The sequence below is a fragment of the Salvelinus alpinus genome, chromosome 13 (genome assembly GCF_045679555.1).
Source record: "Salvelinus alpinus chromosome 13, SLU_Salpinus.1, whole genome shotgun sequence".
NCBI lineage: Eukaryota > Metazoa > Chordata > Actinopteri > Salmoniformes > Salmonidae > Salvelinus > Salvelinus alpinus.
The window spans coordinates 41,404,206-41,655,746 of NC_092098.1; the positions used below are offsets into that span (position 1 = coordinate 41,404,206).

Here is a 251,541-nt window from a genome sequence, read left to right on the forward strand (position 1 = left end):
AATTGGGTCATTTTCCCCACTTGTAAGTTTAGAATTGGGCAAGGGAAGCTAGTCCAAGATCTGAACCTAGGGGAAATGTCACCCTGGTGACTGGAAAAACTGCTTAGACTGACCACAAAACACAACTGATGGTTCACCTAAGCCCCTGAGGTGACAACGGGGTCTTGTTTAGAAGGGTGCAACGTATAACATTGCAGATATAAATGCCATGAATAGAGTTGAACTGATTCCTTACTTGTCAGAGCAGAGCCATTCTTTACACAATGTATTTCTATATGAGCGTAGCCCTTGTTTTAGCCAGGTCATCTCGGTTCAATTGAAGAGCAAAGTGTTGTCTACTACTTTTCGTATCTGAAGGTTTTCAAAGGTCATTTGATCTTCGTGCATTTTAGCTTGCAATTGTTGGTGTGGGTGGGTTGGTGTGTGTTTGTAAAATACTACTTGAGACAGAGTTTCCATGCTCTTTACTTAATGAAAAACAACATAAAAAATGTCAAGAATTCAGTAAACAACTGTATCATCGAGCGAATGACCTTGGCCAGTAACGTAGGTGTGCAGAGGATCAGAGTGATGGCATATGATTGTCAACTCCCAATCTCCACCGTGTTATTTTCTGCATGTGTCTCAACGGCCTTTTATTAGGATTAAGATAACACTGCTTTAAGGCAAGACTTACAGCACTCTATGTACAGCGACGTGACACCTCTTAAGCTACACCGTAGGTTACACACCAACCAACTCTTAACATCCAGCTGCTTCCTCTTTGGGCTAGATAATTATTCAGGAACTGTTAGTAGGCCTAAAAGTATGAGCATAGCAATATTTGAAACACAACTTGTCTTGAACAAATTCTGTGCCAATTTGAAATGTATCCAAATGCATTTCCCAATGGCCGATCTGTCTGTGTGTGTTGGGTGTGCTTTGCTAAGTGCAGTGTGGAGTTAATGGCCTGTCTTATTTAGTGTTCCTCTAACCTTACCTCCCTCCTTCTCTGGGACTGCCAGCCAGGTGGACAACTCCAGGCTTTTTTTTACACCCCCTGCTTGACCTCTGCGACAGGTCAGCTCTGGGGGAGCAATGGAGTGGAGTATCTGGACAGAGCATGTGAAATCACGCCAGATTTTTTTTTTTTTACCCACTGTAAGACCTTGGGAGAATTGTTTTTTAAAACGCTAATGTGATTTGTCACATGCTTCTTAAACAATCGGTGTAGTATAGTAACAGTTAAATCCCTACTTACGGGCCCTTCCCAGCAATGTAGAGAGAAATATATAGAACAAATAACACAAGGAATAAATGCTTTGTTCACTGCGGCAGGTAGGCTAGCGGTTAAGCGCATTGGGCCAGTAACCAAAGGGTTGCTGGTTCGAATCCCTGAGCTACGTAGGTGAAAAATGTCTGTGCCCTTGAGCAAGGAACTTAACCCTAATTGCTCCTGTAAGTCGCTCTGCATAAAAGCGTCTGCTTAATGACTAATACTTTTTTAAATGTATTTAGTGTACTCTATTTATAGTACTATATACTATTTAACGTACTGTTTAGAAAAAAACATGCAGTAAGAAACAAATGTCAACATACTACTCATCCATACTGAGAAGGCGTCATCTAATGTGCAATCGCTCATGTTCCCTGCCATTCTTTCATTTTTGTAGAGCCCTATTCTGATTTATCAGCTGTTGTCAAACACATGTGAGTGTTCAAAAAATATCTTCAATCGTGTGCAGCGAATTCTACTAGACGATAAGCCGAAATGAGGATGACATCCTGGCATTTTAAGCATACTAAACTCAGCAAAAAAAGAGGCGTCCTCTCACTGTCATCTGCATTTTCAGCAATCTTAACGTGTAAATATTTGTATGAACATAAGATTCAACAACTGAGACACTGAACAAGTTCCACAGACATGTAACTAACAGAAATGTAATAATGTGTCCCTGAACAAAGGGGGTGGGGTCAAAATCAAAAGTAACAGTATCTGGTATGGCCACCAGCTGCATTAGTACTGCAGTGCATCTCCTCATGGACTTCGCTGGCCATGGCAGAGCACTGACATTCCTGTCTTGCAGGAAATCACGCACAGAACAAGCGGTGTGGCTGGTGGCATTGTGATGCTGGAGTGTCGTGTTAGGATGAGCCTGCAGGAAGGATACCAAATGCGGGAGGAGGATGTCTTCCCTGTAACGCACAGCGTTGAGATTGCCTGCAATGACCGCAAGCTCAGTCCGATGATGCTATGACACACCGCCCCAGACCATGATGGACCCTCCACCTCCAAATAGATCCCGCTTCAGAGTACAGGCCTCGGTGTAACGCTCATTTCTTCGACGATAAACGCGAATCCGACCATCACCCCTTGTGAGACAAAACCGCGACTCGTCGGTGAAGAGCACTTTTTGCCAGTCCTGTCTGGTCCAGCGACGGTGGGTTTGTGCCCATAGGCAACGTTGTTGCCGGTGATGTCTGGTGAGGACCTGCCTTACAACAGGCCTACAAGCCCTCCGTCCAGCCTCTCTCAGCCTATTGCGGACAGTCTGAACACTGATGGAGGGATTGTGCGTTCCTGGTGTAACTCGGGCAGTTCTTGTTGCCATCCTGTACCTGTCCCGCAGGTGTGACGTTCGGATGTACAGATCCTGTGCAGGTGTTGTTACACGTGGTCTGCCACTGCGAGGACGATCAGCTGTCCGTCCTGTCTCACTGTAGAGCTGTCTTAGGCGTCTCACAGTACGGACATTGCAATTTATTGCCCTGCAGTCCTCATGCCTCCTTGCAGCATGCCTAGGAGGCATTCACGCAGATGAGCAGGGACCCTGGGCATCTTTCTTTTTGTGTTTTTCAGAGTCAGTAGAAAGGCCTCTTTAGTGTCCTAAGTTTTCATAACTGTGAACTTAATTGCCTACCGTCAATAAGCTGTTAGTGTCTTAACGACCATTCCAATGGTGCATGTTCATTAATTATGGTTAATTGGACAAGCATGGGAAACAGTGTTTAAACCCTTTACTATGAAGATCTGTGAAGTTATTTTGATTTTTATTAATTTTCTTTGAAAGACAGGGTCCTGAAAAAGGGACGCTTCTTTTTTTTGCTGAGTTTACATGTTTGACATTTCACACTATAAAATGTTCTAGTTTTGCGTCATCAAAAAGTATACTATTTAGAATGCAAGTATTGCTATTCGGACAACGCCATGTTTTGAAAAGGAGATGAGGAATGAAGTGGGTTACCTTGCCAGGCCTCATCAAAGTATCTTGGCACCCCACTAACCCTAACCCCATTTTGATTCAAGTGTCCTCGTTCCTGTTCAGAGGCTTCTTATACGGGACAGACAAACAATCAGCAGATGAACACTACATCCCAAAGGCACCCTATTCCCTTTGGGCTCCCGAGTGGCGCAGCGGTCTGAGGCAATGCACCCTGGTTCGATTCAAGGCTTTATCACAACCCGCTGTGATTGGGAGTCCCATAGGGCTGTGCACAATTGGCCCAGCATCATCCCAGCATTTGCCCTGGGGTAGGCCGTAATTGTAAATAAGAATTTGTTCTTAACTGACTTGCCTAGTTAAATAAAAATACATTAGTGGGAATGCACTCATTTTGACCAGGGCACTATGACAGGAATAGGGTGCCACTGTACAGTAAGCAAGTCCTGCAGGTATACTGGCGCAGACCAGTGGGAGGTTGGGTTGGTTGGAGGCATATGATAGGCTGTATACTGGGGAGACTGTTTATGTGAGTCTTTAGCTTTGAACAATCCTTACTTGATTTCACACAGCAGAAGCCTAAGAGCGAGCTTTTGAGGGTTGGAGTGTGCATGTGAGGGATTGTGTATGCCAGTGTTTCTCTTGTGTACCAGTGTGGGTTTACAGTTTGTGCGTGCACTCTTGAGTCTTACTCTTCCTGAGTAAGTGTGTGTCTTGCCACTTCGGCGCTGATTCATCCCCTCACTTCCTTCTCTCACCTGTCCGTGCCCCCGGAGAGGTAACACCTGTGCGCTCTTTTCCTCAAGTACAAATCGATGAAGGGGCAAACTCACCGCCTTGGAGGACATGCGGTATGAGTGTGACGGGTTTCAGCTCTCTGAGATTCAAACTAATCTGACCGGGCAGGTCAGAGAGAGGAGGAGAAATAAAATAAAGATCTGGCCTGGCTTCAAGGAGGAGGGTGTGTCCGAAATAGCCTCCTTTTATATTGCACTACTTTTGACCAGATCCCATAGGGCTCCTGTCAAAAATAGTGCACTACACTATATATACAAACGTATGTGTACACCCCTTCAAATTAGTGTATTCAGCAATTTCAGCCACACCCGTTGCTGACAGGTGTATAAAATTGAGCACACAGCCATGAAATCTCCATAGACAAACATTGGCAGTAGAATGTCTTTACTGAAGAGCTCAGTGTCTTTTAACATGGACCATCATAGGATGCCACCTTTCCAACAAGTCAGTAAGTCAAATATCTGCCCTGCTAGCGTTGCCCCGGTCAACTGGAAGTGCTGTTATTTTGAAATGGAAACGTCTAGGAGCATCAACGGCTCAGCTGCGGAGTGGTAGGCTATACAAGTTCACAGAACGAGACTGCCGAATGCTGAAGCACACAATGTGTAAAACTTGTCTGTCCTTGGTTGCACTCGCTATCGAGTTCCAAACTGACTCTGGAAGCAATGTCGGCACAACTGTTAATCGGGAGCTTCATGAAAAGGGTTTCCATGGCCGAGCAGCTGCACACAAGCCTAAGATCACCATGCGCAATGCCAAGTGTGGGCTGGAGTTTTGTAAAGCTCGCCGCCATTAGACTCTGGAGCAGTGGAGTGATGAAATCTGCTTCATCTAGCAGTCTGACAGACGGATCTGGGTTTGGCGGATGCCAGGAAAATGCTACCTGCCTGAATGCATAGTGCTAACTGTAAAGTTTGGAGGAGGAGGGATAATGGTCTCGGGCTGTTTTCTTGGTTCGGGCTAGGCCCCTTAGTTCCAGTGAAGGGAAATCTAAACGCTTCAGCTTAGAGTCACATTCTATGCTGTTCTGTGCTTCCAACTTTGTGGCATTAGTTTGGGGAAGGCCCTTTCCTGTTTTCAGCATGACAGTGCCCAACCTCACTAATGCTCTTGTGGCTGAATGAAAGCAATTTCCCGCAGCAATGTTCCCACATCTAGTGGAAAGCCTTCACAGAAGAGTGGAGGCTATTTATAGCAGAAAAGGGGGGCCCAAATCAATGCCCATGATTTTGGAATTAGATGTTCGGCGAGCAGGTGTCCACATACTTTTGGTCATGTAGTGTATATAGGGAATAGGGTACCATTTCTGACGCTGACAGAGACGTGCCTTAGCCTGTCTTCCCGAGAACTTCCTTTTGTTCCTTCCAGACATGTGACCCACCTGTCACTCATCACGTAACCTTGATGAGGCAAGCGTGAGGCGTTTTACCCTGCACCTGTTCCGGACCATGTGAGCTGCCAATTTTACTGCATTTTATTTTACTGCAATGGCACACAGAGGGATGGACAAAAAAATATGCTTACTGGGACCCTTCTTTGGGTCGTACATTGTCATATTTACATCCTTATGCTGCATACTGTATCTCTTAGAGTATAGAGGAAAGCAGACCATTATATTGTCACATGCTCTGAGTATGTATGTTGTAACGTTTTATCTTGCATCTGTCAGAATTAAACCACCTCAAGAAAGTCGGCATCCATGCGCGACCTCCCCTCCCATACAGGCCCAATGCCAAATCGACCCCTAAGCCCTACACATTATGCACTTGTAGAGATCCCATTGACTTTTCCCAGATTTTGTTGTTACAGCCTGAATTTAAAATGTATTACATTTAGATTGTGTGTCACTGGCCTACACAAAATAGCCGATAATGTGAAAATAGAATTATGTTTACAAATTTAATAAAAAATTAAAAGCTGAAAAGTTGAGTCAATAAGTATTCAACCCCTTAGTTATAAAAGTAAAAACGTGCTTAAAAGTCACATTAGTTGCATGGAATAATAGTGTTTTACATGATTTTTGAATGACTACCTCATCTCTGTACCCCACACATACAGTAAGGTCCCTCAGTCGAGCAGAGCATTTAAAACACAGATTCAACCACAAAGACCAGGGATGTTTCCAATGCCTTGCAAAGAAGGGTACCTATTGGTAGATGGGTCAAAATAAAAAAGCAGGTGTTGAATATCCCTTTGATCATGGTGAATTTATTAATTACGCTTTGAATGATACACCAAGTCACTACAAAGATACAGGCTTCCAACTCAGCTGCTGGAGAGGAAGGAAACCACTCAGGGATTTCACCATAAAGCCAATGGTGACTTTTTAAAGCAGTTACAGAGTTTAATGACTGTGATAAGAGAACTGTGGATGTATCAACAACATTGTAGTTACTCCACATTACTAACCTAAATGACAAAGTGAAAAGAAGGAAGCCTGTACAGAATAAAAAATATTCCAAAACATGCATCCTGTTTGCAATGAGGCACTAAAGTAAAACTGCAAAAAATGTGGCCAAGAAATTGTCTTTATGTAATGAATACAAAGCATTATGTTTGGGGCAGATCTAACACAACACATTACTGAGTTCCACTCCTCATATTTTCACGCTTGATGGTGGCTTCATCATGTTATGGGTATGCTAGTCATTAGCAAGGACTAATGAGTTTTTAGGGTACAAAATAAAAGGAATAGAGCTAAGCACAGGCAAAAACCTTCCAACTGACACAGAGACAAAGTCACCTTTCAGCAGGACAATAACCTAAAACACAAGGCCAGATACAGTATACACTGGAGTTGCTTACCAAGACGACATTGAATGTTCCTGAGTGGCCTAGTTAGTGTTGACTTAAATCAGCTTGAAAACGTATGGCCAGACTTGAAAATGGCTGTATAGCAATGATCAACAACCAACTTGACAGCTTGAATAATTTTTTTAAGAATAATGTTCAAATATTTTACAATCCAAGTGTGTGAAGCTTCTTAGAGACTTACCCAGAAAGACTCACAGCTGTAATTTCTGAGGTGATTCTAACATGTACTGACACAGGGGTGTGAATATTTATGTAAGTTAGATATTTCTGTATTTCATTTTCAATACATTTACTAAAAACATGTTTTCACTTTGTCATTATGGGATATTGTTTGTAGATGGGTAAGATAAAAAATAAAATATTTAATCCATTTTGAATTGCGGCTGTAACACAATGTGTAATAAGTCAAGGGGTATGAATACTTTCTAAAGCCACTGTAGCGCCACCTTACCCTATGAATAGGCTAGGAGGAAGTTTCACCATGTTGCTTCTACCAATCAAATCCTCTGATCTTCAAGTGCGTAGGCCTTAGTTGTCGATTTGGGATTGGTGAATCGGCACTTCTGAGGCATACTCAAAACCCACATCCGTCTTATCGATAAACCCCCGAACACCCTCTGGCACCCGATTTAGGTCCTTCTTTTAATGCTCTTCTGTTCGTACTTCGCCTCCACAGCGACTCCTACTCTCCACTAGCAGCCTACGCTCCAATGCCACTGATTGTCCTCAGAACCCCATTAGAAGGGCTGTTTGATTACACAGATTAAGAGCTGTGATTAGGGGGATTGATAGGATAGGGACACAGGCGGCGCAATAGAGGGAATCTTGAGAGGCAACTTCCCATATGCCCCTGACTGCGTGTCGCATACTAAATGGCACCCTAGTCTCTATGTAGTGCACTACTTTTGACCAGGGTCCATATGGGTCCCCGTAGGGCTCTGGTCAACAGTAGTGCCCTACATATGGAATAGGGTAACATTTGGGACACTACCTGCCTGGAAGGAGGCAGTGTTCATGTCGTCAGCAGCTTTCTCATGCTCAACTAAATATGTGTTCCCCTCGCTTGCTCACTCTGTGTGACTGCCCAGGGAGAATTAACGATCCACTAGCACCGGTATGGCACGAGGCCCCCCGGGGTGATGATGCAGATGTCATTGCTGAGATGTGATTTTTGCACTGATTAATTAAGGAATGCTATTTCATTACATCTGCGGTAATTGATATAGATTGCTAGTCTTTTCCCTCAGATTTTTCCCCTATGTTGTGTTAATCTCATCCCTGCATTGGGTTTCCAACATATGCTGACGGCAATGGGCAAATCCAACCTTGAATGTTATCAGTGTATTTTTTGTAGGTTTTGGTCTTGAGTGAATGTGATAATATCTGATGGTGAACAGGCAGGAACCACATGAATAATGTTCATGTACTTTGGCCTAAACTGTTACAATTGGCCATGTAATCCTTTGGGCATTGTTACTGTAGTTCTGTCAGAGTGGTCATTGGGTTCTTGGTCACCTCATTGACTAAGATCCTTCTTGTCTGGTTGCTGAGTTTGATCGGATCACCAGCTCTAGGAAGGGTAGTTTCATGTTTTTTCATTTCCTCAATGATGGAGACAACTGTGCTCTTGGAAACTTTCAACACTCTGGAAATAGTTGTATACCCTTCCCCAGATATATGCCTCATCATAATTCTATCTTGGATATCGAGTTCTTTGGACTTAATAGTGTAGTTTCTGCTCTGACATGCACTGTCAACTGTGGAACATTATATAGACAGAAGTGTTTATTTCTAAATCATGTGTAAACAATTGAATTGGCCACAGGTAGGGGTGGGAAGGTCACAGAATTTTATCAGCAGGTAATTGTCAAGCAAATAACTGTCATGCACATAACTGTCACGTTAATTGACCGTTTATTAACATTAACACACTTAGCATCTCCTGGCTTCCACATTTAGCCTATAAGCCACTGATGCAGACTTTTGGAACATCTACATTTTAAAAAGCCTAATAAATCCATGTAATATAGCCTACACCTTTACAATAAATCCATTATCTATTTTAGACCGGTCTGAAGAAGCATGATATGAAGAAAATGTAGTGTATTTCAGATGAACAGAATAGCATACTCTGAGTTGTCCTTATGTTAGGCCCTGATCTGGCTATGCCATATGGCTGGGCTACACTAGTTTATTTAGCAGACCAAAAACAAAGCTGAAAAAGAAGAAAGGATATTTTCTCCAAATATTTGAGGGAGTGTGCACATGTGGCTATTCTGTGAGCGTTTAACTAAGAAATAGGTATTCCTATGTGCTTAATTCAGATGCCTTGGCTTTTTCCACATTTTGCTACGTTACAGCCTTATTTAAAAATGTATTAAATTACAAAAATTCCTTAGCAATCTACACACAATACCCCATAATGACAAAGCGAAAACAGATGTTTTTTTATGCAAATGTATAAAAGAAGACACAAAACGTATTAACATACGCATTCAGACCGTTTGCTATGAGACTCGAAATTGAGCTTATCCTTGATGTTTCTACAATTTGATTGCATTCCACCTGTGGTAAATTCAATTGATTGGACATGAAAAGCACACACCTGTCTATATAAAGTCCCACAGTTGACAGTGCATGTCAGAGGTCGAAGGAATTGTCCGTAGAGCTCCGAGCCAGGATTTTGTAGAGGGAAAAAAGTCGCTTCAAAGGCATGAGCTCTGCTTTGTTTTTTTGCGCAGGCTGTACACACTTCATCAGTCTCTCATTCATTCTTAATTTAACAAGCACTTGATGATTGCCTTGAATTTCACGGCGGCATCCCCTTTGTGTGGCTATAATGTACCCTAAAAAAATCCATGCCTTTTGCTGTCTGTGGCGGTTGTGCCCTTGGCCCGGAGATCTGTGTTGTACCCTTCTCCCTGAATGCTGCATGCTCCAAAGCACCTCTCACTCACATGGCTCTCCAACACGTGATCGGTTTTTCTCACACCCTACAAGTAAAGACAGACATATCGGGGACGCAACTGCGCGAGTCCTTATCCAATTCCGAGGTGCATATTGAAGATATTGGAAGAACTGTCCACATTTAATTTATCAGCCAACAAGATGATTAGGCCTAACGAACAGCAAAAGCACTAGCCTATGTCAATCTACTATCCCCCATAGTACAAAAGTCAACCTACTCTGTTCTGTGCGAGAAATAAATATTTCAATGTGGCTGATGCAACAGATCAACGTTAAGCTAAACTTTCTGAACTATTAGGCTATTTCTTCACATTATAAGCGCAGCAATGCACACATGGCAGTAGGCTATAAGCGCAAATGTTCCATTAGTGGGAAAACACTTTCTTATGCTTATTCACAAGTGATAAACTAATATTTTCACCCATCAGATTATTATTGATTTAATCTTGTCTTTACATATACTAAATAATATATGTGTGAAATTTGTTTTGATTTAGGAGTGACCATTATCATGCACCTGTCTCGAAACAGGGGCAGCTGGGAAAAAAATACATGTCATCTCTGCACTTAAATAGCGAATGGAAGACGCTTTTCCCGTGGTTCATTTTCATGCCAGCCAGGTAGGCTATACTCCTGTTGTGAAGATAAGCAATGTGCTTAATAGTAGGAAAGTTGAGAAATAAATATAGTAGGCTTAGCCTAAAGAATGCTGATGGGATCCTCTTTTTAGTAGAGGCCATCATTCAGTTTTCTCACGCAATTGCATAGCCTATAGAAATGTTGCGCAACATGAGCTCTCATTAAGTGTTTGATTACATTTGCATTGATGTTAGAGTGCTGAGTACCATGCAGTTAGCAAGTTTGGTAGGCTACTTATGACCATCAGCAGCATCAGTGCTTGAAGAAGCCTAATTACCTTGACTAAACGGTCACGTGGAAGTTGACCGCCTTCATGACTCGTGACCGCATGTGTGGTGGTAATATGGTAACCGCAACAGCCCCAGCCACAGATGGAAACCATATATCCTGAGGCTGCATTTATTGTTGCTGGGGATTTTAACAAAGATAATCTGAGTACATGGCTTCCTAAATCTATCAGCGTATCGAATGGGCGACGCGAGCTGGTAGCATTCTGGACCACTGCTACTCTAACCTCCGTGATTCATACAAAGCCCTCCCCCGCCCTCCCTTTGGCAAATCTAACCATGACTCCATTTTGCTTCTCCCAGCCTATAGACAGAAACTAAAACAGGAAATGCCCATGCTCAGGTCTATCCAAAGATTGCTTCGATCACGTGGACTGGGATATGTTCCCGGGTAGCCTCAGACAACAACATTGACATATACGCTGACTCTGTGAGTGAGTTTATTAGCAAGTGCATTGGTGATGTTTTACCCACTGTGACTATTAAAACCTTCCCTAACCAGAAACTGTGAATTGCGATGGATCGATGCCTCTTGAATCCATACGCTTGACTTAAAGAGCTGTAGCTAAATGACTCAAAGCCTATGCTGCTATTCATCACCCCAGTCTGTCAGAATGACTAGATTCATCAAAAGTGAATTAAGGGTGGGCTTACATTAACCCATGTTTAATTCTATCCCAATTACTGGCATTTAATAGAGTGCATCTGTACTGAGAATGAGACGTGTATAAATACTAAAGCTAGTTATTTAGTGAAGAGCACAATGCTAAATGCCTGATTAAGTGGCATGTGCAATGTTCAGTACAGTGTTGGTCATATAATATAGCAAACACCTCCGGACTTTGTGGTGGTCAGGGGCAGTCGGACCAGACATCGTTGCAGGCATTTCTGACACACTGTCCCATTTATTTTCTTGTGGCCCATTCTCATGGATGGGCCGTTCCACTAAACTATTTTGTGTCTGTGAAATTGGACAGCAGCCAATTAGCCAAATTATGATTATCCCACCGGGCATTAGCCCGAACTGCCCCATGGCTAGTCTGTTTCTGGTGGCGGTCATATGAGGATCTGTTGCCGGTAATGTTTTCAGAGATAAACCAAAGGTATGCGCACCTGAAAAGGTCAAATTCAATAACAGTTATGAGCAACATACTTACTGCACAAATCCAAGTTAAAACATAGCCATAAATCTTTTACGAGCAAACTTGTCCAGTGTTTTTTTTTATTTTTACATTTATAAAGTTTTCGTAGAATATAGATAATTGCCTGCTAGGGTGCATTTCCATTGAACTGTCTTGTCAATACATTTAAAAAAATGCTGAATGGAATGATGTCACACCTCTTTTTATTTTATTTTTAAATCAAAAATAGTGTCAAATAAAATTGATGTGGTTGAAGATTTATCCATTTAAGCAAATTACAGAATAATCAATTGCTGACTCCCACCTATCTGTTTCATGTCTCATGTGGCCTGCATATGTACTTTGGTGTCCGTATTGATCGTGTCCCTGCTTACAAATATCTGGATAAATGAAAAGCTGTCTTTATAAAAAGCATATTGAGTTAAGAAGCTGAGAATAAAAATATGCTTCTTCTATAGAAATAGGTCCTGCCACTCGCTAAATAGTAGAAGGCAGATTATTCATTCAACGTTCCTATCGGTCCTAGACTATGGCGACATCATCTATATGAACACAGCTGCAACCACATTAAAGCTGTCGGATGCAGTTGATCATAGCACACTGCACTTTATTACTATCTTATTTTAGTACGCATCACTGCATTCTCTAACAGAAAGTTGGTTGACCCTTTTTGATGTCACGTAGGTTGGTACATTACTATGTTTTCCTTTATAAATCCCTTTCACAAAATGTCCCACTGTACCTGACATCTTTACTGAACTAGACCTACAAGTTTCCACACCTGGTCTCAGGGATGGTTAACTCTGGAAATGCCTTTGGTGTCTACTGAGTTAGGTAAATCAGCTTTTAGTTTTCTTGCACCTTATTTGTAGAACAATCTTCAAAATGTTCTTACATTTGAAGTTCTTATGCCTCTAGGGCAATTCAGAAAGCTGATTGAGAACATTATTGCTGATGAATATGTTTGTTTTTTATGACCGTGTTTTTCTTTCTGCTTACATTTTTGTATTTATTTTTATGTGTGTATTTTCTGTAATTTCTGTAATTCAAGGCTCATCTCTAAAATGTACCCTGGTCTCAGTATGACTCCCTGATAAAAAATAAAGGTAAAAAAAAATGGATAGAATGCAATCATTTAATTATTTTGCCATATTCTAATAATTCTCATGTGCCAATGTATCACCAGGGTTCGTGCCATGGTGAAACTTGCCCTGCTGTAGATCTGAAATACATTTTTATTATTTTATACACCTGTCAGCATCATGGTGTGGCTGAAATAGCCGAATCCACAAATTTTGATGTGGTGTCCACTTACTTTTAACAAAGTGCTCTGGGGACCTTTGACAGAATGTGACTGGCAGAACGGGTGTTGTATGTGGAGGATGAGGGCTGCAGTAAATTTCTCAGATAGGGGGGGCAAGCAAGGCCCAACTGACGGAGCTGTCATGAATTTCAGGCTGCCGCGAACCTGAAGCTAAATTCAGCTAGACATATTGTCCATTTACATGGAAAACTGTCCATGTGAAAGACGGAAAGCTTGAGGCTTACACACATGTATCTAGAAGACTCGTGTCTACAGTGTGTTTGATCAAACACCTGCATATAGTAATTCCCCATCATGTTGAAAATGTCATAAGACTGACTTCAGATTTCAGCTAGGGAAAGCACTGTCAGGTCGCCCTAGACAGGAACAAAGACTGTGGCTCAAATGGCACTCTATTCCATATATAGTGCACTACGTTTCAACAGTGCCCATATGGCTCTGGTCAAAAGTAGTTCACTATGTAGGAGATAGGGTGCCATTTAGGATGCACACCTTCTCACACATCCTGTCCATAGCAGCATCAACAGTCATCCTGTCAATCAACCGGGGAGGGGGGGGGCCCTTTGTCAGCTTGTCAATCACCTGTCTGACCTTGTCAGTTAAGGGACAGACCTGGGAACTCAGCTCTTTTGAAGGCTGAGCAGCAACATGTACCGCAACTGGACATGGCAGACCAGACAGCACTGGGCACAGGAAAAAGATAGGCTGACAAATGTCTGGTCCAGTGGCAGTACTGCCGAGTGTCAACTCATGCCCCTTTGGACATGTTCAAAACCCGCCCTGCAACCTTTCATTCAGTCTCTCCCCATATCTGTTTCCCCATCTCATTCTATACCTAAACAACAAAGAAAATATACGAAAGGATAGTGCATGTTCACTATTCTTCTAAAAATAAAAAAGAACGGGAAAATATAGGCCGGCAGAGAAGTTGTTTTCTTTTGGAGTGATTAGGGTATTGGAAGGATGCATTTTAGTATCCAAACATGACCCCTATTAGGTTTGATAGGGGCCCTGATTGAATACGCCTAAAATGCATCCTTGTCTTTGTCTTCCTTGAAGTAATCACTGATCAAGCATGATTGGATTGTTGAGAGCAAGTGTTCCCCTGCGTTGATTCCACCAATCATGTCATGCTCAATAATTCTCTCAACCGTGACCATTTTCATGATGATATGTTGAAACTGTTGCCGCCTCATTGCATGTTCGGGTGACTGAATCTTTACTCGTTGTTACTCTGACTTTTTGTTTGGTATTTGTCTGCTTTCAACTTTGATTTGTTGTTGTGGGCTCTCATCATGTGCTAACAGCCACCATCTTGGTGTTTTATCCTCACTAAGGATCAATCATTCAAATGTATTTATAAAGCCCTGTATACATCAGCAGATGTCACAAAGTACTATACAGAAACCCAGCCTAAAATCCCAAACAGCAAGCGATGTAGAAGCACGGTGACTAGGAACAACTCCCTAGAGAGGCAGGAACCTAGGAAGAAACCTAGAGAGGAACCAGGCTCTGAGGAGTGGCCCATTCTCTTCTGGCTGTGCCGGGTGGAGATTATAAGAGTACATGGCCATTAAGGCCAGATTTTTCTTCAAGATTTGCAAACGTTCATAGATGACCAGCAGGGTCAAATAATAATCACAGTGCTTGTAGAGGGTACAACAGTTCAGTACCTCAGGAGTAAATGTCAGTTGGCTTTTCATAGGCGAGCATTCAGAGGTCGAGACAGCAGGTGCGGTAGAGAGAGTCGAAAACAGCAGGTCCGGGACAAGGTAGCACGTCTGATGAAACAGGTCAGGGTTCCATAGCCGCAGGCAGAACAGTTGAAACTGGAGCAGCAGCATGACCAGGTGGAATGGGGTCAGCCAGGAGTCATCAGGCCAGGTAGTCCTGAGGCATGATCCTAGGGCTAAGGTCCACCGGGAGAGAGAGAATTATAGGGAGCATACTTACATTCACACAGGACACCAGATAAGACAGGAGAATTACACCAGATATAACAGACTGACCCTAGCCCCCCGGCACATAGACTATTGCAGCATAGATACTGGAGGCTGAGATGGGTGGGTCGGGGGACACTGTGGCCCCGTCCGACGATACCCCCGGACAGGGCCAACCAGGCAGGATATAACCCCACCCACTTTGCCAAAGCACAGCCCCCACACCACTATAGGGATATCAACAGTACAGTACTACATAGAGCTATGACTACATGGAACTTTATTCCACATCGGGTAACTGAGGAAAGCAGTAGAATGAGATTTAAAAGGCAGGTAAAAATGCACCTTATGGAACAGCGGGGACTGTGAAGTAACACATATAGGCGCATACACACACATGATAACATATGCACTATACACACACGTACACATGGATTTTGCGTTGTAGATGTGTGGTAGTGGAGTATGGGCCTGAGGGCACACACTTAATGTGTTGTGACTGTAATGAATGTATTGTAATGTTTTTAAAATTATATAACTGGCTTAATTTTGCCGGACCCCAGGAAGAGTAGCTGCCTTGGCAGCAGCTAATGGAGATCCATAATAAATATACAAATACAAACAGACCACCATCTGACTACCCTGAGACAAGGCTGAGTATAGCCCCCGAAGGTCTCCTCCACTACACGAGCCAGAGGGGCGCAAAACCGGACAAGAAGATCACATATGTGACTTAACCCACTCAAGTGATGCACCCCTCCTATGGACTGCATCGAAGAGCACTAGTAAGCCAGTGACTCAGCCCCTGTAATAGGGTCAGAGGCAGAGAATCCCAGGGAAGAGACGGGAGCCGGTCAGACAGACAGCAAGGGCGGTTCGTTACTCCAGTGCCTTGCCGCTCACCTTCGCACCCCTGGGCCAGACTAAACTCAATCATAGGACCTACTGAAGAGATGAGTCTTCAGTAAAGACAAATGTAAAATCAAATCAAATTGTATTTGTCACATACACATGGTTAGCAGATGTTAATGCGAGTGTAGCGAAATGCTTGTGCTTCTAGTACCGACAATGCAGTAATAACCAACGAGTAATCTAACCTAACAATTCCACAACTACTACCTTATACACACAAGTGTAAAGGGATAAAGAATATGTACATAAAGATATATGAATGAGTGATGGTAAAGAACGGCATAGGCAAGATGCGGTAGATGGTGTAGAGTACAGTATATACATATGAGATGAGTAATGTAGGGTATATAAACATAAAGTGGCATAGTTTAAAGTGGCTAGTGATACATGTATTTCATAAAGATGGCAAGATGCAGTAGATGATATAGAGTACAGTATATAGATATACATATGAGATGAGTAATGTAGGGTATGTAAACATTATATTAAGTGGCATTGTTTAAAGTGGCTAGTGATACATTTTTACATAAATTTCCATCAATTCCCATTATTAAAGTGGCTGGAGTTGAGTCAGTATGTTGGCAGCGGCCACTAAATGTTAGTGACCGAAACTGTGTAGAGACCGAGACAGTGTCTCTCACATGGATAGGCAGACCATTCCATCAAAATGGAGCTCTATAGGAGAAAGCCCTGCCTCCAGCTGTTTGCTTAGAAATTCTAGGGGGAATAAGGAGGCCTGCGTCTTTTGACCGTAGCGTACATGTAGGTATGTACGGCAGGACCAAATCGGAGAGATAGGTAGGAGCAAGCCCGTGTATTGCTTTGTAGGTTAGCAGTACAAGCTTGAAATCAGCCCTAGCCTTAACAGGAAGCCAGTGTAGAGAGGCTAGTACTGGAGGAATGTGATAACATTTTTGGGTTCTAGTCAAGATTCTAGCAGCCGTGTTAAAGCACTAACTGAAGTTTATTTAGTTCTTTATCTGGGTAGCCGAAGAGTAGAGCATTACAGTAGTCTAATTGTCACGGCCGTCGTCGGAAGGAGACCAAGGTGCAGCGTGGCGGGCGTACATTTTACTTTTATTTTAATGTCGCCAACAAAACAAGAAATAAAGAAATGACCGTGAAGCTTAACAGGGCTAAGTGCCACTAACAAAGATAACTACCCACAAACACCAAAGGAAAAAAGGCTGCCTAAGTATGATTCCCAATCAGAGACAACGATAGAAAGCTGTCCCTGATTGAGAACCATGCTCGGCCAAAACATAGAAATACAAAACATAGAAATAAGGAAACTAGAATGCTCACGCTAGTCACACCCTGGCCTAACCAAAATAGAGAATAAAAAAAAACCTCTCTATGGCCAGGGCGTGACAGTACCCCCCCCCCCCAAGGTGCGGACTCCGGCCGCCCTCGCTGACCCTTTTGCGGGCCCCGGACTGGAGGCCGTCGCTGGAGGCTCCGGACTGGAGACCGGCCGCAAAACCTGACTCTATAGGGGGGGGTCCGGGTGGGAGGCACAGGATGGACCGGGCTGTGGGGGAGCCCTGGAGATCTGGTGCGTATCCCTGGCACCACTCTTCCCGGCTGAAAGCCCACTTTAGCCCGGCACCTCCAGAGCGCAGGCAGAGGTCGAACCGGGCTGTGGGGGAGCACTGGAGATCTGGTGCTTGACACTTGCACCTCTCCTCTTTGCTGAATGATAGACAGATCAGTGTCCAGAGTAACGCTAAGGTCCTTCAAAGTTTTATTTGAGACGATTGTACAACCATCAAGATTAATTGGGACCTAGAACTAGCATCTTTCTTTTGTCCGAGTTTAAAAGTTAAACATTTTCCGCCATCTACTTACTTACAGTTGAAGTCGAAAGTTTACATACACCTTAGCCAAATACATTTAAACTTGGTTTTTCACAATTCCTGACATTTAATCCTAGTAAAAATGCCCTGTCTTAGGTCAGTTAGGATCACCACTTTATTTTAAGAATGTGAAATAATAATAGTCACATACCTAGTGGGTCAGAAGTTTACATACACACAATTAGTATTTGTTAGCATTGCCGTTAAATTGTTTAACTTGGGTCAAACGTTTCGGGTAGCCTTCCACAAGCTTCCCACAATAAGTTGGGAAGCTTCACCTACAAAGTGAATTTTGACCCATTCCTCCTGACAGAGCTGGTGTAACTGAGTCAGGTTTGTTGGCCTCCTTGCTCACACAAGCTTTTTGTGTGAGCAAGGTCAGGGCTTTGTGATTGCCACTCCAATACCTTGACTTTGTTGTCCTTAACCATTGTGGCCTGCTGGAGGTCATTTTGCAGGGCTCTGGCAGTGCTCCTCCTTGCACAAAGGCGGAGGTAGCGGTCCTGCTGCTGGGTTGTTGACCTCCTACGGCCTCCTCCACGTCTCCTGATGTACTGGCCTGTCTCCTGGTAGCGCCTCCATGCTCTGGACACTACGCTGACAGACACAGCAAACCTTCTTGCCACAGCTCGCATTGATGTGCCATCCTGGATGAGCTGCACTACCTGAGCCACTTGTGTGGGTTGTAGACTCCGTCTCATGATACCACTAGAGTGAAAGCACCGCCAGCATTCAAAAGTGACCAAAACATCAGCCAGGAAGCATAGGAACTGAGAATTGGTCTGTGGTCACCACCTGCAGAACCACTCCTTTATTGGGGGTGTCTTGCTAATTGCCTATAATTTCCACCTTTTGTCTATTCCATTTGCACAACAGCATGTGAAATTTATTGTCAATCAGTGTTGCTTCCTAAGAGGAAAGTTTGATTTCACAGAAGTGTGATTGACTTGGAGTTACATTGTGTTGTATAAGTGTTCCCTTTATTTTTTTGAGCAGTGTATTTCAGTTACACACACACACACACACACACACACACACACACACACACACACATATGCAAACACACACCCACACACAGATTTACCTTCTTACAATTCACAAGCAAAAATACATCATCCGCACTCTCCCTGTCTGCTCAAAGAGGAAATACAGTGTGTACTGAGAACTAGTGGGTGGAGTGAGTTTCAGCCCCTTGCATACATAACCTACTGTGGAAACCGTCAAGAGTAAATTTACATCTGGCCTGACCTTGCCCTGACCTCCCGGCCACGTATTTTCTCCCTTGAACCGTAGGATAAATGAAAACACCACTGGCCTGGGGGAAAAAATGCACATCAGGTCTTCAGCACGTGAAGGATGTGAATTAATCCACTTCATTATGCAAGCACTTGGAATTAAGTATTGATCAATCGGACTCTGGGGGACGGAGGAATTACAATGAAAATAAATAATAGGACAGCTGAGGAAAAATAGCTCTCAATAAAGATTGAATAAAAACCAGTGGCGGCTTCCTCCATAAATTGACCCAAAACAATATACATATATATATCTTTCGTCTCTCTGTTTTCATAATTGGCTGGATGTATCTCACCGGATTAAGCGTACGAGCAAGCGAAACAGCGCACCTCTGTATGTGTAGGCCATCTATCTGATGCTGTCTGTTTATAAAGAGTATGACATTGTTTTCGCCTGTAGCATTGAATTCAAGGGAAGCCAGCAAGCATTTTGGCCTCCCTTGATTTAAAAAAAGTATAAAATAATAGCCAATCAGCGTTGAGCTCAACTGTGAATGGTCCTGGCGCACCAAAAAAAAAGTGTCAGGGGAAGCCAGTTTGAATTTGGCTTCACTCCTATCACATCGCATCAAGAGAAATAAGTAATTGACAGAAACAACTTGAATTGTTGCATCTCGTTGTGTGGTTGGCCTCCTTAGCTAGCGAGCAAGCATTTAAGCCAGGTAGCCTAGGACAGAAACAACAACAAAAATGTGTTCTGTATGATAGTCATAGACCGTTTCATCATCATTAAAGAGAGGAGGATGGCATTGGCATTTTTCTACATGTAGGGTGAGTCAACATGTTCTTCTATTGGCACGAATGCACGCACACACACACAAACACACACAAAACGGAAACGTGGACAGCCACATACAGTGGGGCAAAAAGGTATTTAGTCAGCCACCAATTGTGCAAATTCCCCCACTTAAAAAGATGAGAGAAGCCTGTAATTTTCATCATAGGTACACTTCAACTATGACAGACAAAATGAGGGGGGAAAAATCCAGAAAATCACATTGTAGGATTTTTTATGAATTTATTTGCAAATTATGGTGGAAATTAAGTATTTGGTCACCTACAAACAAGCAAGATTTCTGGCTCACAGACCTGTAACTTCTTCTTTAAGAGGCTCCTCTGTCCTCCACTCGTTACCTGTATTAATGGCACCTGTTTGAACTTGTTATCAGTATAAAAGACACCTGTCCACAACCTCAAACAGTCACACTCCAAACTCCACTATGGCCAAGACCAAAGAGCTGTCAAAGGACACCAGAAACAAAATTGTAGACCTGCACCAAGCTGGGAAGACTGAATCTGCAATAGGTAAGCAGCTTGGTTTGAAGAAAACAACTGTGGGAGCAATTATTAGGAAATGGAAGACATACAAGACCACTGATAATCTCCCTCGATCTGGGGCTCCACGCAAGATCTCACCCCGTGGGGTCAAAATGATCACAAGAACGGTGAGCAAAAATCCCAGAACCACACGGGGGGACCTAGTGAGAGCTGGGACCAAAGTAACAAAGCCTACCATCAGTAACACACTACGCCGCCAGGGACTCAAATCCTGCAGTGCAAGACGTGTCCCCCTGCTTAAGCCAGTACATGTCCAGGCCCGTCTGAAGTTTGCTAGAGAGCATTTGAACCAGAAGAAGATTGGGAGAATGTCATATGGTCAGATGAAACCAAAATAGAACTTTTTGGTAAAAACTCAACTCGTCGTGTTTGGAGGACAAAGAATGCTGAGTTGCATCCAAAGAACACCATACCTACTGTGAAGCATGGGGGTGGAAACATCATGCTTTGGGGCTGTTTTTCTGCAAAGGGACCAGGACGACTGATCCGTGTAAAGGAAAGAATGAATGGGGCCATGTATCGTGAGATTTTGAGTGAAAACCTCCTTCCATCAGCAAGGGCATTGAAGATGAAACGTGGCTGGGTCTTTCAGCATGACAATGATCCCAAACACACCGCCCGGGCAACGAAGGAGTGGCTTCGTAAGAAGCATTTCAATGTCCTGGAGTGGCCTAGCCAGTCTCCAGATCTCAACCCCATAGAAAATCTTTGGAGGGAGTTGAAAGTCTGTGTTGCCCAGCAACAGCCCCAAAACATCACTGCTCTAGAGGAGATCTGCATGGAGGAATGGGCCAAAATACCAGCAACAGTATGTGAAAACCTTGCAAAGACTTACAGAAAACGTTTGACCTCTGTCATTGCCAACAAAGGGTATATAACAAAGTATTGAGATAAACTTTTGTTATTGACCAAATACTTCATAAAATAAATTCATAAAAAATCTAATAAATTCAAATAAAAAAAATAATTCATAAAAAATCCTACAATGTGATTTTCTGGATTTTTTTTTCTCATTTTGTCTGTCATAGTTGAAGTGTACATATGATGAAAATTACAGGCCTCTCTCATCTTTTTAAGTGGGAGAACTTGCACAATTGGTGGCTGACTAAATACTTTTTTGCCCCACTGTATTTAGCTTACTTTGATTGGACTAAATTGTTTTTTGTATCTTTTAGTCACTGTATTAGACAAAGCAATGGTGATTTGATGATGAAATGTTGAAGTTTAAATGGTGCTGGAATAGTGGGGGCAGCTCCTGTTTTCTTTGTAACTTGCGGTAAGTCGCCATGGTTCTGAATGAACAATTGTTTAGTCGTCAGAAAATGTTGGAAACATTAACTTGCTTGACCATGCTGTAGGTCATGTAACTGTTTGTTACATGCCATATGCTTTCTGGACTTCACCAGACAGAGGTTGCTCTCCGGTTTTGTGATGAGACAAAGGTGTGGTTGAATTTATTCTACTACTGTGTCTTCTTATTGTCTGGGCCTTTAGGCCTATATAACATGGTCGCAAGGCATATGAACTGTTGGGTTCTGAGAATATGAAATATACTTATTCATGTCACTGAGGAAGTGCTTAAGTTTAGATGGTCTACACCAGAAGTTCATGCTTAACTATAGGAGGGAAGTATATGTTGGGGGCAATTAAGCTTGGAATGTACTGAATGCAGAGAAAGCCATCACATATGGCAGGCATTGTTAAGGGGAGAGAACCAATGGATTAGTGATGAAGGGGTGTCGAGAAGGTCACGATAAGGGAGAAATAAAAGTGTATTGCATTTACATTTACATTTAAGTCATTTAGCAGACGCTCTTATCCAGAGCGACTTACAAATTGGTGCATTCACCTTATGATATCCAGTGGAACAACCACTTTACAATAGTGCATCTAACTCTTTTAAGGGGGGGGGGGGGGTTAGAAGGATTACTTTATCCTATCCTAGGTATTCCTAGTATTGCCCATATTACTTAGTTTCCTGCTTATTAAGCAATAAAGATACAATATTTGTTCAGATGTGTAGGAGGAGACTCAGCATAGGGAAAGGGTTAAATATCAGTGTTTGTGTGAACAATGTCTTTGTCTAAATGCAGCTGTATTGACCCTCTGGGAAGAATAAACTTGGTTTAAGCTTTCATAGTGTCCATTGAGTTTTTACTCTGAGAATTAGAACCTAACAGAACAAACAGGTTATACTGCAAACAACGCAACTATCACAACACGTCGGTTGTAATATAGATTTTGTTCTATGGCTTGGCTTCCCCAGTGATTTTTACCCACGCACTGCTACTGATCAAAGCAAATTCACTAAATCCACTCCTACAAGGTATGGAATGAGCAGCAGCTGCCGCGGAGATCCTCAGGTTTATCTCAGACAGAACTCTCAATCTACATTCATCTCTAATTATCTACAGCGTTTTGACAGATTATCTGGTTTAGTGTGAAAAGCTCAGTTTCAAAGGAGAGATGATCTCTTTGACAACATCGCAGGATAAGCTAAAGAAGCATTCAACCATTGTTGTACCGACGCACATGAATTGATATTGATCTGATGTATGTTGTAGGCCTTTATTGTCTTGGTATTCTCTTTTTTTTGCATAGGATAGAGATGACAGATAGAGGAGAGAGTGTGCTGAAATAGCAGTGGGCCAGATTCAAACCCATGCTGCAGCGATATATACTGAGTGTATAAAACATTATGAACACCTGCTCTTTCCATGACAACGACTGACCAGGTGAATCCAGGTGAAAACTATGATCCTTTATCGATGTTACTTGTTAAATCCACTTCAATTAGTGTAGATGAAGGGAAGGTGACAGGTTACAGAATGATTTTTAAGCCTTGAGACAGATTAGGCCTGGAGGAGAGGGTGTGCCTCACTACAGCCAATGAACTAAACAAGTTCTTCACCCGCTTTGAAACAGAGGGTGCCCCCGCTCCCCTGGCCTGTCTGGAGGAGGATGTTATGGCAACCAAGACTGCGCTTGTCATCGATGAGGAAGTCGTACAACAAGTGTTCAAAAGCACTGGAGCAAGAAAGAGCCCGGGGCCTAATAACATAAGTGTAAAGTCTGCTTCCAACTCACACTCTCATACACTGAACGCAGCTCACTTTATAGCCGACTTTCCATCTCACACTCTCAAACACCTAGATCCTCGAACGCAGCTCACTCTCCAGATCCCAATCACCTGCATTCTAATCACCTGTTCACACACCTGTATGTCATTATCACACACTATTTAGTTCAGTTCTTTGCACCCCATCATTGTGAGGTATTGTTTGTTTTGTGACACACGTCTTTCGGAATGCTGTTTTTCCCGTGATTTGCTCCTCCCGTGTATGATAGTTTTTGCCTGCCTCACTAATGACGCCTTTTGCCTATTCCCTGCCTGTACTTTAGCCTATCAGATTTCCTGTTATCTACCTATTGCCTGATCTCCCAGACAACTTTACTAGCCTTTTCCCTGCCTGTACTGTTGCCCTTTTGGACCCCATGTGTATGACTTTCTGCCTGCCCCCTGGACCCAGCTACCTGCCTCCTCCTGTGGTCCTTTGCAATAAACACCTGATGCGCCCTGTGCTTGAAACCAGCTCTCTGTCTCCCCTCGTGTTCATTACAATAAGTGGTCGTGTCTTGAAATACTATTCCACTCAACTGAGCGGTGTCTTCTGCTCTCTCTTTCGGTCCCTGGATACATTGGAAATTCCATCTTGATGGAAAAAATCTGTTGTACTTGTCCCAAAAACCTCACATCTGTCTGCATCAAATTATTACAGACCTGTTGCTCTGACGTCTCTCTTGATTAAATCTCTTGAAAAGATCATCAAGACATACATCATCAACACCACCAGTCACCTTCTTGACCCCCTCTAGTTTGCATATAGGTCAGAAAGATGGACAGATGATGCCGTCCTTTCACTCTTACATCTGGTGCACATGCATTTGCAGGGCAGTAAAACCCATGTGTGTATCATGTTGACAGATTTCTCCTCTGCATTTAACACAATCAATCCGTTGGTCCTCACAGAGAGACTGAGAGGAGACTTCGGACTTGATGCTATGCTTATCACATGGATCACCAACTTCCTAACTGATAGGTCTCAGCAGGTGAGGACCAAAGGATTGGCAACACACTCTCTGAGGTGCGCACTACTTCAGTTGGAACCCCACATGGCAGTGTTCTTTCACCAGTACTATACGTACTGTATACAGACAGCTGCCGGAGCCAGTTCCCAGGGCGCCACCTGATCAAATATGCTGACGTTTCTGCTTTGGTCAATCTTCTCGAAGGGGATGAGACGGAGCACGGACCGGCTCTGAATGATTTTACTGTCTGGTGTGAGTCATCCCATTTAATTTTGAATACATCAAAAACAAAGGACATGGTGATTGACTTTCGAAGGAACATTAACATGCACACACCATCACTGATAAAAGGTGAGCCTATTGAAATAGTGGAGGATTACAAATACCTTGGGCTTGTCATTGACAACAAGCTGTCCTAGGATCAGTGTACTGACGCTATTTTTAAGAAAGAACAACAGAGACTGTATTTCCTACGGAAACTGCACTTTTTTAATGTTGATCTAACCATCATGGTTCTCTATTATAAATCATTCATTGAGAGAATTCTGTCCTACTGCTTGACCTGCTGGTTTGGAAATATCAAGGTTGTTCAGAAAATAGGTTGGGCAAGATAGTCAGGACTTGCGGAAACATCATGGGGCAGCAACTGTAAGAACTGTCATCTCTCTACCTGGGCAGAGCCCTCCATCTCTCTACCTGGGCAGAGCCCTCCATCTCTCTACCTGGGCAGAGCCCTCCATAAGGTACAAAAAATAGTGGTTGACTCTTCCCATCCACTCCACCCTGAATTCCAGCTCCTTCCTTCTGGACTCAGGTACAGACTACCTAAGGTTAAAAAAATAGGGTCAAGTACTCTATTATTCCGAATGCAATTCTGCAACTTAACAAATGTTGCACTTAGCACATGCACTATGAAATTGCACTTATTTGTTTGTAAATATCCTTTGCTATTTATTTTACATTTTTAGATGTTATATGTTTTATAAATGCTGCAAGATGAATTGCCTCTTTGAAGACATTTAAAGTTTTTCTTGAATCTGAGATTGTGTATGTGTGCCATTCAGAAGGTGAATAATTAAGAAGGTGTTCGTAATGTTTTGTACACTCAGTGTGTGTGTCCGGAGGCAACATCTTAGACTGCTAGACCACATTGTGTTGGTATTCTAACTGTGATTCCTATTGAAGAGAAAATACACAGGTGACTGAGGGGATGGCAGGAGGGCCTTCAACCATCATAACTCTGGGTATTGATTCCTAGCCGTTAATAATAATTGATTCCTAGCCGTTAACCTTTTGTCAATAGGGGGTGCTGTTAGCACTTTTATTTTTTTGACATTGCCAAATTAAACTGCCTAGTAGTCAATTCTTGCTCGTACAATATGCATATTATTGTTATTATTGGATAGAAAACACTCTCTAGTTTCTATAACCGTTGGAATTATGTCTCTGAGTGGAACAGAACTCTATCTACAGCACTTTTCCTGACAGGGAGTGAGATTTCAGAAATCTTGGCCTCTGGTCCCAGGTCAGTTTTAATGTCCCTGTGAATGCTATGAGGATACAAACACTGCCTACACCTTCCTCTAGATGTCAGTAAGTGGTGACAATTTGAATGGAGTCGATTGCGCAATCAGGGCCTGTATAAAACAGAAAAGACCGGAAGTAGCTTTCTTTTGGATCCTGCGCTGGACGCATGAAGGGCGTCGGACCGACCCCTTTCCAAGCCTTGGTTTAGCCAGTAATATATCGCCGGTCATGTTTTTACTTGTTATAGGTGTTAAAACATCATAAGGTAGTTAATTTAAACCGTTTTATAGCAATTTATATCCGTTTAGTGCGATTTTGAGGCATTTATTTGTGACTCCCTTCCATGAGCTGGGCACGTTTCCTGTACATACCGAACGTTATTGGCCATTTCGACGGGACAAGAGGACATCTTTCGACCAAAAGACGATTAGACCGGAGAAAGGATACATTGCCCAAGATTCTGATGGAAGAACAGCTCAAAGTAAGAACTATTTATGATGATAAATCGCTGTTCTGTTGAAAAATTTTAAACGCATATATCGCCATTTTGTTATGTGTAGCTTCGCTTTGGTGGACCCGGTATTGCACAGTAAGGATAATTTTAGAAATGTAAGTCAGCGATTGCATTAAGAATTAATTTGTCTTTCGATTCCTTTCAACCCTGTATTTTTTAGTCAAGTTTATGATTAGCTATCGATTAGACTAGATCACTCTCAAAGATAGCGCCCGACATTTTCAGGCCAGTTTTGCTACTATTCTCATTGTATAACCACGTTTTTTTGTGGCTAAATATGCACATTTTCGAACAAACTCTATATGTATGTTGTAATATGATGTTACAGGAGTGTCATCGGAAGAATTCTGAGAAGGTTAGTGAAAAAATTTATATATTTTGGTGATCATAACGTTATCGCTCCCGTTGCCTTGAATTCATGCTGGGGTAACGTTTGCACATGTGGTATGCTAATATAACGATTTATTGTGTTTTCGCTGTAAAACGCTTAGAAAATCTGAAATATTGTCTGAATTCACAAGATCTTTGTCTTTCCATTGCTATGCTTTGTCTATTTTTATGAAATGTTTTATGATGAGTAAATTGGTAATACACGTTGCTCTCTGTATTTATTCTAGTCGAGTTGTGATGGTGGGTGCAATTGTAAACTATGATTTCTACCTGAAATATGCACATTTTTCTAACAAAAACTATCCTATACAATAAATATGTTATCAGACTGTCATCTGATGAGGTTTTTTCTTGGTTAGTGGCTATCAATATCTTTATTTGGCCGAATTGGTGATAGCTACTGGTGGAGAGAAAAAATGGTGGACAAAGAAAAATGGTGTCTTTTGCTAACGTGGTTAGCTAATAGATTTACATATTGTGTCTTCCCTGTAAAACATTTTAAAAATCAGAAATTATTGCTGGATTCACAAGAAGTGGATCTTTCATCTGGTATCTTGGACTTGTGATTGAATGATATTTAGATGCTACTATTTACTTGTGACGCTATGCTAGCTATGCTATTCAGCTTTTTTACTGGTGGGGGGTGGGGGGTGCTCCCGGATCCGGGTTTCTGACTCGGTAGAAGTTAATAGATCTCATTGGCGTCAAAGAGGCTGACTAAAAAGTGGTGCCTGATTATAGACAGTACGTGGTCAGAACTATTACTCTCGCATGTTTTAAAAATAAAAAAAATCCTATAAATATACTGTATAAGGTTTTAGATCTAATTTTATCAGAGTTGATAGTCAGATTATCCAAGTTTTTACCCTGAAAAGTTTTATCAATATTACAAAAAATAACAATGTTCTATTCGATAGTGATAGAATCATCTGAGAAGTCTGCACATTGTCAATATCTCAAAAGTACAAGAGAACCAAAACAAGTAGAAAAAATAACCTGAAATCTTGGGAATTCTCTTTGAATGGGAGTAACAGTAAAAGTAGGACAAGTTGTGGACAAGAAAAGCGGTAGCTCCAGTATTGTTCAGGGAACGGGAGATCAGTGGGACTGCAGGTCAGAACAGTACATGTTTCCTGGAGTGTGTGAACATTTTTTGATATTTTGCGCTGATAAACACTGACAAACCAGATAAAAAGAGGCAGCATGGCAAAGAGAGACAGGGGTAGCCTACAGATGGCATAGCAGACCAATGGATCCAGGCCTAATTAAGAGAGAGGTTTTGCGTTCCAAATGGCACCCTATTTCCTATATAGTGCACTACTTTGACTGAGACCTATAGGAATCTGCTCAAAATTTGTGCACTTTACAGTACCATTTTGGATGCACCGAAGGACAAGATACTACACAGCACGATAGGACAGTAAGTGTCCTCTGGGAAAACTCGTACAACACTCCGCTCAGACTCTTAATAATATGCTTTGAATTAGCACACATAGATGCAACAATGTTTCCTGCTTCACATGCAAGTTACAATTCATCAGCTGAATGTGTTGTGTGTGCATATTAATGCTGTACTGACTCCCAAAGGACCAGTGTAGCCAGATTCAGATGAGATCTACCTTACACCACATCTATGACCCAAATGGCATTCTATTCCCTATATAGTGCAATATATGCCATTCTTTCCAAAGCGACTTAGTCATGCGTACATAAATGTTTTCCATATGTGTGGTCCCGGGAATCGAACCAACCATTCTGGCATTGCAGGTACAGTGCTCTACCATCTGAGCTACAGAGGAACACAACATTTTTTTTAAACATTACAAAAAAAGTTACATTATTTCTTTGAGTCTGAAATGGGGAATTTAATTGTAATGGTTTGAATATGAATCTTTGTCAAATTCATGAAACAAAAGTCAAACTGAAACATTTTCTCCTGTCTTCTAATTTCTCCTGGTTAGCCTCTTGTCTGCAAAGGTTGTTACATTGTAACCACAAAGTAATAAAAAAACGGCACTTCACTTTACATTAAGTTGCTTGCTCCTGGGTAAGAAAAAATACATGTACAGTATATCCCTTGTAACAACATTGTAATTACAGAGTTGGTTGTTAAAGATTGTTACATTTGTAAGTACAATCTAACTTAAAGGATGTCATGACGTGGCACTTTCTCTCTCCTAATCCAGGTTTATTACCTCAGGTCATAAACACCGGGTAGAAACTGCCATGCAGTATGGAGGTAGAGAGCCTAGAGAGAACAAAGAAAGACTTGGCCAAACTCCTAAATCCCCAAAATGGGAGAATTAAACAATATTTCTACTTTTGAAAATGTGGGAATGGTCCGTGGACACTTAAGGGGCAGTCATGTTGAGTGTGTTTCATTTGGTGATCTCATGAAGGACAGGAAACAAACACAACTGTACCTCTGAATGTGTACATTTCTCAATTATGGTGTTTGCATCTAATTCTTGTATAAAATGAATGAGTAAAGATTTAACTATTTGTGAAATTATGTAATGTGATGTTAACCTTTAAAATGAGAGAATTGTCTTCCATGTAAAGTTGAACTAGTCAGTGGCCACACCCCTGTGAGGCCAGACATTACATCAGGCGTCATGGAATCAACATTTTCTCTGAAATGTATAAAACTACCCATGACGAAATGTACATTTCATGCCAAAGAGACCCACGGTAAGCCGGACGTCTCGAATGGTTAAGACCACGCAAACTACAGTGTTAACTAAGGTTGCAAATGGTTGAATTTCTAAGACCAAAACATAACGGGTGACGCTAGTGTGTGAAGTGGTTTAAACTACAACTCTACCAAAGAACAGAATCAGAGCATATTCTAGATGACACAAATTACTAGTCTGCAGTTAGAAATTACGTAAACCTAGAATGAAAATACCGACAACCGCAGAAACATCTATTCTATGAGAACATTTCTATATGATACTCTGAAGTATCCATTCTAACCACCTACGACTTACGACTGATCTTCTGGGAAAGTTAACCAGAGACTCTGATGAACTCTCCAGCAGACGAACAGAGAAGAAAACAATGACATATGGGTGTAAATATATTTATTTATTTATATTTATTTAACCTTTATTTAACCAGGTAGGCTAGTTGAGAACAAGTTCTCATTTACAACTGCGACCTGGCCAAGATAAAGCAAAGCAGTTCGACACACAACAACACAGAGTTACACATGGAATAAACAAACATACAGTCAATAATACAGTAGAAAAAAGTCTATATACAGTTTGTGCAAATGAGGTAAGATGAGGGAGGGAAGGCAATAAATAGGCCATGGTGGTGAAGTAATTACAATATAGCAATTAAACTCTGGAGTGATAGATGGGCAGAAGATGAATGTGCAAGTAGAGATACTGGAGTGCAAAGGAGCAAGATAAATAAATAAATACGGTATGGGATGAGGATGAGGTAGTTGGATGGGCTATTTACAGATGGGCTATGTACAGGTGCAATGATCTGTAAGCTGCTCTGACAGCTGGTGCTTAAAGTTAGTGAGGGAGATATGAGTCTTCAGCTTCAGTGATTTTTGAAGTTCGTTCCAGTCATTGGCAGCAGAGAACTGGAAGGTAAGGCGGTCAAAGGAGGAATTGGCTTTGGGGGTGATCAGTGAAATATACCTGCTGGAGCGCGTGCTACGGGTGAGTGCTGCTATGGTAACCAGTGTGCTGAGATAAGGCGGAGCTTTACCTAGCAAAGAATTGTAGATGACCTGGAGCCAGTGGGTTAGGCGACGAGAATGAAGCAAGGGCCAGCCAACGAGAGCATACAGGTCGCAGCGGTGGGTAGTATATGGGGCTTTGGTGACAAAACAAATGGCACTGTGATAGACTGCATCCAATTTGTTGAGTAGAGTGTTGGAGGCTATTTTGTGAATGACATCGCCGAAATCGAGGATCAGTAGGATGGTCAGTTTTACGAGGGTATGTTTGGCAGCATGAGTGAAGGATGCTTTGTTGCGAAATAGGAAGCCGATTCTAGACTTCATTTTGGATTGGAGATGCTTAATGAATAGGTTATGGTCCGGTTGAAATATTATCGATTATGTTTGTTAAAAACAACCTTAGGATTGATTATAAAAAACATTTGACATGTTTCTACGACCATTACGGATACTTTTTGGAATTTGTCGAACGGAACGAGGCTGTAGTTTTCTCAACATAACGCGCAACCCAAATGGCGTTTTTTTTTCGGCTTCCTATATCTCAACAAAGCATCCTTCACTCATGCTGCCAAACATACCCTCGTAAAACTGACTATCCTACCGATCCTTGACTTCGGCGATGTCATTTACAAAATAGCCTCCAACACTCTACTCAGAAATTGGATGCAGTCTATCACAGTGCCATTAATTTTGTCACCAAAGCCCCATATACTACCCACCATTGCAACCTGTATGCTCTAGTCGGCTGGCCCTCGCTTCATATTCGTCGCCAAACCCACTGGCTCCAGGTCATCGATAAGTCTTTGCTAGGCAAAGCTCCGCCTTATCCCAGCTCACTGGTCACCATAGCAGCACCCACCCGTAGCACACGCTCCAGCAGACATATTTCATTGGTCACCCCCAAAGCCAATTCCTCCTTTGGCCACCTTTCCTTCCAGTTCTCTGCTGCCAATGACTGGAACGAATTGCAAAAATAACTGAAGCTGGAGACTCATATCTCCCTCACTAACTTTAAGCATCAGCTGTCAGAGCAGCTTACAGATCATTGCACCTGTACATAGTCCATCTGTAAAATGCCCATCCAACTACCTCATCCCCATATATATATTTTTTTCTTTCTCCTTTGCACCCCAGTAGATCTACTTGCACATTCATCTTCTGCACATCTATCACTCCAATGTTTAATTGCTATATTGTAATTATTTCACCACTATGGCCTATTTATTGCCTTACGTATATATACTTTTCTATTGTGTTATTGACTGTATGTTTGTTTATTCCATGTGTAACTCTGTGTTGTTGTTTGTGTCTCACTGCTTTTCTTTATCTTGGCCAGGTCGCAGTTGTAAATGAGAACTTGTTCTCAACTGGCCTACGTGGTTAAAAAAGGTGAAATAAAAAAATAAAAGAAGCATGGTGGTGGCAGCATCATGCTGTGGGGATGTTTTTCATCAGCAGGGACTGGGAAACTGGTCGGAATTGAAGCAATGATGGAGGGTGCTAAATACAGGGGAAATTCTTGAGGGAAACCTGTTTCAGTCTTCCAGAGATTTGAGACTGGGACAGAGGTTCACCTTCCAGCAGTACAATGACCCTAAGCATACTGCTAAAGCAACACTCGGGTGGTTTAAGGGGAAACATTTAAATGTCTTGGAATGGCCTTTTCAAAGCCCAGACCTCAATCCAATTGAGAATCTGTGGTATGACTTAAAGATTGCTGTACACCAGCGGAACCCATCCAACTTGAAGGAGCTGGAGGAGTTTTGCCTTGAAAAATGCAGCTGTAATTGCTGCAAAAGGTGGCTCTACAAAGTATTGACTTTGGGGGGGTGAAAAGTCATGCACGCTCAAGTTATATTTTATTTTCTTATTATTTTTTGTTTGTTTCACAATAAAAAGTATTTTCATAGTGGTAGGCGTGTTGTGTAAATCAAATGATACAAACCCCCCAAAAATCTATTTTAATTCCAGGTTGTAAGGCAAAATGGGAAAAATGGGAAAAATACCAAGGGGATGAATACTTTCATAAGCCACTGTATTAACAGTATTGCAAAAATGTTTGGTTCCTAATGTTAACAACAACTGTCTGTGTCACGAGATTTTCATGATGCTTTATTATAAATTACTACACAATTGGTGACTTATTTTTTAATATATGGTATTGTAGTCAGTTTTAATGAAGAAATTACCAATGATCCATGTTTCAGATAAAGAATGTATTACCAATTCTTATAAACAAGGCTAACCCTCTCCTGCCTTATGCATAATTACTAAATATATGCCTAAATAACATAACCAAAATAAAAATAAATCCTGAACTATGTGGACTGCAGGCATAAATGTGGTACCTACAGAGAACAAGCATCTGTGAAACTGCAACTGTAGTGTCAAGACATTATGTGGGCATTCCTGAGTAAGTTTAACAGGAGATAAACCATAGCAGAAAATACTCTGAAGCAGGCTTGGGTAGAACAGGTTAACTTGGCTTTCAAAGACCTTAGAAAGGCAGGGTAGGATAGATATAGGTCTGTAACAGTTTGGGTCTAGAGTGTCTCCCCCTTTGAAGAGGGGGATGACCGCGGCAGCTTTCCATTCTTTGGATACAAAGGAGAGGTTGAACAGGCTAATAATAGGGGTTGCAACAATTGCGGCGGATAATTTTTAGAAAGAGAGGGTCCAGATTGTCTAGCCCAGCTGATTTGTAGGGTTCCAGATTTTGCAGCTCTTTCAGAACATCAGCTATCTGGATTTGGATTAAGGAGAAATGGGGGAGGCTTAGGCAAGTTGCTGTGGTGGGTGCAGAGTTGTTGACCGGGGTAGGGGTAGCCAGGTGGAAAGCATGGCCAGCCATAGAAAAATGCTTATTGAAATTCTCAATTATCGTGGATATATCGGTGGTGACAGTGTTTCCTAGCCTCAGTGCAGTGGGCAGCTGGGAGGAGGTGCTCTTATTCTCCATTGACTTTACAGTGTCCCAGAACTTTTTGGAGTTTGTGCTACAGGATGCAAATTTCTGTTTGAAAAAGCTTTCCTAACTGCCTGTGTATATTGGTTCTTAACTTCCCTGAAATTTAGATTTTAGAGGGCATTTAGAGGGCAGGTTGGTCAGGATGATATCTATGAGGGTGTCCGTGTTTACGATTTTGGGTTGTACCTGGTAGGTTCCATGATAACTTGTGTGAGATTGAGGGCATCTAGCTTAGATTGTAGGACAGCCGAGGTGTTAAGCATATCCCAGTTTAGGTCACCTAACAGTACAAACTCTGAAGATAAATGGTGGGCAATTGATTCACATATGGTGTCCAGGGCACAGCTGGGGGCTGAGGGGGGTCTGTAACAAGCGGCAACAGTGAGAGACTGATTTCTGGAAAGGTGGATTTTTAAAAGTAGAAGCTTAAACTGTTTGGGCACAGACTTGGAGGGGATGTGGGAAAGGTGTTCTCGGGGTGATGAGAGGTGTTGGGTTTGCGCCAGACATAGCGTTTTCCTTGATGGCCAAAACGCTACATTTTAGTCTCATCTGACCAGAGTACCTTCTTCCATATGTTTGGGGAGTCTCCCACATGCTTTTTGGCGAACACCAAACATGTTTGCTTATTTTTTTCTGGCCACTCTTCCGCATAGCCCAGCTCTGTGGAGTGTACGGCTTAAAGTGGTCCTATGGACAGATACTCCAGTCTCAGCTGTGGAGCGTTGCAGCTCCTTCAGGGTTATCTTTTGTCTCTTTGTTGCCTCTCTGATTAATGCCATCTTTGCCTGGTCTGTGAGTTTTGGTGGCAGGTTGTAATGCAACAAAATAGGAAAAACGCCAAGGGGGGTTGAACACTTTTGCAAGGCACTGTATATGCAAAGGATAAAACTAGAATCTGCACAATTGTAGTATAGAGCAGCAGCAGCTTATAGTTAGTACATTTAATAACACATATTGTTCAGTACGTTATTTTAATCTGAACCATTTTGATTTCTTTGTTAGGGGCCCTGTAGTTTTTTTTTCATGGGGCCCCAAAATTCTGGCAATGCCCCTGCCCACACCACCACAGCTTCTCTGTGCTGCCGGTGCATGGAAAATCCCACCAGCTCTATATTATCCCTGTCGTCGTTCAGCCATGACTCGGTGAAACATAAGATATTACAGTTTTTAATGTCCCGTTGGTAGGATAATCTTAAGGCATTTATCCTTGTGTTTGTTCCCTGCAAACAAAACTCAGAGGTTATACTCCACCAAGAGCCCAGCGTTGAGCCTTCTTGTGAGCAAACTCATTTATAATGTCTTTAAAGTTGAATTTTCTAGCTAACTGGTTTTCAATTGAAAGGATGGCAAGGCTGTTCAACCTGTCTTGGCACCTGTCTTGGCACATTGCAGATCTTAGATAGTTCTTTATAAGTTTCAGCTTACTGAAAGCACATTCACCTCCAGCAACTGTTACAGGCATTGTACAGCAGATTGCACACCTCTCCAAAAATGCTCTGTAGCTGCATCTTGTGGATGGCATTTAGGAGCTCTACAGGAGAAAGACCATCTGAAAAAGTGTATATTGTCTATTGAAAAAAAAAATTGTCTTTAGATGTCGCACTTCAATTTCAAATTCATCTGTGAGATCTTTGGAGCACTTGTTTCTCAATTTGTGGCAAGATACACGAATTTGGATTTCAGTAATTTCCCTAAATGTAAGTATTGGTGAAAACTCCTCGCATATAGTAGCTGCAATCGTGTGGAACCGCATGTCCAAATTACTGATTATACTATCCAGAGCCACATAAAACAGTACGTTGCAAAATCTAGTGTCTGACTTCTGTTCATTTGCTATGTCATCTTCAGTCTCATCAGGGAAACGTTTTCTTTTTTTCTGGCGGCTCCTCTGTTCACTGTGAAACTGAGTAGTTACACCCATTTCATTTGCCACCATGGAGGCTCTGCCAGAAGAGCATTCCATTGATTACGCAGAGCCTGCATTTCTTCCTGTAGTGCCTTAATGTGCTGCTTCAGTGTCCAGAGAAATATTTCCTGTCTGAAGAATTAGGCTTCTATTCTCAATACACTGCAAAACTTTTACCCAGAAAGTGAGCAGGAAGATTGCCTTGAAAGACATGAAGTAGCTTTTCAGACCTTTTTACCTCAGATTTGGCTTCATTTGTCAGCCTGCAGGTAGCAAGAAGCATTTCTAGGTCTTTGATGATGGTAAATGAGTTGCCACTGGTCGGACCGCAGCAATATGCGCACTCCATCGCATGCATGTTTGAAAGGTTAAGACAGCAGCCAGTCTTTTCCTTGAGAATGGCCCATCGCTCTGGGCTGGCACTGAATAGATTGTAAAGACGATTCACACAGCCAAAAAGGTTGATACTTCTGGGCACGACTGAGCTGCATGTACACCCACAAGATTAAGATTATGGGGAGCACAAGGGGAGTATGTTGCCATTGGATTCTTTTGCTTAAACTCCCTTCACTTTCCGTGACATATATTTGCACCATTATCATAGCCTTGACCACAGCAATCTGCTATGTCAATACCACTCAAAATAATTTCAGAAATTTCACTGCCTGTCTTTCTAACAAAGTCTTTAAATTCAAGCAAAACTTTCAATTATTTCCTATTCACCTGTTCCCTGAACTTCACCTTTGTGTACATGTCTCACCAATAATACATTTAGCTCTCAGTATGGGAAATGTCTGGAGTTGCATCACATATAAGCGAGTAATAGATTTCATCTTCTCTTTCATAAGGTATTGTTTTTAAAACCCTTTGACCACATATTCCTATGAACTCGTTTTGGCTCTCAGGGCTGAGGTTATGAGTCAGTCGTGCTACTTTATTTTTGTCCCTGACTTTCTGTAAGTGCTCAGGTAATAGAGGGTCATAATTTGACAACAGTTCCAGTAAGCCTAGGTAATGTCCATTATGCACATCATCAAGATTGAGTGATTTCCCACGGAATGGCAGATTCCTAGTTGCTAAGTACAGAGTCACATCCAAAATCCTTTTTAGAAGTGCTCTGGGTTGGAGCCCGTTTTGTCATTCCCACTGCCTTAAAGCGGCACAGCCGTCCCCGAGACGTCCTCCTCGGGACGTAAGCAAAGCCTCGGATGTCTCTGCCGTTCCCACTGAGTACCATGACCTCCTGGAGGAATTCAGTAAGGCACGGGCTACTTCTCTTCCCCTGCACCGTCCTTATGATTGTGCCATTGATCTCCTCACAGGCACCACACCACCTCGTGGTCGGCTGTATTCTCTACCCAGCCCAAAGACCAAGGCCATGGAGGAGTACATTGAGGATTCTCTGGCTACTGGAGGCATCCGTCCGTCTGCATCTCCTGCCGGCGTGGGGTTTTTCTTTGTGGAGGAAAGGGACAAGACCCTGCATCCGTGCATTGACTACCGGGGTCTTAATGATATAACGATCAAGAATCGTTACCCCTTGTGACGACTTCTGCCGAAGTCGGTTCCTCTCCCTACTTTTCATTTATCCATTGGTTTTGTCTTTGTTTCCCACACACCTGGTTTTAATTTCCCAATTACTGGTCATGTATTTAACCCTCTGTTTCCCCCATGTCTTTGTGTGTGATTGTTTATTGTTCATGTCGGTACGTTTCTGGCTGGTTTTGTCCGGGTGCTGTTTTCACCCGTGTTTTGTGGCAACCGTTATTGTTCGCACATTGGTACTGTTACTTGTGCTATTTTCTTGAGTAAAGTGCTTTGTTCACTCATCTCTGCTCTCCTGCGCCTGACTTCATGCACCAGCTACACCCACCGCCTGACACCCCTACCACTCCTCTCCTCGGCTTTCGAACCTCTCCAGGTGGCCACCATTTTTTCCAAGCTGGACCTTCGGAATGCCTACTATCTGGTTCGGATACGCGAAGGAGATGAGTGGAAGACAGCATTTAACACAGCCAGCGGACATTATGAGTACCAGGTCATGCTGTTTGGACTCACCAACGCCCCCGCTGTCTTCCAGGCCCTGATAAACGATGTTCTCCGGGACATGCTAAATCGTTTTGTGTTTGTCTACCTTGACGACATCCTGTTTTTTTCCCGGTCTTCCCAAGAACACGTTCTCCATGTCAGACAAGTCCTTCAGCGCCTCCTTGAGAACCAGTTGTTTGTGAAAGCTGAGAAGTCTGAGTTCCACCGCTCTACAATCTCCTTTCTGGGATAAGTCATCACTGATGGAAATGTCCAAATGGATCCTGAAAAGGTGAAAGCAGTGGTAGATTGGCCTCAACCTACGTCCAGGGTGCAGTTACAAAGTTTCCTGGAGTTCGTTAACTTCAAACGCTGTTCCATTTGGGGCTACAGCACCCTGGCGGCCCCCCTCTTTGCACTCACCTCTCCCAAAGTACCGTTCACATGGTCTCCAGCTGTTGACAGAGCCTTTGTGGACCTGAAGCATCGGTTCACCACAGCACCCATCCTCGTCCATCTGGACCCGTGTCATCAATATGTGGTAGAGGTTGATGCTACTGATGTTGGAGTGGGGTGGGGGTCATCCTGTCCCAGCGATCTTCCCAGGACCAAAAGCTCCATCCCTGTGCCTTCCTGTCCCATCGTCTCAATCCGGCAGAAATTAACTATGACGTAGGCAACCGAGAACTTCTGGCGGTCAAGATTGCGCTGGAAGAGTGGAGGCCCCCGGCTGGAAGGAGCAGAACAGCCATTTTTGGTTTGGACCAACCATAAAAATGTGGAAAATCTCGGTACAGCCAGGCTCCTTAACTCCAGGCAGGCTCGGTTGGCTTTTACAAGATTCATTTTTACAAGATTCATACAGTATTTACAATATTCAACTTCACCATTTCCTACCGCCCAGGGTCCAAAAATGTGAAGCCTGACGCCCTCTCCCGCCTATACAGTTCCTCTGCCACACCCTCGGGTCTCCGAAACCATTCTCCCTATCTCATGCCTTGCGGCTTCAGTGGGTTGGGGTATTCAATCAACTTTATTTATAAAGCCCATTTTACATCAACTGATGTCACAAAGTGCTATACAGAAACCCAGCCTAAAACCCCAAACAGCAAGCAATGCAGATGTAGAAGCACGGTTGCAAGGAAAAACTCCCTCGAAAGGCCAGAACCTAGGAAGAAACCTAGAGAGGAACCAGGATATGAGGGGTGGCCAGTCCTCTTCTGGCTGTGCCGGGTGGAGATTATAACAGAACATGGCCAAGATGTTCAAACGTTCATAGATGACCAGCAGGGTCAGATAATAATAATCACAGTGGTTGTAGAGGGTGCAATAGGTCAACACCTCTGGAGTAAATGTTAGTTGGCTTTTCATAACCGATCATTCAGAGTTAGAGACAACAGGTGCGGTAGAGAGAGAGTCCAAAACAGCAGGTCCGGGACAAGGTAGCACATCAGGTCAGGGATCCATAGCTGCAGGCAGAACAGTTGAAACTGGAGCAGCAGCATGACCAGGTAGACTGGGGACAGCAAGGAGTCATCAGGCCAGGTAGTCCTGAGGCATGGTCCGAGGGCTCAGGTCCTCCGAGAGAAGAGAGAGAGAGAAAGAGAGAAAGAGAGAAAGAGAGAAAGAGAGAGAATTAGAGGAAGCATACTTAAATTCACACAGGACACCGGATGAGACAGGAGAAATACTCCAGATATAACAGACTGACCCTAGCCCCCCGACACAAACTATTGCAGCATAAATACTGGAGGCTGAGACAGGAGCGGTCAGGAGACACTGTGGCCCTGTCCGACAATACCCCCAGACAGGGCCAAACAGGCAGGATATAACCCCACCCACTTTGCCAAAGCACAGCCCCCACACGACTAGAAGGATATTTTCAACCACCAACCTACTACCCTGAGACAAGGCTGAGTATAGCCCACGAAGATCTCCCACACGACACGAACCCGAAGGGGGTGCCAACCCGGACAGGAAGATCATGTCAGTGACTCAACCCACTCAAGTGATGCATGGAAGAGCACCATTAAGCCAGTGACTCAGCCCCAGTAATAGGGTTAGAGGCAGAGAATCCCAGTGGTGAGAGGGGAACCAGCCAGGCAGAGACTATGACCAGGTGAAAAACCTTTTCCAAGGATGTCCTTTGGTAGTTGTCATAATTACTGTGTAAGTCTATGGAAGAGGGTGAGAACCATGAGCCTCCTAGGTTTTGTATTGAAGTCAATATACCCAGAGGAGGACGGAAACTAGCTGTCTTCCGGCTGTACCAGTGTGCTGTTGAGGCAACTGTAGACCGTCATTGAAAACCAGTGTGTTTTAATAAATTATTTGGTGACGTGAATATATTTAATATAGTTTTATCTAAAAAGTTTAACTTTTTTAATGTTTCACTATTTTTATGAAATTCACTGAGGAGGATGGTCCTACCCCTTCCTTCTCTGAGGAGCCTCTACTGATCCACATGTACTATCAGGGTTGTTGATAAAGGACCCGGTAACAACAATTGTAACAAGCCACACCCAGTCATTAAGTCATTAAGTGTAACCCATGTAACAGTATAACTTTAGACCGTCCCCTCGCCCCGACACGGGCGCGAACCAGGGACCTTCTGCACACATCGACAACAGTCACCCACGAAGCGTCGTTACCCATCGCTCCACAAAAGCTATTGGAGAAAGCCCTGCCTCCAGCTGTTTGCTTAGAAATTCTAGGGACAGTAAAGAGGCCGGCGTTTTGTGACCGTAGCATACAGTTGAAGTCGGAAGTTTACATACACTTAGGTTGGAGTCATTAAAACTCGTTTTTCAACCACTCCACAAATTTCTTGTTAACCTCTCTAGGGTATATGGGACGGTAGCGTCTCACCTCGTCAACAGCCAGTGAAACTGCAGGGCTCCAAATTCAAAACAACAGAAAACCCATAATTAAAATTCCTCAAACATACAAGTATTTTACACCATTTTACACCAGTTGTTGTAAATCCAGCCACAGTGTCCGATTTCAAAAAGGCTTTACGACGAAAGCAAACCAAACGATTATGTTCGGTCAGAGCCAAGTCACAGAAAAACAGCCATTTGTCCAGCCAAAGAGAGGAGTCACAAAAAGCAGAAATAGAGATAAAATGAATCACTAACCTATGATGATCTTCATCAGATGACACTCATAGGACTTCATGTTACACAATACATGTATGTTTTGTTCGGTAAAGTTCATATTTATATCCAAAAATCTAAGTTTACATTGGCGTGTTATGTTCAGTAGTTCCAAAACATCCGGTGATTTTGCAGAGAGCCACATCAATTTACAGAAATACTCACAATAAACATTGGTAAAATATATTTTTTATAAGGAATTTTAGATCCACTTCTCCTTAATGCAACCGCTGTGTCAGATTTTTAAAAAACTTTACGGAAAAAGCACACCATGCAATAATCTGAGTACAGCGCTCAGAGACCAACACAACCCAAAGAGATATCCGCCATATTGTGTAGTCAACAGATGTCAGAATAGCATTATAAATATTCACTTACCTTTGATGATCTTCATCAGAATGCACTCCCAGGAATCCCAGTTCCACAATAAATGTTTGTTTTGTTCGATGAAGTCCATCATTTATGTCCAAATACATTATTTTTGTTCGCGCGTTTAGCCCAGCAATCAAAATTCATGACGCGCGATCACTAGGTGCAGACGAAAAGTCAAAAAGTTCCGTTACAGTCCGTAGAAACATGTCAAATGACGTAAAGAATCAATCTTTAGGATGTTTTTAACATAAATCTTCAATGATGCTCCAACCGGAGAATTCCTTTGTCTTCAGAAATGCAATGGAACGCAAACTAACTCTCTCACGTGAACACGCCTGGTCAGCTCGTGGCTCTCTGGCAGACCTCTGACTCATTCCCCTCTCACTTCACAGTAGAAGCCTCAAACAGGGTTCTAAAGACTGTTGACATCTAGTGGAAGCCTTAGGAAGTGTAATATGGCTCCATTTCCACTGTATCTTGGATAAGCAAAGAGTTGAAAAACTACAAACCTCAGATTTCCCACTTCCTGGTTGGATTTTTTCTCAGGTTTTTGCCTGCCATATGAGTTCTGTTATACTCACAGACATCATTCAAACAGTTTTAGAAACTTCAGAGTGTTTTCTATCCTAGCATCTGGGCCTGAGTAGCAGGCAGTTTACTCTGGGCACGCTTTTCATCCGGACGTGAAAATACTGCCCCCTACAACAAAGAAGTTAACAAACTATAGTTTTGGAAAGTCTGTTAGGACATCTACTTTATACATGACACAAGTAATTTTTCCAACAATTGTTTACAGACAGATTATTTCACTTATAATTCACTGTATCACAATTCCAGTGGGTCAGAAGATTACATACACTAAGTTGACTGTGCCTTTAAACAGCTTGGAAAATTCCAGAAAATGATGTCATGGCTTTAGAAGCTTCTGATAGGCTAATTGACATAATTTGAGTCAATTGGAGGTTTACCTGTGGCTGTATTTCAAGGCCTACCTTCAAACTCAGTGCCTATTTGCTTGACATCATGGGAAAATCAAAAGAAATCAGCCAAGACCTCAGATTTTTTTTTTTAGATCTCCACAAGTCTGGTTCATCCTTGGGAGCAATTTTCAAACACCTGAAGGTACCACGTTCATCTGTACAAACAATAGTACGCAAGTATAAACACCATGGGACCATGCAGCCGTCAGGAAGGAGACGAGTTCTGTCTCCTAGAGATGACGTACTTTGGTGCGAAAAGTGCATATCAATCCCAGAACAACAGCAAGGACCTTGTGAAGATGCTGGAGGAAACAGGTACACAAATATCTATATCCACAGTAAAACGAGTCCTATATCAACATAAATGTCCTCTGGTCTGATGAAACAAAAATAGAACTGTTTGGCCATAATGACCATTGTTATGTTTGGAGGAAAAAGGGGGAGACTTACAAGCCGAAGAACACCATCCCAACCGTGAAGCACGGGGGTGGCAGCATCATGTTGTGGGTGGGCTTTGCTGCAAGATGGACTGGAGCACTTCACAAAATAGATGGCATCATGAGGAGAGAAAATTATGTGGATATATTGAAGCAACATCTCAAGACATCAGTCAGGAAGTTAAAGCTTGGTCACAAATGGGTCTTCCAAATGGACAATGACCCCAAGCATACTTCCAAAGTTGTGGCAAAATGGCGTAAGGACAACAAAGTCAAGGTATTGGAGTGGCCATCACAAAGCCCTGACCTCAATCCTATAGAAAATTTGTGGGTGGAACTGAAAAAGCATGTGTGAGCAAGATGGCCTACAAACCTGACTCAGTTACACCAGATCTGTCAGAAGGAATGGGCCAAAATTCACCCAACTTATTGTGGGAAGCTTGTGGAAGGCTACCCGAAACGTTTGACCCAAGTTCAACAATTTAAAGACAATGCTACCATATACTAATTGAGTGTATGTAAACTTCTGACCCACTGGGAATGTGATGAAAGAAATAAAAGCTGAAATAAATCATTCTCTCTACTATTATTCTGACATTTCACATTCTTAAAATAAAGTGGTGATCCTAACTGATCTAAAACAATTTTTACTCGGATTAAATGTCAGGAATTGTGAAAAACTGAGTTTAAATGTATTTGGCTAAGGTGTATATAAACTTCCGACTTCAACTGTACGTGTAGGTATGTACGGACCAAATCGGAAAGATAGGTAGGAGCATGCCCATGTATTGCTTTGTAGGTTAGCAGTAAAACCTTGAAATCAGCCCGAGCCTTAACAGGAAGGCTAGCACTGGAGTAATATGATACATTTTTTGGGTTCTAGTCATGTTTCTAGCACCCGTGTTTAACACTAACTGAAGTTTATTTAGTGTTTTATCCGGGTAGCCGGAAAGTAGAGCATTGCAGTAGTCTAATCTAGAAGTGACAAAAGCATGGATTCATTTTTCTGCATCATTTTTGGACAGAAAGTTTCAGATTTTTGCAGTGTTACGAAGATGTAAAAAAGCTGTCCTTGAAATATTCTTGATATGTTCGTTAATAGAGAGATCAGGGTCCAGAGTAACGCCAAGGTCCTTCACAGTTTTATTTGAGATGACTGTACAACCATCAAGATTAATGGTCAGATTCAACAGAAGATCTCTTTGTGTCTTGGGACCTAGAACTAGCATCTCTGTTTTGTCCGAGTTTAAAAGTAAAACATTTGCCCCCATCCACATCCTTATGTTTGAAACACAAGCTTCCGGCGAGGGCAATTTTTGGGCTTTACCATGTTTCATCGAAATGTACAGCTGTGTATTGTCCGCATAGCAGTGAAAGTTGACATTATGTTTCCAAATAACATCACCAAGAGGTAAAATATATAGTGAAAACAATTGTGGACCTAAAACGGAACCTTGAGGAACACCGAAATTTACCAAGCTTCCGGCGAGGGCAATTTTTGGGCTTTACCATGTTTCATCGAAATGTACAGCTGTGTATTGTCCGCATAGCAGTGAAAGTTGACATTATGTTTCCAAATAACATCACCAAGAGGTAAAATATATAGTGAAAACAATTGTGGACCTAAAACGGAACCTTGAGGAACACCGAAATTTACAGTTGATTTGTCAAAAGACAAACCATCCACAGAGACAAACTGATATCTTTCCTACAGATAAGATCTAAACCAGGCCAGAACTTGTCCGTGTAGACCAATTTGGGTTTCCAATCTCTCCAAAAGAATGTGGTGCTCGATGGTATCAAAAGTAGCACTAAGGTCTAGGAGCATGAGAACAGATGCAGAGCCTTGTTCTGATGCCATAAAAAGGTAATTTACCACCTTCACGAAGTGCAGTCTCAGTGCAATGATGGGGTCTAAAACCAGACTGAAGCGTTTCGTATGCATAGAACAGCTTTTTCAAAATTGTTTGAGAGGAATGGGAGATTCGATATAGGCCGATTGTTTTTTAAATTTTCTGGGTCAAGGTTTGGTTTTTTCAAGAGAGGCTTTATTACTGCCACTTTTAGTGAGTTTGGTACACATCCGGTGGATAGGGAGACGTTTATTATATTCAACATAGGAGGGCCAAGCACAGGAAGCAGCTCTTTCAGTAGTTTAGTTGGAATAGGGTCCAGCATGCAGCTTGAAGGTTTAGAGGCCAAGACTATTTTCATCATTGTGTCAAGATATATAGTACTAAAACACTTGAGTGTCTCCCTTGATCCTAGGTCCTGGCAGTGTTGTGCAGACTCAGGACAACTGAGCTTTGGAGAAATACGCAGATTTGAAGAGGAGTCCGTAATTTGCTTTCTAATGATCAAGGTCTTTTCGTCAAAGAAATTCATGAATTTATCACTGCTGAAGTGAAAGCCATCCTCTCTTGTGGAATGCTGCTTTTTAGTTAGCTTTGCGACAGTATCAAAAATAGATTTTGGAGTGATCTTATTCTCCGCAATTAAGTTGGAAATATAGGATGACCACGCAGCAGTGAGGGCTCTTCGATCCTGTACGGCACTGTCTTTCCAAGCTAGTTTGGTGTAGGGCCATTTCCGTTCCAATTTTCTGGAAGCTTGCTTCAGGGCTCGGGTATTTTCTGTATACCAGGGAGCTTGTTTCTTATGACGAATGTTTTTTGTTTTTAGGGGTGCGACTGCATCTCGGGTATTACGCAAGGTTAAATTTAGTTCCTCAGTTCGGTGATTAACTGATTTTTGTACTCTGACATCCTTGGGTAGGTGGAGGGAGCCTGGAAGGGCATCTAGGAATCTTTGGGTTGTCCGAGAATTTATAGCGCGGCTTTTGATGATCCTTGGTTGGGGTCTGAGCAGATTATTTGTTGCAATTGTAAAAGTAATAAAATGGTGGTCCGATAGTCCAGGATAATGAGGAAAAACTTTAAGATCCACAATATTTATTCCACAGGACAAAACTAGGTCCAGAGTTTGACTGTGGCAGAGAGTAGGTCCGGAGACATGTTGGACAAAACCCACTGAGTTGATGATGGCTTCGAAAGCCTTTTGGAGTGTGTCTGTGGACTTTTCCATATGAATATTAAAGTCACCAAAAATGTGAATATTATCTGCCATGACTACAAGGCCCGATAGGAATTCAGGGAACTCAGTGAGGAACGCTATATACGGCCCAGGAGGCCTATAAACAGTAGCTATAAAAAGTTATTGAGTAGGCTGCATAGATTTCATGACTAGAAGCTCAAAAGACAAAAATGCAGTAATTGTTTTTGTAAATTGAAAATAGATATCGTAAATGTTAGCGACAGCTCCGCCTTTGCGGGATGCGCGCGGGATATGGTCACTAGTGTAACCAGGAGGAGAGGCCTCATTTAACACAGTCAATTCATCAGGCTTAAGCCATGTTTCAGTCAGGCCAATCACATCAAGATTATGATCAGTGATTAGTTCATTGACTATAACTGCCTTGGAAGTGAGGGATATAACATTAAGTAGCCCTATTTTGAGATGTGAGATATCACAATCTCTTTCAATAATGACAGGAATGGAGGAGGTCTTTATTCCAGTGAGATTGCTAAGGCGAACACCGCCATGTTTAGTTTTGCCCAACCTAGATTGAGGCACAGACACAATTTCAATGGGGATAGCTGAGCTGACTGCACTGACTGTGCTAGTGGCAGACTCCAATAAGCTGGCAGTCTGGCTATCTCATTGTGGAGCTTGGGGAGTTAGAGCCCTGTCTAAGTTCGTAGATAAGATGAGAGCACCCCTCCAGCTAGGATGGAGTCCGTCACTCCTCAACAGGCCAGGCTTGGTCCTGTTTGTGGGTGAGTCCCAGAAAGAGAGCCAATTATCTACAAATGCTATCCTTTGGGAGGGGCAGAAAACAGTTTTCAACCAGCGATTGAGTTGTGAGACTGCTGTAGAGCTCATCGCTCCCTCTAACTGGGAGGGGGCCAGAGACTATTACTCGATGCTGACACATCTTTCTAGCTGATTTACACGCTGAAGCTATGTTGCGCTTGGTGACCTCTGACTGTTTCATTCTATCACTGTTGGTGCCGATGTGGATAACAATATCCCTTTACTCTTTACAATCGCCAGTTTTAGCCTTAGCCAGCACTATCTTCAGATTAGCCTTAACGTTGGTAGCCCTGCCCCTGGTAAACATTGTATGATCGCTGGATGATTCTTTTTAAGTCTAATACTATGGGTAATGGAGTCGCCAATGACTAGGGTGTTCAATTTGTCAGAGCTAATGGTGGGAGGCTTCGGCGTCGCAGACCCCTTAACGGGTGGAGTAGAGACCAGAGATGACTCTGACTCTGACTCCGACTCGTTGCTTAATGGAGAGAAGCGGTTGAACGTTTCTGTCGGCTGAATGAGGGACACCGGTTGAGCATTCCCTGCAATCCTCTGCATCAGAGTCTGTCTGACAGTATCTGCTGTGATTTTGCCTACCTGGGGCTGAGTGAGTAAACGAAGGGAATTTTAGGTTTAATGTTCGCTCCTACAAAGGTTACCATACTAAAAATCTACTACTGAAAGAAAATACTTTTTAATAGTACACATATCAAATAGAATACGTATTTAAGTGTGTCTAAGTCATCATGTGCCTAACTTTACAATTTAAAAATGGTCTAGTTATGCTGCTACTGCTACACAACAACTGCCTCACCTCCAAGGTCTGCTGTTTCAACTTCATGTAGTAGACCCATGTTGGGATCTTTGTCTACAGCAGTAGTAGTAGTAGCATCTGCAGTATGGATAGGAAGTCTACATGTTAGGTTTTAATTTTAGCCTAGCTAGCTAACAAATATCACGCAAATATTGGGGAATACAGTTGTAATAATATCTAAATAATAGCTAATTAGCTAGCCATAGCTGGTAGTGGTAGCTCATCATCATCATGTTAATAATTACTGCTCTGACCGAGCTGAGTGAGTCCACGGTAGGCAGCTACTTGTAGCTAGCAAGCTATCAAGCTAGCTATATTGGCTAGCTAGGCTACTCAGTTCGGCAGGCCGTCTGCACTGACTTACCACTCAAATCCTTTTCCTAATTTTTTTTCTGGGAAAAAACAAGTCATTCTTTTGTCTAACATTTTTTAAATAATAAACATATAATTCTCTAAACATTTCAGGGCCCCTACCAGGCTAGGGCCCCATGAATCATTCATGCCCCCCCCCCCCCCCCCCCCTTAACGATGCCCTTGGATGTGGGTGTGTGTCTATTTGTCAATAACAGCTGGTGATCGATGTCTAATATTAAAGAAGTCTTGAGGTATTGCTCGCCTGAGGTAGAGTACCTTATGCAAAGCTGTAGACCACACTATCTACCAAGAGAGTCCTCATCTATATTATTCGTAGCCGTCTATTTACCACCACAGACCAATGCTGGCACTAAGACCGCACTCAACCAACTCTATCCATATTCCATATGTGCATGTAAGTAATGTTTTGTAATTACACATTTGAAAGTCGCCTGTGAATTACCACGTCAATAACTCGCACCAAAATCTGACCTTGTTACATTTAACTACAAGGTGCAACTATCATCGAATCCACATCAGTGGCGGTCGGTGGCGTTGAAGACGAGGGAGGACGAAAAATGTTTTTATGAGCATGACCTTATTTCTATTACAGCATATTGAATGACTGTCATTCATATTCCATTCACCCAGCTCAATGTAACATTGATAGGTTTAGGCTACTACATGAGACTCAAATTTCCCTTTACCAATCATGAGGTTGCTACAACCTAGCCTATGAATGAAAGTTTACAACGTAAGAGCACAGGTCGAGAGAAATTTGAGTAATCAAGATGACAGACATTGACACATTCAATACTGTCTTGCTCACCCTTGCCTGCATCTAGCTGATCCAGGGTGTAATCATTAGTCCAACAGTTCCAAACGAGAGATTCTTTCGAACAAATTTAGGTATGTTTATCCCTGTTTGGTCCTGTATGCTTCAGCTTAAGAAATGTTTTTCAACAGAATCGGTGGAATGAATGCACCCCTGATCACACGCAAACACAGTTCACTTTCATAGCAGCCACATAACAGCATGATCGCTTTGATTGTTATATTCCTTCTCGCATCTACGCGCTCTCCTTCTCTCACCTTGTCCCTTCGCTTGTGGACTTCAGTCCACAACACATCAGGTTTCTATGACCAGGTGAAAAAACTTTTCCAAGGATGTCCTTTGGTAGTTGTCATAATTACTGTGTAAGTCTATGGAAGAGGGTGAGATCCATGAGCCTCCTAGGTTTTGTATTGAAGTCAATATACCCAGAGGAGGACGGAAACTAGCTGTCTTCCGGCTATACCAGTGTGCTGTTGAGGCAACTGTAGACCGTCATTGAAAACCAGTGTGTTTTAATAAATTATTTGGTGACGTGAATATATTTAATATAGTTTTATCTAAAAAGTTTAACTTTTTTAATGTTTCACTATTTTTATGAAATTCACTGAGGAGGATGGTCCTACCACTTCCTTCTCTGAGGAGCCTCTACTGATCCACATGTACTATCAGGGTTGTTGATAAAGGACCCGGTAACAACAATTGTAACAAGCCACACCCAGTCATTAACTACTGGTCATATTAAATGAGTTTATTTCTATGTTATGACCGTAAATCAACGGCTATAGTGAATCAAGTGTAATGTAAGAACAATGTAGTTACATAGGATATACTTATAATTATCATGTACCCACCCAGGAGCAAGCAACTTAAAGTGAAACCCAGTAGGGCATAACCTTTATAATTACTATCTAGTTACAATGTAGCAACCCCTGCAAGACAACAGCCTGACCAGGAGTAATTAGGAGACAGGGGAACATTAGGTATAACCCTTGTCGTGTCTGGACTATCATTAAATGTGAAAACTGTTATTTTATCAAATCCATTCTCTATGTGTAATTATTATCACGTGACTAAACTAATCATGTAAACTTAATTAACTAGGAAGTCGGGGCTCCACGGAAAGATGTTGAGCTATAATTTTCAGAATTTTAATATCTGATCGATTAGTCATTCTCATTAATGTATATTTATTACCTTGTAAGTTTCATTCCAAACATCGTAAAATTCTTGGTTATCTGCACGAACTCTAGCATAAATGATGAATCAGCGATATACAAATTGGCTTAATTATTTATTTACTAACTAATCAAATCACAGAAATACATGAAAACACATGTAATCCGGTTTCAGAGCTGGTCATGGGTGCACCTCAGCCACGCTCAGTCTTAATCGTAGGTCAGCAAAAAAAAAATCCAATTATTGCACGTTAGCCAATAGAACGGATGGCAGTGGCAGTTTACTCGCTCACCTACGAATTCTCAGAAGGCAGCCCAACCTCCGCCCCCTTTTTTTCTGTCTTTTCTTCACGCAAATGACAGGGATTTGGGCCTGTTCCAGGGAAGGCAGTATATCCTTCTCGTCGGACTCGTTAAAGGAAAAAGCTTCTTCCAGTTCAAGGTGAGTAATCGCTGTTCTGATGTCCAGAAGTTATTTTCGGTCATAAGAGACGGTAGCAGCAACATTATGTACGAAATATGTTAAAAAACAAGTTACAAACAATGCAAAAAAACTAACAAAATAGCACAGTTGGTTAGGAGCATGTAAAACGTCAGCCATCCTCTTCGGCGCCATCTTATCATCTTATATAGTGGGCCCCTGTAGGTCCTGGTCAAAAGTAGTGCACGACATAGGGAATAGGGTACTATTTGGGATGCAAACTACCACACTGAGCAGTTTAGACTAGAATTCACAGGGCTCCATATGAAACATTTAGCTCTTAACAAAATAGGACATAAGCCACACTGTCGTCATGAGTACGTTAGTGTTTTACATTATGTTTGTTCCTTCCAAGGCTGCATCATGCCAGAACCGTTAGTCCCAGTTGTCGGCGACAATAATTGTTTTCGCTTTTTTGTCCTCGCCTCGCTCGTTATATTTATTCGTTTGAGTTGTTTATCTGTCCTGACACATATTCCCAGGCCTTCGTCTCATTCGCTTTCTGGAATTCTCCTCAGACTTTTGTTTGTTTGTTTTTCCAATGGGACAGCACTTGCCAAATGTTGTTGTGCCTCCACAACACTTGAATACAAATGCATTCATGTTGCATTGAGGAAATGCATAGATGTGGAATTGTGGTCTAGCACCCTCTGCGAGTCAGAAACAACCGGATGCATCCAGTTTTCAGGGTAAATGGAAACAGAGACTGACTTGGAAAGAGAGCCTGACTTTCAATTTGACAGTATTTTTTTCTCATCAGGACTAGAAAGAAAGAAACGCCTCTCTGGCATGTCTTTTATGGCTGTTACGTTACATTAGTGGCCTAGAAACAGAATTCTTCAAGCAGCTGTACTCAGGACAAACAGTCTAAATAACACGCCGTGTCCTATCTCGCCTTGTTAAATAGGTAATAAATGGAAAGGAATAATAATAATAATACAAAATTGCTGTTCATTTACAGACATAAATCACAAAGCTCTTTACATTGTGAGCAACCATTAAAATATAAAGCTTGCCTCCCTCTAGCTAGGTCAAATAATGACCAAAGCTGACAACAACAAAAATTATATCTGCTGTTCAATTTCATGCTAGAGGAGTTACATTATTGTGCTATATCCCTTTGATGAAAAGTGTGAGCTCGCTGCATCGTAATCAAGTTAGTCCGGCTGGAACACAGTCACAGACCAGCCTGGTGGTGCAATTTTTTTAGTTTAATTTTACACTTGGACCTACCAGGTCACCAAATGCTGAAAAATAGTAACACAACAAATTATTTAATAAACAATGTTTCTTTGACCTGCTACAACCAGGAGGGAGTTGTAACCGGCCATGTGGTGTGAACCGTGGTGTGAACCATAAACTTAGAATGGAAATACCCATTCAAGTCAATTATGCATAGCATAGCCATGAGTTTACCAGTCAAACTGCCATGGTCAGAGGTTTTATTTCCGTTCTACTCATTCCAATTTTATGGTGTGACCCCTTGTCTATGAAGCCTCTGGAGTATCCCATATGTTTACCATGATTGACCTGCAACTGACATGGTTGTAGGGAGGTCTTTGTCAATATGCTAGATCAAAATGTAATAGCTGTATCAATGTAGCTCAATATCCATCAACCCTGTACGCCTCTAACAAAGTTACGGTGAAAAAATATTGCTGTGTTTTTTGGGGGTTGAATCATTTGTAGGTTGAAGGTGTTGCCCATCCCCATAGGTACCATTTTGCATTAGGCCTGCAGGCCCATTGTTTAGGGAAAGCTATGGCATTATGTAGCTAAAAAGAGGGAGAACATTTTTAAACCAAGGCTGTATAATGTAGAATTAGAAGTCAGATGTCCAGCAACTGCTATGTACTGTACATTTCTCATTCCCATTCACAATCATGCAATGACATTCCATACACATTCATCCTGGCCATGACTGTTGTTCCAGTCATACTTTATCCTACGATTAGACGAGACACAGACATACAGCCAGACCCAAGGCTTTATCTGTGCTTGATTGAGCTAGCCTTGCTTAATGGACCATTAGAATAGTCCAAAAATGGTAAACCAAGCCAATCTGACACTCTAGGCAGACTAGAGCAAACGCTCACAGTATTTGAAAGATTTAAAGTAGTGTTTGGTCTGATACAGCTGCAGTATAAACGCTGACACACTCCTCCCCACGTGTAGAAGCCAGGTCATGCATCCAGACATTGTACAAGACAAAGGCCCTAATGAGGAAGGACAGCACGTCCATGAGTAAAGCCATTAAGTCACAGCCGAAAAGTCTTGAAGAGTACCCGTCTCAATGCAAAGAGACACCTGCTATTGCCTAATGGGCAGTGGTGGGCAGGAGAATCCATAGAGTGGAGCAATCTTAATGTCAGGGGTGCCACTCGGTATCTCAGGGGGCGTCGGGCCCAAAGTTTGAAAAGATTTTTGTTGAGTCGTGTTTTATTTTATTTTATTGTTCCTCCTCACAGAATAGGAGCCCTCATTGTTTAAGGAGGTTCCCAATTTAAGAAGGTTCAGCAGTGTTCAAACTGAAGATTCAAATGTGTGCTGAAAACCAATTAATAATGCAATGAGCACTGAGAATGAGTGAGAATAAGGTCTTAAGATTTTGTTATTTTCATGTCATAATTAATTATGAAGATAGAATATGATGCAGCCAAATGAAGTCACAGGTAAAAGTGTCTGACACACATAGCAACATTCTATTTCATAAAACGCTGAATCCTTATAATAACAGTCATGTCCTCATGTGGCTCAGTTGGTAGAGCATGGCACTTGCAACACTGAGGTTGTGGGTTCAATTCCCAAGGGAGACCAGTATGATGAAAGTATCAAAATGTATGCACTCACTACTGTAAATTGCTCTGGGTTAGTGTCTGCTAAATGACTCAAATGTAAACTATTGTACTGTATGCTCAGAGGAATACACATACAGTAACCACAACCTCTCTTTCTCCCACTTCCTTCTTAAGGTATCCGCATGCTTCCCAGCCAAAACAGTTTGTGCTTATATTATGGTGACGTTTTTGTTAGTTTTGACTTCTGTCAGGGTTTTTTCTGCTGTTTAGGCACACAACATTTTCTCTGGAGTCTACGCCCCTTCGGCGGTGATTGGTCAACAGTAGGGATTCTTCAATAAAGTCTTTGTTGTCATTCAACGAGAGATGACTCGTTTTCATGCTATTTTTTTTTTTGAGAAATGCTGCACCAAACATCTTAGATGTAAAATTGCGCGACGAAGATCTCTTCGGCAAAAACGTCAAAATTAATAACAGATTTCTTTGATCAAATCAGACTAATTTGAGGAACTGCATACTGGCTATGGCTTTTCAAAATGGACAAACAGTACTATTGCCGCTTTTTTCTCATTTTTCAAGCGAGTCTTTTAAGGGAGTATAGGAGCACACTCGTTCGGTTCGAGTTCAGTTAGGCACCAGCCGAACTGAAGCATGCTGACACCTTTACTCTCTCTCTGTTCCTCACCTCTTTTTCTCTATCCCCCCATCTCTCTCTCTCTCTCTCTCCTTCTCTTTCCACCCCCTCCGGTGCATCAGAAAAAATTACTATAGATTGTTTTTGTTCTGGCCTCAGTGGAGGAAAGTTCAAGCGGAGTAATGTGCAGGGGGGCCCACTGCACAGAATACCAATGAGCAGGCCTGGTGAAAAAGTGCTGATGCAATGCTCTGCTATATGGGATTGTCTCATCTCCTAAGTGACGTTATGGATTGAATATTGACATGCGCTGCCTGCCAGCTAGTGAAACAATGTCTGCAAGGGCAAAAACTACAGTGCAGGAAGGGACCAACTTATTTTATTCATGCAAAACTTTTGAGCAATTACATTTAGCTCCGGTGAAGGAGATGGACCATTAAGAATACCTCTAGAATGGCTGTGGGGGACACTCTTTGGGAATCTTTCCAATAATGCAAGGCGAGCTAGTTAGAGTTGGCCTGTGGGTCTGGAGATCCTCATTGTGTGAAATGGAATAGGGACGGACAGAGCATGAAGCTTGAATCACGTATAATGGACGTGCCCATGTCTTGTACAGTGTCCCACTTACCCATTATTGTTCATTCACCTCTGGCTCTACATATTTCAAACGCAGGTCATCCCACTCTAGCGCATTCCAACAATTCCAAGGCTCTTCACATCATTGACATGAACATGCTTGAAATGACAATGTCATGCATGCTACACTAGACTTAAGACTTTTTAAAAGGAAAGAGACCTATAGGAAATAACCAGGATGGATATTTGCATTATCTTCACACTACGGTCGGCCTTGATTAGAATTCCAAACACAATTGAACAGGTGAAGGTTAATCATTAACAATCCTTTAAATAGATCCGGGGAGTAGTGGGAGAAATCCGATGGCTCCTGCCCCCAGTTGGGAGAAATTGCTTTTGGGCCACAGCATTCATCTGACATGATCTTGGCTGCTACTGTACAGATAGAAATCTATAGGCTACCAGGGAGGGGATGCCTGTAAGGTTGCCATTTTTGTGACTGTAATTGCTTTTTGATGATATTCCCCCATACAGAGGTGTGAGACTCCCCAAAGCAGTGAGTCAGACCCACCGGTAAGAGAAAAAGAGAGAGGGAGAGAGGGACACACAAACACGCCCGCACACATGCCGAAACACACACACACGCTCACACACATACACAAACACGCCCGCACACATGCACAAACACACACTCAGACACACACGCTCACTGTCACAGACAAACACACACATAGCCACATACACTCATGGACAAACACACACACACACACTTGAGCCATTTCGGTCCCCGGTGCTGATTGATCAATAACAGATGTCGTGAGTCACTGACCACAGATTGCAGCGGCCGAGCAAAAGTGTTAGAGCGAGAAAGAGAGAGAGCGCTCCTCCCATCTATCCAACATATTGAGTCTTTAACTAGTTTTTTTTTCTCCCTCTCGAAACAAATTAAATGTCAGATATTTTTAGCGCTCTTGGCGTTGGTGAAGGTGGTGAGATAGAGACAGCATGAGTTGCACACACAAACACCATGTTCCCTGTGCAAGTGGTCGTTGGTGAGAGAAACACACACACACCATGTTCCCTGTGCATGTGGACATTGGAGAGAGAAACACACAAGGACACACTACACACACACTAACCAGCTGTCTCTCTCTCTGTCGAACCAGCGATTCGAGCCTGGGGACGAGTTCACACACGCACACACACACAGACCAGGAGCTGTATCAGTGGACGTGGGTGGCAGGGACCTCATCCTGACTTGTATAAATATTACATTTGAAGTCATTTTTTTCTCACAAATTTTATACAATGCGTATAAGGTATACTGGAGTGGATTCAAGTTTTGCGTGATCTTTCTATACAGTGTACTGCACATTTAAACAATCACATATTCGACACAAATAATGTATATATTACACATCGCCTTTTAGATAACATCTAACTGAAAAGCAAATATTGTTTGGGAAATTTAAATTCAACAATATAATTTTCATCAAGAAACTATGCTTTGTTCTTTAATCTTTAATGTATTGACTCAGAAACAGAGCATTTTCACTGTATATGGTATTCAGAAATGATTAAGTATGTTATTATCGTCCAGTTCTCTTGACTTCTATCTCTCTCTTTCTTCATCTCTTATTCCCTCTTTCTCCCTCCTACTCTTACACTCTCTCATTCTTGTCCCAGCTCTCTATCTTCCTCTCCCTCCCTCACCCCCCTTCTCTCTGTGCAGGTGCCTGTGCTGCTTTGGCTCACACCAGCCGCCCTGTGTGTGTGTGTGTGTGTGTGTGTGTGTGTGTGTGTGTGTGTGTGTGTGTGTGTGTGTGTGTGTGTGTGTGTGTGTGTGTGTGTGTGTGTGTGTGTGTGTGTGTGTGTGTGTGTGTGTGTGTGTGTGTGTGTGTGTGTGTGTGTGCGTGTGTGCGTGTGTGCGTGCGCGCGTGCGCGCGTGCGCGCGTGCGTGCGTGCGTGCGTCCTTCACACATACGAGGCTGTTTCTGCTGACCATCTGCTTTAGCTACCGCTCTCATTGTCCTTCAGGAACACACCCTCAAAGTCACTCTCTCTCTCTTTCTTTCTATCTCTTTCTCTCTCTCTCACCCTCTCTCTCAACCTCTCTGCCTCTGCAGCCACACACACACACACTGCTCCTCAATCATCCCCAGGACTTTGGTCTGGTGTGATATTATCTGTTCACAAATACAGGTGAGGAGAAATTTACAGAGAAAATATATACAGTGGGGAGAACAAGTATTTGATACACTGCCGATTTTGCAGGTTTTCCTACTTACAAAGCATGTAGAGGTCTGTCATTTTTATCATAGGTACACTTCAACTGTGAGAGACGGAATCTAAAACAAAAATCCAGAAAATCACATTGTATGATTTTTAAGTAATTCATTTGCATTTTATTGCATGACATAAGATCACCTACCAACCAGTAAGAATTCCGGCTCTCACAGACCTGTTAGTTTTTCTTTAAGAAGCCCTCCTGTTCTCCACTCATTACCTGTATTAACTGCACCTGTTTGAACTCGTTACCTGTATAAAAGACACCTGTCCACACACTCAATCAAACAGACTCCAACCTCTCCACAATGGCCAAGACCAGAGAGCTGTGTAAGGACATCAGGGATAAAATTGTAGACCTGCACAAGGCTGGGATGGGCTACAGGACAATAGGCAAGCAGCTTGGTGAGAAGGCAACAACTGTTGGCGCAATTATTAGAAAATAGAAGAAAATAGAAGAAGTTCAAGATGATGGTCAATCACCCTCGGTCTGGGGCTCCATGCAAGATCTCACCTCGTGGGGCATCAATGATCATGAGGAAGGTGAGGGATCAGCCCAGAACTACACGGCAGGACCTGGTCAATGACCTGAAGAGAGCTGGGACCACAGTCTCAAAGAAAACCATTAGTAACACACTACGCCGTCATGGATTAAAATCCTGCAGCGCAAACAAGGTCCCCCTGCTCAAGCAGGCGCATGTCCAGGCCCGTCTGAAGTTTGCCAATGACCATCTGGATGATCCAGAGGAGGAATGGGAGAAGGTCATGTGGTCTGATGATTCAAAAATAGAGCTTTTTGGTCTAAACTCCACTCGCCGTGTTTGGAGGAAGAAGAAGGATGAGCACAACCCCAAGAACACCATCCCAACCGTGAAGCATGGAGGTGGAAACATCATTCTTTGGGGATGCTTTTCTGCAAAGGGGACAGGACGACTGCACCGTATTGAGGGGAGGATGGATGGGGCCATGTATTGCGAGATCTTAGCCAACAACCTCCTTCCCTCAGTAAGAGCATTGATGATGGGTCGTGGCTGGGTCTTCCAGCATGACAACGACCCGAAACACACAGTCAGGGCAACTAAGGAGTGGCTCCGTAAGAAGTATCTCAAGGTCCTGGAGTGGCCTAGCCAGTCTCCAGACCTGAACCCAATAGAAAATCTTTGGAGGGAGCTGAAAGTCCGTATTGCCCAGCGACAGCCCCGAAACCTGAAGGATCTGGAGAAGGTCTGTATGGAGGAGTGGGCCAAAATCCCTGCTGCAGTGTGTGCAAACCTGGTAAAGAACTACAGGAAACGTATGATCTCTGTAATTGCAAACAAAGGATTCTGTACCAAATATTAAGTTCTGCTTTTCTGATGTATCAAATACTTATGTCATGCAATAAAATGCTAATTAATTACTTAAAAATCATACAATGTGATTTTGGGGATTTTTGTTTTAGATTCCGTCTCTCACAGTTGAAGTGTACCTATGATAAAAATTACAGACCTCTACATGCTTTGTAAGTAGGAAAATCTGCAAAATCGGCAGTGTATCAAATACTTGTTCTCCCCACTGTACATAGACACATTATTTATATTTAATTTTCTCTACCAGAACTCTTTGACTGATGTGTTGTTGGAGACTGTATTCATCATCTGAATCTAATGCCATCATTTATAAAAACATTCATCACAGAGTGGTACATTCTGATTTGGCAGACAATGGAATGTAATGAAGGTTGAGCTTGGTTTGGTTTGTTTGAATGGGAGAATCACCTGGGAACATCAGGATGCACTGACAGGGACATTTTGTGTGTGTGTGTGCGTGTGTGTGCACGCATACGCAGGCATGTGAAGGCGTGCGTGCTTCCGTGTGTGTATTTTACGTACATGTTGTTGTACCTCCGTGCTGCATACGATGCAGTGTGTTTTGCATGTGTCAATAGTATTGTAAGTGGACTGCAGCTGGATGTGCTACGCTGGTGTTCCTACTCTGCAGTGTTCTCTCTGCTCCAGGTGCCGCTGCACCCTCAAGGTGACCCCCGTTTATCACACCACCACCTGATCCTGGACACACAGAGATGGGTTACATGAATATACTGCAGGTGGGGGGATGTGGGGTTAAGTGTTCCGTCACCATGTTTTTATCCTGACTAAGCACAAGAGAAAATTAGATTATGATGGTGATGATGATGGTGGTGATGATGATGATGATGATGATGATGATGATGATGATGGTGATGATGATGATGGTGATGATGGTGATACTGTCCTTGATATTCACTGATGCCTGATTGCTCTTTCAACAGCATATTCTATATCTTATTGAAAACATGAAGATTGAATCATTTTGTCACTGAGATTGAAATTTGAGATCTTGTCAGTCCCTGTATCCAGTAAAAAAATATATATTACTCTGATGAATCTGCTTAAACCTGTTAGTGATCCCTTCGCGCGCCAATCCCTTTAGAGGGATCGATTTGACAACATCCAGTGAAATTGCAGGGCGCCAAATTCAAACTACAGAAATATCAATATTCAAGATAACCGAAAATATAAGTGTAATACATCAAAATAAAGCTTAACTTCTTGTTAATCCAGCCGTAGTGTCAGATTTCAAAAAGGCTTTACGTCGAAAGCAGACCATGCGATTATCTGAGGACAGCGCCCCGCATACAAACACATGAAAATAATTTTCAACCAGGCAGGTGGCGACACAAAAGTCAGAAATAACGATATAATAAATGCCTTACCTTTGAAGATCTTCTTCTGTTGGCACTCCAAAATGTCCCAGAAACATCACAAATGGTCCTTTTGTTCGATAATGTTCTTCTTTATATCCCTAAAATGTCCATTTATTTGGCGCGTTTGATTCAGAAATACACCGGTTCCAACTCGCCCAATATGACTACAAAGTATCTAATAAGTTACCTGTAAACTTGGTCCAAACATTTCAAACAATGTTCCTAATCCAACCTAAGGTATCCTAAAATGTAAATAATCGATCAAATTTAAGACGGGATAAACTGTTTCCAATACCGGATAAAAACAACGTGAAGTCCGTTCCAGTTCACGCGCACCAAACAGTAGAATCCATCTGGAGTGACACTTACAAAGAACAGCCTTACTTCTTAATTTCTCAAAAGAAAAACATCAACCAATTTCTAAAGACTGTTGACATCTAGTGGAAGCCATAGGAACTGCAACCAGGTTCCTGTTAAATAGGGCTTTCAATAGAAACCTAATGGGAAATACTATGACCTCAATTTGTTTTCCCCTGGATGGTTTGTCCTCGGGGTTTTGCCTGCCAAATCAGTACTGTTATACTCACAGACATTATTTTAACAGTTTTAGAAACTTTAGAGTGTTTTCTATCCACATGTACCAATTATATGCCTATCCTAGCTTCTGGGCATGAGTAACAGGCAGTTTACTTTGGGCACGCTTTTCATCCGGGCGTGAAAATACTGCCCCCTATCCCTAAGTTAACAAACCTCGTAGGACAAAGTATTCTACCGACATCTCCAAACCCTGTAGGACAAAGTATTCTACCGACATCTCCAAACCCTGTAGGACAAAGTAGTCTACCGACATCTCCAAAATGATCACTGTGACATCATTGTATTGTACAGACTGACAGAGAGCTGTACGCCGTGAGATGCCTGCCGGCCCCACTGGAGTGGAAATAAAAGGTGTTGCCAGCTACGCGAGGGAGATAGGAATTTGGTGAGGAAAATTGCAATAGGCAGGCCGAGCTGTGGAAATGTGTTTTCTGCGATTGGTGTGTGAAAAGTTCCTACAGACTCTTCTAGTACAGGCCGCAGCATTTCTTCGCTTTGCACTTCTGATCCGTTCTGACACCCTCGCCAGATCCCAAGACACTGATGAACGCTAAGAGAGGGCAAATGTGAAAATGTTGTTCAACACACATTGAGATCATGTCAGGGCGATTCATATTCCTTGCCCCCTGCAATTTCTATCGATTCAAAGGCCTGTCAAAATATCTGCAGTTGATATTCTGTAGATATAGATATATATGTATAGATATTGATATTTAGGGTTGGTTTCCCAGACACAGATAAAGCCTAATACTGGACAAAAAATGTAACAAAAAATATTAAATGAAGATTCTCCATTGAGTTTGCTTTTAGGACTAGGCTTTATCTGTGTCTGAGAAACCACCCCAATTTGTATTTAGGTTATGTGGGTAGAATGTCTGTGTGATGTTATAGCTTCAAGATTAGTTAGCTAGAAAATTAACAGATATCAGACCATATGATTTCAGGTCACTAAGCTTACTAAATGAATGAATAAATGACTGCACGGAGCAGTTTGAAGGAATTCATCAGTTTGAAGGAACAAGGCCGTCCGTTCACACTCGACTGGAGAATCCCCGGTTGCTTCGCTCTCGCCAGGGCCTCCGACATGACCGGCGTCTCCTAAAATGAAGCAACAGTGTGCATTCACGTCGTCGTGGATTAGAGCTGGGAGCTGGCAGCTGAAGAGAAGGAAAGTTCTTTCTTTTCACTCACTTAAAGTGATGCTCCAGGACTTTTGTATAATTTAGGCCAGTAGTTTTGAAGGTGGTGCTCACCATCCTAAACGGGTTCCCGTTTTTTTGTGTACCATGTCATCCAATTCTGTACTACATTATCCATTTCATATGATATGTTACATCCTGGAAATGTATTTCTTCATGTTGTAAAATTTTTGCAATTCGTATGATATGTTACGAATCTCCTGTTATTTGACGATATCTGTTTGTACTGTTTCAGAATCTAACGTTCTTCAGCTTTGTGAGAATGTCCAGACAGCTGTTTTGTGTGTGTATGACAGGTAAGTGTGCAAAAGAGGTTGTAGCTTGTTATGTTTAACACATTCCAACCGACTTGTTTTCTGTGTAGTAATTTAAGAGTTAGAAAGGCACGGTCATGCATTGAAGGCCCAGTGTAGTCAAAATTCAGTTTTTCATGTGTTTTATATAATATTATACAGTGGTGTAAAGTACTTAAGTAAAAATACTTTTAAGTATAACTTAAGTCGTTTTTTGTGGTATCTGTACTTTACTTTACTATTTATATTTTTGACAACTTTTACTTTTACTCCACTACGTTCGTACAGAAAATAATTTACTTTTTAGTCCATAAAGTACTTGTTACATTTAGAATGCTCAAGCAGAACAGCATTCTGGCACCTATCAATATAACGCTTTGTCATCCCTACTCTGATCTGGCGGACTCAAGAAACACAAATACTGTTTTTGTAAATTATGTCTGAGTGTTGGAGTGTGCCCCTATCTGTGTGTAATGTAAAATAATACAAAAATTGTGCCGTCTGGTTTGCTTAATATAAGGAATTTGATGTATAGCATTTACTTTTAGTATGTCAATTGAGTACTTTTTCTACCACTGTACTTAAGTACATTTAAGAACTTCTTATGGCTGAGATCCCGTTAACGGGATTGACTTGACAACAGCCAGTGAAAGTGCAGGGCGCCAAATTCAAACAACAGAAATCTCATAATTAAAATTCCTCAAACATACAAGTATTTTACACCATTTTAAAGATAAACTTGTTGTAAATCCAGCCACAGTGTCCGATCTCAAAAAGGCTTTACGACGAAAGCACACCAAACGATTATGTTAGGTCAGTACCTAGTCACAGAAAAACACAGCAATTTTTCCAGCCACAGAGAGGAGTCACAAAAAGCAGAAATAGAGATAAAATTAATCACTAACCTTTGATGATCTTTATCAGATGACACTCATAGGACTTCATGTTACACAATACATGTATGTTTTGTTCGATATAGTTCATATTTATATCCAAAAATCTTAGTTTACATTGGCGTGTTATGTTCAGTAATGTTTTGCCTCCAAAACATCCGGTGATTTTGCAGAGAGCCACATCAATTTACAGAAATACTCATAATAAACATTGATAAAAGATACAAGTATTATACATGGAACTTTAGATAAACTTCTCCTTAATGCAACCGCTGTGTCAGATTTCAAAAAACTTTACGTAAAAAGCACACCATGCTATAATCTGAGTACAGTGCTCAGAACCCAAACAAGCCATACAGATATCCGCCATGTTGTGGAGTCAACAGAAGTCAGAAATAGTATTATAAATATTCACTTACCTTTGATGATCTTCATCAGAATGCACTCCCAGGAATCCCATTTCCACAATAAATGTTTGTTTTGTTCGATAACGTCCATAATTTATGTCCAAATACCTCCTTTTTGCAATTCGTATGATATGTTACGAGAGAGGCCGAGCAACACTAATCTGAATACCTCCTTTTTGTCTGCGCGTTTAGTTCCAAAATCCAAATTGATGATGCGCAGGTCAGACGAAAAGTAAAAAAATTCCATTACAGTTCGTAGAAACATGTCAAATGATGTATAGAATCAATCTTTAGAATGTTTTTAACATAAATCTTCAATAATTTTTTCAACCGGAGAATTCCTTTGTCTTCAGAAATGCGATGGAACGCAGGTCGCTCTCACGGGAGCGTGCGTGATCAACTCATTCCAGACACCTGACTCAAAGAGCTCTCCTTCCCTCATTCTTCACAGTAGAAGCATCACACAAGGTTCTAAAGACTGTTGACATCTAGTGGAAGCCTTGGGAAGTACAATATGACCCCAAAGACACTGTATATTGGATAGGCAGTCCTACAAACCTCAGATTTCCCACTTCCTGGTTGGATTTTTCTCAGGTTTTTGCCTGGCATATGTGTTCTGTTATACTCACAGACATCATTCAAACAGTTTTATAAACGTCAGAGTGTTTTCTATCCAAATCTACTAATAATATGCATATCTTAGCTTCTGGGACTGAGTAGCAGGCAGTTTACTCTGGGCACCTTATTCATGCAAGCTACTCAATACTGCCCTCAGCCATAAGAAGTTAAAACCAGATACTTTTAGACTTTTACTTAAGTAGTATTTTACTGGGTAACTTTCACTTTTACTTGAGTAACTTTCTGTTATAAGTTATCTTTACTTTTACTGAAGTATGACAATTGAGTGATTTTCCACTGATAAAACTACCACTGTAAAAGTGTGAAAAAATGTATTCAGGACTATTCATTCAGGACTATCCGTAATCATGGTTATCCACATTAATATAGTGTTTAGAAACATATTCTAAGTGACTCCAAAATGACACAATACGTAATAATCTGAAACACAACCAAAACAAACAGCAAACGCATCCAGCAAATGTATAGAGTCACAAGCTTGATGTAATCATTTTATGCTAGGAATATGGGACCAAACCTTTGACTACTTTAATACACATATAAGTGAATGTATCCCAAAACTTTTGGTCACCGAAAGTTGGGGGACAATGTACAAAAAGTGCTGTCAAACTGTTTACCCGATATGTATGAAAATACCCTCAAATTAATAAAGCTGACAGTCTGCACTTTAACCTCATAGTCATTGTATCATTTCAAATCCATAGTGCTGGAGTACAGACCTATGGATTTGAAATGATACAATGACTATGAGGTTAAAGTGCAGACTGTCAGCTTTATAAAAAAAAAAGCTTTATTAAAAATTCACTGTCCCAATAATTATGGAGGGCATGGTAAGTATGATTTCCCTATGACAATTTGATCTGCAATTTGACCTTGGTCTATATACATTTAGAAACAATTTGCTTTCTGCACAGGAATGGTGAAACCATGCTGATCACAAAGATACTGTAAGATGTCCCTATGATGCTCAGAGGCCGAGCAACACTAATCTGAAGTCAATTTGAAGTCAATTTGACTTTGAGCTTAACCTTTGTGCTAGAGACAAATGGTCTTCTGTGCAGTAAACATCCATGATGATCACAAGGATATACTGTACAGTTGCGGCCAAATATATTGCCACCCTTGCACTTTTCTTAAACAATTCCCTATTTCTTCTCAAATAAATTGACATTTAAATACAACTGTTGGTCACCACACCTTGTTGATGGAATTTTAACATTTCAGAACCAAATGTAGTTTTATAAACTCAAGTTTACAATTGCAATTTTGAAAATAGCATTCAATGAAAAGAACACTCTACCTACAGTACAATCAAAGAGGGAGGTTTGATAATGCTGTAGGGTTGCTTTGCTATCGCTGGTCCTGGGGGCCTTGAACATGTGGAAGGAATCATGAAATCAGCAGATTATCGGTGTTTTGGAGTCCAATGTTCAACCCAGCATCCAGAAACTTTCTCCAGTGAAGGTTGTGGGTCTTCCAGCAAGCCAATGACCCCAAACGCAAATCAAAAGCACCTTGGAATGGTTCAAGAAGAAGCTCTGGACTGTTATGGAGTGGCCAGCGTTGGGTTCAGATCTGAATCACATCCAAAAACTATGGTGAGATCTGAAAACAGCAGTTGGTGGAAGGCACCCCTCAAACATTGAATAATTAGAGCAGTTTGCCGCTGAAAAGTGGGCTGAATTGCCAGTATAAAAGTGAAGCAAGCTCATTGATGGCTACAAGAAGTGTTTGTCTGCAAACATGGTACAACCAAGTACTACAGTGCCTTTGCTAAAGTGTTCACCTCCCTTGGCGTTTTTCCTATTTTGTTGCATTACAACCTGTAATTAAAATTGATTTTTATTTGGATTTCATGTAATGGACATACACAAAATAGTCCAAATTGGTGAAATGAAATGAAAAAAAGAACTAGTTTAAAAAATATATATATATATTAAAAAGGGAAAAGTGGTGCCTGCATATGTATTCACGCACTTTGCTATGAAGCCCTTGAATAAGGTCTGGTGCAACTAATTACCTTCAGAAGTCACATAATTATTTAAATAAAGTCCACCTTTGTGCAATCTAAGTGTCACATGATCTGTCACATGATCTCAGTATATATAAACCGGTTTTGAAAGGCCCCAGAGTCTGCAACACCACTAAGCAATGGGCACCACCAAGCAAGCAGTACCATGAAGACCAAGGAGCTCTCCAAACAGGTCAGGGACAAAGTTGTGGAGAAGTACAGATCAGGGTTGGGTTATAAAAAAATATCAGAAACTTTGAACATCCCACGGTGCACCATTAAATCCAAAATTGAAAGAATATGACACCACAACAAACCTGCCAAGAGAGGGCCACCCACCAAAACACCAAAAAACGGACCAGGCAAAGAGGGCATTAATCAGACAGGCAACAAAGAGACAAACGATAACCCTGAAGGAGCTGCAAAGCTCCACAGCGGAGATTGGAGTATCTGTCCATAGGACCACTTTAAGCTGTACACTCCACAGAGCTGGGCTTTATGGAAGAGTGCCCAGAAAAAAATAAGCAGACATGTTTGGTGTTTGCCATAAGGCATGTGGGAGACTCTCCAAACATATGGAAGAAGGTACTCTGGTCAGATGAGACTAAAATGTAGCTTTTTTGCCATCAAGGAAAACGCTATTGTCAGATCTCCTCAAGGAGATGTGGGTGTAGAGTCAGGCGCAGGAGAACCGAGTTCCAAAGAAAGGGCGTTTTATTTTCACAAGCTCAAAAGAAAACCAACAGGACTCAGGGCTACAGTAAAATACACTGGATAAATCCCCCACTCAGACACAGTCCAGGGACCCCCCCCCCCCCCAACCTCACTGACAGTTCAACGAAAATAATCCCGCACAAAACCCCAAAGGAAATGTCGAATTAAATAACCCCCCTAATTAACCAAAGTGAAACCAGGTGATACACAAAACAGACATAACCAAAAGAAAAGGAAAAGGGATCGGTGGCAGCTAGTAGGCCGGCGATGACGACCGCCGAGCGCTGCCTGAACAGGGAGAGGAGCCACCTTCGGTGGAAGTTGTGACAGCTATGTCTGGCGCAAACCCAACACCTCACATCACCCAGAGAACACCATCCCCATGTTTTTCATCTGCAGGGACTGGGAAACTGGATGGCACTAAATACAAGGGAATTCTTGAGGGAAACCTGTTTCAGTCTTCCAGAGATTTGAGACTGGGACAGAGGTTCACCTTCCAGCAGTACAATGACCCTAAGCATACTGCTAAAGCAACACTCGAGTGGTTTAAGGGGAAACATTTAAATGTCTTGGAATGGCCTTTTCAAAGCCCAGACCTCAATCCAATTGAGAATCTGTGGTATGACTTAAAGATTGCTGTATACCAGCGGAACCCATCCAACTTGAAGGAGCTGGAGCAGTTTTGCCTTTAAAAATAGGCAAAAATCCCAGTGGCTAGATGTGCCACGCTTATAGAGACATACCCCAAGAGACTTGCAGCTGTAATTGCTGCAAAAGGTGGCTCTACAAAGTATTGACCTTGGGGGGATGAATAGTTATGCACGCTCAAGTTTTCAGTTTTTTTGTATTATTTCTTGTTCGTTTCACAATCAAAAATATTTTGCATCTTCATAGTGGTAGGCATGTTGTGTAAATCAAATGATACAAACCCCCCAAAAATCTATTTTAATTCCAGGTTGTAAGGCAACAAAATAGGAAAAATGCCAAGGGGGGTGAATACTTTCGCAAGCCACTGTATGTAGCTCCAGGGTGCAAATAATTTTGTCCATACCATTTGTCTTTATTTTCTAAATTAAAATTGTAAACTTAAAATAAAATTGGTTCGTTGAAAATCCAATAACAAGGTGTGGAGACCAAACGTTTCTTTCAATTGCAACTTAGTTTAGAAGAAATAACGGATTTATTTTAGAAAAGTGCAAGGGTGCCAATATTTTACGTGTTAAGTATGTTCAAATGCCGAGGGTCAGTGATTTGAAGTTTGGCAAAACAATAGAAAAAATGTCATAAATGTCATAAAATGTCATAATTTGATAGATTTAAGACTTTGGTACAGTAATCACACATTTGGCTCTATATACTGAACATTTGGGTCTATTAACTCAGGGGGGAAAAGCATATCAAAGAGGATATTCTCAGCTACAGCTGGGCGGTTAAAATCAAATATTTATGTGATTATATCTTGATATACTTACTATACTCACTGTATGAGTCAAATTGACCCGGAACATAAACGGTGTCGGCCGAATCAAACATAAGGGAAGGGTTAACAAAATCCCATACTTTAATCTTGAAATATAACTGTGACTTTATTCTCAAAATTCTGAATAGTTTATTCCCTAAATGTTTCGACTTTATTCTAAAAATATATTTAAACTTTATCCTCGAAATTTCCAATCACGTTTTATAAATTGTTTCTCTTCACTCTACTCTTCCGTATGATCCTGAGGAGGCCTGAGCTGGTCTTCAAACACAGTCTCTGTCTTCCCCTCCACAGCTCCAAACTAGTCAAGGCTACAACAGGAACAGAAACATTCTTATTTCTTTATCTTCATTCTATCTTCAAATGTTCATTCTTTCTTTCCTGTTGGACGCACACAGCCAACTCATCCTGTCAGCTTCTCAGGATTAAATAATTTAAAAATATATATTTGGATTTGTTTTTTTATTCAGGTCATGTTTCAACCCGAAACCCCCTTTCTCCTTCAGTTATCCTTACTTTCAAAGTCGTAAACTCTTAGATGGCCTTGACAGTGCAGTCCTGTAGTTTGGGTGCAGACTGCAGTATTCAGAAAGAGACTTTCCGTAAACCAAATTGCTGGTTGTAAGAGGATGTTCATTCAACTATCATAGTGTAACCGCTGGGATTAGAACCCAGGTCTCCTGCACTCTATGCCATTAGACCTCGATGACATTATTCTCGTAAAAGAGATTTCATCCCAATGACTACAAACTGTATAAATAATGGTAAAATAAAAACATTTGGTCTCAGACAGGGCTACTCATCACAAGATCGCATCCCACATCACTGCTACAATTGTAAACTCGTTAAGAATGGCATTTCGGTTTTCTTAAAGGGGCAATCAGCTGTTGCTACATCCCTTGTGGATGTATAAATTATTGATGTTTGTCCATTGAGTCTTGATGAATTTAACTTAGTCAGGCCTTATGAGCTTAGTTCAACTGCTTACCCCTTCAGAACCCAAAGTAAATTTAAACAAACACAGTATAGCCTCAAAACATGGTTAAAACTATAACTTTTACACAATGGATGGTCAGTTCTTATATTTCTCCAGCCTCATCCCTCAGCTTTTTACAGAAACCGTTGCGGGGAAACGCTTAGTTATTGTTTCATCAAGCCGATTGGCCCTTTAAGGCTAAGTAACTGCTGTCAGAAAATGATGAAGACTGATTCTGAGCACAAGGTTTCTCTGTCTCTTGAGTGAGCTGAATAATTGATTCTATCTCAAACCACTGGGGGAGAGAAGAATGGACTGTGAAAAGAAGAGCAGGAAGTGAGGTTTTTTAATGAGGGAATAAGAGCAAGATGGGTCTCCTTCTCAATGTTGGCTTCATGGCTGAAGAGGCTCTCCCCAGAGGGAAAAAGTAGGCATGGGATATAATAATTACGCCATTTCCGGGATGCAGATAAAGGTATATTTCTAGTCACTACTTTTTTACAAAATGCCCTTTACAGTCAGCTAATGATCATGATGTCACAGAAGAGCCGTCAGCCTGACGTCATTGCATCTAGGGTCCTGACTCGGTTTAATAACTTTTTAATTTATAAAGCACAAAATCAGTTATAAACTTGGTTTGCTTTGTCAAAGGGAAATAACTTTATCACGGATACAATTCAATGACTTGGAACTTTATTTAGAACATTTCCATTTTAGTTGTTCAGTTTAGAACTACACTAACCCTTGAAGATACTTTCTTTGATTCGTACCACTAGAAAGTGCAGTCTCTTATATCACCAATTATAAACTGGGTGGGTCGAGCCCTGAATGCTGATTGGCTGGCAGCCGTGGTATATCCGACCGTATACATTTGTTTGTACTGCTCTAATTACCTTGGTAACCAGTTTATAATAGCAATAAGGCACCTCAGGGGTGAGGAGAAAGTGAAGTGCAGTCTCATATATCACCAATTATGATACTGCACTGTAAGTATATTTAGAGTAGGGCTACTGCATACAACTGACCATTTGGGTTATAGCCAGTGGCAGATATGCACTGAAATAGGTGCCGGTACTCATTTAAGATGCTGGCTCTCATCATATTTAGGTGCCAGTACACGTCATATTTGTAGGCCAAGATTGTATAAGAGGTCCCTGTACTCAAGCAGTAGAAAATGCAAGGTTCCAGTACTCACTACCGGTGTGTACCAACCCAATCTAAGCACTTTGTATTTTAATACACTTGACCAAGATCGTTCGTAGCAATACTGATTTAAGACGACGTCTTAGGGGCCATGTTTCTCTTCTACTATTTAGACATGTATCACGCCCTGGCCATAGAGAGGGTTTTAGTCTCTATTTTGGTTAGGCCAGGGTGTGATTAGGGTGGGCATTCTATGTGTTAAATTTCTTTGTTTTTGGCCGAGTGTGGTTCCCAATCAGAGGCAGCTGTCTATCGTTGTCTCTGATTGGGAATCATACTTAGGCAGCCTTTTCCCATCTGTGCTTTGTGGGTAGTTGTTTTCTGTTTTGTGTCTGCACCTAACAGAACTGTTTCGTTTTGTTCTACTTTGTTATTTTGTTTCAGTGTTCAGTTTGATTAAAAATCATGAACGCTTAACACGCTGCACCTTGGTCTCCTTCTACTTCATATGACGAGCGTTACAACATGGTAGGTATATTCTACTTTCCCCACTTCCTGATGGATTTACTTATGCCATTTAATTCATCCGGCCTGGCGGTGTCAAACAGAGAAGAGATCTGGACATGTCAAGCATGAGCTTGTGTTTGATATATTCCGTGGAATGGAAAAAGACAGGAGTTTTGACAGATGTACGTAAATAAGATGTTTATTCTCCCCAGGCCAGGGTTCAGAGTGGATTGGATGACTCAAAATTAGTTTGTTTAGCGTGGAGTTATTTTTACAGAAAATCTAGGTCAAGGATTTGCAACGTGTTATTGTCCTATTTAGCTGGACTCTGTGATCTGATGTACAGTGGGACTGTAACGTCTGCTTCCAACTCACACTCTCAAACACGTAGATCCCCTGAACGCAGCTCACTCTCCAGATTCCAATCACCTGAATTATGATCACCTTTTCACACACCTGTATGTCATTTACACACTCTATTTAGTTCAGTTCTTTGCGCCGCATCATTGTGAGGTATTGTTTGTTTTGATACACATTCTATTCGGAGCTCTGTTTTTCCCGTATTAGTCCTCCTGTTTATCATAGTTTTGGCCATCCTCACTAACGACACCTTTTTGCCTATTCCCTGCCTGTACTTTTGCCTATCGGATTTCCTGTCAGTAACCTCTTGCATGATCCCCCGGACTACGTTACTAGCATTTTCCCTGCCTGTACTGTTGCCTTTTTAGACCCCCTGTGTATGACCTTCTGCCTGCCCCTGAACCCAGCTACCTGCCTCCTCCTGTGGTCCTTTACAAATAAACAACTGCTGCGCCCCGCGCTTGAAACCAGCTCTCTGTCTCCCATCGTATTCATTACAGGGGCACTAATCACTCAAATAGTGTCAAAGGACTTGCAAGCAAGTAATTGCTAAGGCTTCCAAAACAGCAACTGAGTATAAAGCTTTTAATGTACTGTAGTTCCTTTTGTAATTCATTTTCGTGAGTAGCACATATTTGTCAGATAAAAAAAAAAAAAAATGTTATTATTAATATTGAACAGGTTCAGATTTGATTCCTGCTGAGACTGAGGCTGTCCGAATATGAACACAATAGATATGACATTTACATGGTTCCCAATACTTTATTTTTGCTAAATTTGAAAAGGTACAATACATTTTAGTCATGTGATCCCGAGAGACTTACAGTTAGTGAATTCATCTTCAGATAACTAGGTGGGACAACCACATATCACAGGTATAGTAAGTACATTTTTCCTCAATAAAGTAGTTATCAGCAAAGTCAGAGCTAGAAGGGGGGGGGGGGGGTCAAGTGCAAGTGTTGAACTATAGTGTCCAAAAGGGCTGGCAAAAGGAAGAGGAAATGAAGATATGCCACTTCTGGTCTCTTGGAGGAGGAAGGGCCACAAGACTGTTCCAGTCTTTTTATTCCTCCAATGTTCTCACAATTCATTAGTGTTCCTCATAGAAATCATGATGCATTGTATATGACAAATTGTGTTTTCAGACACATTTTCTTTGTGAGAAAGGGTGTTGTTGTGAGTGTAATGAAATTATCAACCATATTTCACTGGGAAATGAAATCGGGTTTTAGTTAGGCTTTGAGTATTATATTCAGAAGGCTGGGCATATTAGCATAAATGCTGCAACTTGGAAATAAGGGCGCAGCAGAGAACTTCTGAATCTTGTTTGTCACGCCACAGCTTTGGCTTACTTTGTTTTTATTGTCATCATAGAGCATGTAGGAGGCTAGGAACATCACCATTCATGAATTCAGTAGTAGGCCTACACATTGTCCTAGTATGAGAGGAGGATGGCGTATGCTGCCCATTTTGGGGGACAGATATGGATTATAAATTAAGAATTGAGGATTAGTATTGGGCACCATAACCCAACATAATTTGCAAGGTTAATGGTTCCGGAAGCCCATGCCAAGGCAGTATTTAATTAATTTAAATAACCCACTTAAAATGATGACACGTGTGTGCAGAGTGATTGATGCACCCATCACTCAGTGCAGTATTCCTCGATGACCAGTGAATTTCAAACCCGATGCTTGGCAGCTTGATCCCAGCTTTCGACAACATTGAGAAAATGCTCCAAAATGCTCTGTTTGTTGGTTCCTTTTCATAAGTGTGATGCAAGTTTGTAATTGAATCGAGTTTGTAATTTAATCTGTTCCGAAAGTTAATTAGTGCAAATTGTGTTTCCGGCATATGAAATGAATCCTCGTTACAAAAGCCTGCCACGTTGTTATCTTTGGAAAGTACTGTTTACCCTCCCATTTATTATACCAAAGGAAGTCACACACAACATACACACACACACACAAAGCACACACAGACAAGCAACACACACACACACACACACACACACACACACACACACACACACACACACACACACACACACACACACACACACACACACACACACACACACACACACACACACCACGCACAGAAACACAACACCCACACACCCACATGCTTTCATTGCTTGACTTTAGAGCAATAATAATAGAATGTCAGCAACAAAGAATGGTTCTCTCTTTTCTTGTAATGTTCCCCTCTCCCTCTCTCTACTCTCTCTCTCCCTCTCTCTCCCTCTCTCTCCCCCTCTCTCTCTCTCTCTCTCTCTCTCTCTCTCTCTCTCTCTCTCTCTCTCTCTCTCTCTCTCTCTCTCCCTCTCTCTCCGTCTCTCTCTCTCTCTCCCTCCCTCTCTCTCTCTCTCTCCCTCTCTCTCTACTCTCTCTACTCTCTCTCTTTCTACCTCTCTCTCTCTCTCTCTCTCTCTCTACTCTCTCTCTCTACTCTCTCTACTCTCTCTCCCTCTCTCTCTACTCTCTCTCTCTTTCTCTCTCTCTCTCCAACCCTCTCTCTCTCTCCCCCTCTCGCTCTCTCTCATCCTCTTTCTCCCCCCCTCTCCCCTCTCCCCCCCCTCTCACTAGGACTAGGCAACAAGTCCTTCATCCGGAAGGTGCAGCCATGCTGTAAGCCCTGGTGCTTTACATGGTAGAGTGATGAGGGAGGGGCCCTCGATTCCACTGCAAGAGGTAGAAGGACTCATGTTTGAATACCACTGTCGTATAAACAAAGATGCCATGTTCAATTGATTGTGTGTGTGTGTGTGTGTGTGTGTGTGTGTGTGTGTGTGTGTGTGTGTGTGTGTGTGTGTGTGTGTGTGTGTGTGTGTGTGTGTGTGTGTGTGTGTGTGTGTGTGTGTGTGTGTGTGTGTGTGTGTGTGTGTGTGTGTGTGTGTGTGTGTGTGTGTGTTGTGTAGTGTGCGAAAACTTTTTATTGATCACCAATCCACAGCCACATGAAATGTGACATGAATAATTTGATTCAACCCTCGCTCAGAAATTGACTGTCAACAGCAGAATTCAAGACCAAGAGAAATGCTCCTAGTCTAGGGCCACCGTCTATTGATCAAGATTGAACAACTGCCTTTAATGAATTGTCACCAACTTATTGGCTTGTATTATCAACTTAAAAGGGTGGTTCCTATATCACCGATGTAGTTGGTTCATTTATCAATGATCAGTCATTGATATGAACATGCATAACATTGCATAAATCCACATGGCATTACACTACATAAGTGACATAGAATATACTATAGTAGAAACACAATCTGTCTTTGCCTTCACACATTACAAATGACATAAAAACATGAAAACAACATCAGCATAACATAAGCTGTCTGTTATAAGGTTGTCTTTGCCTGAACAACTTTGGAGCATATTAAATACAAGATACATTTACCTATGCTTTGTAAATGTTACTACATCTTCACATAGTATGTGTGCATTTATCATGTGAGAACAGGCTGGTATTAATTTGTACGCACAGTAGCAAATAGTTTTGCAACGAAAAGTGTGTCGCATCTTTGGTTTCTAGGGAATTACAACCCAGGTTGGTAATTAAACTACAGTACTAACAAGTAACTCGTAATTCTCTACTCTGAAGTACCACATCCACATCCCATTGCCTTGTTGAGCATAACAGTTGTTTGCTGGGAATTTGAGCCCTTCCACTGTTCCTGCTCATATTTTTGGCTGCTGATGTAATTGTATCGCATGAGAAATTGTATTTATAATACTCAACATGGCAGCCAAGACTATTGGCACCATATGGTGTTGATTTCATTCCAGTTTAAGAAGTACAGAAAAATATTGCGGGGCTATTTGTCTTAAGATGAATGATGAACATGTCATCAGGGATGCCATATGTTTACAATATATCTTCCGATCACTGGCCAAGAGCCAACCAAAAAGATAATTGCCTCTTGTAGAAAGTGAGTTACTCCGAACATTTTTCAGTTAACATTTTTGTGCGATGGAACATTGTTGGTTGCAGTGGAGCACAATATATTTTCTAGACTTCCCATCTCATTGAGGTGGCCATTGCTCTACCCTCAAGGCTGAGGCTACCCTAATACCATAGTTGTACAGGGTTGTGCCAAAGGCTGGGCCAAGACTGTGGAGTCCTGTGGAGTGACTGTTCACATCCAGATGGTAGTGGTGGCCGGCTGTAGAGAATTTACTTTCGGAAGCCGCATCGCCATCGGAACTGTACCTTGAGACATCATATCAGCCTGTGTCTAGAGAGTCAGAGGTGCAGTACTACTGTATACCAATATTAGCACACATACATAGATACACACACACACATGCAGATGCACACACCAACTAACACAAGCTGTACACACACACACGCACACATACATACACATACACGCACAAACTACACAAACACGCACAAACTACACAAACACACACAAACTACACAAACACACACAAACTACACAAACACGCACACAGTCTAACAATAAATATCCACCCCACTGACCCTTGATCTCTTAAAAGTTATACAGCCAAGTACATCATTATTGGCACCCTTGATAAAGGTATACAGCCAAGTACATCATTATTGGCACCCTTGATAAAGATATACAGCAAAGAATACTTTATAAAATAAATAATACAAATACTGAGCTATATTGCATTAAAGTAATAGATATTGCTCAGAGTAATAGATTTTGTTTAACAAGTTATATACATATTTTTTTAATGTAGGGGTCAAAATTATTAGGACCCATGTTTTCAATACTCTAGCACCCTTCCCTTGCAAGAATAATGACAATGAGACTTTTTCTGACATGTTTTGTGAGATTTGAGAGCACATTGGGAGGGACCTTAAGAAATTCTTCCATACAGAATCTTTCCAGATCCTTGATATCATTTGTCTGTGCCTATGGACTGCCCTCCTCAATTCAAATCACAGGTTTTCAATGGGGTTCAAGTCCGGAGACCGATGACCATTAGTAGAATATTTGCTCAATTAACCATTTCTTTGAGGATTTTGATGTGTGCTTGGGGTAATTTTCTTGCTGAAAGATCCACTTGCGGACAAGTGTCAGCCTCCTGGCAGAGGCAACCAGGTTTCTGGCTAAAATGTCTTGGTACTGGATAAAGTTCATGATGGCGTTGACCTTAACAATGGCCACAGGACCAGTGGAAGCAAAATAGCCCCATGTGTCATCATATGAGGTACTTTTCTACATATGCTTCTCTTTTTCAATGCCAAACACACCACTGACTATAAACAACTTCAGCTATAATATGTGTAAATAGAGACTACACGTCAATAAATGTGATTTATGCAGAAAACATTTGATTAATTATCAATGTATATAGCGGGCATTTGGTGAATCATTTTAATGCGATGAGCTTCAAGTCATTATAGCAGAAATCCTTGCCAATATATAGAACTCTTTGGTGAACTCTTGACCCTTGGCTGTGTGACTGCACACCAAGTAATAGTAGTAGTTGTAGCAGAGTATTTAAGTGTCTTTCGGAGAAGTTGGGATAAGATTAATTTCCGTAAAATGCAAGGAAAATAGATCAAATATTTTTCATATTCTGCTGTTACTACTACTACGACTACGACTACTACTACCACTACTACGACTACTACTAATAGTACTACCCTACTACTACTACTACAACTACTAGTACTACTAGCATACTACAACTACTACCATGCTACTACTATGACTACTACTACTACTCCTAATACTACTACTACTGCTACCATCATACTACTACTACGACTATGACGGTGACTACTACTACTGATAGCATACTACTACTACGACTACTACTACTACTACTACTAGCATACTACTACTAGCATACTATTACTACTACTACTACTACTACTACTACTGCATATGTTTCTACTACTACCACTACTGTGAACACTACTGCTAACCTACTACTACTACTACTACTACTACTACGACTGCTGCTAAGACTACAATGACTACTACTATGACTTCTACTAATACTACTACTTCTACCAATATTATGACTACTACTACTAAAATACTACTACTATGACTATGACTACTACTACTGCTACTACTGCTACTACTACTACTACTACAACTACTCCTACGACTACTACAACTTATATGACTACTACTACTACCCCACTACTACTATGTCTACTTCTAGCATACTACTACCATTACTGCTACTACAACTACTACTACTACAACTACCATACTACTACTTCTACCACTTCTATGACTACTACTACTACTACTACTACTACTACTACTACTACTACTACTACTACTACTACTACTACTACTACTACTACTGCTAGCATACTACTACTACTGCTACTACTGCTACTACTATTACTACTACCACACTACTACTACTTCTACTACTACTACTACTACTACTACTATTAATACTACTATCATACTACTTTTACTACTTCCACTACTACTATGTCTACTTCTAGCATACTACTACCATTACTGCTACTACAACTACTACTACTACAACTACCATACTACTACTTCTACCACTTCTACGACTACTACTACTACTACTACTACTACTACTACTACTACTACTACTACTACTACTACTCCTACTAGCATACTACTACTATGACGACAACTACTACTACTATTAAACTTCTACGACTACTACGACTACTACTAGCATACAACTACTACTACTGCTAATGTTACTAGTAATACTTCTACTGCTATAACTACTACTACAAACATACTACTGCTACTGCTGCTACGACTACTACGACTACTGCTACTAGCATACTACTACTATGACTACAACTACTACTACTACTTCTACTACTACTATGACTACTACTACGATGACTAATACTACTATGCCTATGACTACAACTACTAGCAAACTACTACTTCTACCACTACCCTACTACAATTACTACTACTACTACTACTCCTTCTACTACTAGCATACTACTACTACTACTACTACTACTACCAGCATAGTACTACTACTACGAATACTACGACTACAACAACTACTACAACTAACATACTACAACTACGACTACTATTATTACTACCACTACTTCTACTACTACTAACATACTACTACTACTACTTCTGCTACTACTACTACGACTACTATTATTAGCATACTAATACTACTGCTACTACTACTGCTGCTACTACCTCTACGACTGCTACTACTAGCATAAAACTACTACGACTACTACTACTAGTATGACTACAACTACGACTACTACTACTACTACTACTATGACTATGACTACCACCACTAGCCTACTACTACTATTACCACTTCTACCCTACCACTAAATAGATCAAATATATTTCTGATTCTGCTGTTATTACTACTACGACTACTACTACTCCCTACAACTACTACTACCCTACTGCTAAATAGATGAAAGAATTTTCTTATTCTGCTGTTACTATGACTACTACTACTACTACTACCCTACAACTACTACTACTACCCTACAACTAAATAGATAAAATATTTGTCTTATTCTGCTGTTATTACTACTGTGACTACTACTACTACTATTACTACTACTACTGGTATTACTACTCCTACGACTATGACTACTACTACGACTACCCTACTACTAGTATGACTACTACTAGCACACTACTACTACTACTACTAACCTACTACTACTACTACTACTACTACTACTACTACTACCCTACAACTACTACTACTACCATACTACTAAATAGATAAAATATGTTTCTTATTCTGCTGTTATTACTACTATGACTACTACTACTAATACTACTACTACTACGACTGGTATTACTACTCCTACGACTATGACTACAACTACGACTACCCTACTACTGCTACGACTACTACGACTACTACTAGCACACTACTACTACTAATACCCTACTACTACTACTACCACTACTACTAGCAAACTACTACCGCTACTACTACTACTACAATACTACAACTGCTATGACTACAACTACTAATGCTAGTATACTACTACTACTACTACTACTACTACTACTACTACAACTACTGCTACTACTACCACTACTACTACTATTACTACTACTACTAGCATACTACTACTACTACTACAATACTACAACTGCTATGACTACAACTACTAATGCTAGTATACTACTACTACTACTACTACTACTACTACTACTACTACTGCTACTAATACGACTACACTACTACAACTACTATGGATACTACTACTACAGCTAGTATACTACTACTACTACTACTACTACTACTACTACAACTACTGCTACTACTATTACTACTGCCCTACTACTACTTCTACCACCCTACTACTACTACTACTCCTACTACTCATACTCCTACTATCATACTATTACTACTACTACTACTCCTACTCCTACTATCATACTATTACTACTACTACTACTACTCCTACTCCTACTAGCATACTATTACTTCAGCTACGACAATAACGATGACAACTACTATTTCTACGATTCCTACTACTAGGATAAAACTTATTTGACTACGACTACTACTACTATGACTTCTACTACGACTACTACTACTTCTATGACTATGACTACCACTACTAGCATACTGCTACTGCTACTACTCCTACTTCTGCCCTACTACTACTATCATACTAATGCTACTACTCCTACTACTCCTACTACTACTAGCATACTGCTACTACTCCAACTTCTACCCTACTACTACTAGCATACTACTACTGCTATTACTACTAGCACACTACTACTACAATTACAACTACTACTACTACTTCTGCTACCACGACGACTACTACTACGCAGAAAACTAATACTACTATGACCATGACTACAACTACTAGCATACTGCTACTACTAATACTAATACGACTACTACTACTAGCATACTACGACTACAAAACAAGCATAAAACTACTATGACTACGACTACTACTACTACGACTTCTACTACTAACATTCACCTACTACTACTGCTTCCACGACTACTACTACTACTGCTACTAGCATACTACTACTGCTCTTACTACTACTGCTACTACTACTAGCATACTACTACTACTACTACTTCTACTGCTACTACCGCTACGACTTCTAAAACTAGCATAAAACTACTACGACTATGCCTACTACTACTAGTACTAGTTACTACTGTACTGTTACTACTACTACTACTAAAACGACTACTACTACTAACATGCTACTACTACTACTTCTGCAACTACTACTACATTCATACTACTACTACAACTACTAGCATTCTGCTACTACAACTACGACCATGGCGAAGACTACCAATACTACTACTAGCATACTACTACAACTACTGCTACCGTTGCAACTACTACTCCAACTGATACGACTACTACTACTAACATACTACTACTACTATTACTACTACTGCTGATGTTACTACCTCTACTACTACTACTACTACTACTACTACTACTACTCCTACGACTTTGACTCTACTATGACTACTACTACTACTACTACTACTACTACTACTACTCCTAGCATACTACTACTTCTGCTGCTGCTACTACTACTACTAAATCGATCAAATATTTTTGATGTTATTGCTACTATGACTATTACAACTACTACTAATACTACAACTACTACTACTCCTCCTACTACTACTACTACTGCTACTGCTACCCTACACTAATTATACTACTAAAACTACTACTGCTACTACTAGCATACTACTACTACTATGCCTACTATGAATATGACAACTACTACTACTAATATACTACTACTACTACTGCTACTTTTACTACAACGACTCCTACTACTAACATACTACTACTACTACTGCTGCTACTATGGCTACTACTACCACTACTACTATGATTACTACGACTACTACTACTAATATGACTACGACTACTACTACTAACATATTACTTCTACTACTACTAGCCTACTACTACTAACATACTACTACTACTACTACTACTACTAGCCTACTACTACTACCACTTCTACCCTACTACTAAATAGATCAAATATTGTTCTTATTCTGCTGTTACTACTGCTACCACTACTACTACTACTACTACTTCCAGTTCTACTACTAATACTCATACTCCTACTAATCCTACTACTACTACCCTACTACTACTACTACTACTACTACTCCTCCTACTCCTGTTACTACTACTACTACTACTGCCCTACTATGACTAGCATACTGCTACTACTACCCTACTACTGCTACTACTAAACTTACTACTACTACTACTACTACTACTACTAGCATACTATTACTACTATGGCTACTATGAATATGACTACTACTACTTCTACTAATATACTACTACTACTACTACAGCTACTTTTACTACTACTACTACTACTACACCGACTCCTACTACTAGCATACTACTACTACTACTACTACTACTACTACTAGCCTACTACTACTACTACTGCTAGTACTACTGTACTACTACTACTACTAGTACTACTACTACTACATCTAATGCTACCACTTGTACTGTGCCACAATAAAGATGCCACAACTCTCTCTTGACTGAATGTTACAAAAATATCTCCTCACACTTCAGCAAATATCTCAACCAATCTATGAATACAAATTAACTTTCTAAGCAACAGGTCTCACTCAAAAACCCTTCTCAGTGTTTTTTTGGGACGTGTGTAACCCATATCCCCACTCCCTAGCCTATGAGCTACCAGAGCCATATTATGAGAAGAACCTATTTCCATTTCAGAAATCTATAAAATACTGTATTTCCATTTTTACTGGGGTGCTCAATGAAAAGCAGGCAAGCGCCCAAAGGCCAGCCGTGGGATGAGGGAAAGATATGTGTCCCTGGATGGAGACTGTAAAGCCACAGCCCCATACCTTCAGAGAGAAGTGCTTGTTGGTGGGGTATCTGGCGACCATCTTGTCTCTTCTTTATGAGTCCATCTTTACACATTGGAGCCTAAATTAATTAAATATTTCACACAGGTGGCAATCGTTATGCCACCGGTGGTAGAATCTAGTCTGCCAAACTGATTGAATTGAAGTCATTTCAACCCGTTTTGCCCACTGCGACGTATTCTCGTGTGACTTGATATCGTTACTGTAGGATTTTTTGTAGGCCTATGTTGCTTTAATTTGACGTAGGTGGCAGTATAATCCATACAGTTGAAGGCTTGTCCAACCTATCGTTGTAATGTGGTCTGTGTGTAGCTTGTGTAGAGGAGTCAGGCGCAGGACAGCAGATATGAGTAAATAAACGTAATTTACTCAAAATAGACAAATACAATACAATGAAGCGAGCCCACATAACGGACCGTATTACATAAAAACAAATACTCACAAACAAACATGGGGGAACAGAGGGTTAAATAATGAAAAAGTAATTGGGGGATTGAAACCAGGTGTGTAAGACAAAGACAAAACAAATGGAATATGAAAAGTGGATCGGTGATGGCTAGAAGGCCGGTGACGTCGACCGCCGAACGCCGCCCGAACAAGGAGAGGGACCGACTTCGGCAAAACAATCGTGGTTGTTTACTCTGATTTACATTTCCGTATGTAACAAACGGAGCCGCAAATCAAGATGGCCACTTTTAAAATGAACTGATTGATCTTTGGAATGTCTGGTCACATTTAACACTGGCACTGCATACCAAGTGGCAAAGTAGTGCACTATCTAGAGAATGGGTTGCCATTTGGGAGCCAGCCTGGACTGTTCACTCAGCGTGATTGGCTCTCTGAGCAGTGTACACACCAAATGGTAAACAGTCATGATTTAATACACTGTGTACTTCAGCCAGACAATGTTTCCCCACGAGTAATCTCTTTAATTGTGTGATCGGTATGCAGAGTGTGCATCCCAAATGGCACCCTTTCCCTATATAGCGCACTACTTTTGACCAGAAAATAGTGCACTATATAAGGAATAGGGTGCCATTTGGGACGTACTTGAGACTGGGTGAAGAATGCATTCCTAGAAAATATTTAGACAGTGCAGTGATTAAAACAACTCACATTTGATAAACTACATTTCTCTAAAACCTTTTTTGGAAATAATTAAAACTTTAAACTCTACTAGCCAGTAACAGTGAACTACTCTACTACTACACAGTAACAGTGAAGAGAAGGCACTATACAGTCATACACTTACAACAGTATGGAATTTCAAAAACCCAGCGTTATAGGGGGATGTGTGTGCGTGTTCTAGGTGTGTGGGTGTGTATACATATGCATGCAGTTTGGCAATATCAGGAGGTGTGTGTGTGTGTGTGTGTGTGTGTGTGTGTGTGTGTGTGTGTGTGTGTGTGTGTGTGTGTGTGTGTGTGTGTGTGTGTGTGTGTGTGTGTGTGTGTGTGTGTGTGTGTGTGTGTGTGTGTGTGTGTGTGTGTGTGTGTGTGTGCGTGTGTGCGTGTGTGCGTGTGTGCGTGTGTGCGTGTGTGCGTGTGTGCGTGTGTGCGTGTGTGCGTGTGTGCGTGCGTGCGTGCGTGCGTGCGTGCAACTTGGCAATATGTGCTGCGTGAGCGAGCCTGCATGTGGCCATCATCAGTCATCTTAGCCCAGGTCGTTACACATCATCATTCTTACGGAGTACTTGTCAAACTAAAGATCTGGCATGGTCATTCTATGCACAGATGAAGAAAAAAATACATTTTACACAGTTTTTCTGTTAAAGAACACAGTTATTGGGATTCAGTAGTAGCTACTTTCAAAAGCTTTAATCTTACATTCAGATTTTCTACATATGTCTTTTTTCCATATTTCATCTTAAACTAGCTACATATATCCTCAAAAGTAACATAATTTCTTTGTATGAAATATTTGTGGATTTTACCTAAATCTAGAATAGAATAATATATCATCACTTGTGAATGACACCCAGCTGTTGCGCATGCTTTTTTTGGCAACTTTTTCCAAATCATGGTCGCACACCTCATGTAGGCCTATATGTTTTGATAAGGTTTGTATCACAACTAAAGTGGCCAAATAAGTTCTTAACATTAAGCATATTAATCAAGTGTAGAGCCTAACTGGCATACGTATTTTTATTTCTAGGACACAATACAATAGGTCAACTTTTGTACTATGGGGGAAATTTGATTGACATAGGCTAGTGCTTTTGCTGGTCATTAGGCCTACTCATCTTGTTGGCTGAAGAAAAGTAAATGTGGACAGTTCTTCCAATATCTTCAACATGCGCCTCGGAGCCGTGCAGTTGAGTCCCCAATGTGTCTGTCTTCACTTGTAGCCTGTGCCTCGAAGTGGGATTGCATGGTGCGGGTGATACCTGGGTGTCCAGCAACGAGGAATGTATGTGCCCATGTCCACAGCTGATCTCTTACCCCCGTGGGGACTTAGATGCATTCTGGAGGGGAGGTAGCAGGAGCGGGTTCCCTCTCCAGAGCCTGGCTGTAGTCCACATCTACGTCCCAAAATACGGGGCCAATGATACAGGAGGACCGATTGATGGGCTGGAATGCCACTTACAGGACTCTCAACCGGCGTGGAACCACAGGGTATGGCAAAGCAGGTCCTCTGGCATCCTGGTCCCCAGGTGGTGATATTTATCCTCGAACAGGAGATGGTGGTGTTGTGACATTGGAGCCACGGGAGGCCGAGGATTACTTTGTGTACGGGTGCAGTGGTGATGAGGAAGGGAAGGCTTTCCTGGTCCATGGGTCCCACGGTGAGGGTGAGTGGTGCTGTGATGTGCGTATTGTGCCAGATCCCAATGGTCATGTATCCAGGGCTTGGACAGGAAAAGGAGAGTGGGTATGAAGTTAAGTTCAGGGAAGAGGCAAGGACCTGGTCGATGAAGTTCCCAGCGGCACCAGGTCCACTAGAGCTGTAGAGACAACACTTGAGGGACAGCCAGTCAGTGAAATGGGAACCAGAAAGGGTTTAGCGGAAAACAATGATAATGCTATACTCACGCCTACCCTGGGAGACGGAAGATCATGGGGCCGCCCCTCTGCTCTAGTGGACCCCGGGTTAGGACGCACTGGACACCGCTGAAGCTGGTGCCTCTCCTGGCCGCAAGAGGGACAGGGGCCCAGCTTTCTCCGGGCGACGCCACTCTACCGTGGAGAGGTGTGTGGTCCCTACCTCCATGGGTTCAGGCTCTGCCTCAGGACAGCTAAATGAGGGAAGCGAGTGGCGAGGTGGACACCGGCGCTCCCGAAGAAGGTTATACAGATGGATGGCCATCAAGATAAGAGCGTCCAAGGATATGTTGTCATCCCAGCATGCTCCATCTGGACCTCCTTGAGCAGTCCACTGCGGAATAGAGTGTGGAGTGCCGGCTCATTCCATCCGCTGGAGGCTGCCACAGTCCGAAAGTTGAGAGTGTACTCCGCAGCGGTCTGGGCACCCTGCTGGAGTTGGAAAAGTTGTTCACCTCCCTCTCTGCCCTCTGGAGGATGTCTGAAGACCGCCCTGAACAGAGCCATGAACCTCTCATAGGAACCCAGCTCCTCCTTTCTCCGAGACGGCTGTAGCCCACTCCAACGACTGTCCGGTCAGCAGAGAAATGACCGTGGCAACCTTGGACCTCTTGGTGGTGAGGGCTCTCTTCTGACAGGCAAAATAGATAGAGCACTGGATTCGGAAGCCACGGCATTTCGATGGGGTACCGTCATACTTCTCCAGAAGGGACAGTTGGGCATCGCTGACCTGGGCAGACGGCTGAGCAGGCTGGGGGACTGGCTTACTGTGACAATCCGTGGTAGGAGGCCCTCTGATAGGTGAATGGAGAGCCTCGCTGGTGGTGTCGAGGCAGTGGAGAACGAGGTAGACCTACTCCATGGCAATACCTAGTTGCGACAGCTGGTCGTGGTTTTGGTGGAGTCGATGACCCTGTTCGTTGACCATCTGGGAGATGGTTTTATCTTTTGCTGCTTCCATATTTTGAGGTAATATTCTGTAACGTATATGCCGGGAGTCAGGAAGCAGATGCAGAAGGTGAGTTTAATAATGGAATGATACAAATGAACAAACATGAGAAGCGTACTGAACGTGAAAGAAAACAATAATACCTAATGACTGATGACAAGTGAGGGCTAAATAAAGGGGGCGGGATCAAGGAGAAACTAATGACCAGGTGAGCGTAATTATGGGGAACAGTTGTTGGTAATATAGTTGCCAGGACCGGTGGTTAGTAGACCAGCGACGTAAGCGCAGGAGGGAGGGAGCAGGAGTAAGCGTGACATTAACATAAGGAGAACTCAGTATGCTGTTCTGTTCTTCTGAAATAGACTACATTTTCTTCATATCGTGTTTCTTTAGACCTGTCTAAAATAAATAATGGATTTATTGTGATAATGTAGGCTATATTACATGTATTTATTAAACATTTTAAAATGTAGATGTTCCAAATGTCTGCATTTAAAATAAATAATGGATTTATTGTGATAATGTAGGCTATATTACATGTATTTATTAAACATTTTAAAATGTAGATGTTCCAAATGTCTGCATCAGTGTCGAAGCCAGGAGATACTAAATGTGTTTATGTTAATTAAAGGTAAATTTCTGTGAGTCCGTCAGTTATTGTCTTGACAATCACCAATCACCGGCTGACAAAATGTCAAGACCACCATAGCCCTATCCAAGACAACCATCAAGTTTGACTAAATACAGAAAAGAACCACATAGAAGCCTACAGTATGAAGGATTTGTTGGTGTAAAATAACAGGTGAAAAAAGAATGTCAGGAATCTTAGCAATGTTATCTGGGAGGGTGCTTACTTTAGCTGCTTGATTAATGAACACTTGTGGGAGTGTTATGGGGACTCCTCCACAGCTTAATCTAGAGTAGAGCGCCTGTTGATTTACTGTAGCAGTCCTGCAGTCAACACACACACACAATCATCCCGCAGACACACACCCCTACTGTAGGCTCAAGGCTTCGAAATCCATTTCATCGGAAACCCTCAATGTATATTGAAATCCCCACCTTAAATCCTAATTCATTTTAATCCATAGCAGACAGTAAACTGCAATACCATCACTAGATATTCCAATTAGTTGATTTCTGGTTCATTTGGTCAACCACTATGGGACCAACCACACAGGTAGCATTTAAAGTAAAAAATGGAATACCCCAAAAAGAATAGAACCGTGCAGCCGTTCCTGAATAATCACTTACATCACCCTAAAAGGAATAACAAGTGAGTCTGATTTTCCTTTTCAGTCAAACCATCATTTTTCAGGATAATCCAAATGTCTTGCCTCTGAAATTCTTTCTCTTTAAACGATGACTGCAACTAAAGCTCTAATGAAATATTAATAAAAGGGCACGTGGATTCATAAATAGGTCTTTAAGATCCATATGTTGGTGTTGCTGTCCTTTTCCCTCTTCCCTGGAAGGCTCAGCAACCTCCCAGTGGGCAAAACCTGGTTAAAAAGACGTCTTTATCATGTCCTATGCCCATTGGGCTGTGCCCTGGACACGTTTTCATCTGTAAGTTGGGTTGCTTAATCAAGAGCTCTATTTGAGCATATGAGCTAAGCAGTTCTACCTGACCCGACACAGTAGTTTTAACTTCCTCTTGCCAGGGGACACGCTATTTAAATGCCTTGTTTACAAGTAAGGCTCTCTGAATGACCTAAATAAGGATGCTAAACTTAAATGCCTTGTAACTGAGGACATGTTAAATTAATCATTGCCAAAACCCACTTTCATCCGTGTCTTCACTGCCCTAAATAGTCTGCTAATTTGCCTGAAGAAAGTTGTGTCTTAGTTTGCAAAATGACACCGACAGTAAATAGCAAACTGTACTGTTCTACCCCACGTTGTCATAGACCATGCAGGTGAGAGGAGTTGAAAGAATCAGCATTGCATCATGTCGCACGAATAGCAGCAGAGGCTTTTAAGTTGGGCTTATGATGTCATCCATGACTAAACAATCAAGAGCCTGTTCAGATCTTCTTCGTTTCCAAGTAAAGCATGAATAAAGAACTGTCATGTGCATGAAACAGCATTGCACTTGAAAATTGTCCTCTGCATTGTCACATTTGACAGGTCCGCTTTATTGTTTTGCTGCCAGTCGAGGTTTCTCCCTCTTCTCCTTAATCAGGTCATGATAATAAGTTCCAACCACCCTCTGTGCTCTTTTTTCATAAGAAGATCTTGATAAATAATTGGGAAGAGAAAAAAAACAGGCCAATGTTGCGAAAGGCTTTTGAAGCTGACCATTCCATAATTTCAGGAAAAATCTATGCTGAGAAGAAAGCAAATCCCAGAGCAATTTGCATGAATGTTGCCACCCTCTCTAAACAACAGATGTTCGGAAAAGAGCCCCTTTAAAGACTAACTCGCTGACTGTCATGAACGTGTATGTTTCTGCCATGCGATGTCACATTAAAAAAGAAATATCAAGAAAAGATCAAATGGCCCAGTTGTGGTCTTTCTTCTTGGAATAACAAACATTGTTGGGTGACTCCTTGGAGTCTTCAAGCACACATGTATGAATACGCCAACAAGTCCTATGCTAGACTGTTATTTATTGATTTCAGCGTTTAGCACAATACAGCCACATGTCATACTCAGCCTGTTAAAGCACATGGGTGTTAACACCTATACTTTAAGATGGTAACACTCATTCTTGACTAGCCGTACTCAGCAGGTTAGAGTTAACAGTACCCTCTCTGGGGCTAGAGACATTAGCATGGGGTTGTGTGAGTTAACCCATCTTATTCACACTGTACACAAATTAATGCACTAGCAGTAATCCTGAAAACTATATGGTCCATATAGTCTGACTATATCCTCCATTCTTGGTCTGATGTATAAAGATGCTGATACTACTGTGTACAGGTCACAGATTCAAAGGTTTGTCAAATGGTGTGATGAGCACCATCTCATTCTTAATGTAAAGAAAACGGAGGAGATGGTGTTTCATCACAAATCTGTCGGTGAACACGTGCCTGTGGTTGTCCACAATGCCAACATAGCACAGGTTAGTTGGTATAAGTCCCTGAACGTACACATGGACAATGTGTTGAGCTGGAAGGTCCAAGTAGAGAGTGCCTGCTGCAGAGTCCAACAATGCCTCTATTTCCTACGTAGACTCAGTGTTTTTGGAGTTAACTAGAAAATAATGCTCCTGTTCTATCATGTGGTCATAGAGAGTATACTGAGATACGGCATCACAGTCTGGTTTGGAAATGTATCAGTCCAACTGAAATTCCTAACTGCTCACCTGATACAAATTGCCATGAAGCCCATGGGTGTGAGGCAACATCCCTCCCTGCAGACTATTTTTGAACAGACCGTTATCGGACAAGACCACAAAATTATTTTAGATCACATCAGATCAGATCAATCCCATGTACTTAACTTCGAGTATTAGCTCCTCCCCTCAGGCAGACACTATAGGGTGCCTCCTTCCCTCAGGCAGACACTATAGGGTCCCTCCTCCCCTCAGGCAGATGCTATAGGGTCCCTCCTCCCCTCAGACAGACACTATAGGGTCCCTCCTCTCCTCAGACAGACACTATAGGGTCCCTGCTCCCCTCAGGCAGACACTACAGGGTCCCTCCTCTCCTCAGGCAGATGCTATAGGGTCCCTCCTCTCCTCAGACAGACGCTATAGGGTCCCTCCTCCCCTCAGGCAAATGCTATAGGGTCCCTCCTCTCCTCAGACAGACACTATAGGGTCCCTCCTCCCCTCAGACAGACACCATAGGGTCCCTCCTCTCCTCAGGCAGATGCTATATGGTCCCTCCTCTCCTCAGGCAGACACTATAGGGTCCCTCCTCTCCTCAGACAGACACTATAGGGTCCCTCCTCCCCTCAGACAGACACTATAGGGTCCCTCCTCTCCTCAGACAGACGCTATAGGGTCCCTCCTCTCCTCAGACAGACACTATAGGGTCCCTCCTCCCCTCAGGCAGATGCTATAGGGTCCCTCCTCTCCTCAGACAGACACTATAGGGTCCCTCCTCTCCTCAGACAGACACTATAGGGTCCCTCCTCTCCTCAGACAGACACTATAGGGTCCCTCCTCCCCTCAGGCAGACACTATAGGGTCCCTCCTCTCCTCAGACAGACACTATAGGGTCCCTCCTCCCCTCAGGCAGATGCTATATGGTCCCTCCTCTCCTCAGGCAGACACTATAGGGTCCCTCCCCTCCTCAGACAGACGCTATAGGGTCCCTCCTCTCCTCAGACAGACACTATAGGGTCCCTCCTCCCCTCAGGCAGACACTATAGGGTCCCTCCTCTCCTCAGACAGATGCTATAGGATCCCTCCTCTCCTCAGACAGACACTATAGGGTCCCTCCTCTCCTCAGACAGACACTATAGGGTCCCTCCTCCCCTCAGGCAGACATTATAGGATCCCTCCTCCCCTCAGACAGACGCTATAGGGTCCCTCCTCTCCTCAGACAGATGCTATAGGGTCCCTCCTCCCCTCAGGCAAATACTATAGGGTCCCTCCTCTCCTCAGACAGACACTATAGGGTCCCTCCTCCCCTCAGACAGACACTATAGGGTCCCTCCTCTCCTCAGGCAGATGCTATATGGTCCCTCCTCTCCTCAGGCAGACACTATAGGGTCCCTCCTTTCCTCAGACAGACACTATAGGGTCCCTCCTCCCCTCAGACAGACACTATAGGGTCCCTTCTCTCCTCAGACAGACGCTATAGGGTCCCTCCTCTCCTCAGACAGACACTATAGGGTCCCTCCTCCCCTCAGGCAGATGCTATAGGGTTCCTCCTCTCCTCAGACAGACACTATAGGGTCCCTCCTCTCCTCAGACAGACACTATAGGGTCCCTCCTCTCCTCAGACAGACACTATAGGGTCCCTCCTCCCCTCAGGCAGATGCTATAGGGTCCCTCCTCTCCTCAGGCAGAGGCTATAGGGTCCCTCCTCTCCTCAGACAGACGCTATAGGGTCCCTCCTCCCCTCAGGCAAATGCTATAGGGTCCCTCCTCCCCTCAGACAGACACTATAGGGTCCCTCCTCCCCTCAGACAGACACTATAGGGTCCCTCCTCTCCTCAGGCAGATGCTATATGGTCCCTCCTCTCCTCAGGCAGACACTATAGGGTCCCTCCTCTCTTCAGACAGACACTACAGGGTCCCTCCTCCCCTCAGACAGACACTATAGGGTCCCTCCTCTCCTCAGACAGACACTATAGGGTCCCTCCTCCCCTCAGGCAGATGCTATATGGTCCCTCCTCTCCTCAGGCAGACACTATAGGGTCCCTCCTCTCCTCAGACAGATGCTATAGGGTCCCTCCTCTCCTCAGACAGACACTATAGGGTCCCTCCTCCCCTCAGGCAGACACTATAGGGTCCCTCCTCTCCTCAGACAGATGCTATAGGATCCCTCCTCTCCTCAGACAGACACTATAGGGTCCCTCCTCTCCTCAGACAGACACTATAGGGTCCCTCCTCCCCTCAGGCAGACACTATAGGATCCCTCCTCCCCTCAGACAGACGCTATAGGGTCCCTCCTCTCCTCAGACAGACACTATAGGGTCCCTCCTCCCCTCAGGCAGATGCTATATGGTCCCTCCTCTCCTCAGGCAGACACTATAGGGTCCCTCCTCTCCTCAGACAGACGCTATAGGGTCCCTCCTCTCCTCAGACAGACACTATAGGGTCCCTCCTCCCCTCAGGCAGATGCTATATGGTCCCTCCTCCCCTCAGGCAGATGCTATATGGTCCCTCCTCTCCTCAGGCAGACACTATAGGGTCCCTCCTCTCCTCAGACAGACACTATAGGGTCCCTCCTCTCCTCAGACAGACACTATAGGGTCCCTCCTCCCCTCAGGCAGACACTATAGGGTCCCTCCTCTCCTCAGACAGACGCTATAGGGTCCCTCCTCTCCTCAGACAGACACTATAGGGTCCCTCCTCCCCTCAGGCAGATGCTATATGGTCCCTCCTCTCCTCAGGTAGACACTATAGGGTCCCTCCTCTCCTCAGACAGACGCTATAGGGTCCCTCCTCCCCTCAGACAGATGCTATAGGGTCCCTCCTCTCCTCAGACAGACGCTATAGGGTCCCTCCTCCCCTCAGGCAGACACTATAGGGTCCCTCCTCTCCTCAAGCAAATGCTATAGTGTCCCTCCTCCCCTCAGACAGACACTATAGGGTCCCTCCTCTCCTCAGACAGATGCTATAGGATCCCTCCTCCCCTCAGACAGACACTATAGGGTCCCTCCTCTCCTCAGGCAAATGCTATAGGGTCCCTCCTCTCCTCAGACAGACACTATAGGGTCCCTCCTCCCCTCAGACAGATGCTATAGGATCCCTCCTCTCCTCAGACAGACACTATAGGGTCCCTCCTCTCCTCAGGCAGATGCTATAGGGTCCCTCCTCCCCTCAGACAGACTCCATAGGGTCCCTCCTCCCCTCAGACAGACTCTATAGGGTCCCTCCTCTCCTCAGACAGACACTATAGGGTCCCTCCTCTCCTCAGGCAGATGCTATAGGGTCCCTCCTCTCCTCAGGCACACACTATAGGGTCCCTCCTCTCCTCAGGCAGATGCTATAGGGTCCCTCCTCTCCTCAGGCAGATGCTATAGGGTCCCTCCTCAGGCAGACACTATAGGGTCCCTCCTCCCCTCAGGCAGATGCTATAGGGTCCCTCCTCAGGCAGACACTATAGGGTCCCTCCTCCCCTCAGACAGACACTATAGGGTCCCTCCTCTCCTCAGGCAGATGCTATAGGGTCCATCCTCCCCTCAGGCAGATGCTATAGGGTCCATCCTCCCCTCAGGCAGACACTATAGGGTCCCTCCTCTCCTCAGGCAGATGCTATAGGGTCCCTCCTCTCCTCAGGCAGACGCTATAGGGTCCCTCCTCCCCTCAAGCAGATGCTATAGGGTCCCTCCTCCCCTCAGGCAGACACTATAGGGTCCCTCCTCCCCTCAGGCAGATGCTATAGGGTCCCTCCTCTCCTCAGGCAGATGCTATAGGGTCCCTCCTCTCCTCAGGCAGATGCTATAGGGTCCCTCCTCCCCTCAGGCAGATGCTATAGGGTCCCTCCTCCCCTCAGGCAGACACTATAGGGTCCCTCCTCCCCTCAGGCAGACGCTATATGGTCCCTCCTCTCCTCAGGCAGACACTATAGGGTCCCTCCTCTCCTCAGACAGACACTATAGGGTCCCTCCTCTCCTCAGGCAGATGCTATAGGGTCCCTCCTCTCCTCAGGCAGACACTATAGGGTCCCTCCTCCCCTCAGGCAGACACTATAGGGTCCCTCCTCCCCTCAGGCAGACGCTATAGGGTCCCTCCTCTCCTCAGGCAGATGCTATAGGGTCCCTCCTCTCCTCAGACAGACACTATAGGGTCCCTCCTCTCCTCAGGCAAATGCTATAGGGTCCCTCCTCCCCTCAGGCAGACACTATAGGGTCCCTCCTCCCCCAGGCAGATGCTATAGGGTCCCTCCTCTCCTCAGGCAGACACTATAGGGTCCCTCCTCTCCTCAGGCAGATGCTATAGGGTCCCTCCTCTCCTCAGACAGACACTATAGGGTCCCTCCTCTCCTCAGGCAGATGCTATAGGGTCCCTCCTCTCCTCAGACAGACACTATAGGGTCCCTCCTCTCCTCAGGCAGATGCTATAGGGTCCCTCCTCTCCTCAGACAGACACTATAGGGTCCCTCCTCTCCTCAGGCAGATGCTATAGGGTCCCTCCTCCCCTCAGACAGACACTATAGGGTCCCTCCTCTCCTCAGGCAGATGCTATAGGGTCCCTCCTCCCCTCAGACAGACACTATAGGGTCCCTCCTCTCCTCAGGCAGATACCATACCATAAAGACTTGTCTACATACTGGACATGATCTCTCACCAATCAATTCAAAGGGTTCAGGAATGGACATGATGTCACTGGTACACCACCATTGGTCAAAATAATTATACATTCAGTTCTAATTGGCTCAGACAACTCAGCCCCAACTGGTTTTCATCAATCAGTTATTAAGGCTGAGAATACTTGTCAACCTTAGCAGCCATTAGAATGAGTACTCTAAGGCAACGACAGTAATCACTAAAGGACATAAGACTAATCTTACATAAGACTATTCTGTGTCCTAATTGGAACCACATTCCCTACAAAGTGCACTACTTTTGACCATGGCCCATAGGGCTCTGGCCAAAAGTAGTGCAGTATGTAGGTAATTGGATGACATTTGGGACACAGATAAGAAAAGCAACGCTAGCGTAAATTAGCCAATCAATAGTCATGTAGAGTGTTTACAGTCCACTGTCCTTGTGCAGGATGTTCAGAGGAGCTAATGCAGATCCTTTTACAGGAGATACATATTTAAACCACACACACACACATGCATGCAAGGGCACACACCCACACACACACAAACACACAAACACACACACACACACACCACCCCCACCCCACCACCCAAAGACACCCTTGTACTCTATGTTCTCCAGTGAGTGATTCTCAGCTTACAGTTTCTTTCAATCACTTTGGCAAATTTTTAAGATGTAGGTGGTATATATTAAGTAGAAAACTCTAAACTGATAACACTTGTAATGCCACCTATTTAACGTTCAGAACCTTTGATTGTGCGTGCATTCATTGGGGTTTCACACATCTTTCACCCCTGAGTTATTCATGAAAAATATAAATTTTCTGTGAAATACCATGAGGACATTTTGTTTCGTTTTTCAACCACTCCACAAATGTCTTGTTAACAAACTATAGTTTTGGCAAGTCGGTTAGGACATCTACTTTGTGCATGACACAAGTCATTTTTCCAACAATTGTTTACAGACAGATTATTTCACTTATAATTCACTGTATCACAATTCCAGTGGGTCAGAAGTACATACACTAAGTTGACTGTGCCTTTAAACAGTTTGGGAAATTCCAGAAAATGATGTCATGGCTTTAGAAGCTTCTAATAGGCTAATTGACATAATTTGAGTCAATTGGAGGAGTACCTGTGGATGTATTTCAACGCCTACCTTCAAACTCAGTGCCTCTTTGCTTGACATCATGGGAAAATCAAAATAAATCAGCCAAGACCTCAGAAATAAAATGTGTAGACCTCCACAAGTCTGGTTCATCCTTGGGAGCAATTTTCAAACACCTGAAGGTTCATCTGTATCAACAGACCACGTTCATCTGTACAAACAATAGAACGCAAGTATAAACACCATGGGACCCCGTAGCTGTCATATCGCTCAGGAAGGAGACCCGTTCTGTCTCCTAGAGATGAATGTACTTTGGTGCAAAAAGTGCGAATCAATCCCAGAACAACAGCAAAGGACCTTGTGAAGATGCTGGAAGAAACAGGTACAAAAGTATCTATTTCCACAGTAAAACAAGTCCTATATCGACATAACCTGAAAGGCCGCTCAGCAAGGAAGAAGCCACTGCTCCGAAACCGCCATAAAAAAGCCAGACTACGGTTTGCAACTGCACATTGGGGACAAAGATTGTACTTTTTTGAGAAATGTCCTCTGGTCTGAAACAAAAATAGAACTGTTTGGAAATAATGACCATCATTATGTTTGGAGGAAAAATGGGGAGGCTTGCAAGCCGAAGAACACCATCACAACTGTGAAGCACGGGGGTGGCATCATCATGTAGTGGGGGTGCTTTGCTGCAGGAGGGACTGGTGCACTTCACAAAAAAGGTGGCGAAGGAAAATTATGTGGATATATTGAAGCAACATCTCAAGACATCAGTCAGGAAGTTAAAGCTTGGTCACAAATGGGTCTTCCAAATGGACAATGACCCCAAGCATACTTCCAAAGTTGTGGCAAAATGGCTGAAGGGACAAAAAAGTATTGTATTGGAGTAGCCATTATAAAGCCCTGACCTCGATACTATAGAAAATTTGTGGGCAGAACTGAAAAAGCATGTGCGAGCAAGTAGACCTACAAATCTGACTCAGTTACACCAGCTCTGTCAAGTGGAATGGGACAAAATCCACCCAACTTATTGTGGGAACCTTGTGGATGTCACATCTGCTCCCACTACGCCCTCTGGTGTCCACCCGGTGTCGTCCTAACCTGCAGTTCTCCCCCTGAATACACTCTCTCTCTCTTGGTGTGATTGTGTGGTTGAAGACAGGTGTGCTGGAGTCAGAGCAGATCCCTACCAGCTGCAAATCGTCCCATAAATCAAGAACTCTACATATACTCATTCCTGCCACCTCCACTCTGCAAGATCATAATCTCTGCTCAGTCAGTTGTTACCCTAGCCTTTTGTCAGTTCTCAAGATCCTGTTGCCCTGCTGTGCTTGTTTCCCTGCCTTACACCGTTTTGTCCTCTCGTTGCACTACCGCTCTGTCTCTGGCTCCTGTCTCCTGTACCACATCTCACCACCAACCACCTTGCTCTGGACTTCACCGCCACCTTGGATTCCCCTCAGGACCTGTTTACCCTGTTCAACTCAGTCAACTACAACCTCACTCTACACTTCGGGTTTTTCTGCAACTCATCTGAGCTACCCCGCTTCTGCACTCCATATCTCTCTGTGTACAATAAAACATTTTGGTTCATTCATCCCTGCTTCTGCATCTGAGTCCGCTCTTGGGTTCCCCTGTGTTCGCTCCGCGTAACAGTACGATCTGGCCAGAAGATGAACCCAGCAGACTCTCCAGCTCTTCACCAAATTCTTGTTGGTCAAGGCACCCTTCTGGACCAACATGACCAAGCCCTGAAAACCCTGCTGGAGAACATCAAGGAGTTTTCACGGAGCCTGTCTGACCTACAGGTCCGAACCTCCGTCCAGAATTCACAACCTGTCTCCAGTTCCTCTTCTCCACTCCGGGAGCCTTTTGTTCTGACTCCTGAGCGCTATGATGGCAATCTTGGGCTTTGCAGAGCCTTTCTTGTACAATGTTCACTAGTGTTTGAGCAACAGCCCTGCTCTTATGCTAGCGAACGCGCCAAAATGTATATTTTGATTGGCTGCCTTCGGGGAGCAGCGCTCTCCTGGGCCACTGCGGTTTGGGAGAGACAGTCATCTATAAGCTTCTCTTACAGTGGATTCACAGATGAGATGAGGAAGGTCTTCGACCACTCGGTCTGTGGAAAGGATGCTGGTATATGACTTCTGTCCCTTCGTCAAGGTTCTCAGAGTGTGGCTGAGATAGCATGTGAGTTCCGCACCCTCGCCGCAGAGAGCGGCTGGAATGACGTGGCCCTTCAGGGAGCATTCCGGAACGCACTCACTGAGACCCTCAAGGACGAGTTGGTATCCAGAGAGGAGCCTGATGGACTTGACAAACTAATTTCTCTCACTATCCGCATTGACAACTGTCTCCGTGAGCATCGGAGGGAGAGGGGAGGTAGAGTTGCATGTCCAATAACGTCTGCTTCTGTGCCTTGCTCAATTTCTTTGACTGCATCACATCACCAGGCAGGTTCCAATCCTGAACCCATGCAGCTCGGCCGGACTCGTCTATCTCCAGAGGAGAGGCAGCGGCGTATCAGTACTAGGAGCTGTCTGTATTGTGGGCAGGTTGGTCACCTGGTCTCCACTTGTACCCTGTGTCCAGCAAGAGAGAGGGCGCAGCAGTTGTGGGGGATATACTGTTGAGCCAAATCGCCTGCCCATCATCTCCCAGACCCCTGCTTGAGGCCAACCTTGTGTGGCAGAGCCAGGCTTTTCCTCTGCCTGCTCTCATCGATTCAGGCGCCGACAAGTGTTTTCTGGACCGAGGGGTTGTTAAGCAGTTGGGCCTGGACACTGTTTTGCTTGATTCACCTCTGGAAGCCAACGCTCTCAATGGAAAGCTACTCTTCCGTGTTTTGGAGAGAACTGTTCCTGTTATCCTGCGTCTCTCTGGTAATCACCAGGAAAAGATCAGTTTCCATATCATCGACTGTTCTCACTCACCTCTGGTTCTGGGCCATCCATGGTTAAAGCTACACAACCCACAGATTGACTGGTCTACCGGAAGGGTTACTACTTGGAGTACATTTTGCCATTCTAATTGTCTACTTTCTGCCCTTCCTCCTGCCTTGTCTGCACCCCAGTCCATTCCAGATCCCCCAGACCTGTCTTCTGTTCCTTCAGAATATTGCGGTCTAGCTCCTGTATTCAGCAAGCACCACACCCCATCTCTGCCGCCTCATCGGCCTTGTGCTATCGAGCTTCAGCCTGGAGCTTCTCTCCCTAGTAGCAGGTTGTATAACCTCTCTCGCTCCGAGCAAGAGGCCATGGAGGAATATTTCCAGGACTCACTGGCTGTCGGACATGTCAGGCCTTCTTCCTCTCCGGTGAGGGCTGGATTTTTCTTTGTCAAGAAGAAGGACGGGTCACTGAGGCCATGCATAGACTTCCGTGGGTTGAATAGCATCACCGTTAGGAATAAGTATCCCTTGCCACCTTGCCCCCCTTCATGGTGCCACAGTATTTACTAAACTGGACCTTCGGAATGCCTACCACCTTGTCCGCATCAGAGAGGGAGACGAGTGGAAAACGGCGTTCAACACACCACTTGGACATTGAGGACCTCGTTATGCCTTTTGGCCTCACTAACGCCCCAGCTGTTTTTCAGGGCCTGGTGAATGATGTCCTAAGGGATGTCATTGGGTGTTTGTTTTTGTCTATGTGGATGACATTCTTATTTTTTCGAAGGACATTGAGGCTCACAAGCAACACGTCCACCAAGTTCTCCAAAGGTTATTGGAGAATAAGCTATTTGTCAAGGCTGAGAAATGTGAGTTTCCTGTTTCCTCTGTGTCCTTTTTGGGTTACATCATTGCTGAAGGACAGCTACGAATGGACCCTGCCAAGGTTAGGGCAGTCACAGAGTGGCCTGTGCCCACGAATCTGAAGCAGTTACAGCGTTTTCTGGGGTTTGCTAATTTTTATAGAAGATTCATCCATGACTACAGTCGTTTGGCAGCTCCTCTCACCGCTCTCACCTCAACCTCCACTCCATTCCACTGGTTCCCCGAGGCAGAGGCAGCATTCCGGGAAGCACCGCTCCACTTCTGCTCCTATCCTTACCCAGCCAGACCCAGAACTCCAGTTCGTCCTCGAGGTGGACGCTTCCGACACCGGGGTAGGTGCAGTCCTGTCTCAACGTTCTCCCGCGGATTAGAAGCTCCAGCCTTGTGCCTTCTTGTCCCGCAAGCTCTCACCTGCAGAGAGAAATTTTGATGTAGGCAACCGGGAACACTTAGCTGTTAAGCTGGCTCTTGAGGAGCGGCGTCACTGGTTAGAGGGTTCAGTACTTCCCTTCATTGTGTGAACGGATCATAAAAATCTAGCCTACATCCAGACTGCCAAACGTATCAACTCTCGGCAGGCCAGGTGGGCATTGTTTTTTGGAATATTCAACTTCACACTCACTTATCGCCCCGGATCTAAGAATACCAAGCCTGATGCCCTCTCTCGTCAGTTCACCGCAGCGAACAAAAGTTCCAAGCCTGAGACCATTATGCCATCCTCCTGCATCGTTGCTGCTGTCTCCTGGGAGATTGAGTCTCGTGTTCGTCAGGCTCCTAGAAACGGCCCTTGTAAGGCTCTGTTTGTGCCAGATTCAGTTTGTTCTGATGTTCTTCAATGGGCCCATTCTCCTCACCTCACCTGTCACCCTGGCATGAACCGGACAGTCGCCTTCCTGCGTCAGCGATTTTGGTGGCCCACCATGGAGAGAGACACTCGGGAATTGATATCAGCCTGGTCAGTCTGTGCCCGGAATAAAACCACCAAACCTACATCTGGTCTGCTTCATCCTCTTCCCATACCTAGTCACCCCTGGTCACACATAGCTTTGTACTTCGTCACTGGGCTTCCCCCATCAAATGGTAACTCAGTCATCCTCACTATTATTGACCGATTTTCTAAAGCGTCTCACTTCATTCCCCTCTCCAAGCTTCCATCCTCCAGGGAGACTGCGGACCTGCTGGTATCCCATTTTTTGCGGCTGCATGGAATCCCCAGTGACATTGTTTCTGACAAAGGACCCCAGTTCACATCCCAGGTATGGATAGCCTTCTGCACAGCTCTGGGTATTAAGGTCAGCCTTTCATCTGGATATCACCCCCAGACCAACAGTCAGACCGAGCAGGCCAACCAGGAGTTGGAAACAGCTATACGCCATGTTACTTCAGCTTACCCTTCCTCCTGGAGTGCCCAGCTATCCAGGGTGGAATATGCCCACAACACCTTCATCAACGCCTCATCAGGTATGTCTCCCTTTTAGTGTGCTCGAGGTTACCAACCTCCCTTGTTCCCTGCCCAAGAGGTTGAAGTAGCGGTGCCCTCAGTCCAGGACCACATGCGCTGTTGTCGTCGCACCTGGAGGAGGGCCCGGGCTGCCCTTCTTCGTGCCTCCGCCAGGACCCAATCCAAGGCTAACCTTCGTCGTGCTGCAGCTCCAGTCTACACTCCAGGCCAAAGGGTATGGCTTTCTTCGAAGGACTTGCCTCTGAAAGTTGTTTTGAAAAAACTAGCTCCCCGATTCATTGGCCCCTTTGAGATTGATCATATCATAAACCCCTCTGCTGTTCATCTAAAACTCCCTGACTCTCAAAATTCACCCCACCTTCCATGTATCACTAATCAAACCAATCTGCTCCAGTCCCTTGTCCCCTCCTGCAGCTGCTCCTCCACCCCCTCGTCTTATTGATGACCATCCTGCCTATACAGTCCGGCGGCTTTTGGATGTGCGCCGTCGGGGCCGCGGGTGGCAGTATATGGTGGACTGGGAAGGATACGGGCCTGAGGAGCGTAGCTGGGTGTCCCGTCGTCACATTCTGGATCCCTCCCTCTTACAGGATTTTTACACCTCACACCCAGACAAGCCGGGGCGTGCGCCAGGTGGTGTCCATAGAGAGGGGGGGGGGGGGGGGGGGGGTACTGTCACATCTGCTACCACTATGCCCTCTGGTGTCCATCCGGTGTCGTGCTAACCTGCAGTTCTCTCTCTCTCTCTGTCTCTCTCTCTCTGTGTGTGTTTGGAGTCAGAGCAGATCCCTACCAGCATTCTTAATAAAATAAAGTGATGATCCTAACTGACCTAAGATAGGGAATTCTGCATGTCCTTTAGTGATTACTGTCGTTGTCTTAGAGTACTCATTCTAATGGCTGCTGAGGTTGACAAGTCTTCTCAGTCTGAATAACTGATTGATGAATACCAGTTGGAGCTGAGTTGTCTGCGCCAATTAGAACTCAATGTATAACCGTTTTGACCAATGGTGGTGTACCAGTGATATACTGTCCATTCCTGAATCCTTTGAAATGATTGGTGAGAGATAATGTCCAGTATGTAGACAAGTCTTTATGGTATGGCTGAGATTAGTTGGGGCCAGAGTACAGGTCATCATCATCCTATAGACTGCTGAGGTTTGCTCTCGGTTTGGATATATCCCTGTCTCTGTCTGTATATGTCTGTCTCGCTCGCTCGCTCTCTCTCTTTCTCTCTGTCTCTCTCTCTCATGGTTTCACTCTTGACACTCTTGACAAAAACAATGAAGGAGATCATATTTTCTCTCTCTCAATTTTCACTTTTGTGCGCAATCATGACAGGAATGAAACGTGACTCCTTCGTTCCGGCGTTTCATCTGTTTGCCCAATGTAGATGAACGACTTTTAGGTCTGTTTAGAAATAATAGTTTTATGTTTGTATAACCAAGCAGTAATTTGGCGTTGAACTTTGTAATGATCGTTCCTAGCATTTTGGAATGGTTGCTATAATAAGTGAAGCTTTATTATTGGGAGAGATGGTAATGTCCTCAGCCTTCATTGATCCACACTGAGAATCCCTGAGCAGGGGGAAAACATGAGGGCCAATATACCCTTGATTCATTTTTAATGAGCCCAGGTCTTTGTTCCACACTGCTATTTCAAGACAGATTCACAGTCAACACATTTAAGATCATGTTCAGCTTTTGTCTCGTTTATTCTGGTGGCGCTAGACTACTCATCAGCAATGGACAGGGTGAAATTAAAAGCTATCTAGTAATTGCTAGAATGTGAAGTTATAGAACGATTTGACAATATGTCATGCGTACGGTGCCCATGTTATGACAGCCTCATTCTGTTGTGGCTAGATCGAAGACTGCGAGCTGCCAGTCATTCGCAGTTTTATCAAGGATTTAGTAATCCAGCTGTCACGACTTCTGCCGAAGTCGTTGCCTCTCCTTGTCCGGGCGGTGTTCGGCGGTCGACGTCACCGGTCTTCTAGCCATCATCGATCCATTTTTTATTTTCCATTGGTTTTGTCTTGTCTTCCCACACACCTGTTGTCAATCCCATTCATTACCTGTTGTGTATTTAACCCTCTGTTTCCCCTCATGTGTTTGTCAGAGATTGTTTTATGTCAAGTGTTGATTCTTGGTGTATAGGTGCGCGACGGGTCCTCGTACCCATGTTTATTTTATGTATGTATATTTTAGTGTTTGGAGCATGTTATGTGGACATTTATTAAAAGTCTCCATTTACACTTCGTTTAACTCTCCTGCGCCTGACTTCCCTGCCACCTATACACACGACGTTGACAGAATCTCTGACCAAAAAAAGAAGTCAGCAGGAAGAGGCATTTCGCTAATGGAGGTAGAGGAACGCGTCATGGAACAAGCGGAGGAGATTGACAGTCTGAGCGCTGCCATGGATCGCATTGTCCAGAATATGGACCGCTGGGAGAGACAGGGAGCTTTTCCAGCACCTCCACCACCACCACCTGGAATTCCTTTGAACGCTTTTCCTCCTCCTGAACAGAACAGGATCCATTTATCCCTACCCACGGGATACAATGGAGATACTGCCAGCTGCCAGGGTTTTCTCCTAAAACTGAACTTGTATCTGGCCACGGTCTCTCCAGTACCATCAGACCGTGAGAAAAGTTCCGCCCTCGTCTCATGCCTCACCGGGAAAGCCCTGGAGTGGGCCAACGCTGTGTGTGGAGAGGATACGGCGTTGGACCATTTTGAGGAGTTCATCTGCCATTTCCGGAAGGTATTCGACCACCCATCCGAAGGCAGAGCAGCGGGTGAGCTCCTCTATCATCTGAGGCAGGGGACGAGGAGTGCACAGGAGTTCGCTTTAGAGTTTAGGACTTTGGCTGCCGGCGCTGGATGGAGCGACAGGGCCCTGATCGACCACTACCGTTGTAGTCTACGCGAGGACGTCCGTCGGGAGCTGGCCTGTAGAGACACCACCCTCAACTTCGACCAGCTGGTGGATATGTCCATCAGGCTGGACAACATGCTGGCTACTCGGGGACGTCTAGATCGGGGTCTGGTTGTTCCATCCTCCCGCACTCTCTCTCCCGAACCTATGGAATTGGGAGGGATGGTGCGCAGGGAGACCGGAGGGGGTACCCGCTCGAGCACCATCTATGATCGCAGAGATCACACTGCTGATCGGTGCCGGGTTGGTTCCTCTGGGAATAGAGAAGGCAGGCAGGGCACTCTGGCATCACCCCAGGTGAGTAGGCACCATACTCATCCAGAGCCCTCTGCTGCACTTATGTTTGTCTCTGTCACTTTTCCGGATTTTTCCCTGCATTCCCAGTATAAGGCGCTAGTAGATTCAGGCGCGGCTGGGAATTTCATTAATAAAAATTTAGCTCATAGTTTAGGGATTCCTATTGTTTCTGTGGATATGCCTTTCCCTATTCATGCCTTAGATAGTCGACCAATAGGGTCAGGGTTTATCAGGGAGGTCACCGCACCTTTGTATATGATAACGCAGGAGGGTCACAAGGAGAAGATTAGTCTTTTCCTTATTGATTCCCCTGCGTATTCTGTGGTGCTAGGCCTACCCTGGTTAACTTATCATAACCCCACTGTTTCTTGGCCACAGAGGGCTCTCACGGGGTGGTCGCGAGAGTGCTCAGGTAGGTGTGTAGGGGTTTCCGTTGGTGCTACTACGGTGGAAAGTCCAGACCAGGTCTCCACCGTGCGCATTCCCCCAGAATATGCCGATTTGGCACTCGCCTTCTGTAAAAAGAAGGCGACTCAATTACCACCCCATCGACAGGGGGATTGTGCGATAGATCTCCTGGTAGACGCTGCATATCCCAGGAGTCACGTGTATCCCCTGTCGCAAGTGGAGACAGTGGCTATGGATACATATATCTCTGAATCCCTGCGTCAGGGGTTCATTCAGCCATCCATTTCACCCGCCTCTTTGAGTTTCTTTTTTGTGAAGAAGAAGGATGGCGGTTTACGCCCGTGCATTGATTATCGAGATCTCAATAAAATCACGGTAAAATATAGTTACCCGCTACCTTTGATCAATACAGTAATGGAGTCAATGCGCAGGGCCCGCTTCTTCACAAAATTGGATCTCAGGAGTGCGTACAATCTGGTGCGTATTAGGAAGGGTGATGAGTGGAAGACGGCATTTAGCACCACCTCAGGTCATTATGAGTACCTGGTCATGCCATATGAGTTGATGAATGCTCCATCAGTCTTCCAATCATTTGTAGATGAGATCTTCAGGGACCTGCACGGGCAGGGTGTAGTGGTGTATATCGATGATATTTTGATATACTCCGCTACACGCGCCGAGCATGTGTCCCTGGTGCGCAGGGTGCTTGGTCGCCTGTTGGAGCATGATCTATATGTCAAGGCTGAGAAATGCTTGTTCTTCCAACAATCCATCTCCTTCCTAGGGCATCAGATTTCCACTTCAGGAGTGGAAATGGAGAGCGACTGCATTACAGCCGTGCGTAATTGGCCGACTCCAACCACGGTAAAGGAGGTGCAGCGTTTTTTAGGGTTTGCCAATTACTACCGGAGATTTATCCGGGGTTTTGGTCAGGTTGCAGCTCCCATTACCTCACTGCTAAAGGGGGGACCGGTGCGCTTGCAGTGGTCGGCCGAGGCGAATAGGGCTTTTGGTCAACTGAAGGCTCTGTTTACCTCGGCGCCTGTGTTGGCTCATCCGGATCCCTCTTTGCCATTCATAGTAGAGGTGGACGCATCCGAAGCTGGGATAGGAGCAGTGCTCTCTCAGCGTTCGGGTGTGCCACTGAAGCTTCGCCCCTGTGCTTTCTTTTCGAAGAAGCTCAGCCCGGCGGAGCGAAACTATGATGTGGGGGACCGAGAGCTGTTAGCTGTCGTAAAAGCCTTGAAGGTGTGGAGGCATTGGCTTGAGGGGGCTAATCACCCTTTTCTCATCTGGACTGACCACCGCAATCTGGAGTACATCCGGCAGGCGAAGAGACTAAATCCTCGCCAGGCAAGGTGGGCCATGTTTTTCACTCGTTTTGTGTTTACGCTTACTTACAGACCAGGCTCCCAGAACGTCAAGGCAGACGCATTGTCTCGGCTGTATGACACAGAGGAGCGGCCCATGGATCCCACTCCCATACTCCCAGAGTCGTGTTTGGTGGCGCCAGTAGTGTGGGAGCTGGACGCGGACATTGAGCGGGCGTCACGTGCAGAGCCCTCTCCTCCTGAGTGTCCAGCTGGTCGTCTGTACGTTCCGTCTGCTGTCCGCGACCGATTGATTTATTGGGCTCACACATCACCCTCCTCTGGTCATCCTGGGATAGGTCGGACGATGCGCTGTCTTGATGGGAGGTACTGGTGGCCCACTTTAGCTAAGGACGTGAGGATTTATGTTTCCTCCTGTTCGGTGTGCGCCCAGTGCAAGGCTCCTAGACACCTGCCTAGAGGTAAGCTTCTACCTTTACCCGTTCCTCAACGGCCGTGGTCGCACCTGTCAGTGGATTTTTTGACTGATCTTCCACCTTCACAGGGTTACACCACGATCCTGGTCGTTGTGGATCGGTTCTCTAAGTCCTGTCGTCTCCTCCCTTTGCCCGGTCTCCCTACGGCCTTACAAACTGCAGAGGCCCAGTTTACACATGTTTTCCGGCACTATGGGGTGCCTGAGGATATAGTGTCTGATCGGGGTCCCCAGTTCACGTCAAGGGTCTGGAAGGCGTTCATGGAACGTCTGGGGATCTCGGTTAGTCTTACCTCAGGTTTTCACCCCGAGAGTAATGGGCAGGTGGAGAGAGTTAACCAGGATGTGGGCAGGTTTCTGCGGTCCTGTTGCCAGGACCGGCCGGGGGAGTGGGCGAAGTTCGTGCCCTGGGCAGAGATGGCCCAGAACTCGCTACGTCACTCCTCCACTAACCTTACCCCTTTTCAATGTGTATTAGGGTATCAGCCGGTTCTGGCTCCTTGGCATCAGAGTCAGACCGAAGCTCCTGCGGTGGACAATTGGTTTCGGCACGCTGAGGAAACCTGGGAGGCAGCCCACGTCCACCTTCAGCGTGCCATAAGTTGCCAGAAAATTGGCGCAGACCGTCGCCGCAGTGAGGCCCCGGTGTTCGCACCAGGGGACAGGGTCTGGCTCTCGACCCGAAACCTGCCCCTCCGCCTGCTCTGCCGGAAGCTGGGTCCGCGGTTTGTGGGGCCGTTTAAAGTCCTGAGGAGAGTGAACGAGGTATGTTATAGGTTACAACTGCCCACTAATTACCGTATTAACCCCTCGTTCCATGTGTCTCTCCTCAGGCCGGTGGTGGCTGGCCCGCTCCAGGAGGCTGAAGTGCGTGAAGTTCCTCCGCCTCCTCTAGACATCGAGGGGGTCCCGGCGTACTCTGTTCGATCCATTTTGGATTCGAGACGTCGGGCGAGGGGCCTTCAGTACCTCGTGGACTGGGAGGGGTACGGGCCGGAGGAGAGATGCTGGGTTCCGGTGGAGGACGTTTTAGATCCTTCCATGTTAAAAGAATTCCACCGCCTCCATCCGAATCGCCCTGCACCTCGCCCTCCGGGTCGTCCCCGAGGCCGGTGTCGACGCGCTGCTGGAGCCGCGCGTCAGGGGGGGGGATAATGTCACTTCTGCCGAAGTCGTTGCCTCTCCTTGTCCGGGCGGTGTTCGGCGGTCGACGTCACCGGTCTTCTAGCCATCATCGATCCATTTTTCATTTTCCATTGGTTTTGTCTTGTCTTCCCACACACCTGTTGTCAATCACATTCATTACCTGTTGTGTATTTAACCCTCTGTTTCCCCTCATGTGTTTGTCAGAGATTGTTTTATGTCAAGTGTTGATTCTTGGTGTATACAGTGGGGAGAACAAGTATTTGATACACTGACAATTTTGCAGGTTTTCCTACTTACAAAGCATGTAGAGGTCTGTAATTTATATCATAGGTACACTTCAATTGTGAGAGAAGGAATCTAAAACAAAAATCCAGAAAATCACATTGTATGATTTTTAATTAATTAATTTGCATTTTATTGCATGACATAAGTATTTGATACATCAGAAAAGCAGAACTGAATATTTGGTACAGAAACCTTAGTTTGCAATTACAGAGATCATACGTTTCCTGTAGTTCTTGACCAGGTTTGCACACACTGCAGCAGGGATTTTGGCCCACTCCTCCATACAGACCTTCTCCAGATCCTTCAGGTTTCGGGGCTGTCGCTGGGCAATACGGACTTTCGGCTCCCTCCAAAGATTTTCTATTGGGTTCAGGTCTGGAGACTGGCTAGGCCACTCCAGGACCTTGAGATGCTTCTTACGGAGCCACTCCTTAGTTGCCCTGGCTGTGTGTTTCGGGTCGTTGTCATGCTGGAAGACCCAGCCACGACCCATCTTCAATGCTCTTACTGAGGGAAGGAGGTTGTTGGTCAAGATCTCGCGATACATGGCCCCATCCATCCTCCCTTCAATACGGTGCAGTCGTCCTGTCCCCTTTGCAGAAAAGCATCCCCAAAGAATGATGTTTCCACCTCCATGCTTCACGGTTGGGATGGTGTTCTTGGGGTTGTACTCATCCTTCTATTCCTCCAAACACGGCGAGTGGAGTTTAGAGCAAAAAGCTCTATTTTTGTCTCATCAGACCACATGACCTTCTCCCATTCCTCCTCTGGATCATCCAGATGGTCATTGGCAAACTTCAGACGGGCCTGGACATGCGCTGGCTTGAGCAGGGGGACCTTGCGTGCGCTGCAGGATTTTAATCCATGACGGCGTAGTGTGTTACTAATGGTTTTCTTTGAGACTGTGGTCCCAGCTCTCTTCAGGTCATTGACCAGGTCCTGCCGTGTAGTTCTGGGGTGATCCCTCACATTCCTCATGATCATTGATGCCCCACGAGGTGAGATCTTGCATGGAGCCCCAGACCGAGGGTGATTGACCGTCATCTTGAACTTCTTCCATTTTCTAATAATTGTGCCAACAGTTGTTTCCTTCTCACCAAGCTGCTTGGCTATTGTCCTGTAGCCCATCCCAGCCTTGTACAGGTCTACAATTTATCCCTGATGTCCTTACACAGCTCTCTGGTCTTGGCCATTGTGGAGAGGTTGGAGTCTGTTTGATTGAGTGTGTGGACAGGTGTCTTTTATACAGGTAACGAGTTCAAACAGGTGCAGTTAATACAGGTAATGAGTGGAGAACAGGAGGGCTTCTTAAAGAAAAACTAACAGGTCTGTGAGAGCCGGAATTCTTACTGGTTGGTAGGTGATCAAATACTTATGTCATGCAATAAAATGCAAATTAATTATTTAAAAATCATACAATGTGATTTTCTGGATTTTTGTTTTAGATTCCGTCTCTCACAGTTGAAGTGTACCTATGATAAAAATTACAGACCTCTACATGCTTTGTAAGTAGGAAAACCTGCAAAATCGGCAGTGTATCAAATACTTGTTCTCCCCACTGTAGGTGCGCGACGGGTCCTCGTACCCATGTTTATTTTATGTATGTATATTTTAGTGTTTGGAGCATGTTTTGTGGACATTTATTAAAAGTCTCCATTTACACTTCGTTTAACTCTCCTGCGCCTGACTTCCCTGCCACCTATACACACGACGTTGACACCAGCCATGACTGCTGTGCTTGCTCTGGTACAAATCAGCAAAAGCAATACATCATAGGCCAAGCTGCGTGTGAGGAAATCCAATTCTGAAAATAGAAGTCATGAAGCAAGAACAAAATAACAATTGTATTGCCTGTATGGAACCCTGTGGAAAAACAAAGGAAGGACTGATAGATAGTGAAGCAGAGACAGAATGGCCATAGGGCAGTTCTGGCAAAGGCCAGATGGGCTGGTCTATTTTAGCCCAGTGGGCCAGTCTAAATTGGGGGTTTTGAACATAATTATCATTATTTGGCTAATAATTAGCCATTTCTGGTCCCAGTCAGCCCCTGTAGTGAAGTACTTTGGATGCCACTGTGATCTCCACTATGGGAGTCACCAGCAGCACCACTACTTACCCTTCCAATGCCCATTCAGCACCAACAGAGAAGGGGAATGACATACCCAAAAACAAGCAGATCAGGTACTGAAATGTTCAGTTGGTGACTCATAGATCAGGGTTGTCATTTCCCTAATTTCTAAATAAAGTAGATTGAATATTATCTTTACCATAATTGGGCACCTGAAAATGTAATCATTATCATCAATTTATGCATATGATTTTACAGTGCTTGGTGATTAAAATATCATCAAAATAAACAAATACATATTTCTATTTGAATGCTATATTTAACCAGGGAAGTCACATTGACATCTATTTTTAAAGGGAACCTGAACATGCATGTGGATATAGCGTGGTATTTGGCCCTTTCATAATGTTATAATATGCTGTGCAAATCTCTATTTTTGTGAGGGCTTCGTTTGAGATCTCTCCACTGCAGTCACTCCAACTCCAGTGCTCTTTGTTCACGGTGATGCTGCTGTAGTACTGCACCTTGCAAATGTGTTGAGTGGCCAATCATATTTGTGCTTCTTGTCCCGTAGGAAACGTGTTGGTGTGAAACCGCTCGTACTGGCACCGGAAGGGCATGTGTCCCGTGTACACTCGCAACTGTAGAGGTCCCCCTTTTTCAGCGGGCTGCGCGCACAGCTATTGCACCCGCTTTTTATCCTGTGTAAAGAGGAGAGAGTGAGGGGGAATACGTACGGATCCTGCACGACCGCAGACATGTATCCTCCGTGAAGTGTAGCGCAAGGCAACTCTAAGATACCGGGTGTTCTGCGAGAAACAATGAAAATGTGCGGCTCTATTTCTGAATGAGCACAAGGACATGTGTGATATGCGTTGTAGCCAACCTATAGACCAACATCATTCGCACTATTCCAATTTCCTTCAGATTTGAGGGCACAGGTATATGACTTAAACTCATTTTAGGGAAGAAAGAAGACGTCGTGTTCTGCTGGTTTTTGTGGAATTTTCGCTCCAGCTCAGAGTCGTGATGTCTGGCTCATTTCCCACATTGTTCCTGGGTAAGTTCAGTGCATGAGCCACGCGCCGTTGTATTAATTAAATAAGAATGTGCAAAAGTGTAGCGCAATCCATGTTATCCGTAAACTAGCATAGCAGCCTATGCTTTATTCTGGGTTTATAGCAATTTAGATGATAGGTATTGTAATCAAAATAATTTTTTACAATCCAGTCGCAGTTTAAAGATGTGTTAAAGATCTCCCCATTGCAAGAACCTTTCCATCCATCCCAAGCATATCTGAAAAGTTAACTATTGTGTTTTTTGAAGCTCATTCAAATGAATGATAAATAATGTGGCCTCGACAATCATTACGAAGTCGCTTTACATTTGCGTATTCATGAGTTCATGCATGTTCAAGTTGCCCTAAGGTTGATTATGAGCGTCCAACAGGTATTTTGAACACACCTTAAAATGTATATAGCTAGGCCTATTGTGTTTTTAGGCTTTTTTAAAGCTTCTGTTGCCAATACAAGGTGATGAAGAAACAACTTGGAAAGATATCACAACTTATTACCATCAGGTAGTCTATTGGGCATCTAATAGCCTAGCTTACAGGTAATTGCATTACAGGTATTAGGATCATAAACATATTAGGTCTTATACTTCCTCATTTGATAGACTATTGTTTATTATAGGAGTTATAAATTCTATATTCATTGTTTCAGTTGATGAGTGTGTGTCAGGAAGCCTGTGTGTCGCATGGGGAAATAATAACTGTGCCAGCCAATATTGTAGATGTATCATTCAATTGTTGACAACATGACAATTTTGTTTGTTATAATTGTGATTTTGAGTTTGTTCTCTGGTAAATGTATAGTCCTATCAAAGTATTGGCTTAGACTATTTGAATGACTTCCCATTAAACACACCACATAATTTCAATGTGGAAATGTGGCTAATATTTGGTTGAGATGTTGATCAATCCAGCCATGACTGCTGTGCTTGCTCTGGTACATATCAGCAAAAGCAATACATCATAGGCCAAGCTGCGTGTGAGGAAATCCAATTCTGAAAATAGAAGTCACGAAGCAACAACAAAATAACAATTGTATTGCCTGCATGGAACCCCTGTGGAATAACAAAGGACGGACTGATAGATAGTGAAGCAGAGAAAGAATGGCCATAGGGCAGTTCTGACCAAGGCCAGATGGGCTGGTCCATTTTAGCCCAGTGGGCCAGTCTAAATTGGGGGTTTTGAACATAATTATCATTATTTGGCTAATAATTAGCCATTTCTGGTCCCAGTCAGCCCCTGTAGTGAAGTACTTTGGATGCCACTGTGATCTCCACTATGGGAGTCACCAGCAGCACCACTACTTACCCTTCCAATGCCCATTCAGCACCAACAGAGAAGGGGAATGACATACCCAAAAACAAGCAGATCAGGTACTGAAATGTTCAGTTGGTGACTCATAGATCAGGGTTGTCATTTCCCTAATTTCTAAATAAAGTAGATTGAATATTATCTTTACCATAATTGGGCATCTAAAAATGTAATCATTATCATCAATTTATGCATATGATTTTACAGTGCTTGGTGATTAAAATATCATCAAAATAAACAAATACATATTTCTATTTGAATGCTATATTTAACCAGGGAAGTCACATTGACATCTATTTTTAAAGGGAACCTGAACATGCATGTGGATATAGCGTGGTATTTGGCCCTTTCATAATGTTATAATATGCTGTGCAAATCTCTATTTTTGTGAGGGCTTCGTTTGAGATCTCTCCACTGCAGTCACTCCAACTCCAGTGCTCTTTGTTCACGGTGATGCTGCTGTAGTACTGCACCTTGCAAATGTGTTGAGTGGCCAATCATATTTGTGCTTCTTGTCCCGTAGGAAACGTGTTGGTGTGAAACCGCTCGTACTGGCACCGGAAGGGCATGTGTGCCGTGTACACTCGCAACTGTAGAGGTCCCCCTTTTTCAGCGGGCTGCGCGCACAGCTATTGCACCCGCTTTTTATCCTGTGTAAAGAGGAGAGAGTGAGGGGGAATAGGTACGGATCTCTAAGATACCGGGTGTTCTGCGAGAAAAAGTATGAGATTTCAACCTTTCAAAAAGACAGCAATAAGTTTGTTGATTTCCCAATGTGTTATCATTATGCTTTCAACCATCTAAAGCACAACCAAATTCAAATGGAAATACAATGTCAGATTTTTTGGTTTCATTGTCATCAAAATGTGTTTTCACTTTCAACCATTTAAAAGCGCACCAAAGTTCAAATTGGAATATGACAGATATGTTGTATTTATAAAACAACTTAATGTGTTATCACTATGCTACATCTAATAGCACAACCAAATGACCTGGATTACAGTTGAGATTACATTAAAAGTACATGCAAGTGACCAATGTTGTTCAAGATTCTGCGCAGAATATTACATCAATTGTGAAGATCTCACAGACCTGCGACCTATGTATGCTATATTGAATATGAACACTTTCTATGATTACATAAGAAAACATGTACAGTGCCTTCAATAATTATTCATACCCCTTGACTTATTCCACATTTTGTTGTTACAGCCTGAAATCAAAATGGATTAAATACAAATTAAAAAACTTGTAAAAATGTAACCTTTATTTAACTGGGCAAGTCAGTTAAGAACAAATTCTTGTTTACAATGACGGCCTACCAGGGGAACTGCCTTGTTCAGGGGCAGAATGACAGATTTCTACCTTGTCAGCTCGGGGATTCGATCCAGCGCTCTAACCACTAGCCTAACTGCCGCCCCAAATGGATTTCATCTTTCACTCATCAACGCACAGTCTTTTGCAAATGTATTGAAAATGAAATGGAGAAACATCTAATTTACAGAAGTATTCACACCCCTGAGTCAATACTTTGTAGAAGCACCTTTGGCGGCGATTACAGCTTTGAGTCGTCTTGGGTATGTATGTATCAATTTTGCACCTGGATTTGGGGATTTTCTCCCATTTTTCCTTGCAGATTTTATCAAGCTCTGTTAAGTTAGATGGGGAGTGGTGGTAAACAGCAATCTTAAAGTCTTTCCACAGATTTTCATTAGGATTCAACGCTGGGCTTTGGCTTGGCCACTCAAGGACTTTGATATTCTTGTTCTGAAGCCATTCCAGCATTATTTGGCTGTATGCTTGGGGTCATTGTCCCGGAACGTAAATCTTCACCCCAGCCTAAAGTAATTTGCACTCTGAAGCAGGTTCTCATTAAGGATTTGTCTGTATTCGGCTCCATTCATTGTTCCCTCTATCCTTACCAGTCTCCCAGTCCCTGCTGCTGAAAAGCATCCCCACAGCATGATACTGCCACCATAATGAATCACGGTAGGGATGGTGTTAGACGGGTGTTGAGCTGTCCTGGTTTTCGCCAGACATAGCGCTTTGCATTCAGGCTAAATAGTAAACATTTTGTCTCATCAGACCACATCATCTTTTGCCTTATGGTCTCTGAGTCTTTCATGTGCATTTTTGCAAACTCCAGGCGTGCTTTCATGTGCCTTTTTCTCAGGAGTGGCTTCCGTCTGGCCACTCTCCCATAAAGCCCAGATTGGTGAAGTGCTGTACAGACTGTTGTCCTTCTGGCAGGTCCTCCCATCTCAGCCAAGGAACTGTGTAGTTCTATCAGAGTGGTCATTGTGTTCTTGGTCACGTCCCTGAACAAGATCCTTTTTGCCCGGTTGCCAAGTTTGGTCGGACGGACAGTTCTTGGCAGAGTCTGGGGAGTTCCATATTTTTGCAATTTCCCAATGATGGAGACCACTGTGCTTTTGGAAACTTTCAACACACTACCAATTGTTTTATACCCTTCCCCAGATATATGCCTCATCACAATTCTATCTCGGGGAGCTACGGGCAGTTCCTTGGACTTCATGGTATAGTTTCTGCTCTGACATGCTCTGTCACCTGTGGGACGTTACAGACAGGTCAGTTCCTTTCTAAATCATGTCCAAACAATTTGAATTGGCTACAGGTGGACTCCAAGTTGTAGTGACATCTCAAGGATGATCAAAGGAAATTGGCACTGGGAGAAAAGGGTCAATATCAGGGGATATATAGTATACATCATTTTATTAGATATAAGCAGTAGACATGATCTAGATATGCATGTCCTTAATTTCATATATGGAGCTAGGATATACACCGTAATGGGATAGTTTCTACATACATCCAATCAGGACCTCAGAAATCTCCCTGCTACCATATGAGTCCAGGGAGATATCTGGGGTGAGATACGTTTATGACACGCACCTGATGTGCGTGCACCTGCTTAGGTATTTGTAGAATATTCTAACTCTGGAAAGGGTGTGTCAACATGCTGACATATCTAAGCCTTTATACCTAAGCATGAACGAATCCACATATTTTCAGAAATGTATAATATCTGTAGTCATTACGTGATCATTTATGTATCCGTATTTCTCAACAAATGCATTATTTCAATAGATATCCTTACATGATATGTAATATTCATCCTCGTATGTCTGATCGAAACTGATCTAAATCCGACTCATGATCAATGTCCAGCGTCCAAATTATTTTACCTGTTTAGGCGCCGAAAATCATCGGGCTTCTTCACATGGAGGTGACAGATCTGAGCACACATTTACACCATATTTAGTAGTAGGTTACAAGGCAAACATTGTCATATTTAATCCAAGTTGCTATTTCCAAGGTGTATCTCTGCGATTTCTGTAAATAAAATGCAGCATAGCAAATGCGGCAAATCCAGAGTTCCAATCATAGCACGTTTCCTGTAAAGATGCAAAGGTAGGCCAATCTAAAAATGTATTTTATTTATTTAACAGAAAATAAAAGTTGCACACCCTCAATACCCCTGACTGCCCTGTTTGTTATGGACGATGGATGCTATGGGTGCAGATTGGGTCGTCAGTGGTGGTCCCTCGCAGTCCAGAGCCAACGTGGTGGTAGTGTTGGTCTGTGATCCACTCCAAACTGTCAATGCATAAATCAGCAATCAAAATTGTGTCGATAGTGCAAGAAAATATTTTCATTTCACGTAACCATACCACAAGGTAGCTACTCTACCTGCTTCATTCATGACAATAAAACTAACTGGAACAAGATAACTAACTAGCCACGTTTCTAGTTAGCTAGCTTACTAGCTTATATTAACCAGTAATACAAAATATGCCTACATTTTTTAAAATCTTAGCTGTCCCCTTGAGGCTTGATAGGGGTAAAAAAATAGTTAAAGGCAATTTCGTTATTTGTTAGCTAACGTTAGCTAGGCTACCAGTTAGCTTTTATTCCCCTATAAAGCCAAACTAGCTAGCTCTACTGGCTGCTGGCCAAATTACCCAACGTTCTTGATTGTAACTACTAAGATAAATAAAATATCTGGAATCAATATAGCTTAATATATTGAATGTTCTGAGAAAACACATACAGTGCATTCATAAAGTATTCAGACCCCACTACTGCCAAGACATTGCAGGAGTGGCTTCAGGACAAGTCTCTGAATGTCCTTGAGTGGCCCAGCCAGAGCTTGGACTTGAACCCGATCGAACATCTCTGGAGAGACCTGAAAATATCTGTGCAGCTATGCTCCCCATCCAACCTGACAGCGCCTGAGAGCATCTGCAGAGAAGAATGGGAGAAACTCCCCAAATACAGATGTGCGAAGCTTGTAGCGTCATACCCAAGAAGACTTGAAAGCCGTAATTGCTGCCAAAGGTGCTTCAACAACGTATGAGTAAAGGGTCTGAATAATTATGTAAATGTGATATTTCATTTTTGTATATACATTTGCACATTTTTCTAAATACCTGTTTTTGCTTTGACATTATGGGGTATTGTATGTAGATTCATGAGGGGGGGAAACTATGTAATCCATTTTAGAATAAGGCTGTAACGTAACAAAATGTGGAAAAAGTCAAGGGGTCTGAATACCTACCGAATGCACTGTATGTGATGTATTCAGTCAGTATTTGTCAACATGAAGTGAGAAAATAGGATGTCACATATCTCAGAATATTGAATGAGTCCATATCTGGCTTTAGGAAATGTCTACCGTTGAAGTCGGAAGTTTACATACACCTTAGTCAAGTACATTTAAACTCGGTTTTCACAATTCCTGACATTTAATCCTAGTAAAAATTCCCTGTCATAGGTCAGTTAGGATCACCACTTTATTTTAAGAATGTGAAATGCCAGAGTAATAGTAGAGAGAATGATTTCTTTCATCACATTCCCAGTGGGTCAGAAGTTTACATACACTCAATTAGTATTTGTTAGCATTGCCTTTAAATTGTTTAACTTAGGTCAAACGTTTCGGGCAGCCTTCCACAAGCTTCCCACAATAAGTTGGGTGAATTTTAGCCCATTCCTCCTGACAGAGCTGGTGTAACTGAGTCAGGTTTGTTGGCCTCCTTGCTCGCACACGCTTTTTCAGTTCTGCCCACAAATGTTCTATAGGATTGAGGTCAGGGCTTTGTGATGGCCACTCCAATACCTTGACTTTGTTGTCCTTAAGTCATTTTGCCACAACTTTGGAAGTATGCTTGGGGTCATTGTCCATTTGGAAGACCCATTTGTGACCAAGCTTTAACTTCCTGACTGATGTCTTGAGATGTTGCTTAAATATATCCACATAATTTTCTCGCCTCATGATGCCATCTACTTTGTGAAGTGCACCAGTCTCTCCTGCAGCAAAGCACCTCCACAACATGATGCTGCCACCCTCGTGCTTCATGGTTGGGATGGTGTTCTTCGGCTTGCAAGCTTCCCCCTTTTTTCCTCCAAACATAACGGTGGTCATTATGGCCAAAAAGTTATATTTTTGTTTTATCAGACCAGAGGACATTTCTCCAAAAAGTATGATCTTTGTCCCCATGTGCAGATGCTAACCGTAGTCTGGCTTTTTTATGGCAGTTTTGGAGCAGTGGCTTCTTCCTTACTGAGCGGCCTTTCAGGTTATGTCGATATAGGACTCGTTTTACTGTGGATATAGATGTACCTGTTTCCTCCAGCATCTTCACAAGGTCCTTTGCTGTTGTTCTGGGATTTATTAGCACTTTTTGCACCAAAGTACGCTCCTGAGCAGTATGACGGCTGCGTGGTCCCATGGTGTTTATACTTGCGTGCTATTGCTTGTAAAGATGAACGTGGTACCTTCAGGCATTTGGAAATTGCTCCCAAGGATGAACCAGACTTGTGGAGGTCTACAATTTTTTTTCTGAGGTCTTGGCTGATTTATTTAGATTTTCCCATGGAGGCACTGAGTTTGAAGGTAGGCGTTGAAAAACATCTACAGTTATACCTCCAATTGACTCAAATTATGTCAATTAGCCTATCAGAAGCTTCTAAAGCCATGACATCATTTCCTGGATTTTTCCAAGCTGTTTCAAGGCACAGTCAACTAACTTAGTGTATGTAAACTTATGACCCACTGGAATTGTGATGCAGTGAATTATAAGTGAAATAATCTGTCTGTAAACAATTGTTGAAAAAATTACTTGTGTCATGCACAAAGTAGATGTCCTAACCAACTTGCCAAAACTATAGTTTGTTCACAAGACATTTGTGGAGTTGAAAAACAAGTTTTAATGACTCCAACCTAAGTGTATGTAAAATTCTGACTTCAACTGTATGTGTGATATTCGGAGTAATCCCAATGTCATATATGTCTAAAGGACACATCTGGATTCAGAATTTTTCAGGATATGGTGCATATCGACAAAACTCTAAATATGCATTGAAAATGGTCTGTGTTCTCTAGAACAGTGGTTCCAAAACTTTTTATTGTCCCGTATTGCTTCAATCATTCAACCTCCAGCTGCATACTCCCTCTAGCGCCAGGGTCAGCTCACTCTCAAATTTTGTTTTTTGCAATCATTGTAAACCTGCCACACACACACTATATGATACATTTATTAAACATAAGAATGAGAGTGAGTTTTTATCACAACCCGGCTCGTGGGAAGTGACAGAGCTCTTATAGGACCAGGGCACAAATAATAATATAATAATAATCAATAATTTTGCTCTTTATTAAGCCATTTTACATATAAAACCTTATTTGTTCATAAAAAATGGTGAATAACTCACCACAGGTTAATGAGAAGGGTGTGCTTGAAAGGATGCACATAACTCTCCAATGTTGGGTTGTATTGGAGAGAGTCTCAGTCTTAAATAATTTTCCACACACAGTCTGTGCCTGTATTTAGTTTTCATGCTAGTGAGGGCTGAGAATCCACTCTCACATAGGTACGTGGTTCCAAAGGGCATCAGTGTCTTAACAGCGCGATTTGCCAAGGCAAGAAACGCTGAGCGTAGCCCTATCCAGAAATCTGGCAGTGGCTTCTGATTAAATTACATTTTCACAGAACCGCTTGTTGCAACCGCTTGTTGTCCGTTTCGGGAAAGTACCTGCATAATTGTGCACCCATCTCACTCAGGTGCTTCGCTATATCACATTTGACATTGTCCGTAAGCTTGAGTTCATTTGCACACAACAACTCATACAATGATGGAAAGACCTGTGTGTAGTCCTTGTTAATGCAGACAGAAAAGAGCTCCAACTTCTTAATCATTGTCACGCCCTGACCATAGAGATCCTTGTTATTATCTCTTTTGGTTAGGTCGGGGTGGGACTAGGGGGGGTGTTCCTATCAAGGATAAGTATTTATCTGTTGGCCTGGTATGGTTTCCAATCAGAGGCAGCTGTTTATCGTTGTCTCTGATTGGAGATCATATTTAGGCAGCCATTTCCCCACTGGTTTTTGTGGGATCTTGTTTTTGTTTAGTTGCCTGTGAGCACTGCATTTGCTGCACGTTTCGTTTGCTGTTTATTGTTTTTGTGAGTTTCATCTGAATAAACATGTGGAACTCTACGTACGCTGCACCTTGGTCCGTTAATTCTACAAACGATCGTGACAATCATAGCCTCAGTTTTGTCCCGCACATTGAATATAGTTGCGGAGAGTCCCTGTAATCCTAGATTCAGATCATTCAGGTTAGAAAAAACATCACCCAGATAGGCCAGTCGAGTTTCATCACCCAGATAGGCTAGTCGTGTGAGAAACTCGTCATCATGCAAGCGGTCAGACAAGTGAAAATTATGGTCAGTAACGAGAACTTTAATCTTGTCTCTCAATTTTAAAAAACAAGTAAATATTTTGCCCCTTGATAACCAGCGCACTTCTGTATATTGTAAAAGCATTACATGGTCGCTGCCCATATCATTGCATAATGCAGAAAATACAGGAATTGCTTTAACAAAGTGAACCATTTTCACTGTAGTGTCCAAAATGTCTTTCAAGCTGTCAGGCATTCCCTTGTCAGCAAGATCCTCTCGGTGGATGCTACAGTGTACCCAAGTGGTGTCGGGAGCATTTGCGTTACCATTCCACTATGTTTCCCTGTCATGGCTTTTGCGCCATCAGTACAGAGACCAACACATCTTGACCACCAAAGTCCATTTGTTGTCACAAAGCTGTCCAGTACTTAAAAAAGATCCTCTCATGTTGTCCTGGTTTCCAGTGGTTTGCAGAAGGGAATGTCTTCCTTAATTGACCTCCATTAACATAACATATACCAGGAGCTGTGCCAGGCTCACCACGTCTGTTGACTCATCCAGCTGTAACACATATAATTCACTGGCTTGTATGCGAAGCAGTAATTGTTTCAAAACATCTCCTGCCATGTCACTGATGTGTTGTGAAACAGTGTTGTTTGATGAAGGCATTGTCTGTATAGTTTTTTTGTCCTTTTCCCCCAGCATTGTTCCAGCCATATCCGCGGCAGCAGGAAGAATGAAGTCCTCCACAATAGTATGGGGCTTGCCTGTCCTAGCCACTCGGTAGCTCACCATATAGGACTCTTCTAGCCCCCTTTTATTAATGGTATCTGTTGCTTTTATACATGTCTTACTACTTGAAAGTCGTCTTTATTCTCACTCAAAAAACTCCCGTGGCTTAGTTTTCAAATTGTCATGTTTCGTTTCTAAATGCCTGCGCAAGAGTGAAGGTTTCCTGCGAGAGAGTAACGGTTAATGTGATTGGATGTTAATTATTTGACTAGGCTACCTGTATTTGACATTGTGTTGTTATTTCGGTGAACACTAGATGGTTTAATTTTATTTTTGGAAGTGATACGAGGCTACTCAGACGAGAAAAAAAAACTCACCAAAATGTATAACCCCGTTGGAAAATATAAATGCACTGTTTGAAAATGTGAAGAATAAAAATAAAATAAAATAAATTATATATATATATATATATTTTATTTGTATTTTATTTTTACGTGAATCACATTTTTATTTGGCGTACCCCCGACGGCATTGCGACCCAAGTTTGGGAATACCTACTCTAGAATATCAAAAACGTGTCATATAAAGATATCCCGTGATATGGACCCTTTTTGCCCATGCATCTGACCTCAATTTGGAGTGTCATAGCAAAGGGGTGTGAATACTTACGCAAATTAGATATTTATGCATTTAATTTTCAATACTTTTGCAACAATGTCTAAAAACCTGTTTTCACTTTGTCATTACGGGGAATTGTGTGTAGATGGTTGAGAAAAAAATCTAGATGTATTTAGTACATTTTTAATTCAGGCTTTAACACAACAACATGTGGAATAAGTCAAGTGACAAGAATGGACCACCACCCAAAGGACATCCAGTCAACTTGAAATGACTGTGACAAGCATTGGAGTCAACATGGTCCACCATCCATGTGGAATGCTTTCAACATCATGTAGAGTCCATGCCCCGACGAACTGAGCCTGTCCTGAGGGCAAACGGGGGTGCAACTCAGTATTAGGAAGATTCTCCTGTTTAGTACACTCAGTATGTTGAGTTATTAAGAGGTCTCTCTAGTACATTGATAGTAATCAGTGACAAACATCAAAGCTAAGTAGGGATGGGCTCAGTTAAAGCACTGGATGGGAGACCAAATTAATAGCTGTAGATCAACTCTTCAATAGAAGGTGCTGCGGTGAAGAGGTGACTCATGGTTGCTGGCCTTCTAGGCAGAGTTGCATAGAAAAAGCCATATCTCAGACTGGCCAATAAAATATTAAGATGGGCAAAAGAACAGAGACACTGGACAGAGGAACTCTGCCTAGAAGGCCAGTATCCTGGAGTCGCCTCTTCATTGTTGAGACTGGTGTTTTGTGGGTACTATTTAATGAAGCTGCCAGTTGAGGACTTGTGGGGCGTCTGTTTCTCAAACTAGACACTCAGTTGTGCACCGGGCCTCCCACTCCTCTTTTAATTCTGGTTAGAGACAGTTTGCGTTGTTCTGTGAAGGGAGTAGTACACAGCGTTGTACGAGATCTTCAGTTTCTTCGCAATTTCTCGCATGGAATAGCCTTAATTTCTCAGAACAAGAATAGACTGATGAGTTTTAGAAGTCCCGTTTGGACTGCAGCCCATATCTGTGGCTTTCTATTTCTCTAGCCCTGGTCGATATTGAAATTCAGTCTGTTAGCTTTGTAAATTAATAAATATATAGATCCTATTTCATGTTGTATTCTAGGGATTTCATTGAGAAAAACCACCTGTTATCACACAGGACCCTGCAGCCACTAGCTAGCTTGTCAGTTGACATTCAAAGTTAGCTGTAGCAGTGACAAAGTGAGTAAATAGTCTGTAACTTCAAAATCAAATCAAATGTTATTAGTCACATGCACCGAATACAACACCTTACAGTGAAATGCTTACTTACGAGCACGTAACCAACAGTGCAGTTTCAAAAAATAGGGATTAGAATAAGAGATAAAAGTAACAAGTAATTAAAGAGCAGCAGTAAAAAATAACAATATATACAGGGGGGTGCCGGTACAGAGTCAATGTGCCGGGTCACCGTTTAGTTGAGGTAGTATGTACATGTAAGTAGAGTTAATTAAAGTGACTATGCATAGATGACAACAGAGAGCGTCAGGGGTGTGAAGAGGGGAAGGGGTGGTGGTAATGCAAATAGTCTGGGTAGCCATTTGACTAGATGTTCAGGAGGAGTCTTATGGCTTGGGGGTAGAAGCTCTTGGACCTAGACTTGGCGCTCCGGTAACGCTTGCCGTGTGGTAGCAGAGAGAACAGTCTACGACTGGGGTGGCTGGAGTCTTTGACAATTTTTAGGGCCTTCCTCTGACACCGCCTGGTATAGAGGTCCTGGATGGCAGAAAGCTTGGCCCCAGTGATGTACTGGGCCGTTCACACTACCCTCTGTAGTGCCTTGCGGTCGGAGGCCAAGCAGTTGCCATACCAGGCAGTGACGCAACCAGTCAGGATGCTCTCGATGGTGCAGCTGTAGAACCTTTTGACGATCTGAGGACCCATGACAAATCCTTTCAGTCTCCTGGGGGGGAATAGGTTTTGTCGTGCCCGCTTCACGACTGTCATGGTGTGCTCAGGCCTACCACTGTTGTCATCGGCAAATTTAATGATGGTGTTGGAGTCGTGCCTGGCCGTGCAGTCATGAGTGAACAGGGAGTACAGGAGGGGGCTGAGCACGCACCCCTGAGGGGCCCCTGTGTTGAGGATCAGCGTGGCGGATGTGTTGTTACCTACCCTTACCACCTGGGGGCGGCCCGTCAGGAAGTCCAGGATCCAATTGCAGAGGGAGGTGTTTAGTCCCAGGGTCCTTAGGTTATTGATGAACTTTGAGGGCACTATGGTGTTGAACGCTGAGCTGTAGTCAATGAATAGCATTCTCACATAGGTGTTCCTTTTGTCCAGGTGGGAAAGGGCAGTGTGGAGTGCAATAGAGACTGCATCATCTGTGGATCTGTTGGGGCGTTATGTACATTGGAGTGAGTCTAGGGTTTCTGGGATGATGGTGTTGCTGTGAGCCATGACCAGCCTTTCAAAGCTACAGACGTGAGTGTTATGGGTCAGTAGTCATTTAGGCAGGTTACCTTAGTGTTCTTTGGGACAGACACTATGGTGGACTGCTTAAAACATGTTGGTATTACAGACTTGGACAGGGAGAGATTGAAAATGTCAGTGAAGACACTTGCCAGTTGGTCAGCGCATGCGCACAGTTCACGTCCTGGTAATCCGTCTGGCCCTGCAGTCTTGTGAATGTTGACCTTACTCACATCGGCTGCGGAGAACGTGATCACACAGTCTTCCGGTACAGCTGGTGCTCTCATGCATGTGTTATTTGCCTCGAAGCAAGCATAGAAGTATTTTAGCTTGTCTGGTAGGCTTGTGTTACTGGGCAGCTGTGCTTCCCTTTGTAGTCTGTAATGCTTTGCAGGCCCTGCCACGTTCGACGGGCGTCAGAGCCGGTGTAGTATGAATCGATCTTAGTCCTATATTGACGCTTTGCCTGTTTGATGGTTCTTCGGAGGGCATAGCGGGATTTCTTATAAGCTTCCGGGTTAGAGTCCTGCTCCTTGAAAGCGGCAGCTCTAGCCTTTAGCTCAGTGCGGATGCTGCCTGTAATCCATTGCTTCTGGTTGGGGTATGTACGTACGGTCACTGTGGGAATGACGTCATTGATGCACTTATTGATGAAGCCAATGACTGATGTGGCGAACTCATCAATGCCATTGGAGGAATCCCGGAACATATTCCAGTCTGTGCTAGCAAAACAGTCCTATAGTTTAGCATCTGTTTCAGCTGACCACTTTTTTATTAATCTAGTCACTGGTGCTTCCTGCTTTAATTTTTGCTTGTAAGCAGGAATCAGGAGGATGGAATTATGGTCAGATTTGCCAAATGGAGGGCGAGGGAGAGCTTTGTATGCATCTCTGTGTGTGGAGTATAGGTAGTCCAGAGACATTTTCCCTCTGGTTGCACATTTAACATGCTGATAGAAATTTGGTAAAACTGATTTAAGTTTCCCTGCATTAAAGTCCCTGGCTATTAGGAGCGCTGCCTCTGGGTGAGCGTTTTCTTGTTTGCTTTTGGTGGAATACAGCTCATTCAATGCTATCTTAGTGCCAGCCTCTGACTGTGATGGTATGTAAACAGCTACAAAGAATACAGATGAAAACTCTCTCGGTAGGTAGTGTGGTCTGCAGCTTATCATGAGAAACTCTACCTCAGGCGAGCAATAGCTCGACACTTCCTTAGATATCGTGCACCAGCTGTTGTTTACAAAAATACATAGACCGCCGCCCCTTGTCTTACCAGACACCGCTGTTCTCTCGTATAACCAGCCAGCTGTATGTTGATATTGTCGTCGTTCAGCCATGACTCCGCAAAACATAAGATGTTACAGTTTTAATGTCCCGTTGGTAGTTTAATCTTCCCAATAACTCGTCCATTTTATTGTCCAAAGATTGCATGTTTACTAGCAGAATTGAGGGAAGTGGGGGTTTATACGTTCGCCTCCGACTTCTCAGAAGGCAGCCCGCTCTCCGGTCTCTCTTTCTCCGCCTCCTCTTCACGCAGATCACTGGGGTCGGGGCCTGTTCCCGAGGGAGCCGTATATCCTCGGGCTCGTCGGAGTTGTGAAAGAAGAAAAAGGATTCTGCTAGTCTGTGGTGAGTAATCGCAGTCCTGATGTCTAGAAGTTATTTTCGGTCATTTAAAAAAAAAAAAAAAGTTCTCGTTTACAACTGCGACCTGTCCAAGATAAAGCAAAGCAGTGCGACAGAAACAACAGTGCGACAGAAACAACAACACAGAGTTACACAAGGAATAAACAAGCTTACAGTCAATAACACAATAGAAAAGAAAGAAAGTCTATATACAGTGTGTGCAAATGGCATGAGGAAGTATGGCAATAAATAGGCCATAGTAGCAAAGAGACGTTAGCGGCAACAATATGTACAAAAAGAGTAAAGAAATTATAATAAGTTACAAACAACGCAGATAAACGAACAAAAAACACAATCGGTTGGGGGCATGTGAAATGTCTGCATTCTGCTCCGGCGCCATCTTACACAAGTGTGATTCATAACTTGTGAACAATACATGGTAAAGACATAGAGTTTGGACTATTGTTTTTTTAATGCAATTCTCCATTGAATTAATATTTTTGGGGGAAACATTGAATTAAATAATTTCATGGGTGAACACCCTATAGACTACAGTTTTAGGTATTTGCTGCAACTTGCAAGAAACACTGTAATCTCATCCAAGAAGGCTACAGTTAGGCCTAGGCTATAGCCTACTTATTGACTTAGAAAACTACTTTTTTTCATTATCATGTGAAATGTTTTACATTCATACGTGATTCAGCAATAGAAAAGAAAGTAATGTTAGTCATTCTGAAGGTCGTCCTGAACTATGTTGTTTGTGTGTTTGTCATCAGGTCATGCCTTCAGACACGTGTGTGGTAATGTCCCAGTCTCGCTGAACCGTCGGGAGAGACCAAGAGCGGGGCACGCCACCACAATTAGCCTGCTTGTCCATGGGGTGATGAGACTGAATGTTCATTAGTTGCATTATTGCAGTGAGTTAGACAGGCCATGCAGTCCGGCCCAAGCGGCAGAAACAACACGGTTTCATGATATAGTCAGTTTGCCTTGGAGCATTTCAAACCAAACAAGTTGGCTAGTCAGTGAGGAAAAAAAACATTTGGGGAAAGTTCAGCTAATCCAACCTTGTCATTTATGAGTTTGGTCACAGAACTGTATGTAAGCCTAAGTATGGTTTTAACAAGTAATTCAACTTTTGCCTTTGATTAAGCCCTGACAATAGCCTATAATATTAAACTAGGCTATAAAGTACATCTGAATGAGCTAACAACCTCTTTCAGTGTATAGGATAGCCTAGATATTATTGAATGATTAATAATCTTGTCGTAATTCACTCTATGGCTAGTCATAGTCTCACACCTCAGGAGGAGATATCCAAACAGTGCTAAATGTTATTATTATCCGTTACGTCCAATATCCTCCAACCAATGTTCCCTCTCATTTTTGGGGGCACTGAGCAAATTTGAAGTCTTGAACGTTGTGAAATTTCTGTGGAACTTCAAGCGCGTTTACTGTGAGCACTGAGGCTGTACCCACTTTACAGATACAGTTTCAGACAGTGGTGAAGTAGGCTACTGTGGTTATTTGATCATAATGTAGTCCTACCATCAAAAACAATGGAGAAAAGGCATCCCATAACATTTTAACATGGAAATAGCGGTTCTATCATTCAGCCTACAGAAGCAGCCAATGTGTGGTGTTCAATGTATGCCTACATTCCATTACACTTTTGAATAGAAGAATAGCCTGTTAATCCACTTGTCCTTCAGACAAGGAGGTGACAGAAAATATTGTTGTGTTATTGATGATGCAAGAAACCACTTTACAAAATAAAATGCATTATTATTCCCATACCATTATAACAGAGAATCAGCCAAATTATGCTACCCTCTGCCTATTGGCTACTTAGTTTATTTAAGCCTGTCTCAAAATACAACACTGCCCCTTTAAGACAAAAACAAACTCTTTACCCGACTCGCTTTTCAAATATGTCTAGAAATGTACACACGTTTTGTGCTCTTGTAGGAAGCAATCACTCTCCTATTGCGGACTACAAATTATCTATAACTGGTATAATAACTCACTAACTAGCAAAGGATATGAACAAATGTGCACACGTGGCTACATGCAGCTCTCACATTGATCTCAAAACAGGCGCATCTACTCATGCTGTAAACACAGTCCAGTTCAAAGTGAACGGCACAGATCCATATATGGCAATGGTGTATTTGCATATAGGCCTACTGCAGTTCTGATTGGTTATGCCACACCGGTCTGTGTAGAGTACTGGCTGAGTGATTCGTGCCAATGCAATAGAATCCTACTCAGATGCGTTCTGCCTACAACAAAATCTCTTACATAGTTCGTTTTGCATACTAAGTCATGCACAGTTGGTTTTGTTTCGGTATGTTCCATTGAAAGTGGTTAATATTGCGTTGATTCGATCACAAAGTAAAGGGAACATTGATAGTGTTAACTAAAGGGGAAAACTCTAGAAAGTTGAGTGAAGTTGAATCTCGTGCTTCTCTCCTCAGGCTGATATTTCTTCTGAGAGGCAGTCTCGGTCCCACCCACGCGCACAGCTTAAAGGGAACAACCTTAATGATCAGGGAAATACAGTGAAGTACAGTGTAAGAAGCATTTCACATTGAATCCTCTTGTGACCTCCCTTTTGGAACAAGCTGTAAGCTTCCAATGGAAAACATTTTTAGATGACTGACTGGAATGGTGAATAACCCAGGCACTGTTCATGTGTCAGAGAGCTGATGGGGAAAATGAGTCTTCTTTCTCCTTGCAGTCAGTGTTGCTCCCCAGTCAGTTCATCCCTCGGATTTGTCTTTTTGCACATTGGCTTGTTGACGTTTCACACTCTATTTTTAGAACACTTAGATGTTGACCTTTTATGATTCTTGATTTTTCTCATTATTCATCCCTCTTTCCATTCCAAATTATCCACATATGAAATATCACACTTCTAGGAATGGAGTCCCACAGCTCACACATTACCATGCCTCATAGAATGACCTATCCTGCAACATAGCCTACATGCATGTGTATAAACCCCTTCATGTGATCTATCAAGATGAATGCAAACAGTGATTTAAAAACCATATCTGTCCCCTATTCTTGGTTATATTTAGACTGAACCTCCAGGGGCAGGCAAAGTATCTGTCAAATGTGGAGATGAGGTTAGAGAGTGACATGTTGCTGTGTCTGCCTCATCTCTCTCTCTCTCTCTCTCTCTTTCTCTGTTCTCTCTCTGTCCTCTTTCACTCTCTCTCTCTCTTTCTCTCTACTTCATTCTCTCCCTCATTCTTTCTCTCCCTCTCTTTCTGTCTCTCTCAGTGGAAGCTGCAATCAAGTGGATCTAGATAGGGGCTCTGTTGTCTTCTTACAGTGAGATATCCGTCAACTTTGCCACGGAGGCGCTCCCTCTCATGCACACACCATCTCCTCTCCAAGTCAATTAGCAGTCACCTTGCACTCCACGTTAGCGCTAGCTAGCGTCTTGCTCAGGTGCTCACATCAGGCCAGACCACTGGCGTGACATGTCAACTCAGCGGAGCTGGTGGAATATTGAAGGTCCTCTTAAAGGTCCTTGTCTTGTCCCAGTTTAATTAAATGCATATTGCACGATTGGCCTATGGAGGAATTCTTATTTTGATTTTGGCTGCAATCAAAACAGGAATAATCATAATACTAGTGACAAATAGGAAAATCTATAAAACCTACAGTCCGTGCTTGATTCTGAAGTAGTTTCCTCTGGTTCATTATAAATCTCATTAGAAGTGTTGTTGGAAGAGTTTGTGCTCTAGACTGTAATCCTGACTCCTGTGCTCATGCCTCTGCTGTATTGCCGTGGTGGTAAACAACATCTCTCACCCAGGCCACCTCTGTGCCTGAGACGATTGTTTCTCTGTGGTGGCTGAACTAAACAGTGGTGATGGCGCATGGAGAGGATGAGGTGGTGGTGGGGGGCTCAGTGTTAATTAGCAGAGAGCTGCACAACAGGGGGCACACCACCTCATTGAGGGTCACTTCAGCCGGCTCACAGAAATCACAGTGGCTGACAGAAATCACAGTGGCTGACAGAATTCACAGTGACACCGCTGTTGCCGGACTCCCCCGCCCCCCAGCCCACCTTTAGCCCATCACAGCCAAACATGCGGCAGGCAACTACCTCCCGTGGCACTAGTCTCAAATAGCATGAATGGAGAGAGGAATGGATAGCCTATGAGAGATGAGCCAAACTTGCTGAAACTGGAGGCCAGTAACACTGGCATGCACTGACTACAATTTTCTGGTGATAACTTAACCCGGTAGAATGGTGACATATGTCACAAGATTACCTTAAAATCTGCTTTAGTTCCTTATGTCATTGATCTATTCTGTTCTGGTCTTGAATGGGCTATTGTGTAGGTGGAAAGATGCTATGCATCATTTGTTTGATTTTCATTTAAAATTCATTCACATGCCCCATACGGTTTATTGTCAGCTTATGCAACCTAATCATAATTACATGAATGGTTGCCCTGGACAATGCCTGGTATGGAATTCATGCTCTGCACAAATTGTAGCGATTCGATGGATGCTCTGTACTTGTATCTTTTTTTCCCATCAAAGCACGTCTAGTTATTTTAACATGTCTAGTGTTTGTTGACTCCTATTGTCTCTGTGTCCTGTTAAAATGTATTTAATGTCTTTACTCAATTGTGGGACTTGTCTTTTTTTGTTAGTCATTTTTGGGTCATGATTACGGTCTTGTCTCATTGCTGAAACTCCCAAACGGGCTCGGGAGAGGCGAAGGACGAGTCATGCATCATCAGTCTAAACATGACCCGCCAAGCCATGCTTCTTAACACCCGCTCGTTTAACCCAGAAGGCAGCTGCACCAATGTGTCGGAGGAAACACTGTTCAACTGACGACACCGGGGTCAGCCTGCAGGTGCCCGGCCCGCCACAAGGAGTCGCTAGAGCACGATGAGCCAGGTAAAGCCCCCCCAGCCAAACGAACCCAAACGAACCCAGTGCCTGGGGCTGCTGTGCCACTCAGGAGGCCTGTGTGACTGTATTTTAATATCAACTCAACTTTTTATAGTCTTAAGTCTGTAAAAAAAATGTTTTGTGTGTATGAACACCAGGTAGGTTAGCTGTCACCATGGCGTCAGCTAATGGGGATCCCAATAAATAATAAACTTGTTCTTGTAGTACTAGGGCTGTGACGGTCACAAAATTTTGTCAGCCGGTGATTGTCAAGAAAATAACTGTCGGTCTCACGATAATTGACAGCTAATTAACATAAACACATAGCATCTCCTGGCTTCCACACATAGCCTACAAGCCACTGATGCAGATCTTTGGAACATGTACATTTTTAAAAGTCTAATAAATCCATGTAATATAGCCTACACCTTCACAATAAATCCATGGTTTATTTTAGACAGGTCTAAAGAGAAAATGTAGTCTATTTCAGAAGAACAGAATAGCATACTGAGTTGTCCTTATGTTAATGTCACGCCTACTCCTGCTCCCTCCCTCCTGCTCTCAACGTCACTGGTCTACTAACCACCGGTCCTGGCAACTATATTACGCACACCTGTTCCCCATCATTACGCACACCTGGTCATTAGTTTCTCCTTGATCTTTCCCCCTTTATTTAGCCCTCACTTGTCATTAGGAATTATTGTTTTCTCTCACATTCAGTACGCTTCTCATATTTGTTCATTTGTATCATTCCATTATTAAACTCACCTTCTGCACCTGCTTCCTGACTCCCGGCATATACGTTACAGAATACTACCTCAAAATATGGAAGCAGCAAAAGATAAAACCATCTTCAAGATGGTCAACGAACAGGGTCATCTACTCCACCAACACCAGCTGACGCAACTAGGTATGGCCATGGAGGAGGCCTCCTACCATGGATTGTCACAGTGAGCCAGTCCCCCAGTCTGCTCAGCCGTCCGCCCAGGTCAGCGATGCCCAACTGTCCCTTCTGGAGAAGTATGACTGTACCCCATCGAAATGCCGTGGTTTCCTAGGTCCGAATCTGGCTATGCCAAATGTCTGTAAGCTACACTAGTTAATTTAGCAGACAAGATTTGCTTAGAATTCCGTGGCATTATTTTATAGTATGAAGAATACAATTGAATAAAGCTGAATAAAATATCAATATTTTCTCCATACGATTTGAGGGAGTGCACACACATACGGCTTTCTGTGTTGAGTGGTTAACAAAGAAATAGGTACTCCTATATGCTTAATTTAGAGTTATTCATGTAACTTTAGTTGTTCGGGCCTCCTGAGTGGGCAGTGGTCTAAGGCACTGCAACGCTGCGCTAGCTGTGCCACTAGAGCTCCTGGTTCGAGTCCAGGCTCTGTTGCAGCCGGCCGCAACAAAGAGGCTCATGGGGTGGCGTAATTGGCCCAGCGTCATCTGGGTAAGGAGAGGGTTGGTCCGGCAGGGATGTTGCTGTCCCTTCTCATACTAGCGACTCTTGTGGCGGGCTGGGTACAATGCATGCTGACACGGTTACCAGGTGTACGGTGTTTCCTCCGACACTTTGGTGCGTCTGGCTTCCGGGTTTAGCGATCTTTGTGTCAAGAAGCAATGCTGCTTGGCTGGGTTGTGTTTCGGAGGACGCATGGCTCTCGACCTTTGCCTCTCCCGAGTCTGTACGGGAGTTGCAGCGATGGGACAGGACTGTAAATACCATTTGAATACCATGAAATTCGGAAGAAAAAATAATTGTATTACAAATGTAAAATAAGTTAGTAGTTCTACAAACATTGGGCTATATGTTTTGATTTTTAGTACATTGTAAGGCTGCATGATGCTACGCTAATGAGGATTTGAAAAAAGTTGTTTGAAAGGCATGAGCTCTGCTTTGTTTTTTTGCGCAGGCTGTACGCACTTCATTAGTCTGTCATTCACACTTTGACAAGCACTTGATAATGCCTCTAATTTCACGGCAGCATCCCCTTTGTGGCCATAATGCATAATCCATGCATTTTGTGGGCCAGTGTCCGTTTTGCTCTTCTCCCATCTCGTGACCGGGTCTTTCTCACAGGCTACAAGTGAAGACAGACATATCGGGGACGCAACTGAGCGCATTCTTATCCAATTCCAAGGTGCATATTGAAGATATTGGAAGAACTGTCCACATTTACTTTTCTTGCCTAGTTAAATAAAGGGAAAATAGATAAATAAAATAAGTGCAGCAATGTGCAGTAGGACACTGTATGACATTAGTGGCAAAACATCATTATCGAAAGTGGCTGCAAATGCAATTATACATGTAATGCTTTTATTAGATGGTGCATTTTTATGGTCAAAATGATCTAATCCAAACTTGAAACTCACACGCTCAAATCAAATCAAATGTATTTATATAGCTCTTCTTACATCAGCTGATATCTCAAAGTGCTGTACAGAAACCCAGCCTAAAACCCCAAACAGCAAGCAATGCAGGTGTAGAAGCACGGTGGCTAGGAAAAACTCCCTAGAAAGGCCAAAACCTAGGAAGAAACCTATAGAGGAACCAGGCTACGAGGGGTGGTCAGTCCTCTTCTGGCTGTGCCGGGTGGAGATTATAACAGAACATGACCAAAATGTTCAAATGTTCATAAATGACCAGCATGGTCAAATAATAATAATCACAGTAGTTGTCGAGGGTGCAACAGGTCAGCAACTCAGGAGTAAATGTCAGTTGGCTTTTCATAGCCGACTTACGGTATGTATGCCAGTTAGGCTGTAAACTCCTTGTAAAGCGGATTGTTGTGCTTAATTTTAAGAAGTTATTTGGTCACTTTAGTTGTGATACAAACCTTATCAAAACATATAGGCCTATGGGCTAGGCTACATGAGGTGTGCTAGGCTACGTGAGATGTGTGACTATGATTTAAAAAAAGTTGCATAAAAAAGGCAGTTTCTTATGCTGGGCATCATTCACAAGTGATAACATATAATTCACAAGTGCTAGGCTAATATTGTCACCCATCAGACTATTATTGATATAGTCTTGTCTTTACATATACTAAATAATATATGTGTGAAATTTGTTTTGATTTAGAATGGAGCATTATCATACACCTGTATCAACAGGGGCAGCGGGGAAAAATACATGTCATCTATTTGTAACGGATGTGAAATGGCTAGCTAGTTAGCGGTGGTGCGCGCTAATAGCGTTTCAATCGGTTACGTCACTCGCTTTGAGACCTTGAAGTAGTGGTTCCCCTTGCTCTGCAAGGGCCGCGGCCTTTGTGGAGCGATGGGTAACGATGCTTCGTGGGTGACCGTTGTTGATGTGTGCAGAGGGTCCCTGGTTCGCGCCCGGGTCGGGGCGAGGGGACAGCCGTAAAGTAAAACTGTTGCATTGATGCTGTTGACCCGGATCACTGGTTGCTGCGGAAAAGGAGGAGGTCGAAAGGGGGGTGAGTGTAACGGATGTGAAATGGCTAGCTAGTTAGCGGTGGTGCGCGCTAATAGCGTTTCAATCGGTTACGTCACTCGCTTTGAGACCTTGAAGTAGTGGTTCCCCTTGCTCTGCAAGGGCCGTGGCCTTTGTGGAGCGATGGGTAACGATGCTTCGTGGGCAACCGTTGTTGATGTGTGCAGAGGGTCCCTGGTTCGCGCCCGGGTCGGGGCGAGGGGACTGTCTAAAGTTATACTGTTACATATGCACTTAAATAGCGAATGGAGAATGCTTTTCCATTGTCATGCCAGCCAGGTAGGCTATACTCCTGTTGTAAAGATAAGCAATGTGCTTAATATTAGGAAAGTTGAGAAATAAATATAGTAGGCCTAGCCTATAGAAAGCTGATGATTTTAACACACCATCACTCTGTTTTCTCGTGCAATTGCATAGCCTATTAAAATGTTGCGCAACATGAACTCATGGGCTCTAATGAAGTGTTTGATTAGATTTTCGAACACATTTGCATTGATGTCAGAGTGATTAAAGGGACAATAGAGTGCTGAGTACCAGGCAGTTAGTAAGTTTGGTAGGCTACTAATGACCATCAGCAGCATCAGAGCTTGGAGAAGCCTAATTACCGTGACTAAACGGTCACATGAAATTTGACTGCCTTCATGACTAGTGACCGCCGGTGTTAGCGGTAATACGGCCCCGCAACAGCCCTACCTGTGACCCACTCACTGTGAGATGTGAGTGATTAAATTACAACCAGATTTGGAGTGCAGAGGAAAAGGAACTGCCCTGTTTACAGTACTTAAGCGTTGAGAGATGTTTTTGAATGGTTTGAGTTTACTGTAATTCAAACCGTATCCACATCTCGCTTTCATAGTGAAAAAACAGAGCTAATATTCCCTTCCAAAATAGTTGTCTTGCATTGTCAACCCCACCCTGCAGATTTATAGACTAGTTAGACACTCTCGTGTGTGTGTGTGTGTGTGTGTGTGTATGTGTTTGCATGCGTGCACATCAACAGCATGATTTACTGTCATTCTTGTGGGTTTGAAGTTAACTGTGAAAACAGGGCCGTTCCAAAGTGTTTAGCTAGAGACGTAAATATCAATGAAAGTCAAATATAATGGTGATGGCATGTTGCAGTGATTCATTCCGTTGCTGTTCATTAATGTTAATTTACGTTAGTCCAAACACCTTAGTTTGACTTTTCCGTATTTGATGGTGTATTATCTAGAGTAGTCTATTGCTTTGTATTAAGGTTAATGTTAGGAACTATTTTTACTAATTGACTAGAGATCTTGGCATTATGAGATGTACACTCATTGACGCCACAAATACGGCATAATAAGGCAGCCTCTGTCTCAGCAAGAGGTTGTCCTAATGTGGAGATCGCACAGAACATACCAGAACCAGTTTTTTATATCCAATTGGTAGTTACAGTCTTCCCATCGCTGCAACTCCCGTACGAATTCGGGAGAAGCAAAGGTCGAGAGCCATGCATCCCCGAAACACGGCCAAGCTGTACTGCTTCTTGACACACTGCCCGCCTAACCCGGAGGGCAGCCGCACCAATGTGTCAGAGGAAACACCGTCCAACGTGTCAGTGTGCATGCGCCCGGCCTGCCACAGAAGTCGCTAGGGCGCGATGGGACAAGGACATCCCGGCCGGCCAAACCCTCCCCTAACCCAGACGACTCTGGGCCAATTGTGCTCCGCCTCATGGGTCTCCTGGTCGCAGCTGGCTGTGACACAGCCCGGGATCGAACCTGGATCTTTAGTGACGCCTCTAGCACTGAGATGCAGTGCCTTAGACCGCTGTGCCACTCGGAAGGCCTGAACTTTTTTTTTGGATGACAAAATAAGTTTTATGCACAGCAGAGTGACATCAACTCCCCGCGGCAGGTGATTGCTCCGCTCTGCTCTGCGTGTCAGAAAGTGCCTCAACCTACAGTGAAAATGAAAACACAGTGGCGATAGGATAGGATAGCATTGATCCTGTTTGTGCTAGGATATTAAGTCACCTACTATTAAGCTTAGGTTAGGGAACCACCATGCTTATAGAGCAGAAAACTCTGCTGAAGTAGCCCTTTTTATTCCCTCTTCTCTATCTCGCTCTCCCCCCGAACAGATGGTACCACCATTCCTGTTTCTTTACGAGTCGTTAGACTTAACTTCGGGGTGAAATGGAGCCTTTCCACCGTGCTGGACGTGCAGATGTGTATCCTCGCTGGTGTTATGTTTCTGTGTTGTGGTGTTTGGATTCTGGGCAGGCATGGCACAGGCCCCAAATTTGTTCCATGGGTCTCATTAAAGGATTTTCTCCAATGGACCCAGACTGAGTAACACAACATCTCCCTCAATGAAAAAACTTCCTGAGTTCCTATCACATCTCTTTAAGGCCTGACATGACTCCTCCTTGGAAGGAAAAGGTTGTGGTTATGCTCTACTGCTCCCTTTTATAGCAGAAACAAATTGAACCTGTTTGGGGTTTTAGCGGAAACGTGTGTGGTTAATGCCACTGCCCCCCCCCCCCCCCCCCCCGCCCGTCACCATTGCTTATTCATTCGCTGTCTCGGCTACGTCTATTTCTGGCCTCTTTATCTTGGTAATCATGCAGTCTGACAGGCTAGCTGCAGTGTACACGGCTTCCGGAGACGACTAAAGGCTAAGGTCCATCTCAGATGCTTACCTTGGCTTTGTGTTTGCTGAAATGTGGCATTGAGGAAAATACATGCCATTTACAGGAGTCATAGTAACAAAAATAAATCAATGTTGCTTTAGTAATGTCCTTGTAGATTTTAAGATTTGATGTATAAGATGTGACATACAAGACTTTGTCATTATAAAGCTATAGGAAGGGCATCTCTGATTCTTAAAATAAAGCTTTTGTCATATTTGAAGTATGTGCTTTTAATATACCAGTAAATTAGTCAGGTAGTAGCCAACATTGTATTCTTCTTGGAACTGAAGCATTTTATTTCCTCGCTAACAACAACAACAAAAAAATGGAATAGAGAAATAATCACAATTACAACTCCAGTATCTTCAGCTCATGGCATCCTCCTTGTTTTAGCGGCACTATTTCCCAGTGGAATGATGGGATAAAACCGTCTGACGTTACGGCGGCAATGATGGTCTACAGATGTTAGTCTAAAAAACAAATCCTGTCAGGCGGGGAAGATGCCATCCACTCTATTAACCGCTACACTTGGATGCACTCCTGACAGTGAATAATGAGTCAGCACTGGACCCTCCATGCCCTCCCTGCCTCCCTCCACAATCCCCTCACTCCCCATCCTTGTTAACAAGCCAATAAAATGTCCCCCTACTCTGGTTTGGTTTAGCTGTGAGAAAAGCCAAAGAGATGCCTGCTGCCTCAGCTACTCTCTCTAACCCATAGTGTTCCATAGGTAGAACCAAAGAAGGTATATTCTGTAGCATCATCATAATAACGTTACACAATTTACACAAAGGGAATGTCTGTGGCATGGCGTCAACATTTCAAAGCAAGCCCCAACACTGTAAGGTTACAAAGAAATCACCAATGCTCGCTCCATAGTTTTTCAAAGAAAGTGTCAACCCCCTAACGCTTCAAAGACGACGAAAACCCAGTATCACTTCACAGAGACCAGGAAACAATGCCTCATTGGACATCTTCAACCCCATAACATTCTGTGGAAACCATCATTAACCACTTTGAGCTTCCCAGACATGCATCATCAAGCCCACAGAGTTACTGCAAAGGCCTAAAGGAGAGGTGTCTGTGGCATCTTTAGCAGGCTGGCTCTTCTGAGCACCCTTCTTGTTTCTCAGCCTCCGTTTCCTTTGTGAGGTATGATGTACACCAACCCAATCTTATTAAGTAATTTGTGCTTCAACAGGGCATGAGGGAGATGCTGTTTATAGGATCAGCCTCCCTACAAATGATAATTGCTTGTGTTCTCACGTCTTGGCGTTGATCAGCTTAATATATATTTTTTCACTTTTTAATAGCAATGCCTGAGCTGCAGGTGTAGCATTAACAGGATTGCGAGTATAGAGATATAATTGTGAAGACTAGTCCAAAAGATCTCTTGTATGGGAGTCTATGTCATTCTTATGTCCTTCAAATTATTATTTTTGCACATTTCATTGTTTTTCTGTCTTAGATAGCACCGCTTCTGGAAATATTCTTATTGTCTTATCTTGTATTCCATTCAGCATTTGAATAAATCCATTACCTAGTAATCCCTTTTTCACTGCATATTTCAGGTTTCACACAGTGTTTTTCAGTAAGAAGACATAATCCGGTCTAAGTCATATGAAGGAGAAAAAAGACCAGATCGACTTTATTGGAGGAAATAGTGCATTAGTCAAGGAATGAATGGATAGAGTGTGCAGAATGTGTCAAATATGTTTTAAGAATGTATTAATGTCCCCACTCCCTAACTCAAACGATGGCTGATCCACTGTGGTGTGTGAAGGAATCTCAGCATGCATGGTCAGATGAGGCCTGGTCGTCAGCACCACTGAGCACGTCAACTCCATAACACACCGACGGAGATGGATTGACATCGCAGTGGGTTGAAAATGAATCGGGTGTCTGTCCCTAAATTTCACAGCACAACTGACTGAGCGGGGTGGGAAATGGATTTATAGATGAGAAGAGATGCCGGATCACAGGCACGAGATGGGATTCAATTTCTACCATCCAAGTTAACATGGTACATTCATACTTTATTTGTGAGAACGAAGCCTCCAAATATGAGATATCCGTTGTAGCGGCACACGTACCATTACTGTGCTGTCACTCTTTTTAAGCTTCACTTTTACCACTGTGGTTTCCCGGGATGTGAAGAGGTCATGTGGTGTAGCTGTGAGACATGGTAAAATATGATGCTCAAGAGTGTTACTGACCTTTAATATGCTTATTAAGGAGATATTGGGCCGGTAGTTCAATTTTGCCCCTTCTCAGGATGGCTTGATAGGGCAGAAAGCAGGGTATAGAGTGGTGGTGGGTGGGGGGTGGGGACGGGGCATTAGACGTGGTTGTGTTACTGACACTGTTACCTGGAATAACAGTGTGAAGTATGGAGTTGGTGCCATACCTCCCGACATGGCCTGGTGACTCTCAGTGTAGAAGATTGGGGTTGATGCTAGCTCACTGGATGTTACAGCACACAACCTGAGACAGCAGGTCACTACACTATCGGAATACATTAGTTATGAATTAAACAGTGATGACTGCTGGTATTTATTGTTCATTCTATAGAAAGCGCTAGGTGGGGAAGTGTTGTGGGAGGCATCCTTATTCATTTACATTACAGTCATTTAGCTTTATGCTCACATCCATGTTTCATGCTCCCATCCATGTTTCATGCTCACATCCAATGGTGTGGGGATCAATCCCATGATTACAGTAGTACACACCCTCTAACAGACACTGTATTTCATGAACCCATAGCACAGGGGGAAGACACACAGGCATCGTGGATGTCCCAAATGGCGCCGCATTGCCTTTAAAGTGCATTACTTTTGACCAGGCTCCATAGGGCTCTGATCAAATGTAGCGTACTATATAGGGAATAGGGTACCATTTGGGACACTACAGTGGGGATAATTCCTTATGGTTCCTCACTCACTCACACTCTAGTGTGTGTGTGTGTGTGTGTGTGTGTGTGTGTGTGTGCGTGTGCGTGTGTGTGTGTGAGGGGTGTGTGTGTGTGCGCGCAATTGTTTCTGTGTGTGTGTAGCTCATCCATCATGAACACTGGCCGTCCCATGCCCACAGAGGAACACGGAGCTGTGACATTGACATTCACTCTGTCGGTCTCTGTATCTCTCTCTCTCTCTGTCTGGTCCTCCCCACCTACTCTCTTTCACTCACTCATTCTCTCCTCTCTTTCTATCTGCCTGGTCCTCTCCATCTCTCTTTTTCCCTGTCTATCTACTATATCTCTCTCCCTCACTCTCACTCTCTCTCTGTGGCAATGCAACAACCCACTCACTCACTCTTTCTCTGTATATCTCTCTGTCCCTCTGTCCCTCTCTCACTCCTGTTCTCCAGGACTTGCTCGCTGTGACTGCTAACCACTCTGACTTTTATTTTGTCCCTCATCGACTGGTGTGTTGTGTTCCCTCTGTCCTTGACAAGCATCTCCATGTCTGTGTCTGCATCCCAAATGGGACCCTATTCCCTATATAGTGCAGTACTTTTGACCAGGGCCCATAGGGAATATGGTGCCATCGTTACTTTGCCTGTCTGTCCCATTGGAAGGGTACATACAGGTAACTACCAAAATAAAGGAAACACTTGAGTAAATGAGGGATACAAAGTATATTGAAATTATGTGCTTCCACACAGGTATAAAAAAAATCCCAGTCGCCCATTATTTTGGGTACCATGTCTAGAAGAAGAGGTCTCGGTGACTTTGAAAGAGGGTCTCAAAGGAGCATAGGAGGGTTAAAGGGTGTCTGTATGTGTGTGTGTCAGTCACCAGATCTCAACCCAATTGAACACTTATGGAAGATTCTGGAGTGGTGCCTGAGACAAATTATGGAATTTCTCATAGAAGAATGGCATCGCATCCCTCCAGTAGAGTTCCAGACACTTGTAGAATCTATGCCAAGGCAGATAGAAGCTGTTCTGGAACGTAGTCGCCCAACGCCCTATTAAGACACTTTGTTGGTGTTTCCTTTATTTTAGCAGTAACCTGTAGGTGTCTGTTCCAAACACTGCATCTCTCTCTGCTAATGTGAGTGATGACTCAGCACAACCACCCCCATCAATCTGTTGACATCCTGAGGAAGGTGTGCGAACGGAGAAATGTGTGTTTGTTTTTGAGTGTGTGTCCGTCCCTGTGTTTGTATCTGCCAGTAAGTTTGTGTGTGTGTGTGTGTGTGTGTGTGTGTGTGTGTGTGTGTGTGTGTGTGTGTGTGTGTGTGTGTGTGTGTGTGTGTGTGTGTGTGTGTGTGTGTGTGTGTGTGTGTGTGTGTGTGTGTGTGTGTGTGTGTGTGTGTGTGTGTGTGTGTGTGTGTGTGTGTGTGTGTGTGCGTGCGCGCTTTTCCGTGTGTGTGCAGAGCAGGGTTTCCCAAAGTTGGTCCTGGAGCACCCCCTGGGTGCACATTTTGGTTTTTGCACTAGAACTACACAGCTGATTCAAATAATCAGCTAATCATCAAGCTTTGATCATTTGAATCAGCTGTGTAGTGTTAGGGCAAAAACCAAAACTTGCACCCCTTGGTGTCCCGAGAACCAAATTTGGGAAACGCTGTTTTAGAGAGAAATCTCAGCTCTGCCTCTCCCTCCAACCTGCTGTAGCTGATGGATCTGAAGGCTGGTAGGGCTGGCATGCTGGGCTCTTACTGCCCAATGAAGACTATCCTATTACACTGTCCAACTAGGAGAAGTAGAGAAATGAGGGGAGGAGAGGAGAGGAAAGGGGGTAGAGGAGTGGAGTGGAGTGGAGGGGAGAGGAGAGCAAAGGGAGAAAGATAGGAGGGATGAGGAGAAGAGTGGGGAAAGGTGGGGAAAAAGAGGAGAAGAAGAGAGGGAGAGAGAGAAGGAGAGAGGGAGAAGGAGGAGAAGGAGAGGGAGAGATTGAGACTAAAAGTAAAAATAGGTAGAAAGGTTGTCTGTCCTGGACAGCACACATCCAGTTTCTCTCTGACAGAGCACAGGTCTCCACCTTTCTCTTTTTATCTCTTTTTATCTCCTTTTACCTCACCTCCTCTCCCTCCCTCCATCACCTCTCTCCTCCCTCCTCTCACATCCCCTCTGCAGTGCTGGCACGCTCTGCTCTGGGCCCCACCTGTTCCGGGAGTACTGCACTGTCATCACACAGGGAGGACCTCTCCACACACAGACACACAGACACACACACACACACACACAGACACACACACACACACACACAGACACACACACACACACACACACACACACACACACACACACACACACACACACACACACACACACACACACACACACACACACACAGTCTCTCTCTCTCTCAAACATACCCACCCACACACACCTCCCCCTCACCTCCTCTGCAGAACAGCCTGCCCCTCTGCAAGTTGCCCACCACTAACTGCTCCGTGACCCACCCATGTGTTGTACACCCCCGTACCCGCGAGCCGCCCACCTATCCCCCCACCAGACTCCTTCCAACCCCACCTCACCTTAACAAATGGTCCAGAAATGCGGTAAATGTTCCCTTGTCTTAATGTCACTTCACCATATGTGGCATAATCCTGCCATTTTCATGCGAGTCATTGGGGTAAAGAGGGCTCGTTGTGTGTGTGTGTGTGTTTCAGGAGGGCGAAAGGTATGATGGGGTTTGGCTGCATCCACCAAGGAACCATCTCACATTTACCCCCCTCTCACCACCCCCTCGAATTCCAGGGCTATCCATGCCCCACCCCAGCTGGCCCACCCCAGTTGGCAAACCGGACACCATCCACGCAACTTGCTGACAGCAAATAAACAAGGCTGTAATGGTCATCACAGTGATCGTAGCGCCTCCACACTGTCACGTCCATCAGTCCGCTCGTTCCTAAGTCAGCAGCTTTTTAAAATTAATCTCCCTCCGCCCGCTCGTTAAGAGATGTGCTGGCGCAAGTCAATTCATTGTTGAAGTATCTGTGGAAAATCTATTCAAAACCAGGGGAGCTGCTGCGTAGGTGTTTGAGTTATGTGCTTGGCGCATGCCATAGAGCAAATCAAATCAAATGTATTTATAAAGCCCTTCTTACATCAACTGATGTCACAAACTGCTGTACAGAAACCCAGCCTAAAACCCCAAACAGCAAGCAAGCAATGCCCAGAGTGTGCAAAGCTGTCATCAAGGCAAAGGGTGGCTACTTTGAAGAATCTCAAATATAAAATATATTTTGATTTGGTTTTGAATCCCCCCCCGGGTCTAACCTGTACTTCTTTATCACATTAATTTGTTACTGTTAATGTTTAGTTTGGTCTGAGCTATTTATACCCTGCTTTTTATTTTCCATCTTATTTTCTCACTCGCTCTACTCGTTGCATTCCCTACCTGTGTGGTAGCCTAAGCGGAGGTACACTACATGACCAAAAGTATGTGGACACCTGCTTGTCGAACATCTCATTCCAAAATCATGGGCATTAATACAGAGTTGGTCCCCCCTTTGCTACTATAACAGCCTCCACTCTTCTGGGAAGGCTTTCTTCTAGATGTTGGAACATTGCTGCGGAGACTTGTTTCCATTCAGCGACAAGAGCATTAGTGAGGTCGGGCACTGATGTTGGGCAATTAGGCCTGGCTCACAGTCGGCGTTCCAATTCATCCCAAAGGTGTTCGATGGGGTTGAGGTCAGGGCTCTGTGCAGGCCACTCAAGTTCTTCCACACCGATCTCGACAAACCATTTCTGTATTGACCTCGCTTTGTGCACATTGGCATTGTCCTGCTGAAACCGTAAAGGGCCTTCCCCAAACTGTTGCCACAAAGTTGGAACCACAGAATTATCTAGAATGTCATTGTATGCTGTAGCGTTTAGATTTCCCTTCACTGGAACTAAGAGGCCTAACCCGAACCATGAAAAACAGCCATTATTCCTCCTCCCCAAACTTTACAGTTGGCACTATGCATTTGAGCAGGTAGCGTTCTCCTGGCATCCGCCAAACCCAGATTTGTTTGTCGGACTGCCAGATGGTGAAGCGTGATTCATTACTCCAGAGAACGAGTTTCCACTGCTCCAGAGTCCAATTGCGGCTAGCTTTACACCACTCCAGCCAACGTTTGGCATTGCACATGGTAATCTTAGGCGTGTGAGCGGCCATGGAAACCCATTTCATGAAGCTCCCGACGAACAGTTCTTGTGCTGGCAGTTTGGAACTAGGTAATGAGTGTTTCAACCGAGGACAGACAATTTGTACGTGCTTCACTCTGCGGTCCCGTTGTGTGAGCTTGTGTAGCCTACTACTTCGGGGCTAAGCCATTGTTTCTCCTAGACGTTTCCACTTCACAATAACAGCACTTACAGTTGACCAGGGCTGCTCTAGCAGGGCAGAAATTTTACGAACTGACTTGTTGAAAAGGTGGCATCCTATGTCTATGGATATTGCATGGCTGTGTGCTCGATTTTATACACGTGTCAGTAACAGGTATGGCTGAAATAGCCAAATCCAATAATTTGAAGGGGTGTCCACATACTTTTGTATATATAGTGTAGATACAGGAAATAGTGTCAGTGTGTGTTAACTGTTAGTTATTCAAGAGGTACTCCAGCACAATAATACACTCCTCTACATCTCCTCTTTTGGTTGTTAGATATTGTAAAATCACTGATGCATTTAAAAAAACAGCATTGTAACCAAGCATTTTGTTTAGTGATATTAGTCTACTTTCTTGAAGTTAGGGTATTTTTGGCGATAATGTATATTCATTCATACAGGGTATGGCAAAGTTAATGAAGCAGAGCCTCTGTTTCTATGTCTTTAGAAACACTGTTTCTCTGAAGCAGTGAAATAATTTTCTCAGTGTCTCTAGTGGGTTAGTCAGTGAACAGTCCTTTGAAGTTCTCCTTTGTTGGCGGTTTTCGCTTGTTTTCGCTTCACGAGCTGTGGAGCAGCTTAAACAACGTGAAGTGAATCAAATATGCAGCCACATGTGCCCTTCATTTGGTTGGGAATACAGTTGTGGTTGTTTGCAGATTTTGCTGTAGTGAGTAAATTATTTATTTTTATATCTTACAACCTGAACAATAATATCTGTTTAGTGCTTTTTCTTCAGCAGACAATACATTTCAATCTGTATTACTGCAGAATAGAATGAAGTAAATGGCTTAGTAGAATAGAATAAAGTAAATGGCTTAGTAGAATAGAATAAAGTAAATGGCTTAGTAGAATAGAATAAAGTAAATGGCTTAGTAGAATAGAATAAAGTAAATGGCTTAGTAGAATAGAATAAAGTAAATGGCTTAGTAGAATAGAATAAAGTAAATGGCTTCGTAGAATAGAATAAAGTAAATGGCTTCTTAGAATAGAATAAAGTAAATGGCTTAGTAGAATATAATAAAGTAAATGGCTTAGTAGAATATAATAAAGTAAATGGCTTAGTAGAATATATGTAAGTAAATGGCTTCGTAGAATAGAATAAATGGCTTAGTAGAATAGAATAAAGTAAATGGCTTAGTAGAATATAATAAAGCAAATGGCTTAGTAGAATAGAATAAAGTAAATGGCTTAGTAGAATAGAATAAAGTAAATGGCTTCGTAGAATATATGTAAGTAAATGGCTTAGTAGAATATAATAAAGTAAATGGCTTAGTAGAATATATGTAAGTAAATGGCTTCGTAGAATAGAATAAATGGCTTAGTAGAATAGAATAAAGTAAATGGCTTAGTAGAATATAATAAAGTAAATGGCTTAGTAGAATAGAATAAAGTAAATGGCTTAGTAGAATAGAATAAAGTAAATGGCTTCGTAGAATATATGTAAGTAAATGGCTTCGTAGAATAGAATAAAGTAAATGGCTTAGTAGAATAGAATAAAGTAAATGGCTTAGTAGAATAGAATAAAGTAAATGGCTTAGTAGAATAGAATAAAGTAAATGGCTTAGTTGAATAGAATAAAGTAAATGGCTTCGTAGAATAGAATAAAGTAAATGGCTTAGTAGAATAGAATAAAGTAAATGGCTTAGTAGAATAGAATAAAGTAAATGGCTTAGTAGAATAGAATAAAGTAAATGGCTTAGTAGAATAGAATAAAGTACATGGCTTAGTAGAATAGAATAAAGTATATGGCTTAGTAGAATAGAATAAATACAGGAAGGCACAATTTATTTACATTTTTGGGAAGAGGTGAGTGCGTGTGTGCTATGATGTAGAGAGTCAGTGCAGGTGGTCAGTCCAGTTCAAGTGTTCAGCAGTCTGATGGCTTGCAGATAGAAACTCTCTCTGAGCCTGTTGGTATAAGACCTCATGCTCCTATACAGTCTGCCTGACGGTAAGGGAGTGAGCAGCTCGTGGCTGGGGTTTGTGGGGTCTTTGATGATGTTGTGGGCCTTCCTCAGGCATCATTTCAACTAGATATCCTGGATGTGTGGGAGCACGGCCCCAGTGATGTACTAATATACAGTAAATCTTCTTATACTGTATATAGTATATCGTCTTAATATATGGCTGTCTTGCTGATGCTCTATATTTTGTATATCCCTATTCAATTCATATTCTCTCTGATTTAAACGCTATAGCTGCATTAAACATTGTCCTCACTAACATTGGACTGTGAAAGTACGTAGTTCATTAGTGAACTGGGATCTACCCTCTGAATGGATCTTTCACTCCTTTCTCAATGAGAATATACAATAAGATTTTTCTTAAGAATGTACCACTACCAGGCCAGTTAGGGTTGTTTCTACATCTCTCTAAGTCTTGATTTCTTCCTCAGAGGCTGCTTCCTAAATTACACCATATTCCCTATTTAGTGCAATTATTTTAACTAGGGCCCATAGGGATGCAGACAGAGAAGTGGTTCAGCGATCTCAGCTTGTCTCGTGCAAAAGCCCTCCTCTGTCAAACTAGTCAAACACTGAGATTAAAAGAGAACTCTGTACCTGTTCAAATGGTGATGATGACACAGTGGTGAGCAAGTTAGTTACGATGGTGCCCCAATTAAATGACACTGACACTGACACTGTTGCTGCGTCAGCACTGTTGAAGGGACACGGGGCATTGACATTGAAGAAATGGATTGAAAGTTCTATTGATGTTGAAGTTTTGTGGTCCCGTGTGGCTCAGTTGGTAGAGCATGGCGCTTGCAACGCCAGGGTTGTGGGTTCATTCCCCACGGGGGGACCAGGATGAATATGTATGAACTTTCCAATTTGTAAGTCGCTCTGGATAAGAGCGTCTGCTAAATGACTTAAATGTTAAATGTAAATGTAAGTTAAATATATGCAGACAGAGCTGACACTAGATCGTGATCAGCCACCACTGTCATTTCTTGGACACATAGAAGCAGAGGCATCTTTTAAGGGGACACTGATGGCCAAATGTTAGATTAATTATGCACAAAATAAACCATATATTGTGTATTTTCAGTGGTCAAATGGCACATGTCCCATCAGTTTCAATGGGCATGACACCTCTAGACAGGACAGGAGGGATTCAGTTCTCTATAGTGTTACTGTTAGATACTCATCCAGGATTTCCTGCTGGCTTATGGCCCTGGCACTGGAGAAAGAGCCATTACATACATCTGACCCAAATGACACCCTATTCCTATGCAGGGCACTATTTTTGACCAAGACCTATAGAGCTCTGGTCAAAAGTAGTGCACATTATTGGGAATAAGGTACTATTTGGGACACAGTCTATTTCATGTCTCTGGACTTTCCTCTACTCGCTGTGGACTGGAGGGGAGTCTGCTGCTGGGCTTCTGGGCTCCCTCACCCCCCTGGATGTTTTGGATTCCACCCCCAATACCCCAGATGGCTGCAGGCTACATATGCTTCTTAGCCCAAACATAGAAAATAGCTAGCTAGCTAACATCCCTGATACAAGCTTGGGAAAAATAAACAGAGGAGAACCGCATCGAAGGTTATGTTAACGTCCTCTGTGAAAAATAGCAAAAACACCAGCTGCTCCCGTCGGCACAGCCAGCCAGACAGCCAGCCCCGCTCTCTCACTCGCAGATGCATTTCAGTACATGAGGGGGATAAAATGTGTTAGGCAGTTACAGTAAGCGAGGCGAGGGCGAGTGGGCATTAATTACATTAGCGAGCTCTTCCACTCTCTTGCTCGCTCACTCAGTTAGTCAGCCATCGGCTCGCCCTGTCCGGTCTTTCTCTCGCCATTTGTCTTTTTTCTTTCAAGCTGCCTGTTTTGTCTCCCTCTGTCAGTTACTGTTATAATCCCTTGATTGTCATCCATTTATTTTTATCCGTATTCTTTCAGATTTGGTTCAGACTAACGAGAAACTATTGTTTTTATAGCACTTTCAAGGGTGACAGTATTTCCACAAGGAAACCAACATGATAGGCCGTAAACACCTAAACATTCAGTTGAAACCGATTTAGGCCAACTATCTTTAGGATGCACTCAATGGCGCAAGCCAGAGTGGCCTGGTCATCCCATATGAGTAATGAAAAGACAAACACTGGAATTGGACCATGCTTGAATGAATGAATTAGTGTGTGTTTATGTCATGTTGATGGGGGAATGTTGTGTTCGTATACAGACATGTATGAGTGAGACAGATTCCTTCTCATTTGTTTGCTTGCTAATAAACAAGTTCACATATGGCTGTGGTTGGGTTACACAGCAGCCTCAATAGGGCTTTTAAAGTATTGCTCATCATAACTGGTTCTATGGCCGCTAAGCTAGACTGCTGGAGCTTTTGCAGGAACACTAACTCAACACTGTGTTTTTTATTTTAATGATCCTCCATCTTGTTTCTATGCCATTTTTACACAAGAACAGTGGATTATAGGTGTGTGTCATTGTGACAGGAAATGAGTTAGAAGTGGAATACTGTAGAGCTCTATATAACCTAGTAACTGCAGTCCTAAATGTTTTTCCTCCTTCCGAGTTTGATTGAATTTGCACTCTAAACGTTAGCCTGGTCCCAGATCTGTTTGTGCTCCTACCAACTCCATTGTCATTGTCAAGTCAAACATGTTTTGCATGACAATTCCATAAGGAGTTGGGGAGAGAACAGAAATCGACTGACACCCAGGCTATCAAAAGGTTACTACATGGAACACAACAACATTTAAATACATATTATTTTAATAATTTATTTCCCTCATCCTCGAAACCTGACCTCACCTGGTTTGACTGAACACTTGAAACACTTGAAATAGCACATCACAGTTTTTCCTTGTCATTGAGCATTATCTGTCTAAAGTAATTATTTGCCTGCTGTGTGTGTGTGTGTGTGTGTGTGTGTGTGTGTGTGTGTGTGTGTGTGTGTGTGTGTGTGTGTGTGTGTGTGTGTGTGTGTGTGTGTGTGTGTGTGTGTGTCTCCCACACCGTTGTGTTTATGAAATATTCTGATGAGTTGACCTCTTGATCCTGGCAGTGGGAATGACTCTGGTGTTCCTCGGCTGGGCCTAACCGGGACTGCTAAGCGAAGTAGAGGTGAAGAGCTTTGATCAATGTCCATATCCATCAAAATCTGTCTCCTGGGATGACCTGTCAATGTGGCCTGGGTGGATCTGATCTATGTTACGTTGGGGTGTGTGTGTGTGTTAGTGTCTGTTTATGCGGGTGTTTGTGAGCATGTGTGCGCGTGTATATGCGTGTGTGTGTTTATGTTGGTGTCTCAATGCTGGTGTTTGTGTGTGTGTGTGTCCACTGTATAATGCTTAGGTGGGAATCTCCTAACTCAACCCGGGGTGGCAGTGTGTCTCCATCCTGCCCTGCTGACAGGAGTGAAACACTGGGGGCATATTTGATGGATGCCCACCTTTAACATGACGGCCCGTGAGCATCAATCTCTGCTGCCTGATTAAAATACAAGGTGATGTGCAGTATTTACACACTCAGAGCGACGGCAGCGGCCCTTAGAAAACCCTCAGATTAGGTCACAAATGGCACCCTATCCCCTATGTAGTGCACTACTTTTGACCAGAGCCGTAAAAGTGGTGCATTGTGGGTGCCATTTGGAATGCATCCATAGTGTAGTCCCAGCCGGAGGGAAAAGGACTACCCGCCAACAGAGTGTGTACAGATGGAGCCCTGTGTGCGGGATAGGTTCTTGCTGTGAGGGGGAGAAACTGTCATTTGGATGCATTCACTCACAAACAAGATGTTTGTAGGGTTGGTATAGACATGTATTCGTGTGAAGTGAAGGTCATCCCTTGCATTGACACTTTTTTTGATCCAGAGCAACTTATAGGAGCAATTAGGGTTAAGTGCCTTGCTTAATGGCACATCGACAGATTTTCACCTAGTTGGCTCGGGACTCAAACAAGCGGTTCGGTTACGGTTACTGGCCCAACGATCTTAACTTCTTGTGGCTGCAGGGGCAGTATTGAGTAGCTTGGATGAAAGGTACACAGAGGTGCCCAGAGTAAACGGCCTGCTCCTCAGTCATAGTTGCTAATATATGCATATTATTATTAGTATTGGATAGAAAACCCTCTAACGTTTCTAAAACTGTTTGAATTATGTCTGTGAGTATAACAGAACTCATATGGCAGGCAAAAACCTGAGAAAAAATCCAAATAGGGAGTGGAAATTATTAGGCTGGTCGATTTTCAACCAAGATCCCATTGAAATCACAGCGAGATATGAATGAGTTTTCACTTCCTACGGCTTCCACTAGATTTGTCTGATGCCTCTACTGTGAAGGGGGGCCAAATGAGAGAGAGGAATTAGTCAAGTCTGCCATGACCTGACCATGCTTTCACCATGCGCGTTCACATAATAGGGAGCTCTGTTCCATCGCTCATCTGAAGTCAATGTAATTCTCCGGTTGGAACGTTATTCAAGATTTATGTTAACAACATTCTAAAGACTGATTCAATACATCGTTTGACATGTTTCTACTGACTGTTACTGAACTTTTGGACATTTCGTCAGCTTTTAGGGAACGCGCTTCGTGACTTTGGAATTGTTTACCAAACGCGCTAACAAAAGTAGCTAATTGGACATAAATAACGGACATTATCGAACAAATCAAGCATTTATTGTGGACCTGGGATTCCTGGGAGTGCATTCTGATGAAGTTCATCAAAGGTAAGGAAACATTTATCATGTCATTTCTGGTTTCTGTTGACTCCAACATGGCGGCTAATTTGACTATTGTTCTGAGCGCCGTCTCAGATTATTGCATGGTTTGCTTTTTCCGTAAAGTTTTTTTGAAATCTGACACAGCGGTTGCATTAACGAGAGGTGTATCTATAATTCCATGTGTATAACTTGTATTATCATCTACATTTATGATGAGTATTTCTGTTGAAACGATGTGGCTATGCAAAATTACTGGATGTTTTTGGAACTAGTGAATGTAACGCTCCAATGTAAACTCAGATTCTTTGATATAAATAAGAACTTTAACAAACAAAACATACATGTATTGTGTAACATGAAGTCCTATGAGTGTCATCTGATGAAGATCATCAAAGGTTAGTGATTAATTGTATCTCTATTTGTGCTTTTTGTGACTCCTTTCTTTGGCTGTAAAAATGGCTGTGCTTATTGTGGTTTGGTGTGACCTAACATAATCGTTTGTGGTGCTTTCGGTGAAAAGCATATTTGAAATCGGTCACTTTGGTGGGATTAACAACAAGATTACCTTTAAAATGGTATAAGACACATGTATGTCTGAGGAATTTTAATTATGAGATTTCTGTTGTTTGAATTTGGCGCCCTGCACTTTCACTGGCTGTTGTCATATCATCATCCCGTTAACGGGATTGCAGCCATAAGAAGTTAACCGCTAAGCTACCTGCTGTCCTTGCTTAGATTGTCTGACACCAAACACTGTGATGTGCCTATATTTTAAATGAGACCAAGCCCCCAGTATCCGTTCCCTCCATACTGCGTTGCCTGCTGTTTACCATAGGGCTAGGCATTAATCGCGGTGTACATGAAACAGCACTAACCTGGCAGAGAGTCAAACCTCTCTTTCACACACCATCGCCCTGTCATCAGCTGCAATGGGCTCCACTGCATGGGCTCTCCTCTGCGTTCAGTGTACGCCGTAAATCGCTCAACACACACACACATGGGCACATGGATACACATGCGTGTGCACACGTACTCTCACACACAGACACACTGCTCCCATACCACTGTTATTTTCTTACTTTCTGTCACACCCTACCTCTACTCAGCTTTCTCTCCGGGAGTTGGGCTCTGGACTGCAATGCAGCACAGACTATGACTGGTGGTTTTGTTTCAACTGAAGGGCTGCCAGGAAATCTGCAGAGAGAGAAAAAACAGAAGCATAGGCAGTTCTTGAGTAGGTGGCTTATTGAGTGTATTTGGCTTCTATTCCACCCCTGCTAATATATGTCCTGGGTTTTTTAGAAAAGCAGCTGTCTTGAATTATTGAGGAGAGGATAACTTGACCTTTGCTTCGAGGTATGAATCAAACATTAGTAGGGATTTGGTCTTGTCAAATTTACAGTGGTGGGGTGGGTCTAATAAAGGAAGGCCAGCGGGGCAAGCAGAAGTGCTGTGGCCTGGAAACAGGCAGATCCATGGCCCTATAACTCACCATACAGAGAGAAGTTGGAGGACAGGGAGGCAGACAGAGGGGAGTTAGAGAGGAGGGAGGAGAAGAGCGAAGGGGGTGATGAGTGAATGAGTGAAGGAGAGAGGGGAAGCAGACAGAGGAGAGGTAGAGAGGAGGGAGGAGAAGAGCGAAGGGGGTGATGAGTGACCGGGTGAAGGAGAGAGGGGAGGCAGACAGAGGAGAGGTAGAGAGGAGGGAGGAGAAGAGCGAAGGGGGTGATGAGTGAATGGGTGAAGGAGAGAGGGGAAGCAGACAGAGGAGAGGTAGAGAGGAGGGAGGAGAAGAGGAAAGGGGGTGATGAGTGAAGGAGAGAGGGGAACCAGACAGAGGAGAGGTAGAGAGGAGGGAGGGGAGAGGGAAGGTGGTGATGAGTGACTGAGTGAAGGAGAGAGGGGAGGCAGACAGAGGAGAGGTAGAGAGGAGGGAGGAGAAGAGGGAAGAGGGTGATGAGTGGATGGGTGAAGGAGAGAGGGGAAGCAGACAGAGGAGAATAGAAAAGAAGAGGAAGGGCAGGGCTGGACGCTGGCGTAGAAGACAAAAGCAGAACTGTGAGCACTAAGAGAGTATTCCCATAAAGTGGGACTAGGGAGGGGATCCATGAATGTCAGTGAGGCAGGATTTGCTTTGTTTTGTTCCATTCCAAACATTAATTAACTGTATTTGTATTTGTTATAGATCCCCATTAGCTGCTGCCAAAACAGAAGCTACTCTTCCTGGGGTCCAGCAAAATTAAGGCAGTTTACACCATTTTTAAAACATTACTTGCTTCTACACCTGCATTGCTTGCTGTTTGGGGTTTTGGGCTGGATTTCTGTACTCCTGGGAAGTGCAGCGTCTACCAGGAGATCTATCGCACAATCGCCCTGTCGATGAGGTGGTTATTGAGTCGCCTTCTTTTTGGAGAAGGCGAGAGCCAAATCGGCATATTCAGGGGGAATGCGCACGGTGGAGACCTGGTCTGGACTTTCCACCGTAGTAGCACCAACGGAAACCCCTAAACACCTCCCCGAGCACTCTTGCTACCACCCCGTGAGAGCCCTCTATGGCCAAGAAACAGTGGGGTCATGACAAACTAACCAGGGTAGGCCTAGCACCACGGGAAACGCAGGAGAGTCAATAAGGAAGAGACTGATTCTCTCTTTGTGAACCCCCTGCGTCACCATGCCCAGAGGAGCGGTGGCCTCCCTAATCAAACCTGAGCCTAATGGTCAACTATCTAAGGCGTGAACGGGGAAGGGCACAGCCACGGGAACAATGGGGATCCCTATACTATGGGTGAACGATTTATCTATAAAATTACCAGCCGCGCCTGAATCGACAAGCGCCTTATGCTGGGAATGCGGGGAAAACTCAGGGAAAGTGACATACACAAACATATGTGCAACAGAGGGCTCTGGGTGAGAATAGTACCGGCTCACCTGGGGTGGCACCAGAGTGCCCTGCCTGCTGCCTCGATACCCAGAGGAACCAACCCGGCACAGACCGGCAGTGTGACCTCTGCGGCCACAGATGGTGCACGAGCTGGAACCCCCTCCGGTCTCCCTGCGCACCGCCCCTCCCAGCTCTATGGGTATCGGAGAGGGGGTGCGAGGGGATGGAACCAACAGACCTCGATCTGAACGTCCGCGGGTAGCCAGCAGGTTATCCAGCCGGATGGACAGGTCCACCAGCTGGTTGAACGTGAGGGTGGTGTCTCTGCAGGCCAACTCCCGATGGACGTTCTCGCGCAGACTGCAACAATAATGGTCGATCAGGGCCCTGTCGTTCCATCCTGCGCCGGCAGCCACGGTCCGAAACTCCAGGGCGAAGTCCTGGGCGCTCCTCGTCCCCTGCCTCAGATGGAAGAGGCGCTCACCTGCCGCTCTACCCTCGGGTGGGTGGTCGAAGACTGCTCGGAAACGGCGGGTGAACTCCTCAAACTGGTCCAACGCCGCATCTCCCTCTCTTTCCCGGTGAGAAACGAGACGAGGGCGGACACCCTCTCACGGCCCTAAGGAGCCGGGTGGACGGTTGCCAGGTATAGGTCCAGTTGTAATAGGAACCCCTGGCATTTCGCAGCCGTCCCATCATATTCCTGGGGAAGGGAGAGACGAATCCCACTGGGACCAGGAGAAGGAGGGGCGTGTAGTGGAGACCCCGGTTGTGCTGGTGGAGGCGCTGGGAGAACTCCCTGTCTCTCCCAGCGGTCCATTGTCTGGACAACTTGGTCCATGGCAAAAAGTTATATAACAGGTCGAATAAACTGGTCAAAATAAGTAGAAAATCAATCTTCAGGATGTTGTTATCATAACTATCCAATAACGTTCCAACGGGAGAATTCCTTTGTGTCTCTAGAAGTTATGGAAAGCAAGACGATATCGTTTGGAATGCGCATGACCAGTGACTGAAACACCTCCCATCCGGCCCCACATCACACTAGAGGCTTCATTCCACGTTCTACAGACTGTTGACATCTAGTGGAAGGCAATCAGATCCATATCTTACAGGGAATTGAATCGGCGATGAGTTGAACATTGACCAGTCTCAGAATTCTCACTTCCTGTTTGGATTTTTTCTCAGGTTTTTGCCTGCCATATGAGTTCTGTTATACTCACAGACATCATTCAAACAGTTTTAGAAACTTCAGAGTGTTTTATATCCAATAGTAATAATAATATGCATATATTAGTATCTGGGACAGAGTAGGAGGCAGTTCACTATGGGCACGCAATTCATCCAAAAGCACACCATGCAATAATCTGAGTACAGCATACAGTCAACAGAAGTCTGAAATAGCATTATAAATATTCACTTACCTTTGATGATCTTCATCAGAATGCACTCCCAGGAATCCCAGTTCCACAATAAATGTTTGATTTGTTCGATAAAGTCCATCATTTATGTCCAAATACCTCCTTTCTGTTCGCTTGTTTAGCCCAGCAATCAAAATTCATGAGGCGCGATCACTAGGTGCAGACGAAAAGTCAAAAAGTTCCGTTACAGTCCGTAGAAACATGTCAAACGATGTATAGAATCAATCTTTAGGATGTTTTTAACATAAATCTTCAATAATGTTCCAACCGGAGAATTCCTTTGTCTTTAGAATTACAATGGAACGCAAGCTATCTCTCACGTGAACGTGCATGGTCAGCTCATAGCACTCTGGGAGAGACCTTACTCAATCCCCTCTCATTCGCCCCCACTTCACAGTAGAAGCCTCAAACAGGTTCTAAAGACTGTTGACATCTAGTGGAAGCCTTAGGAAGTGCAATATGACCCCATACACACTGTATATTCGATAGGCAATGAGTTGATAACGACAAACCTCAGGTTTCTCACTTCCTGGTTGGATTTTTTCTCAGGTTTTTGCCTGCCATATGAGTTCTGTTATACTCCCAGACATCATTCAAACAGTTTAATAAACTTCAGAGTGTTTTCTATCCAAATCTACTAATGATATGCATATTCTAGCTTTTATGGCTGAGTAGGAGGCAGGTTAATTTGGGCACACTTTTCATCCAAAATGCTGCCCCCTACCCTAGTGAAGTTAATGATAAAAATCGCAGTGAACAAAACAATATATATACAATGGGATAAAACCCCAGACATAACGTGCACAAGCACTCACAATAAACAATTCTGTACAAGGACATGGGGGGAAACAGAAGGTTAAATACACAACATGTAATTATGGAATTGGAACAAGGTGTGGGAAGACAAGACAAAACAAATGGAAAATGAAAGGTAGATCGGCGATGGCTAGAAGGCCGGCGACGCCGAGCGCCGCCCGAACAAGGAGAGGGACTGACTTCGGCGGAAGTCGTGACACAGCTTTTATTTCTTTCATCACATTCCCAGTGGGTCAGAAGTTTACATACACTCAATTAGTATTTGGTAGCATTGCCTTTAAATTGTTTCACTTGGGTCAAATGTTTCGGGTAGCCTTCCACAAGCTTCCCGCAAAAAGTTGGGTGAATTTTGGCCCATTCCTCCTGACAGAGCTGGTGTAACTGAGTCAGGTTTGTAGGCCTCCTTGCTCGCACGCGCTTTTTCAGTTCTGCCCACAAATTTTCTATAGGATTGAGGTCAGGGCTTGGTGATGGCCACTCCAATACCTTGACCTTGTTGTCCTTCAGCCATTTTGCCACAACTTTGGAAGTATGCTTGGGGCCATTGTCCATTTGGAAAACCCATTTGCGACCAAGCTTTAACTTCCTGACTGATGTCTTGAGATGTTGCTTCAATATATCCACATAAATTTCCTTCCTCATGAAGCCATCTATTTTGTGAAGTGCACCAGTCCCTCCTGCAGCAAAGCACCCTCACAACATGATGCTGCCACCCCCGTGCTTCACGGTTGGGATGGGGTTCTTTGGCATGCAAGACTCCCCCTTTTTCCTCCAAACACAACGACGGTCATTATGGCCAAACAGTTCTATTTTTGTTTCATCAGACCAGAGGACATTTCTCCAAAAAGTACGATCTTTGTCCCCATGTGCAGTTGCAAACCGTAATCTGGCTTTTTTATGGCGGTTTTGGAGCAGTGGCTTCTACCTTGATGAGCGACCTTTCAGGTTATGTCGATATAGGACTCATTTTACTGTGGATATAGATACTATGTTCCTGTTTCCTCAAGCATCTTCACAAGGTCCTTTGCTGTTGTTCTGGGATTGGTTTGCACTTTTCGCACCAAAGTATGTTCATCGCTAGGAGACAGAACGGGTCTCCTTCCTGAGTGGTATGACGGCTGCGTGGTCTCATGGTGTTTATACTGGCGTGCTATTGTTTGTACAGATGAACGTGGTACATTCAGGCATTTGGAAATTGCTCCCAAGGATGAACCAGACTTGTCGAGGTCTACAATTGTTTTTCTGGGGTCTTGGCTGATTTATTTAGATTTTCCCATGATGTCAAGCAAAGAGGCACTGAGTTTGAAGGTAGGCCTTGAAATACATCACCAGGTACACCTCCAATTGACGCAAATGATGTCAATTAGCCTATCAGAAGCTTCTAAAGCCATGACATAATTTTCTGGATTTTTCCAAGCTGTTGAAAGGCACAGTCAACTTAGTGTATGTAAACTTCTGACCCACTGGAATTGTGATACAGTGAATTATAAGTGAAATAATCTGTCTGTAAACAATTGTTTGAACAATTACTTATTTCATGCACAAAGTAGATGTCTTAACCGACTTGCCACAACTATCGTTTGTTAACAAGAAATGTGTGGAGTGGTTGAAAACAAGTTTTAATGACTCCAACCTAAGTGTATGTAAACTTCCGACTTCAGCTGTAATTTATCGTGTGTGTGTGTGTGTACGCATGTGTCTATGCCAATGTTTTTTGTTGCTTCACAGTCCCCGCTTATCATTGATGATAAGAGTAAAGGTTCAACTAGCCTTTTCCATGTGTCAGGTCAGTACTCAAGTACCTCACAATCAGCAACATATTACTTCCTGAATGGTTGAATAAGGGGATCATATCCATATGAATAATCTGAATCTCCACTGAGTTTAGGCTTAGACACACAACAATTCACCACCATTTTGGCTGTCATTGACAAAGCTCCACACTGCTACTGTACTATAGGGAATAACTGGCCAATATCGTTGCATTTCTGGACCCGGTTTGCTATTGTGACCTAGTGTTGTGGTTGATTCAAGGGTTCATCACCATACCCAGTAGCCGTATCAAAACACAATATTGTCCCTATACAGTCCCAAACCCAAATGCATCCTTCCTTACTCTCAAACACAGTTGTCCGATTCCGGTCCAATTCCGGTGCCAAACCCCAATCTATTTTTGCTGTCATCTCATTGGTCCCGATGAGGTTGAGAGTTGGTTTCAGGTCAGACTACAGTATTCTCTATTGCTGCTCTCCACACTTCCCTGGCATACAGATTTCCCATTTCTATTGTCTTCCCACTCCATTACCTCCAACTCAAAGAGACCGGCATGTGTCAAATGTGTTCTCTTTGTTCTGAGAAAGCGCTCCTCTGTTTTCCTTTGAATTCACATCCATTTGATCTCATGTCAGAGCTGGAAATAGCGTATCGGCCGTTCAAAACAAGCAAATCTATTACAACCAATTATTCTGCACAGTGAGCCCCACACAGATTTGTATGACAAGGAACTTGTTGTGAGGAAAAGTCTGTAATTGTACAGTTGTGAGTACAGAAGGTGAGTTTTTCATAGAGTTGGGTGGTTGAATAGGAGAAGGAGGCTAGGAGGCAGGCAGCACCAACCAAAGTAATTTGGTATTTTCACTCTGTTCTCAGGAGGCATAATATCCCCTAATACCTCATTATTCTAAATCACGCTTATTCATCTTCTTTGTGGAGATGTATTATTCCCACCCTGGTGGCTGGGAGATGTGCGTCACCGTGTGCTTCAAGCAGTGTCCTGCTTCAAGCAGAGTCGTTGCATGTTTTTCACCCCGTGTCAATCTCGGCTCGTGAACATGCCACTGACTGTGCCAATCTCAAATGGCACCCTGGGCGCAAGCCAACGTCCCTGCATTGGTTAGTGTTAGTCATACTGACTGAAACAGACAGAGGCACGACAACAAGGCTGTGGGGTCCGTCCTGTTTTCTTCTCTTCTCCACAGGTACAGGAAGAGGTTAAGTTTGGAGTGGTTATGCACCCATTTCTTACTATCAAGCTTGATTGAGATTGGATGAAGAGTAATGTCATTTACCCCTGTACCATACAATCAAGCTTGCTTACGATTGGGTACAAATCATCTCCTCCAAGCTGCACTCTTCGGTGGATAGTCAACGCATAAGGTGGCCTTCGTTGCCTTCATCTTGACCCATGACAAGAACAAACATGGTTATGTGACCGTTGATGATAGCACCATGACTAGACCATGACTGCGGTACCTCCACCACTATACTAATGGGGCTGATAATGCTGCTGCAGCAGCTGATGATTACAGTGTTCACATTAAGACAGCCTCAGCACATGATGAGGATGATGTCAGTCCATCTGCAGTGCAGGGGAGTTACATGTCACTGTTGTCCTCATTAAATCTAGTGAATGCAAAACAAGCCTTACAGCAGGATACCATGCCAAACCACATTATTAGCAGTTGAACAGATCAATTGGACACAATCAGATGCCAATGTCACCAAAGAAATGTTAAATGGTTAAGTCCTTAAGCTGTATTTCGAAATGTAACCTCTTTGAATATGGTTTGAAAAGTTTGAGATTTAGATTATGGGTTCTGCTGTGAGTGTGTTGGGTGTTTTCAGGGCTGTGTGCGTCACACAGTTACGTCCGTGTCCCCTGGCAGTATGTGCGCGGTGGAGTGTGCGCGGAGGAGTGTGTGCGCGGAGGAGTGTGTGCGGAGGAGTGTGTGCGCGGAGGAGTGTGTGTGCGCGCGGAGGAGTGTGTGTGTGCGCGGAGGAGTGTGTGCGCGGAGGAGTGTGTGCGCGGAGGAGTGTGTGCGCGGAGGAGTGTGCGCGGAGGAGTGTGCGCGGAGGAGTGTGTGCGCGGAGGAGTGTGTGCGCGGAGGAGTGTGTGCGCGGAGGAGTGTGTGCGCGGAGGAGTGTGTGCGCGGAGGAGTGTGTGCGCGGAGGAGTGTGCGAGGAGGAGTGTGCGCGGAGGAGTGTGCGCGGTGGAGTGTGCGCAGGGGAGTGTGCCCGCGGGGGAGTGTGCGCGGTGGAGTGTGCACGGAGGAGTGTGCGCGGTGGAGTGTGCGCGGTGGAGTGCGCGCGGAAGAGTGTGCGCGCGGAAGAGTGTGCGCGCGGAGGAGTGTGCGCGGAGGAGTGTGCGCGGAGGAGTGTGCGCGGTGGAGTGTGCGCAGGGGAGTGTGCCCGCGGGGGAGTGTGCGCGGTGGAGTGTGCACGGAGGAGTGTGCGCGGTGGAGTGTGCGCGGTGGAGTGCGCGCGGAAGAGTGTGCGCGCGGAAGAGTGTGCGCGCGGAAGAGTGTGCGCGCGGAAGAGTGTGCGCGAGTGTGCGCGCGGAAGAGTGTGCGCGCGCGGGGGAGTGCGCGCGCGCGGGGGAGTGTGTCTTGTGTGAACGCTAAATGTTGTCGAGATCAATCATGATCAAAGCCCATCTCTCGGCTGTCAGCACTCCCCTCCCTCGTTCTCATCCTTCCTTCCCTCTTTCTTTTATGAAAGAGTTTTAGAGACATAACAACCTTTATAGACTGGTTGGTTGTTTAGCAACAAAACCGACACGTGCAGAACTATGGGGCAAAACAGACGGGTTTGGCTTAGATTGTTGACAACATGTAAACTATTTTTTGTCTCCAATGTTTATTGAAAACATAAATTCATTTGCACAATGAACACTTGTTGTCTCTCAAATACATTGTTCCATTTGTTGGTTAGCTAGCTAGCGAATTTTTGCCATATTAGCATAGATATGACATCAGTCAAAACACCTCAAACAAGACATGTTATCAAGAACAAGATTTTTTAAATTAGCTGAAACAAGCCACCTACGATTCCCCACATAGCTAGCAAATATAACAATAAGCTGCCATCTGGCCATCCAGAATCACAACAACACACTGACTTCTTCCCTATTGGATCGCGCACATCGTTTTTGTGACTTTGTCAGCTAACCCATCTATGGCCTTGAGACACAAGGAGTCCTAAGGAATCCAGGAAGGTTGCGTATGTGATGAAGACAGAATTGAAAGAATAAAGTTAATGTAGCTGAGGTGAGTTGGACTCACGCTCGTGTGATGACATAGCCCTGCCTGCGACTTAAAATCAGTGTCACGATCGGCCCAAGAGTTGAAATGCTGTCTGTTGTTTGTGATTTCAGAGGTCGTATGCTAAAATGTTGCTTGGCAAGAAATAGATAAATTACCTGAGCTGTTTTAAGAAGAAATATTCTGACCTTGATTATTAAATGTAAATTTATGCAGCTATGTGTTTCAGTCATTTCTTGCAAAGTACATTTTTCAAATCAAGGTACACTGAGAGCTTTGAGTAGCGCTGGGGGGAAAAATTGTTAGTTCTTGTGTTGATTACTTACTATGCTCCAGAATCCCAACAACACACTGACTTCTTCCCTATTGGATCGCGCACATCGTTTTCGTGACTTCAAATGATATTTTTTCAGAATATTGACTCACTTGCTATACAGTGATTAGTACAGTTCATAGTTAGTACAGTATGGTATCAGATAGTAAAACTATCCTCTTGAAGGACAATAGTTTCCATCCACCCATTAACATTTCTGACTGCTAAAGAAAATGAAAACACTGTGTTTCTTAAGTCCAGGTCAGCTGCTCAGAAGTGGTCCATCAAATCATAACTAAAAGATTCAGTCAGTCCTTTAATCCACCGAGTCCCTGAGGAGGACCATAGCTCGCCTGTACCTGGTACAGAATGTGTTGAGGAACATTGGTTTAACAGATGGCCCTCATCATACCTCCATAAGTCTACAGAAGGTGACATGAGAAGAGGAACTGAATGGAGGGCAAGAAAAGGAAAATAGAGATTGAAAAAAGGAAAGAAAGGAGAGGGTTATTGTGGAAGAACATAGAGGAGAGGAGAGAGGGGAGAACCTGAGAGAAGGGAAGAGCAGAGCACAGGAGAGGAGGATAAGGAGAGGAGGGGTATAGAAAAGGAGAAGAGATAAAGGGATTGATTGTGTAGCGTGGGGAAGAGGGTCTCCATAAAGCAGGGGTTACATTTACATTTTAGTCATTTAGCAGAAGCTCATATCCAAAGCAATGTACAAAAGTGAGTGGATACATTTTCATACTATTTTAGTTTTTTTGTTGCTATGGTGCCACTTCGAGACATCTCCCTCAGACTCTGGTCTTGCTATAATCTAAACACTGACCTCACACACTTCATTGGAATGTGGTCTGTCACACACTAGCGCACACAGGCAGACTTACACACACACAGGTGCCGTGACTTCTAAAAGTGTTTCTGATGGTTTGGAATTTTTGGACAATGAATCACCATCTCCTCAATGTAGCCTGGTCAGAATATGAACTTTGCTTGGAATTAAGCCCAATGAGCAAGCAAGATACTCCTCTGTCATTTAAGTAGTGAACTTGAAACAATTTAGTTTAGTCATAGTAATGAAACATGTATCCTAAATATCAAAACTATATACAGTCACTAAATATGTCACTAAATTGTGTTGCCATACAAAAATGTAGCACGATGAGCAAGCTTCTCTGTCAGGAAGACAATACCTGCTTTTGTTTCGTTCTTTTCTTTTTCCTTACTCATCTCCTTTTTGCTTTTCCCTATACTGATGGGCTGTTTGCTGACTTTTCTCTCACCCTTTTTATTGAGCGGTTGTCATAATCCTTTGACGACATCAGCTTTTTATGAATTTTCGGTGTCTGTGTTGTCTCAAGGCTCTTCTGCCATTGTGGTTCCTGCCACTGTCATTCAGAAATGACACTCCCATTCACTGTGTCCAATTAAAGTAACATGCCAGCACTGAGTCAGCTCAAGACCAGATAACAATGTGAGGAGGACATTGTGTCTTCGTCACAGTATAGCGCTTGACATTTTATATATGGGAATAACAGTAATGACATATACAAGTATAACGGTAGCAACATTAGGATGTTTTGTTCATAATAACAAAGAGTGGAAGGACACAGCCAATGAACTGAGGGCAATAGGTTATCGTACACGTAATGACCTTTGAAATTTGAACATTTGAACCACACATGCAAGCGTCTCTGTTGTTGTTGACTACTTTCTGCCACAGACACATGGATATGAGTGGTAGCCTACACCATCAGCACAAATGTAATGTAAATAAATAGAACAATGAATACATACAATCAATTTAAGTACTGTATTGTCCATTTTAGTAGAATATATAAAGTATACTACTATTCAAAAGTTTGGCGTCACTTAGAAATGTCCTTGTTTTTGAAAGAAAAGCAAAAAAATGTGTCCATTAATATAACATCAAATTGATCAGAAATACAATGTAGACATTGTTAATGTTGTAAATGACTATTGTAGCTGGAAATGGCAGATTTTTTATGGAATATCTACATAGGCGCCTCACAAGTCCTCAACTGGCAGCTTCATTAAATAATACCCGCAAAACACCAGTCTCAACGTCAACAGTGAAGAGGCGACTCCGGGATGCAGGCCTTCTAGGCAAAGTTCCTCTGTCCAGTGTCTGTGTTCTTTTGCCCATCTTAATCTTTTATTTTTATTGGCCAGTCTCAGATATGGCTTTCTCTTTGCAACTCTGCCTAGAAGGCCAGCATCCCGGATTCGCCTCTCACTGTTGACGTTGAGACTGGTGTTTTGCGGGTACTATTTAATGAAGCTGCCAGTTGAGGACTTGTGAGGTCGTCTGTTTCTCAAACTAGACACTCTAATGTACTTGTCCTCTTGCTCAGTTGTGCACCGGGGCCTCCCACTCCTCTTTCTATTCTGGTTAGAACCAGTTTGAGCTGTTCTGTGAAGGGAGTAGTACACAGCGTTGTACGAGACCTTCAGTTTCTTGGCAATTTCTCGCATGGAATAGACTTCATTTTTCAGAACGAGAATAGACTGACGAATTTCAGAAGAAAGTTATTTGTTTCTGGCCATTTTGAGCCTGTACTCAAACCCACAAATGCTGATGCTCCAGATACTCAACCAGTCTAAAGAAAGACAGTTGTATTGCTTCTTTAATCAGCACAACAGTTTTCAGCTGTGCTAACATAATTGCAAAAGGGTTTTCTAATGATCAATTAGCCTTTTAAAATGATAAACTTAGCTAACACAACGTGCCATTGGAACACAGGAATGATGGTTGCTGATAATGTAAATATTCCATAAAACATCCGTTTCCAGCTACAATAGTACAAATGTACAATTGTATTTCTGATCAATTTGATGTTATTTTAATAGACAAAAAATTTGCTTTTCTTAAAAGAATAAGGACATTTCTAAGTGACCCCAAACTTTGGAACGGTAGTGTACATTGTTTTCTTTATCCAAACCAGCCATAAAAACTTATTCTGACACACACACACACACACACACACACACACACACACACACACACACACACACACACACACACACACACACACACACACACACACACACACACACACACACACACACACACACACACACACACACACACACACACACTCTCTCTCTCTCTCTCTGGAAGTATCCAGCACACCCCACACCCAAGCAGGGGATGTCTCCAAGAGATCCATTGGGCAGTAAATAAATCTTTCACCCTCTGCTACTTGACTGACTTGAGTCGGTTCCAGGGAGGATTGTGGAGGGAATCAGCAGTATTATGCACATATGTTGATCTCTGGTAATTTGGACCTAACCGGCTTTTTGGCCTGGGGTGAATGACACAGTTCAGTGGCTTGGATCATCAGTGCACATTGTCATCAGTGCACGGTAACGGCTGGGGGGGGGGGGGGGGTCAATGTGAACTGGTGGTTTTGGGATGGACTGGGATGGAATTCTGCAGTCGTTAATGATGTTTTCAGTGTGATTATAGTTGCAAACTTTTGGAAACTTTGTGTGTGCGCGTGTCAGTGTGAATGTACACTCACCGGTCAGTTTATTAGGTACACCCATCTGGTACCGGGTTGGACCCTCCTTTGCCTCCAGAACAGCCTGACTTATTCGGGGCATTCTACAAGGTGTCAGAAACGTTCCATAATGACACTATTGCATCACGCAGTTGCTGCAGATTAGATGGCTGTGCATTCATGCTGCAAACAGCCCCTTTCATCACATACCAAAGACGCTCTATTTGTTTGAGGTCTGGGGACTGACCAGGCCACTCAAGTAAACTGAGCTCGCTGTTGTACCAGGCAATGTTTTTCCACTCCTCAGTTGTCCAGTGTTGGTGATCGTGTGCCCATTGGAACTGCTTCTACTTGTTTTTAGCTGATAGTAGTGGAACCCAGTGTCGTGTCTTTGGCATCATAAAACTGAAGACTGTTAGTTTATCAAATCAATTCACTGTAATTATTATTATGTGATTAACTAATCAGGTAAATGTAATTAACTAGGAAGTTGGGGCACCAAGGAAAATATTCAGATTACAAAGTTATAATTTTGATATTTTAATATCTGATCAATTAGTCTTCTAATTAATGAATTATTCTTTACCTCACGTTAGTCTCATTCCAAATGTCATAAATTGTTGGTTATCTGCACAAACCCAGTCTTCACTATGAATCCTCCATACATCAATTGTCTCAATCATTTATTTATTAACCTTTCACGAGTCACAAACCCGGATCCGGGATCCCCCCCATCACAAAAGCTGACTAGCATAGCCTAGCCTAAAGTTACAGGGATATCATAAAATAAAATGTTCATGAAATCACAAGTCCAAGACACCAAATGAAAGATACAGATCTTGTGATTCAAGCCATCATCTCTGATTTTTTAAATGTTTTACAGGGAAGACACAATATGTAAATCTATTAGCTAACCACGTTAGCAAAAGACACCACTTTTTTTACTCCACCATTTTTTTTACTGCATCAGTAGCTATCACAAATTCGACCAAATAAAGATATAAATAGCCACTAACCAAGAAACAATTCTCATCAGATGACAGTCTGATAACATATTTATTGTATAGCATAGGTTTTGTTAGAAAAATGTGTATATTTCAGGTATAAATCATAGTTTACAATTGCAGCCCCCATTACAACTATCACTAAAATGACTAGAATAACTACAGAGACCATCGTGTATTAGCTAATTACTCATCATAAAACATTTCTTAAAAATACACAGCGTACAGCAGATGAAAGACACAGATCATGTGAATATAGCCAATATGTCAGATTTTCTTAGTGTTTTACAGCGAAAACACAATATAGCGTTATCTTAGCTTACTACAAGTCAGTCACACAGTAGCATTGATTCAAGCCAAAAATAGCAATAACGTTATAAACCACCAAACGCTATTAATTTTTTCACTAACCTTCTCAGAATTCTTCAGATGACAGTCCTGTAACATCATATTACACAATGCATATAGTTTGTTCGAAAATGTGCATATTTAGCCGCACAATTCGTGGTTACACAACGTGTTTAGTGGGGAAAAAATCAAGCAATCTGTCCGGCGCCATTTTGGAAAGGCACCTAATCTTATCGAAAACTATTCATAAACTTGACTAAAAAAATACAGGTTGGACAGCAATTGAAAGAGAAATTAGTTCTTAATGCAATCGCTGAATTACATTTTTTAAATTAACCTTACTGCGCAATACTGGGTACAATACAGGGTGCAATAGCGCAACGCTACATGGAAAATAATGGCGTCTAATACATTTTTCTTTTTCAACAGAACAACGTTTTATCAGCATAAATTGTACCTACTATTAGCTGAACTCCCATCAGAATCTTGTGAAAGGTGTCCGTTGGCCAAAAGAATCGTTGCTGGGTTGGAGAATGTTTCCCTCGACGTTGCAATTAGTAGTACAGAATGGCATTCGAGAGAGAGACACCCACGTTTCTACAGCGCCATGGAAATAAATACCTGAAAATCGCAATATACTGACCTAAACTGGTATAATTCGGTTCAAAATAACAAGATTATGATGTCTTTAAAGCCTATAGCGAATAAAAACAGAGCCGGATACTTCTAGGAGCTAAAACCAGACGTTCTAAAAAGACATGCCAAGACCCTCTTTGCGTCAGCGCGAAGTCCCAAAAGGTCGGACACCTCGGTTCCAATCAATTAAAATTTCCCATTCTCACACAGACATAGGAAAAGTGCTCTAAGTCGAGTTCTGTTTCACTTACAGACATAATTCCAACGGTTTTAGAAACTAGAGAGTGTTTTCTATCCAATAGTGAGAATAATATGCATATTGTACGAGCAAGAATTGAGTAGGAGACCGTTTACATTGGATACACATTTGTGCTATGTCGAAATAGCACCCCCCTAGTGGCAAGAAGTTAACTAACTAAATAATCACAGAAATGCACATACAAACAAACAAACAAAGTAGATATGGTTATAAGGAAATGATAGGGGATGTGCCCTAGTGGGCTAAACCGGCATTGCGGCTTGGTAGAAAAAAGGGAAGTGGGTGTAGACTGAGAAAGGCGGGAATCACGCAAATGAATGACTACACGCTTGATAATTCTAACAATTGAAATGCTAATCCTTTGCACATGAACGCTCACTCATTCGGGAATAATTGCAATCAATATATATATTTACGCTCAGTGTGTTGTCGTGATCTCTGTTGGAAAGTTTGTTTCTGTTGGAGAGTGTGTCCGCCCTCTCTCTCTCTGCCGTGGTTAGAATGGTTAGTTCAGAGTAACATTCAGCAATGTTGTTATAGGATAGATGTTTCGGCGGTTGTCGGTCCTCGCATTCACAGGTACATATTTTCTAGCTGCAGACTAATAATTAGTATCGACGAGTAGCTCTTATTCTGTCAGATCGATAGTTTCAGAGTTTAACCACGTGGTATGGTTAAAAGATTCAGCAATCTACTCAAACCTTAGCTTATACTCAGGTTTATGGTCTCTCCTCAAACCTTAGCCCTCTCGTGGTAAGCTGGTCTGAAACCTTAGCCCTCTCGGGGTTATCGAGGTAAGCTGGTCTGAAGGGAATTCCTCCCAGTGGGGTTATATTCGTAACCGTAGAAAGGGGCTGTCCCATGACGCCAGATCAATGTCTGTGCTCATGGGGCGGGCCAATGATTTAGCTAAACTCTAAAGGGAATTGGAATTTCCTTCATTAAACAGTTTAAAATCACATTACATAATCTCACAAATAGTTTCATATTTACTCATTCATTTTATACAACAATTAGATGCAAGCCTCACAACTGAGACTCTTGTATAAACAGAGTTATGGTAATGTGGCTGTATTGTCTCTCATGAGTTTCACAAAATTGTACAAATTGGACCAGTTCGTAACTGGCTACTTCACCGACCGTTTATACATTCTCCAGAACATGAATATTGTTCAGTTCTCAAGTTCTGTGATGTGGAAGAAGTTCCTTTGTTCTCTCTATGAAAACTCACTCTCTCTTATACTCTGGCCATGAGGAGAGAACTTCTCAAGGAATTTATGACCTGCCTAACAGAGCCTGTTGGTAGGGGGTGAGAGAGGAGGATGGTACTCGCTAGCCCCAAAGAGGGCAACGTCATGACACCAGTGTGGTCGTCTACTGCAATAACCAATCCATGACCACTGTTGTACTGCGCTGTTATTTGTCTGTTTGTGGCCCGCCTGTCAGCTTGCACGATTCTTTCCATTCTCCTTCAACCTCTCTCATCAACGAGCTGTGTTGGGCCCACAGGACTGCCGCTGACTGGATGATTTTTGTTTGTCTCACCATTCTCGGTAAACCCTAGGCACTGTCATGCATGGGAAGCCCAGGAGGCCGGACGTTTCTGAAATACTGGATCCGGCATGCCTGGTACCGACGATCATTTAAAAAATATATATATTAAACACATTCTCATGTACAGCAACAACCTGGGGAATAGTTACAGGGGAGAGGAGGGGGATTAATGAATGAGCCAATTGTAAACTGGGGATTATTAGGTGACCATGATGGTTTTTGGCCAGATGGCCAGATTGGTAATTTAGCCAGGACACCAGTGTTAACACCCCTACTCTTATGATAAGCACCATGGGATCTTTTAATGACCTCAGAGAGTCAGGACACCTGTTTAACGTACCATCCGAACAGCACCCTACACAGGGCAGTGTCCCCAATCACTGTGGAATTGGGATCTTTTTTAGACCAGAGGAAAGAGTGCCTCCTACTGGCCCTCCAACACCACTTCCAGCAGCATCTGGTCTCCCATCCAGGGACTGACCAGGACCAACCCTGCTTAACTTCAGAAGCAAGCCAGCAGTGGTATGCAGGGTGGTATGCTGCTGGCTGAAATCATACCATGCTTAGATCATACCACTCTCAAAACGTTTAATCGAACAGTAACTGAATGCCTTGATGCCTGTCTGCCTGCTTTATATAACAAGCCATGGCTATGTGACTCACTGTCTGTAGGTGCAAACCATTTACGTGAACGGGTTGATGTACCTAATAAACTAGCTGTTGAGTGTGTGTGTACAGTGTGCATGCCTACATGCATGCATACATGTGTGTGTCTGCTCATCAAAACACACTAAGAAACTATGTTGAGAACATATTCCATATCCCTTATCAGACACACACCAGGCATCTTTTCATCCCAAAGTCCTTAAATCTCAAAGAATGTCTCCTCCCCATGTACAGTGGGGCAAAAAAGTATTTAGTCAGCCACCAATTGTTTTGCAATATTTAGTCAGCCACCAATTGTTTTGTAATTTAATTTGCAAATAAATTCATAAAAAATCCTACAATGTGATTATCTGTATTTTTTTTCTCATTTTGTCTGTCATAGTTGAAGTGTACCTATGATGAAAATTACAGGCCTCTCTCATCTTTTTAAGTGGGAGAACTTGCACAATTGGTGGCTGACTAAATACTTTTTTGCCCCACTGTATGTGTTTGTAACATTACACGACGTGACCTTTTACTCCTCCGCCCATATCTCACCTTCAACCCACCGCGTCGCCCTGACAAACAACCCACCCTCTCCCTCCCGACTCCCTTCCCTCACCGCTGTCCCTCGCCAGTGAAATCCAGCATTCCCGTCCATGATGTGTAAGCCCTTATCACAGACATCACAGAGACCAATAGAAACATTGATAGAAAAAGATGGCTTCGTCTCAGAGATAGTCGCCCTGATACGAGGAAGGCTAGCTTATAAATTGTGTCCAGGGCTAGCAGAATGCATAAGCTAAACAATATACAGTGGGGAGAACAAGTATTTGATACACTGACAATTTTGCAGGTTTTCCTACTTACAAAGCATGTAGAGGTCTGTAATTTTTATCATAGGTACACTTCAACTGTGAGAGAAGGAATCTAAAACAAAAATCCAGAAAATCACATTGTATGATTTTTTATTAATTAATTTGCATTTTATTGCATGACATAAGTATTTGATACATCAGAAAAGCAGAACTGAATATTTGGTACAGAAACCTTAGTTTGCAATTACAGAGATCATACGTTTCCTGTAGTTCTTGACCAGGTTTGCACACACTGCAGCAGGGATTTTGGCCCACTCCTCCATACAGACCTTCTCCAGATCCTTCAGGTTTCGGGGCTGTCGCTGGGCAATACGGACTTTCGGCTCCCTCCAAAGATTTTCTATTGGGTTCAGGTCTGGAGACTGGCTAGGCCACTCCAGGACCTTGAGATGCTTCTTACGGAGCCACTCCTTAGTTGCCCTGGCTGTGTGTTTCGGGTCGTTGTCATGCTGGAAGACCCAGCCACGACCCATCTTCAATGCTCTTACTGAGGGAAGGAGGTTGTTGGTCAAGATCTCGCGATACATGGCCCCATCCATCCTCCCTTCAATACGGTGCAGTCGTCCTGTCCCCTTTGCAGAAAAGCATCCCCAAAGAATGATGTTTCCACCTCCATGCTTCACGGTTGGGATGGTGTTCTTGGGGTTGTACTCATCCTTCTATTCCTCCAAACACGGCGAGTGGAGTTTAGAGCAAAAAGCTCTATTTTTGTCTCATCAGACCACATGACCTTCTCCCATTCCTCCTCTGGATCATCCAGATGGTCATTGGCAAACTTCAGACGGGCCTGGACATGTGCTGGCTTGAGCAGGGGGACCTTGCGTGCGCTGCAGGATTTTAATCCATGACGGCGTAGTGTGTTACTAATGGTTTTCTTTGAGACTGTGGTCCCAGCTCTCTTCAGGTCATTGACCAGGTCCTGCCGTGTAGTTCTGGGCTGATCCCTCACATTCCTCATGATCATTGATGCCCCACGAGGTGAGATCTTGCATGGAGCCCCAGACCGAGGGTGATTGACCGTCATCTTGAACTTCTTCCATTTTCTAATAATTGTGCCAACAGTTGTTGCCTTCTCACCAAGCTGCTTGGCTATTGTCCTGTAGCCCATCCCAGCCTTGTACAGGTCTACAATTTATCCCTGATGTCCTTACACAGCTCTCTGGTCTTGGCCATTGTGGAGAGGTTGGAGTCTGTTTGATTGAGTGTGTGGACAGGTGTCTTTTATACAGGTAACGAGTTCAAACAGGTGCAGTTAATACAGGTAATGAGTGGAGAACAGGAGGGCTTCTTAAAGAAAAACTAACAGGTCTGTGAGAGCCGGAATTCTTACTGGTTGGTAGGTGATCAAATACTTATGTCATGCAATAAAATGCAAATTAAGTACTTAAAAATCATACAATGTGATTTTCTGGATTTTTGTTTTAGATTCCGTCTCTCACAGTTGAAGTGTACCTATGATAAAAATGACAGACCTCTACATGCTTTGTAAGTAGGAAAACCTGCAAAATCGGCAGTGTATCAAATACTTGTTCTCCCCACTGTAGCCCGTTTCTCAGACCTGGGTTTGACATATATTTGTTTTCTTTAAAATACTTCACTTTAGCTGTGCTTGATTGAGCTTGCCTTGTCAAGCAATGAAACCAATGGAATAGTCCCAAAAGCTCAAACGCCACCCATCTGGTACTCCAGGCAGACTCAAGCGCCTTGACCTAGCCTGTGTATGCTAGCTCCAGATCCTTCAGCCCTATAGCTCCCAGAGTGTTGCATCCCAAATTGCACCCTATTCCCTATATAGTGTACTGCTTTTGACCAGGGCCCAGAGGGAATAGGGTGTCATTTAGGATGTAGCCTTTGATCCATTGCTTTTTCCTATCCATGCTGAGCATGATTTCATAATTTCTTGTAATTGGATCGGGGAGGGGCAATGTTCTCACAGCCCTGGTGTTAGTGTGTTGTTGTGTGTGTGTGCGCGTGCAGAGTGGCTGCAGGAGAGAAAGATTGGGGGGAGGTTGTGATGTCTGTGTGTGTGAATATTTATGTAGTGTATGGATGCATAGAAGTGTGTGTGTGTGTGTGTGTGTACGCGTTGGAGTATTTGTGTGTGTGTACATATACAGTGCCATCAGAAAGTATTCATACCCTTTGACTTATTCTACATTTTGTTGTTTTGCAGCCTGAATTCAAAATGGGTTAAATTGATGTATTTTCTCACCCATCTACACACAATACCCCATAATGACAAAGTGAAACAAGTTTTTAGGAATGTTAGGAATCTTTGGGAAATGAAATACAGAAATATCTAATTTACATAATTATTCTACAGTCAATACTGTAGAAGCATCTTTTGGCAGCGATTAAATCTGTGAGTCTTTCTGGGTAAGTCTCTAAGACCTTTCCACAGCTGGATTGTGCAACGTCCATTATATTTTTCAATATTCTTCAAGCTCTGTCCAATTGGTTATTGATCATTGCTATATAACCATTTTCAGGTCTTGCCATAGATTTTCATGTATATTTCAGTCAAGACTAACTTGGCCACTCAGGAACATTCACTGTCTTCTTGATAAGCAACTCCAGAGTAGATTTGGCATTGTGTTTTAGGTTATTGTCCTGCTGTGTCTGTTGGAATGCAGACTGAACCAGGTTTTCATCTAGGATTTTGTCTGTGCTTAGCTCCATTCCGTTTCATTTTCATCCTGAAAAACTTGCTCTGGGATTTTTTTAAATACTCTTTGAAGAGGTAGGGTTTCAGATTTTTTCGGAATGGTTCTACCATTGGGGTGCCAGGACAGAGAAGTGCTTGGACTGGGCTGAGCGGGAGCTGCCCTCCTGTAGGGGTGGGAGGGCCAAGAGACCTGAGGTGGCAGAACGGAGTGCACGGGTTGAGGTGTAGGGTTTGAGCATAACCTGAAGGTAGGGTGGGGCAGTTCCTCTTGCTGCTCCGTAGGCAAGTACCATGGTCTTGTAGTGGATGTAAGCTTCGACTGGACGCCAGTGGAGTGTGCGGAGAAGTGGGGTGACATGGGAGAATTTGGGACGGTTGAACACCAGGCTGGCTGCAGCGTTCTGAATAAGTTGCAGGGGTTTGATGGCACAAGCGGAGAGTCCAGCTGACAGCGAGTTGCAGTAGTCCAGACAGGAGGTGACAAGTGCCTGGATTAGGACCTGCGCCGCTTCCTACGTGAGGTAGGGTCGTACTCTACGGATATTGTCAAGCATGAACCTGCAGGAGCGAGTTACTGCTTTGATATTTGCAGAGAACGACAGGGTGTTGTCTAGGGTCACACCAAGGTTCTTTGCACTCTGGGAAGGAGACAGCGTGGAGTTGTCAACCATGATGGAGAGGTCTTTGAGCAGGCAGGCCTTCCTCGGGAGGAAGAGCAGCTCCGTCTTGAGGTGGTGGGCCGACATCCAAACTGAAATATCTGCCAGGCACGCAGAGATGCGTGTCGACTCTGGGTGTAAGAAAGGGGGAACGAGAAAAGTAGTTGAGTGTAATCCGCATAGCAGTGATAGGAGAGACAATGTGAGGATATGATGGAGCCAAGTGACTTGGTGTATGGCGAGAAGAGGAGTTGGCATAGAACCGAGCCCTGGGGGACACCAGTAGTGAGAGTACGTGGTGCAGACACAGACACTCACCACATCACCTGGTAGGAGCGGCCTGAGACATCCAGCCCTTAGAGGGTGGAGAGGAGGATCTGATGGTTCCATGGTGTCAGAGGAGAGAGAGTCAGCTTTGGCAGTGCGGAGAGCCTCCGTGACGCAGAGAAGGGCAGTCTCGGTTGAGTGAGCCATCTTGAAGCCTGACTGGTTAGGGTCAAGAATATTGTTCTGAGAGAGATAGCGAGAGAGTTGGTCAGAGACAGCACTCTCAAGTGTTTTGGAAAGAAACTAAAGAAGGGATACCGGTTTGTAATTTTTGACATCAGAGGAGCCAATAGTTGGTTTCTTGAGGAGGGGAGCGACTCGGGACATTTTGAAGTCCCCTCTGCAGCCAGTGATCAGGGATGAGTTGATGAGGGAAGTGAGGAATGGGAGAAGATCTCCTGAGCTGGTCTGGAGAAGGGAGGAGTGGATGGGTTCGAGTGGGCAGGTTGTCGGGCGACCGAACCTCACTAGTTGCAGAATTTCATCTGGAGAGAGAGGGGAGAAAGAGGTCAAGACGTAGGGTAGCTCTGAGTGAGTGGGACCAGTGGACTCAATAGGCTGAGTGAATGAGGAGTGGATGTTGTCAACCTTCTTTTCAAAGTGGTTAACAAAGTCATTCACAGAGAGGGAGGAGGGAGGGGATGGAGGATAAAGGAGGGAGGAGAAGATGGAAAATAGTTTCCTAGGGTTAGATGCAGAGGGGTTAGCAGCAGATACATAGGAAGAGAAGGTAGAAAGGAAGGAGTGAAAGGATGATGGGTCCTCCAGATTGTAGTTTTCCTCCATTTTTGCTCAGCTACTCAGCCACGGAGCAGGAGGCGGAGAGTAGGCTCCGGGAGAGTAGGCTCAAAGAGCCAGAATCAGGAGGCAGGCAGGAGAAGGATTTAGCAGAAGGGATCGATGATAGGATAGAAGAGGAAAGAGTAGTGGGAGGAGAGAGTGAAGATTGCGACGACGCATGACCATCTGGGTAGGGGCTGAGTGGCTAGGGTTGGAGGAAAGGGAGACAGAAAAGGAAACAAAGTAGTGATTAGAGACCTGGAGGGGGGTTTCAGTGAGATTAGTACGCGAGAAGCCTCTAGTAAAGATGAGGTCAAGTTTATTGCCTGCCTTGTGAGTGGGAGGGGACTGGAAAAGGGTGAGGTCAAAATAGGCAAAGAAAGGAAAGAGAGGGAAAGAAATTAATCGAGGGCAGGTGTCAGAAGGTTGAAGTCGCCAAGTACGAAGAGCGCTGAGCCACCGTCAGAAAATTTGTTTATCAAGGTGTCAAGCTCATTGAGGAACTATCTGGTGGGCGATAGATGACAACAATATTCAGCTTGAGTGGACAAGTGACAGTGGCAGCATGGAATTCAAAGGAGAAGTTGGACAGGTGAGATAGGGAAAAATAGAACATCTCCACTTAGGAGAAATGAGTAGCCCACCGCAAATACCAGATGCTTTCTGACTATGAGAGGAAATGTAGTCAGATGAAGAGAAAGCAGCTGGAGTAGCAATATTCTTTGATGTGATCTACAGTGCCTTCAGAATGTATTCACCCCCTTCACTTTTTCCACATTTTGTTGTTACAGCCTGTATTAAAAATGTATAAAATGTAGATTTTGTGTCACTAATCAACACCCATAATGTCACGTTCTGACCTTTATTTCCTTTGTTTTGTCTTTATTTAGTATGGTCAGGGCGTGAGTTGGGGTGGGCAGTCTATGTGTGTTTTTCTATGTTGGGGTTTTGAGTTCGGCCTGGTATGGTTCTCAATCAGAGGCAGCTGTCAATCGTTGTCCCTGATTGAGAATCATACTTAGGTAGCCTGGGTTTCGCTTTTGGTTTGTGGGTGTTTGTTTCCATGTGAGTGTTTGTTGCCACACGGTACTGTTTCGGTTTCGTTCGTTTCACGTTTATTGTTTTGTATTTTGTAGTGTTCAGTTTGTCTTTTAATAAACATTATGGACACTTACCACGCTGCATATTGGTCCTCCGATCCTTCTCGCTTCTCCTCGTCAGAAGAGGAGGACGACAGCCGTTACACATAATGTCAAATTTGATTTGTTGTTGTTGACAATTTTAGAGCTGAAATGTCTTCAGTCAATAAGTATTCAACCCTTTTGTTATGGCAAGCCTAAATAAGTTCAGGAGTAAAAATGTGCTTAACAAATCGCATAACAAGTTGGACTCAATAATTAATAATAGTGTTTAACATGATTTTTAATGACTACCTCATCTCTGTACCCCACACATACAAGTATCTGTAAGGTCCCTCTAGTAGTGAATTTCAAGCACAGATTCAACCACAAAGACCAAGGAGGTTTTTCAATGCCTCGCAAAGATGGGCACCGATTGGTAGATGTGTAACACTGGTGGTGAATGGTGAAGTTATTGGATGGTGTATCAATACACCCATTCACTACAAAGATACAGGCATCCTTCCTAACGCAGTTGCTGGAGAGGAAAGAAACTGCTCATGAATTTTACCACTAGGCCAATGGTGATATTAAAACAGTTAGAGTTTAATGGTTGTGATATGAGACAATTGAGGATGGATCAACAGCATTGTATTTACTCCACAACTAAATGACAAAGTGAAAGGAAGGAAGCCTGAACAGAAAAAAGTATTCCAAAACATGAATCCTGTTTGCAATAAGGCACTTAAGTAATACTGCAAAAAATGTGGCAAAGAAATTTACTTTTTGTCCTGAATACAAAATGTTATGTTTGGGGCAAATCCAACACAAATCCAACACAACACATCACTGAGTACCACTCTTCATATTTTCAAGCATATTTTCAAGCATGGCTGCATCATGTTATGGGTATGCTTGTCATAGGCAAGAACTAGGGAGTTTTTTGTTGTTGATAATAACAAACAGAATATGGCTGTAAGCACAAGCAAAATCCTAGTCGGCAAGCCTGGTTCAGTCTGCTTTCCAACAGACATTGGGAGACAAATGCATCTTTCAGCAGGACAATAACCTAAAACACAAGGGCAAATCTACACTGAAGTTGCTTACCAAGACAACATTGAATGTTCTTGAGTGGCTGAGTTACAGTTTTGACTTAAATCAACTTGAAAATCTATGGCAATACTTGAAAATGGCTGTCTAGCAATAATCAACAATCAACTTAACAGAGCTTGAATAATTATTTAAAGAATAATGTGCAAATATTGTACAATCTAGGTGTGCAAAGCTCTTAGAGACTTACCCCAAAAGACTCACAGCCCTATCCACCACCAAAGGTGATTCTACAAAGTAGGGTGTAAATACTTAGATAAACTATATATTTCATTTTCAATAAATTTGCTAAACAATTTAAAAACATGCTTTCACTTTGTCATTATGGGGTATTGTGTGTAGATGGTTGAGAAAAAACAACTCTTTAATCCATTTTGAATTCAGGCTGTAACTGAGTTACAGTTCATATAAGGAAATCAGTCAATTGAAATAAATTCTGTAAGCCCTAATCTATGGATTTCATATGACTGAGAATACAGATATGCATTGTTGGTCACAGATACCTTTAAAAAAAGGGTAGGGGCGTGGATCAGAAAATATTTGGTGTGACCACCATTTGCTCATGCAGCACAACATCTCCTTCACATGCAGTTGATCAGGCTGTTGATTGTTGCCTGTGGCTGTGCGAAGTTGCTGGATATTGGCAGGAACTGAAAACACGTTGTCGTACACGTTGATCCAGAGCATCCCAAACATGCTCAATGGGTGACATGTCTGGTGAGTATGGGACATTTTCAGCTTCCAGGAATAGTGTACAGATGCTTGAGACAGGGCCGTGCATTATCATGCGGAAACATGAGGTGATGGCGGCAGATGAATGGCACGACAATGTGCGTCAGGATCTCGTCACTGTATCTGTGTATTCAAATTGCCATCGATAAAATGCAATTGTGTTCGTTGTCCGTAGCTTATGACTGCCCACTACCCTAACCCCACCGACACCATGGGCCGCTTGGTTCACAATGTTGACGTCAGCAAACTTCTCTCCCACACGACACCATATCAAATCAAATCAAATGTATTTATATAGCCCTTCTTACATCAGCTGATATCTCAAAGTGCTGTACAGAAACCCAGCCTAAAACCCCAAACAGCAAGCAATGCAGGTGTAGAAGCATACACAATGTCTGCCATCTGCCCGATACAGTTGAAACCGGGATTTATCCGTGAAGAGCACACTTCTCCAGTGTACCAAGGTGAGCATTTGCCCACTGAAGTCTATTACGACGCCAAACTGTAGTCAGGTCAAGACCCTGGTGAGGACGACGAGCACGCAGATGAACTTCCCTGAGATGGTTTCTGACAGTTTGTGCAGACATTCTTTGGTTGTGCAAACCCACAATTTCATCAGCTGTCCAGGTGGCTGGTCTCAGACGATGCCGCAGGTGAAGAAGCCGGATGTGGAGGTCCTGGGCTGACATGGTTATACGTGGTCTGCGGTTGTGAGGCCTGTTGGCCTCCCAAATTATATAAAACGACATTGGAGGCGGTTATGGTAGGAAATTAACATTAAATTCTCTGGCAACAGCTCTGGTGGACATTCCTGCTGTCAGCATGCCAATTGCACGCTCCCTCAAAACTTGAGACATCTGTGGCATTGGGTTGTGTGATAAAACTGCACATTTTAGTGGACTTTTGTCTTCAGCACAAGGTGCACCTGTGTAGTGATCATGCTGTTTAATCAGCTTCTTGATATGCCACACTTGTCAGGTGGATGAATTATCTTGGCAAAGGAGAAATACTCACCAACAGGGATGTAAATAAATTGTGAAATGTGAAATTTACAAAAAAAATTGTGTGTATGGAACATTTCTGGGATATTTTATTTCAGGTCATGAAACATGGTGCCAACACTTTACATTTTGCAATTATATTTTTGTTCAGTGTACAAAAGAGCAAAATGAGATAATCTGAAAAGAACTAGGTAAAATACTCAAGTGAGAAAGTGGTGTGGAGCCTTCTTCAAATAACTGCAGAACAACTCGGCAGAACCGTCTTAGTGTTGGTGACGGTCTTAGTTTTGTGACAAGACCGCCACTTACAGTTGCCGTTGAGAAAACAAGAGAGACTGAAGAACTAATACTAATTGCTAATTGCCTTGCAAAGGTGAAGAGCACACCTCCTGGTACTATTGCTGATTGTGTAGGAGAAGAAAAAACACTCCCCTTCCAGCCACTGATTACCAAAACAACTGTCACAAATTGCCCTGCCCCTTAATCCTGGTGGATGTGTCAACAATCAACTGCAAGTAGGCTACTGGGAAGATAGCACTTAAAGTAGATGGCCCTAGCTAGCAAAAAGGCAGTACTAGACACACAACAGATAAAGACGAAAATTATACTTATCAGTCCTGGAGATATCAGGAGCCCTCTAGGTATAGAATGAAGCATATTCAATGTCTGCTTTTTAATTTTTACCCATCTACCAATAGGTGCCTTTTTTTGCGAAGCATTGGCAAACCTCCCTGGTCTTTGTGGTTGAATCTGTGTTTTGAAATTCACTAATTGTATGTGTGGGGTACAGAGAGTCATTCAACAATTATGTTATACACTGTTATTGCAGACACAGTGAGTCCATGCAACTTATTATGTGACTTCTTACACACATATTTACTCCAGAACCTATTTAGGCTTGCCATAACAAAGGGGTTGAATACTTATTGACCCAAGACATTTCAGCTTTTCATTTTTAATTAATTTCTAAAAACATAATTCCACTTTGACATTATGGGGTATTGTATGTAGGTCAGAGACAAAAAACTAAATTAAATCCACTTTAAATTCAGGCTGTAACACAACAAAATGTGGGAAAAGTCAAGGGGTGTCAATACTTTCTGAAGGCACTGTATGTGAATGTGTGTGGACACAGGCCTAAATTGAGCACTTGCAGTATAGAGTTTGTCCCTGAGGGTCTTTCCCCTTCTCCCCCCCCTGTCCCGGCCCCTCAGGTCTAGATGATGGATCTCTGAGTCGTGGAATAGTCCTGTTTTTCCTTCTGTAGAGAAAGTCTAATTTCCTTGTCCCCAGAGTGGCCTGAACGCAGCCAAGTTGCATGGCTTTTTTTTCTCAGGTGCCTCTGCTTGCATCCCAAATGGCACCCTATTCCCTGCAAAGGGTACTATGTTTGTAGTGCACTATATAAGGAAAAGGGTGCCATTTGGGACACAGCCCCAGTAGTGCTGGGCTGAGAAGGAGGAATGTAGATGTGTCTGCTGATGTGGACAGACACACACACATGTCATCTGACCATAGCACCGCCTGGAGTTGTATTAACGGCATTGGCACATGGATTGGAGCCGGTGCTATGGTCAAATGACATGAAAATAGAGCTCTCTTGCCATGCACACCAGTGGTGGGTTTGTCATTGAAAAACATAAGCATATGCAGAAAAGTACCTCATACCTACTGTAATATATAGTAGTGGATCTTTGATGTTATGGGGCTACTTGGCTTCCACAGGTCCTGGGGCACTTGTTAAGATCAGTATTAACCAAAACCTTGTTGTGTCTGACAGGAGGCTTACACTTGGCCGCAAGTGGATCTTCCAGCAAAAACATAACCACCAGCACTAATCAAAGTCCACAAATTCTTTGTTAATTGACCACAAAATCAACATTTTGAAATAGCTGTCTCAGTCTCGAGACTTGAACCCCATTGACATTCAAATACCCTCATGATTACTCGCACTCTAATGCCCCGTACACACTCAGGTTGTACAGCACCACAGCTACACAGGCCACAGTACCACAGCACCACAGTACCACAGCACCACAGTACCACAGCACCGCAGCGCCACAGTACCACAATACCACCGCAGCGCCACAGGCCTCAGTCATTCATATTAAGACAAAGCCTCTGAGTCAGCAAAACCAGAGGAATGCGACAGGCTAGCAGCCCAGAGTTCACCCTCTTCACTTATCTTAAAGACAGCAGAATGTCACGGTTTACATCCGTCTTTGGCGTTGTACACAATCTTCTCTTTAGTTAAGTGGAACAATTAGACGGAGCAGCAGAAATGAGACTTTACACTTCGTGCCGAAAGCAAATCCATTTATTTGGTACTCAAGGGTTCTCATAGCTAAAAGGGGTTGCGCATTGATTGCGTTTCAAGTACTTAGAATGCCCTGAGAATCTATGAGGTATGTAGCCAAATCGTAATGAAGGAGGATCAGGTATGCATTTTAATCATGAGAGAGTGAGAGAGAAAGAGAGGGAGTGTGTGTGTGTGCATGTGCGTGTGCGTGCGTGTGGTGAGTGCTTGTTTGCATGTCTTTGAGAGACAAGGAGAGAGAAGGTCTCGGACGATCTACAAGTTTGATATCATAACAGCCCACGCATTAGGGATTTCTTTTCCCCTCCAGACTTTGAGTTCAAGTTTTTTTCCAAATTTTTCTTCTTCCACTTACATTATGAGTCTGGAGCGGTCTATGCTCATTTATGGTAAATACCTTCCCTACTCCTTTAAAGGGGCATTCTGGGATTGGTACATCCATGTATGGACTTTAAATAAATAATATACAGCTATTGATTCTTGAAGAATATAACATAAATGCCTTATGAGCTTAGTTCATCTGTCTTACTCTCCCTATCCCTCACCTGTTTACCAAGAAAAGTGGTGGGATGCACATGTTGTTGTCTGAATCCCAATTTACCCCTTTGGTGTTTCTCTGCTCGATTGTAGCCAGAGTGTTTATTTCATCCTTTCAGTAATACAGCAGTCTTACTACATTGACTAATGTGTCTGGTGTAGCTTGTCTCTAGAGCGTTATACATCAAAATGAAAATTCTAAACACCAACAACGTACTTGGAAGTAGGATTATTATGGCAAGCAGAATCCTCCACACACCCTCTGGGTCTTAGTCCAACTCTTTCTCTTACACACACACACACACACACATGCTCGGACACCCGCTCGCACGCGCGCATGGACACACACACACACACACACACACACACACACACACACACACACACACACACACACACACACACACACACACACACACACACACACACACACACACACACACACACCCTATTCTAGCCCAGTGTTTGGCATGGCGTCTCCCTACATTGTTTTAATCTGGGATTGGAGGTGATAGAGATATGGAATAGAAGCCCAGTGTGGGGACGGATGGGGCTTTAGCCTGTAAGCACAGCATTCATCTGGTTCCAATCTCCTCGCAGTCTCCATCTCCCACCTCCACTGGGGCCAGCTAGCAGCACGCCCTCTGAATCTGGGGCATGCAGAGCCCGGGATGGGGGGGTGTGTGTGTGTGTGTGTGTGTGTGTGTGTGTGTGTGTGTGTGTGTGTGTGTGTGTGTGTGTGTGTGTGTGTGTGTGTGTGTGTGTGTGTCTGTCTGTCTGTCTGTCTGTCTGTCTGTCTGTCTGTCTGTCTGTCTGTCTGTCTGTCTGTCTGTCTGTCTGTCTGTCTGTCTGTGTGAGCTCAGCCAGACAGGTAATCCAGAGTTACTGTGGTCCGGATGCAATCAAACCAAACCCCAACTGCAGGAAACCATCACACTATCCCTTTACTAGAAAGCACACTGCTTTATTCAAACTCAAATAGGTTTAGTTTCATATCCCTCAGTAAACATTAGCCTGCAGATAATATGTCTCTACAGACATTATGACTAACGAGTGCAGATCTCCAAGGTTAGGCCGTGGTTAGGAAAGGCATGGGGAATGACATTATAACCAATTGACTGATTCTTACACTATTTGAAAAATGGGTTCCAAAAGGGTTCTATGGCTATTCCTATAGGATAACCCTTTTGAGTTCCATATAAAACCCTCTGTGGAAAGGGTTCTACATGGAACCCAAAGTGTTCTACTTGGAACCAAAAGGGTTCTACCTGAACCAAAGAGGGTTCTACCTGGAACCAAAAAGGGTTTTTCAAAGGGTAATCCTATGGGGACGGCCGATTAACCCCTTTAGGTTCTATACTGAACAACAACAAAAAATAAATATATATATATATACAGTACCAGTCAAAGTTTGGACACACCTACTCATTCAAGGTTTTTTCTTTATGTTTACTATTATTCTACATTGTAGAATAATAGTGAAGACATCAAAACTATGAAATAACACATATGGAATCATGTAGTAACCAAAAAAGTGTTAAACAAATCAGAATATATTTGAGATTCTTCAAAGTAGCCACCGTTTGACTTGATGACAGCTTCGCACTCTTGGCATTCTCTCAACCAGCTTCACCTGGAATGCTTATCCAACAGTCTTGAAGGAGTTCCCACGTGTGCTGAGCACTTCTTGGCTGCTTTTCCTTTACTCTGCGGTCCAACTTATCCCAAACCATCTCAATTGGGTTGAGGTTGAATGATTGTGGAGGCCAGGTCACCCGATGCAGCACTCCATCACTCTCCTTCTTGGTCAAATAGCCCTTACACATCCTAGAGGTGTGTTGGGTCATTGTCCTGTTGAAAAACAAATGCTAGTCCCAATAAGCGCAAACCAGATAGGATGGTGTATCGCTGCAGAATGCTGTGGTAGCCATGCTGGTTAAGTGTGCCTTGAATTCCAAATAAATCACAGACAGTATCACCAGCAAAGCACCCCCACACAATCACACCTTCTCCTCCATGCTTCATGGTGGGAACCACACGTGGAGGTCTTCCGTTCACTTACTTTGTTGGAACCAAAAATCGCAAATTTGGACTTATCAGACCAAAGGACAGATTTTCACCAGTCTAATGTCCATTGCTTGTGTTTCTTGGCCCAAGCAAGTTTCTTCTTCTTATTGGTGTCCTTTAGTAGTGTTTTCTTTGTATCAATTCAACCATGAAGGCTTGATTCACACAGTCTCCTCTGAATAGTTGATGTTGAGATTAGAGGTCGACCGATTAATCGGTCGACGATTAATTAGGGCCGATTTCAAGTTTTCATAACAATCGGAAATCGGTTTTTTTGGGCGCCGATTTGCCAATAAATAAAAAAAAAATATATATTAAAAAAAAATATATTTTTTTTTAAATAAATATATATATTTTTTATATACCTTTATTTAACTAGGCAAGTCAGTTAAGAACACATTCTTATTTTCAAGGACGGCCAAGGACGGCCTACGACAGATTTTCACCTTGTCAGCTCGGGGGATCCAATCTTGCACCTTACAGTTAACTAGTCCAACGCAATAACGACCTGCCTCTCTCTCGTTGCACTCCACAAGGAGACTGCCTGTTACGCAAATGCAGTAAGCCAAGGTAAGTTGCTAGCTAGCATTAAACGTATCTTATAAAAAACAATCAATCATAATCACTAGTTAACTACACATGGTTGATGATATTACTAGATATTATCTAGCGTGTCCTGCGTTGCATATAATCTGACTGAGCATACAAGCATACAAGTATCTAAGTATCTGACTGAGCGGTGGTAGGCAGAAGCAGGCGCGTAAACATTCATTCAAACAGCACTTTCGTGCGTTTTGCCAGCAGCTCTTCGTTGTGTGTCAAGCATTGCGCTGTTTATGACTTCAAGCCTATCAACTCCCGAGATGAGGCTGGTGTAACCGAAGTGAAATGGCTAGCTAGTTAGCGCACGCTAATAGCGTTTCAAACGTCATTCGCTCTGAGCCTTCTAGTAGTTGTTCCCCTTGCTCTGCATGGGTAACGCTGCTTCGATGGTGGCTGTTGTCGTTGTGTTGCTGGTTCGAGCCCAGGGAGGAGCGAGGAGAGGGACGGAAGCTATACTGTTACACTGGCAATACTAAATTGCCTATAAGAACATCTAATAGTCAAAGGTTAATGAAATACAAATGGTATAGAGGGAAATAGTCCTATAATTCCTATAATAACTACAACCTAAAACTTCTTACCTGGGAATATTAAAGACTCATGTTAAAAGGAACCACCAGCTTTCATATGTTCTCATGTTCTGAGCAAGGAACTGAAACGTTAGCTTTCTTACGTGGCACATATTGCACTTTTTCTTTCTTCTCCAACACTTTGTTTTTGCATTATTTAAACCAAATTGAACATGTTTCATTATTTACTTGAGGCTAAATTGATTTTATTGATGTATTATATTAAGTTAAAATAAGTGTTCATTCAGTATTGTTGTAATTGTCATTATTACAAATACATTTTTTTTTTTATCGGCCGATTAATCTGTATCGGCTTTTTTGGCCCTCCAATAATCGGTATCGTATCGGCGTTGAAAAATCATAATCGGTCGACCTCTAGTTGAGATACAGTGGGGCAAAAAAGTATTTAGTCAGCCACCAATTGTGCAAGTTCTCCCACTTAAAAAGATGAGAGAGGCCTGTAATTTTCATCATAGGTACAATTCAACTATGACAGACAAAATGAGAAAAAAAAATCCAGAAAATCACATTGTAGGATTTTTTATGAATTTATTTGCAAATTATGGTGGAAAATAAGTATTTGGTCACCTACAAACAAGCAGGCTCTCACAGACCTGTAACTTCTTCTTTAAGAGGCTCCTCTGTCCTCCACTCGTTACCTGTATTAAGGGCACCTGTTTGAACTTGTTATCAGTATAAAAGACACCTGTCCACAACCTCAAACAGTCACACTCCAAACTCCACTATGGCCAAGACCAAAGAGCTGTCAAAGGACACCAGAAACAAAATTGTAGACCTGTACCCTGCTGGGAAGACTGAATCTGCAATAGGTAAGCAGCTTGGTTTGAAGAAATCAACTTTGGTCTTGGCCATAGTGGAGTTTGGAGTGTGACTGTTTGAGGTTGTGGACAGGTGTCTTTTATACTGATAACAAGTTCAAACAGGTGCCCTTAATACAGGTAACGAGTGGAGGACAGAGGAGCCTCTTAAAGAAGAAGTTACAGGTCTGTGAGAGCCTGCTTGTTTGTAGGTGACCAAATACTTATTTTCCACCATATTTTGCAAATAAATTCATAAAAAATCCTACAATGTGATTTTCTGGATTTTATTTTCTCATTTTGTCTGTCATAGTTGAAGTGTACCTATGATGAAAATTACAGGCCTCTCTCATCTTTTTAAGTGGGAGAACTTGCACAATTGGTGGCTGACTAAATACTTTTTTGCCCCACTGTATGTCCATCAATGCCCTTGCTGATGGAAGGAACTCTGTGAAGCATTTATTTGGTCTGCAATTTCTGAGGCTGGTAACTCTAATAAACGTATCCTCTGCATCAGAGTTAACTCTGAGTCTTCCTTTCCTGTATTTGTATTTGTATTTGTTATGGATCCCCATTAGCTGATGTGAAAGAGAGTTCCATGTAGTCATGGCTCTATATTGTACTGTGTGCCTCCCATAGTCTGTTCTGGACTTGGGGACTGTGAAGATGGATGGATGTCCAAGCAGTATGCCAGTAGTTTAGACAGACAGCTTGGTGCATTCAACATGTCAATACCTCTCATTAATAAAAGTAGTGATGAAGTCAATCTCTCCTCCACTTTCAGCCAGGAGAGATTGACATGCATATTATTAATATTAGCTCTCTGGGTACATCCAAAGGCCAGCCGTGCTGCCCTGTTCTGAGCCAAATGCAATTTTCCTAAGTCCTTTTTTGTGGCACCTGACCACACGACTGAACAGTAGTCAAGATGCGATAAAACTAGGAGCTGTAGGACCTGCCTTGTTGATAGTATTGTTAAGAAGGCAGAGCATCACTTTATTATAGACAGACTTCTCCCCATCGTAGCTACTACTGCATCAATATGTTTTAACCATGACAGTTTACAATCTAGGATTAGTCCAAGCAGTTTAGACATCTCAACTTGCTCAATTTCCACATTATTTATTACAAGATTTGGTTGAGGTTTAGGGTTTAGTGAGTGTTTTGTTCCAAATACAATGCTTTTAGTTTTAGAAATATTTAGGGCTAACTTATTCTTTGCCACTCACTCTGAAACTAACTGCAGCTCTTTTGAGTGTCGCAGTCATTTCACTCGTTGTAGTAGCTGACGTGTATAGTGTTGAGTCATTCGCATACATAGATACTCTGGCTTTACTCAAAGTCAGTGGCATGTCGTTAGTAAAAATTGAAAAAAGCAAGGGGCCTAAACAGCTACCCTGGGGAATTCCTGATTCTAACTGGATTATGTTTGAGAGGCTTCCATCAAAGAACACCCTCTGTGTTATGTTAGACAAGTTACTCTTTATCCACATTATAGCAGGGAGTGTAAAGCCATAACACATATGTTTTTCCAGCAGAAGACTATGATGGATAATGTCAAAAGCTGCACTGAAGTCTAACAAGACAGCCCCCACAATCGTTTTATCATCAATTTCTCTCAGCCAATCATCAGTCATTTGTGTAAGTGCTGTGCTTGTTTAGTGTCCTTCCCTATAAGCATGCTGAAATTCTGTTGTCAATTTGTTTTACTGTGAAGTAGCATTGTATCTGATTAAACACTATTTTTTCCAGAAGTTTACTAAGGGTTGGTAAGAGGCTGATTGGTCAGCTATTTGAGCCAGTAAAGGGGGCTTTACTGTTCTTTGGTAGCGGAATGACTTTAGCTTCCCTCCAGGCCTGAGGGCACACGCTCTCTAGTAGGCTTAAATTGAAGATGTGGCAAATAGGAGTGGCAATATCATCTGCTATTATCCTCAGTCATTTTCCATCCAGATTGTCAGACCCTGGTGGCTTGTCATTGTTGACAGACAACAATATTTTTTTTCACCTCTTCCACACTGACTTTACGGAATTCAAAAGTACAATTCTTGTCTTTCATAATTTGGTACGATAAACTTGGATGTGTAGTGTCAGCGTTTGTTGCTGGCATGTCATCCCTAAGTTTTTTTATCTTGCCAATGAAAAATTCATTAAAGTAGTTTGCAATATCAGTGGGCTTTGTGATGAATGAGCCATCTGATTCAATGTCATTTAAGGTGCCCCAAAGCTTTTTACTATCATTCTTTATATAATATATCATTGTTTCATAGTGTAGTTTTTTATTTATTTAGTTAGTCACATGATTTCTTAATTTGCAGTATGTTAGCCAGTTGGGCTGCCAGACTTAATTGCCATACCTTTTGCCTCACCCCTCTCAACCAGACAATTTTTCAATTCCTCATCAAGCCAAGGGGACTTAATAGTTTTCACAGTAATTTTCTTAATGAGTGCGTGCTTATTAGTAACTGGAATTAGTAGTTTCATAAATGTGTCAAGTGCAGCGTCTGGTTGCTCCTCACGTGGCAAATAAACTTTGATTTGATTACACACCACACGTAAATATTCTTTACATCCTCAACATATGAATCACTATATATTGTGATCACTACATCCTATGGATTTGGATACTGCTTTAAAGCAAATATCTGCAGCGTTAGTAAAGATGTGATCAATACATGTTGATGATTTAATTCCTGTGATGTTTGTAACTACCCTGGTAGGTTGACTGACAACCTGATTCAGGTTGCAGGCACTGGTTACAGTTTGATGTGTGAAATGTTTTTTCCTGAGTGGGCAGCTTGATGATAGCCAGTCAATATTTAAATCACCCAGAAAATATAATTTTCTGTTGATTTCACATACATTATCAAGCATTTCACACATATTATCCAGATACTGACTGTTAGCACTTGGTGGTCTATAGCAGCTTCCCACAAGAATGGGCTTTAGGTGAAGCAGATGAACCTGTAGCCATATTACTTCAACAGTATTTAACATTAGATCATCTCTAAGCTTTACAGGAATGTGGTTCTGAATATGGACCGCAACGCTGCCTCCGTTGGCATTTCTTTATTTTCGGTAGATGTTATAACCATGTATTGCTACCACTGTATCATCAAAGGTATTATCTAAGTGAGTTTCAGAGATAGTCAGAATATGAATGGCATCTGTTACAAGCAAGTTATTGACTTCATGGACCTTGTTTCTTAGGCTACATATGTTAATATGGGCTATTTTTAGCACTTTTCTGGGTTGCTTGATTGTTTTTAATGCTTTACTGGGAAGCGTATCAGAGGTAGACTTACTTATGTTGTTTACATTGGAGCTGATAGTGCAGGGTGAGCTGCATAATTGGTTTTCCTACTATTGCACACCGCCTCAGTGCTAACAGTGTAACTCTGGTTTATAGGCTCATGGTTACTGCTTACAATAGCTGTAGGATAAACAGATGTATTCGGTGCAATTAGGGGAACATAAATTTAATTACTTACATTGTGTTTGCCAATGCCCCTAAGATCATGTACATTTGATGCAGCATTATGACGACTCATTGTCACAATGGTAGGGATTAACTGAGCTGGTCTTGGATCATTTACCAGTCATTGTTTCAAGGCAACCTTGAAATGTGTGGACATGAGAGACAGTTTCATCATAGCGCTTGATGGTTTTTGGGACTGCACTTGAAGAAATGTTCAAAGTTCTTGAAATGTTCCGAATTGACTGACCTTCATGTCTTAAAGTAATGATGGACTGTCTCTTTGCTTATTTGAGCTGTTTTTGCCATAATATGGACTTGGTCTTTTAACCAATTAGGGCTATATTTTGTATACCACCCCTACCTTCTCACAACACAACTGATTGTCTCAAAAGCATTAAGAAGGAAAAAAATCCACAAATTAACTTTTAACAAGGCACACCTGTTAATTGAAATGCATTCCAGGTGACTACCTCATGAATCTGGTTGAGAGAATGCCAAGAGTGTGCAAAGCTGTCATCAAGGCAACGGGTGGCTGCTTTGAACAATCTAAAATACAAAATATATTTTGATTTGTTTAACACTTTTTTGGTTACTACATGATTCTATATGTGTTATTTCATAGTTTTGATGTCTTCAGTTATTCTACAATGTAGAAAATTGTAAAAATAAAGAAAAAAATGTTAAATGAGTAGACGTGTCCAAACTTTTGACTGGTACTGTATATATACTGTAGCACCTTTTTTTCTAAGCGTGTATGAAAAATCAATGCCTTTAGAGACACACACAACTGTGTCTGGCTAGCTCCTGCAAATGGCTGCAGGGCTGTTACTACACTATGGGTGACTACTGTTAAACTGTTTTGTGTAGGATTGGTGTGAATTCAATTTCAATTCAGTCAATTTAGAAGATCAAAGCTAAATAGTTTAGAATAAAACTACAGTTTACTTCCTGAATTGACTGAATTGAAATGGCCATGCATCTCCGCTGACACCATTCAACCTTGGCATCCTCCAGTTCAGTTCCATCCACCATCTGGAAGCCTCAATCAGTGTGGTATTGGAGAAGAGCATTGGACAGTGTTATCAATCCAACCCAACTAGCCCTGTAGCCACAGGCTCCTCTTCCTGTCCCTCTGTCTCTCTTTGGGGACCAGACTCAGCCCATTGGGTGTTCTCTCCATCTGCTAACGCACAGAGTAGAGGAGAAGGATATACGAGGCTTTCGCAGGTGATGCTGTTCCCATCTCTTCTATCCATTCTCTCATTTACACATAATTCCATTGATATTTCATTGATATTTAATGTATTCTTGTTGCTTTGTTTCAATCAATCGGTTTTACTGAAAACAAACCCTTTCTTATTAAGAAACCACCCACTGTTAAAACCAGTAATACTAAATGCGCTGTTATTACCCCATGAACCAGTTTACAGAAAGCATGGAAGGGTATGGAACATGGATAGATCTGGCACTTCCTGTTTTATATACATCATATTACCTATTTACTCCTTTTCAGGACCCAGAGACCACTTGTTATTAATGAAGTAGTGTCTCATTGATGTGTTCTCATGTAGCAGTGTGGCTAGCTAGTGTTCCACTCTACAGTGAGCGCTAATAAACGAGGAAGGTATGCTACCTGTTTTCAATTAACTCCAGGAATGCCTGACATTTAGCTGTCTGGCTATTCATGCCACATGATACCCTCACTCTAACATCCTGTAGCCAACTGTCAATAATTAAATGTAAAAATGTCTATAGGGGCCACCATTGCTCCAAACATGGTGCTGTGGCTGAATATCAAAGGTCTATCCTTGGTTCCTTGCGTACTTGTTTCCTTGACCTCCTTCTCATAGCTCATTGGAAGAGAAAATCCAAGTGGAGGAACCTCACATCTTCTCGTCCAGTGCGATTTGAGAAGGAGGATGAGGAATAATGACAAAACGAGAATATCCCTCCTTTCCTCTAGCCACGGTGTTGTTATGCTTCCATGTAGATGACAGGATGAGCTAATTAACCCAAACTGAAGCTGTTTTACGATGCACTGGTGGTAGTTTATGGTTGGCCGCTGGTACAGTCCAGAGCAGCTGCCTGCATCTCCAATTAGTACTGTTTTACTGTGTGGGGTGTTTAGGCCAGTCCCAAATGGTACCCTATTCCCTATATAATGCCCTACTTTTGACCAGGGCTTATTGGACTCTGGTCAAAAGTAATGCACTATTTAGGGAATAGGGTGCCATTTGGGAAGAAGCCTTAGTCATGTTTTTATGGCCTCCGTAAATGTTAAAAGAATGTCTGTGGCGCTCAGTCAAACCTTCAGGCTATTACATTACAGGTAATGATAGCCAAACCAACTTGGAGGGGTCATGATGATAATAAAAGTTTTAGTGTCAAGCAAACCAACTGGGATAGAGAATTGATCTGTGGAAGACAAAGATGACTTTTTGGAATTCCTATCACACATAAGCTGAGATGCACACAAACAGAAGTACACACAGACGCACACACACGCAAGCATGCACACACCCATACCCCCCCACACGCAAGCATGCACACACCTATACCCCCCGCACACACACACACGCAAGCATGCACACACCCATACCCCCCCTACACACACATGCACGCATGCACACACCTATACCCCCCACACACACACGCAAGCATGCGTACACCCATACCCCCCACACACACACGCAAGCATGCACACACCCATACCCCCCCCCCCCCCACACACACACACACACACACAAGCATGCATACACCGATACCCCCCACACACACACGCAAGCATGCACACACCCATACCCCCCCCCACACACACACACATGAAAGCATGCACACACCCATACCGCCCACACACACGCAAGCATGCACACACCCATACCCCCCCCCACACACGCAAGCATGCACACACCCATACCCCCCCACACACACGCAAGCATGCACACACTCATACCCCCACACACACACACGCAAGCATGCACACACTCATACCCCCCCACACACAGTGCATATACACATTATGCACATTATGCACACACACTTGTACACCACCAGTCAGCTATATTTTTCACCTAATGGGCACAAAAGTTGCAAATTGCAGCAAAAAGGACTTGGCAGCACAAAAATCTGTATTAAGTATTGATCTAAAAAGGTCAATTCTCCAATTCAGCAGCAGCAGTGCATCCGCAGCAGCTGTTCATGGTGATAGGGCCATATATTAAGAGACAGTAAAAGTGCCAGTTGACGTCAAGCTCACAGTGACACTAAAGAACTGATAGGGTGGAATTCTCCTTTATTGGTGCATTTGGGGGATGATTTAACAGTCACGATAACTCATAGTTACAAAGGATGAGACGAGCGCTGTTATACCTCTGGAAAACTTAAAAGTGCTCAAAGATGCGGATGCTTAGTCAGCAAAACAGATATGAAAGTGGTATTGCAGTTGATAAGCAATTTTTAGTTGTTGCCCTAATCTTACTTTTACAGCAAATAGTCTAAGGCCCCGTACACACTTAGGTTGTACAACTGGTGTACAACTCCTTTGACACAGAGCTTGTTGAAACCTCAGACATTTTTGTGATGCAACAGAGTTTATCTGTACACAAAATGTTTCCACAACCATTGTGGGGTGTCTCCGCAGGGTAATTACTTTTTGTGCCGAAAGCTCTCCTTTCTATCACAATTGTTGTATCAAATGTGTTGTATATCAGATCTGCAACTTGAGTGTGTACGGGGCCTAAGCGTCCGGATCAAAGCACATCAAGCCATGTATATGACTTTGCGGTTTATGACAAACTTACCATTTCAAACAGGATGTCATTCTTTGCAGCGCTCCTCAATCACCTACCAGCAGCACTATAATAGCTACAGAGGGATGTAGTGAGATGTTTAGTGCCCCAGCGGTTTGATGTTGTGAGTAGGGGTCCCATGTTCATGGGCCGGTATCCATAAAGCGTCTCAGAGTAGGAGTGCTGATCTAGGATCAGTTTGCCTTTTTAAATCATAATGACTATGCTGGGGACCTGATCCTAGATCAGACGTCCTGGGTGTAGAACAGGGTGGGGGGAAGGTAGAGGGGAGTCAGTATGTCGGGACTGAGAGCATGTCCACACACTATGAAGTCTCTATGATAAATATTTCCTTTTCATATTAAAGCAAAAGACAACAGCGAAGCTGTTCATATCGTATCACCAGGAGCAAGTTGATGATATGAAAGAAGACAGAGACAATTTATTGCAGAGTATCATTATTCAGACTGTGGAGAATGATGGAAAGAAAGGATTCTTTCTCATCGGGGAGGCTGTTAGACGATGCCGTCTATTTTTCTGGAGGCAATGTTCACTAACAATGTACACATTCTCTCTCTGTGTGTGTATGTGTGTGTGTGCACTTGTTTGTGTGTGTGCATGTGTGCGTGTGCGTGGACCAACGATCTAAGCAGCCTCTGAAGAGCAACAAGGGTTTCTCTGGAAATTCTCTCTGACAGTCACTGTTCCCTATCTCTGACCTCTCTACCCTCTGTTTTTTCTCTATATAAGTTTATTTTCTGTCTCTTTTTTCTAGATTTCGCTTTCTAAACCCCAGCTGATTTTATTCTAGAAAAGCTTGAGGGACCCCCCATTGAGCCAATGACATTCTAACAGTCTAATAAATACATTTCATATATGCTATCGGAATTGTTTTAATTTGGTTGTGTTTATGAAGGTCTTAGGTAACGTTGGAATACATAAAGCATTTTCTTAGTAGTCTGAGCTATATGCTGCCGCATGCTTACGTGTGGAGCGCGTGGAACAGCAATTATTCTTGAAAAAAATATATATTTTGAAATAGAGCTCACCTCTTCAATTTTTAGATTTATTTGACAAAGGTATGTGTTTTAGAAACTGCAGAATCTGCTCTTTCTGATACAATATAGAAATCAAAACGTCTTCCCTTGACAGGTTTTTACAATGACGGGTAGGCCGTCATTGTAAATAAGAATTTGTTCTTAACTGACTTGCTCAGTTAAATAAAGGTTAAATAAATAAAAATAAAACCTGCATGGGACTCTGTAGGAGGATTTGAAAAAGAACATTTTTGGCACTGTTTCCCTGCCTCTGTGTGAATTCCAAGCTGCACCCATCTCTTCATATACAATTTGACAATTGATAATATTGTCACCCCATCAGACTATTGGCAATTGAATCTTGTCTTTCGGCTAACCCTATTATTATATGTGTGAAATTAGATTCAATATAGTTTAGGTGTAGTTTCGATGGGCCACCAGCTGTGTGGTGAATGACTGCAGGTGAATGAGGGTCCTCTTAAAACTTATAACACATTCTGTTCATGATATTAAGATTCTCACAATAACAGTGTTATATTGACTTATTTAGGAAAAGTCAAGGACGGGGGAACATGACTTTAAAAATGTCAGAGTAATTAATTAACCAATTGTTTTTTCTAGTGTTAATTGTGGCCTCCTTTTTTTGGGTGGCATACATGGAGGGAATAGGAGCACTCCTGTCCTTACCGTGTGTGTGTGTGTGTGTGTGTGTGTGTGTGTGTGTGTGTGTGTGTGGACATGTTTAACTATACTTGTGGGGACCAGAAGTCTTGTCTTTACTGTGTGTGTGTGTGTGTGTGTGTGTGTGTGTGTGTGTGTGTGTGTGTGTGTGTGTGTGTGTGTGTGTGTGTGTGTGTGTGTGTGTGTGTGTGTGTGTGTGTGTGTGTGTGTGTGTGTGTGTGTGTGTGTGTGTGTGTGTGTGTGTGTAACTATACTTGGATCAGTAGTCCCCACAGGACATAGTATATAAACTATACTTGGACCAACTGGGGACATTTTGTTACTCCCCACAAGGTAAAACATTTTGTAAACAAACAAAAAATAGGTTTAGGGTTAGGTGTTAGGGAAAATATGATTTTGAATGGGAATTAATTTTGTGTCCCCACAAAGTTAGTTGTACAAGACTGTGTGCGTACGTGTTTTCCCCCCTCCTTTCTCTCTCACCTTCTCCCTCTCCTTCACTCATCTGGACTTGATTGTTACTGAGGCTCATGGTGTGGTATATGTACTGTAATCACTGTCGCTGGCTTTATCTGCAGTGGAGCAGGCAGCTTGACGTTTGGTGACGGCTTTTAACACTAGTCTCTACACAACATAGACCGGCATGTGGAGTTTCAACCCAAAATTCACAACGCTGTGAAACCAGTAAAAGTGAAGGAAAAGGTCCAAGTCTTTGAAGTTGTTTACAATTATGAACGGAAGGCGAATCAATGGCCAAGATTGTGTCTCTATCCTATTGCACACACAGCTGTGTCTAAGCCTACCTGAAGTATTTTCAAGTCCACCGACCCCCCCTGCCTCTGTTTAGGGAAGATATTAACACAGGGGAATCTTTCTTTGGAAGCGAATGAACCAATTTATCCGAGTTTCAGCATTCGCTGTAAGGCCTGCATTTCAATGAGTTCCACCCTCAAGTGTTAACTGAGGACAACGCTCAGACAAGTAGTTAACTTTAATAAGGAAGGAGTTCAAATTTGGACACCGTCCAAGACTTTGGTTAAGTCCCCCCTATTCAGGTAGAATCCCCACAGATGCAGAAGACGGATAAGATTCAAATGCATCCCAAATAGCACCCTATTCCCTACAATAGTGCACTACTTTGACCAGAGCCCTATGGGCCTTCCCTATAGGGCCTGGTCAAAAGTAGTGCACTATATAGGGAATAGTGTGCAATTTGGGACAAGGCTCAGTAATCAAGTGTTGTCGGAACGTCCTGCCGGTGATGTTTATGAGGGCTCTGATTACCATAATCTAATTGGTTACGCAGATTTCTTGCTTTAGTGGGAGACCAGTGGGAGGCTTAGCTTCACTCCATCATATCACGGAACCCATCTCAGTTACCTTTGAAGATGGATTTCAAGGTTGCCACATGTCAGGTGGCTTCATTTCGACTGGTTTTCTTCTCTCAATCTTTCCCTCGATTCAGTGTGTGTTGTGTGGTATGTGGGTGTACTTCAATGTATTCACAAAGCGTCTAAGAGTAGGAGTGCTGATCTAGCCCCCCCCCCCTTTTGGCCACATGAGAGGGTACTGTATTATTCCCCTTTTTTCCAAACCAAGAGGTGGCATCTAATGCCACTTTTTGGGGGGACGGAGGGGATGTATAAAGTGAAACTGGTCAGTAGTAGAAGCAAAGGATTATGGGAAAGCGTCCCCCACCTTCAAAGTGCTGTCTGAAGTCACTGAGTAGGAAATACTCCTAACCTTTCCCCGGCAGGCCAGATGCAGTGCATACAGGATTGAGACAGCCGAGTAATTGCAGGAGCACGTAAAATGATTTACCCCCAGATGAATGAGGTTACGGAAGGAGCAACCACGGGTGTGATTTGGAGAAGGAAAAAGGTAGGACGTCTGAAACCGTCGGATGTTGGGTTTTGTAAATCACTTTATTTGGTCAGTTCGTTTCACATCTAATTGCATTGATGTGAATTTTTACAAAACAGATGAGTGTGTGATGTTGTGAGGTGTTTGTGGATGTTGAGCACAAATTGGGAGTCACCCAGATGCTACTTACCCCCTTCCCGCCAATCCATCTCGCCTTCAGGCCTATTCACTTAGAGCTGGTGGCACAATCAAACATTTAGATTGTCTGCAAAAAAGGAAACAGCAGGGAAAAGGTCATTATGCTTGACGTGCAGTAATTTTATGTGACACGCTAAAGTGCTTTGCCACATTATGTGCTCATCTTTCAATGTTTAAAGTAATGAATTTCTTATTCGTCACGCTCCTAACTTCCCCCTAAAAAGTGTTATAAACAGGCATGAAGTTATACAGTAGGCACTGCACACCTAGTGGCGGAGGTGAGTATTACATCCGTCACCACGCAGACTGAAACTCTGCAAAGTCCAAATGGCTTGAACTCTGGCTCGTGGCTAAAGAACTATATATTGCCCTGTTGAAGGGAACTTGGCGTAATGCAACACCGACACTCAATCTTTTTTATCGGCAGACTAGTCTGTCAAGCGAGGGGAAGATATAAGGTGTCGCACCATCAGGTAGCAGTGTTTTCAACTTGCCAAGGCTGTCCACATGGGCTGGCCCTGAACCGTAACGATAGGCACTAGTCACTCATACTGTATGTAACACCAAACCCCTAAAGGGTAATGAGCGATGTATTTCAAAGCCTAGAAGCTCTGTGAACTGCCTTACACATGGGGTGTGTGTGTGTGATTGATATAGCCGCTCTCACAGGCTGTGTGTTTCACTATGCAGATATGGCACATGCCATTGCATTTGCTTGCAGACTTACTACTAACACAAAGCGACACACTCTTCTTCTTGTCAGTCGCCTCCTATGCCATTCCCTGAGATCAGTACTGTAAGTATCACAGGAGGCTGCTGAGGTGAGGACGACTCATAATAATGGCCAGAACGGAGCGAATGGAATGGCATCAAACACATGGAAACCATGTGATTGATGGATTTGATACCGTTCCACTTATTCCACTCCAGTCATTACTACAAGCCCATCCTCCCCAATTAAGGTACCACCAACCTCCTATGGTAAGTATACACATGGAGCTGCGTCAACTGTGTTGAATTTAAGGATGTGAGAAATATCAACGTGCGGCTAACACAGCCAGTTAGTCAGCAGTCAGACGACACTCAACCCTTATGCTTTGGGCCCACTGATGCATTCTGGGATACTTCACCCCAAACGATAGGACGAACAGAAATAATTCAAAGTGAGCTCACAGGCTGAAGTTAGCCCCCTTCTCTTTTAGTTGTCTATTTGAAGTTGCTGTGTTTTTTTACTCAGATCTGAGCATTTCTCTGTGACAGAGCCAGGGAGCACAGGCGATGTGCTGACTCGGGAGCGGCCAAGCTAGGCAGGCTAGTCAGACAGGCAGCGTGACTTTGGACAGTTTGAAAGGTACGGGGCCCAATGTGTCCCACTGGCTCCCATGCTCTCCTATAATAAGACTGGAGAGGAGGGAATTTACTGGAGCACGACTCCCCCTAGGGCATCTTCAGAGGACCCAGGTCCCTTCTCTCTCTTGCTCTCTTGCTCTCTCTCTCTCTCTCTCTCTCTCTCTCTCTCTCTCTCTCTCTCTCTCTCTCTCTCTCTCTCTCTCTCTCTCTCTCTCTCTCTCTCTCTCTCTCTCTCTCTTTTAGCGGCAGACATTTTATTACATTCAGGAAGTGGCTGTTGCCGGGTTTGCTGAAGAAATTAATTCTATTGTAAATTGACTTTCCGCCATTTTCTCAAAGCAGGCCAGTTAGCAATTTAGCTACTACATAAAAAAAAAGTAAAAATGTTTTAGCAGACGCTCTTATCCATAGCGACCCACTTACAGTTAGTGCATTCATCTTAAGGTAGCTAGGTAGGACAACCACATAGAGTATCCGTCATAGTAAGTACCTTTTTCCTCAATCAAGTAGCTACAGTATCAGCAAAGTCAGTGCTAGTAGTAAAGTGAGAGTGTTAGTTCACGAAAGGCAATAAAGACTAAAGTCTTTCTTGAGTACAGAGGCCTAGCCTAGACTTAGCATGTCTGTCAGTAGCTTGTAAGCAAACCATTACCGTCACAAAGAGGTCACTTTCTCACCTGCTTGTCACCCCTGAGCTTCTGAGTGCCACTCAACGTAATCTAATTAGGCCCATATTGAGTAATCATTAGCAATTAGCCTGTCGTACTCACTCCAGCTCCTTCTAATTACAAATCTTAATTACCGCTATCATGTATCATGAATGGGGGTAAGATGGGGTGAGCTAATTGGTTAGCACTCTCTAATTAGATTTTATGCTAGTGTCGTGGAGGGCTCCTGACTTGTCAGCAATGTGAATATGTGAGGATATGTGGGAGTGGGCAATATGCAGAGGTGATATGGCTTTAGTGTTCTCAGGGTCACGACACACAACTTGTGGCGGGGCTGTGGCGCCAATCAAGGTGCATGGTGGGTATAAATCATTTACAGCGTCAGTGGTGGTCAATGGATGATGTGGGGAATTTGAAATAAGGTGTGTGTGTGTGTGTGTGTGTGTGTGTGTGTGTGTGTGTGTGTGTGTGTGTGTGTGTGTGTGTGTGTGTGTGTGTGTGTGTGTGTGTGTGTGTGTGTGTGTGTGTGTGTGTGTGTGTGTGTGTGTGTGTGTGTGTGTGTGAGAAAGACTATACCAGTGTAACCAATGTAAAGTGGCCCAGGCAGAAAGAGAGAAGAGAATCAAAGAGGTTGTCTTTATTCAGAAGTGGTGGGAGTATTTATAAGTATGCATACTGAGACTGGCCGGATTTATGGACATGAATCAGCAAACATGAATTCACAATGTGTATCAATAAAGCAAACGCTTGAGCTGTGCTAGACAATTAAGCCTGCTTGTCGATAGCATCTTATTCAATACGACTGCAGTTATACTTACACAAGCATGAAATTAATTTTGTCAAAAAAACTCTCCACCTGGCACTGTAAATGGTTGATATATAATATCTGACTTTACACTGAATAATGTTTTTTTTTTTCAATTCCAAAGAATAAGACAAAAAACTTTTTGGAACATTCATGTTCATAAAGATTTAGAACATTCTCACAAGTTCTTAATCATTACCAAATGAAAACATGTCTTCTCTCAAGACTTAAGCATCTCAAATATATTGTCTAATGTTCCACGTAGATATATATTATATTATATTTTATAAACTGGTGGTTTGAGCCCTGAATTCTGATTGGCTGGCAGCCGTGGTATATCAGACCGTATACCACGGATATGACAAAACATGTATTTTTACTGCTCTAATTACATTGGTAACCAGTTTATAATAGCAATAAGGCACCTCTGGTGTTTGTGGTATATGGCCAATATACCACGGCTAAGGGCTGTATCCAGGCACTCTGCTTTGCTTAAATATATAACAGACAATATTATTGTCTGTTGACGGACACATTTGATTGGTCTCGCGTATCTCTTTGAGATGAACTGAGTCTGCAATAAATTGGGATAGAGGGTGAATCCCAAATAGAACACTATTCCCTACAGAGTACACAACTTTTGACCAGAGCCCTATGACACTATATAGGGAATTAGGGTGCCATTTGCGGCGCAGACAGAAACTCAACAGAAACTTGGACGCTCAGGGACATTTGTTTTTCTTTCCTCGTCCTCTTTTTTCTGCCATCCATTTTGTGGAGACTGATCTCAGTGTAAATCGCCCCTGACACCAGTCTAATGCCAGTCTCATGCCGTCCTATCCATGCCCATTTCCACCGCCTGGCATTGTGCAGTTAATCCAGACCAAGGCCCCCGGTGTGTTGCATTGGCCATTTGTCTCTCATTGGAATGACTGCCTTGTAGACAGGCTGCAAAAGGTTTACAATGTATTTCAATGGAGACATTTACACTTCAGCTGTATGGAGACGTGCTGTGGGGTTGAGGTAGATTTTATAAAGCAGAGGGCATTGAACATAACATTAATCACCTTTTGTGGAATATGCTTTTCTTTCAGGTGGTTGGCCCATCTATGATTGAGTGTGGAGTAACCATGTTTGAGAGTATCCTTGTTTGAGGAATAACCTGTCTGAGACTTGAAGACATGTGTGAGCAGCATCGCAGCTAATTTCTGGACTTTAGTTCAGTGCGATAATGCTATTGTTGAGGTATGCGGGTTCAATACCTAGTTAGTTACACTGTATCAAAGCACAACAAAGCTAATCTTCTCTCCACATGCTGTGTGTATAAGGCTCACTATTACCCCCAATACCTTCAATTACTTTGTGTGTGTGTGTGTGTGTGTGTGTGTGTGTGTGTGTGTGTGTGTGTGTGTGTGTGTGTGTGTGTGTGTGTGTGTGTGTGTGTGTGTGTGTGTGTGTGTGTGTGTGTGTGTCAGTGTAACGGCTGTCCTCCTCCTCATCTGAGGAGGAGTAAGAAATGTCGGACCAATGCGCAGCGTGGTATGTGTCCATAATATATTTTAATGAGACAAACGAACACAGAAACAAAACAATAAACGCCACGTGAAATAACAAACCGAAACAGTTCCATGCGGAACACACAGACACGGAAGACAACCACCCACAAAACACAATAGAAAACAAGCTCCCTAAATATGGTTCCCAATCAGAGACAATGACTAACACCTGCCTCTGATTGAGAACCATATCAGGCCAAACGAAAAAACCCAACATAGAAAAACAAACATAGATAACCCACCCAACTCACGCCCTGACCATAAAAGAAAGAAATAACAAAAGAACTAAGGTCAGAACGTGACAGTCAGACCTTGGTTCAAATACTATTTCAGTTATTTCAATTACTTTAAGTATTCAGATATTTTTCATTTGAAAATACAAGTAGTCGTTGTAATGTTTTTGGAAATACACAGAGTATTTCAAATACAAATAAATACTCCCACGGATTTTAACCCTGGTCCTAGGAGTATTTGGAAATAATTACAAATAATTTCAAATAGTAAGCTATTTATAGGAAATTATTTGAAAATACTTCCAACAGAAGTAGTTTATTTCGGACACTTTATTTGAATATACTCAAATACAAGGAAAATAATAAATAATTAAACACAGGCTTTTAAGCCCAGTTCTGGCGTGTGTCTGTGTGTGTGCACATAAAGTGTCTCTAAGCTCCTTTTCCTCTCTGCCCCCACAGTTCTGCTGGGTGTGTTGACGGCGTGCGCCCAGACGGAGATGAAGAGGGTTGTCGGTGACAATGCGACACTGCCCTGTCACCACCAGTTCTGGGCAGGTGATGCCCCCACACTGGACATCGAGTGGCTCCTCCTCAAGCCCAGCTCCAAGCAGAGAGTGGTGAGTGACTCCCTTTGGTTATTGGCTTTGGGTGCATCTCAACAGCCTAAAGTGGCATCCTCCCCTTGTCACATTTCCTCCATAACTAGACAGGTGAAAGCACATTCCTGGTATAGGTGTCTATATTTCTGTCACCTTGCCTGTGTTTTCAGATCAGTAGGAGAGGAGACAACAGGAAGCAATTTCAGACTATTGAGATCGTAGAACCAGAAAGAAATTATAAATCAAATCAAATTGTATTTGTCACATGTGCCGAATACACGTTACGGTGAAATGCTTACTTACAAGCCACTAACCAACAATGCAGTTTCAGTGGTTGAGTTAAGAAATTATTAACTAAATAAACAAAAGTTTAAAAAAATATAAAAAGTAACACAATAAAATGATATAACAATAACAAGGCTATATACAGCATTTATGTTGTTTCTTTGTACAGGATAGAGACAGTAGATAGGAGGAGAGAAAGCACTAGAGAAGTGGATCTGATTTGAACCCATACTGGGAGCGGTAGTACACCATGAATATATGTGATCGAGAAGCAACGACTTAGACAGCTGAACCACCCAGGCATACATCAGCAGTGTGTCTTCTGTGAATGGATAAGCATCCTCAGCTCTATGACACAGACACAGCTTCTCCCCCATCATGACATAACAAACAGTGCGTCACTTTCTCCAGTTCATATGGGTCTATATAGGGACCCACTCTTCTCAATGACTAGGATTACCCCCAAAGGACTGAATCAATCGCTCATCCACTTCTCTCAACTTTGAAGATCTTTCAGCAAACTGTCTTGTTTTTAGAGTCATTCTGGTTTCACTCAACCCATTTGCACTTCTGCAAGTGGGCAGAGTTTTCTTTCCATTTGGCCACTGGTCAAGCTAATATCTGAGGTACCGTCAAGCTTGTTAGACCAATATGGCCGCCTCCATTTTCCCTCCACTCTCTCCCTGCAGGTTATTGAAAGTGCTGCTACAGTTTGCCTTCGGTGAAGGATAGTTTACAAGGCCTGCTATTTATCCGCAGAAAATAAAATCGCATTCACCCACTTTACAGGCTCTGCTTGGATATCCATGGTGATGTTTAATACCTGCAATGGGGGTTATAAACTTTAAGTGCTGTGGGCTGAGAAAAATCTGCATTTTCCCTGCATTTGTTAATTTATGAATTTCCCTACATGGTTAAGTGATGAAGTAATGTCTTGTTTTGTCTTTGGGTCTGAGATAATGTAGTGGTAGACACAGTTGTTTATATACAGTCTTCAGAAAGTATTCATACCCCTTTACTTTTTCCACATTTTGTTGTGTTACAGCTTGATTTTTAAATTGATTAAATTGAAATGTTGTGTCACGGTCCTTCACACAATTTCCCATAATGTCAAAGTGGAATTATGTTTAAAACATTTGTTTGATTTTTTATTAATACAAAATGAAAAGCTGAAATGTCTTGAGTCAATAAGTATTCAACCCCTTTGTTATGGCAAACCTAAATAAGTTCAGGAATAAACATTTTATTAACAAGTCACATAAGTTCCATGGACTTTTGAATGACATGATATTTGAATGACTGCCTCATCTCTGTACTCTACACAAACAATTATATGTAAGGTCCCTCAGTCAAGCAGTGAATTTCAAACACATATTCAACCACAAAGACCAGGGAAGTTTTCCAATGCCTTGCAAAGAAGGGTACATATTGGTAGATGGGTAAAAAAAAAAGCAGACATTGAATATCCCTTTGATCATGGCAAAGTTATTAATTCCACTTTGGATGGTGTATCAATACACCCAGTCACTACAAAGATACAGGCATCAACTCTGTTGCTGGAGAAGAAGGAAACCGCTCAGGGATTTCACTGTAAGGCCAATGGGGACTTTAAAACAGTTGCAGAGTTGAATGGCTGTGATAGGTTAAAACTGAGGATGGATAAACAACATTGTAGTTAGTCCACAATACTAACCTAAATGACAAAATGAAAAGAAAGAAGCCTGTACAGAATAAAAATATTGCATGTGGAATTAGTGGAATTAATAACTTTGCCATGATCAAAGGGATATTCAATGTCTGCTTTTTTTTTTACCCATCTACCAATATGTACCCTTCTTTGCAAGGCATTGGAAAACTTCCCTGGTCTTTGTGGTTCACAGCTTTAATCACTGCCAACGGTGATTCTAACATGTTTTGACTCAGGGGTAAATTAGATATTTCTGTATTTAATTTTCAATATATGTGCAAAGATTTCTAAAAGCATGTTTTCACCTTCTCATCATGGGGTATTGTGTGTAGATGGATGAGAATGTTGTTTTATCCATTTTTAATTCAGGCTGTAACACAACAAAATGTGTAATAAGTAAAGGGGTGTGAATACTTTCTGAAGGTATTGTAGCACAGCATGTAGTATGATCACCACATAATCACAATGATATGATATCTGTGTTTATAATGATTGACAATGGTCATTAGCATACCTCATCATTCCCCCCTAAGTGATGCATATGTGCGTGTACTGTATCAATGTGCGTGTCACCTACACATATCCACAACCCTTCTCCAGATAACCATGGGTACAGAACCACCATTTCCACTTTCCTACACAAGTCCTGCTATGCACAGCCAGAACCTCTAACACTAACTCTTATCTCTCTGTACCTCATTCCCTCCCTCCTTGCCACCTTCCCTCCCTCCCCGCCAGGTGATCACCTACTTCGCGGGCCGGGTGTACGACCCCAATGAGGCGGAGGCGGGCCGGCTGTCCTTAGCCGGGGACTACCTCAAGGGGGACGCCTCCCTGCTGATCAGTGACCTCAGCCTGGGCGACTCGGGCGAGTACAGCTGCAAGGTGAAGAATGGGGGGAAGTACCAATGGAGCACGATCAACCTCATAGTACAGGGTAAGTCCTAATGGAGCCCGGCCATTCTCATAGTACTTGGTAAGTACCAATGGAGCACGATCAACCTCATAGTACAGGATAAGTGCTAATGGAGCCCGGCCATTCTCATAGTACTTGGTAAGTACCAATGGAGCACGGTCAACCTCATAGTACAGGGTAAGTCCTAATGGAGCCCGGCCATTCTCATAGTACTTGGTAAGTACCAATGGAGCACGATCAACCTCATAGTACAGGATAAGTCCTAATGGAGCCCGGCCATTCTCATAGTACTTGGTAAGTACCAATGGAGCACGGTCAACCTCATAGTAAGTCCTAGACCCACTGTGTATTTTGGGGGATTTTTCACACAATCCAAACGAAAATGCACAGCAACAAACAAAACAGAAACAAATTAAAACATTCACCACCATATAAGGTTTTGGATGATCAATTCTAAACAAACAGAAGAAACCCTCAGGGAATTGGGTTTGGTTGGGCTAACACCGAATTCACTGCAATACAGTATCATTCTTATGTGACTTGAGAAGGGATGCTGTACAGGTGGGCATCTAGTAAGACCTCCAAGAGATCAAGAGATGTTCCTGCCACTGCTTGCCTGCAAGGTTTCACTGTTATATGAAATGTCTAACATTGTTTAACCTTTTGCTAAACTGGACTAAATCAGGGTCCCACAGAGTGTTTCTTGGTAGTCTTAAACATCTACTTTGAAACAAAAGTATACACCTCACACACGTGGTTATGGGCTTAAAAAGAGAAGACACCTGTACCATGTCAGATATAGAGTTGAAATGTATTACATGTTTTGTTTTGCTTCCCAACAATACACTTTATACACATCACAAAAGACGGAAATATAAGAAAACCGTTTGACATAGAAACAACACATTTTCTGCGTGAAAAAAATAAATAATGTTTATTAATTATGAAATTATGAAAAATATGAATAACATTCCACCCATGAGGCCACTAGGTCATTTGACTGCAGGAAAGGCATACATGCTAATGTGGTGGATAGAAATGATTTAGGTGATACGATCCTTTCCCCCTTCATACTGTGGTTGACTGACAATGACCACACAAACACTGTTGGTGAGATGTTTGAATCACTACCTAACTATCCTGTTGGTGTCACTGAAGGATAAGATGGCAGTTACTTGTCACATACTTGTGAAAGTGAAAATTAGCTCCAAAAGTGTAGACAATGGACCACTGCCACATGTTGCTACCGAACCAAATCCCTGACTGTGCATAAGAGATAAAAGCGTAAGTAGCACCTGTGACACTGTGATACAGCATCTAGCTGTGTATGGCTCTGATATAGAGCTCTCTCCAGCCTGCCCTCCCCTCCCACGGTCTCCCACAGTAAGACGTTAAGAGAGTGCACCACACATTTATACATACATTTGTACAAATTGGCCCGCAGCTTTGAAACGCCACTTTCGATTTTTTGTGAGACAAACATTAGCGTTCGTCTTGTTCAACGGTAAGATAAGAGGATGGGGGATTGGGGTTGGGGCGCGGTGGGAAGTGGAACTGACACAGAAACATGATGGAGGGCCCCGCCTCCTCCTCCCCCTTCTCCTCAGCCCCCCTAATTGCATCCTGGTTAGAATTCACCCTACTCAGCAAAATGAAGAGAGATCAGGGGAAGAGAGGTCCATGATAGAGAGAGGGAGGTGGATGGTGGGGATGTTGTGGAGGTGTGTCTAAGGAGTTACTAACAGGGCCCAAATGGTCTAAGCAGGCATTGTTGTATTTATCTCACTTATACAGTGCATTCGGGAAAGTATTCAGACCCCTTGACTTTTTCCACATTTTGTTACGTTACAGCCTTTGTCTAAAATTAATTAAATTAGTTTTTTTCCTCATCAATCTACACACAGTACCCCATAATGACAAAGCGAAAACAGGTTTTTAGTAAATGTTGAAATACCTGTTGAAATACCTTATTTACATAAGTATTCAGACCCTTTGCTATGAGACTCAAAATGGAGCTCAGGTGCATCCTGTTTCCATGGATCATTCTTGAGATGTTTCTACAACTTGATTGGAGTCCACCTGTGGTAAATTAAATTGAATGGACATAATTTGGAAAAGCACACACCTGTCTATATAAGGTCCCACTGTCAGAGCAAAAACCAAGCCATGAGGTCGAAGGAAATGTCCGTAGAGCTCTGAGACAGGATGGTATCGAGGCATAGACCATACAGTGGCCTCCAGCATTCTTGGGGCGGCAGGTAGCTTAGTGGTTAGCGCGTTGGGCCAGAAACCGAAAGATTGCTGTATTGAATCCCCAAGCTGACAAGGTAAAAATATGTTATTCTGCCACTGAACAAGGCAGTTAACCCACTGTTAATGACGGTAGGCCGTCATTGTAAATAATAATTTATTCTTAACTGACTTGCCTAGTTAAATACAGGTTAAATAAATACAAATTAAATGGAACAAGTTTGGAACCACCAAGACTTTTCCAAGAACTGTCTGCCTGGCCAAGCTGAGCAATTGGGGGAGAAGGGCCTTGTTCAAGGAGGTAACCAAGAACCTGACAGAGCTCCTGAGTTCTTCTGTGGAGATGGGAGAACCTTCCAGAAGGATAACCATCTCTGCAGCACCCTACCAATCAGGCCTTTATGGTAGAGTGGCCAGACGGATGCCACTCCTCAGTAAAAGGCACATGACAGCCCGCTTGGAGTTTGCCAAAAGGCACCTAAAGGACTCTCAGAGCATGAGAAACAAGATTCTCTGGTCTGATGAAACCAAGATTGAACTCTATGTTCATAGGGATATCTGTTTTCAGTTGGCAAGAATAAATTCCTTTGATATCAATGTGGTTTTCTGCAGGAATGACCACAGTTACAAAGTACCAAAAATACAACAGAACAACTGCTAGTTGGTCTATCTAGTAGGAGATTCTGTAGGAGATTAGGAGATTCTGTAACTTCTTAATGATGCACCAGTCAACATGGTCATTATTTCTCGTTTCATATTAGTAGATGACTTTATACTGCTGTAAGCACTCAGTGATGACAGACATATTTATTTTATTTTATTTCACCTTTATTTAACCAGGAAGGGCTCATTGAGAATTAAAATATATTTTTCAAGAGCGTCCTGGCCAAGATAGGCAGCACCAAGTCATTACACAATTACAGACAGACAACATGAAAAACTCAAAGTAATCTAGTAAAAACCATAGAATTCACAAGAGTATAACACAATCATTAAACAGCAAATTAAAAACATTGACAGTTCAGGGAATCAGTCTCAAAATCCTTAATCAGTGATTTAAAAACACCAATCGGGACAAGTTCTTCCAGTTTAAAAGTATTTTGTAAGTCGTTCCAAGACGATGGCGCAGAGTACATAAAAGCCCTTTTACCAAATTCAGTTCGGACATTTGGAACAGTTAGCAGGATAAAGTCCTGCGAACAAAGAGAGTACCCACCACTTTTCTGAACAATAAAAATGCCCAAATAAAATGGTAGTAAACCCAAAATGGCTTTGTAAATAAAAGTATACCAGTGACTGAGCCTACGAGTGACTAGAGAAGGCCAGCCAACCCTGGTATACAAAGTGCAGTGGGGCGTAAGGGTTTTACAGTTTAAAATAAATCTCAAAGTCAGAGTCTCAATCTCATTGCCCTGACCGGTAGTAATAGGTGAAAGGTTCAGAGATCAATTTCTTGCTTTAGAAAACACTATTAGTTTAGTTTTGTCAGTTTGAGGATAAGCTTCAATTGACACAAGGTATGTTGAACAGTATAAAAAGCAGTTTGCAAGTTCTGGAAAGCTTTTGTGGGAGACGACGCACAACAATAAATAACAGTATCATCAGCATAAAAGTGAAGTTGCGCATTTTGCACATTTTTGTCTAAATTATTTATATAAATAGTGAATAAGAGGGGACCAAGTACAGAGCCCTGGGGCACACCATTACAGACAGACAATTTAACAGACATGAGCCCATCAAATTGAGTGCACTGAGTTCTATCAGACAGATAGTTAGCAAACCATGCAACTGCATGCTCCGAAAGACCTACACTTGACAATCTCTGCCTCAGTATAGCATGATCAACTGTATCAAAAGCCTTAGAGAGATCAATAAAAAGTGAGACTCAGTGCTGTTTTTTTGTCAAGGGCTTCAGTGATATCCTTTAAAACCTTCATGGCTGCTGTAATTATTCTATGCTTCTTCCTGAAACCCGATTGGTACATTTATAAAGTAGAGTTATTATATAAAAACTATTTTAGCTGTTCACTCACAAGGGTTTCAAGTATTTTCACCAGGGGTGACAGCTTTGAGATTGGCCTATAATTATTTAAAAGAGTTGGAGCTCCCCCTTTTAAAAGTTGAAGGACAAATTTTCCAGATCTTTGGAATTTCATTACATTCCAGGGTTAGATTGAACAGATATGTAAGTGGTTCAGCTATGAAATCAGCTGCCAGATTTAAAAAGCAGGGATCAAGAAGATCAGGCTTTCAATGATCTACGGATTTCAGGGCTTTATGTATCTCCTGCACTGAGAATGGAAAAAAGCTAAAAGTTTGACCAGCTCTCGCTGGTTCATCCACACAGGGTTGTACAGAGACAGAGGACACTGAATCAAACAGCCTACCAGATGATTAAAACAATTCAGCATTTCAGTTTTGTCATATATAGCAACAAAGTCCTTCAATACACATGACGGTAATTCATTAACATTACTGTTTCCAGACATAGACTTAATAGCCTTCCACAACTTTCTAGGGTCATTCAGGTTATAAGTGCTAACAGACATAAAACATTCAGACTTGGCCTTCCTGAGAAGAAAAGAACACTTGTTTCGCAACTGCCTAAAAAGAAGCCAATCAGTATCAGAACATGATTTCCTTGCTTTAGCCCAGGCTAGATTACGTTTGTGAATAATACAAGACAGCTCAGAAGAAAACCATGGATCATCCCGCCCTTTAACCCTGAACCTGTGGAATGGGGCATGTTTGTTTACTATTTGGAGAAAACCATCCTGAAAGAATTTCCAGGCAGTTTCCACATCAGGAATAAACTCCAGTGCTCCAGTCAAAATAAAACAAATCATGAAAGAAAGCCTGCTCATTAAAACTCTTCAAATTTCTCTTACGAATAAAGCATGCGTTTGTCTTAGGAACCTTAGTATTTCTAACAGCAACAACAGCACAATGGTCACTTAAATCATTACAAAAAACACCAACCGCAGAATATGTATCTGGAACATTTGTCAATATCAAATCAATCAGGGTAGATTTATCTGGGCATTTAAGATTTGGGCGAGTGAGTGAGTTAATCAACTGGGTAAGATTCATAGAATTACAAAACATTTTTAAATCATCAGACACCGGCTTTAACCAACACCATTTCACTGTAAAGAAGTTTAGACATAAGGTGCATCAGAGAAGAAAATGCATCACCGAGAGCAGAGGGGGTCTATAACAGCCAATCACAGTTACAGAGAGACCCTTTGAAACCTCAATTTTCAAAGCAAGAAATTCTGTTTACAAATAGTTTCAGACTTTGCCACACTTACAAGAAATGTAGTCTTTACATATATAGCCACACCCCCACCTTTCTTAACTCTATCAGTGCAATACACATTGTAACCATTTATACAAATATCCTTATCAAGAACAGACTTGCTGAGCCAGGTTTCATATAGTAAATGCTTAATGAATATATTTAACAATACCACGGAAAAACACATTCCGTTCAACATGACATCATTTACATGGTGAGGAGCAAGAATCCGCTGAAGGAGTTACGGTTGTTTGAATCACCATACAGCCAGCCTGCAGTTTCCAGGTACTGTAGATGCATATAAACCACATCCCCCTCCTCTAACTCAAGGACAGCTGCATTAGATGCCTACTCCCAATCCCGATCAGCATCAACATCTTCGTATGTGACCATTACTCTCTGGTCAAGTATACTGTACACCCATCCATGATACCACAGGCAGTGAATCTAAAGTAGTAGACTCCTCTCACTGGTGCAGTGAAGATACCTGCATGACAAAAATATTATATTGTATATTCATTCTTATGTATATATACACTGAACAAAAATATAAATGCAACATGCAACAATTTCAATGATTCTACTGAGTCACAGTTCATATAAGGAAATCAGTCAATTTAAATAAATAAATTAGGCCCTAATCTATGGATTTCACATGACTGGGCAGGAACGCAGCCTATGCCCTACCAGGCCCACCCATGGCTGCGTTCCTGCCCAGTCATGTGAAATCCATAGATTAGGGCCTAATTTATTTATTTCAATCAGAAGTTTTTTTTCCAATCAGAAGTTTTTCCCCACAAAAGGGCTTAATTACAGACAGAAAAACTCAGTTTCATCAGCTGTCCGGGTGACTGGTCTCAGATGATCCCGCAGGTGAAGAAGCCGGATGTGAAGATCCTAGGCTGGCGTAGTTACATGTGGTCTGCGGTTATTGAGACTGGTTTGACATTCTGCCAAATTCTACAAACAACGTTGGAATGAACATTCATTTCTCTGGCAACAGCGCTGGTGGACATTCCTTCAGTCTGCATGCCAAATGTTCACTGACAGGGATGTAAACAAATTTGTACACAAAATTCGAGAGAAATAAGCTTTTTGTGGGTATGGAAAAATTCTGGGATCTTTAATTTCAGCTCATGAAACATCTGACCAACACTTTATATGTTGCGTTTATATTTAAGAAATAGTCACCAAATATTTGCAAAGAATACACAATGCAGTAGTATCTGTAATGTTGATGTAAGCCTTGTCTGTAAGCCTTGTTTGTGAAGACTTTGCTATAGGTCAGAGTAGTGTCACTAGTGATGAGTCCTACAGTACCAGTCAGAGCAGTGGAGAACGCTACCTTTGGTCAGTCTTTAAATATGGGAGAGCAACTACAATTATCAAGTAAACATATTATTAGTGCATATATTTTATCTTATCATATGCTGCAAAATCACACATTTTTTATTCAGCAACATTGGTTTGAGAACATTTTTATGTTATACTCTACTTTGTTTTTGTCACGGCCGATGCTGGAAGAAGACCAAAGTGCAGCGTGGTAAGCGTACATATTCCTTTTATTTTAGAAATTGACGCCAACAAAACAACAAACAAAAAACAACTGTGAAGCTTACAGAGCTAAGTGCCACTAACAAACCCACACTGAAAGGAGGGAAATAGGGCTACCTAAGTATGGTTCCCAATCAGGGACAATGATAGACAGCTGTCCCTGATTGAGAACCATTCCCGGCCAAAACATAGAAATAAAGAAACATAGAAAACAAAACATAGAAGCCCAACCCAAATCACACCCTGATCAAACCAAAATAGAGACATAAAAAGGCTCTCTAAGGTCAGGGCGTGACAGTTTTAATAGCATACAGACAACCATTTGGGACATAACCTGTATTCTCTCTCTTCAGTTCCTCTACCTCTTTCTCAGTGGTTGTCAATCTGGCCTCCATGGTTGGAAGCTCTGCTGCTAGTGCTGGAATTGTATTATTAAAAACCAATAAGAATAAGAATAAGAAATAAGAATATGAGATATGTTTGGCTATCTGCTGGTCCATATAACACTATCTCAACGCTAACATACAGTATGTACATTATGTACTACAACCTGTGTTCTCTCTTTCCAGTTCCTCCACTGATTGTCAGTCTGGTCTCACTGGCTGTCAGATCTGCTGTTTGTGCTGGACATGTTGAAATAAGTAAAAACAAAGGATAAACAACGTTACTACTAATTTGACAGCTTTATTTACTGGCTTCAGACTGTCTGTCTCTTGTAGAAGGTTGTCAGGTTGTCTGTCTCTTGTAGAAGGTTGTCAGGTTGTTTGTCTCCTGTAGAAGGTTGTCAGGTTGTTTGTCTCTTGTAGAAGGTTGTCAGGTTGTTTGTCTCCTGTAGAAGGTTGTCAGGTTGTCTGTCTCTTGTAGAAGGTTGTCAGGTTGTTTGTCTCTTGTAGAAGGTTGTCAGGTTGTCTGTCTCCTGTAGAAGGTTGTCAGGTTGTCTGTCTCTTGTAGAAGGTTGTCAGGTTGTTTGTCTCCTGTAGAAGGTTGTCAGGTTGTCTGTCTCTTGTAGAAGGTTGTCAGGTTGTCAGGTTGTTTGTCTCTTGTAGAAGGTTGTCAGGTTGTTTGTCTCTTGTAGAAGGTTGTCAGGTTGTTTGTCTCTTGTAGAAGGTTGTCAGGTTGTCTGTCTCTTGTAGAAGGTTGTCAGGTTGTCTGTCTCTTGTAGAAGGTTGTCAGGTTGTCTGTCTCTTGTAGAAGGTTGTCAGGTTGTCAGGTTGTTTGTCTCTTGTAGAAGGTTGTCAGGTTGTTTGTCTCTTGTAGAAGGTTGTCAGGTTGTCTGTCTCTTGTAGAAGATTGTCAGGTTGTCTGTCTCTTGTAGAAGGTTGTCAGGTTGTTTGTCTCTTGTAGAAGGTTGTCAGGTTGTTTGTCTCTTGTAGAAGGTTGTCAGGTTGTCTGTCTCTTGTAAAAGGTTGTCAGGTTGTTTGTCTCTTGTAGAAGGTTGTCAGGTTGTTTGTCTCCTGTAGAAGGTTGTCAGGTTGTCTGTCTCTTGTAGAAGGTTGTCAGGTTGTTTGTCTCTTGTAGAAGGTTGTCAGGTTGTTTGTCTCTTGTAGAAGGTTGTCAGGTTGTTTGTCTCCTGTAGAAGGTTGTCAGGTTGTCTGTCTCTTGTAGAAGGTTGTCAGGTTGTTTGTCTCCTGTAGAAGGTTGTCAGGTTGTTTGTCTCTTGTAGAAGGTTGTCAGGTTGTTTGTCTCTTGTAGAAGGTTGTCAGGTTGTCTGTCTCCTGTAGAAGGTTGTCAGGTTGTCTGTCTCTTGTAGAAGGTTGTCAGGTTGTCAGGTTTTCTGTCTCTTGTAGAAGGTTGTCAGGTTGTTTGTCTCTTGTAGAAGGTTGTCAGGTTGTCAGGTTGTCTGTCTCTTGTAGAAGGTTGTCAGGTTGTTTGTCTCTTGTAGAAGGTTGTCAGGTTGTTTGTCTCTTGTAGAAGGTTGTCAGGTTGTCTGTCTCTTGTAGAAGGTTGTCAGGTTGTCTGTCTCTTGTAGAAGGTTGTCAGGTTGTCTGTCTCTTGTAGAAGGTTGTCAGGTTGTTTGTCTCTTGTAGAAGGTTGTCAGGTTGTCAGGTTGTCTGTCTCTTGTAGAAGGTTGTCAGGTTGTTTGTCTCTTGTAGAAGGTTGTCAGGTTGTCTGTCTCTTGTAGAAGGTTGTCAGGTTGTCTGTCTCTTGTAGAAGGTTGTCAGGTTGTTTGTCTCTTGTAGAAGGTTGTCAGGTTTTCTGTCTCTTGTAGAAGGTTGTCAGGTTGTCTGTCTCTTGTAGAAGGTTGTCAGGTTGTTTGTCTCCTGTAGAAGGTTGTCAGGTTGTTTGTCTCTTGTAGAAGGTTGTCAGGTTGTTTGTCTCTTGTAGAAGGTTGTCAGGTTGTCTGTCTCCTGTAGAAGGTTGTCAGGTTGTCTGTCTCTTGTAGAAGGTTGTCAGGTTGTCAGGTTTTCTGTCTCTTGTAGAAGGTTGTCAGGTTGTTTGTCTCTTGTAGAAGGTTGTCAGGTTGTCTGTCTCTTGTAGAAGGTTGTCAGGTTGTTTGTCTCTTGTAGAAGGTTGTCAGGTTGTTTGTCTCTTGTAGAAGGTTGTCAGGTTGTCTGTCTCTTGTAGAAGGTTGTCAGGTTGTCTGTCTCTTGTAGAAGGTTGTCAGGTTGTCTGTCTCTTGTAGAAGGTTGTCAGGTTGTTTGTCTCTTGTAGAAGGTTGTCAGGTTGTCAGGTTGTCTGTCTCTTGTAGAAGGTTGTCAGGTTGTCTGTCTCTTGTAGAAGGTTGTCAGGTTGTTTGTCTCTTGTAGAAGGTTGTCAGGTTGTTTGTCTCTTTTAGAAGGTTGTCAGGTTGTCTGTCTCTTGTAGAAGGTTGTCAGGTTGTTTGTCTCTTGTAGAAGGTTGTCAGGTTTTCTGTCTCTTGTAGAAGGTTGTCAGGTTGTCTGTCTCTTGTAGAAGGTTGTCAGGTTGTTTGTCTCCTGTAGAAGGTTGTCAGGTTGTTTGTCTCTTGTAGAAGGTTGTCAGGTTGTTTGTCTCTTGTAGAAGGTTGTCAGGTTGTCTGTCTCCTGTAGAAGGTTGTCAGGTTGTCTGTCTCTTGTAGAAGGTTGTCAGGTTGTCAGGTTTTCTGTCTCTTGTAGAAGGTTGTCAGGTTGTTTGTCTCTTGTAGAAGGTTGTCAGGTTGTTTGTCTCTTGTAGAAGGTTGTCAGGTTGTTTGTCTCTTGTAGAAGGTTGTCAGGTTGTTTGTCTCTTGTAGAAGATTGTCAGGTTGTCTGTCTCTTGTAGAAGGTTGTCAGGTTGTTTGTCTCTTGTAGAAGATTGTCAGGTTGTCTGTCTCTTGTAGAAGGTTGTCAGGTTGTTTGTCTCTTGTTCCTCTCATCCATCTGGCTTCAATGGGTTAAATAACATAAATCCACTACCTGTTGGAGTTACCTTCATTTTCCTCCTGCTCTTCCTTCATCTGGTTCCTCGTGAACTGTAGTTCAGTCTTGGTGACGCTCAGCTCCACTTTCAGATCAACCGCCTGGCTCTCACTGGTCTTCAGTCTGGCCTCCATGTTCCTCAGCTCCACTCTCTGTTCCACCATGATGGTTCCCAGGTTGTGCATCACTTCTCTCAGGTGTTTCAGTTCAGTCCAGATGTCAGGTTGGGTGGTGGTCTGTGTGTCGGTCAAGGCTGAAGTTTTGGTCTTCTGGCTCTCATAGTGAACTCCACTCCACTCCCCTCCTCCCTCTCTCCCTGAGCCCATGATGCCCCAGACACACACAGCAGCACCACCAGTGGTACTACAGAAGCCCTCATTCTGACAACACTCACACATTCTAATGTACACTACATGACAAGTATGTGGATACTTGCTCGTCGAACATCTCATTCCAAAGTCATGGGCATTAATATGAAGTTGGTCCCCCCTTTGCTGCTATAACAGTCTCCACTCTTCGAGGAAGACTTTCCACTAGATGTTGGAACATGCTGCGGAGACTTGCTTACATTCACTCACAAGAGCATTAATGAGGTCGGCACTGATGTTGAGCGGTTAGGCCTGGCTCGCAGTTGGCATTCCAATTCATCTCAAAGGTGTTCAATTGGGTTGAGGTCAGGGCTCTGTGCAGGCCAGTCAAGTTCTTATACACCAATCTCAACAAATCACTTCTGTATGGACCTTGCTTTGTGCACAGGGGCATTGTCATGCTGAAAAAAGAAAGGGCCTTCCCCAAACTGTTGCCACAAAGTTGAAAGCACAGAATCATCTAGAATGTCATTGTATTCTGTAGCGTTAAGACTTCCCTTCCCTGCAATTAAGGGGCTTAGCCCAAACCATGAAAACAGCCCCAGACAATTATTCCTCCTCCACCAAACTTTACAGTTGGCACTATGCATTTGGGCAGGTACCATTCTCCTAGCATCCGCCAAAACCAGATTCGTCCGTCAGACTGCCAGACGATGAAGCATGATTCATCACTTCAGAGAACGCATTTCCACTGCTCCAGAATCCAAAGGCGGCTAGCTTTACACCACTCCAGACAATGCTTGGCATTGTGCATGGTGATCTTAGGCTTGTGTGCGGCTGCTTGGCCATGGAAACCCATTTCATGAAGCTCCCGACGAACAGTTTTTCTGCTGACAGTGCTTCCAGAGGCAGTTTGGAACTCAGTAGTGAGTGTTGCAACCGAGGACAGACGATTTTTACGCACTATGTGCTTCGGCCCTCGGCTTTCCCGTTCTGTGACCTTGTGTGGCCTAACACTTTGCGGTTGAGTCGTTGTTGCTCCTAGACACAATAACAGCACTTACAGTTGACCGGGGCAGCTCTAGCAGGGCAGAAATTTGATATACTGACTTGTTCCGAAGGTGGCATCCTATGATGGTGGCACGTTGAAAGTCACTGAGCTCTTCAGTAAGGCAATACTACTGCCAATATTTGTCTATGGAGATTACATGGCTGTGTGCTCGATTTTTATACACCTGTCAGTAACGGGTGTGGTTGAAGTATCCGAATCCACTAATTTGAAGGGCTGTCCGCATACTTTTGTATATATAGTATACCATTTTACTGGGCTATTGATATTGGAGATTTATTGGAACTGTAAAGAAGTACGCATTTTAAATAACTGAATGGCTAACACTTAATTACTTTCAGTGTCAGCAATATATATGGACAAGATACTGTATGGTGGATTTTATATAGATTTTTGGAGGAATACAGTGTCTGTAATGTATTGATATCTGGTTACATACAGTTGTTACAATATATAAATCTGGAAGCACATAGAAAGGACAGAGACCTTGTCAAATTTGTATGTATTTATTAGTGGGAATAAATATGTTTGGTCTCTCATCCACACATTTAAGCACTGTTGAAAATAACATAATTTATGTCAGAAAACTCATCCGTGTCCAGTTGAACATCCTGGAGCGGTCTCCCAGACATACATTAAATGGAAATTGTCACCACTTTTCAACCTCATATTCATCATCTCCAGCACCAACCCAACATCAAATGTGAAAACGTTGGTTTCTATGTTTTGTATAAAAAAATGGAGACGAAATGTGTTTCCAATGACATCATCCAGTGGGCATTATGTCATCCCTTTAAACCTCGTCTTGTACTAAATTGCCCTTTTAAACTGGACTAATAAAAATGTAATTTCTCAAACATGGTTTAAATGTGTATGTGTGCTTGATCAAGTTTGTTCATAGGGAGATATGTTGTGAAGTTATTGTGAGAGAACCGGTGTACCAAAAATACAACAGAACCACTGGTTCATGTACATACAGTTCTAGTCTAGAGACTTAACATGCTGGTTGGTCTATCTAGTAGGAGATTCTATGACCTCAGACTTGTTAGTGATGCAACTCTGTCATTATTGCTCATTTGATATTGGTAGATGACTTTATACTGCTGTAAGCACTCAGTAATGACAGACATATAGTGCTTAATGAATGTTTTTAATGATAGCAGGGAAAAATACTTTCTAACACTGTTCTGAACACTGTTCTGTTCAACATAAAACAATGTACATGTTGAAGAGCAGAAAGGTATTACGGTGATTTGAGGAATGGAAGGGAGACATATATAGATGACATCTCCTTCCTCTAACTCAAGGACAGCTGCATTAGATGCATACTCACAGTTCCCATTACCATCAACATTTTCATGTGTGACCATTACTCTCTGGTCATTCTTATACAAGTATGCACCCATCCATGTGTCCATGATACCACAGGCAGTGAATCTACAGTAGTAGACTCCTCTCGCTGGTGCTGTGAAGATACCTGTATAACAAAAACATAATATTGTATATTCATTCATATGTAAAGTATATACAGTATGCTATAACTAAATAGTCATCAAATATTTTAAATGGATACACAATGTGGTACCTGTAATGTTGTTGTACGCCTTTATGTTTGTGAAGATTTTTCTGTAGGTCAGAGTAGTATGACTGCTGATGGGTCGTACAGTACCAGTCAGAGCAGTGAAGAACACCACCTATGGTCTGTTTTGCCAATAGAAGATTAACATAAAGTGTCAACTTTTGTTCTAAGGGCAAAATAATCTGATAGCTAGCTAGCTTGCTCTGATTAGCATGTTGTTTGTAATTTGCTACATTTTACTCTTTGCTTCAAGTCAGGAGACCAGTTATATCTTAAAGATATTGTCACATTTATCTGACAATTGTAACACAATAATGATTTGAAAACGTTACAACTTGTAACTCAAAGTTTTATTAACAAGATTCTCAGTTCAAACCTCCGCCATGTTTTCAATAGTTGTGCATCTGCTCCACTCTCTGTTCCACCATGATGGTTCCCAGGTTGCGCATCACGTCTCTCAGGTGTTTCAGCTCAGTCCAGATGTCAGGTTGGGTGGTGGTCTTACTGTCAGTCAAGGCTGAAGTTTTGGTCTTCTGGCTCTCATAGTGAACTCCACTCACCTCCTCCCTCTCTCCCTGCGCTCATGATGCCCCAGACACACATAGCAGCACCACCAGTGGAACTACAGAAGCCCTCATTCTGACAATACTCACACCTTCTAATGTACCTTCTAGTCCTTTTTATACAGAACCTGAACCATTACATAAGATCACTGTTGTTTGATTTTAGGTGCACTTTCATTTAAGTCCAAGAACTCAAGACGAGATAATTTGTGGATAAGATTATTTTTTAGTTATTATAAAGGTATGTCGTGGGAAATATGAACCTGTTATTATCTAACACAAAAATGTGTGTGTTCATCTCTCTCTTTCTCTCTGTCCCCAGTGAAGCCGTCTAAGCCGCGGTGTTGGATGGAGGGCCGGCTGTTGGAGGGTAGTGATGTTAAGATGAGCTGTAAGTCTACAGACGGCTCTGACCCCATAAACTACAAATGGGAGAGGCTGCTGGACAAGGGCAAGTACGTGGGAAAGCTGCCCCCACTGGCCCTCATAGGTAAGCCCTCTCGTCCACTGCAGGCTCTCTGTGTGTGTGTGGATGTATTTCCTGTGCCTTCAAGACATATTGACAAGTCTGTCATAAATCAACATTTGTCATGAGTCATACACTGACTTAAACTCCAACTAAGATGTCCTACTTGAGATGAAAACATTGAGTAATTTCCAGATCCCCTTTAAGGACTTTTGGGACAGAACATACTGTACTTTACATAATTAAAGTGTGTGTCAGAATGCCAGACCAATTTCAATGCAAATACACCATCTCCAGTATCCTTGTTTGACATTGTTCACATGTCCAGTTAGCGTTAGTGACAAGTGTTGGTAGAGTAATTTCTCACATGCAGACTCGGCCAAGTTCTTAGTCAATAGCACTCCTACTTGTTCTGGGAAACTGTCCATTCACATCTGTTACAGCAAAGGATTGAGTTTACCAATCCCAAATCAAACACCAACCCGACGCCCTATGAATTTCTGTTCTGTATTGAATAGGTCAAAAAAATCAGTCTATAACAGGGAACAGTACTACTCATTTTTTACAATTACAATGTTTTAGTCAATTAGCAGATGCTCTTATCCAGAGCGACTTACAGTAGTGAGTGCATACATTTTTAATACTGGTCCCCCGTGGGAATAAAACCCACAACCCTGGCATAGCAAGCGCCATGCTCTACCAACTGAGCCATACATGTGAAGAAACATTATGAAAGTGACATTGCAGGAAAATGTAAAAGAGACACCATTGTTTGGATCATGGTTTGGTTACTGAATTAGTTTAACTTTATACATTTCCATTCTTATCTATCACTATTTTTCTTAAAATATCTAATTTGATGTATTCGATGATTGCTCAAAGTTCAAACTCTCCACATAACCATCACTTGCAATAGTGTTTCTGGATTTGATAGTTGAAAAAAAAGCATCACAATCACTGTATCCTGAACTTCCTGACGGACCGCCACCAGGCGATAAGGGTAGGAAACAACACATTTGCCACGCTGACCATCCCCTCCTGTACCCCCTGTTCACCCACGACTCCAATACCATCATCAAGTTTACTGACGACACAACGGTCGTACAACTGATCACCGACGACGATGAGGCAGCCTATAGGGAGGAGGTCAGAGACCTGGCAGTGTGATGCCAGGACAATCAAGTTTCAATCAAGTTTATTTTATATAGCCCTTCGTACATCAGCTAATATCTCGAAGTGCTGTACAGAAACCCAGCCTAAAACCCCAAACAGCAAGCAATGCAGGTGTAGAAGCACGGTGGCTAGGAAAAACTCCCTAGAAAGGCCAAAACCTAGGAAGAAACCTAGAGAGGAACCAGGCTATGAGGGGTGGCCAGTCCTCTTCTGGCTGTGCCGGGTGGAGATTATAACAGAACTATGCCAAGATGTTCATAAGTGACAAGCATGGTCAAATAATAGTTTAACTTTACCTCTCCCTCCACGTCAGCAAGATAAGGGAGCTGATTGTGGACTACAGGAAACGGAGGGGCGAGCACACCCCCATCCACAACGATGGGGCTGTAGTGGAGTCAGTCGAGAGCTAAAAGTTCCTTTGTGTTCACATCACTAAGGAATTATCATGGTCCACACACACCCACACAGTTGTGAAGAGGGCATCTCAGCACCTCTCCCCCTCAGGAGGTTGAAAAGATTTGGCATGGGCTCTCAGATCCTCAAAAAGTTCAACAGCTGCACCATTGAGAGCATCTTGACTGACTGCATAACCGCTTGGTATGGCAACTGCAAGGTACCCGACCGCAAGGCGCTACAGGAAGGCCCAAAAAAGGCCCAAAAAAACTCCAGCCACCCAAGCCATAGACTGTTCTCTTTGCTACCGCACGGCAAGCGGTACCAGTGCACCAAGTCTGGAACCAACAGGAACCTGAACAGCTTCTAACCCCAAGCTATAAGACAGCATAACAAGACTGCTAAATAACTAATCAAATGGCTACCCGGACTACCTACATTGACCCCATTTTGCACCAACTCTTTTACCCACACACACTCACACACTGCTGCTACTGTCTATTATCAAATCAAATCAAATCAAATGTATTTATATAGCCCTTCGTACATCAGCTGATATCTCAAAGTGCTGTACAGAAACCCAGCCTAAAACCCCAAACAGCAAGCAATGCAGGTGTAGAAGCACGGTGGCTAGGAAAAACTCCCTAGAAAGGCCAAAACCTAGGAAGAAACCTAGAGAGGAACCAGGCTATGAGGGGTGGCCAGTCCTCTTCTGGCTGTGCCGGGTGGAGATTATAACATAACATGGCCAAGATGTTCAAATGTTCATAAATGACCAGCATGGTCAAATAATAATAATCACAGTAGTTATCGAAGGTGCAGCAGGTCAGCACCTCAGGAGTGAATGTCAGTTGGCTTTTCATAGCCGATCATTAAGAGTATCTCTACCGCTCCTGCGGTCTCTAGAGAGTTAAAAACAGCAGGTCTGGGACAGGTAGCAGGTCTGGGACAGGTAGCACGTCCGGTGAACAGGTCAGGGTTCCATAGCCGCAGGCAGAACATTTGAAACTGGAGCAGCAGCAAGGCCAGGTGGACTGGGGACAGCAAGGAGTCATCATGCCAGGTAGTCCTGACGCATGGTCCTAGGGCTCAGGTCCTCCAAGAGAGAGAAAGAAAGAGAGAAGGAGAGAATTAGAGAGAGCATACTTAAATTCACACAGGACACCGGATAAGACAGGAGAAGTACTCCAGATATAACAGACTGACCCTAGCCCCCCGACACAAACTACTGCAGCATAAATACTGGAGGCTGAGACAGGAGGGGTCAGGAGACACTGTGGCCCCATCCGATGACACCCCCGGACAGGGCCAAACAGGAAGGATATAACCCCACCCACTTTGCCAAAGCACAGCCCCCACACCACTAGAGGGATATCTTCAACCACCAACTTACCATCCTGAGACAAGGCCGAGTATAGCCCACAAAGATCTCCGCCACGGCACAAACCAAGGGGGGGCGCCAATCCAGACAGGAAGATCACGTCAGTGACTCAACCCACTCAAGTGACGCACCCCTCCTAGGGACGGCATGAAAGAGCACCAGTAAGCCAGTGACTCAGCCCCTGCAATAGGGTTAGAGGCAGAGAATCCCAGTGGAGAGAGGGGAACCGGCCAGGCAGAGACAGCAAGGGCGGTTCGTTGCTCCAGAGCCTTTCCGTTCACCTTCACACTCCTGGGCCAGACTACACTCAATCATATGACTTAATGAAGAGATAAGTCTTCAGTAAAGACTTAAAGGTTGAGACCGAGTCTGCGTCTCTCACATGGTTAGGCAGACCATTCCATAAAAATGGAGATCTATAGGAGAAAGCCCTGCCTCCAGCTGTTTGCTTAGAAATTCTAGGGACAATTAGGAGGCCTGCGTCTTGTGACCGTAGCGTACGTGTAGGTATGTACGGCAGGACCAACTCGGAAGGATAGGTAGGAGCAAGCCCATGTAACGCTTTGTAGGTTAACAGTAAAACCTTGAAATCAGCCCTTATCTATCCTGTTGCTATGTCACTTTACCCCTACCTATATGTACTGTACATAGCTACCTTAGTTACCTCGTACCCCTGTACATCAACTCGGTACTGATACTCCCTGTATTAGCCATGTTATTTTTTACTCGTTATTCACTGTGTATTTATTCCTCGTGTTTCTATTTCAATGTTTTATCTTAACTTTGCATTGTTGGAAAAGACCCTCCCTGTAAGTAAATATTTCACTGTTAGGACTCTATTCAATCAGATCTGCTTTAGCGGACATCTGCATAGTGGTTGTTTTGGCGGTGCCGGAGGTGGAACTGCATTAGAGCTGTCAAATCCACAAGTGGCTCCCGGCATTATAAACTCAGCAAAAAAGGAAACGTCCCTTTTTCAGGACCCTGTCTTTCAAAGATAATTCGTAAAAATCAAAATAACTTCTCATGCTTGTGCAATGAACCACAAACAATTAATGAACATGTACCTGTGGAACGGTCATTAAGACACTAACAGCTTACAGACAGTAGACAATTAAGGTCACAGTTATGAAAACTTAGGACACTAAAGAGACCTTTCTACTGACTCTGAAAAACACCAAAAGAAAGATGCCCAGGGTTCCTGCTCATCTGCATGAACGTGCCTTAGGCATGTTGCAAGGAGGCATGAGGACTGCAGATGTGGCCAGGGCAATAAATTGCAATGTCCGTACTGTGAGACGCCTAAGACAGCGCTACAGGGAGACAGAACGGACAGCTGATCATCCTTGCAGTGGCAGACCACGTGTAACAACACCTGCAGAGGATCGGTACATCCGAACATCACACCTGCGGGACAGGTACAGGATGGCAACAACAACTGCCCAAGTTACACCAGGAACGCACAATCCCTCCACCAGTGCTCAGACTGTCCGCAATAGGCTGAGAGAGGCTGGACTGAGGGCTTGTAGGCCTGTTGTAAGGCAGGTCCTCACCAGACATCACCGGCAACAACGTTGCCTATGGGCACAAACCCCCCGTCGCTGGACCAGACAGGACTGGCAAAAAGTGCTCTTCACTGACGAGTTGCGGTTTTGTGTCACCAGGGGTGATGGTGAGATTTGCGTTTATTGTTGAGGGAATGAGTGTTACACCGAGGCCTGTACTCTGGAGCGGAATCGATTTGGAGGTGGAGGGTCCGTCATGGTCTGGGGCGTTGTGTCACAGCATCATCGGACTGAGCTTGTTGTCATTGCAGGCAATCTCAACGATGTGCGTTACAGGGAAGACATCCTCCTCCCTCATGTGGTACCCTTCCTGCAGGCTCCTCCTGACATGACCCTCCAGCTTGACAATGCCACCAGCCATACTGCTTGTTCTGTGCGTGATTTCCTACAAGATAGGAATGTCAGTGTTCTGTCATGGCCAGCGAAGAGCCCAGATCTCAATCCCATTGAGCACGTCTAGGACCTGTTGGATCGGAGGGTGAGGGCATTCCCCCCAGAAATGTCCGGGAACTTGCAGGTGCCTTGGTGGAAGAGTGGGGTAACATCTCACAGCAAGAACTGGCAAATCTGGCGCACTCCATGAGGAGATGCACTGCAGTACTTAATGTAGCTGGTGGCCACACCAGATACTGACTGTTACTTTTGATTTTGACCCCCCCTTTGTTCAGGGACACATTATTCAATTTCTGTTAGTCACATGTCTGTGGAACTTGTTCAGTTTATTTCTCAGTTGTTGAATCTTATGTTCATACAAATATTTACACATGTTAAGTTTGCTGAAAATAAACTATTTTTTGGTTTACATATTGGTTTACATACATTACCATTGGCTGCACGGAGTCGTATTAACAGAAACCCCATGCAGCCTTGTTTATAAATTTGAAACGTGAGATGTAATTTACACCTCTATTAGGATGATATATGTAATTTACACCTCCATTAGGATGATATATGTAATTTACACCTCCATTAGGATGATAGATGTATTTGATTGACCTTGTCCTGTTCTCATGTAAGATTTGAAAAACTCAGAGATAGTGACACTGAGGAACCTGACCAAGGAGAGTGCTGGGGTGTATAAATGTACCGCCAGCAACGATGTGGGAGAGGAGAGCTGCACCGTAGAGGTCAAGATGCACTGTGAGTAACCCAGGCTATAACCAACACCCACGTACACACTGTCTCATATTATAACCCCATTAAGGTTACCAAAGATGATCTGTAGGACAGTATTAGCTATCCCTTTCTTTCAACCTGTGAACCATATTTATCTTTGTGTACATTTTAGATGTGCGGGGCATGGGTGTGGTGGCGGGCGCTGTGGTGGGCGTGTCCTTCGGTGTCCTCCTCATCATTCTCATTATTTGGCTGGTGTTCCGCAAGAAGGAGAAGAATAAATACGAGGAGGAGGAGACCCCTAACGAGATCAGGTACACACACACACAATCACATACACACGCGCATCACACACGCACACACACACACACACACACACACACACACACACACATACATTCACACACAATCATCCTCAAACACACAGATTTAGGTTAGTTAAGGTGATTTGCAGATAGTCAAAAACACAGAACATATTGAATCAAAAATAACAAAAAGTAAATACATAAACAGATGGGGTGGGAACAAACCTCAACTAGTTGGTACAAAAAGGGACTTGACTTCACTCTCAGTGCCTGTGTAGCATCCTCTCTCCAGCCTGTGTAGCATCCCTTCTCCAGCCTGTGTAGCATCCCTTCTCCAGCCTGTGTAGCATCCCTTCTCCAGGCTGTGTAGCATCCCTTCTCCAGCCTGTGTAGCATCCCTTCTCCAGCCTGTGTAGCATCCCTTCTCCAGCCTGTGTAGCATCCCTTCTCCAGCCTGTGTAGCATCCCTTCTCCAGCCTGTGTAGCATCCCTTCTCCAGCCTGTGTAGCATCCCTTCTCCAGCCTGTGTAGCATCCCCTCTCCAGCCTGAGTAGCATCCCCTCTCCAGCCTGAGTATACCATCCCCTTTCCTCCCCATCCCTCAGACCAGGTCCCTCACCTCTCAGAGCAGGTTACCAACCTACCAACCATCAGAGCAGGTTCCTTACCTCTCAGAGCAGGTCCCTTACTTCTCAGAGCAGGTTCTTCACCTCTCAGAGCAGGTCCCTTACTTCTCAGAGCAGGTTCCTCACCTCTCAAGAGCAGGTTCCTCACTTCTCAGAGCAGGTTCCTCACCTCTCAAGAGCAGGTTCCTCACTTCTCAGAGCAGGTTCCTCACCTCTCAAGAGCAGGTTCCTCACTTCTCAGAGCAGGTTCCTCACCTCTCAGAGCAGGTTACCAACCATCAGAGCAGGTTCCTCACCTCTCAAGTGCAGGTTCCTCACTTCTCAGAGCAGGTTCCTCACCTCTCAGAGCAGGTTACCAACCATCAGAGCAGGTTCCTCACCTCTCAAGAGCAGGTTCCTCACTTCTCAGAGCAGGTTCCTCACCTCTCAAGAGCAGGTTCCTCAACTCTCAGAGCAGGATCCTCTCTCCAGCCTGTGTATACACTCCCCTTTCCTCCCCATCCAGCAGAGCAGGTTGCTCCCCATCCCTCAAAGCAGGTTCCTCCTCATCCATCAGAGCAGGTTCCTCCCCATCCCTCAGAGCAGGTTCCTCCCCATCCCTCAGAGCAGGTTCCTCCTCATCCCTCAGAGCAGGTTCCTCCCCATCCCTCAGAGCAGGTTCCTCCCCATCCCTCAGAGCAGGTTCCTCCCCATCCCTCAGAGCAGGTTCCTCCCCATCCCTCAGAGCAGGTTCCTCCCAATCCCTCGGAGCAGGTTCCTTCCCATCCCTCGGAGCAAGTTCCCAGCGTCCTAAATTATGTCTGATAATGCTGCCTGCTGGCAGTGCTTGTTACAACAGCAGCTATTTTTTGGCGATAGCGGAGCCAGTGTCGGGCTGAATTCTGCAGGCACATGGGGATGGCTGAGCACCAATAATGGAGTGGAGTGGCATAGCAAGGGGAAGAGTCGCGTAGCAGACAGTCACTTCGGTCCTGTTGACATATGGAGCATTAGCGGTGACACATACATACACACAGTCTGATATCAAACTGATGTTTAATTAGAGAAGGTGAGGGGTTGCTAATGAAGTAGTGACAATTAAGTGCATGCCACACGTGGTCCCGTGTGGCTCAGTTGGTAGAGCATGGCGCTTGCAACGCCAGGGTTGTGGGTTCATTCCCCACGGGGGGACCAGGATGAAAATGTATGAACTTTCCAATTTGTAAGTCGCTCTGGATAAGAGCGTCAGCTAAATGACTTAAAATGTAAAATGTAAAATGTCGATGAGGTGCTGTCCTTACCTGACCTAACTAGGGTTCATTGTAAGAAGGGGATACCATGTATTTGGCCAGCTACTGCAAAGAACACACCAGTTTTATATGAAGACTTACAAGTTCATAATGTTCTATGGATGCAGACATACACTACCGGCCAAAGGTTTTAGAACACCTACTCATTCAATGTTGTTTTTTAAACTATTTTCTACATTGTAGAATAATAGTGAAGACATCAAAGCTATGAAATAGCACAAATGGAATCATGTAGTAACCAAAAAAAGTGTTAAACAAATCAAAATATATTTTCTTTTGAGATTCTTAAAATAGCCACACTTTGTCTTGATGACAGCTTTGCACACTCTGGGCATTCTCTCAACCAGCTTCACCTGGAATGCTTTTCCAAAAGTCTTGAAGGAGTTCCTACATATGCTGAGCACTTGTTGGCTGCGTTTCCTTCACTCTGTGGTCCGACTCATCCCAAACCATCTCAATTTGGTTGAGGTCGGGGGATTGTGGAGGCCAGGTCATCTGATGCAGCACTCCATCACTCTCCTTATATGCTGGTTAGGTGTGTCTTGAATTCTAAATAAATCACAGACAGTGTCACCAGCAAAGCACCCCCACACCATAACACCTTCTCCTCCATACTTTACGGTGGGAAATACACATGCAGAGATCATCCGTTCACCCACATTGTGTCTCACAAAGACACGGCAGTTGGAACCAAAAATCTCCAATTTGGACTCCAGACCAAAGGACAAATTTCCACCGGTCTAATGTCCATTGCTCGTGTTTCTTGGCCCAAGCAAGTCTCTTCTTATTATTGGTGTCCTTTAGTAGTGGTTTCCAGAGGTGGGACCGAGTCATTGTTTTACAAGTCACAAGTAAGTCTCAAGTCTTAGCACTCAAGTCCCAAGTCAAGTCAAGACAGGCAAGTCCGAGTCAAGTCTCAAGTCAAGAGCGTCAAGTATCAAGTCAAGTCTCAAGTCCTAAACTTTGAGTTTCGAGTCCTAAACAAGTCATAATGTGCTCTTCACCAAATGTAATACCATTTCATATTTTTAACAAGAGTAATAGTACATTACAGTTACGCAAATCATGAATGCTTTTAAAAAATATCTATATATTTATTACTTTCCAAATAAACGTTATATTTCCATGGAAATACATGGATAGCCATGAGAAAGACACCCCCCCCCCCCCCCCCCAATAGTGATCGACTATCGAGGATCGCTATGGGGCGCAATCGGGCGATGTAGGCTTGTACACAATCGCCCAACCTTAACACACACACACTCTCTCTCTGTGTGGTTACAGTAGGCTAACGTATGTCAATGGTTTTAGGAACAGCAGTAACATCAGGCAGGATTTAGGCTACCAACTGCCTAGCCAGTTGTAGCTCAATCTTGGGTGCAATGATCATGTTCCCGTACTGACTGACTGTGTGGAGGCTCATTGATTTAATGTTACGTTAGCCTACATGATACACCAGTAAAGTAATAAAATATATAGCTGTCGGCTATATTAGCCACAACTTACCGTTATTTGTGTAGCTTCAAATGTCGAACAAAGTTGGAAATTGTTACGCCTCCAGCTGTAATTTTCTTCACGCATTTTTTGCAAGTTGCAATCTGTTTTTTTATTGATACAGCATCGTCTTTATATCCGAAAATAATAATTTGGGGTGTCATCTTTCCAAGGGCTCTGTCACGGCCGTTGAAAGAACTTGACCAAAGCGCAGCGTGGTGAGGTGATGACGCCGACAAAACAATAAACAATACCAAACAACCGTGAAGCTTAAGGCTAAGTGCTAAGTTAACTTCCCACAAAGACAGGTGGGGAAAAGGGCTACCTAAGTATGGTTCTCAATCAGAGACAACGATAGACAGCTGTCCCTGATTGAGAACCCTACCCAGCCAAAACATAGAAATACAAATAATAGAACATAGAATACCCACCCCAAATCACACCCTGACCAAACCAAATAGAGACAAAAAGAATCTCTAAGGTCAAGGCGTGACAGTACCCCCCTCCCAAAGGTGCGGACTCCGGCCGCAAAACCTGAACCTATAGGGGAGAGTCTGGGTGGGCATCTATCCGCGGTGGCAGCTCAGGTGCGGGACGCAGACCCCGCTCCACCACTGGCTCACCCCACTTTGGTGGCACCTCTGGACTAGGGACCCTCGTTGCGGGCCCCGGACTGAGCACCCTCGTTGCGGGCCCCGGACTGGGCACCCTCGTTGCGGGCCCCGGACTGGGCACCGTCGCTGGGGGCCCCGGACTGGAGACCCTCGCTGGGGGACCCGGACTGGAGACAGTCGCTGGAGGCTCCGGACTGGTAGACCGTCGCTGGAGGCTCCGGACTGGAGACCGTCGCTGGAGGCTCCGGACTGGAGACCGTCGCTGGAGGCTCCGGACTGGAGACCGTCGCTGGAGGCTCCGTGCCATGACTCCTCACTGGAGGCTCCGTGCCATGACTCCTCACTGGAGGCTCCATGCCATGGATCATCACTGGAGGCTTCTTGCCATGGATCATCACTGGAGGCTTCTTGCCATGGATCATCACTGGAGGCTTCGTGCCATGGATCATCACTGGAGGCTTCGTGCCATGGATCTTCACTGGAGGCTTCGTGCCATGGATCATCACTGGAGGCTTCGTGCCATGGATCATCACTGGAGGCTTCGTGCCATGGATCATCACTGGAGGCTTCGTGCCATGGATCATTACTGGAGTGAGGAGACGTATGGGCAGTCTGGTACGTGGAGCTGTCACAGGGCTCACCAGGCTGGGGAGACATACAGGAGGATTAGTTCTGGGCGCAGGCACAGGACTCACCAGGCTGGAGAGACATACAAGAGGCCCTGTCCTTGGCAGAGGCACCCGGATACACTGGGCCGTGGAGGCGCACTGGAGGTCTCGAGCTTGGAGCCTGCACAACTCGTCTTCACCCTGCAAATGCGGGGTGCTGGCACAGGACGCACTGGGCTGTGCAGACGTACCGGAGACAAAGTGCGCAGAGCCGGCGCAGGATATACTGGGCCGAGGAGGCGCACTGAAGGTCTGGAGAGCAGGGCTGGCACAACCCTTCCTGCCTGGATGCTCACCCTAGCCCGGCAGATGCGGGGAGCTGGAATGTAGCGCACCGGGCTAAGAACGCGTACTGGAGACGCCGTGTGCTCCACCGCATAACACGGTGCCTGACCAGTACGACGCTCGCCACGGTAAGCACGGGGAGTTGGCTCAGGTCTCCAACCTGACTCAGCCAAACTCCCCGTGTGTTGGGGGGGGCTGCCTCTCGGGCTTCCTTGCTAGCCGTGTTCCCTCGTAACGCTGCCGCTCTGCTTTCGCTGCCTCCAGTTCCTCCCGTGGACGGCGATACTCCCCAGCCTGCCTCCAGGGTCCCTTACCGTCCAGTATCTCCTCCCATGTCCATTTCTCCAGATAGCGCTGCTCCCCCTTACCACGCTGCTTGGTCCCTTGGTGGTGGGAAGTTCTGTCACGGCCGTTCAGGCTCCATCTGAATTCACTCGCCGACATTCCTCTGCACTGCCACGCACAACTTTTTCTCAGCTGGCACAATTTGATTGGCTGCTGTCCGATTCAAACTGTAATCCGTTAAATGAAGAGTTGATGCGCTGCACACTTTCTAAAATATTTGGGCTTGGGGAGGGTATCAAGTCAGGTCGAGTCATAAGGCTCAAGTCCAAGTCAAGTCACGAGTCATTGGTGTTAAAGTCAAAGTCGAGTTGCAAGTCATCATATTTGTGACTCGAGTCTGACTCGAGTCCAAGTCATGTGACTCGAGTCCACACCTTTGGTGGTTTCTTTGCAGCAATTCGACCATGAAGGCCTGATTCACACAGTCTCCTCTGAACAGTTGATGTTGAGATGTGTCTGTTACTTGAACTCTGTGAAGCATTTATTTGGGCTGCAATTTCTGAGGCTGGTAACTCTAATGAACTTATCTTCGGCAGCAGAGGTAACTCTGGGTCTTCCATTCCTGTGGCGGTCCTCATGAGAGACAGTTTCATCATAGCGCTTGATGGTTGACTGAATTTCATGTCTTAAAGTAATGATGGACTGTCATTTCTCTTTGCTTATTTGAGCTGTTCTTGCCAAAATATAGACTTTTACCAAATAGGGCTATCTTCTGTATACCCCCCTACCTTGTCACAACACATCAATTCCACAAATTAACTTTTAAGAAGGCACACCTGTTAATTGAAATGCATTCCAGGTGACTACCACATGAAGCTGGTTGAGAGAATGCCAAGAGTGTGAAAAGCTGTCATCAAGGCAAAGGGTGGTTATTTGAAGAATAACACTTGTTTGGTTACATGATTCCATATGTATTATTTCATAGTTTTGATGTCCTCACTATTATTCTACAATGTAGAAAATAGTAAAAATAAAGAAAAACCAAAGAGTAGCTGTTCTAAAACTTTTGACCAGTAGTGTACGCGTTGTGCATTATAATGTGTTATGCATGCATTTAAACCATTATAGATGTGCTTATAATGCACTCACTGTGCATTATGCGGAAGGTTGTCATTTCATTAATATTATCTTGTTTCATTGAGTGACATCCTTCGATGTCCTGAGCCACATGTCTTTGTCTCTGTCTCAGGGAGGACGCGGAGGCTCCCAAAGCCAAACTGGTGAAGCCCAATTCTCTCTCCTCGTCCCGTTCTGGAAGCTCCCGCTCGGGCACCTCCTCCACCCAGTCCATGGTCCACACCACTGCCCCCCGGGGGCCCCGCGCCCGCCTTCCTGACGTCGCCGCCCTCAAGGAGAACGGCCAGCCCCCCAGCTTCCCCCAACAGCCCCCTGCCTACACACAGGTGGTCCCCAAGACCCCTGAGCCCCGCACAGCCCCGGCCAAGCTCAGCCCTCCCCCCAAGCTAAGCCCCGGGAACCTGGCCCGCATGGGAGCAACGCCGGTCATGATCCCTGCCCAGACCCAGGCCTTCCAGACTGTGTAGGAGGGAGGGAGGGGAGGGAGTAGTGGAGGGAGTAGACGCAGACAGACACAAGAAGCCCCAGTACACAGCTGATAGCAACCCCCAACCTGCCCCCAGAAACGCTGTGAAAACCAGCCATATCATCAACTAAAAGTATAATTGAGTGCATTCTACGAAGGGAAGACTTTCGTAAGAGGTTTTGTCTCCTGTACAAACAATACAGAGCGAAATCTTTTGTTCGCATGACATCCCATGACAACAGAACATTCATTGTGTTTTTGCCTGATTTTGCTGACGAGGTCAGTGATGTGTATCATACTCTGATGAGGTCAGTGATGTGCATCATACTCTGACGAGGTCAGTGATGTGTATCATACTCTGACGAGGTCAGTGATGTGTATCATACTCCGACGAGGTCAATGATGTGCATCATACTCTGACGAGGTCAGTGATGTGTATCATACTCCGACGAGGTCAGTGATGTGTATCATACTCCGACGAGGTCAGTGATGTGCATCATACTCTGACGAGGTCAGTGATGTGCATCATACTCCGACGAGGTCAGTGATGTGCATCATACTCTGACGAGGTCAGTGATGTGCATCATACTCTGACGAGGTCAGTGATGTGCATCATACTCCGACGAGGTCAGTGATGTGTATCATACTCCGACGAGGTCAGTGATGTGCATCATACTCTGACGAGGTCAGTGATGTGCATCATACTCTGACGAGGTCAGTGATGTGCATCATACTCTGACGAGGTCAGTGATGTGCATCATACTCCGACAAGGTCAGTGATGTGTATCATACTCCGACAAGGTCAGTGATGTGTATCATACTCCGACGAGGTCAGTGATTGCTCCTCTTCTTCCAGTATGATGCACAAGGGAGGACCCTGTGTAGAGTTGAGGTATTTTTAAACCAAACCGACAGAGCCATGAAAGCGGAACGGGCTATGTACAAAGGGAGGGAGGGAGTGAGAGCAAATAGAGGACTGGAAAAGAGCAAACAAAGGAGATACACAGGCTGCATAGCTCACCAGAGATCAGGCGAGGGTGTCTGGCTGTCTCATGACACCTGATACCTGCTACCAACCAGGTCAAACCAGACGGCAGGACAAGACAAAGACAGAAAAAAGACAAAGCGAGAAAAAAAAAAAAAAAAAGGAAAAAGTAAACCTCTCTCTGGACTTGTCCGAGCACCACACCTACGACACTCACACACTCCGCCACACCGAGCCAATCAATATCTCCCAGGCTTCTTTGCTGGCATCACAGACCTCCATGTATTCTCCTCCGGGATACCCGCCAAGGCCAGCAGGCATGGTGATTGGTTTAGTAAGGAAGGGGGTGCAGGGGGTGCACCGATCGATTGACACACCAATGAGAGTGGATGAAATTTTGATGCTGATACAAGAGGGATGTTTGCCTGTGATTGTACAAAGATGATATAGCTTAAGTAAGAGACTCCACCTAGACACGTCACCTGTCATCCTATACACCTGCACATGGGTCACTCGCAGCAATCAGAAAGATATTGGTATTGATTTCCCATGTTTCCTGTGCATCCAGCACTATACACTCAACAAGTCTGGACTTATGTAACGTTATCTTCCCATGTTCATGGACAGCGTCAATTAAGGCCATAGGAATATGTGACTTTGTGGTCATCATAGGGGATTATTAATGGCTGTAATATGTATTGCTGTTGTCTAATATTCTACGTTTCCTTTTTTCTATTTCATTTATTTCAGATTCCTTCAGAATGTTTAAAGATTGTTATTAAAGGGGTGAACTTAAGCCCTATCGATAAAGTGCCACTGTTGATGTTTGTTGAAGATGGTTAATGGCATTTCTGTTTGTGTTGTGTTAATAACATTTCCATTCATCCAAAATGATTGAACTAACATATGATTGTGTTCTATGCCATGCAGTATATAAAGGGCTGGATTCAATTTGTATCGCCAAAGTAACGTGCAAGATCCGCGTTATAGCTCCATTTAAATTTAAAGGCAATGTTCCCGCGTTCGCGGAGACCGCATTCACAGTCGGCTGAATCGAAAATTACCTTTACATTTTAAATACTTCCGCGATATAGCTGGATTCCAGCCCAAAATCATTGGATGAATCCTTGTTTTTTAATGAGCAGAGATTTGCAGCAATAAATTGAATCCCCTGCAGTTGAACTGTGTCTGAAAAAATACAAAATACACTGCTCAAAAAAATAAAGGGAACACTTAAACAACACAATGTAACTCCAAGTCAATCACACTTCTGTGAAATAAAACTTTCCTCTTAGGAAGCAACACTGATTGACAATACATTTCACATGCTGTTGTGCAAATGGAATAGACAAAAGGTGGAAATTATAGGCAATTAGCAAGACACCCCCAAAAAAGGAGTGATTCTGCAGGTGGTGACCACAGACCACTTCTCAGTTCCTATGCTTCCTGGCTGATGTTTTGGTCACTTTTGAATGCTGGCGGTGCTTTCACTCTAGTGGTAGCATGAGACGGAGTCTACAACCCACACAAGTGGCTCAGGTAGTGCAGTTCATCTAGGATGGCACATCAATGCGAGCTGTGGCAAAAAGGTTTGCTGTGTCTGTCAGCGTAGTGTCCAGAGCATGGAGGCGCTACCAGGAGACAGGCCAGTACATCAGGAGACGTGGAGGAGGCCGTAGGAGGGCAACAACCCAGCAGCAGGACCGCTACCTCCGCCTTTGTGCAAGGAGGTGCACTGCCAGCGCCCTGCAAAATGACCTCCAGCAGGCCACAAATGTGCATGTGTCTGCTCAAACGGTCAGAAACAGACTCCATGAGGGTGGTATGAGGGCCCGACGTCCACAGGTGGGGTTGTGCTTACAGCCCAACACCGTGCAGGACGTTTGGCATTTGCCAGAGAACACCAAGATTGGCAAATTCGCCACTGGCGCCCTGTGCTCTTCACAGATGAAAGCAGGTTCACACTGAGCACATGAGCACATGTGACAGACGTGACAGAGTCTGGAGACGCCGTGGAGAACGTTCTGCTGCCTGCAACATCCTCCAGCATGACCGGTTTGGCGATGGGTCAGTCATGGTGTGGGGTGGCATTTCTTTGTGGGGCCGCACAGCCCTCCATGTGCTCGCCAGAGGTAGCCTGACTGCCATTAGGTACCGAGATGAGATCCTCAGACCCCTTGTGAGACCATATGCTGACACATGCACATTTATGGCCTGCTGGAGGTCATTTTGCAGGGCGCTGGCAGTGCACCTCCTTGCACAAAGGCGGAGGTAGCGGTCCTGCTGCTGGGTTGTTGCCCTCCTACGGCCTCCTCCACGTCTCCTGATGTACTGGCCTGTCTCCTGGTAGCGCCTCCATGCTCTGGACACTACGCTGACAGACACAGCAAACCTTTTTGCCACAGCTCGCATTGATGTGCCATCCTGGATGAACTGCACTACCTGAGCCACTTGTGTGGGTTGTAGACTCCGTCTCATGCTACCACTAGAGTGAGAGCACCGCCAGCATTCAAAAGTGACCAAAACATCAGCCAGGAAGCATAGGAACTGAGAAGTGGTCTGTGGTCACCACCTGCAGAATCACTCCTTTTTTGGGGGTGTCTTGCTAATTGCCTATAATTTCCACCTTTTGTCTATTCCATTTGCACAACAGCATGTGAAATTTATTGTCAATCAGTGTTGCTTCCTAAGTGAACAGTTTGATTTCACAGAAGTGTGATTGACTTGGAGTTACATTGTGTTGTTTAAGTGTTCCCTTTATTTTTTTGAGCAGTGTATATTCTGTATTAAGAGAAAATTAGCAAAGGGCCATACACATCATAATATGATATCACATGCGTTGGCTCAGCACCATCTTGTGATTATAGAAGAACAGTAATGATAATCCTAAAGAGGGCCTTGGGTTAACATACACATTTTAATTGAATACACCACAAAAAAGTATTATTCACAAAACATTAAACACGGCTTTACAGTTTAAAATGGTTAACTCTACGGTACACCTGAGATTGACTCCATTTCAAGCAGAATGAAAAGGACAATAGATTTGAGTGATTTTGTTTAACCATGTAGTCATACTAGTTTGTCAAACTCAAATCATTCCATCAAAGTCTCTTCATGGTGGCCAAACAGAATTTAAACAACACTCAACCTCAGTAAAATATCCTGGCTGAAAGTGTTGAATTATGCCCTACCATTCTCTCATTTAAATGTCAACTTTTGCCTGAGCTCTCATCTGATCCAAAGGCGTGACTTCTGCCTAGCGATAGTCTTCACTGCCTCTACGCAGCAGCACATTGGTCCTTCAGTGTTATGACTGCTTCCTCCAAAGAGACACCCCTGTTATTCTGGCTCAATCGCAATGTAATGGATGAGATGTGAGGAGGTATTTGGAGTGACTGATGCTGTGGCGCCCTCCAGGAGAACCCAGCACACTCATCTTAGATCACCCAGGAGGGAGGGCTCTTCTCGTCCAGCGGTGCAGAGCATAAGAGCGCGCTCGCACTCTGGCCTCCGAAAGGGTTCAAACGAGGACGGGTGACTCGAGAGTCTATACTTCTTGTTAAAGGTTCAAAATTGACCTGGCTTTTCGTTCATGCCTGGTTGAAATCACCCAGATTAATTTGTATCAATAATTGTATTTTTTAAAGTCGGCCTATTTGTGATGAGATTATTTCATGATTGTTGGCAGTTCAAAGAGTGAAAAGAAAGCAGCAATTTTGTCTCTGTGACTCGAGTACTTCCAGCTTGCCCACTGCTGGTTGAAAAGCTCCTTTAAACCAGGAGACGGATGAGTGGCGAGATGAGAGGACGACACCTGAGGGAGAGCTCCTGATTACGCACCACAACCCCCTTTGAATTTCCCATTATACCCTTAAAAGCCAATACAGGGAGGCCGATGATTGAATGTGGCTCTTACGGCCGTTGATGGGGTAGGATACGCACCGGTATCGATTTTCCTGTTATCTGAGTGACTCTGAATTCCCCTGGCGGAGCGCTCTGTGTCCTGAATCATTAGGGTTTCCACCCTTTTTCGTTTGAATGTCTTGCTTGGCAGACAGGAGGAATGGGAATGCTCCAAACCATGCTGGGGATTGGAACAACGTGAACCACAGGCGTTACGTTGCCCTTTCACCATGTATCGACTCCAAAAGGACATTACCATAGGTTAACTAGTACAAAACTTGCATCTTGATGTCATTTATTAGTCTGTCTACTCTAAATACCTCCACTATGGTTTGAGTGATGGGACCTTTGATATCATGCATACAGTGTAATGTTCAAGAGAGAAAGAATCCACCCAAAGCTGAAAAATGATGGATATGCATGTCACAGATACTTAACTAGAGAAAGAACAAAACTGTATTTTTGCCTCAATGCTTATATAAATATATAAATGATCATCTTGTACAGAAAAATGTTACAGTTAAAACAAATGCTATGACTGTAAAAAAGGAAAGTTATGTTCATTTTGAGTTTACTCGTTTGGGTTAAGTATTCAATCATAAGTACTTTGCACTTTCTTAAACTGTGCTCTCTGTGTCCCGCTTGCGTTAAGCTCTTTTCACCAACAGGTTTAGGGGGGAAATGTTCTCTCGCTATTTTCTTTGATTGACAATGTCATGCAGTTACTTTGAGTTGTTGTAAACCAAAAAGGCAATGTACATACCTCCTTCTCGAGTGAAAAATGTATATTTGTACAATATCTGAATAATTACTGTTTTGGTTTGTAATAAAGCATTTGATGAATAGCCACTTGGTATGATTGTTCTCTACTTCAGACACGCCGGCATGTGTAGGGACGGTTTCCTGGACACAAAGTGCATTCGGAAGTATTCAGACCTTTTGACTTTATCCACAGTTTGTTACGTTACAACCTTATTCTAAAATGGATTTAAATATTTTTTCCGTCATCAATCTAAACACAATACCACATTGTGCAAGGCGATGTGCAAAGCGAAAACAGGTTTTATATAAATTCATTAAATTTTATTTTTAAAAAGATACCTTATTTACATAAGTATTCAGACCCTTTGCTATGAGACTCGAAATTGAGCTCAGGTGCATCCTGTTTCCATAAGCCTTGAGATGTTTCTACAACTTGGAGTCCACCTGTGGTAAATTTAATTGATTGGACATGATTTGGAAAGGCACACACCTGTCTATATAAGGTCCCACAGTTGACAGTGCATGTCAGAGCAAAAACCAAGCCATGAGGTCCAATGAATTGTCTGTAAAGCGCAGAGACATGATTGTATCGAGGCACAGATCTGGGGAAGGATACCAAACTATTTCTGCAGCATTGAAGGTCCCCAAGAACACAGTGGCATCCATCATTCTTAAATGGAAGAAGTTTGGAACCTCCAAGACTCTTCCTAGAGCTGGCCGCCCAGCCAAACTGAGCAACCGATGAAGAAGAGCCTTGGTCAGGGAGGTGACCAAGAACCCGATGGTCACTCTGACAGAGCTCCAGAGTTCCTCTGTGGAGATGGGATAAACTTCCAGAAGGACAACCATCTCTGCAGCACTCCACCAATCAGGCATTTATGGTAGAGTGGCGAGACGGATGCCACTCCTCAGTAAAAGGCACATGACAGCCCACTTGGAGTTTGCCAAAAGGCACCTAAAGACTCTCAGACCATAAGAAATAAGATTCTCTGGTCTGATGAAACCAAGATTGAACTCTTTGGCCTGAATGTCACGCGTCACATCTGAAGGAAACCTGGCACCATCCCTACGGTGATGCATGGTGGTGGCAGCATCATGCTGTGGGGATGTTTTTCAGCGGCATGGACTGGGAGACTAGGATCGAGGGAAAGATGAACGGAGCAAAGTACAGAGAGATTCTTGATGAAAACCTGCTCCAGAGCCCTCAGGACCTCAGACTGGAACGAAGGTTCACCTTCCAACAGGACAATGACCCTAAACACAGCCAAGACAACGCAGGAGTGGCTTTGGCACAAGTCTCTGAATGTCATTGAGTGGCCCAGCCAGAGCCCAGACTTGAAACCAATGGAACATCTCTGGAGAGACCTAAAAGTAGCTGTGCAGCAACACTCCCCATCCAATCTGAGAGAGTTTGAGAGGATCTGCAGAGAAGAATGGGAGAAACTCCCCAAATACAGGTGTGCCAAGCTTGAAGCATCATACCCAAGAAGTCGAGGCTGTAATCGCTGCCAAAGGTGCTTCAACAAAGTACTGAGTAAAAGGTCTTTGTCATTATGGGGTATTGTGTGTAAACAATTTAATCAATTTTAGAATAAGGCTGTAACGTAACAAAATGTGGAAAAAGTCAAAGGATCTTAATACTTTCCGAATGCACTGTATTTTATAATGTGCATGCTATTTCATCTGTGTCTGTGAAACTGGCCCGTAAAGTAATGAAATACACATACTAGTGCCTGGAGTTGGTCTAGTCTAGTGTTTAAGGCCCCTGCCTCCTGTACATGTATGGTCCCCCTGCCTGCGTGGGATGGAATCCCGGCCCGACTGGCCTTCTCACCTGTCCCTTCTATTCAAGCCTGTCACTATCCAAAAACCAATAAAACCTTACAAATAAATATGAAAAGAATAATAAATAGACGAGTTCCCGGTGATATCTCAGATCATTATCTAGTTTGACCCCTGGGGTTTCTCAGACCCAGACCATACCCACAGATCTAATCAGAATACAGACTATTCCATCTCAACATTTGGTGGGGCGGTGAAAGGCATATTGTAGACGGCTGGCCATAAGGTTGCTGTGTGAAACACCAGATGGGGTCTGCGTGCTGTAGTGCCCTTGAGTGCGGCTCTTCAACGGAATGGGGTCGCAAGCAATGTCCATCTGTATAATGTCCCTCCAGATTTGGGTGTCTATAAGTAAAGTCTTAAATAACCATTACAATCAGGAAAACTGCTGGACAGTGAGACAGCTGATCTTCAAATTAATAATTGATCGAGTTCAATTTGATGCGACAACCAACCACTGTCCTTAAGATTACCCTCCACCATCATTGGCTATGACACTGTAGGCTACCAAAACAGTAACATTTTCTGGCCAACTAGAGGTCTCATTTAAACATTTGAGGTGCAATAATGCACTCTAGTGGTAAAATATAGTCATTACATTACACTAGGGCGATATTGTTCTAAAACAGTGGTCACCAACCCGTCGATCTCAAAGGCATTTGTAGTCGATCACCAGACATTTATGTAAAAAACAAAAATGATAAAGCCTTGCATTCCTCTCTTTTTTCACTGTTGGCAGTAGATGCACTTGATTCAGCAGCCCTAGCACCGGGAAGGCAAAGTGTTCCCATTTTTAAGCATTTCATATGTCTGAAGGTAGAACTCCGCCTACCCGGCAGGCCCAGGGAACAAATCAAGTGCACCTATATGCCTACCGCTGGCCAATAAGATAGCTCAGATCACTGTGTCTGCACAGTTTCCTTGAGCCATAGGCTGTAAAAAGAGGCCTCGAGCACACAGCAAAGTTGATACTGTGAGATGTAAAAACTTTTAAAACCATGACTAGACAGAGACTCAATGAAAACAGCAAAGAGCTGCTGTTTTTATAAGTAAGTTCATGTTTAAGTTGTTATTCAGGACTGTCTACACTTTGTTCAACACTTTTATAAGCCATAAATTGTGCGTTCTCCCTACTTCCACGATAACCAGCACTGCAGCTCAAATCAAATCAAATGTATTTATAAAGCCCCTCTTACATCAGCTGATATCTCAAAGTGCTGTACAGAAACCCAGCCTAAAACCCCAAACAGCAAGCAATGCAGGTGTAGAAGCACGGTGGCTAGGAAAAACTCCCTAGAAAGGCCAGAACCTAGGAAGAAACCTAGAGAGGAACCAGGCTATGAGGGGTGGCCAGTCCTCTTCTGGCTGTGCCGGGTGGAGAATATAACAGAACATGGACAAGATGTTCAAATGTTCATAGATGACCAGCAGGGTCAAATAATAATAATCACGGTGGTTGTCGAGGGTGCAACACATAAACTACTGCAGCATAAATACTGGAGGCCGAGACAGGAGGGATCCGGAGACACTGTGGCCCCATCCGGCGATACCCCCGGACAGAGCCAAACAGGCAGGTTATAACCCCACCCACTTTGCCAAAGCACAGCACCCACACCACTAGAGGGATATCTTCAACCACCAACTTACCATCCTGAGACAAGGCCAAGTATAGCCCACAAAGATCTCCGCCATGGCACAACCCAAGGGGCGCGCCAACCCAGAAAGGAAGATCACGTCAGTGACTCAACCCACTCAAGTGACGCACCCCTCCTAGGGACGGCATGGAAGAGTACCAGTAAGCCAGTGACTCAGCCCCTGTAATAGGGTTAGAGGCAGAGAATCCCAGTGGAGAGAGGGGAACCGGCCAGGCAGAGACAGCAAGGGCGGTTCGTTGCTCCAGTGCCTTTCCGTTCACCTTCACACTCCTGGGCCAGACTACACTCAATCATAGGACCTACTGAAGAGATGAGTCTTCAATAAAGACTTAAAGGTTGAGACCGAGTCTGCGTCTCTCACATGGGTAGGCAGACCATTCCATAAAAATGGAGCTCTATAGGAGAAAGCCCTGCCTCCAGCTGTTTGCTTAGAAATTCTAGGGACAGTTAGAAGGCCTGCGTCTTGTGACTGTAGCGTCTGTGTAGGTATGTACGGCAGGACCAAATCGGAAAGATAGGTAGGAGCAAGCCCATGTAATGCTTTTTAGGTTAGCAATAAAACCTTGAAATCAGCCCTTGTCTTAACAGGAAGTGTAGAGAGTGAAGAGAGTCTAGCACTGGAGTAATAAGATCACATTTTCTGGTTCTCGTCAAGATTCTAGCAGCCGTGTTTAGCACTAACTGAAGTTTATTTAGTGCTTTATCCGGGTAGCCGGAAAGTAGAGCATTGCAGTAGTTTAACCTGAAAGTGACAAAAGCATGGATTAATTTTTCTGCATCATTTTTGGACAGAAAGTTTCAGATTTTTGCAATGTTACGTAGATGGAAAAAAGCTGTCCTTGAAACAGTCTTGATATGTTGGTCAAAAGAGAGATCAGGGTCCAGAGTAACGCCGAGGTCCTTTACAGTTTTATTTGAGACGACTGTACAACCATCAAGATTAATTGTCAGATTCAACAGAATCTTGGGACCTAGAACAAGCATCTCTGTTTTGTCCGAGTTTAAAAGTAGAAAAATTGCAGCCATCCACTTCCTTATGTCTGAAACACAGGCTTCCGGCGAGGGCAATTTTGGGGCTTCACCATGTTTCATCGAAATGTACAGCTGTGTGTCATCCGCATAGCAGTGAAGGTTAACATTATGTTTGCAAATGACATCCTCAAGAGGTAAAATATATAGTGAAAACAATAGTGGTCCTAAAACGGAACCTTGAGGAACACAGAAATGTACAGTTGATTTGTCAGAGGACAAACCATCCACAGAGACAAACTGATATCTTTCCGACAGATAAGATCTAAACCAGGCCAGAACTTGTCTGTGTAGACCAATTTGGGTTTCCAATCTCTCCAAAAGAATGTGGTGATCGATGGTATCAAAAGCAGCACTAAGGTCTAGGAGCACGAGGACAGATGCAGAGCCTCGGTCTGACGCCATTAAAAGGTAATTTACCACCTTCACAAGTGTAGTCTCAGTGCTATGATGGGGTCTAAAACCAGACTGAAGCGTTTGGTATACATTGTTTGTCTTCAGGAAGGCAGTGAATTGCTGCGCAACAGCTTTTTCTAACATTTTTGAGAGGGATGGGAGATTCGATATAGGCCGATTGTTTTTTATATTTTCTGGGTCAAGGTTTGGCTTTTTCAAGAGAGGCTTTATTACTGCCACTTTTAGTGAGTTTGGTACACATCCGGTGGATAGGGAGACGTTTATTATGTTCAACATAGGACGGCCAAGCACAGGAAGCAGCTCTTTCAGTTGTTTAGTTGGAATAGGGTCCAGTATGCAGCTTGAAGGTTTAGAGAACATAATTATTTTCATCATTGTGTCAAGAGATATAGTACTAAAACACTTGAGTGTCTCCCTTGATCCTAGGTCCTGGCAGAGTTGTGCATACTCAGGACAACTGAGCTTTGGAGGAATATGCAGATTTAAAGAGGAGTCAGTAATTTGCTTTCTAATGATCATGATCTTTTCCTCAAAGAGGTTCATGAATTTGTCACTGCTGAAGTGAAAGCCATCCTCTCTTGGGGAATGCTGCTTTTTAGTTAGCCTTGCGACAATATCAAAAATACATTTTGGAGTGATCTTATTTTCCTCAATTAAGTTGGAAAAATATGATGATCGAGCAGCAGTGAGGGCTCTTCGACACTGCACGGTACTGTCTTTCCAAGCTAATCGGAAGACTTCCAATTTGGTGTGGCGCCATTTCCGTTCCAATTTTCTGGAAGCTTGCTTCAGAGCTCGGGTATTTTTTGTATACCAGGGAGCTAGTTTCTTATGACAAATGTTTTTTGTTTTTAGGGGTGCGACTGCATCTAGGGTATTGCGCAAGGTTAAATTGAGTTCCTCAGTTAGGTGGTTAACTGATTTTTGTACTCTGACGTCCTTGGGTAGGCGGATGGAGTCTGGAAGGGCATCTAGGAATCTTTGGGTTGTCCGAGAATTTATAGCACAACTTTTGATGATCCTTGGTTGGGGTCTGAGCAGATTATTTGTTGCGATTGCAAACGTAATAAAATGGTGGTCCGATAATCCAGGATTATGAGGAAAAACATTAAGATCCACAACATTTATTCCACGGGACAAAACTAGGTCCAGAGTATGACTGTGGCAGTGAGTAGGTCCGGAGACAAGTTGGACAAAACCCACTGAGTTGATGATGGCTCCGAAAGCCTTTTGGAGTGGGTCTTTTCCATGTGAATATTAAAGTCACCAAAAATGTGAATATTATCTACCATGACTACCATGTCCAATAGGAATTCAGGGAACTCAGTGAGGAACGCTGTATATGGCCCAGGAGGCCTGTAAACAGTAGCTATAAAAAGTGATTGAGTGGGCTGCATAGATTTCATGACTAGAAGCTCATGACTAGTAGAGACCAGAGAATGCTCGGCCTCTGACTCCGACTCGCTGCTTAATGGGGAGAACCGGTTGAAAGTTTCTTCGGCTGAATGAGCGACACCGGTTGAGCATTCCTACAGCATTTCCCTCCAGAAGCCATGAGAAAGTTGTCCGGCTGCTGGGACTGTGCGAGGGGATATATACTACTATCTGTACTTACTGGTGGCACAGACGCTGTTTCATCCTTTCCTACACTGAAATTACCCTTGCCTAACGATTGCGTCTGAAGCTGGGCTTGCAGCACAGCTATCCTCGCCGTAAGGCAATCGTTCTCCTGTATATTATGATTACAGCGACTGCAATTAGAAGGCATCGTGTTAATGTTACTACTTAGCTTCAGCTGGTGGAGGTCCTGACCAACCACGTCCAGATAAAGTGTCCGGAGTGAAAAAGTTGAATGAAAAAAAAGTTGAGTGAGGGAAAAACTAAAAATATAAACAGTAATTAAAAAGTAAAAACCGTAAAGTTGTCAGGTAGCAAAGTAAGGTTAGCAACAAAACGCACAGCAGCACGTAAACAAGTCTACAAGTTGATGAATGAGTACAGCAAAGTGTTTAGATAAGCTTGCGTTGGTTTTATTAGCATCGGGTCTTTTTTAAATTTTCTCCCCAATTTCGATCTTGTCCTCCCGCTTAACCCAGAAGCCAGTTGCACCAATGAGTCAGAGGAAACACTGTTCAACTGACGGAGGAAACACTGTTCAACTGACGACACCGGGGTCAGCCTGCAGGCGCCGAGCCCGCCACAAGGAGTCGCTAGAGCGCGATGAGCCAAGTAAAGCCCTCCCGGCCAAACGCTCCCCTAACCCAGACGACGCTGGGCCAATTGTGCGCCGCCCTATGGGACTTCCGATCACGGCCAGTTGTGACACAGCCTGGGATCGAACCCGGGTCTGTATTGACACCTCAAGCACTGCGATGCAGCACCTTAGACCGCTGCGCCACTCGGGAGGCCCGGCTTGTGTCTTTTTTAATATCGAGGAATATTTCCCTTTCTCTGGTCATAGAGTAACAATATGAATTGGTGCATGAGGCAGAAATAATGCAGTGCAACTTGAGTTTTGCCATAAGCTGGAAGAAGCAGAGGGACGGTGAGTCGGGTTAGAGGCAGCCTCACCACTGCTCTCTCCCTCCCTCCCCTCACTGACCATCAGATGCAGGCCATCAGTTCAGTAAAATAAAAAACAAAAATTATTATGCTCACTCAGCTGTGCCTCACAAGTAATACAACAAATGATGATCTATTACCAGTGTGATCATATACTTACAATTTTTAAATATAATTTCAAAATGGCAGGGTAATTCAAACATAGCCAATAAAATGTGATAATGTATTGGGCCAAAAGCCTACTGCACAAACCTCATTGCTACAGAACTTTTGTTTATTGGTTAATGTTGCATAGGACTACGTTTTTTAAGTAATGTTTTTTTATTTTATCTGAGCGGTAGATCTCAAGTTTCTTTTGGACTTCTCCTTGGGGACCTGCAGCTGTTCCATGTATTTGATCTATTTCAGAGCTAGCATACCTGATAGAAGTTGGCAACTAATCATTAAGCCCTTGATTAAGTGAGTCAGGTGAGATATTTCCCAGAGGATGTATGAGAGCCATTTATAGAGAACAATTGTTTTGAATGCTTTTACAATTAACATCCTCAAATGTGTTTTGAAGGAAACGTTAACATCGCACGCACAAACAGAAATCAGAACCATGGACAGCCACATCATATTTAGCTTATGTTGATTGTACTAAATTGTTTTTGGTATCTGTCACTGTATTAGACTAAGCAGAGGTGATTTGATGATGTTGAAATGTTGAAGTTGAAATGGTGCTGGAATAGTGGAGGCAGCTCCTGTTTCTTTGCAACTTGCGGTAACGCTCTGTGGTTCTAAATCAGTAGTTGTTTAGTGGTCCGAAAATGTTGGAAACATTAACTTTGAGGGGGCAGGTAGTCTAGTGGTTAGAGCATTGGGATCGAATCCCTGTGCTGTCGTTCTGCCCCTGAACAAGGCAGTTAACCTACTGTTCCCCAGTAGGCCGACATTGTAAATAAGAATTTGTTCTTAACTGACTAGCCTAGTTAAATAAAGGTTGAAGAAAAACTTGCTTAACCATGCTGTAGGTAATGTAACTGTCTGTTACATGCAATTTGCGCCATGGACTTCACCAGCCAGAGGTTTCTATCTGGTTTTGCGATAAAACAAAAGTATGGTTGAATTTCTGCCAGTCTTGTTGTCCTGGCTTTTAGGCCTATATATCAAGGTGACAAGGCATACGAATTAACAGCAAACAACGTAATTATCACAACACATACGGTGTAGGTTGTAATATGGGGGGGTTACCCACACACTGCTACTTCATCACACCGTACTGCATCACACCGTACTTCATCACACCGTACTGCATCACACCTACGCTTATATTCCCCAGTCCTACCACAGTCCCACTTATTTTACAATACGAAGATGATGGAATATAAAATAATAAAAGAGAGGATATTTTCCCCAAATGGTTATTGACTGATTGTTGCCAGTATGTCTGGGGCTACTGTTATTCTAGGAACACATGGAGCTGCTGTTGTTCTAGGAAAATGTTATATTTTGAAACAGAGACCACCTGCGCAAATGTGTGTTTTTTGGCAAAACTAGTTTCATTAAAGACTTTGGAATATGCTCGTTCAGATTTGGTATAGCAATCAAAACGTCTGGCCTGCATGGACCTCTGCAGGATTATTTGGAAAAGTAAGCAAGCAGCAAAAAGCTTGATGAAGACGTCCTCATAGATACCCTCTGGTAATAACGTCAACCATGGCTGACAGTAAAACACTATGACGTTGTGCACTGTACCATATTGCAGCATCCCGCATGCTGTGCCTCAGCATGACACAACTACTAAATGAGGAACCACTCTACTTCACTTTTGTTTTGAGACGACTTTGCCATCGGCCAGAGTAGGACACCTGGCTGGTTCCAAAACGAATACAATCCCTTTTAACCCGCTTTAAACTCTGTCTACCCGGGCAGCGGGGCCACAGAGATTCACATGACTGGGAATACAAATATGCATCTGTTGGTCACAGATATATAGATTCCGTCTCTCACAGTTGAAGTGTACCTATGATAAAAATTACAGACCTCTACATGCTTTGTAAGTAGGAAAACCTGCAAAATCGGCAGTGTATCAAATACTTGTTCTCCCCACTGTATATACTTTTTTTAAGTAGGGGCATGGATCAGAAAAACCACTAGGCATCTGGTGTGACCACTATTTGCCTCATGCAGTGTGACACATATCCTTCACATAGAGTTGATCAGCTGTTGATTGTCGCCTGTGGAATGTTGTCCCACTCCTCTTCAATGGCTGTGCGAAGTTGCTGGATATTGGTGGCAACTGGAACACACTATCGTTCGTACACGTCGATCCAGAGCATCCCAAACTGCTCAATGGGTGACATGTCTGGTGAGTTGTCACCTGAGTTGTCACTCTCCGGCCTCTGTCACTCTCCGGCCTCTCCGGCGTCTAGGTCTGCAGGTTGCTGATTATCCCGCACACCTGTCACCATTGTCTTGCGCACCTGTACCTCATCACACTCACCTGGACTCCATCACCTTCTTGATTATCTTCCCTATATCTGTCACTCCCCTCGGTTCTTTCCGCAGGTGTTATTGACTCTGTTTTCATGTCGGTGCGTTGTTTGTGTTACGTGTTTGTTTCATTTATTTATTTATTAAAACACTCACTCCCTGAACTTGCTTCCTGACTCTCAGCGCACTCGTTACAGAATCACACCTTACCTAAGGGAAGCATCAGGGAGTGTTTTTTTATTTTATTTTTGTGTCAGAGTAATGACGTTGGGTCCGGGAACTGCTACAGGCTCTCATGCCTCAACCAGATCGCCAGGCTCCCCTGCCTCAGCCGGTTCGTTGGGCTTTCATGCCTTAGCCAGATCGCCAGGCTCCCCTGCCTCAACCGATCTGTCAGGTTCCCGCGCCCCAGCTGACGCGACAGGTCCCCGTGCCTCAGCTGACACGACAGGTTCCCGCGCCCCAGCTGGCGTAACAGGTTCCCGTGCCTCAGCTGGCGTAACAGGTTCCCGTGCCTCAGCTGGCGTAACAGGTTCCCGTGCCTCAGCTGGCGTAACAGGTTCCCGGGGCGCGGGAACCTGACAGATCGCAAAATATTAGACCCTCAAGAAGTAACACAAGTTAGAAAAGTATAATTTGAACTACAATTCCTGCAGCCTTGTTAGCATGCTCAACTGTGCCTGCTCGAGTTGAGGACTCACAGGATGGTAAGAACCTGTTACTTACAGGCTGTTTAATGTGTTTTATATTCGATATGAATATTATATGGCACACTGTCGAAAGTGAGACGTATACAGCTGGTGGAAGTTGTAGTTCATGTGTGTAGTTCTAATGAAATAGTTAACTTTTTGGCTTCGTTCTTCTTCTTGGCCATCAAATACGTTGAAAACCGACATATAGTAAATTCACTCGGAAACATCATACATTTAAAGTCATTTAGCAGACATTTTTCTCCATAGCGACTCACTTGAGCAAGGTTAGATGCCTTGCTCAAGTGCACATCGATAGATTTTTCGCCAAGTCGGCTCAGGGATTTGAACTAGCGATCTTTCGGTTACTGGCCCAACTCTCTTCAAATCAAATAACATTTTATTTGTCACATGCGCCGAATACAAGAGGTGTAGACCTTACAGTGAAATGCTAACTTACAAGCCCTTAACCAACAATGCAGTTAAGAAAAGTGTTAGGTAAAAAATAGATAAGAAATAAAATGAACAAATAATTAAAGAGCAACAGTAAAATAACAGTAGCGAGGCTATATACAGCAATATACAGGGGGTTACCGGTACAGAGTCAATGTGCTGGGGCACAGGTTATTCAAGGTAATTGAGGTAATATGTACATGTAGGTAGAGTTAAAGTGACTACGCATAGATAACAAACAGAGAGTAGCAGCAGCGTAAAAGAGGGGGGGGGGGGGGGGGGGGTAGCCATTTCATTAGCTGTTCAGGAGGCTTATGACTTGGGGGTAGAAGCAGTTAAGAAGCTTTTTGGAACTAGACTTGGCACTCCGGTACCGCTTGCCGTGCGGTAGCAGAGCGAACAGTCTATGACTAGGGTGGCTGGAGTCTTTGACAATTTTTAGGGCCTTCATCTGACACCGCCTGGTATAGAGGTCCTGGATGGCAGGAAGCTTGACTCCAGTGATGTACTGGGCCGTATGCACTACCCTCTGTAGTGCCTTGCGGTTGGAGATCGAGCAGTTGCCATACCAGTCAGGGATGCAACCAGTCAGGATGCTCTCGATGGTGCAGCTGTAGAACGTTTTAGGATCTGAGGACCCATGTGAAATATTTTTAGTCTCCTGAGGGTGAATAGGCTTTGTCGTGCCCTCTTCACGACTGTCTTGGTGTGTTTGGACCATGATAGTTTGTTGTTTGGACCTGCTCTACTACAGCCCCGTCGATGAGAATGGGGGCGCGCTCGGTCCTCCTTTTCCTGTAGTCCACAATCATCTCCTTTGTCTTGATCACGTTGACGGAGAGGTTGTTATCCTGGCACCACAGGGCCAGGTCTCTGACCTCCTCCGTATAGGCTGTCTCATCGTTGTCGGTGATTGTGTGTCATCTGCAAACTTAATGATGGTGTTGGAGTCAATGAATAGCATTCTCACGTAGGTGTTCCTTTTGTCCAGGTGGGAAAGAGCAGTGTGGAGTGCAATAGAGATTGCATCATTTGTGTATCTGTTGAGGCGGTATGCAAATTGGAGTGGGTCTAGGGTTTCTGGGATAATGGTATTAATGTGAGCCATGACCAGCCTTTCAAAGCACTTCATGGCTACAGACGTGAGTGCTACGGGTCGGTAGTCATTCTGGCAGGTTACCTTAGTGTTCATGGGCACAGGGACTATGGTGGTCTGTTTGAAACATGTTGGTATTACAGACTCAGGGACAGGTTGAAAATGTCAGTAAATACACTTGCCAGTTGGTCAGCGCATGCTCGGAGAACACTTCCTGGTAATCCATCTGGCCTTGCGGCCTTGTGAATGTTCTTACTCACATCGACTACGGAGAGCGTGATCACACAGTCGTCCGGAACAGCTGATGCTCTCATGCATGCTTCAGTGTTGCTTGCCTCGAAGCGAGCATAGAAGTAATTTTGCTTGTCTGGTAGGCTCGTGTCACTGGGCAGCTCACGGCTGTGCTACCCTTTGTAGCCTGTAATAGTTTGCAAGCCCTGCCACATCCGACGAGCTTCGAAGCCAGTGTAGTACGATTCAATCTTAGTCCTGTATTGATGCTTTGCCTGTTTGATGGTTTGTCTGAGGGCATAGCGGGATTTCTTATAAGCGTCCGGGTTAGAGTCCCGCTCCTTGAACGCGGCAGCTCTACCCTTTAGCTCAGTGCGGATGTTGCCTGTAATCCATGGCTTCTGGTTGGGGTATGTATGTACGGTCACTGTGGGGACGACGTCCTCGATGCACTTGCAGCCAGTGACTGATGTGGTGTACTCCTCAATGCCATCGGAAGAATCGAGAAACATATTCCAGTCTGTGCTAGCAAAACAGTCCTGTAGCTTAGCATCTGCATCATTTGACCACTGCTTTATTGACCGAGTCACTGGTGCTTCCTGCTTTAGTTTTTGCTTGTAAGCAGGAATCGGGATAGAATTATGGTCAGATTTGCCAAATGGAGGGCGAGGGAGAGCTTTGTACCCATCTCTGTGTGGGGTAAAGTTTTTTTCCCTCTGGTTCCACATTTAACATGCTGGTAGAAATTAAGTAAAACGGATTTAAGTTTCCCTGCATTAAAGTCCCCGGCCACTAGGAGCGCTGCCTCTTGATGAGCGTTTTCCTGTTTGCTTATGGTCTTATACGGCTCATTGAGTGCGGACTTAGTGCCAGCAACGGTTTGTTGTGGTAAATATACAGCTATGAAAAATACAGATGAAAACTATTCTTGGTAAATAGTGTGGTCTATAGCTTATCATGAGATACTCTACCTCTGGCGAGCAAAACCTTGAGACTTCCTTAATATTAGATTTTGTGCACCAGCTGTTGTTTACAAATATACACACACCGCCACCCCTTGCATGCCCATCATTTGATCTCAATCAGTTTCATGGGAATATGCAAAAACACCATCCTCTTTAATGTAATATTTTGTAAGCAAATTAGAGCAGATGGTGCTAAATTATATAGCCTTCCTGTATTTTGTTTAAATCAAACCACATTCTGCCTAGTGGCGCGCACTGTTGAGTTTTGGCCACATTAAAATCTTTTTGAGACTATTCAACTAACCATCCTAAAATTTCCTACGAAATTTTTGCTGTAACAGTAATGTTATACTATGCTATTATATTTGGTTATGTTGTGTAGAATACTAATGAATCATTATGTGATCTTCCAAGACATTGATTGAGCTTTGATTGAACTTTTCTAAACAAGCACCATTGTGAGAAGTGGTGGAGCGATGCCCCCCCCCCCCCCTCCCCCCACACCCTTAATTTAAGGTTAGGCTAAGGTTAGCAGTGTGGTTAAGGTTAGGTTTAAAATCAGATTTAATCTACTGGTGTCGCCCCGGCTCTTCTGCTGGGTTTATCCGAGTTTGGTATCCAACGTTATGGTGCATTACCGCCACCTACTGTACTGGAGTCCTAGCTTAAAAATGGACCAATAGAAGTATAAAGAGAGGTTCCTGCAGATGCAGAAATGCCCACATGCAGGAACGCTCCAGATTTCGGGCCGCAATTACACCCTTCTCCAGGAAGGGAGACTTTCAAAATGGGATTGAGTGATGTAGGAGTAAAGATGTTGAATGATCAATTAATGAGCATGGAGAGCCTCACAAGTTTGACAAAATTACGTTATATCTTTCATTTTATTTGGGCCAATTACTTACTTTTGTAGCTCTTTGGCAGAAGAGCTTTTGTAAGTACACTGAACAAAAATATCAATGCAACATGTAATGTCTTGGTCTCATGTTTCATGACCTGAAATAAAATATCCCAGAAATGTTCCATATGCACAAAAAGTTTATTTCTCACAAATTTAGTGCACAAATTTCTAACATTCCTGTTAGTGAGCATTTCTCATTTGCCAAGATAAACCATCCACCTGACAGGTGTGGCATATCAAGAAGCTGATTAAACAGCATGACCATTACACAGATCATTACATTGTGCTGTGGACAATAAAAGGCCACTCTAATATGTGAAGTTGTCACAAAATACAATGCCACAGATGTCCCAAGTTTTGAGGGAGCGTGCAATTGGCATGCTGACTGCAGGAATGTCCGTCACAGCTGTTGCCAGAGAATTTAATGTTAATTTCTCTATCATAAGCTGCCTCCAATGTAATTTTAGAGAATTTGGCAATACGTCCAACAGGCCTCACAACCACAGACCACGTGTAACCACGCCAGCCCAGGACCTCCACATCCGGCTTCTTCACATGCGGGACCGTCTGAGACCAGCCACCGGGACAGCTGATAAAACTGCGTGTGCACAACTGAATAATTTTTTGCACAAACTGTCAAAAACCATCTCAGGGAAGCTTATCTGCGTGCTTGTCGTCCTCACCAGGGTCTTGACCTGACTACAGTTCGGAGTCGTAACTGTCTTCAGTGGGTAAATGTTCACCTTCGATGGCTACTGGTACGCTGGAGAGGTGTGCTCTTCACGGATGAATCCTGGTTTCAACTGTACCGGGCAGATGGCAAACAGCATGTATGGCGTTGTGTAGGCAAGTGGTTTGCTGATGTCAACATTGTGAACAGAGTGCTGCATGGTGGCAGTGCGGTTACGGTATGGGCAGGCATATGCTACGGACAACAAACACAATTGCATTTTATCGATGGGAATTTGAATGCACAGAGATACCGTGACAAGATCCTGAGGCCCATTGTAATGCCATTCATCCACCACCATCACCTCATGTTTCATCATGACCATGTCGCAAGGATCTGTACACAATTCCTGGAAGCTGAAAATGTCCCAGTTCTTCCATGGCCTGCATACAGTACTCACCAGACATGTCACCCATTGAGAAGTTTGGGATGCTCTGGATCGACGTGTACGACAGCATTCCAGTTCCTGCAAATATCCAGCAACTTTGCACAGCCATTGAATAGTGGGACAACATTCCACAGGCCACAATCAACAGCCTGATCAACTCTATGTGAAGGATATGTGTCGCGCTGCATGAGGCAAATAGTGGTCACACCAAATACTGACTGGTTTTCTGATCCACTCCCCTACTTAAAAACATGTTTTTAATCTGTGACCAACAGATGCATATCTGTATACCCAGTCATGTGAAATACATAAATTAGGTCCTAATAAATTTATTTAGATTGAATAATGTTCTTATATGACCTGTAACTCAGTAAAATCTTTGAAATTGTTGCATGTTGCGTTTATATTTTTGTTCCGTATAGCAGGCCTAACTATCCTCTCCTA

The 251,541-nt window shown here is 43.4% G+C and overlaps 1 protein-coding gene across 1 annotated transcript; it reads left to right on the forward strand.

Moving 5' to 3' along the window:
- The first annotated feature begins 109,127 nt into the window (after positions 1-109,127).
- On the forward strand, positions 109,128-231,136 carry LOC139537710 (CXADR-like membrane protein). Its single transcript, XM_071339330.1, has 7 exons — positions 109,128-109,489; positions 199,744-199,901; positions 202,594-202,792; positions 217,071-217,238; positions 222,744-222,866; positions 223,015-223,156; positions 229,658-231,136. Exons 1-7 carry the CDS (start codon positions 109,459-109,461, stop codon positions 230,010-230,012), a joined length of 1,176 nt encoding a protein of 391 aa, XP_071195431.1. The 5' UTR covers positions 109,128-109,458; the 3' UTR covers positions 230,013-231,136.
- Positions 231,137-251,541: the final 20,405 nt, after the last annotated feature.

Bases quoted from the DNA above. Each gene is read 5' to 3' on its own strand.
- LOC139537710 (XM_071339330.1), top strand. From the start codon at position 109,459: ATGTCTGGCTCATTTCCCACATTGTTCCTGG. The intron at 109,490-199,743 runs GTAAGTTCAGTG...CTGCCCCCACAG, and splicing joins ATTTCCCACATTGTTCCTGG to TTCTGCTGGGTGTGTTGACG. The intron at 202,793-217,070 runs GTAAGTCCTAAT...CTCTGTCCCCAG, and splicing joins GATCAACCTCATAGTACAGG to TGAAGCCGTCTAAGCCGCGG.